At 40.5% G+C, this 262,150-nt stretch overlaps 25 protein-coding genes and 1 long non-coding RNA gene across 52 annotated transcripts; 18 read left to right on the top strand and 8 right to left on the bottom strand.

Annotated features, from left to right (window-relative positions):
- Positions 1-8,569: 8,569 nt before the first annotated feature.
- Positions 8,570-19,487, bottom strand: LOC311272719 (T-cell differentiation antigen CD6-like). Of its 2 annotated transcripts, XM_084379303.1 has the most exons (13): positions 19,397-19,487; positions 18,118-18,180; positions 15,447-15,728; positions 14,244-14,558; positions 13,399-13,710; positions 12,832-12,903; positions 12,194-12,331; positions 11,906-12,022; positions 11,585-11,707; positions 11,291-11,362; positions 10,071-10,232; positions 9,635-9,736; positions 8,570-9,547 (listed from the first exon to the last, which is right to left on the bottom strand). In XM_084379303.1, the coding sequence occupies exons 1-13, from the start codon at positions 19,446-19,448 to the stop codon at positions 9,465-9,467; spliced, it is 1,893 nt and encodes a 630-aa protein (XP_084235429.1). In that variant the 5' UTR covers positions 19,449-19,487; the 3' UTR covers positions 8,570-9,464. The 2 variants fall into 2 exon arrangements, with proteins under 2 accessions (XP_084235429.1, XP_084235430.1); XM_084379304.1 differs by lacking the exon at positions 11,585-11,707.
- Positions 19,488-20,595: 1,108 nt separating this feature from the next.
- LOC311272784 (G1/S-specific cyclin-E2-like) lies at positions 20,596-26,648 on the top strand. 2 transcript variants are annotated; one of them, XM_084379451.1, is made up of 12 exons: positions 20,596-20,761; positions 21,919-21,950; positions 22,051-22,108; positions 22,211-22,261; positions 23,125-23,264; positions 23,389-23,524; positions 24,338-24,484; positions 24,722-24,817; positions 24,921-25,055; positions 25,263-25,374; positions 25,531-25,688; positions 25,876-26,648. In XM_084379451.1, the coding sequence occupies exons 2-12, from the start codon at positions 21,937-21,939 to the stop codon at positions 25,951-25,953; spliced, it is 1,125 nt and encodes a 374-aa protein (XP_084235577.1). In that variant the 5' UTR covers positions 20,596-20,761; positions 21,919-21,936; the 3' UTR covers positions 25,954-26,648. The 2 variants fall into 2 exon arrangements, with proteins under 2 accessions (XP_084235577.1, XP_084235576.1); XM_084379450.1 differs by lacking the exon at positions 20,596-20,761 and adding an exon at positions 20,927-21,001.
- Positions 26,648-35,291, bottom strand: ints8 (integrator complex subunit 8). 2 transcript variants are annotated; one of them, XM_084379446.1, is made up of 28 exons: positions 35,180-35,291; positions 34,187-34,325; positions 33,774-33,948; positions 33,409-33,549; positions 33,191-33,262; positions 33,000-33,051; positions 32,556-32,735; positions 32,341-32,448; positions 32,100-32,249; positions 31,829-31,929; positions 31,463-31,604; positions 31,068-31,138; positions 30,635-30,810; positions 30,379-30,509; positions 30,029-30,139; positions 29,713-29,917; positions 29,498-29,619; positions 29,221-29,405; positions 29,080-29,113; positions 28,916-28,975; positions 28,734-28,795; positions 28,516-28,634; positions 28,176-28,279; positions 27,817-27,867; positions 27,491-27,564; positions 27,284-27,348; positions 27,059-27,102; positions 26,648-26,798 (listed from the first exon to the last, which is right to left on the bottom strand). In XM_084379446.1, exons 1-28 carry the CDS (start codon positions 35,267-35,269, stop codon positions 26,682-26,684), a joined length of 3,081 nt encoding a protein of 1,026 aa, XP_084235572.1. In that variant the 5' UTR covers positions 35,270-35,291; the 3' UTR covers positions 26,648-26,681. The 2 variants fall into 2 exon arrangements, with proteins under 2 accessions (XP_084235572.1, XP_084235573.1); XM_084379447.1 differs by having other exon boundaries at positions 35,076-35,212.
- A 397-nt stretch (positions 35,292-35,688) lies between these two features.
- LOC311272783 (putative C-mannosyltransferase DPY19L4) lies at positions 35,689-44,654 on the bottom strand. Of its 2 annotated transcripts, none has more exons than XM_084379449.1 (19): positions 44,283-44,654; positions 43,937-44,104; positions 43,641-43,762; positions 43,467-43,557; positions 43,118-43,239; positions 42,105-42,250; positions 41,699-41,822; positions 41,481-41,615; positions 41,020-41,151; positions 40,723-40,824; positions 40,561-40,634; positions 40,313-40,471; positions 40,060-40,179; positions 39,842-39,962; positions 39,624-39,680; positions 39,447-39,529; positions 39,227-39,359; positions 38,753-38,911; positions 35,689-38,367 (listed from the first exon to the last, which is right to left on the bottom strand). In XM_084379449.1, the coding sequence occupies exons 1-19, from the start codon at positions 44,374-44,376 to the stop codon at positions 38,203-38,205; spliced, it is 2,307 nt and encodes a 768-aa protein (XP_084235575.1). In that variant the 5' UTR covers positions 44,377-44,654; the 3' UTR covers positions 35,689-38,202. The 2 variants fall into 2 exon arrangements, with proteins under 2 accessions (XP_084235575.1, XP_084235574.1); XM_084379448.1 differs by having other exon boundaries at positions 43,641-43,765.
- A 1,026-nt stretch (positions 44,655-45,680) lies between these two features.
- LOC311272517 (uncharacterized protein) lies at positions 45,681-49,053 on the bottom strand. 3 transcript variants are annotated; one of them, XM_084378975.1, is made up of 9 exons: positions 48,912-49,053; positions 47,948-48,070; positions 47,739-47,849; positions 47,510-47,656; positions 47,103-47,240; positions 46,890-47,009; positions 46,646-46,795; positions 46,291-46,434; positions 45,681-46,204 (listed from the first exon to the last, which is right to left on the bottom strand). In XM_084378975.1, the coding sequence occupies exons 1-9, from the start codon at positions 48,961-48,963 to the stop codon at positions 46,134-46,136; spliced, it is 1,056 nt and encodes a 351-aa protein (XP_084235101.1). In that variant the 5' UTR covers positions 48,964-49,053; the 3' UTR covers positions 45,681-46,133. The 3 variants fall into 3 exon arrangements, with proteins under 3 accessions (XP_084235101.1, XP_084235102.1, XP_084235100.1); XM_084378976.1 differs by having other exon boundaries at positions 46,890-47,006; positions 47,945-48,070; XM_084378974.1 differs by having other exon boundaries at positions 47,945-48,070.
- Positions 49,054-49,370: 317 nt separating this feature from the next.
- On the bottom strand, positions 49,371-57,542 carry kdm1b (lysine demethylase 1B). The gene is made up of 21 exons (XM_084379585.1): positions 57,349-57,542; positions 56,912-57,054; positions 56,414-56,535; positions 56,227-56,316; positions 56,015-56,126; positions 55,793-55,906; positions 55,657-55,695; positions 55,277-55,469; positions 54,956-55,140; positions 54,668-54,838; positions 54,493-54,567; positions 54,275-54,409; positions 53,866-54,037; positions 53,298-53,425; positions 52,772-52,903; positions 52,583-52,657; positions 52,342-52,458; positions 52,072-52,197; positions 51,429-51,551; positions 50,848-51,000; positions 49,371-50,512 (listed from the first exon to the last, which is right to left on the bottom strand). Exons 1-21 carry the CDS (start codon positions 57,362-57,364, stop codon positions 50,429-50,431), a joined length of 2,505 nt encoding a protein of 834 aa, XP_084235711.1. The 5' UTR covers positions 57,365-57,542; the 3' UTR covers positions 49,371-50,428.
- A 44-nt stretch (positions 57,543-57,586) lies between these two features.
- Positions 57,587-68,368, top strand: cfap69 (cilia and flagella associated protein 69). Of its 6 annotated transcripts, XM_084379581.1 has the most exons (25): positions 57,587-58,010; positions 59,380-59,439; positions 59,526-59,591; positions 59,934-60,043; positions 60,134-60,210; positions 60,552-60,722; positions 61,131-61,283; positions 61,526-61,703; positions 61,981-62,092; positions 62,211-62,259; positions 62,369-62,490; positions 62,574-62,805; positions 62,962-63,120; positions 63,231-63,346; positions 63,775-63,893; positions 64,189-64,270; positions 64,370-64,562; positions 64,769-64,906; positions 65,095-65,171; positions 65,467-65,664; positions 65,880-65,966; positions 66,065-66,136; positions 66,492-66,588; positions 67,070-67,129; positions 67,528-67,625. In XM_084379581.1, exons 1-24 carry the CDS (start codon positions 57,930-57,932, stop codon positions 67,111-67,113), a joined length of 2,793 nt encoding a protein of 930 aa, XP_084235707.1. In that variant the 5' UTR covers positions 57,587-57,929; the 3' UTR covers positions 67,114-67,129; positions 67,528-67,625. The 6 variants fall into 6 exon arrangements, with proteins under 6 accessions (XP_084235707.1, XP_084235708.1, XP_084235706.1 ...); XM_084379582.1 differs by lacking the exons at positions 67,070-67,129; positions 67,528-67,625 and adding an exon at positions 68,132-68,368; XM_084379580.1 differs by having other exon boundaries at positions 67,070-67,625.
- A 5,409-nt stretch (positions 68,369-73,777) lies between these two features.
- slc9a1b (solute carrier family 9 member A1b) lies at positions 73,778-83,646 on the top strand. Its single transcript, XM_084379220.1, has 12 exons — positions 73,778-74,912; positions 77,475-77,935; positions 78,674-78,924; positions 79,762-79,979; positions 80,081-80,277; positions 80,381-80,470; positions 80,590-80,660; positions 81,629-81,802; positions 81,899-82,013; positions 82,094-82,192; positions 82,398-82,470; positions 83,255-83,646. Exons 1-12 carry the CDS (start codon positions 74,609-74,611, stop codon positions 83,515-83,517), a joined length of 2,316 nt encoding a protein of 771 aa, XP_084235346.1. The 5' UTR covers positions 73,778-74,608; the 3' UTR covers positions 83,518-83,646.
- A 1,988-nt stretch (positions 83,647-85,634) lies between these two features.
- On the top strand, positions 85,635-86,644 carry fabp10b (fatty acid binding protein 10b, liver basic). The gene is made up of 4 exons (XM_084379221.1): positions 85,635-85,792; positions 85,871-86,043; positions 86,370-86,459; positions 86,558-86,644. Exons 1-4 carry the CDS (start codon positions 85,675-85,677, stop codon positions 86,606-86,608), a joined length of 432 nt encoding a protein of 143 aa, XP_084235347.1. The 5' UTR covers positions 85,635-85,674; the 3' UTR covers positions 86,609-86,644.
- Positions 86,645-87,206: 562 nt separating this feature from the next.
- On the top strand, positions 87,207-92,865 carry srsf10b (serine and arginine rich splicing factor 10b). 3 transcript variants are annotated; one of them, XM_084379424.1, is made up of 6 exons: positions 87,207-87,395; positions 89,531-89,635; positions 90,627-90,730; positions 91,009-91,180; positions 91,285-91,338; positions 91,560-92,865. In XM_084379424.1, exons 1-6 carry the CDS (start codon positions 87,331-87,333, stop codon positions 91,780-91,782), a joined length of 723 nt encoding a protein of 240 aa, XP_084235550.1. In that variant the 5' UTR covers positions 87,207-87,330; the 3' UTR covers positions 91,783-92,865. The 3 variants fall into 3 exon arrangements, with proteins under 3 accessions (XP_084235550.1, XP_084235549.1, XP_084235551.1); XM_084379423.1 differs by having other exon boundaries at positions 87,212-87,395; positions 91,554-92,865; XM_084379425.1 differs by lacking the exon at positions 89,531-89,635 and adding an exon at positions 89,787-90,086 and having other exon boundaries at positions 87,217-87,395; positions 90,624-90,730; positions 91,554-92,865.
- A 2,229-nt stretch (positions 92,866-95,094) lies between these two features.
- Positions 95,095-96,764, top strand: gja9b (gap junction protein alpha 9b). The gene has a single exon (XM_084379259.1). It carries the CDS (start codon positions 95,179-95,181, stop codon positions 96,682-96,684), a length of 1,506 nt encoding a protein of 501 aa, XP_084235385.1. The 5' UTR covers positions 95,095-95,178; the 3' UTR covers positions 96,685-96,764.
- Positions 96,765-97,920: 1,156 nt separating this feature from the next.
- On the bottom strand, positions 97,921-99,817 carry mycbp (MYC binding protein). The gene is made up of 5 exons (XM_084380040.1): positions 99,698-99,817; positions 99,350-99,422; positions 99,188-99,236; positions 98,077-98,206; positions 97,921-97,993 (listed from the first exon to the last, which is right to left on the bottom strand). The coding sequence occupies exons 1-5, from the start codon at positions 99,710-99,712 to the stop codon at positions 97,949-97,951; spliced, it is 312 nt and encodes a 103-aa protein (XP_084236166.1). The 5' UTR covers positions 99,713-99,817; the 3' UTR covers positions 97,921-97,948.
- A 148-nt stretch (positions 99,818-99,965) lies between these two features.
- On the top strand, positions 99,966-110,756 carry LOC311273138 (sialin). 3 transcript variants are annotated; one of them, XM_084380038.1, is made up of 13 exons: positions 99,966-100,080; positions 100,211-100,363; positions 104,103-104,212; positions 104,467-104,620; positions 105,771-105,988; positions 106,317-106,550; positions 106,703-106,877; positions 107,163-107,281; positions 107,758-107,919; positions 108,049-108,181; positions 108,454-108,601; positions 108,767-108,857; positions 109,393-110,756. In XM_084380038.1, the coding sequence occupies exons 4-13, from the start codon at positions 104,536-104,538 to the stop codon at positions 109,558-109,560; spliced, it is 1,533 nt and encodes a 510-aa protein (XP_084236164.1). In that variant the 5' UTR covers positions 99,966-100,080; positions 100,211-100,363; positions 104,103-104,212; positions 104,467-104,535; the 3' UTR covers positions 109,561-110,756. The 3 variants fall into 3 exon arrangements, with proteins under 3 accessions (XP_084236164.1, XP_084236163.1, XP_084236165.1); XM_084380037.1 differs by having other exon boundaries at positions 99,966-100,363; XM_084380039.1 differs by having other exon boundaries at positions 99,966-100,363; positions 107,205-107,281.
- A 2,674-nt stretch (positions 110,757-113,430) lies between these two features.
- On the bottom strand, positions 113,431-127,544 carry LOC311273101. Of its 2 annotated transcripts, none has more exons than XR_014624639.1 (3): positions 127,457-127,544; positions 122,777-122,855; positions 113,431-117,204 (listed from the first exon to the last, which is right to left on the bottom strand). It is a non-coding gene; the product is annotated as an uncharacterized lncRNA (long non-coding RNA). The 2 variants fall into 2 exon arrangements; XR_014624640.1 differs by lacking the exon at positions 127,457-127,544 and having other exon boundaries at positions 113,431-114,699; positions 117,031-117,204; positions 122,777-123,344.
- Positions 118,539-122,245, top strand: LOC311273099 (elongation factor 1-alpha). Its single transcript, XM_084379976.1, has 8 exons — positions 118,539-118,682; positions 119,538-119,692; positions 120,179-120,358; positions 120,462-120,758; positions 120,854-121,004; positions 121,104-121,360; positions 121,464-121,698; positions 121,801-122,245. The coding sequence occupies exons 2-8, from the start codon at positions 119,549-119,551 to the stop codon at positions 121,920-121,922; spliced, it is 1,386 nt and encodes a 461-aa protein (XP_084236102.1). The 5' UTR covers positions 118,539-118,682; positions 119,538-119,548; the 3' UTR covers positions 121,923-122,245.
- Positions 122,412-130,410, top strand: LOC311273097 (elongation factor 1-alpha). Its single transcript, XM_084379975.1, has 8 exons — positions 122,412-122,553; positions 123,604-123,756; positions 124,884-125,063; positions 125,167-125,463; positions 125,627-125,777; positions 127,488-127,744; positions 128,585-128,819; positions 130,037-130,410. Exons 2-8 carry the CDS (start codon positions 123,613-123,615, stop codon positions 130,159-130,161), a joined length of 1,389 nt encoding a protein of 462 aa, XP_084236101.1. The 5' UTR covers positions 122,412-122,553; positions 123,604-123,612; the 3' UTR covers positions 130,162-130,410.
- Positions 130,411-130,811: 401 nt separating this feature from the next.
- On the top strand, positions 130,812-137,035 carry LOC311273100 (elongation factor 1-alpha-like). 2 transcript variants are annotated; one of them, XM_084379977.1, is made up of 8 exons: positions 130,812-130,944; positions 131,686-131,837; positions 132,882-133,061; positions 133,164-133,460; positions 133,537-133,687; positions 135,203-135,459; positions 136,063-136,297; positions 136,745-137,035. In XM_084379977.1, exons 2-8 carry the CDS (start codon positions 131,697-131,699, stop codon positions 136,864-136,866), a joined length of 1,383 nt encoding a protein of 460 aa, XP_084236103.1. In that variant the 5' UTR covers positions 130,812-130,944; positions 131,686-131,696; the 3' UTR covers positions 136,867-137,035. The 2 variants fall into 2 exon arrangements, with proteins under 2 accessions (XP_084236103.1, XP_084236104.1); XM_084379978.1 differs by lacking the exon at positions 130,812-130,944 and having other exon boundaries at positions 131,596-131,838.
- Positions 137,036-140,588: 3,553 nt separating this feature from the next.
- LOC311273309 (cyclic GMP-AMP synthase) lies at positions 140,589-143,716 on the top strand (the record flags this gene model as incomplete). Its single annotated transcript, XM_084380291.1, has 8 exons — positions 140,589-140,594; positions 140,659-140,886; positions 141,016-141,238; positions 141,377-141,507; positions 141,815-141,968; positions 142,163-142,262; positions 142,418-142,540; positions 143,081-143,716. 8 exons carry the CDS (start codon positions 140,589-140,591, stop codon positions 143,475-143,477), a joined length of 1,362 nt encoding a protein of 453 aa, XP_084236417.1. The 3' UTR covers positions 143,478-143,716.
- Positions 143,717-145,347: 1,631 nt separating this feature from the next.
- On the top strand, positions 145,348-149,126 carry rpl11 (ribosomal protein L11). Of its 3 annotated transcripts, none has more exons than XM_084379911.1 (6): positions 145,348-145,425; positions 146,216-146,366; positions 146,550-146,656; positions 147,056-147,187; positions 148,509-148,619; positions 149,049-149,126. In XM_084379911.1, exons 1-6 carry the CDS (start codon positions 145,420-145,422, stop codon positions 149,076-149,078), a joined length of 537 nt encoding a protein of 178 aa, XP_084236037.1. In that variant the 5' UTR covers positions 145,348-145,419; the 3' UTR covers positions 149,079-149,126. The 3 variants fall into 3 exon arrangements, with proteins under 3 accessions (XP_084236037.1, XP_084236035.1, XP_084236036.1); XM_084379909.1 differs by lacking the exon at positions 145,348-145,425 and adding an exon at positions 146,039-146,113; XM_084379910.1 differs by lacking the exon at positions 145,348-145,425 and adding an exon at positions 146,039-146,098.
- A 573-nt stretch (positions 149,127-149,699) lies between these two features.
- klhl43 (kelch-like family member 43) lies at positions 149,700-161,492 on the bottom strand. The gene is made up of 7 exons (XM_084379908.1): positions 161,309-161,492; positions 154,849-155,455; positions 154,532-154,680; positions 154,086-154,432; positions 153,227-153,526; positions 152,974-153,149; positions 149,700-152,744 (listed from the first exon to the last, which is right to left on the bottom strand). The coding sequence occupies exons 2-7, from the start codon at positions 155,160-155,162 to the stop codon at positions 151,952-151,954; spliced, it is 2,079 nt and encodes a 692-aa protein (XP_084236034.1). The 5' UTR covers positions 155,163-155,455; positions 161,309-161,492; the 3' UTR covers positions 149,700-151,951.
- Positions 161,493-163,053: 1,561 nt separating this feature from the next.
- On the top strand, positions 163,054-175,401 carry eloa (elongin A). Of its 3 annotated transcripts, none has more exons than XM_084379717.1 (12): positions 163,054-163,373; positions 167,015-167,071; positions 167,455-167,567; positions 168,091-168,710; positions 170,363-170,703; positions 172,083-172,194; positions 172,371-172,523; positions 172,900-172,997; positions 173,578-173,758; positions 173,873-174,002; positions 174,293-174,447; positions 174,564-175,401. In XM_084379717.1, exons 1-12 carry the CDS (start codon positions 163,302-163,304, stop codon positions 174,623-174,625), a joined length of 2,094 nt encoding a protein of 697 aa, XP_084235843.1. In that variant the 5' UTR covers positions 163,054-163,301; the 3' UTR covers positions 174,626-175,401. The 3 variants fall into 3 exon arrangements, with proteins under 3 accessions (XP_084235843.1, XP_084235845.1, XP_084235844.1); XM_084379719.1 differs by lacking the exon at positions 163,054-163,373 and adding an exon at positions 164,907-164,990; XM_084379718.1 differs by lacking the exon at positions 163,054-163,373 and adding an exon at positions 166,850-166,903.
- Positions 175,402-178,017: 2,616 nt separating this feature from the next.
- Positions 178,018-181,612, top strand: pithd1 (PITH (C-terminal proteasome-interacting domain of thioredoxin-like) domain containing 1). Its single transcript, XM_084379720.1, has 6 exons — positions 178,018-178,358; positions 179,009-179,052; positions 179,289-179,366; positions 179,603-179,707; positions 180,365-180,473; positions 180,639-181,612. The coding sequence occupies exons 1-6, from the start codon at positions 178,161-178,163 to the stop codon at positions 180,738-180,740; spliced, it is 636 nt and encodes a 211-aa protein (XP_084235846.1). The 5' UTR covers positions 178,018-178,160; the 3' UTR covers positions 180,741-181,612.
- Positions 181,613-183,629: 2,017 nt separating this feature from the next.
- Positions 183,630-196,173, top strand: lypla2 (lysophospholipase 2). Its single transcript, XM_084379825.1, has 10 exons — positions 183,630-183,725; positions 189,289-189,381; positions 190,205-190,236; positions 190,689-190,754; positions 190,992-191,039; positions 191,191-191,261; positions 192,637-192,710; positions 192,815-192,916; positions 193,034-193,204; positions 193,654-196,173. The coding sequence occupies exons 2-10, from the start codon at positions 189,304-189,306 to the stop codon at positions 193,702-193,704; spliced, it is 693 nt and encodes a 230-aa protein (XP_084235951.1). The 5' UTR covers positions 183,630-183,725; positions 189,289-189,303; the 3' UTR covers positions 193,705-196,173.
- Positions 196,174-197,471: 1,298 nt separating this feature from the next.
- Positions 197,472-216,969, top strand: sfpq (splicing factor proline/glutamine-rich). Of its 2 annotated transcripts, none has more exons than XM_084379345.1 (12): positions 197,472-198,372; positions 199,045-199,227; positions 199,374-199,675; positions 199,787-199,882; positions 200,215-200,411; positions 200,528-200,612; positions 200,763-200,874; positions 200,981-201,029; positions 201,643-201,746; positions 205,365-216,056; positions 216,605-216,690; positions 216,850-216,969. In XM_084379345.1, the coding sequence occupies exons 1-10, from the start codon at positions 197,599-197,601 to the stop codon at positions 205,473-205,475; spliced, it is 2,013 nt and encodes a 670-aa protein (XP_084235471.1). In that variant the 5' UTR covers positions 197,472-197,598; the 3' UTR covers positions 205,476-216,056; positions 216,605-216,690; positions 216,850-216,969. The 2 variants fall into 2 exon arrangements, with proteins under 2 accessions (XP_084235471.1, XP_084235472.1); XM_084379346.1 differs by having other exon boundaries at positions 216,008-216,056.
- Positions 216,970-222,852: 5,883 nt separating this feature from the next.
- On the top strand, positions 222,853-244,127 carry LOC311273188 (zinc finger MYM-type protein 4-like). 5 transcript variants are annotated; one of them, XM_084380115.1, is made up of 29 exons: positions 222,853-223,036; positions 224,873-224,909; positions 225,054-225,423; positions 229,211-229,877; positions 230,850-231,008; positions 231,519-231,580; positions 232,224-232,373; positions 232,833-233,071; positions 233,228-233,405; positions 233,824-234,027; positions 234,120-234,270; positions 234,351-234,466; positions 234,885-235,067; positions 235,374-235,524; positions 235,781-235,953; positions 236,037-236,181; positions 236,287-236,382; positions 236,791-236,828; positions 237,375-237,519; positions 238,348-238,460; positions 238,663-238,891; positions 239,071-239,301; positions 239,478-239,587; positions 239,673-239,856; positions 239,982-240,133; positions 240,594-240,708; positions 240,800-241,048; positions 241,537-241,663; positions 242,046-244,127. In XM_084380115.1, exons 3-29 carry the CDS (start codon positions 225,076-225,078, stop codon positions 242,287-242,289), a joined length of 4,959 nt encoding a protein of 1,652 aa, XP_084236241.1. In that variant the 5' UTR covers positions 222,853-223,036; positions 224,873-224,909; positions 225,054-225,075; the 3' UTR covers positions 242,290-244,127. The 5 variants fall into 5 exon arrangements, with proteins under 5 accessions (XP_084236241.1, XP_084236242.1, XP_084236245.1 ...); XM_084380116.1 differs by having other exon boundaries at positions 236,335-236,382; XM_084380117.1 differs by lacking the exons at positions 222,853-223,036; positions 224,873-224,909; positions 225,054-225,423 and adding an exon at positions 226,043-226,291.
- A 1,122-nt stretch (positions 244,128-245,249) lies between these two features.
- Positions 245,250-248,463, top strand: LOC311272575 (uncharacterized protein). The gene is made up of 4 exons (XM_084379102.1): positions 245,250-245,793; positions 246,753-246,997; positions 247,093-247,234; positions 248,111-248,463. Exons 1-3 carry the CDS (start codon positions 245,367-245,369, stop codon positions 247,210-247,212), a joined length of 792 nt encoding a protein of 263 aa, XP_084235228.1. The 5' UTR covers positions 245,250-245,366; the 3' UTR covers positions 247,213-247,234; positions 248,111-248,463.
- Positions 248,464-262,150: the final 13,687 nt, after the last annotated feature.

A 262,150-nucleotide genomic window follows, 5' to 3' on the forward strand; every position in this document is an offset into this window, starting at 1 on the left:
CGAGTACTTTGTTGATTTCACTAAGGGATCAAACAAGTTTATCCATTTATTTGTTTATTATACTTGTGTTTTTAATCTGATTCTGGAAAGTAAAAGTACAAAATATGCCTCCAAAATGCAGCAGAGTACTAAGACAGAATAAAAAAAAATGGTAGTACATGTAGCTCTACCTCAGAATTGCACAGTGCTTGAGTAAATGTACTTGATTACATTCCACCTCTGGCAACTTACTATGAGAGCAGATGTGATTTATTAATTAGTCGATCGAAAATCAATCAATCAGCAGCTTTTTTGATAATCAATTCAAGCAATCTGTCAAATATTTGCTGCTTGTTTTGATCATATATAATGTCCAGATTACACACAGTATGTAATTACTGCTGCTAGGAGACATTATCTTTATTTAAAGTATCGATTAACACACAACAATTAGAAGTGTGAATAATTATAAATTTTTCATCTGAATATGAATCATTTTTATTAAGATTGCACAAGATGAAATTGCTACTGAAAGTTTTAAACAATATAAATTAAAATAGATTTTTAAAAGAAAACTATTTAAGTGAAAATCAGCTTTATTCAACTGTAAGACTCACTCCTTGCTCCCCGTCTTTGCCTCCACACCTCCTCGCTGAGGTGAAATCTTCGTCCCCCTGCAAGAAGAGCTTGTGAATGAGCGCTCTGTTGGCACAAACGTCTGCGTTCACATTTACGTGCATGATTTGCTGTCCCGGATTGACTCTCTAATTAATGGCCTCGCCCGGGGCGCACAAACAAATGACGATGCTGTGTAACCGTGACAACAGAGATGACTCATACCCACAGCGAGCGCTCACCTGGCCTGATGTGCCGTCTGGGCCAAATGTAGCTTTTCCTGTGCATTCATTAACGTTACAGTGGCAGTAAGTCACACTGACACAGAGCGATGTGTTCATGGGGTTTTTGTTTTCATGTAGAACTGATGAGGATTTCTAACTGGGTTTTAATTAAGTGTTAAATAATAATATTATTTTAATCCTAGCAGATTACCCATTGATCAACACTGAACTGTAATTAAGCCTGATTATACCTAAAATCAATCAAGTATAATTTTTACCATGGCCAACATCTCAGTTTAGCATGTTAGCATGCTAACAGCTGCTAATGATGCCTTCAATTGCAATGGAACGCTGGAAAAATCGACTCCGACGTGGAAAAGTATGATGGAACGGTCATAAAAGTCAGAAATTGAGGCAAGATCCACCAAAACACAACATCGCTGCAGCATGGCAGCGCACACAGTGAACAATATCCTTTTCATCCCTTTTTACGTTATGTAGTGTTTGTTTTGTGAAAGTTGTAGAAGTCTCTGCGACCATCTGGTGCGAGTCTACTCCTCCCGTCTGTTTCTATGTGTGCTAATCTGTTAAATCAGCTGCTGTAGATGCTTGTGAAGTCCACATACTTTAAAACAGTGCTTGCTGCGGGTGTCCAAGCATAATCAGCAGCTGTTGTAACACAAAGTACAGCTGAGGCTGATGGGAATGCTTCAGTTTTGGAAAAAATACAGTTATGACTGGCTGGTTCACTAAAGCTATTGGTGAAGTTGTTGAATTTTCTTGGGACTTTGATTATTTTTTAGCAGATTTTTTTGGGGTAATCCAACTTTTATCAAATGACTGCTCTTCTTTTGTTTCCTCTTCATCACAGTTTGTTTCTAGAGAACATCTGAAAACAACAAACATTGACCAAAGTGCTTCACCAGGAGATTATATAAAACAGGAATTTCCAAATAAAAACACAAAAAATTTAATAAAAGACAAGAACAGATAAAAACTTAACACAAACAGCATTATACAAAATAACAGAAAGAGAAAGAAAGAGTAGAACAATCTACAACTAATGATGTTCAGATCTCACCAGTCACCTGATCACCTGCCAGCACACCTGCACCTCATTTACCTTAATCAGCCTCTCTCTCTATACATACCTGCCCTCAAACACAAGTCCTCTGCCAGGCTCCTTGTTGTGTTACTGTAGTTGTAGTGGTCAGACCTCGGTTCGGGTTTGTCAGTCTGTTGCTGATGTTTTCTCGACCTGCTCAGCCTAAATGTTCTGCTTTGGGTCCACACAACACTATCTTACATCTCTGACCGGGAACCACAGGAGGTTAAAAACTCAAATGAAAGTCTCACTTCTTCTCCGTGATCCAACCTGAAGTCTAAACTGAAGTCTGCACAGCTCGGCCAGCTGCTCTCAGTACTTGACTTGACAGTTTTCTGGTTCAGGCTGGACGCTGGAGGGGTTTTGACTGACGTCCTGATTTCACCCAGCAACAACTGACATCAGCTCTTTGTTTTTGTGCAATGTATCGAACCACTCACTGGCATTGCTTACCGGGACACATGAATGGAACTGGGCCATCTTTAATGTTATGAGTAACACCTGTGCTTTTCCTGCACGGACAGGTCAAAATGTCTGCTGGGGAAAAGATGCTTCAGAGTTCACGTTCAGAGTTTGTTTAGCTGTTAACTTCTCTTTTATTTGTTTGCAGTAAACCCTTCCTCCTTTTTTTTCTTGAATCTGTCTTTTTTATGTACATTTCTGTTTTGGTATTTATTTATTATTTTTGTTACATCTTTTTTGTGACAAAATAATCTTTTCAGATTCTATTTATTCAGTTAGATGTGCAGTTTCATTGTTACTTTTATTTCAAACAATCAAGACCAAAAGCATTAACATTTAGTTTTAAAGTCAGGAAAGGCTGAATCTTTACATTTTTAAACCATACTGGAATCAACCTGTAAATTATCCCTCAAGGGTTTGTTTTTAATTGTGGAATATAATCTGCTCAAAGGTTTCTTCTTGTCTTAAGATCATTTCTGATCGTGTGTGCTCACGTTTGATTCACTAAAGATACTGAGAATAAAGGTCTTGCTTATAAGCAAGACTTATAAGTAATTTAATGCACCTGTAACCTATAAATTTCAAATTCAACATTCAAAATTCAACTTTTGGGAGATGAGATCACAGCGATGGTCGTGGAGATTGAAGCCTGGCAACACATTAGGTGGACTAAAAAGTGGGTTGACAAACACAAAGTTTAAAATTGAGTTGCTGCTGCATATTGTTCATAGAGCTAAAAGTTGACCACAGGCTTGGATACATACAGTATGCATCCCAAACTGTAATACTGTAATTCTGATAAAGTTTTATAAATGAGGCCCCAGAATTACTGTGTCGCAACCGATAATTAGTTTTGTGCAGCATCAACAAAAGTGGGCCCTACATTATGACCTGATGTCACGACCCAGCATCAAAATCTATAGATCTTAATTTTGATCAATGGTTGTATTTAATGTAGACCTGCAGCAGATATGTTGTCGTAAAATGCTTCAGAAATAGCCACAGGATCACTTTGATTGACCAGAATAATAAATGAATGAATCATTCCTGTGCAACACCGCTGCAAACATGTACAGTAAACCATCCTACAGTGTGGCCCGGGTCACAGTGTCCCACACACATTGTTTGTATCTGCAGGGTTTTGTTTCCATGCCTCCCCTGGCCCGAAAGCTCTGCCGCAGGGAACAGCACACTGCAATCAGGCCTGGTTTATGGCAGCCAATCTGCCATTCACCGGAGACCAAGATTGATGACGCCTGTCCTGACTGACTGGTACTGAGAGCGAGATACCGCTGTCCGACATGCACCGCACACTCATAAACCTCCGTCCATCTGGTCGCAGACAAACAAGGAAATGTGTCCATAAATTCTTACTTTACTTGAGAAATTTTAAAGTTGGACAAGCAAAGAAGAAGAAAAACCCGCAGTACTCTGAACCACCTCAGACTGGTGGCGTTTATCCCAGACAGCTGGAAACTCCTGCACATCCTCGTATGCTTCAGTCATGTTGCCCTTTTGACCCGCTGACCAGACTACTTACATTAACTGGACACAATGTATTCTCCCATGAAGGCAGCGTTAACCACCCTAGGCTCCCATTGACACTCAAACGGAAGTATTTTTACGGCCTCCAAGCACCACTGAACAAGTTTAAAGCAGCTTAATTGCCGCGTTGACCTGATTGGCAGCTACATGAATGTGTCTTGGTGGGGAAGAGGCCACAGACTGTTAACTGCAGCGAGGTGCTAAGAAGAAAAAAAGGTTAATGAGCTGAACGCTGCACAGCCAGGCCAGCTTTCAAGTTGGGATTCATTTCTTTATACAGACTTGTAAATGTGACTTACGAGAAATGTACGGCGGCCCTGAGGTGCACAAAACACAACAGCGATTCAGAAAACACACAAAAATGTTATCTGATTCTCTGAGACAGTAAAAGTCACTGGTTCAAAGTTCACTGAATTTAGGTCATTAATGTCCAGTGAAATTTTATAACTTCATTTAAAGCACAAATCCATCAAAAACTTTCAAATCAGTCAAAGTATTTTATTTAGAATTAAGTATCGTTCTTAAAAAATGTTCTTAACTAATAATCAAATTAATCTTAAAGGTCCTATTTGGACAAGTTGGCCGCTTATTGCTCAAAAATCTATTTTTCTTATAAATAGGACCTTGAACTCAACTTGTGTTTTTAAAATTTTAAAAGAAAACACAGTTTGTCTGTTTGGTATGACTAAAATTTGAAAATAAAAAAATATGTAGCTCTGGCTTGATAGTTTCCAACAACAGAAAAAATAATCAGGGTTTTCTTTGACATAAAAATAGTAGTTTGTCATCAATTTTACACTATACACATACAAAAATGTGTTATGGTTGTGAACTTTGTAGTTGCAATTTTGAATGTCATATGCTTATAATTTTATACAACTAACAATGAATGTTCCAACAGAATCTATTAGCAGAAATAAAATATAATATTCATAATTATGTTTTAACTCGTGTATAATCAGATGAAACAGTTTTGTTTTTGTTACCATACAACATCAAGGTTTGGTCAGCAGCACTTTTTGGAGAAAGTTTTAATTTGACTTTGGTTTTGTCCTTCACAAACAACAATGACCTTTTCTGTTGCTTGTTATTTATTTTCTTTGTATTTATTTAGTTATTTTTATTCAGTGAATGTGTTTTCTAAAATGTTGCTGCATTTTCTGGTTTGTTTTTGTTGTTTTCCCCCCAAAAAATTGCGTTTTCAAATGTATTAATGTGTTTTGTAAAATGATGTGTTTTCATAAATGTCACGTTTTCTAAAATGTTGGCTTTTCTAATTCATTAATGTGTTGTCAGAAATGTTTTGTCTGTTTGTTTACGTGTTTCATTTGGTGTTGTGTTTTGAACCTCAGGGCCACCGTACACTGCTAATTATGACCGATTATCAAGTTCATTCTTCTCCAAAGACGTCAATTTAACAAGTGTTTTCTTCCAAAGTTTAAATATACCATCTGCGACCAACACTGCAAACTTCACACAACCAAACCATGAGATTCAAGCTCTTGTCTGGTACAGTAGTAACAGGAAATGAGGTAATGAGGGCCTCTCTGGGAGTGCACAGCATGGAGAGCGATGCACTGACCCGTGGCAACCCAGACAGGTCCACTGAACTTTAAAGGTGAATTGGATCAGGGCCCCTGCCCGGCCGCTCAGCCAAAAAGCTCCTGATGAGGGCTTAGCGGCGGCAGTGAAAGCAACCTAATGAGTGAGGAGTAATCAACACTATTACTGGGCCTCGCAAGTGCACCCAATCTTCAGCCTGTAAGGTCCTTTACAACCAAACTACAGGCTGATTCACTGTGAGAGTGACTAATCAGGAGAGGGGAATATTAGTGAATTAGTATAAATCTTAGCCATCGCTCGGCCAAAGGAAAAAAGGCTTTGATTAATAAGCTGAGGGGGATTTTTCGCCCGGGTCTTTTACCATCTGGGGCTCTACCTAAACTGATGACCTCACTGCATTTCACTGGCTGCAGTCCATCCTGCAACATGTCCCTGGTAATCAAAGAGCAGTGCCAATACAAAGGCCAAGTCAAGAGCAAAACCTACAAGGTCACAGTGAAGTGAGACACTAATTAGACATGTTAGAGCATGTGGTTTTGCATTTTCTTCTTATTGTTGTAACAGAACTTAAAGCCTGATTTGAAGTATTTCTAATAGTCTTGTTAATAAACTGTATTTCAGCAATAGGTTATTCAATAATGTAATGTTTTATTCCTCAAATGATACATTATACATACAAACTGTACACTCATACTTCAAGAAGAGAGTTTCTGAACAGCATCACAGTTGCTTTATTGAGGTGAAAGTGCATTTTTATTCACAAAATTAACAGCAAGTTCATAAAAAGTAAGATAACAAATGTGGTCTTCGCTTCATATAACAATAAAGCCAAAAAACTACCTCTTGATAATCACAGAAAAACTGCAGGAATCAGGGTTTTTTGGCCAGTAGAGGGCAGAAGCAAGAAAACACTTTTGACATTTGTTACAACGCTGATACTTAAAATCATGCGTCTCAGAATATGGACAGTTTGGACCAGTTTTTCAGAAAGACTGATTAAAGAAATAGTGGATACGAAGTTGCGTTGGGTTAGACAAAGGGTCCTGTGTTCCCAGTGTCCTAGTTCTGCAAGGTCTTATGTTCCCAGGGTCCAATGTTCCCAGTGTCCTATGTCCCCATATTTCTATGTTCCTGAGGTGCTATGTTTTCCGGTTCCTATGTTTCTAGGGCCCTTTGTAACCCAGATTTATATGGTACATAATGGGAACATGACAAAGGGTTCTATGTTCCTAACATCCTGTGGTCCCACCGACTTAATTATGAATATGTTATTACTGTAAAACAACAGACATAAGAACTTTAACAGCTGTAAATGAAACACGTCTAGTCAACAGATTCCCCATTATAAAGGTAGAAAGGACCTGACCACACTCCTGTTGTTGCAATATTGTTCACATAAAGTTATACAGGAGGATGACAAACCCAAGCAGAGTGCAGCAGCTGTAATTTCAGGTTCTAGTATGCCCTATATAATGTTTGCAGGCACGTACTGTCGTCTCCAGGCATCTTTCAACAAACAGAGTTCAAAAGTTTAAACTCTGCCCGGATCAGTTGTCGGGACACTTTAAGCAACTTAGGGACTTAAGGAGCTGTAATCCTTTGTGTGTAACTGATTTAATGAACAAAGTAAAAACAGAGGGTTGATCTTCTAATCCCTCAAATACTGCGAGCTACTTGAAATACTGGTGCAGCACATTTCTCCCCCTTGATGTTAATCAGGACTGTAAATCCACAGATTTTAAGATTCCGATTTATCAATCGTTGAGAGCAGAATGGAACAAAAGCAAACTGTTCGAGGAGGATCTGCAATATATCAAACTGCATACTTTTAGATGGAATCTCTGTTAAGTGGTGTGTGTGTGTGTGTGTGTGTGTGTGTGTGTGTGTGTGTGTGTGTGTGTGTGTGTGTGTGTGTGTGTGTGTGCTGGACCCTCTGGCATGTGAAAGAGATTGAGTTTCATAAGGAGATCTGGTCGTTAATTCGCCTGTTTATCTCGATGCAGAGCTCTGGACTAAATTTGACTGTAATATATGATTCCCTCAGACACGTTTTATCTTCGCCGACTTCTCCGTCCACCTCCTCCTTTTTTCTACTCCGCTTCGCCCCCCCTTCCTCTCGCCTCCACACACACTTAACCTCCTACTCTTCCTTGCCAAATACCTTCCAGTCAAAAAAACACCCCATTCTGCTGGTTATCAGTCTCATGCATCATCACTCCCACTTCTCACGCCGAAGCTAATCCATGTTCATCTGTGCATTCGCCACCGCTATTAAAAGTTTCACAGGTGCTTTGAGGCAGTTTGTCATATTTACCTCCACAAAACAAGACATCACTTTGATTCAAGGCATCAGGAGGAAGCGTTGATGCTCTGCAGCTGCTGCAGATGTAATGGGCCGAGAAGCGCCGTGCCAGGTCTGGCTTCAAACTGCTCTTTTGGTTTATGTTGATCAGGATCCAGAGTCCCCCTCGGTGCATTGTTTTGACTTCTCCCTCACTCAGTGCGTATGGGTGTTTGTCACAAAGCTTTACAGCCTGGAAAAGATGCCTTGGCAAACATTTTATGGCATTACAAGTTTTTTTTTCCCTCTGTCAGGCACGTAAACCTTTAGTTAACTACAAGCCTGTAGTGCCACCTTGTGGTGCAACTCAATAGTTTGATTACACAGGATGATTTGTTGCAAATATGAGCACATTGAACACACTATATGGTCAAAAGTATGAGGACACATATGTTCATGTGTTTATATGGTTTGAACTGTGCACATTAGTTCCAATTAAGGAGAAAAATTAGATTTTAGACCAGAGGTGTTCAGAGTCTAAAACTCGGACATATGAATATCTTGCCTATGAGTTCTTGGAGTTGCATGGGTGCAGTGATGGAATGTAACTAAGTACATTTACTCAAGTACTGTACTTAAGCACAATTTTGAGGTACTTTTTTTAAAATTAATTTATCATATCAGATTTAAAAAAGAAAAAACAACACTGAGTCCAATAATTAGAAAAATTGGGTTGTCTGAATCTGATTCTGAATCATTTCTGGATCAATTCTGGATGACTGTGGGATCATAATTAAGTTATGTGATGGCCTAATACTACTATTTGACAGAATTTCATATTACAGATTTCAGATAATACATTTTTAAAAAGGCATTTTATTAACGTCTGACTTTGGGAAAGTAGGAAAAACTGTAAAATTCCCCAAAACTACTGTATCTTTGAAGTATCCTTATAACCAAGTACAACCTCACCAACGTTCTTGTGGCTGAATGGGAGCAGATCAGGTCCCGAAAATTGTGGAAAGCCTTACTTAAAGGTGCACTATGTAGTTTAAATACAAACAAAGTAAAACAGTATGAAATTGTGTCGTCCTTTAAGGTCAGTTTGTTTATTCAGTCATGAAAACAAAGAGAGTTTGTTTATTTAGTTTGTTTAGGCATAAAAAAAAAATTAAAAAAAACAGTCAGTGATTTCTCTTCTGATTCAAAATGTCTTTCCCGAAACTACACAGTGCATCTTTAACGAGTGGAGGCTGTTAAAGTAGCAGATGGTTTAAGAAAGTTTATGTGTCTTCATATTTTCAGCCATGCAGTGCACATCACAGCTAACGATATATAACTCAGTAGTTTGATTGAACTTAAATCCAAACATTAGCACAATATTTACAATACATATTTGTTATTGAAAACTGAAAACATACTAGTTAAATATAATAAAATCTAAAACGGCGCACAGTACAACTGTTGCAGCTTCTACTACATTCAGAGAACGCCAACACATACCGTAACTTCTAGGTTTGATGTTGAGTCTCCCGTTAGAGCCTACACACCACCCAACGATGCTTCTCAGGTTTCCTCAGTCTAAACACGTCTTAAAGTTTCCTTTCAGTGCAGTTTTGCAACATTCGCTTCAGTCTGATACTCTTTGTTCGTCTCTCTGTGGTGCTGAAGTTAAATCCTCTGTTCGCCGTTAGGTGCCGATGTCATCGTAGTCATCATCAGATGAAGAATGCTGGTCGGGGCTCACAGGGGAGTAGATGTCATCTTCATTCCCTGATGATCGGACAGTAACAAAGATCAGCAAATGTTGTGGATCTTACTTTTCTTCATGTGTTACATCTGTTGCTGTAACATCTGTACCTGGATTGTGCATGCTTGTTGTTTGTCCAAAGAAAAATTGATCGTTGTCCCTTACAGGATCAAAAGCATCGTTGACAGCAGATGACTGGCTCGGTCCTGGCTCTGGAGATAGTGAGAGCAGAGGTCAGGTATTAATCTGTCCTGTGAGAGCTTTTTGACACAGTCAGTTTTCACATCTTTCTACGTAAAGAGAAGTGAAACACAGAGCTTTAAGTCGTAAGTGTGGGACTCTGAGCTACAACCAGCAATACGCATGTTAGAATTGATATTCAAAATTGCCAAATTTATGGGAAAACACATGAACGGTGTGAATATTCCTGCCACTTTCCTTTTGAAGTAAAGAGCTGCTCATTAATCTTCATACAATTCATTTAAAAATCATCATCCCATCATTCATTTATGGTGAAGGTGAAGCAGGTGAGTGAAGTCGACTGACCGGGGTCGACCTTGACGTAGCCGTTTGTGTTTTCGTAGCATTCCCCAGAGGAGGTGCTGGAGCTGTCGAAGGAGTCCACTGAGATCTTTGACACTCGGGCATATTGAGGTTCCCCGTTATAACTCGTGAAGGCTCCCATCAGAGCATTTTTGGGCTCATTCCCTGAAAAATAAAATCAAAATAAGACATTAAAGACAAAGTATAATTTAACAAGCACACCTCTTGTAAAAGGTATAATATAATTTTATGGCTCAAAAAGTTTAACGCTTGAATAACGCCATCAATTTAAACATTAAAGTAAATGTACAGGTCTTTTTTCACTGCTTATGGAAGTGTGGAAAGATTCTGGAGTTTGGTGATGCAATATATCTCTCAAATTGCATCTTCCTCAATACCTGTTAGTCCTAAACTGTGCATATTAAGCATTTATCCAGACAATTGTTCTCTATCCAGTACAGAAAGAAAAATGGTGAACCAATGTCTTTTACAAGCCAGACGCTCTCTTTCTCTATGTTTTATATCTAAACAAACTAAATAAACAAACTCTCTTTGTTTTCATGACTGAATAAACAAACTGACCATGAAGGACAACACAGTTTCATACTGTTTTACTTTGTTAATATGTGGCGGACCCTGCCACCTTTCTACCTTCAAACAGTGTTCTGGGGACTTTATTTTACTCTGAAATTGTAAATATTAAAATTCAGACTTTGTATTTCTTATCCAAAACGACATAGTGCCCCTTTAAGCATTTTGTGGCTTGGTGACTCAGTGGCTAAGATGCATTGTGGGTAATCTAGGAGCCACATTTTGTAAAGCAGTCCACTGTTCTAGCATTCAACTCCTATAACACTGCTGGACTCATCAAAATCGATACAGCAGAACCAGAGATATCGCCTTTCTCTCTCCATGCATTCTTCTTCCTCGCTCCTACGTTACCCACATGCAGCTCAGCCACTAAGCGACATCACTGGAGGTGATTTATGAGACTACATGCGGCTTCTACTGGAGCCACAAAAGGCTTTATACGACTATATGCAGTAGTATTCCCATGAAACTCAAAAGAAGACATTTATGCAACACTCCTACACGTTGAAGCATTCAGAAAGTCCCAGCCATGATTAAAACTCCCTCTGATGGTTCCTGGAACATCATCTTGATCTGCAAGGGTGTAAACCTCGTTCTCTTTGTAACATCTCTGCAAACTAACAGTGACTCACCTTCCTCACAGAGGGTGTCGAGACCTGAGGGCTGCATCAAAGGGTTCACATCTGTTCTGTACCTCTGAGAATCTGGATACAGAATGATGCACACGAAGCCTCGATTTAATCATCCTGCAAACATCCAGTGCATTGATCTGCACAGACTGCACACGCGTACACACAACGTACAGTACAGCATCCTCAACCGCAAAATGCAGCAACACATCGAGAAAAACATCTCAAGAGGCAAAGATTGAGAAAAACACACAGGATTAAATAAAAATGGAGAGGAAATAAAAGAAGGTAGCTCACTCCGAAAGGTTGATAAAGGGACAGACGGCTCATTGCTTGGGTCAAACTGCTCATAGTCTGTATCTACTGACGTGCTGTCAACACTACTAAGCTGGGTCCAAAGATACCTGGGGTCGGAGGGGGCTTTTTGAGACAAACACACAAAAAGGACTTGGTGAGATGACTATATATTCTGTAGACGCTGCACAAGCGTGAAACTTTCTCATCACTGAATTCAAATACATATATTTGCAGGGTATAAAGAAAGAAAAGAGTTGTGTTAGTATTAAATTCTGCTCACACATCCAGTTTTTTTATCTATAATATTCTCCAGGCACTGACCGTCCGTCTGCGGTGTGGTAGTCTTGACACTGATGAGGTTGACATTGTCCGTGTGGCTGTTGTGGTGATGTTCAGAGGACTGTCGCGGGGCGGAGCGCGTCTGATGGAGCAAGAGCGCTGTGGACATAATGACCAAGATGTAGACTATTATTGTATGAACTGTCCAGCTCATGCTGTGTGTTCAACTGTGTCTGGCGTGTCTGCTGTCTAATAAAGACATTTTTTAATCTTAACAATGATTGACTATCTAGATGAAAGGAGTGAGACTGAAGTGAGGAGAAAACCAACCGTGTCTTCTTCTGTAATGGCAGCAGAGCACCGTGTTCGTGATGAGAAACACGAGGAGCAGCAGACAAACAGTGATGGTGCCGAGAAGCTCTACAGACGGTAAGGAGAAGCCTTCAGGCGGGCCGAGCGTGGGCGCACCTTCAGAAGAAAGAATACACACCGTCATCCGGTAGTTGTTTCAAGACTAGATCTAGCTCCATCATATTCAAGAGAAGGCCGACATCTCCAAAACTTTTTAACTCACACCAAAACAACCTGGATAAACAGCAGGGTAAAGGAAAAATATGTATTTTTGATTTTGGGGTGAACTGTACGGAAGCACATTGCTGCCAAACCAGAAAAAGTAATCACCATGAGGTTATAACACAAAAATTTCATTGTTATAACACGGCATTTTCACGTCATATGAAGGTATTATATATTAGTATTATAGTATTACATTGTTATAATAAGAAAGGTTTCTTGTCATAACTTGTCATTAGTTTGTATGCTGTAATAACGTAAAAATATCTTGTGATACAAATAACATTTCAATGTTTTAACATGACAGTATGAGCCAAAGAATATTTAAAGTAACGTGTATAAATATAATGTAATATGTGTCTGTTTTAGCCAGAAAACAAAATTAAAATATTTACCGGTCGTCCAGCTGATCGGCACAGTTGCGTTAGCTGTGGTGGCTGTGGTGACTTCAGGAAACCCGAGGGAACCTGCAGGACAAAAATAACTTCTTTTTTTTTTTTCAGTTTAACAGTTAAAGGAATTAAAGAATCAAATGTTCACCTGTTTTATCTATAAAAGCAAAATGAGCTCAGAATTAACTGAATATTTCTAGAATGATATGATTTTGTAAATACTGAACAGCAACCCAGAAAATACAGGAAGATTGAGGTTGGGAATTAAATGTTGTAATTTAAGCTTTTTTCTGTGACATTATATTACTGTTAAAAAATTAAAAGGCATCTGGAAATGATCAGATATTTGTGTTAAGCATGTAAAATGTGTCACCTGTATTGAAAGGATATTATTTTATAGCATTAGCTGGAAACAAGGTAATTATATCTTTTGAATTCACAAAAAAAGAGCTTCTTTTGATCCCTAATATTGTGCATAAAAGTATAAAAGTAAAAAATGATTTATTTAATATTTCAGTCAAACCTGGTATTTTCACATGTGCACATGTGGATAAAAACCGTGTTACTCACCATTACAGACGACACCAGATGCTTTGGATGACGCGCACAGATGTGTTTTATTGGCTCTCTCAACGCACTGCCACAGATTCTGCTCGTTTTGATAGCACGAATAGAACCACAGTGTGCCGTTGTTGTGAAGGAGAGGAGGAACAAACTGGGAATATTGCATCGGCTCGCCACACTGCAGCATGGAGCACACCATGGAGGCCATGTTTTTGTTCCAGCAGTTATCGCACACCGTCCCCCAGCTGCCATTACGGTGGACTTCCACTTTACCAGCGCAGCGGTCCAGACCTCCAGTCAGTCTCATTGCTCTCATCTCTGCATAGAGACACAAGAGAAATACGAACTGTGAAACTAGAGGAACAACATTGCATTTTCTGTTGCAGATGCTGCAGTTTGACTGATTATCAGATTGAGTGTTTTTTTGTTTTTTTTTTATCTGATTGCTGATAAAATAAATTAATTTAAAAAACTGCTACTTTCGCTCTGATGCAGCATGTTATCTGGCGAAATAGCTCCAGAAAGATAGTTAGTGGATTTATTTGTCAAACTTTTGTTTCCAAGGTCAACAATTAACTTTCCAGATTTTGTCATTTTATTATTTTATATATCTATTAGGGACGCATGTTATGGATTTTTTTTCAGCCAAACAATAGTTGTTTTTTATAAAGTTACTAAATTGTAGTATTTGCACACCTGAGGATAAGAAAGGCTAAGATGTAGTGAGCAAAGAGGATGATTTAATAATTATCAAATAATGCCAATATCTGGCCGATAATGGCATCATGCATCCCTAATGTCTACTCATGTTTCTGTTAAGTAAGAATATGTCTGTTGAACTGGACTGTGACCTGAACAGACGACACCAGCATCCTCTTTGTGTCCGCAGTCAGACTCGTCCTCTGTCCTCGGACAGGCCCACAGGTTCTCCTCCTTGCCCGTACAGTTCAGCTCGTCCAGGTGGACCGGTCCTCTGCCTGGAGGGAAGGAGCCATCCTGTCCCGTCACACTGAGGGCGTAACCACAGCCGAGCTGGGCGCACACCACGTCAGCATCCCGCAGGTCCCACTGGTCGTCACACACCGTGCCCCATTTCCCATTCCCCCACAGCTCCACCCGTCCGGCACAGCGGTCCGAACCTCCTGCCAGCCGCACAGCCTGGTGGCCTGAGGACATTATCATGGTGTCAGTTTATCTGCTTGTGATGACAGGAAGGGGTAGCCTTGTTAATAGTTTTATGGGAGGTTATCCAAACATCCAAAATCAGGCATTATCTACTTATTTCCTTCTCTTGTACGAGGAGCTGAGACTGCCATGTTATAAAGTTTAAAATGTGAGTTCTTGCTGCTATCCTTGTCTTGTTGTTTATTAAAAAAGAAAAAAATGGTATGTAGGCTTAATATGTTGGCAACAGGATGGTTTTGTTTGCCCCAAAAATGATTCAAAAGGCCTGAAACACAGAAGACAGTCTCACTTTACACTTTAAATTAAAATACTAAAATTAATTGTTCAATGGATATTAAATAATTTTAACTATAACTATAGTTTTGGGAGTTAATTGTGGCACTTGGTATTTATATGAAGGGTTTATGTGTGCTGTCAAATTTGCCACCATAGACATGTGAAAGCAGAAATGGTGCCAGGCTGCCAACCTGACCGACCAGGTACAGTTTTTACTGGGAAATGTTATTGTTAAAAAAAACAGCTTCTATGGAACCTGTCTCCACACTCATAGTTTCATTATGACGTAGCCGTTACATTGTGAAATCAACATTTGATTCACAATGATACGTTGATAAAGCTGTAATCTAGCTCTTCTCTCTACATCCTGTAGGTTCTCCTCTTTTACCAATATTATATTGTGTTGTTATGCTCACTTACTGTGATAAATTAGGGAGAAATAAAAGATTAATACTTGTGTTGAACAAAATAAAATATCTTACAGCTTCTTCTCAAAACCATCTGTGCAAAGTTCTCAAGTTCAGCTTTAATACTTAAAAAAAAAAAAACAGATTTAACAATGATTAAAAGACATACGAGAGTAAAAACCTTACCACAAACTGCTTCAGCAACCACTGTGCAGCCATTTCCCACGCTCTGTGAACAGTTCTGCAAACGGCCGTCTTGGTACAAGCAGTCGTGGAAGCAGGTGGTATTGGAAAGTGGGCTGGCTTTCTTCACATTAAAGACGCTGCCGCAGTCAAGAGCCTGACAGATCTGTTCAACCAGCACATCTGCAGAGTCTGCTGCTAATGGCACCACTTCACCACTCCTGTTCCCAGGCATCCTGAGCGTGAAGCTGCATTTACCGCCGTGTCTGTGAATGTAAGGGTCACCTGAGGACAAGCAGAGGCAGAAACACAAAATGATTTATGTGACGATTACTCCAGGAAAACTCAAGGGCAGGTGTCAATTCTTGTTCTCTGGAAACCTTGAAGGGACACTATGTAGTTTTGGAGAAGAAATTTAAAATAACAGTCCGGCAAATATAAACAAAGTTAATAAATCATGAAAAGACCACATATTTTCTCACTTCCCTCTCCTGTCTGTCTGTGGCACCCAGCCCAAAGTCTACTGTGCTCTACTGAAGACATAAATCTTTAAAAACAGGTCACAAATGCATGGTTTTATTTTATTTTATTTTTTTTAAAAAGCTCAGCGATTTCCCAAAACAGCTTTTTAAACTATTGTTATTCAAACAGGTGAAAATAGTGCATATGTTGGGGACTATTTTCAGCTGCGAATTAATTAATTCACATTTGGGGCTTTAGTGAGTTCTCACACACAAAGACAGGTGTTTGTTTTTGTTGTTAGGGTTACTAACAGTAGGGTTAGGACTACTAATGGTAGTAACACCCTCAAGTCTATAAAAGCTAGCCAACACGTTGCATCAAACACATCTAACTATGTACTGAACAAGTTTCTCATTTAAAGAGTAACCACTGACCACATGTCTGAGTTTGGTGTTTAAGCACGTGAGTCCGTGCAGTGTGGTGAAAAGAGAAAAAACACCACATCACAAATAAATGACTCACTCACAGTTACCAGACAGCTAAGCCGACCTGATTAGTTTCATCAAGAGCCGTGCATTATTCTGAAAATGTTCGAAAAGGGCCCGATCTCACAAGGTTAAAGAGAGTGAGGGGAAAATCTTGTGTTTGTCCCTTTATCCGAATCCACACCAAAAGTTATTCAGGTCTATTCTGAGCCGAGACACATCCTTTATCAAGTTTTTGTAGAAGACCGTTTAGTCGTTTTTGTGTAATCCTGCTGACAAACCAACAGACAAACAGACACGGGTGAAAACATAACCTCCTTGGCGTACTAAGAGCTAAAACTGGATCAAAGGCCACTTTAAAGTAATATAAAGTTTTTCCTTTTAAATACTTTGTCAATGCTACTTATTATTGCTATGTACTACGCTTCTTTCAGGGTTTTGAATAGAAAATAATTCCACAGTATGCTTCAGGTAAAAATGTGTTTCTTTATCCATGTAAAATATATGATGTGAAATACTTAAAAAAAACATAGCCTTAAGTACACCGTAAATTTTAAAAGTTGACTTTACTTGTAAGAGCTAAAAAGTTTTAACAACTTAAAATTATTAGTCTACTTTCATTGGTAACTTTGAGATAATCGGTTTCCCTGATTTTTTTTTTTAAGTACGATCACTTTGTCAGAATTTACAATGATTCTCCCACAACGATAATTAAACATCTACATTTACAATTCAATAACTACTTAATTTTTGTTTAAATAAAATACATTTAAAACATGGAGGAAGACTTGTGACCAAAAGAAAAAATGGCATTAATAATTTTATTTATTTAACGGACTAGAAACATCAAAAACAATTTAATTACAGCAATGTGTCACCTTGCTTCAACCTGGATCATTTATTTATTTTTATTTTGTTCATAGGTCTTTCTCTTTTTTTATGACATATATACCAGTAGCGCTCCTGTTACCTCTTTCTCTCACATAATATAACTTTATTTTTTATATGTTGTTGTACTGATTATCTGCTGCAGACATTCTCGGGTATTTGGGTTGTTGCAATGAGTGAGTGAACCTGATTAGTTCAGCAACATTAAGCACTTTCTGTACGTATAAATGGGGCAGCAAGTGTTTGTGGTGGTGGTGCTGCGGTTAATACGTACATCACACAATCATCTTTCTCTCTTCACCCATATTTCATGTTTAAACTATACAATAAATGTGAAACAATTTACTGAATTTTTCCTCTGTTTTAAAGTGTAAACTCCAGAGAAATACAGTATATCTGATTATTACCGCTCGCATTATTGTACTTAAGATCAGACTACAAGATTTCAGTGATTCTGAATGTAAATGTATGTTTCTGTGATAACATTTTGCTGGTGAGGCTGCAGATGAGTACAAAGCCACACCGAACTAGCAGCAAAGGGTCGCTTGCAGAGCAAACCAGAGTCTGTGTGGGAGAACGCTTCTTCACCGTCTCAATGTTTAGTTTGCACCTGCAAAATTCACCAAGATGTGTTTCACAAGCAGGTCACCCCACATCCTGTGACAGTGAGAGGAGGAAATTTATACATCGTCTGCATGAAGTGTTTATCCTGGTTCTGGACAAGAAGTAAAGTACAAAACTCTGCTTTAACTGCGTGTGGGGGTACATGTGTGTGAGAGAATAAGAGAGACAGATTATCTTCCTGAATAATTTGCACTGCAGAAAAACATTTAACTTACTGTTGAATTCCTCCTGCTCTGCTGTCACCGGGGCATCAGTTGGAGTGGATGAGTTCTGCAAGGCTGAAATGAAGATGGAAAAGACAGTGTGAACGTAAAACCTACACAGGCCAACACAAACACAAAACACACGCCACATCAAACACAGCAGGACTTTTGAAGAGTAACCGCTTGACCAAGTATTGTGTTGAATATTGTGTTTCAGCACGTGGATGTCGTGCAGTGTGGGTGTGACACCACCAATAAATTCATTTACTGTGTTTAATCTTCCAAATTAGATCTTACACGACATTAATCTTCTCCTTGTAGAATTCAATTGTGTGTCTGTCTAATACACCAACTTCATGTTTTCTACTTTTAAGCACCCAAATAACATATTATATTGTATAATTTTGCAGACTTCACAATACTTTTGCCAGAAGTTAAAAATATTTCTACCCCTCAAATAGCAGTGTGTTCTTTAATCATGTTAAATTTACGGTGTGGCTTAATTTTTGAGTGGGAAAAATAGGAGGCATGCCCTTATTTCTAATGATGCAGAGAGTTCAAAAAGCAAAATACTGAATATATACACACACAAAAAGGATTATCAAGAAAACAGTTAAAGACAGTTACATTCAGGAATGGATTATTTTCTAGTGATGGTTTTAAACTGACCTGGTGTTAAGTTTTAAATATGTTCCAAGTGTGTGCAGCACAACAACTAAAAAAGCAGTTTACCCAAATGAATTGTTTGCACTTGGAGCATTTGCCAAGTCAATAATGACAACGGGACCAGTTTAATAAGGACGTCATGGCTGTATGATGGCAAGTTTCCATTAAAAACAGAAGCCTGTCTTACAGGTAAAGACGCCCACACAACCTTTTCATACAAGATGAATAGATTAAACTAGAAAGACAACACCTACAGGATAATAAATCAGAAGAAAGTACCAGCTTCTATAATTTCTCTTCACTGACAACAACGACCTTCTTTTATTGTTTTATGGTTTTCATTTAAAAATAATAATAACGTGTATTAGATGCTGTCTTTAAGCTACAGTTTAGGATAAACTTGATCCAGTTTAAGTGAGAGTCACTAATTTTGTTATCAAATTTGGAAAAATTGCATTAAATATAGTTATTAATTTATATAGCCAAAAAAAATCTATTATTGTCTCGGCTACAGCCTGTTTCAATAAAGATAATAATAATGAACTCACAGCAGAACAGACAGTTTCTGAATAACTTTTAAATAACTTTCATGAAGTTTATAAATGTATACATCTGTATACCTTACCTTGACAAAGACAGCTAAGTTGGACAATCAAAATGCATTTCATCAGCTTCATGTTGTAGACGGAAAAGGGAAACAGCTTCTGTTGTCTCTGCTCAAATAGAAACGCTCACTGTGTCGTTCAGGACATCTATCTACTGCACAGCCTGTCTGCAGAAATGAGCGCTGCTTCCTCTCTTGTTCCCTCGACATGAGATTGACAGAACTTCCCATTTACATATAATGACAGGAAGTGAAGTCCATGGCACTGACACATTCATATGAGGACTAAAAACACACACGATGCTAAACCCTTCCCCTGACTTAGGCCATTAAATTGCCAAAGTAGCTTAATCCATAATCAATTAGCAGGAGCTCCAATCATTTATTTCCTTACATCCAGTGATGGAATGTAACTAAGTACATTTACTCAAGTACTGTACTTCAGTACAATTTTGAGGTTCTTGTACTTTACTTTTCCATTTTCTGCCACTTTATACTTGGATATATTTTGGAGGCAAATACTGTACTTTCTACTCTACTACATTCATTCGATAACTTCAGTCACATGTGTTTTTAAGGACGACTGCAACTCCCCTCCAGTTAGTTAGAACTGAAGAAGAGTGAGAAGTGAAACATCTTCAAGAAACTGAAACACGATAAAGCACTTAGAAGAAGTGCTTTCTTTAAGGCTACTTTAATTCATACATGTGTTTAAGTATACTTAAAAACAGTGCACTTTAATGTTCGTTCATTTTAAACTGCACGTACTTTTAAAACATATGTTTGTCGTCTTTTCTATGTAAGAAATAAGAAAGAATAAATGATATGACTGTAATGTGGAAGTATTCAAACGAAGTGCATTATCCTTCCTTAGACCAGCTGGGGGCGACATTAGCCTATTTCAAGTGTGTGTCTGTCCAACGCTTTCTGAGGAGTGTCTCGTAAAAACACATTCAGCTGTGTCATTTTCATTCAGGGAACACGTGAAGTGTTTCACATGAACATGAACGCACTTTATTCCTTGCTAAACGCTGAATACCTGAGGAGAGCAGCCTGGCGCGACCTCTCCGGCGGTGACAGCTGACAGCTCCCTGCTTTGTTTACACCCTGGTCCAGGAGCACGCGCTCAACTCAACTCTCTCTCCTATTGGCTGTCCCTGCTCTGTAGCTCCGCCCACCACGGGCAAACCCGGAAAATACAACTGACAGGAACAGAGAAGAAAGAGGACGAGATGAAAATAACGTGATAACTATGTGAATTAACGGCTGTTTTGAAACAAGAGAGGCTTTATAATAATTAAATCACACACGTTATTTAAGTAAACTTCGCTCGCTCTCTCAAACAACGCTAGTTAGAGAAAAAACTCAAGTTAAATCGAGTTGAAGGTAAGAAATAAAAGAAGTAATAACACAATAAACACATAGTAAACACAACTACAGCCGTAAGCAGAAGTCTGTTCACCTCGTTTGACCCCGGGTTAAACGGTTGCGGGTTGGGAGTGCGTGCATTTACACATGCGCAATGTGCCGCAAACTCATTTGTTGGCGCGAGCGCCAACTGCAAACTAGTTTGATTTGGGCTCAGAACCGAGGAGGGTGCGAAGCGACCGTCAGTGATCCTGCGAGGTTAGCACGTCTCTTCAGCGTTGTAGCTTTACATTTACAGCTGTGAACCACTTCTGAGTAGCTCGTGTGCAAGTGTGTGATGTTGTGGCTCGATGAAAGCAGCAGCTCGGTTGTTATTTTGGTGTTTGTAAACTCGGTACTCGAGTACCGGTAGCTGCGTTTAGCAAGCTAGCATCATGTTAGCTAACACTAGCCTGATAAACATTGACTTTCTGACTGTGAATGGTGTTTTATAAGCGTCTGTTTGTGGTGAGGAAGCTGTGTTTGACTCATCTGAGCTTAAATTAGTCAACAAAAACTTCAGTCCATCTGTTCCTGGCTCGGTCATTCGTTAATATGTACGTTAACGCATCTAACTCGTGATTTAACTAACAAATCATGTCACACGACATATATAATAAATCATAACGGATGGGTTGTTGATAGAGCGGTCTTCTGTTAGTGTTGTGTTAAAACCATTTCATCAGTGGTGCTTGGCACAAAATGTCCTCCCCGGGCCTTTGTGTTGCTGCATTAAGGCAGCAGTTGTAGCTGCATGTCTCTTTGTCCTGTCCAGGGTCGTTTTGTCTCATGAAACCGCAACACCTTCAGGACAGAAACGTCCGTAGATGTAATATAAAGCATCTCAGACTGAAGTTTCAGCAGCTGCGTTGTGTTTCCCGGGTGGTGGTAGTGGTCATTTACGCGCTCATGAATATTGTTGGCGCGGATGATATGGTCTAATAGTTGGCACGATGCATATTCCGGAAACAATGCGGGTTTATGTCTTTTCATCGGGCTTGGTTTTGCATGAAAGTATGTTCTGTGCGAGCCAAGATAGTTGCAGCTGCTGTTACAGTTTCTGTCTGAGGGCCAACTTCCTGGTGTTGTTGTTAAGAAACTTTAACTTTGCCTCTAAATTGTTCCCTTTTTTACAGACAGAAGCAGCCAGAACCATGACTAGACGAAGGTAACGACCTCTTGTGTTGCCTTATGAATTATTGTTGTATTATGTTATTGTCTTTATTTGCTGTTGGGTTGTTATTGAATTCATTTTGATGTCTTTGTAGTGGTCGCCTGCAGAAAAGATCTGAAAATGCTTCTGGGCAGAAAGGCAAAGTAACTAAGGTAAGAGTCCTAACAAGCCATTAAATTGCCTGCATAGCCATTAGATAACCAGATATTTTCTAGATGGTCTGACATTCAACTTAAAACAACTTTTCTTTCCAGCAATGCAATAGGAAAAAGCTTCAGCCCCTGTCAAAACTGCAGTGTGAGAAGGTATGTATTTTAATTTGCTATATATATTTTTTGGGGGGGGTTTTAAAGGCATGGCCATTCAGTTTAAGGGCACAAAATAGGTGAATAGAAGAAAACCGTGCACTGTTTGTAAAGTAAGAGTTTCAGAGACTTTGCTTCCTTTCTGTCGACTGAGTCTGTTGACCTTTTAGATAATGAAAATAACAAAATAATGAGAGCACTGCAACAGAATATTGCTCTTCCACTCGTGTGAACTTGAATCTGAATCTCTGCCACTAATATTCGTCACTTTTCTTTCATTAATAATTTACCCCTGACCCTTAGAGTCTGTGCGTGCCACTGCCCTGTGCTTGTCAGCCTTCTGATGGTGACTGCTGTCATTGCAACCCTGTGACCCACACCAAAGTTGATGTGTCACATTTTACAAAAAGCATGTCCCGTTCCTTTCTGTGACAAAGTTGAATTTTTCTACTCAGGACATTGGAAAATTCGCTAGTATTTCTTTCTGTTCTCCATTTTTCTGCCCATCTCTCACTAACTGAGGGGGGCAAGGCGCAACAGCACAGTTGACTATACAATTTACAGTGCCAGAGATGAGTTGTGATAGCTAAAAGAGGGCTGGGGGACATGTGAAAATTTCATAAAATCGTGAGAATTACAGGAGATGTGTGACCCGAGGAGAAACTGGGCAATAAAAAATGTGAGAAACCTGGGAAAGTAATCCTGGAGTGTTGGGCATGTATGCCCTACCCTCTCTACCTGCTAAAGTTTCAACTTGCTTTGTGTTATCACCCTGAGGCCAAATGACAAAACAATAGCAGAAATATCCGGTCCGTGCAGTTTAACGCAACATGTTGCATTCAATTGTCTCCTTTCCATGTCAGAACCAGTTGGTGCTTGACAGTGTCACCAACCCGTGTATTGTCAGCGAGACTTCTGAGAAAGGATTTGACTCTGAGCCCGCCTATGCAGTTCAACCTTCAGCGGATTCTTTGATTCGGCCATCACCTCTTCCTCATCTTGGGTGATTATCATTACTGAACATTATTCAGTTATGGTTCAACTCACAATTGTATCTTGATGATATCCTCTTTCTTTCGATAAATTATCTGACTGATCGTTGCAGCTCTGTTTTCTGCATGTTACAGATGGGGATCTTCTGACGACGTGTGGTTGAAAATGGTCATCAGGGAGCAGAATTACAGACACAGCAAGAGTTTCATGCAGAAACACCCCAGCATACAACCCAAAATGAGATCAATCCTCCTCGACTGGTTAATTGAGGTGCGTCTTCACCTGCATCTCAGATTTATAGTGCAAAAGCTTACAGTACAACACATATTTAATTTAGACATTCATCCTGGCTTTTTTAAGTTGTTTTTTTTTTTTTTAATTGCAATTCTTTATTTTCAGACAACAGTTTATATTACAAAGTATGGATGCAGGAACTTTGTACATTTAGTGAGAGGTCAAGTGTGCAGATAAAAGCAATGCAAGAGAGAGAGAAAAGGAACGAAAAAAACATTACAGGGTCATTCAGTTATCACCTCCACAAAATCTGGCGGTAAGGGCTTTGCATATTTGATCCGCTTGGCTGAGAAATTTTCTGAAGACGGAAAGTAAAAGTATGACATAAATATAATTTACTATATCTAACCACACTTGTATTGTGGTAGGTTCAGGAAACAACCACCATCTTGTGAGTGTTTTTTTTTTTACTAGCAGATATCAAAATAACGTATATTCATCAGGACGCCTTGCTTGAAAACCAACATTTCCTTTAAAAAAAAGTGGAAACTGTGTCAAGTATGCTTTTAAAAGTTTAACATTTGTCTTTCAGATGTGTTTGTTTTTTAATATTAAAACTTTAAGCTGTAAAATATGTTGACTTGAATTCATCCATCATGATTAAATATTTAGAACAAGCCTTGTTTATTATCATAAGAAAAACATAACATAAAACATAAAAAAACATGACTGTTGTTTGCTCAGCTTTTCCGCTAATTGCACTTGACAAATTTTAAAATGAAGTTGCGATAACTTTAGATCCCTCATCAAACACTCACCAGCAATTTTGTTTGTCATTGGTTTTCCCAGGTCAGTGAGGCCTACACTCTTCACCGGCAGACGTTCTACCTGGCACAGGACTACTTTGACCGGTTCATGTTGACCCAGAACGGCGTTGAAAAGAGCATGCTGCAGCTCATTGGGATTACCTGTCTGTTTATAGCGTCAAAGATGGAGGTGAGGAAGAACTGGGAAGGATTGGGCCTCACTTTTTATTTATTTATTTTTTTGCTGTCAACCAGAGAACCCAAATTGAAAGGGAACTTAAAAGACAGAGTTTGTATGAAGTCTGGAACAAGCCAGTTCAAAAGCCTTTTTCCTACAATGTTGTTTGACAGGTGCATTGATCCTGAGGTAATATATTTTTGCCTGTGCCTGTTTTGAGGTTTTTGATTTTATTCTCCCTCCTTGTAGGAAGCCTGTCCTCCAAAGCTCTCACAGATGGCCTACGTGACTGCTGGGACTTACTACGAAGACGAGATTCTTCAGATGGAGTTAATCATTTTAAAGGTAATACTGTTAAAAGTGTGGCCCTATTCTGACTCATTATTTGATATAAATAAACAATGAGGCTTTAAATTTTGCATTATTCTCCTTTGTGTGTGTTTTACAGGCACTGAAATGGAACCTTTGTCCTGAAACAGCCGTGTCTTGGCTGAAGCTTTACTTCCAGATGGCATCGATGAACACCAACTCTGACCTGCTGGAGCCGCAGATTCCACAGGACGCTTATGTGCAAATGACACGAGTAAGTGTTTGGTTTAAACCCTTTTAAGCATTCATACTGACACAAACCTCTGTATCAGAGTTCAGTCAAAAATCTTCAGACATGGTCGCAACCAACATTTTACATTTAATTCAAATATGCCAACAAAATGAAATAAGACTTTAAACCTGAGTCGGGCTCATGCTTAATGCTGTGTGTCTCTTTTTGCCTTCTGCTTGACTTCTCCAGCTGTTAGACCTGTGTATCCTCCACATAAACTCTCTGGACTTCCAGTATCGAGTGTTGGCCGCCTCAGTTCTGTCACATGTCATGAAACAGGACACCGTTGAAAAAGTTACAGGTAAGAGTTGGGATTATCATATTTATAGAAATGTAAATATGAATTGGAAAAATAAGTTTAATATTTGATTTCATGGCCTGAACCACATTGAGGTTACTCGGGTTACTTCATGTAAACATGTTTGTTTGTTTTTTTGTTTTTTTGGTCTGTGTTCAGGTCTGCCCAAAGACGCGATCCAGCTGTGCGTTAACTGGATGGCTCCTTTTGTGGAGTCGGTGGGCTGGGTCGGCAGAGTGATGCTGAAGGATTTTGTCAAAGTGAAGACGGAAGACAGACACAACATCCAGACGCACACAGACTACATGACCATGCTGGTTAGTGTTTTCTTGTTGAAACTTTACATTGATCTGACTGATGCTTCTGGTCAAGAGACTTGCACCCTAAGTGCCTTCAACCTCCTGAGGAAAACCCAAAATACCAGAGAATCTCTCTTGCTATGCAGAGCATGTGCACATGTCCACCTATTTTAGGTTTCTGACTTTCAACCTCTTTTTATTTTAGGAGTACGCCAGTAAAAAGGAGGTGAACAGCCAGTTTCCCACTCCTCCCAACAGCACAGAGAAACCCTGCACACACTGAACTACAAGAGAGACTCTGAAGTGGGTGTGGACAGAGGACACACAGGGCTAATGTCCCAAAAAGACTTGAGTTCTGATTACTGGAGACAGTTCCTGACCAGTGGAGGAAAAAAGCTGATAACTGGAATACTGAGTGTTGATGGGAGCTTACTAGCATTAAGCATTATCCAGGATAATGTGCTTATATTTTAAAGACTCTTAATCTTTGGCCAAAGCTTTTTTTTCTTGATTTTTAGCTGTTTTAGCGACTGGGTGCTTAAATTTAGAAAAGGAAAAAGTTTTTTCAAAGTGTCAATGTTTGCTAAAGTTATGTCATTTCTAGGAAATGAGATTCTATTACTGAAAGTGATGTGCAATTGTTTACTTTTGTAGCATATTAAATATGTACAGTCAGATGAAATCGTTTAAAAACTGCTTCAGGGTCATTCAAAATGTTAAATAGCTTTTTAAAATTGATGTTGTTGAAACAAGCTGAGTGTACTGCCGCTGCTTCACCGGTCAGCGTGTTTCTCAGTTATCTTCACCATACTGTCGTAACCAAGCCATTGTTTGTGTAACTCAGGGTAATCAATAGTCAGTGATTTATTTTTAAAAAAAATTCATTTCAAATGATTACAAGTGTACAAAAAATGACCAACTGTATTTATTTAGAAGTTTATTTTCTACCACAAAATAAAAATGTACATTCCCACCCCCCCTCCACGTCTGACAGTGGTTCACACGTCTCTCCTAGAAATACAGTTTGGCCATCGCCTGCAGGAACCTCTTCTTCCTCTTCTGTGCAGCCAGCTGCAGCACTTCCTCTGGGTTACTGGTGTTCAGCTCGGCCTGTCCGATCGCTTTTATCTGAAGGAAAGCGAAGAGTTAGAAACTGATGTAGCCCCAAAACAAACAGCAGATGAGATGCAGGATTTGGTTGAAAAGATTTAAAGGATTTAAATAAAGTTTCAGGACAAAGACTATCAGACAACCTCATGAAGGTTTGAAACGTTAAAATTCATTTCACATCACGCACCGAGTTTTTTTTCTTATGTGCTGAGGACTTTTAGTCTAGTTTAAAATTCTGCTCTTGTGACAACCTTGGTGCAAAAACACTGTTAGCTTACCGCTATTTGTCTCTTCTCAGTCTCTCCTCGTTTGTGGTGAATATCTGAACACAGTCAAGGAACAATTTTTAAATAAAAGACACTGACGTTTGTATGTTTCTTAAAATAGTTCTAGTATAAGTGGCCTAATGGAGACAAGGTGACAATTATGAACAGACAGATTTAAACAATGTCCTAAGCATGAAGGTCTGTTTTGGCCCTCATGAATCAATAACAAAAGGATACGTGTGAGGTACTCCAGGATGGTGACGTCCCAGATGTAGTCGTAGAACGAGTCCATGGCGTCATGACTGTAGGGACAGAAGACGATGGAAGTAAGAAATATAGAAAAAAGGGGCTGTTAACTGCTGCAATGATTAGTCGATTAGCCGCCAAGTTGCAGTTGCATCCGTAGTGCTGTTAGTCAGTCCTGTTCAGTGTGTCGTTTCGTACCTGTTCTGTTCCTGAAGAGCTTTAAATGCAGTCATGTAGTCCACCTCTCGAAGAAACTGACAGAGAACAGCAACCTAGACAAACCAACAAAAAACAGATGCTAAATTTGCAATTGTACGGTGTGCAGTAGTGAACAGTATGTGAAACTGAACCTTTAACAGGTGTTTGTTCAGTCAGACCCTTACATCCATCTCATATGTTGATATTATTAGAACACTATCACAAAAAACTGCTCACTAATTTAACAATTTTAACTGTCAGGACACAGAGTCAGACTTGTGATCAGCAAGTGAAATTATTTTCAGAAACGGGGGTTGACCTCTGACCTGTGTGTGGCAGTTCATCATTGAGCAGCACTTGATCATCCTCTTCAGGACCTGCAAACAACAGTCATTAGTTATTAGATGATTGATTCACTTTAGTGTCACTTAAGAGTACAAATAAATACATACATACAGAATAAATGGACTGAAACTGCAATTCACGGTGACTTAAGTGTGTTCAGTTTCCTAATTTTTTTACATTTTTTTGATTAGCTCATAGAATATGTAGTTTATTGTAAAAAAAAGAATTCAAATTGCTTTGGATTTGATCAAAAATGATATAAATTGTCAGCAAGAGTTTATACCACTACTACTTCTTGCTGCTGAGGAGCTGTTCATTCATCCATCTTTCATCAGTGTACCTGGTCAGTGTAGACATCTGGGGGGACAGCTTTGGTGAAGAAGTCGGAGCTCACAGCTCCAGCCTGGAGGTAAAGGTTCAGTGCAGCAGAGTATTGATTGGTCACTAGAAACAACGAGAGAGAGAGAGATGAAGAAAGGCTTTAAGCATGTAAAGTTAATACTGTTTGTATCTGATTTTGTTTGTTTTTTCCCCACAGAGAGACTGTTGATACAATCAAAGAAAACCTCTATCTAACCCTAGCTTTTTAGAAACTAGAACCTAAACTGAATTCACTGATGAAATACTTTCTGACCGCAGTACGAAAAGCTAAAAAATCTACCCTTCTGACATTTTCTTACCAAAGTAGATATCGGCCTGCGTGATGAGCCACGACTGGTTATTAGGATTCAGGGTGAGAGCGTAGGACACCAGCTCTTTGACCGTCACTGCCACAGCTTCCACATCTACTGCCTGGATGCTGTTCCACAAACACACACATCATCATCATGATTGTCACGTTTAGTGGCTTTGTTTAAGAAATCTTTATCATTTCATTGAGAAAATAAAGTGTTCTCACTTTGCAAGAGTCGAAGGCCAGATGGTGAGGTGTTCTGCTGTCACTTCATTCACAATATCATCCTAAAGGCAGAGAAAACAGCTGGTTAACCATGGGATTTTTTCCCCGTTTTATTTTTGTTTTGCTGTCAGATTATCCTACTACCACACAGCCTACAATATGTCAGACATGTAGAGACTTACCCTCACTATGCTGTGTAGCCTCACAAACAGTGAGATGAGGGTTGTCAGCACCAACGGCTCCTGTGGGAAATAAGAAACTTGTTAGTTTTGCATCGACAGCACCTCATCCAGTAAAAATTGAATACATCCACAGTGAGTTAAAGGTTGGCTTCTGGGATACTTACTCTAAGTTTCTTGATGAAAGTGATGAATTTGCTCCTAAATGGATCAGACAATGAAAACATATCAGAACGAGCACGACTCTTTCACCTGTGTATTCTTAAATAACTGTAAATACAATAACACCCCAAGTGTTTGCAGCTTACCGGTGCAGGATGCCCATAGAGGACTCTCTGTGTTTGATGAGGCCCACTCTGCCGTCGTTGTTCCTCTTGTGTTGGATGGACACGCTGCAGATCTGCACCACCACTTCCCACAGCTCCTTGGCTGTTCGCCGACTCTCCTTAGGACCTGGGAGCTCTTTGCATGTCGAAGCCAGGAGCTGACCGAGCTATCGGGGGAAACAGACGGGACGAGTTCAACGAGAAAACCACAGCGGACCTTTTCAATGATCCCATCATCACAAACTGTCGTGATTTTTACCTTGATGTATGGGTTGTTCATGACCAGAGACGGTGGCACCTGCAGAGTCAGGTAATCGTTCTCCCTCCAGTTCAACATGAAGGCGACACACTCCTCTCCAACCACCTGACGCAGAGGCAGATCTGGAGACAAAAACAAGGACATCCCCTAATTTAGAGCACATGAAATGGGCTGTTGAAGACCAGGTAACGACTCCACAGTTTCCATCCACTCACCGTGAATCCTCATCTCCAGGTATCCTCTGACCCTGCTGACCAGGTCGGGGGGCGGTCGCTCCTTGCTGCCCTCGGCCGCCATCGTCTCGTGTGCGCGGACCTCCAGCAGCAGCATCTCGTTCAGCATCACCTGCCTCAGCTTTGGGGAGAACTCGGTAACAAGCTCCAGGCAGGCTGAGAAAAGCTGCCGTGCGTGGGCAAAGTCCTGAGAGGGAAGGGAAAAAAATCAATCTTCATTTATCATTTACTTTTTTTCATTTTTATGCATCATTGTGATTATCAATTATTTTGAAGTAAGTTTAATTTCCGTGCACACCTTTATTGAAATGCAGTGGAGTCCTTTGGCCATGAGGATGTAAACCAGGTCCTTTGTCAGGTTGTCTTTAATGCCGAGGATCACGTTAATGTAGTCTGGAGGAACTTCCCACTGTGCACAAACAGAAAGAGGTATTTTAGTTGTTTTTGTGTGTCGTCATTATACATGAAAATGAATTTCAACCCATTAATGACTATATTCAGTATGTTAAGGAAAAGTCTGACTGATATTTTTATGTTGTTACAGGTGGAAACATAAAAAAGAAAAAGTAGTAAAGCAGTAAACTGTCAAGAAACATGGCACACATGACAAAATCTGATTTTTTCATTTCACACATGTTGCACTCTGACCTTACTGTTGACCCTCCAAAAGGGTCGTTCAGCCATGCCGTGGAGTTCGATGAGGATCTGTCTGATCCTGCGTGGCTCCAGCAGAAGGATAAGCTGCTGCTCCAGCTGCCCGATGTTCACACTCGCTGAAGCTGCGGAGAGATGAAGTCACAAGTTTTAAGAGGCTGGAACCTACCAGTGAGCAGCAACAGATCACATGGAGAGAGATTTCCTGTTTGACAGACAACATGACGTTACAAGAATCTGTATCTAGTACCTGGAATGTCGTAGAAAGAAGGCAGAGGCTTGGCGCTGAGGTTGATGGTGGCCGATCTCTTCCTCATCTGCTCCACCAGGACCTTCCTCTCCTCCTCCTTCAGCAGCTCCATGAAGAGCTTATGAGATGACACCACAAACAGCAGAGGCAGCTCCTCCAAGCTTTCACACAGAGTCCTGCAAGATAAGAACAGTCTCATTTAAAAGATGATTTAAAGATGCAGTTTTATGTCGAATCTGTGCCGTAACACATGCAGAAGATGAAGAAGATACTGCACAGTGATGTTGTGGCCAGCTATTGGTTCTGATATTTAGACAAAATAAATGTTTAACTGTTAGTTTAGCTAACACATCAGCGTGTGATAAAATATCAAGATACTTAATAACCTCCTCTACATTTGCTGTGCTGGACAAGTAAAGCGACACGAACTCACTTCATGAAAATGGCCATATTTTTTCTGGATGTCTCAGATGGACGTTCCTTTTCCAGAGAAAGTGTGCAAACCTGCAGGACAGAGAAGGCAGTAGCTTTAAATTTTACCAGCATGAGAAAAATTCCTACAAAAAATTCCTACAAATCATGTCCATTTATTTTGAATCTAAAAACACATCTAATAAAATCCCCACAAACTTCTTTCCATAACCAGAAGGCTCTAAGCCTATCGAGCTTTAGTTCATAGCAGTGATCAGAGAGAGAAGGAAAAACTGAAGCATCAGTTGCAAGTCAGCACTTTGTGTGTGCCGAGGTTTGTGCTTTTATAACTAAGCCTCTGTGATGTCCCAAGCATTTACTACTCCTGCAAAAATAATGACATAAGAAGGTGAGTACCTCTAAAATGAAGTCCACCATCCTTTTACTCGGCTTTAGGAGGAGCTGCTGGAAACGCACGCTGAGGATTTCTCCTTCCAAAGCATCTCGGACGGCATTGCAAACACACAGCTTGTGGCAAACCTCATCCAGGCCCGACTCCCTGCAGAGTGGTAGAAATGCTTTCGTTTTTTTGATTCTTTGTGGATATGAAGATTTAAAAAAAACTAAAGCCCAAATGGAACTGGTGTTTTTGGGGCTGATAACGATTTCAAGAAGTAAAAAAAATATCTGTTTATCAGTTGATATCCATGCAAATTTTGCAGAAATCCCTCAAATGTGGTGATCAAACGTTTGTGACAGAGGCAGGATAATTTTGTGTCTCACCCTTGTTGAGCTTTGTACAGAAACTCCCTGAGAACAGATCGTCTGAAGTTGTTTGGCAAACTGCGTGACACGTTGTCTTTGATGAAGTATTCAATGACAGCCTGTCAGAGAGAGGAAGTGCAATTTATTAACAACCAATGTAAAGTACTACACATCATTTACAGTGTTCTTTACAGCTGGAGTCATACTAATTATCACCTTATTTATTATTTAGTGTCGTGTATTTTTACAAAACAAATCTTAAGCTTGTCACTGAAGCGTCTGCTCTGACCTGGTTGCTGTGCGCCCGGATCAGACTGTTGATCTGATCGTAGGACGTGGTCTGAGAGTCTGAGTCGCAGTCTTCAGTTAAAGCTTTGCAGGCGTTCCAGTAGCCAGCCAGACGTTTCTCATCCAGGTGAACATGAACCGTCGAGTCGAGCTAAAGAAACATACAGAAGATACGACTGAGATCAACAAACTTTGCTGGAGGCAAACTGTAACTTAAAGTCGGCAGTAGAAGGTGGAAATACCTTCTTTAACAGTTCCTTTGTCTGTCTGAAGTGATCCCGGGCTTTCTGATAGGCTGACTGGTCTGTGCAGCCTTGCTGGAAGAAAATACCTCCCACATCATAATGCACCTGAAACACAAAATACAAATGCATTTTTTACAGCAAAATGTTATTCCCAAGCACACATTATTTGATGTACTCTGCATTCAGAAGCCAACAGTGTGTTTCCCACTAACCTGACAGTGCAGCTCATCTGCACTGATGCGAAGCCCTGCAGTCGAAGACTCCGTCTCTCCGTTGGCAGCAGCATCAGCAGCCAGCAGATCCAGAGTCCTCAGGGTGTGAACGTAGAAGTCTTTCTTCAGCTGCAGAGCTCCTTCCAGGACACTGATGGAGTCGGTCGCCTGCTCCTTCAGCTGAGGGCATGACGTTATATTAGAAGAAAGTACATTTCATTTAATCTACTAGACATTTTCTCAGACGGCTGACAGATACCAAAGGGAATACAGGAAAAGGTGAAATAACAAAATCGAAACTATACTTAATAAATCTAGCATGAAGAAATGTGTCTGACATGTGGATTACATATTTATTAATTATCAGCAACAGTCTAAGAAAGTATATTTCATGACAGTGTTTTAAGGTCATCACTAAATACATCAAAAAACCTGTGAACTCACCACAGTGAGGATGTTGTCAGTCATCTCCTTCTCCTGCTGCACGATACTTAACCTGAAAGAGTCCATAAGACATGAACTCACTATCGTCTTGTTACCATTCAAAGTGAGCACTTGATTTTATGCCTATATGTAATTTTCAGATAAGCAACTTAAACTTGTTGTGATTACAGGAAGGAAGGAGCAGAATTTACATGTTCATCTGGTGAGGCCCTGGTTTGGTCTGTTTCTCTGGAAAGCTGCTCAGCACGATGGTTCGGATGGCCCTGTGAAGAGTTAGACAGTAAAAATCTTTAGTAGTTTCCTCCTTTCATCTACATTTATTCTTTAATTGTAGATGAAAAATGTATTCGGTAATTAAACAATTTGATGCGTCTGACCCTGATGAGATTTCCTCGTGCATCGTACTCACCAGCGGTTGTATATGACGACAGCCATGGCTGTGGTAGGAGGCAGAGTGGACAGATCTAGGTCGACATGTTTCACCCCCGGTGGCACTTTGCTCACACACAGAAGCTCGTTCAGTAACATGTTTAATACAGGAATGGTCAAGCTGGCAGGAAAGAAGGACAAATCATTACGTGATGCGATCAGCTGTATGATTTTACAGAATGCACGACAACTAGAAACATATAAGACATGTTTTTAACATTTTCAACTTTGCCGAGATGGGCACAAATACATCGAAAAGTATCTTACAAATTACAAATACCTGCTATAAAGTACATAATAAAAAAAAAAACATTGACTTCCTCCACATTATTATGAGTCTCTTACCCTTTCTCCAGAACATCCAGATCCCACTTCAGGTGTGCAGCTACTTTCAGCGCCAGTAGCTTCAGAGTGCGGTTCCTCCGGTTGTCTACTGGAGGCTGAACTTGATTCTGCTCATTCACTGAGGGTTTGGACGCCTGCTCCAGGAACTGGATGATCAGCTGCACTCCTGTAGGGTCTGTGAAGAAAAAAAACATACACAGGAACACATTAATAAACACAAAGTCCAGTCATTCGAGCTGTCCTCTAAAAACAAGTACATCCAACTCCAAACTGGGATATAGAGAAATAAGTTGTATTTGACTTGATATTCTCCAGACATTTAAGAATATCCTCCGCAATTAAAATTAGAAAAATCAGCATGAGCTACAACAAGGTGTGTAATAAATCTAAGGCTCAGGTAATGTAGAGCTGACCTGGATATGGCTTCAGCAGGTGACTCTCCAGCAGGCTGCCGTCCAGGAGGAACTCAAACCAGGAGGTCTGAAGAGGTGTGCCGGGCCGACTGCTGGTCACAGCAGCCACCCGGTCAGCCGCCTCCGCACTCATCCTCCCCTGGTGAACAACAAGAATGATTATAAAGCATGTTTTATCTTTTAAGACATCTCAGTGACCCACAGTAAGGGTGATAGGGAGTTATGCCCTAGAAGAAAAGCTGTGTGTGAATCAAAGATGTATACAGATCATATTTACACTCTAAATACAGGTGACAGTAATGTCAATTTTTGTTGCCTTGAAGAAGCTTTGTCAGGTCTGAGAATGTAATGTTATAGTGATCATCAGGGTTACTTTTCATTCTGAATAAACTTATATATAAACTTTATATTTATATTTATTTAAAAGAAGAAGAGACAAAAACCTTGTTTGTTGCTCATAGTTGAAAACATATGCTCAGATTTTGTTTATTATCTGTACATGTACAAAATAATGGTCTTTTAATGACTGTTAAGCTCAGCTATAAAGAAGTTATAGGAGCACATATACAAGCTCACATGCTATCTTCATAAGTAGCTGCATGTATTCACATCATGAAGGAAGCTAGCCAGTTAGCTTCTCATCTATAACAGTTTTATTTTCTGTAGTGGTCAGGGCAGCTTTAATATCAGTAACGCGTAGTCCCGACTGGGCGGAGTTTTCAACCTCTTCACCAAGTAGATTCGAAATAAGGTTGAACCGCGGTGCCTCGGGGCTGCCGGTGTATAAAATCAAGCGCACCTCTTCCACCCATTCTCTGTTGTGTTTAGCTAACATTCTAGCTAACGGGCTAAACTCTAAACCCGGATATGAAGGGATGTATTATCTTACCTTAACAGGCCGAAATGCACAAACAGAGGATATCTCAGCTAAATATACATAAAAATATATTAAAAAAATTAAGTGCTGGAGGAGCAACACGGACTGATTCTCACATAATTCATTCTGCGCTTCGCCATCTCCCAGCGCACTTCCGGTTCCGGTTCGTCGCCAGGGAAACACACAGTTGCGCCATGTTTGCGCATATTTATGCTCTGTGCGGGAAAAATGTACAATTTAAATACTGTATCTATAAATACAGGACACATTTGTATCTACACTAAACAAAAATGTAAACGCAACACTTGTTTTTGCTGCCAGGATGTTTTCCCCCTGTTGTAAATGGTCAAATTTAATTATATCAGCCTGAAAATCTAATTTAATGATATCAGCCTGAAAAACACAGGACTTAACTGTTGTGGGGAAAGAAGTCAGCAGTATTAATTTGAAAGTTGTGTGAGCCTCCTTTCATAGTGAACAGAGGGGGAACAGTATCTGACAGTAATACACCCAAGCTGTCAGGATGCGTTCACCCTGTTTTAAATGGTTAAATTTAATGATATCATGATTAAGAAGCAGAGGTGAAAGGAAATATCTGAGTACGTAATAAGCACGACACAAAATATCAACTCATACATACTTTTAATTTACGCAGTAATTCAATAAAACCTAATATTCTCTACATGGCCTTTGTCGAAGGAGTTATTGGTGAGATTTGCATAATAGCACCGGAGAGAATTCACCACCAAATACTTTAAGGTAACAACAAGGCGACAGGACGTCTAGCTAAAGGTCTGATGGATGAAGAGATGACAGTCAGTCAGTCAGTTCCCACATCTCAAACAAAGGTTTCCAGATGAAGAGGATGAAGACAATGCAACAGAAACGAGCAGCTTCAGAACAAACCTCCACTACAGTTTACAGCTGAGAAAGACAAAGTTCTCAAGAGAGTCTCAACATTCACAGATGTCGTTTCTACTGTCCAGTGTAGTTCAGTCAATATTTTGGTATAAAACCACTGCGTTATTATGTGCAATATACATAACTGCTCCATAACAAAATGGTGATTAAAATGGGAAAACATTTTTAGGTCTCATTTACTCTTAATTATCAAATTTTTTCAGATAAAATGTGATCAAATGTGGTGGAGTCTCATTTAACTGCTCATAACTTGGATCATTATTCCAACATAAAACCTAATCATACTGTACGTCCAAATATCTCATTATTTTCTCCTAATCAAGACATAATTATCCAAATTTTACGAGGAAGATAAATTATACTCACTGAACCCTTTTCCCTTTAGTCAGGCAAGACCAGGGTTGCAGCGATATGCAGGTTATAAAGAGATGTACATTTGCTTATCTACGGTTTTGAATTCTACCATATTAGTGATATTAAAAACATATTTTACATAGTTTGCATCAAGTTTCATGTCTGTCAGGAAATATTTTGTGAATTTATCGTTTATTCAACCAAAAGAATATTTTGTTTTCGTTCCCTTGAAGGTCGTTGCAACTGAGAATAACACTAATAATTGTGTAATACAATGAAGCCATGATATTTTCTGAGATCAACCCAAGGCAAGACAGACTGTGATCCAAAAACATTGGATAATCATGATTATTCTAAGATTAAGAGCCATGCAAGTCAAAAGGCTTGAGCATGATTGTAGAATAACAGTCTACAGTCTAGAGCCGCGACAATTAGTTGATTAGTTGATCGAAAGAACAATTAATTCCAAACTATTCTGAGCCTCGGAATTCTTTCAGAGTAAAAATGTCAAAAATGTGCTTACGTTTCGATTCATTTCTGACAGTAAACGACTATGCTTTTGGGTTAGGACTGTTTAGAGACGTCACTTTAGGCTCTGGAAAACTGTAATAAGCATTTTTCAAATTTTTAAAAAAACACTATTAACTAAACAACGTCAGCACCTCGATATTAGCACACTGACATTATCAGGATAATGTTAAGTTGCAGATGTTGACCATCTTAGTTTAGCCTGTTAGCATGCTAACATTGACTAATTAGCACACAAAGTACAACTGAGGCTGAATGTCATCAGTCGTTCAGATATCTGGTCATAAACCAGAGTGGTGCACAAAATAAAAATTTGACCCAATGATGGCACTAGATGTGACGTTAACGAATCACACCAATGTCATTATAAATTAACCCTGAATGAGACATGAACGTCCAAGATTTAGTGGCGGTCCCTCCTAAAGCTGCCGAGACATTTCACTCTGAACCAAAAACCTCATGGTGGCGCTAGAGTGACAGTCAGGGCATCACAATTTATTGTCCTTCATCCTCTGGGAACCATGACTGTCTGTACCATATTTTTGCCAAACTGTCTGGTAGCTGTTGAGATATTTCACAACGTGAGTGAGAACTTTGACCTGCTGGTGGGGCAACAGCACAAGTCAGGGGAACACCAGGATCATTACGATGAAAACCTCTGGGCACCATTCATATCTGTGCAAAAGACAGCGAGAATACATCCAACAGTTGTTAAGATATTTTAGTTTGGACCAAAGTAGTCGAACTACAGAGCCGTCTCTGCAAGCACAACCAAAACTATTTGTTGTCTGAAAATTGAGCTGTAACGAGTAATTGATTTATATTAATCGCCAACTATTTCAATTATTAATTTTGAGTAATTTAAAGTCAAAACTCGCCAGCTTTATACATGTGAATATTTTTTTTGGTTTCTCAATTAATCAGGAAATATCGACAGACTCATCGTTAGTTGCAGCCCTATCCTAAAATAATGAAGCTAAGTGAATCTCAGCTGGTCTCGGCTTCTGTACAAAGTGACACACAGACCTCACACATCAACCTCTCCATTCATTAAATGCATCACAGTAAGGGTAACGCATGGCTTATAAAACTACAGTACAGTGATCAATATGGCATATTGCAACTCCGGTATGGTCCTTTTATGTTTATCAAACCACCTGTCGGACAAAACAAGGACAATGTGCAGCTCAGTTGATCCCAGTGGGTATGAATTTGCATTGACACCGGGATGTGAGGAGACGTTTCTCTGAGCACTAACTGCAGAAACATACAGTAGTCCTTCAGATATGATGTGAAACGCTGGAGTTAAGTCTCGGCACAGAGGCAGAAGCTGCTGTCAGTACTGAAAAGAGATGACGGAGTTCACTTTGTAGACGTGGTACGAGCGGTTCCAGAAAACTCGAGTGAAGTAGTTTGTGTATGGCGAGTAGTTCAACTTAATCTCCTGGCAGAATCTTCCGTGCTTGGAGAAAGAGTAAATCTCTCCTTTGTCATAAACAACCTGAATGGGACAGAAGGAAACGGAAAAATTAAGAGAATAGTATTTTCTTCTGTAAAAAACATGTCATAATCAATAAAAGAAGGCAAAAAAGAAGAGTTTAACGTATTGTAAAATACACAAACTCATATTTTTCCTGAAGTTAGATGAGAAGATTATTACTCAGCAGCAAATATAACCCAACAGCCGGCTCGCTTAGCTTAGCACAAAGACTGGAAATAGGATGAAAACCGATTTTGACCTACATTAAATCATAATGTTCACCTCATGGCAACAACATGCGCGATTTAACACGTACAATATCCCTCATACAGTGACAGACCGTATGTACGGTTGCAGACAGACGGGAATCTGCAGCTTGGCAGCTTGAGGTGAATCAATAACTCACATGTCCATTGGCGATGTCGAGCAGGTCTTTGATCCGACAGCCTTTTTTGAGAGAAAGCTCGTTACAAATTGACTCCTCGATGATCACATAGTTTGTCTTCTGAGAGGTCAGAATCTTATAGATGTCCTCCGCAGATCTCATTGCATACACCTGGTAAGTCTACAAGAAGAGAGGGGAAAAAAGGAAATTCATTTAAAAAAATTCAAATAAGTGTTTCTCATAAACACTATGGAAAATCTAAATTATATGGACCACGGCTAAAATTTATCTAATTTGTCTCTTTCTTATGTTTGTTGGACCTTTTTACGTTTTTTTTTTTAGATTCAGCAGAAAATAGTGAGAAAAAGTGGCCCTGCAACAACATTCAGTGAATTGTTAATGGTCATTATTACATAAAACCTCTTTATAACCCATGTACTTCACTTCCTCGCGTCTCTGTTTTATTTTTTGGAAAGAATCTATCATCTCACTCACATCTTCAGTCCTCCTCAGCAGGTTGATGTCGGAGTAAAGCGGTAAACTGGTCACTGCTGCACCTGAACACAACTTAACCATTCCTAACAGCTGAGGGCTGCCTGCAAAGACAGCTGCCACTGGAGCCTGTGACCTGGAAGACAACAAGAAAACATTAGATACAGCCATTATAAAGACTTTATAGGCATCTTTGAACATACAAAAAGATCTGACGACCCACCTGATCCAGCTGATCAGCTCGACTGTATCTGGTTCGTAGAACTCCGGCAGATCTGACAACTCAGCTAAGACACGAGGGCAGTACTGCGACACAGACGAAAGCGGTGTAGGAAGATATTATGTGCTTTTAAATGTCGGACATGAGGAGCTTCAAAAGATTAAGAGCTGAAAATCTTACCTCTCTCCACAAACTGAAACCAATGATGGTAGGAACCGCAGTGCTCAGGATCAGAGACTGGAGAGTGAACAAATAACAGTTCAGATTAACAGACTGAGCCAGAACCAGGAGGGTTAGATTCATCGTTAACTGTATGTTAACTGTTGTCAATATGTCTGTGTGAGTCGGACTTCTTTATAATTGTAAGCGGTTAACAGTGAATATAAGAGGCGACTCACCAGAACTACAGGGTGGATGGACTTCAGTTTAAGCCACTTAAACACGGTCATCCAGAGGTCCGGAGAACACACACCGAACGCTGTGAACATGCAGACGTACGGGGTCCATAAATACTTCATCCTGATGAGAAAAGAACACAGTCGATGTCGAGCTGCGAGTCACGAAACATGTTAGAAATCCAAATCCTAAAAACACGCATGTACGCTGATGTACGTACCCATCGAACAGCAGAGCCAGGCCTCCAAACAGCAACGTGTGAAACACATGATAGATGACCTCCGGCTGCTCTCCTATTCGTCCATCTTCAAGTCTGAGGTTGGTTGTCATTGGTTGACCACTGCAGGAAAGTAGAAAACCATGAGAAATGTTTACTACAACCTCGAACAGACGCACATTAAACCGTAGCTCCGACCCACAGCTGGTTGATGTCCAGTATCATTTTTAAAAGAAACATCTTGTGAGTGTCTAACCTGAGTCTTCTGTAAATTGTCTGCAGGGTGGACAACAGGCAGACAGAGAGCACCAGGAAATAGAAAGGAAGGACTGATGCCTGCGTCAGTCGTAGAAATAAGTCCTGACCGGGTGCCTGGAAACTCTCTTGGCACAGGAGGAAGTTGGTGACAAAGTCGCTAAAATAGAAGGAGAGAAAACGTTCCTATTACATTTCATTAAATTAGACTGTACAGACAGAAAGCTTAATTTAATACCTGAAACTCACGTTGTTGTGTTGAGCCCGAATTTTACTTCAAGGAACTTCAATATGAAGTCACTTTCACTCACAGGTATCAGTTTCTGTAAATGAGAAACAGTGCTGATTAACCAACAACTTAATGAGACAAATGGATCAGTGGAGGCAGCCAACGAGCCAATGTGATCTCACCTTGACCAAATAACTGAAGGTGATCCCTGTGGTAAAGACCAGGTGGAAATGTAGGAAGAGCTTCAGAACTCTGGCCACAAGAGGTCCCATCTTCATCTTTTGCTGCAATAGAAATAAAGAAAACAGCGTAAGATTGTTTTCTCTGCATTTAAACCCCTTTTCATTTATTACTGATGAATTTGAAAAGGTGCATAGGAAATATTTCTTTCTTAAAACATTTGTTAAATTATTATTCAGTTATCAAAATTCAGTGATCATCATCTGTCTGAGCTCTGACGTGAGGGAGCAGCTAACTACCTGGAAGTACCTCGCGAGCACTGAGCCAATCATGAGGCTGAGCAGAGGCGAGCTGAGCAGCGTCGGGTTCTGAAACTGGAACAGGTAGGCGAGGAACAAGGAGCTGAGGTACACCTTGTGAATGTCAGCCATCTTAACATCGAAGATGGAGAGAGAGAGACAGACAAACAGACAGAAATTGGAAAAATGTCTGGCAGAATCGATGTACAAACAAAAGGTATTTTGGGGAATGCAAGGACAGTTTTTTACTTTAACATTGCTTATATTTATACATAATTGGCCAAAGCTTTGTGTTTAATTCATTTTTAGGCATCAAAAGGCTGAATAAGGACATTTTTAGCCTAACAGAACCTCTAAAGCTCACTTATTAACACGTTATTATTCGTCTGTTTATCCCCACAAAGGTAGGTAGGTGTGCTACCAGGCAGATTTTTCCCCTCAACTCTGATGGACTACATTACCTTACGTGGCGGCACCAGGTCAAAAGAGTCGAGCAGGAAAAGACAGAGGCCTTGGATGAAGAGCACATAGTGGCTGTGTTCCCACACCAGGAGGAAGGTGACGGTGGTGGCACTCATGGTAAGATAGCAAAACATCTACAGAGAACCACAGTTAAACAGTGAGTGTAAATGACTTGAGTATGGTAGAGGAATATTTAAAAAATAAATCGGAGGCTTACCTCAGTGGCAGAGCTGATTTTATTACTTAAGAATCCAGTCAAAGCTGCAACCTGGCAAGAGAAGTAAGGCAGAGCCCAGTTGTCCCGCAGAGGGATAGCATGGTCCACTTTGGTTGTATCTGGTCTGAGGAGGAAATGACCCACAGGAGAGTTATCACAATATAACAGAACCATTGATCACCATTGATTTTTATTGGTCTTAACAGCAGCAACATGTGCCCATATTGTTTTAAAGTATTTGTTTTCAGAAAGCTGAAGTGGAGCAACAGAGAGAGAGGATAAGAGAAAGGATGTATGATGAAGTTGGTAGGATGAAGGCAACTTTACCGCATTGATCGACTACAACAGGAGGAAGAAACATGATGGGGAATAAGCATGAAGATCAGGGCGGCAGAATTCCTCTCACCTGTTTATCACATACCAGGCCACCGCCAACATGCCAGCCACCCAGGTGCCGCTCATCACCCAGCTACACACAAACAGAGCAGTGACGTAGACAGCCTGCAGGCCGAAAACAGCGCCGACGTAGAAGTAGATTGGCTCCACAACATCCTGAACGAAGAGACAGAAACATCAGGGATTGATCAAAACTGACAAATCTAAAACTCTGTGTACTCTTCATTTTGTTTTCTATTGTAGGGGTAAAGCGATGCAAAAGCTTGATTTTTGGACAGTCCATGACGATTTACTTCTACTGAAAAACATCTTTACAGTTTCTTGGCCCGTAAACTTCCACAGGTCCTCATGTCTGATGGTTTCCAGCAGCAGGAGAGAATCTGAACTACATGGAGAATTTGTTTTCTGCATTTGTGGTGTTAACTCGGGGCTTTCATTGTGAGATCTGCTATCTGGTAAAACTTTGCTACTTGTCGTGCCGTATGTGAAGTTTCGTATTTTGACACTGAACAGACAGAGAAGTAAAAATTCTCTCTCCACCTACAGCTCAAGGTCTCTCTGAGTACTGAGTTGCATTTTTTTGTTGTTTTGCTAAGCAACAAATCCTTCCTTTCCGGAGGAGGCTCAGACTGAAAGGCCCCCAGGTCATCTAAGACAGGAGTTATGTTACTATTTCCAGTCTGTTTGCCAGTGTTCGTCTGCTCCAAGACAGGGCGCTGTCCTAGTTTGGTACCTTTGTTCTTTAGAAAATACACATGCACCCTACATCTCACATGATCACTGATCATAATACGACACAAAGGTATTGAAGGCTGGTCAAAACTGACATAATAATGAATGGATCTTGATGAAAAAACTGGGCGTATTTAGGGGCCTGGTATCTATGAGTGAGTACAATGATGTGGATAAAGGGGACTGTTGAGTCTTGGCGGAGGTACAGTGTATGCTCAGTTGCATTTCATTCTAATTGTACTTGATCTAACTTATAGCAAGCTGATCACAAAGCGAAAAAGAAACCTTTACCTGGCTGCTTGTGATTCTGTATACGAAGCTTGCGATGAGCTCTGGATACAGAGACAAACGTTCCACTATGTTGATGGTCTGACCCGAAACAGTCTTGTTATCTATCGTCAGCTCATACAACCCTGGAGAACAAACAAAAAAGCACGTGAGAACATTGTCATTGTTTTTATTAGTACATATATTTTGCAACTATCAGTTAATCAGCACTTTTATGTAGTCATATTTTTCATATTTTCTGTTTGCTGGAGGCTTCAAATAAGCCCACTGGGTCTTCTGCCTCTTTCTGCACTGTATATTATGTGTCATCCTTCTTACTTTTACATATATTTTAAAGTGTACATGTATGTACCTCTTTCAAACGATGGTGCCGTCAGCATGTGCTTGTAGTAGTAATAGTAGAGTCCGCTGCCTTCCTGGAAAGTGATTTCACGCTCCAACTCCTGAAACACACCAAAGTGTATTTAAAAACTGATATAATATGGCAGTGCAGTGAAAATATAAAAGGAGGCAGCCAGTCACCCACCTGCCTAGTTGAAAACCAGAACTTCCTGTCATGATACGTTGACAGATAAACGGCGTAAAGCATGCCGCAGGCAACCGCTGCCAAACATCCGAAGAACACCCTCACCAGGCACTGCAGAAAACCTGCTGAGGAGCGGAAATGTAACAACAAACATCACATATCAGAACAAGTGGTGTTGTTTATATCCACATTACTGATGATCAGATGATCAATCAAGCTACAGGAGTGAAGTGACAGTGAACAGACTGATGCTGCTTTGTAAAGTTGACACCTCAGTAAATAAGACATAAACTTACATGTAGACATCTTGGACCTTCTGACAGAGGACTCGGGTGTGTTTGCTTCTTCCTGTTTATGTTGAGCATCCTCTTCTTTAACTTCACCCTCATCTTTCTGCTGCTTGTCCTCTGCTTCACCAGTGGACACACTCCCCTCATCCTCTGTGTTCACCGGCCCATTAGCATCTGTGTTAAAAACAGACTGAAACTGAAACAATCACAGTCTTTGAGACCATCTTTACAAGCATCCCACTCAGTCGTGGTGGAAAAAGTTAGCTGAAGTTACCAGATGCTTTTTTTTTTTTTTTTGCACAGGAAGCTAACTGCTGTCCAGGTAGCAAACTGCTAAGTTAGCTTAACTTACGCGTAGCGTGCAGCTCAGGCTCATTTTGGTGCTCATCCTCTTCTTTACCTCCCTCTGAAGTAGTCTCAGTTTTCCGGCATCTTAACTCGGTCATGACGATATCAAATTAATCCGAGAGTTGTCTGGTGTGTTGAGACAGCAGCATGCTAGCTAACAAGCTGTTAGCTAACCCAAGAGACCTTAACTCAATACCCGGCTTTGCGTGAAGCTCGGCAGGTGACACGATAACCTGCAAACTTCCTTTTTCTAGATAAACTTTTGTGGCACGACGCGGTGAAGCAGCAGCTGTGCAGTAGTGGTGTTGTGATGTTCAGTGTGTGTGTGGAGGACTGGACTGAGCACTGCTGCTGGGAAGGGCAGAGCGGAAGTAGCGGATGCTGACAGAAAGCAACGAAGAAGAAGAAGAAGAGTGAGGACCAAACTTCACTTGGAATTTATGTAATTTAAGAAAACAGAAAAAAGTCAAATTAAGAATTCATTTTTGGGTATTTTACCAACATAACGTCATTATTTGCTTTAACTTCGAAGGTTTTATTTTCTTGCATCATCTCATCCTGCCCACGTCTTTAATTGTTTTAGAAATATGAGTTTTAAGTGCTCAAACAACAGTGAATTAACAGAAAATTATGATATTGAAAGTCAAGAAATTAAACAAGTTGTTTGTGATGGGAAAACGCTGAAACATTTTATTTGTTCAACTTCTCAGTTATAAAGATTGGTGACCTTTCTTGGTTTTATATTACCTAGAGCTAAAACAATAATCGATTAATCGGACAATGGACACATTTGAGCAATTTAAAAGTCATCTTAAAGGTGCAATATATAAGAATTGGTCATCTGTCAAATTCATACTCAAAGCAAACATGGGGCAACATTACACCAAAGAAACTGCTAACTGCTAGTAAGCCCTGCTAACAGCTAGTAAGCCCAGTTAGCCGTGCAGTTAGAGGTTCAGACTGTGAGCCCTGGGACTACGGAAGTGTTAGCTTTAACACTGCTAGCATGGGAGATTTGAACCAAGATGGGCTAGCTGGTTAGCATGCTAACTTCTGTAGATCTCTGCAATACAATACACAGACATAACTACAAAACTGCTATTTATTCACATTCTGTTAATTCATAGTTAAGTTTTCAACAACATTTCTTACATGTTGCCCCTTTAAAAGTTCAGTATGTAATAATTTAAGTTGAAAGCATATTTAAAAGATGAACTTAAAGTTTCAAGACAATGTGAAAAAATAACAGTTTTAACATTTTAACATCTATGCATGTTAGCATGCTAACCAGCGAGCCCATCCCATTATTACAAATGACTTTCAATCCCACTGGAATGAACATGACAGACGAGATAAAGAAGAAGAATGTTATGTATGTTAGGTATGTTTCAAGTGAACCTCATTGTGATTTGAATATTTAATCCAACACAATACATTTTCACTTCTGCATGCTGTGCGTACAGTTAATATATAAAAGCAGAACAGTAACTTACATCAATGAGTGTTCAACAATTCCCTTTAAAAAAAATAAAACCAGAGCAGACAGCCAGTGCAAACAATAGGCACAGATAGTAACATAAACGACTGTGCATAGAATCTTTCAGGAAGCTACAAAAATGTATCCCAAACTTAAAAACAAGAGTAAAAATATTAATACCTTAAATTAACATGTATGTACTGTATATAAAACACCAGTTGAACTTTACATGAACACTAACTGTAATTTTTAGGAGTCTCCCAAAGGATTTATGACACTTTATAAAGTCCTTCAAACTTGGAGCCAACTTCGCCGTCCAGAAGGTGAAAGGTAACAAAAAGCTGTTTCTTCAACCTGTTTCAGCTTTATTTCATCTTCTTATTCTTCCTCTGATGATTCCTCGGAGCCTTTTGACTCCTCACTCAAGTGCTTTTCAGCAATCGGTGTGTCTGTTTAGGAGAGTTAATCATGTTACGCTTTATGCCCTATGAGGTTTTTAAACAGCATCAGTAATAACTTGATATGTAATCAGTACCTGTAGTGGTTTGGTTCGAGCTTTGTGTGGCCCCCGTCTCTTCACCATCACACCTCTCCAGTATTATCCTCAGGATTTTGGTCACTTGTGGGTGTTTTGTTGCCTTGATTAAGGGTTCATCATCTGAACTGTTGCTTTCTGACCCTAAACATTTTAATGAAACATAAATAAATGACAGATTTAGAGAGCTTCTTCAGAATATTATCTTTTCTTGTGCATTTCTCTTTCCAGTAAAGGGTTTGCCGGGGACTTTAGCCACATCATGTAGCCCCTAGAAACAGTCTACCTCTGTTGGTGTTGCATACATTTTCTGTCACCTCTACTAGCCCAAGACTGGCTGGCTCATAGTCTTTACCTGACACAAGCTTCTTTCCTGGCTTTTTGGGAGTTGTGCCCCTTTTCTTCGGAGACGAAGCCTTCCTTTTCTTTTTTGTTTGTTTGTTTGTGCGGGTCTTTTTCACAAGATTAATCAAGGGTTCATCTTCCGAGCTTTCATCAGAAGGTTCTGCCAAACAACAGTCACAGCAACAAGGAATTAAATCATAAATCATTATATAACATATAATGTTTTGTGAATGTAGTCACTACTGATACAGCACCTCGTCTCTTTCTTGACACACTGACTTGCGATCCAGCTGTCTTCTTTGTGTTTTTCTTCACTGGTTTCTTCTTGGCAGTGAGGTTCGACAACGGCACATCATCATCACTTGAGCTGCCTTCTGAGGGTGAACGGTTTTTTAAAAATCCAAGAGATTAGCACTTGTAATAAAACTGTTTTAAATTCATTCCAGTCTCATGAAAGTGATGCCTACCTTTCAGGGATTTGTCTTTCAGTTTTGGTTTGGTTTTCTTGCTGTTCTTTTGCTCTTTAGGAGCCTTTGTCAGCTTCCTCTTCGTTACTGCCAGTGGTTCATCATCTGAGTTGTCACTGGAAGACTCTGCATATGTGACTGGAACAAATATTTATTTTTAAGTGCGATGGGAAATAATTTCAAGTTGATTTCCACACTTTAAACTGACAGTTCATCCCAAAATCAATAATACAGTTTTCCTCTTACCTGTGGAGCTGTTGATCCATCTATATCATTTTGGTGTGAGAGATACTGGCCATAGAGATGTCTGCCTTCTCTTAATGATAACGGATCTAGATGGCTATCGGCTTGTGGTGTTAAAGATGCCATAAAATACATTTGGGGTGAACTGTACCTTTACCAATTACCTGTTTTTCTTGCTGCATTCCGTTTGGATTTCGTGACTGGGGTTGCTTTTGGCGTGACAGCTCCTTTTCTCTGACGTTTGGAGTCAGTTTTCTTGGCAAATTCACTTAAAGGCTCATCATCCGAACTATTGTCCTCATCCAGTGATACTGTACAGGACAGGAAGACAATAAGTATCTGCTACACATACCAGCATCTTCCTGTTGATGCAGGGAGATACAATTATCTTACCTTTCTTCTTTGCATCAGCAGATTTTCTCGGAGACAGTGAGGAAGGTTTCTTCGCAGCTTTGGCAATCTTTATGAGAGGCTCATTGTCGGAGCTATCATCTGTATTCAAATCTGTAACCGTTACATACAGAAACATTAAACCATCCACTCCACACAGAAATCAGAAAATACAGCCAAAATATAGATTATGACATTGACACTGTTACCACCGGCTTTCTTGTTGTTTGTGCCATTAGCTCTGGATGGCGTGTCGTCTATTTTCTCTGGTTTCTTAGTCGATGCAGAGATTTTCAGGTTTATCAAAGGTTCATCATCTGAGGAGACATCCGAAGCTACAAAAGGAGAAGATATAAGCATATACAATTTTGTACCTTTTGCTCTCAAAGCTTACAATGTGTTGAGTTGAAAATAATTGACTTCAATGGACAGTATTTTTAATTTGTTAGTCGTTAGCAACTCATATAATAACCAATCTATAACGAAAGCTCATCTGCTATTTTGTTTTTTTATCAATATGACTAAGTAAGTATTCAAATACATATATTTGGGCAAAAGTAATATTCAGCAGTGTAAGAATACTTTTATTACAAGTCCTGCAGTCAAAATTATTACAGTATTACAAGCAAAAATACTCATAAATGAAAATTGTACCTTGCAAACAATTGTACTAAATGTAATATATTATTAGATTATTACTTATTCATTAACAATTGAGAAGCTTTTTTAACGTATCTGGTTGAGGTAACTTTTAATCACTATATGGGTATTTTAGAAGTTGTTTGTAATACAATATGCAAGTCTTATGTAACTATACACGTCAGATAAATGGAGTGGAGTAAAAAGTACAAATATTCCTTTGAGGTAGCGGAAATGGAAATACTCAAGTATAAAAATACTCGTTAGTTACAGTAACGTTACAGTACTCGAGTAACAAGCACAGTACTTATGGTAGTGAAACTACTTTTTAATAACCAGTACACCCACTACTGTTTTTATTTATTAAGCCAATGTTGCTGTAGTATAATCTCTCCTGTCTCAACCGTTTTATAAAGACGCGAGCAGCAGCACTGATGTTTATGACGAAGTTGTAAGCTAATTTAGCTTTTAGCTAGCTACAACTCCCAATGTCTCCTCCTCAGCTGAAATTTAAAATGCCATTATATATCTAACTACCTGGACAGTCTTGGACCACATTGGTGGGCATGTCAGCAGTGCTGCAGTCCATTGTGTTGCTTAATATTTATTGTAATCTTCATCCAAAACGCGCCAAGTTGCTCTATTTCCTCTTCATGTTAGCTTCTTCTTCTGGTGATGATATCGGGAGCAGACTAGACGCAGCAGCGGCGCGTTGCTGCCCCCACAGGTCATTTGTAGAACTACATACAGTTACCCCACCTTCAGTCAAAAATATGTTGAGCTCATTGTTTGAGCTTTACTCTGCAGAGTTTGACACTAGAGGGCTGTTTTCACAATCACTGCTGAAAAGGTAAAGGTAATCTGTGCTCATTTAAAATCCAACTCTCAAGATGTGGGTCCAATCATGGTCCATGGCGTTTTGACCCTTTGGGGCCACCGTAACAAACACTGATTGAAGGGGAAAAAGGAGCTAAATATTCATTCACAAGCCATGAGTATGGCAGTTGAAAGCTCAGTTTATTACACACACACACACACACACACACACACACAAGATAAATATTCAAACACTGTAATGTTGGACAAACAGGACATGATCATGTAGATGTACTGATCCAGACAGTGATATGAGGACCGACATGTAAAGCTTACTTAGTCAACATTAATCAACAGAGTGAGGACATTGTTGTGCTGTTCCCCAACCCCGAACATCAGGAACTTAACTGTTATACAAGAGGTTGGTTGTGTTGTTTTATTTTTTTCCAACCATCTTCAGAATTGTTCAATCATTATTTTCTTGGATCATTTTCTGCACGGTGATGTTGGTGATGTCTTGATCATATCCCTGAGACAGTAACGGGAGAATTGAATTTATCATACACGTGAATTATTCATTTCTTTTTAAATCAAACAGTGATTTTAAATCAAAAGTGCTATCACAGAATTACTCTTACTATATATCTAACCTTTTATCTCTTTACCGTTTATACCAACACATGAATCACATATAATACAATGCAAATTCATTAGGGCTGTATGAAATATTGGTGAATGACTCTCAAAGAAAATATTTATAATCCTTGGAGATTAAATTTTACGCAGTTGAATCATGATTAGATGACTGAGAGTTTACCAATGTTTCATGCGCCCTAATCTGAAAATCAAAAGTTAAATTTTCTGACCATTTCATCGAAGAAGTGCTACATACACCATTCATTAAACTCAAATTTAAGATAACGCCACCCTGCTCTCGGACCGAGGCCTTGCTAATAATTGTTTTGCATCTTGTAACCAACAATTTTCCAGCTTGATTTCTGATATAAATAAAAGCACTTCAGCTTCTTTTGTGTTAAATGTGTAGAGCCAGGCACTGCAGAGCGCTACTTGACCCCATCAAAACGGTGTCATGTTGATCAGACGAATCACAGTACAACGCAATATCATTTTAACTGGAGCGATTTGGGTCACGCAGTCCAAGTTGTTTAACGGTCTGTTGCTCAGTGCAACCCGTGTGTCCATGCTGGTGTTTTTAAGTGCTCTGGAACTGTTAGAGTTTACATAGCAGCCATCTTGCTGGCCTCTCTGACCCCGCTCAGGTAGGCTCCTGTCACAGTTTGAGGGAAGTGTCTGTTGGTGGCCTGGTAACAAAAAACAATAACAAAAAAAAAAAATCAATGAAAAAACAGCAAGAAGCAGTTAAACAATCTGCAATATTTAAGCTGGAGAGTGATAAAAATATCTGACATAAGTAAATTGACTGCTGTGAGCAAATTTTATAAAACACTAGTAATTCAGTTTGACAACATAATCCTAAATCAAGATCCACTTACAAGGATTTTTTTTCATCATCATTTCTTTCTGAGAGTGTGGAAAAAGCTAGTGGACAGCGAAGTGGACCTTGAGTTAAAAGGGACAGTTCATGTCTTTGCAGTGATAAAACACATTTGATAAAAATGGTAAAAGCCACTGTTACCTCTCCTGCAAAGAACACTTTTCCCTGCACGTCTTCAGCGAGGATGTCATAGGCCTCTCCACTTCCTCCTGTCTTCACAAAGCTGTAGGACATCTGGGACCACATGTCTTTGCTCCAATGTGTCACAAAGAAATCCACTGGTTCTGGGACCTCCTATAAAGGACGACCAACAGTAAATAACAACTACTGGTAATGATGAACAAAAACAAAAATTCATCTGAAATAAAATTGTATAAAAGGGTTAATTATTTTTTTCTATTATTATTTTTAATTTTAGAAAACATACAGGGTGTATTTTACAAGTTTCTACATGCATTATAATAAATTATTAGCCCAGGCAAATTTTAGTTCAAGGCCCACACATACTGGCTGTTCTGGGAGAGAGTACGTTGTGCTGGTGCAGGAAGTATCAACTATCAAATGAATGTGAAAATGTACTTTTAGCTCCTCATTTAGTTTAGTTCCTGGGAATTATTGGTCGTACTGTTCCTTATTCATCATTTACCCTGAATAAAGGTGTAAGTAAGACTCAAAAAAATGTCAGTCCAAAGCGTCACAAACCTGAAGTGTGACAGGTTTACCTGTTCTTTGAAAAGCTCTCGCAGGACCTTCATGCACTCCTCCACCACCTCCTTGTCCTCCATGTCCCGGACAGAAGGTACAGCTTCACCAGTGATAACAGACATGAGGACAGCCTGCTTCCCCTGCGCGCGCGCGCGCACACACACACACACACACACACACACACACACACACACACACACACACACACACACACACACACACACACACACACACACACACACACACACACACACATTGATATGAATCTATCCTCCTCTTCTTCTTTTCACATTTATTTTATTGTATCTTCTGGTTTCTTGTTAAACTGCAGATGGCATTCAAATGTTCTTCTGTTTATCAAAACATAAAAGCATTGTTTCTGTAAACAGTGCAGCAGCGTAACACCGATCGATGTAGGGTTTAAGGAGATCTACTGGCTTAAATGGAGAATCACACTCATTATTATTAAGTGTATTATTACCTGAGACTAAGAATCGTTGTGTCTGTTTCCTTACAATCAGTAATTTTCTCTAGCAGGAATCACGTAGGAAGTTCCTTCCTTAACTGTAGTTTCTGATTTATATTATGATTTTAAGATGTGTTGAGCTGAAAGACATTGTGTTACTGCGCGGATACAAATGGGAAAAATAAAAATCAAACCTGTGGCTCCATGTCGTAGAAGACACCGAACATGCCTCTCTTGTCAGGACTTGGTGGTATGTGACCAAAGTAGTCTGCCCCTTGGATTTTGTTGTCCCAGAATCTGTACGGGAACTGAAGAGCGATCTGAAAGAAGTTTTGAGATCATATTAATCATATAAGTATCTGATAGAGTAGTGAAACTTAGATCTTAACCTTACAAATTACTCAACATTCACTTGGTTGCCTGTAGTGTTTTACAACCATGTGTTACACATTAACAGTTAATACCTTCTCTATGATACCAGCTCCCAGACTGTGGATCGCTTTCAGTTTCCGTTCAGGAAGCGGCGGGTTGAACTGGATGAAGTTCTTCTGGAGTAAAGTCAATGGGACTGTAACAAGAACCTGAAAAGAGGAAAGGATGTTAAAACTCAACAACATTAAACCATTAAAATCAGCACTGAGTACATTTAACATTCTCTGAAAATGATAGTTTTGGAATAATAATAAAGTTTAACAATGTTTTTACCTTCTGTGCCGTCCACTGGGAACCGTTGGAAGAGGTAACTTTGACAACATCACCTGAGTAATCAATGGACTGTGCCTAGAATAAAAGAATGTACACCTGATTTTTAAAAACATGGTTTATTTATGTAGTAAACAACGTAGCGTAACAAAGGTTAAAGAAGCTAAACAATAAAAAGATTGGGTTACAAACCGAGCACTTTGTGCGGATGTCGAGGCCCTCGGCCAGTTTGTGGAGTAACACAGAGTAGCCCTTTGTGAGTAAAGTGTGGTCTCCTGAGAACTGAGCAAAAAATTCATTGTGGTCCCAGGATCTTGCCGATACCTGCAAACAAACAAACAAACTTGAGAATAATTATTAACTACAATATCTCCAGAAACCCTTGAAAAAAAGAAATCACACAATTTTGTGATTAGTTTATTTAGGAGAAACTTTGTGCAAATTCTCAATTATTTGGGACTTCTGGAAATTCAGCAAATGCTATATATTAAGTTTCTTTCTGTGTGTAAAAAACATTTTGTGCATTTGTTCCAGTGATGTACGTGTGTCCAGTATAATAACAGTGTGTTTGCTTCTATGGTGAATGTTTTCCTGATTCTACAGGGACAGACAGAAATGTAGGATGCGTTCACAACGATAAACCAGTCTGAATTTTCCGAAAACACCTAAAAGCAAATATACAAGCGCTCATTGAAAACTAGTCGAAATAGACACGGACCTGGTCTAACGTGCTTCCACAGGCGTACTCCAGGTTGCTGAGATGAAACTGAAGCACTTTCTCCTCCAAATCACTAAATTGGATTCCAGACTCCTGAAGAAAGTTTTTCTTCACCTCCTGGACTTTTTCTGTAGAGATAAAAATAGAAAAACTAAAAAGTCAAGTATCTCTAAAATACTAAATACTGACCAAATCCTGTTTTTTATATACAGTTTTATTGTTTATTTAGTGTCCCGGAGTAGTACATTTTTTTCTCAGCACTACTTCCGTTTTACTTTTAATACTTTACCCTGTACCTTTTCACACTTGTGACCTACTTGTAATAATAATGTGCAGGTATGGCTGAACATGAAAATAGCTTTTATAGCTGCAGAAGAAGGCAAAGTTGTCAGAGGGTCATGCATGAAAAGTGAAGATAAACTGAATGTTTCTCACCAAAAGAACTTAATGAACACAAAAACCACAATCTTAGTCTAATAATAAAAGTTATCATGCTGTTGGATCCATTTGATAAAGAGGCTTCAGTGAACATCACACTTTAGATAAAAACAATAATGTTGTTCAGCACCTCTCAGCGGTGTGTCCTGGTTCTGAGACTTGTCCTTCCTCCATTCCGACACCACGTCCAGGATGGCGTTGAAGTGGAAGTCCATGCGCTTGTCGATGGCCGGGTCAGTGACCTGCCCGCCCTCCTGAAAGAGGTCACATCGCTCTCCAAGCTTGTGCATCTTGATGCCCATCTACAACAGAAGAGTGAGGAGTCAAATTAGAAGAACAAGGGTCTTTGGTCTTAAAGCTCCAGAAATGTGGTGAAGACTATGAAACTTCGTATTGAGTAAACTGAGTAAATAATGACTGAATTTTCATTTTTGGATGAACTGCTCCATTAAGACATTGTGTGTGTTTCCATTAAGCCGATGAAAAAGAAAAACACAGACTAAAGATCACTTTAGTTCAGACTTTAAAAAAATCCTTACCTGTTCACACATTAGGGCGATGGGGTTGTTTACACAGCCGTTGACGATTTGAGCTCCTCGCCCCACAGTGACACCTAGAGAAGGATCATCCCACACACGACCTCCAATTCTCTCCCTCGCCTCAAGCACCACCACCTGTAAACCAATGAAAATGCAGAGTGTACAGCAGCAGCACTGTGACCGGCAAACGATATCTAACAGGAGGTGCCAAAGTTTACCTGAGTGCCAAAGTTTTGCAGCTGTCGTGCAGCAGCCAGACCTGAAGCTCCGGCACCGATGATGATGACATTCTTCTGCAAAAATGATGAAATGTACGAGGAAGCTGTAATGCTTAGCCAAAGAAATGTGATGTGCACTGTTGTGTCATGATGAAGTAAAGATGAAGAAACTCACAGAGCAGTATCTCTCAGGGAGCAGAGGCCGTTTCACTGCCAGCACGCCAGTGTTGATGAGACCCTTCCTGGTCATGAATTGGAGCACGCGGTCCATCTCCTGCACGCAGCGCACACGCACCAAACCCCGGACGATGATGTTCAGAGCACACTTCTGGGAAGTCAGCACCTCCTTTAGAAAAACAAGAAAAACTGCTCATTGTTTTGAATTTTGCTCCTTTTCGGAGTCCTATATTCCGTTTTTTTTGTCACGAGGAGAAGATGTGATATTGAAAGATCTGCAGTGTACCTTGCAATTCTTGTTCCAGGAGGCCAGAATGAGGTTACGCAGAGCTAAATACATGGTGGGATCGCGGGAGAATTCGGGAAACTCGTAAAGCTCATCCAGCTCCATCATATCCGGCCGCACACACAGAGCCTTGCCACACTCATTGGGCTGGTAGAAGGGCTGGAAGTACGGACACAGGCCTGGAACTGAGGGATAAAATTACGATTGAAACACCACATTCCTACACAGTTTCGACTGATATCTCTACAGGGGAGGTTGAACAATAATCTCTCTGGTGCATTATTCCCACGTAGTCCCATATCTCTCTGTACACAGACTTACTCTGTGGCTGGACGGCTCTGCAGTGATCGGCCCTCAGCTCGGTCAGAGACACGTTGCTGGGAGGGCCTGATGGACTCATCCCCACACAGTCAGGGTAGTACGCAGCGAGGAAGGGGCTGGCTGGACTCTCTTTGAACAATGGTGGCAAAATCAACATTGAATGCCACCAGCTGTCAGTCACCTCGGCCACTCTCTGTGAGAAATGAAACGACATGAGATTGAAGAGGATGCAAATCACTGTTGTGTCTTTCATGCACTTACTGTATACTGAAGGTTTATTTTTGAAATTGCTTATTATACAGATTTTAACAAGTTAATTAAGAATCGGTTTCCTGCTTGGATTCAAAACCAGATAACACAGACACACATCACCATCTTACCAGGTCCTCTGGTTGGGAGCACTGGTCCGGACCCTCAGTCTGTGGGAAAGACCGGAAAAAATTTCATGACAAAGATAAAATCAGAAATTTCACTTGTGACTGGCTGATTATGTTTGATTTTTTGCTTCCTGTTTACTTTGATGTTGTTGAACTTCATTCCGCAGCGGTACGACGCAGCGAGGGAGGCAGTGAGTTGGATCTCTTTAGTCAGCTGACGCCACTTCCTGCAGTCCGGTTTAATACATTGAACCTGAAAGGAACCATGTCACAATCAACATGACTGTGTTTGTGACGTGGCAAACTTATAGTAACCACATTCAGCTGTTTAACAGGAACCAGGAAGGCTGCCTGCGCTCACCCAGAACGGCAGCTGCTGATCTGCCATGAAAGCTTTTAGACTGGGCTCACTTTTCCCGTTACTAGTCCACGTCTTCTTCCACGCAGCAAAGGTCTCGTAGCCGTCTTTGTGACTGCCAGTGGAAAAAGAAGAATGTGATCTTATAGCTTTGTTATAGTGAAACAAACAGTTCTTTGTTAATGTTATGCGAGTGGTTGTTCAGTCAACATTACCTTCTGTAGTAGTGATCAAAGCATTCGTTGCAAAAATGCTCACCACATGAGAGGTGGTACCAGCGAGAGGTGTATCCATTTTTAGCACACCTGAGAAGGGACAATCGGGTCCATCAAAACAATCTGTATCTGACAAAAGAGTGACCGAGTTACGACCTGGTTCCTATTACACAGAGAAGCATGCTACCTTTCAGATGCACTTGCGAAACAAACTGGGTATGTCGCAGAGCATCCAGCCTTCTCACACTTTCTGTACTTTTTCTCGGACTGGTCGTCCTCCTCCTCTGTGTCTGTGGCCTTTCTCTTGCTCTACAGGAGAAGAGTGTGGAAAATGGTGCCACTGAGTTCATCTTTATATAGAGAGCAGATTTAAAAGGGGGGATGCACAGATCACAGAAGATAAATCAGTCACGTTTTGACAATATCAAGCAGAGAACGTTTTGCAGTGTTTAAAACCAACCAAGTTTTGGTTAAAATCACCACAGAAGTATCCTCAAAAATGTTTGCCTTGCATATTCTGTCTATCAATTTGAATCTACATGTGTTATACTGATGGACCTCTATGTATTGTGCCATATAAAAGAATAAAACATGGGACTAAATACAGAACCATGGAGGACCCTACAGAAGATGAACACTGTGTTCAGCTCGCAGGCAGAGGTTGAATGGTCATGCTGCAGTTTACCTGTCCAGGTGGAGGGTTGTTGGTGCGCTTCACCCGGACGTTGATCTGTCTTCCAGAGGAGCGCAGGGTCTGGCCATCCCCCGGTGACTCCCCGGAGCTCCTCTTCTTGGCTCGCCGAGCACCAGAGGCATTCCCTGAATAGTCTGAACAGCCACAACACAGCTTTAACAGCAGACACCACAACACAGCTCAGTTGAAATGGGGCCTTTGTTGAGGCTGGTGAGGCTCTTTATGACAGATAACGTGACGTTCAGGTGTATCCTATTAACAGAACTAATTCAAAATGGAGCAAATCGAATGAAACACGGGATTAATTATGTAGAAACAGCAATGGTGGGGCAGTTGTACACATTAGCAGGCTCTTTAAACAGCCGAACCATGTCCGCCTGTCACATTTAGCATGTAGCAAGCACTAGCAGCGCGTTATGAACACCGACCTGCATCCGACAACATGACGGACTGCGACGTTTCCTCAGAACCAGAGATTTACTGACGTTCAGTGACTTTCAGAGGCGTTTTGTTGATGTTGTGTTCGTCTCCCTCTTATTGTTGTGGGGGAAATCAATGCGATGTTGTTGCCAGAATACCACTTCCTGTTTTAAAGAGGAAATGGGCGTTTCGTTCAAGACGCGATTTGAGCCCTGCCGCTCGCCGTACTACACGGTAGCCATAGCAACTGCAGTACGCTGTCAGACTCGGGCAACATAAGAGGGAAAGAGGGAGACGATGCACGACTGACGTTAAAAAGAGGATTTTATCTGAGTTTTGTGAGTAGAAAACAACTCTGGTTCAGGTTAAGGTTCCGTCAGAGTTAACACAACGAGTTTAGAAAGTAAACGTGGACCTAAAAACATCTACAAGTGACTTCTTTTGACCTTAACTAACGTAAAAAACAACCGGAACCACAAAATATTTCGTGAGGCAAAAGTCCAGTGAGGCGACGATGTTTTTGTTTTTTGTTTTTGTCTTTGCGGCCAAAGTGAGAAGGTGAAGCAAGAAGTTTAATCAAATTTTGCAAATGGATTCAGGCAAAGTTGTGCACAGAAGAAAACCGGACATTCCTGTGAGCAGACCGAGAGCATCAGATGAGAACCAGCAGGTAAACAGCTACTGTCTTTACTACACTCTCATAAAACTAGGATGTCTCCTCCAGTTCTCAGTTTATAACCATTTTTGTAAATAAATAAATAAATTAATTAATGTTTTTTATGATGATAATAATCCCTGAACATTAAAAAACGTTTATTAATGTTGTAAGTGATTGATTTCAGTTGAATAAATCTATTATTTCATGTAAGGCTGCATTTCCAACTGCTCCAAGAGAGAGAAAGAGAGCGCTCAAATGGTTTGTAAATATAATAACTGTAAATTTATATTTTATTTTCTGAAATGTAATATCTGGGTTTTATTAAATATGCACTCATACAATTCAGTATCCATTGAATAGAGAAATAAGATTTTATCATTTTGGTTGGTTTATCGTACGGAGGAACCTTATGTAAACATCTTCATCTCAACATTTTGATACCTTAATTATTTCAGTTTCTTTCTTTTTTTACATAAATAAAAAGCAGAACAACTTTGTTGATGGGCTTTCAACAGGCAGTAATTAGTGGCAGCAATGAGTGCACACACAGATCGTGACAATTAAAAAAACATGGTACGCTCATAGTGCATTGAGAAATGAAAGATTATTTTTGACTAATGGCCCAACAGTCCCTTTTTGTACTCATTCACAGATACTAGCCGCCTAAATATGCCTGATTTCTTTCATCACGATCAATGCATTATTCCCCGATAAATTAACAAAAATATGGAAAAACATCTTATCTCACAATGTCAAAGAAAGTTGGAAAAAGGATCCTCCGTCTCTTTATTAGGATCCGCACCAAAAGTTAAGCGGGTCTATTCTGGGCTTAGACTCATCCTCCCTCCAAGTTTTGTGAAAATCTGTTTGGTAGTTTTTGTGTAATCCTGCTTACAAACCAACAAACAAACAAACGTACATGGTGATTATCTTAATTGCCAGATGGAGCAAATACATTATCCCAGAAACTACCAACAAACTTTTAAGGGTTTTAGACAATTTTGGATATGGATTATTTATTCAGGCTTCACAATGAATAAAAAAATGTTCGGTAAAGGTAAAACGTGACAAAACAGCATTATAGTGAAGTAATGCAGTGCTGTAGAGATGCCTCTACCTACAAATCTTGTTCTCCAGATGTAAGAAAAACCAACAAACTCAGCCATAATATTTATGTATTACAGTGCATTGACATCAACTATCTATTATTAAATAAGCTACTGCCAGAAAACCTTTGAAGCTTGAAGATGCTTCTCAAAAAGGAGCCAATGACCCAAAAAAGGCTCGGAGACATGCAACTAAATATTACATGTGATGTTTGCATACTTAATACATTCTGCCCCAAAAGAGGAGCTGTTATAATCCTGCTAATGTCCAACAGGTCAGCGCTAAAAGTCTCGAACTCGGTATGGTGATTCGTCTTCTGGAGGATCCATTGACAGTAAGTTAAACTTTAACATCATCTGACTTATCCTGTTTTAAGTTCTGTTATATGTAATCGTAATGTACAATCTGTTTTTATTAAAGGCTAACTTGAAGGAGAGGCACGTTTTCGTACTGAAGAAACTCCTGAAGAGAAACCAAATTGGCTTTGTATCCTTTGTTCTACATTTAGTCTTATGACATACACGTCTGGTGATGGAGTGTCGAAGTTTTCCAAATAAATCTCTCTCAGGTGACACTGTCAAATTTTCCTCATTACCGTCCCCTGGTACAGAGATAGAAATAGATTTGCTCTCATGCAACGTGAACACAGAGCCAAATGTCATTCCCATGGCTCTAATTTGCCGCTGTGTCTGTCAGCGTTTTCCTTTTCAGAAATAACCTCCGCCATGATAACTCTTTGCCCCATCACTTCCCCGCCCTCACTGGGATTTCTCTCTGCACAAGCAAACACATTTGCCAAAATGTCAAAACTTCTTAAATTATTTCAAGCTTTTGAAGGAGCTGAAAGGCATCGCCAAGATACTGAATATCTGTGCTGAGAAAGTGAAGGATCACCCTGAATATGTGCCCTTTTTGTGTGAGGCACTTAAAATTTGTAGGTAAGAAACTCAAATATTTCAAACCTACATGAAAAAGTTTAATGTTTTTTGTCTTGTGAACATCAACATGATGCTTTGTTTTAATCGCAGCCTCCCCTTCCTGAAGGAGAAAGCATCTGATGAGCTGAACTACGCCCAGGACGTCGTAGAGTTCCTCTCTCACATGGGTACACAGATCAGTTATTAAAGGAGACATTTTGATATTTTTTTCTCTATATTCCTTCACCTGACTTCCTCCTTCACTGCTGTAATAATAACTACGGCCACTAGAGGTCGCCACTTAACAAAAAAGAACATAAATATGGGGCAATAACCTGCTTGCACTACCAATCTATATGGTTGTGTTCCTGATGAGGACAGGCAGTATTATTAACATCATTTTACTTTATTTTTGCTTCACATTGCTCCAAACTGATTTGGTATAATTGGGTGCGTTATAGAAGAAGGCAGTTTCTTCAGACAAGAGCTACGATGGCGAGTGACTTGACAGATGTGTTTCTGTTGACAGGATGTCTGATGAGGGTGTCAGATGCTGAAGTGAGACAGCAGATAGTCGCATCTGTGCAATCGTTCTACAGCTGTGTGGCTCCTAAACAGCTGCTCGATGGTACGGACCCTCTCTTCAAGACAAAGCCACGGACTTTCTCTTCTGACAACCGATTTTCTAGACTTTCACTAAGTGAGGCTCTCTCTCATGGCTTCTGTGGTGGCATGCTTGTGCTTTGGTTTCTTTTCTTTTTTCCTTTTCTTTCTTTCTTTCCTTCTTCTAATAACAAGGTTGATTTTATGAATTTCAATCGGCTCATCAATCTGGGCGAATATAATAATGTTAATATAATTTTTGTACTCATTTTGTAATCATGTACTGTATTTGTAATCTTTTCAAGTAGAATAAGTTTTTTTTTTTTTTTCATAACTTATGCTACTTGAGAAGGGTCATGCGAGTCATGTTGTCTAACTTTTTGTTTTCTTTCTGTTTCTGTATTTGTAATCTTCTCTTTAGTTTGTGTCTTGCAGTTAATATCTTACATCCACAAATGTAGTTTATTTTATTATTATTGTCCTTTATTAACATCTGTTTCTGCAGGGCTCCAGCCAACCTCTCCAGGCTACAGGCTGCAGCTGCTGGAGCGCAGCGACCTGCCTCAGACGTTGCTCCTCTCCATGGCCGCTCTGGAGAACCAGCCCGCCATCAAGCTGCAGCTCCTGCAGACACTTCAGATCCTCTCTAGCTCCTCTGGTCAGTAACTCCTCTGGTGGAGGGGGGGATCTGTCAGACATGTCAATCCAACAGATGACCTCCTTCATTATATAAAGGAGCCAGCTCTCAAGAGCATAAATCAGCTCATTGCAAAATAACAATCAGACAGTCAATCAAAACAGGGATTTTAAGTGTCCTTGTGTCAATGTCAGCAGGTCAATGGGCTGTTTTTATCACTAATCACGCCTCTTTAATCACATTTCTGTTTAATTTAACCACAGATTTGAACTGTGTGTTAATACTGAATGCACGAGGAGCAGAGACGATCTGTCTCCACATGAACGAACCCGACCCGTCCGGTCAGGTCCTGTTCCGCTCCTCCGAGATCCTCTGGAACCTGCTGGAGAGAGGCAACAAGGAGGAGGTGACGGCTCAGCTCAGCAGCATGGAGTGTGTCCTGTACGTGTCTCCTGTGGGTTCACAATGTTTTCATGTGTGGCTGATGAGGAGAGTGCGTGAGGGAAAAGCAACCTGCTTGTAGAGTGCATTTCATTGATTTATTATTTAGAGATAAGCGTTTCTGAAATATATAAACTTAAAAATCTAGAAGAAGTTTTATGAGTCAAGACTATATCACCTTCCTTCTAAAAAATATTCCAAGTTTGAATACTTTTGTGCTCTCATTATGTACAGATAGATAATTGAGATCTTACCTTTTTGTTTATTTGTATTTTAGATCTCTAAAAGAAGCATTTTTCACCGGTTTTGGACACTCAGACCACCAACTCACAAATGAGCTGCTTGTCATCGTAGCTCTCATCGCTGAAAATCCCAACTCTCTGCTTATCGTGAGTGCAGGTTCATTGATGTCATGATGGAAACACATTGCAACTGATATTTTTTCTCAGCATATTTAGAAAGCGTGCGAAACTACAACTTTGTTGACATCATGTTTTTAATTTTCAGGAGAGTTCGTTTGCCAAAGATCTAGTTGTTCTCGCCATATTTCCAGAGTGTGAGGCCACTTTTTTACTCAAAAGTTTTAGTTTCACTCTTACATTTGGATTATTTATGAGTACGGCAGCACCTTCTATGATAACAAAATTGCCTTACTTATATTTTAGTGAAAGCTCTGAACCCTTTGGTACGAAACCTCAAGTTCAAGTTCAGTAACGAAGACTTGAAAACGAAGAAGCTGCTGTTGAATCTGTTGGTTTTACTGTCAAGGGACTTCGCTGCACTGCAGGTCAGTCACACACTCAGTTTCTCTGAAACTGTTCTGGGTCTAAACATCACATTTCTAACACCCTGAATGTTTTCCTCTCTCAGCTTTTTAAAGAGGAAAGACTTATGCCGGCTCTGCTGACGCTCATGAAGCCTCCTACAGCCTCATCTGAGCGTCGGTCAGGTTCACGTCACTGGTCCTCCACCCAGCAGGAGGAGCTGCAGCTGCAGGCGCTGACCATCCTGGCCACTATCGCTCCACTCATGTTGGAAGAATACGTATCCTGTCAGGGAATCGCATGTCTGCTGCTCCTGCTGGACTGGTGCGTCAGGAAAGGTGAGGATGCAGTGAAAGAGACTCAGATACAGATACACGTAGGTCAGAGGTCAAACACCAACATTCATGTGTCCTGTCCAAGTGCCCTTGAGCAAAACACAGACTCCTGGTTCACTCACTTCACAAATGCTGGTTATATTCCCTCCTTTTGTGCAGATGCTCTCTTTGGTCACAGCTCCCATGGTGCAGGAGGAAGAGGCAGTAAAACAGCTCAGATGTTTCATTGCATCAGAGTGCTGAGATCTGTGACGTCTTTATGTGAAGACTCAGTCAACCAGGACCTTTGTGATCAAGGAATCATCAACCAGCTCTTGGGTAAGTTAAAATGAAACTTGACTTCCACATCACATGGAGCGAAATATCAGCAGAAACATTTTACCTAATGAACATGTTCATTTACAGACAGACCTGTTGTTTCTTCTCAGGGATTTTGATGCAGATGGAAGCGAGTCCTGATGAGGAGGATGTCGTCACCCTGGAGATAAAGTTAGACATTCAGCTGATACTTTCACTGCTGTGTGAGAGTGACATGCACAGAAAGGTGAAGCTGAGGTCATGACCCTGATAAAAGCACTTTGTGATCTGTTTACTGTCCCCGTAAAACAGCTAAACTTTAGTTTAATTGAAAGCTATTATGTCGATTGGAGAAAATTTTAGTTTGATAGTGACAAACAATTCCCATGATCCCACACTACTTCATGACATCATCAAACTACATCTTTTTTTGTTGTTGTGTTGTTTTGATTGAAAGACCCCTCGTAAAATTGTTTTGCTTATTAATCGATACTGTTATTCCTTCACTCTGCACCTTTAAATACTAATTACCCTTTAAATTGCTTATGTTTGTATTTGTTTGTCAGTCAGGTTTCATCTCATGCTCAGATCAGAACCTGAAATTTTCAGTTAGAGTCACAGTAACACACATAACAACACGTCTATAGTGACAGTCCTGTTATGTTTGACCAACAGGAGCTGTTTGGATCCGAGGGAGTTGAGATGGTGCTTCACTTCCTGAGGAAAGGTTCCGACAGGTTCTACAGCGGTCTGGGACACAACAAGCTCATCATCTCCACAGTCGACTGTGTGTGGTCAGTTCAGCTCAACGTCAGCTCACTTCGAAACTCGCTTACTTAATTTATTGTTATTTATTATAATGAAACATCCCAACAATTGGTACATTTTACACATGCCATATCCAAAGTTCACATGCCAGTTCCAATATGGTTTCAGAAATCAGATTTGAATCTGCTTAATATGTCTTGGCTGCTGGCATTTAACTGTTGTTGAGGACACATTGAGGTCAAATATTTGGTGTGTTTTTTCTTATTTTTGATGCACTCACTGATTTCCCACAGTTGAGAGAGTTTGTCCATGTCTCTTCAGGTCCTGTATTGTGGGCTGCTACACCACAGAGGATTACTTCCTGGCTAAAGAGGGAGTGTCTCTTCTGTTGGACCTACTCAGTGTAAGTATCAGACTGATTCTCAGAGCTTAACTGAAGTTACTGTGTCCATAAGCATCTAAACATAAAGTGCTGATATGAAACTTTATCTCTCTCCAACAGTCGAGCCCCAGATGCGTACACTGCAACATCCTCGCCACCCTGCTGGAGTTATGTGACAACCCCAACGCTCTGCCTCACGTCCTGAGCTGGAGGGGCAACAGAGGTCAGACGGCTCCTGGACTCCTGCTGCAGCTGTGGAGGGAGGAGGAGGAGGAGCTGCAAGTCAGCCGAAACCAACACGGAGGGATCACAGGTCAATGGCATTATTATTTTTTTGGGCATTTTGGCACTTTCAGTCATCCATAGACTTCCTCCATCTTATCATCACTGATTAACCCTCTTTGATAAAACCTGGATTTTTATTGAAGCTGCAGAGCTGCTCCATTTTTTTCCCCACAAAGTGTCTCATATGAAACATCTTTCTGTCTTATTTTCTGCTGTTCCACTTTTGACTTTAAGATCCCCAGAGGCCCCTCCTCAGTCTTCACCAGCAGGACGACACCAAGCTGTCGTTTCCTGCTGACGTACAGAGTCCAGCAGTGCTGGAGTTATCAGAGAACCTGCGGTCAAAGATTTACTCCATCTTCTGCAAAATTGGTAAAGCAGTTATTAAAGAATTGGACCAGTTTCAAATTGCAGTAAATATATTGTTTATATAAACAATACATCAACGTGTGTGAATATGTAGATAGTGCTATTTATATTATGTAACCTAGATGCTGTAAACAGATCATGAACTTGTAAAACTATAAGCTTTAAAAAACAATCATTTGGTGCTTTTGCAGGTTTTCATGGCCTTCCTGGATTGTCAACAAAACATTATGTGACCTTGAGCATTGTGAGGAGATATCTGGACTTTAAGGTAAAAATTCTGTTTGTTAGGAAAAGTACTGAATATAAAAATAGTAGTATCAGGATTTTTGTCATTTTCACAACATCAGAATTATTTGATAGATGTTGAAATAACGAGCAAGTTAAAATTCGAGCTCAAAATGTTTGTTGAAGGAGCTGAAAAGCCGTCTATGTGTTACTTTAAGCGTTGCCAGGAATGAAGTACAGATAATGTCCCTGTAAGTGTAATTTAAGCAGCAAGCAAAGACTTTTGTTTCCGATAACACAAAGAAACAGAGACAGTATAAACACTGAGGTGTCTGTAGGTCGGTGAGGCGTGGGAAGAGATCAACAGGGAGCTGAGTTTGGACGGCGTGAGACCGATCTCTCCTGATGAGGAGGCTCTGAGCACCATCTGTAAGATCACAGAGGACACAGCGAGCAGAGTTGTAGCAGAACAAAACAGCATCCTGGAACAACGGGAGAAAGAGGAACTCAGCGAGGAGGAGCTCATGTACTCAGAGGTGCCGAGAGTTTCATTCAGCAGTCACAGAGCAGAGTCAGCTGAAGATGTTGTCTTTGATTTACAACACACAAATCAACACAGAGATCAACACTTTCAAAGCCTTTTACTGATTAAAATAAATATTGTAGAGCTTTGATGGTGTGTAAATTTAATGTGATGTAAATCTGCGACTTGACATCTTGTTCAGCATGATGTGGACTCTTTGTATTGCAGATGAAGTCTCATTGGAAGCAGCGGGAGCTCACTGCAAAGTCATGGGACAGCTACGTTTCCAAGACTTCAAACTACGAGATCCTGAAGGTTGTGTCTTTATCGTCTGCAGATGTAAATGATTACAAACAGGCGGTTTGAATAATGTGTTTTTAATTTAAGTCTCAACAACTGACTTTTTTGTACAGGAAGTTAAAGCACAGAGGGAATCATCCAGACCCAAACCAAAGCATGAAGGTGCTGCTGTTCATCCTACAGAGGTCTCTCACTAACACGCAACATTCATACGACTTCACAGGTTTTTAGTATCAAGTGTTGTACGGCTCACTGCTAATAAACTGGCTACAGGAGGTAAAACTTGTAGTATGTTCAGCAAGATGGTTGAATCAGCTGAATCAGGGAAATGTCTGTTTCACAAAATACCAAAATGAGGAAGCAGTTTTTATCCAGGAAGTGATTATTGCCAATGAGGCTGGACAAGTTAATCCCCTTAAAGCTGCAAGTGAAACCACTGTAAACGTGTCTGCTAAGTGCTCTGACATTAACACTGTGCAGAACAACGAGCAGACGTACTCACTGCTGACGACACCTGCTGTGTTCTCCTCTGTGTTTCAGCATTTCATCGGGCAGGTCATGGCTGTGGAGAGCACAGATGCTCAGGGCCCTGCAGGAGTGAAACTGATGCTGACCAGAGCTCCCATCAAGACTGCAGGTCAGGACGCAGTGGGAGCCACAACTCAGGACCCAGAATACTTCAGCACTGTATCTGTTAAAGACTGATTCTGGTTTAAAACATTATTATTTTATCTTGTAGATTTTAATGTACACGCAACACAAAACACACGTTTATCATGAACAGTTGCTCTTTCTTGAAGCCAATTCATTTGCAGCGTCTGTAGAGATTATTGTGTGTTTTATTTGACTTTGGCAGCAAATGCAGACATGATGTCACTCGATGTGCACAATCAGCATCTTGTAGTCTAGTCCACCTCCTCATATAGACAAACACGTACACTGTAGTAAACTGACCGGCCTCACATGTCTTCTTTCAGCAACTGTTAAAATTCCTACATTAAATAAACAAAACAACATATAACCATAGTTTTTTTTCTCTGATGGAAGGTTTTAATTCACATAACAAGTAATCAAAGAATTTGATTTGGTAGCTTTTTGTCCACAACATTCTCTCATAGATCATCAAAACAAGGATCCAAACACAGACACAAAGGCAGAATAACAAAAAGACAAGAGAAGTGAGTTGTATGATGGCAGGCAAAGGAAAGTAAAGAGAAATACAACAGAAATCGACAAACCATAGGCCACAGAGAAAAAAGCGAGGACAAAAACAGAAAATAGAAAGTAAAACCTGACAAACAAGGATATAATCTACAAAAAACGGGAAACAACTGACCGAAAACCCAAACCATGACGTTCATCCAGATCATTAAACCCATAAATACAAGTCAAGTCAATTTATTTATACAGCCACAAATCACAAATGGCATTGTTAACTTGCCTCGGTCTGTTTATTGGTTTGCTGGTTTGTTGGTCTGTCTGCAGGATTACATAAAAACTATTGAACACATTTCCATACTTTCTTATTTCCCACTTTCTTTAACTTTGTTTTTCTGTATTTTCATTGATTTTTCAGGAAATAATGCGTGGAAAAGCAGGTGTATTTAGGTGGCTGGTGTCTATGAATGAAATTGAAGCAGATCCAAATAAAAATCAGAATCTTGCAGATTTAAATATGTTGCATTGATAAATTAAAGCAGACTGGCCTTGGTGGAGGTATGTGCTCTACTGCGTGCAATTCTAGTTTAAGATAATCTTAAATACCCTGTTTAAATTATGTTTCTATGCATTAATACTTTATTGGTTTATGTAACCAACAGAGCCACATGAACAGTGAGACCCTGAACGATCAATGTGGCATCATGGAAACTGAGGCCTTATGTAACATCATAATGACAACCGTTAAATTACTTAAAACAGTAAATGTAGTCTGGTTATGTCCAGTAAAAGTGAGTCCTCGTGTCTCATTGTGTTCTGCAGCTGCAGCCTCCAGAGGGTCCATTCAGGATAGTTTTTGAAAAGTGTTTTCTCTTTTGTGTTTTCGGGTTACATAAGTTGCTGCAGCGCATTAACACACATGTTCCCTCAAGCGTGCAACATGCTGCACAGAGCCACTTCTTCTTCTTCTCTCCCTGCTCTCACCCATTTCACTGGCTGGATGACCAAATCATCTCTGACAGGCCGAGGCTTTTCATGCAGCTCTGTGAGTGTGTGTTGAGCCCGTTGAGCCCGTCGGACGGGGATGTTCACAGTGCACAAAAGAGCAGGGACACACAGGAGCCTCTTCAGTACGACAGGCTGCCACTGTTTGTTCAGGCTTCACATGCTGTCCGTCTGTCTGAGCTGCTGCAGCCGTCGATGAAGGTGGAGGTCAGGGTGGGTGCCGCTTTTTGGATCAACTCCCCGAGGACCTGTCAACTTCAAACTGTGAGACAGACTTTGTTTTACCCAAAACTGATATTTGATTATTTGGTACAAGAAATTGATAGTTAATTGTTGTTTTATACATTTAAATCAAATAAAGTATTATAATTGATGATTTAAAAGTTCTGGAAACGTCTGGTTTGGACAGTGAGATATTTTTCAACAACTTTTGCTTGAGTGAAGCTGTAACGACTTGTTGTGTGTAAGAATGGTGTTACAGATAACTCTTAGCGGATACAGAGGGATAAAAATGTATCTAATGTTTTTTTTACTCTTGACAGTAGATTCAAAATGCAACATTCAGGTGTGGAAAATATTTGGGATGTACTGAATAAAATATATATATAATAAATTATGTAAAGAAATGTATTATTCCTTTAATGTTGATAAATTAAATCCAGATTATCTGCAGATAAACTAGACAAGAATATGTCCAAAATTTAGTCATTATATCCTCTGACAAACAGGCAGTGTGGTAAAAAGTATCTCAAAGTCATACTTGAGTAAAAGTAAAGTTATGTTAAATTATTACTTTGGTAAAAGTGAAAGTCACTCATATAAACAGTACTTGAGTCTTAGAGTATCTGATATTAAATGTATTTAAGTATAAAAAGTACAAGTAAAAGTAAATTATATATATATAATATAATTTACTTGTACTTGTACTTTTTATACTTTTTATTTTTTACACTATGAGTAGATCCTCCATCATCCTGGCTGATTATTAGATCCAGTATTCAGCATTTTTCTGATCATCTGCATCAGTGATTTTTCTTTTGTTTTATCTGATTCGGATTGAATAAGTGCACTCATCTGGCTCTAATGCAGAGTATAATCTGATTGGTAATTAGTATCTAAAGTTATTAATTTAATGTAGTGAGTTAAAAGTACAATATTTGCCTCCAAAATGTAGTGGAGTGGCAGTATAAAGTATCAGAAAAAGGAAATACTTCAGTACAGTACTTGAATAAATGTACTTACATTCCATCACTGCAAACAGAGTCAGGTTTTTAAAAAAAAAACAGTTCCAAGATGATAAATTTTGACTTTACCTCAACGAAGTACTGAGCAGTTTTACCTCCCCCCAAATAAATCGAAACATCACCTTTAATACCGTAAAATAAAATGATTTGAGAAGAGATTTTAACTGTATTCAAAATACAGGTTACACGTAGAAACACCTCCCTCAAAACTCTTTTCAGAGCAGAAAGTGTAGAAAAAGTGTAACTATTGGTGCATCACAAATTTAAGACTTTACATCTTCCTGCGTAGTAAACCTGAGCTGGGGTGTTGAAAGTCTTTCCTCTCCTACAGGAAGTTTGTTGGCTCGTCTGAGAAGCTCCAGCTGCAGAAATGATCATCAGACTGGGAAGACTGACACCAGGATACTTCCGTCTCCTGCAGGTGGGTCTCAACCACTTAAAGCTCAAATTTATTACCTCTGTCTTTATGTTTTAACTGACTGGTCTCCACGCTTCAAACATTTTCCCCCAAATGCATAGTTTCACATATTTTGTCTCTGTACAACGGAGACAGATGCATCATAATAACTCATTCTGATCTAGAGAGCACAGATAAATCAACCCACTGAGTGAAAGTTAATGTTTGGATCACTATTTGTCTTTTTATGTAATTGCTTTAAATTGAAGGAGGACGGTGATCGACGACAGGTTTATAAATATTTCACAGAGAGCTGATGCAGCTCGTCTCAGGAGGTCACATTATATAACCTGTTCAGACTCCACCTCACAGCTCGTGTTGCGTGCAAAAGGATGATGATGCAGGATGTGAAATGTTCGTGGAGGAGTGAAGTGTTGACATGGACTGCTGTCTGATGCTACCATTTGGGGGTTAATTCTACTCATTATAGCTCTAAAAGCCACTGAAATAACAGGATATGATAAGTCTGTGTGTCAATGAATGTATGTATGAATGTATCCTCTCAGAAAGAACGTGATTTCAATTTTATTCTGAGAGGAATTTGAACAACAAAAACAAGACCAAACCTACACATTCACAACTCCATGACCTCCATGACCACATACTGTACAGACATCCCAACAAACCTCCACCCCTGTTACCAGGATTGTCACACTTAACAAAGAAAATCTGCCCTCACAATACTTTGAGAGCTCCAATAATCACACAAAACGTCTACACACTGGCTTTAACTTCCCTCTCATCAGACTGTTGGCTAACTGCGTCTGTCTGTCTGTCCTGTGTGCAGAGGCAGGTCTCAGGTGAGGTCCGCATGCAGCCTCAGAGCAGTCTCATCGACCCCATCGCCATGACGATGGCCACAGTGGGGATGGGAGTGTCTCTGTACAGCGCCAGGCAGATGGCAGAGAGAGTCCATCTGAAACATCTGAACGCCTGAGACCAGTGAGGAGTACTCAATCCAGAGCGGCTCTGTGGGCTGTTGGCTCGTGTGTTTATTTGTTTGTGTACGTCGGAGAAGGTCTGTGATGGAGGAGGTGGAGAGCGTTAATGTGTTTGTGGTGTCGTCGAAGGAAAATCTAAGTGTCCCAGGAGGAAAATGTGAGTCATTGTTCAGTCCCAGCAGGATGATTTGTCATCATTCACAACAATTTATACGTTTTCTTTTCCAATCACATAATTTATAAGCAAAAATAAGCCTGTAATTTGACAACTGTGCATATTATGTGCTCGTTGCCTGTAAGAGGACTGCACATTTCATTATTTTAATGCAATAAATCTGCATATCATCTGTCAACAGGGATCTCAGGATTATAGTTCAACCTGCAACCACTATTATTTCCTGCATTTTATAGTGCAGCAAAACATAAAAAAACACAGAAAATCTAATAAAAGTTAAATAAAATGATGTGGGAATTTATCTCAGCATAGCTCCTTGTTGTATTTATGATATTAGTCACAAACTTGACCTTTACTTTCAAATATTCCAGTTCAGCAAATAGTTTGTTTGACTGTTGCACCTTAATGTTTTGAATTTAGATTGTAAATCCCAAAGCAGCATCGCTCCCGTCAGTATTTATTATTTATGAAGCGGACTATAACCTGCTGTTTTCATCAGGGCATCCACAGTTTGCTTCATTAAAATTTCATGTTTGTACTAAAATGTTTTAAACAAAACGTCTGTAAAAGATGAAAATGAATGATTTGTTTTGTATAGTCACACATTTAATAGATGTGATTCTTAAATAAAAATGTTCTCAGTTCTGACGTCTATATTCTGATGTTTTTAAGTTGTTTTCTGTGACATTAAAACGTCTCGTGGCTCTCAGGTTTCATCCATGCGGAAAAGTTTTGTGGGAAATTGTCGGGCGGCTGCACAATCTGTACGGAGCGACTCATGTGGATCAAACTCAGACAGAGGAAGTGATTCTGTGACATGAACGAGATGTTGCGATGGGAGTCAACATGTTCTTTAACGTCAAGTATTTTCAGATGAGATCAAGGACCGCGTTCTTCTTTTCTAATTTAACAACCTCTCAAATGTGCACGGTAGCAATTAACTACAATTTATTATGAACATTCATGATAATTATTTATGTAGCACCTTTAAAAACAGAGTTACAAAGTTCTGTACATGCTCAACACATAGTAAAGAATGAAAGAGTCACAAGGAAAAGCAAGTATTACAGTGTTAATTACAAATATAAATATAAAGACAACAGGAAGAATAAAACAAGGAGATAAAAATTAATAAAACCTGAATAAAACAAAGATAAAGCATCGAAAATCAAGGGTTAAAAGCAGCTTTATACGCATGGAGTGGTTTATATGGGGCACGCTGGATCTCTTCTGACAGGGCATTTCAAAGTCTGCACCAATCAGATTTTTTATTTTAAGAAGGGAGAAAGATCATGTATTTAATGTAAAAATCTACAGTTCATCTCATCAGTGTTTTAGCTTCTTTCAGCTCATTGTTTTGGTTTAAGGGTTAGCGTTGCTTTCGGCTGCAGTTAGCAACTGACTGGTGAACAAAGTGGAGCATTCAGCAGCCAAAGAGCCAGATGTTTCTATCTGTAACGGCTGGATGTGGCTAAATAAACTGTTTGCTAGTTGAACTTATGAACTTAAAGGTGATGGTACAGTATGTCTGTGTGTTTGCAGCTTGTTCTGCTGCCCTCAAGTGGCCAAAAGATTCACTAATGCAAGTTTAAACAATAAACTTTGTCTAGAAAAATGCAACATTAATTGTACATATAGTCATGGAAGGATGAAGTCACTTCATCATCGTACTTTGCTGTTTTTATAGCATCCCAAAATTATAATGTTTAAAGCAGCTGAGAGGCTAAAACAGAGTAAGTGAACAGAGAAACTTTTCCGTGCATATCCAGCGTGTCTAATCTAATAATGTCCCATATCAGCCTCCTCGTACATATTTTCAAGTTTTTACAACCTTGTCAAAAACAAACAGCCTCTAGATTTATGTTTCCATTGAGCAGACAGCACCCAGAGGAGGAGGTCTGACTCTGTGGGAACCAGCCACAGTTGTTGGTTTTACTAATTCCTCTCTGTTGGGGGCTGACAGAGATGAAGGGGAGCTTTGAATCATTTGTTTATTCTGAGCTCATCTAAAACTGGAAGCTATTTTAAATCATTTATTCTTCTTCACTTTACTTGAGAAGTTCAAATGTCAGGTCAACACGCTGGTTGTTTAGGGGCCAGTATATCGAAAAGGAATTCCCCAATCACTAAACTGTCCACATCAGAGACACAGATTTCCAGTAAAAGCTAATAATGGTCTCTGAGTCCATTCAGGACATGTCTGAGAGGCTGCTCCCATGAAAATAATCAAATGATCTGTGACTGAAGAGCAGATTGACACTGATGGATCCTCCCTGAATAACAGGCATGAGGCCCCTCTTGTCATGATTCATCAATGTATTTTCCCCCTGAGAAACCTTCAGTACTTCACAGTGTAAATTATAACCTTTGACAGGAATACAGACATTAAACATTCAGAGAAAAAGGATAAACCATAATGATTTACCCCCTCTTCCTTTCTCTGTTTATATATAGGCCATATTGTTTCATATGTGCTGCTGTAACTGTATGTTACTGAATTGAATACTAACATGTATAGTTACTAGTTACTTTTAATAACTAAGTGCACTGAATATTAGATACTTTAATACTTTTAAGACTCAAGTTCTCTCCGAATAGGTGACTTTCACTTTTACACAGTGTTGTAAAAAGGACCCAAAAGTCATTCTTGAGTAAAAGTAAAGATATCGTGTTAAAATATTACTTTGGTAAGAAAAAAAGAAGGAGAAAAAAAAAGGAAAATCACCCATATTAACAGTAGTTAAAGTATCTGGAATTAATTGGCCTAAAGTATCAAAAGTAATTTTCAGGCAATAAATGTAATTAAGTATAAAAAGTAGAAGTAAAAGTAAAATTCCACATATATTTACATGTATATGGGTCGAATGATATGACTTTTCTGATTATCATAATTACTATTTTTTTATCCGATTGTCCATAAATTACTTCAAATAATGATGCAGCATACAGTCTGCAAAGTAACTCTGACTTTACAACTTGTAGATTTATTAATTTACAAAAAAAACGTGTACAGTAATTGTGTAGTGAGACGCTTAGTGGTGGTGACGTTTAAGTCACGCGACTGCAGTGTAGTCTGTTTAGCCTAGCATTAGCTTTTTACTTCTAACGATTTAATTTGCACTTCGAAAATCACAAACGTGGTGTTCATCTGTGAAGATTATCTTGCTGAACAAAACGTGTAAGTATCATTAACGTGTGTTTGACAGAGAGATTATTTTCGTCGATATTCAAAAAAATCTCTCAGGCTTTTTGCTAACTTCCGGTACAGCAGGTGGCGGTATGCCCTTTCAAAATCATGGTCGCGAGCCGCCATTAAACGTACAGAAGAAGAAAAAGCAGCGTGACGGATTTGTGTCTGATGGATGAGGCTCCACTTGATGCGAGTTCTCAGAGTTTCATCTGAGGAGAAACACAACAGCCCATCAGACTTCAAATCACCTGAGCGGACGAGTGAGAGCCGCGATGTTAGTGTAAAACCATCACCCACCGATGACAGCGGCGACAACTATGCGTAATTTTAAGATTCCTGTGAAGTTTGTGCGTAAAAGTGCGCGCTTCTCCGCGGCGCACCTCGCTCGCTTCCCGTCCTATCCTCATCTTCATCTTCATCCGATCTAGAGCTGAGCACCACCACCAGCAGCAGCAGCAGCAGAAGCCGTTCAGGTGTGCGTCTGAAAATGGCTGTGCTCCGTCCCGCCCGGAGGAGCTCCAGCAGTCCAACTCCTCTGACGGGCTTATTAACGTGTGTTTTGTTGCTCGTGTTCGTCTCCGCTGCCTCCGCCAGTCGCGATGCTGTTGCGGGAAACAACAACAACGAGACGCGGGGAGATCCAGCCGTGGTGACGGGTGAGGACTCCCGTCATCAGAGTAACTCCACCGCTCACAAAAAGGCTTTCCCCGTCCTCTCCTTCAACTACGACCACGTCAGGAAGCCCTTCGAGATCTCTCTGTGGATCCTCCTGGCCCTGCTGATGAAACTTGGTGAGTGACGCATGAGTCAAATTATTGGACGTTTTCCTGCAGCCGAAAGGATTAATACTCCCACCTCCAACAGCAGCGAGGGGCTGGGTTATCAGAAACTGAAGGGTGTTCATTATCCAGACGGTTGACTCTATTTTTAATTGGTTCTTCTGGTGGGCTTCCTGTTTTCTGTGTTCAGATCTGGTTCTGAAATTCGTTTGTTTAAGTAGTAAAATGTCATCCAGCTCAACAGAGAACAGAAGAGGCACAAAGGTGGATGCCAAACCCAGCAGCTGTGATTGAGATATAAATATATTATGACTCAGTCTGAAGATGTTCATCTAAATATAGAAACAAACAGCTGCTGAGTTTTGAAAGCATTTGTTAAACCTGGATTTTTCTCTGCAAGCAAGAAACTCTTATTAGTATTGCATGCTTCATATACATACACACACATAGGCAAACATATACAGTATGTAGTATTCTGTACATACATACACATACTGGGAAAAAAATAGCCAAACAGCTCCAGTAAAGTAGTAACTTTATTTCCATGTCATGCAAAACAGTTGATCCGTCTCTCCAGTCGATTAGAAGATGCGCCATTTATCAAAACTCCCCCAAAAATATAACGTGGATTTTCCAGGAATGCGTGAACAATCAAAAATATTGAAATTGGGTCTTTAAGAAGAATCGAGTATTCTGGAGGGATAAATAAGTTGTTGTTTAATTAACCAGGGGATGCACGACAATATCGGCACATCATCGGATAAAGAAAGAACGGATAAAGGCTTGAAAGGAGATTTCCAGTATTTTTTTTAAACCTAGATTCAAATTTTTGGTGTGTAAGTGATTCATACTTACTGAAAGTGTTTGTATCCGTCCCCCAGATCACTTCAGCACTTGAGAAATGGCTGCAATATAATTCCTCATAATTGCGTGCTTCCCTGCTCTCAAGAGGAGTGTCGTTGTGTCAAAGCTAAAGGTCAAATTCAAGGGATGACACATTATAAATATCCACATATGTTTAACCTCTTTAATAGAGACTGCTGCTTTGCCAAGACTGGACTTAAACTCTAAGCCTTTAACATTTGCTTCGACTACAGACGGACGGACAGACATAAGTCTGTGGAAACACAATTAGTGTTCTGTTATAGTTGCAGAGGGAAAATCTGAAGCAGCGGTGAAGCTGGAAAACATCAACCATCTCTGTCTCCATTAATATTCTCATTAATAATTAACGTTTACTGAACATTTAGGTGTTTCGACTCTTAGAATTTTTATTAAATGTTGCCATAAAAAAAGACTTTCCACCATATTAAATGTCAGAACCGCATGCAGACATGATTCTGATTCCAGGAGTCTGTCCTACAGTTTGTCGTTGGCTGACTAAGCAGAACGCAGCAGATCTCTGGCTTCTTATCTGTCCGTCCAGCTGTTGTCTCCGAGGGCCGGTCCAACTTCCTGTCCTAATGCACTGCTCGATAACAAAGATCCCAGTGTAACAGAGTCAGAGGGGAGAGGAGGGGGCGAGGACGACCGCACACAAGACCACTGACTGCATAAAACATCGCAGGAAAACGTTTGTTGCTGCAGCCTGAACCCCCAGTCACATGACTGAGAGGCTGAGTGTCAAGGCCTCATTCAGCTGAGAGACAATCAGGACGAATGTGAAACTAAGAGTTGTTCAGCGTGGATCTACTGTGTCAGGGTTACAGACCTCAACTTTTACATCGTATTGATTTATTTCACCATGACAGGCTGTTTACACTTCGCCTCAACATCCGTCCTGAGTGCTTCGATCACATATGGCCACACATCCCCAGACTCCCTTAACAAATCACATGTTTTTAAGATTTAACGATTGAGAAGAAGCTTAACAAACGTTGCAAAACTTTGCTATGACAAATTTTAAATCAGTGGTGTCTTCTTGTGAATTCAGCATTAAATGCAATACATTAAGTTGTTTATTTACTTATAAAAAGCGTCAGTTTGTCACAGTACTGCTGGACCAGCTACTGTACCATGTCATCCCAACATATAGCAGTTTAGCATTTACCCTAAATCTATGAGAGAAGACAACATTTTATTGATGGTAAACATGCCACATTTTACAAATACAGTAAACAGTAAGCAATATAGGCTACTCCTTTGTTGCCCATGGAGAAAGTCCCCAGACTCCTTTAAAAAATCACTCAATTTTATGAGTTATTGAGCCAGGAGAAACTCTATGAATATTGTGAAATGCTGTCGACCACAAATTCTTAATTATTTGGGCCTTCTTGTAAATTCGGCAAAGGTTTACATGAAGATATTTCTTTAGTTGTGAAAAAAAATAATATTTCATTTGTTTATTGATTGGTACAGAGCAAGTTAGTAAACATCAGCATGAAAATACACGGTGTGAACATGTTGGATTTAGCAAGACCACCAATTTACATCTGTTCATCATGTCCATTAAAATAGATCACAGCTCTGGTTTCCCTTTAAGCCATTGTTTTGTTGAGTTTGATGAGTATGCGCCCTTATGTAAGTTTTCATGAGCATGAAATTAAAACATTTGAACCCTCTCTCTCTCTGCAGGTTTTCACATTATCCCCAGAGTGTCAAACGTCGTCCCAGAGAGCTGTCTGCTGATTTTCGTTGGTCTGCTGGTCGGCGGCGTCATCAAAGCCATCGAAGAGGATGCCCCCATCCTCGACTCGAAGCTCTTCTTCCTCTACCTGCTGCCTCCCATCATCCTCGATGCTGGCTACTTCCTGCCCATCCGGGCCTTCACAGAGAACCTGGGCACCATCCTGATGTTCGCGGTGGTGGGGACTCTGTGGAACGCCTTCTTCGTCGGAGGGATGATGTACGGCGTGTGTCAGATCGAAGGAGCCAACTTGGGGAACGTCGACCTGCTGTCCTGTCTGCTGTTCGGCTCCATCATCTCAGCCGTCGACCCCGTGGCTGTCCTCGCTGTGTTCGAGGAGATCCACATCAACGAGCTGCTGCACATCCTCGTGTTCGGGGAGTCGCTGCTCAACGACGCCGTCACTGTGGTGAGTCAAGTGAAGGCTGAAGGTGCCGTGTACTGAATTTAAGTACAGTTTTCATGTGCTGTACTTGAGCGTTTTCATCTTCTGCTACTTTACACCTTTGTACTTTTTACTCCACGACATTTACCTGACAGCTGGAGTTGCTTATCAAATGAAAAAATAAGAATTTTAAGTGGTTCCCAGCCTTTTTGGTTTGTGACTCCTTACAAATAATTAGCGTCTCGCTGGGACAACTTGTCAGATGGTTTTATGTAGATACAGTTATGGCCAAAAGTTCAGTGTAAAATTCATCTCTGTGCTTGTTCGGATCTGTCTATTTAAAGTTCTGTTTATATTCCCGATGGGCCCATTATAAGATAAAAATGGCTTGCTGAAATCTGCTGCTCATGTGGCAGCTGTTACCGCTACATCCACTACTATGATTGGTAATTATAATAATGATGCATTTTATGTTGTAATGGCTGTCTAATGCACCATTCACCCTCCATTCATAAATGTTGCAATATTTAGTTTCAGTTCAGTTGTTGTCAGTGGTGCTGTTGAACTGTATTGTGTTGCACTGACAGTTTGTTCACAAAAACCTCCAAAATAATCCTGGATTTGCATCTTGATCCAGATGTCCTGTAAATAAACAAACAGAACATAACCTCCCTCACAAAGCCATACATTCGTGACATTTTTACCTTGAATAAAACACAAGACAGGCGATAAAAGTCTCGACATGTGTTTCCCTCTGTGCAGGTTCTGTATCACCTCTTCGAGGAGTTTTCCCACGCTGGGACTGTGACTGTGGTCGACGCCCTCCTCGGTGTGGTCTGTTTCTTTGTGGTCTCGTTGGGAGGCATCCTGGTGGGAGCCATCTACGGCCTCCTTGGCGCCTTCACTTCCCGTTTCACCTCGCACACCCGAGTCATCGAGCCCCTGTTTGTTTTCCTCTACAGCTACATGGCTTACCTCTCTGCCGAGGTTTTCCATCTGTCAGGGATCATGTCGTAAGTCCAGGTCTCCATGTTTGGGATTGTTTTTCTTCTCCAGTAGGAAATATTCTGGCTTGTCTCCATTTTTAGCTTGTTGTCAACGTGCCTCTTGGACAAGAGAAAAATGCTTCAATCATGAATGATTCACTGCAGGCTTAAAAAAGACTCGGGGGTGGGAAATAGTTCAGACTTCGGCTTTTCTTTGCTTCTTCTTCGAGGAGGAAATAGAAACAGGGAGTCTTTATTTATTTCCATTGAATAAAATATCAGCATTTTATGATTGTTGAAAGTTTTTCTCTTAAAAATTGTAGTTTGATATGTTTGGGAAATATACTTATTCACCATGTGAGACGAGGAAAACAGTACCGTGTTTACATCTGTGTATTTAAGATACAGCCACTAAAACTCACTATTCATGTCATTATATCTGCATCTTCGCCGGCAACCTCACAGTGTTGACAAGGCTCTGAGAAGTCACTGCACCCCGCCAAGAAATAGTCAGCGCAAAACCTTCATAAACCCAAAACTTGTCTATTTTAGACTTTATTAATTGTTTAGATTTTTAAAAAACATGATTTACCATGTTAATCTGTGAACTTTAGGAGTGCTAATAGGCAGATTTTGTCACTTTCAGACTGGGCCAGGCCAGCTGTTTCCCCCAGTTTCCAGTCTTTATGCTAAGATAAGATAACTGCCTCCAGCTTGTCAGTGGTGTCAGTTTTCTCATCCAACTGTCAGCATGAAGCGGAAAAGCTTCCCAAAATGTAAAACTACTCTGTCATCTCCAAAACCTAGGGGAAAAAATGGCAAACCTTTCTGATTTTCTCCTCGTTTCCTTCCTGTCTCGAACAGATTAATAGCATGTGGGGTGATGATGCGGCCCTACGTGGAGGCCAACATCTCCCACAAGTCGTACACCACAATGAAATATTTCCTGAAGATGTGGAGCAGTGTGAGCGAGACGCTCATCTTCATCTTCCTGGGTGTTTCCACGGTGGCCGGTCCTCACGCCTGGAACTGGACTTTCGTTGTTTTCACTGTGATCCTCTGTCTGATATCGAGAGTGCTGGGTGAGTACGACAACATGGTGAAATAATGACTTTAGTATTTAGTCTCATCTCTTCCTTCCTCTTCTTTTAAACTCTGTTATGTTGTTTTCTGCGTGTTTCAGGCGTCGTCGGCCTCACGTTCATCATCAATAAATTCCGTATTGTGAAGTTGACCAAAAAGGACCAGTTCATCGTCGCCTACGGTGGCCTGCGAGGCGCCATCGCCTTCTCACTGGGCTTCCTGCTGACCAACAGTGAGATGAAGCACATGTTCCTCACGGCCATCATCACCGTCATCTTCTTCACCGTCTTTGTGCAGGTAAGAGATGTCGAGTTTCTCTTTTGACTGACATTTGCATTTCTGTGTTTTATGTGTGTCATAACAAACAATTCATTTTCCACATTCCTGTTTCCGTCTTCAGGGAATGACAATCAGGCCTCTGGTGGAGCTTCTGGCAGTGAAGAAGAAGAAGGAGAACAAGGGATCAATTAATGAGGAGATTCACACACAGGTTTGTTCTGTAATTATTTATTTCACAACTTTACTTGAGCTTTATGTGGATTTTAGACTGTTGGAGTCGCATGTGTTTTGCAGCAAAATCAACAAAGAAAAACTCTTTCTTGTCCTCAGTTCCTGGATCATCTCCTCACAGGGATTGAATGCATCTGTGGTCATTACGGACATCATCACTGGAAAGACAAGTATGACTTTCTTGACTTCTGTCTCCTCCCTGTTACTGTACTTTTATGAGGAATATCACAAAGAAAAAAGAAAAAAAAAATGAGAAAAACCATAATAAATATAATATGTTGTAAAAAAAATTAGTGTAATAGAAGGGAATTCATTAAAAGGAAGAAAAATCCATATTGTCTTTAATTGTCTCTAAGCTGAAGGAGAATATGATCCTGCACAAATGTTGCTGCAAATGTTTCGATGTGGCAGGAAGTCATTTTGCCAAATTAAAATTCCTGCTGTTGCTGTGGTTACAAACCCATTTTATTGACTTACATTAATCCCCAGTAAGACTGAATCCTCTTCTGTATTCACTCACCTGATGTAAGAATTTAGTTCAATCATTCAATCAACCTTTATTTATATGGGAGAAATCATTGAGGAGTGTCTCTCATTTATTCATTCATGTCCATTACAAAACAAGTTGATACATTTGATTAAAAATATGAATAATGTAAAATACCATTCAGTTACAGTGAACCCCAACATTTGGCAGTTATGCCAGATAAATAAAATCCAGACAGTCACGTAAATTTTTTTTTTATTAAAACAAAAATGTGAATGTTTAAGGTTACATCTCTGAAATGGCTCAAGGGGAAAAGAGTATTGATTTTAATTTGGAGCTGTATTTTGTTCCAGGAGTCGGGGCACTGACATGAAATCGGTCTTTCAGCACTAACTTGTGGGATGTGAATCATGAGCCAGTCAGTAGAACGGGTCTGATAATGTGGTTTTGAGGGACGACCGCCCAACCCTATATAAAATACAATGATGGATTTAATAGTAGTAACAGTGAGTGCACGGCTCCAGGACCGAAAAGAGTAAAGAAAGTTGTGTGTACAGTATATACATAGAAGCATACACCATAAGTCCGTATAAAGTCAATAGGTAGCTTGTAAACTAACGAACTAATGGTTGTTTTCTCTGCTGCACTCAGGCTGAACCGCTTCAACAAGGCCTACGTGAAGCGGTGGCTGATCGCAGGCGAGCGCTCCACGGAGCCTCAGCTCATCTCCTTCTACAACAAGATGGAGATGAAACAGGCCATGATGATGGTGGAGAGCGGGAGCGCCCCCAAGCTGCCCACCGTCGTGTCCTCCGTCTCCATGTCGTAAGTATCAGTCACGAGTCATGAGGACTAATCACGATGTCACGTAGTTAAATAACTCATTACATTAAATTAAATTAATTAAATGTGTCTCCACAGAAACATCCAGCCAAGAGGAGCCGCTAGACGACGGGCGATCCCGAGCATCTCGAAGAGTCGCGAGGAGGAGATCAGAAAGATCCTGAGGAACAACCTGCAGATGACCAGACAGAGGGTCGGTAACAGGAACCAGTTTCACGTTTTACTAATAAGCACTTTGTTTCTGACGCCGTCCTTCGTGTCTTTCCTCCTCAGCTTCGATCCTACAGCAGACACGACCTGCTGATCGACCCGTTCGAGGACACCCTGAGTGAAGTTCGCTTCAGGAAGCAGAGGGTGGAGATGGAGAGGAGGGTGAGTCCGACTGTGATTCTGATCGTCGGTGTTAAAGCTGTGGGAGTAAATAACCTCATGTAGAGATGAAGGTGTTTGTGCTGATTCATTCTTTTAACCTTGTTTTTGGTTGTTTTTAATGAATGAAGTGAATCTAAAGTGCAGTTTAGTTTAATAGTTGACAACTAATCGTCCTTCCTGACAAAGTTTTGTGTCTCTTTCACAGATGAGTCACTACCTCACAGTTCCTGCAAACCGCCAGGAAACACCGTCGGTGAGAAAAGTCTGCTTTGAACCAGGTCAGTAAAACTCACAATACCAACAATAACTACGTTTATGGTGAAATAGGCTTTCTGACGTTGCTTTAGATTCAAAGTGAAGCAATATTTTTTTCAGAGCGAACTGTTTGTTTGACGTGCTCTTTGGATGAGGATACATTTAGACATGAAAATAAATCATAAACAAACTCGGATTTCAGCAACAAACGTTCCTCAGGGCCTCAAAAACAAGTACATGTTTGTTGAGACGTAACAAAACGGTGTTCATCACACAGTTTGTCCACCAGAGAGCGCTGGTTTAAAATGTTAAATGTCAGGACCTCATTGGTATCATCATCATGATTTTTACAAAAACAACTTTAAGGGATCTGGAATATTTCAGAAATGCTCCTCTGTTATTTGTTTATGTAAACAAAAAGTAAAATTGTAACTTTCAAATATCAATATCCAGTGATGGAGGAAGTTTTCAGATCTTTTACCAAAAGACCCGAAATGTTCTGAATACTACACTTGTATTAACAAAGGTTAAGAAATAAAAATAGGAAAATTAAAGCAGAAATATCAATTTTAAAAATGAATCAATGCCAACTTTTATTTTCAATGTTTATCATTAAATTGCAGATTAATTAATTTATTGAGCCGTTTTTATATTTCTTTATTTATTTATGTTTGTGGCAGCTCCAGTCCTCCATACGGTGATGCACGCACTGCTGTTTGTCCAAAAAACAGTTTGTTTATGATTCAGCCGCAGCTTGTAGACACTATTTAAGCACTAATTTGTCTCTTAACTGTATCTGTGTCCCAGAACACCAGGTTTACACTTACGACGACAGTGAGAGCCCCAGAGGGCCGACCGGTACGCTGAGTCCCAGCCCTCCCGATGCCGTCAGCCTGCTGAGAGAGTCGCCCCAGAGGCCCAATCAGAGCAGCTCGCAGAGAGACAGAGGCGACGGCGAGCCGAGGGAGAGGGCGCCAGACGAGCAGGAGGAGCAACTGAAGCTATCACGCTGCCTTAGTGACCCCGGTCCCAACAAGGAGGAGGGGGGAGACGGCTCCTTCCACTCGTGATGAAGCACATTATTAAGTTCTTGAAAGCAGAGGATGATTCATGATCTCCTCGTGTCGTCTGCTGTACTCAATGAGTCGTAGCAAAGCTTGATATTTATTAATTTAAATTAAAAGTATTATTCTTTTCAATGTTTTTGTGATATGAGATTATGCAAAATGTTGTTGTTTTTTTTCATTCATCAGGATTTTTATCATGTAACACATTACCAAAGCATGCACCACTGGACGTTTGCTATTTCGGGATCTTATCAGAGCCTGAAGTCTCAGCAGTTTGTGTCTTAACGAGCAGACCAAAAAAAAAAACCACAGAGCACTTGTTTTAACATGCTTGAAGCCCCAGATGGTTGAAGTTAACCCCATCAAAGCACAGAAACTTATAGAGTAGAGCTCAACTGATCTCATCGTCATGGCTGGTATTAATGCCGATAATCAGCCTGTCGAAGATCAGCAAAGACATCAACTGTTAAGAAGTTGCAGCCACAGGAAATGCCAAAGAAATGTTTGAGGTTATTTAAAAACAGTGTAACTAATGAAAGTTAGCGTGACTTAAAATGCACTAATCGATTAGTTGTTGATCTAGAAAATGTCAGAAAATGTCAATCAGTGCCCAAGACGACGTCCTCAAACGTCTTGTTTTGTCCACAACCCAAATATCTCCAGTTTACTGTCACAGAGGAGGAAAGAAACCAAAAAATATTCGCATTAAAGAAGCTAGAATCAGAGAATTTAAACTTCTTTTTCTTGAAAATTACTCAAACTGATTAAAGGCACAGTACGCAAGAATTGGCCTCCTAACAGGGGCAGTATATCACCAGAGTAACCGCTAACTGTTGCAGCTAAACATGATAGAGCATGTTAGCGTTGTCAGTTTCATTGTGAGCGTATTAGCGTACTGATGTTATCATTCAGTTTGAAGCTCCTATGTGCCTCAGAGAGCACCGACATGGTTTTGGACTCTTGAGGCTGCGTCGTGCAAAAAAAAGAACGACTTCGTAAGTCGTAAAAACTCCTGTACGTCGTACAAAAAGACGATCCAGTATTGTTAAATTATGGGAATTAAAGTGCACATTTTCAGACGGTATCTCCTGGAAGATACTCATAGCGTCGCGCATAAGAAATTCAAACGCAGGTTACATTCTAGCCTCTGGACAGCTGACCGTAACAGTGTGGAGTTTGTGTGAATGCGGATCAACTGTTTCAGAAACAGAAATTGTCGGACACAGCTCCTCTACACTGGTGCCTATCTTGGTCAAACTTCTTTTAAAAAACATAATGAGACGACTCCCTGATTAAAAATGTTTGTTTCTATATCATAATCAAAGTATTATCAGCCTCAAAAATGTGTGTGTTTTCCGGATGACATAGAAAGCACAAATCTGGTGATCCAAGGATGTTAAAATAACTCGCAAATATCGTTACTAGACCGAGGCCTGTGAAGAAGCTTAGCGCTGTATTTAACATCGTTGCATGACTGACATGTTTTCTCAGGGACTGCAACATGGCACAGTATTAACCGATGCCCTCTGCAGAAAAGAAAATAAGTGTTTCTGTCCAGATTGTGCTCCACATGTGCTCCATTTCTAACTGTTTTGTAAGCTTAAGTGTTTCTACTCGTAAGAGCTTCGGTAACATTCCAGCAGTGATCGAGTTCGTGGACTTCTTGTGTAACGAAGCTTTACAAAAATCTGTGTTCCTGGTAGCCGAGCATGCTCTGAGACTTTTATCGGGAGGTCAAAGAGGTGAATCACTGTTTCATATCACAGCACTGAACTGCCTGAGCTTCTGCTGCCTGCACATGTTTGCCTTAAAATGTATTTGCTTTCTTTGTGTTCGCCAGTTGAAGTATTTTTATATTTTGAAAAAAGAAGTCATATTTGTGAAATGAAGGAAAGCTTTAATAAAGGTGTCACTGCCTAAATTCAGAGCTAATGTGCTGTGATTTTGCTCCACATGCTCCCTCCTGGTATCCGGTGCCACATTTCATCCACACATTACTTCACACCTGTTGTTCTGGTGTATAAAGATGTTACATGACAGCCTGATCGTGAGCACTAACAATTAGTTTGGCTCGTTGTTGCTCTCACTGGAAATTACAGTCCAAATAACAGGGAGTTTGAAGTCCCCAACCTGCCAACCAGCAGCGTGTGTGATGCGATTATGACAACAAGAACCACAAACATCCTCCGGCAGTCGACACGAGCAGCAGGCATGGACTTCAACGGCACCTGGCAAGTTTATCATGAGGAAAACCTGGAGGATTTCTTAAAAGTAGTAGGTAAGGATGTCTTCGTAAAGGATTTGGTCACATGTGCATGCATAAATAACACATTTTTCCTTTAAATATGCCTTCAAGGTGCTCCTGAAATGATTGTGAAAATGAGAAAGGACGCCAAGCCGGTGATAGTGATCGAGCAGAAGGGCAAAGACTTCAAATTGACAATGAAGACTGCCGTCTGCACCAAATCCAACTCCTTCAGCATCGGGAAGGAGTCAGAGATGACAGCTGTGGATGGAAGAAAGTTTAAGGTAATTCAAGCCTCAAACTATTGAAACTTGATAGTTGTGTGTGAGCTGATCTTGCGAAGATCTCAAAATTATATATAAATGATAGACATCTCTGGGATAGATGGGGGGATTTTTGACAGGAAAGAAAGTTTACTTGGGTTTACTATCAGTACAGTAGGAGGGATTTGTGTCTTCTGTGTCTTAAACTTCAGTTTAAGGGGCAGTTGGGGCAGTTTAACTTGATTTTTTTATTCGTACTTTAAATGATTTAATGTTTGCAAATAGGTGTAAACATTTTGTTTGTTTGAGAACCACTGGCCCATTCGGTATTATTTGGTTTTGACCAGTGCACCGTCAGAGAGGAGGATGGGAAGCTGATTACTGAGACTGGAAAGTTCACCTCCGTCAGAGAGATCCAAGGGGAGGAAATGGTTGAGGTCAGTTGCTGTAATTCTTTTGAAGCGAGAGGTTCAATATTAGAGAGATTTCTATGTAAATAAGCTTTCTAACTGTCTCTGCTTCCTCACTTTTCCAGACCATTACTGCCGGCTCTGTCACTTTCATCTGCAAAAGCAAACGAGTCTGATCAACACGTGGCAGCTCGTGGATCCCTCTCAGACCTTCTCAGCTTTATGCAGCAGCCATCTGGAAATAAAACATTAACGAATAAAATTAAATGATTAAATAAAAAACGTGTGTGTTTTTATTCGGTCTAGTGTTGATGACAAAAATCCCAACAGACAATTAAAATCAGACAAGATCACATATTAACACTCAACAGCCATAATTTCAATTATTGTTTTGATAACAAAAAAGGTGCAATAAGACATTTCTGATACTTCATGCCCTGGTTTGTCAAGGAAGACACTGAAACTATAAAACTATGAAAAATCTGAAATATTGGCTTGAAAAACAACAATTTTTTTTTATTTTGTCTAAAAAGATGAAAAACACCAATGCCAGAAAACTTTGAACACTTATTTCAAAATATAATTTACTCCAGCCCCTTGCCTGTTTTTCATATCTGTATTATTATTTAGCCATTTATCTTTCTCTACTTACTAAGTTATGTCAGTCTGCAGCCTGTTGTCTTGTCGCCAGTGTTGCTGTGTCTGGCCGCTGGGGGCGCAGTGTTGCTGTGTCTGGCCGCTGGGGGCGCTGTGCGGTTTTAACTGCCTCATTTTCGTTTGCGAGGAAGAACTAAAGCGGCGCCTTGTCAGTGCGCATGCGCTGCACATATTTTTCTCTGCAGATTTTCCTTTGCCAAAAAAAACCAAAACATTTCTTCTATAGAGTGAGTGTTAGTGTATGGCCAGATACATGAGGCCCCCAAACACGTCTTTGTTTGTCAGAAACATCTCCGATGAATCCAGGTGAGTCCACTTTCAGACGCCATCAGAACCAAACATCTTCTACTAACGCTAACAACTCACAATAACGGCAGCTAGCTGGGTCTAGGTTAGCAGCTAAGTTTAGCCTCAACGTCGGAGCTACGTGACGTTAAAGCTTGCAGAGGCGATTTATGTCAGAAATATGTATTTGCACAATCACATTTGACTGTCAAAATAAAACAGCAACTGTGGAATTAGCATGTTTTGCTGAGACTCAATTTGCCTCGGGGGCGTTTCTTTGTTAGCATTGCGTTTCTGCTGCACGTTGGACGTGCACGGCTTCTTGTTTATAAATTAGCTAACGTTAGCTAAAGCTAACAACGCAACGTTAACTCAAACAGTATTTCAGGAAATATCTTTGTTTGTTTGCGGATGAAAGACTTCTAACCCATTTTTAAAAACCGGCTTTCATTTGGCTGGACTTTATTTTTAATAAACCTAGATAACGGTAGCTCAGCGTTGACATGTATAACGTTTTTTCAGGTAGCCGTTATATCTTTTAATTAACTTTATCTGTTGTTTATTAACGTTAGCTATCCCTAATAGCGCTAATAAACCCTGATACGTTTTGATGCGTAACCCAAGATAGCTTATTGTAAAATTAACGGTTATATACCTGCTAAAAAACGAACATATAGTCAAAGATCACAAACTTGGTCACATAAAAGTGTATTTACTGTTTGTACATGGGGTCTAATAGGGAACCAACTTCCCAAACAAAATATATTTTGTATTAATAACTTGGTATATACAGTGAGGTTGTCATAATAATCAGATTGCATACTATCTATCCATTTATTTAACGCTGTGTTTGTTAGAAAAAGCATGTTGGTGCTGATCTAAATCTGCATTGCTCTCTTCATTGTCGTGACATATTGATCTAGATATTATTTTCTTAAAGGTTGTTTAAACTCAAAACATTGGCATGAATCTAACCTGACTGTGGCAACAGTGCTGCATCTACTTAATGTCAATTATAGACTTGTTAACGTTAGCAGGTTTTAGGTTTAATTGCATGCTGAGCAAAATGGTGTACGTATTTTAAAGGAGCAATTTGAAAGATATGGCCAGAAATTAACTGACATTATCAACAGTGTGTAAAAAACAAAGACGTCTAGGACTGTTTTGCATAGATGTCTACCTAAGTAAGCATGCTAACCAGCTAGCCCCTGCCCGTTCTGTCTCCTAATGCCTCTTTGTACCGCAAGAGGCTAGAGTTTGTTAGCCTTCATCATTTCATCTGGGATATATGCCAGCTGTTAAAATGTCAAGAAATTAAATACTTACTTTTATTTTCCTTACTGAACAGAAAAAATACAACCGTACACCATCTGAATTCAAACACAACAGAGACTAAATAAAACTGACCAAAATAGTCCAGGTTTGTCTTTCCAAAGCACATCTAGTTAGGTCGAAATAAACACGAAATAAACACTAAATTCACGTAGTAAGAAGTGTAAATATTCTGGCTCTACACACCATTTTCGCTCCCTGTCGTGTCCTCTCGTCACCAAAGTCATAGTCCTGGACAGAGTGGCTGTAAATCACCTCGGTACTGTGTCCCCTGACGTTAGTCAACATTGAAGGCTGTGTTCAGTCCCAGTTCGGTGTCCAGCCGTGTTTAATTTCAGATGGCCAAATCCAGTTGAACTGGGCCCCATCGCCTGTGGTGACACCCTCAGTGATCCAAGTTCCCTGTGCAGCCAGACTGTAGGACCGCTGGCTCCGCGGCTTACTGATCCATGAGCTAATTTGCTAACGGTAGCTCGCTACAGCGGAGGATAGCTAGCAAAGAGCACCTTTTAAATTCTGGCCATATTTTATAAATTACTCCTGTTTAAAGGGCCAGTTTACACCCAAAACACAACCGAAATGGTGCAAAGCAAAATACAAATAAATAATGTTCTTGAGAAACAGCCAAATTTAAGCAAAGAAAACAAACTCTGTGGACAGGTGGTTGGTCAGATCGCTAGGTAAGAAGTCAGAAAATTGTGTTTTGGGGTGAAGTGTCCCTTTAGTCCTCTCACTAGCTGCTCTCCCAGCTGTTACTAGTTGATGATGAAGGTAGAGTTGGCCATGATGGTCAGTTGAGTTATACTTGTATTTACGGTGTTCAGGCCTGAGGATTTGCGACGTGAGTTTGGCCGCTATGGGCCGATAGTAGATGTCTACATCCCACTTGACTTCTATACACGTCAACCAAGAGGATTTGCATACATTCAATATCCTTTCCCAATGAGTTTTAACTGTGTTTGTTCTCCTGCTAACACATTTTAATTTCTTTTCAGCAGAGAAGATGTGCTTTTATGACTTTTTCTTTGCAAATAATTTGACTGAATATCTAACACACATATTTCTCTGTTATTGCTTCAGAAAATGTAAAAGCATCCAGTTGTGGAACCGGCCACAAAGAGTAACAAAGACCCATATAGAGTAGCTGTAAAGACAAGTCACACAGACCTTCAGGATCAGAGGGAGGGAAAAGGTTGAAAAGAGAAAAGTAAAGCATGAAGAGGAAAAGGGAACGGAGACAAAGCTTGGATATGGCGGCAAAGAATTGGGAAAAGAAAAGAGGTTTAAGAGGAAAAGGCAAGCAGGAAACCCAAGTCTCTGTGGGAGTCGATTAAAGAGTGTAAAGATCAAGATGAAGTTCAAAGTCAAGCATGGGCAAAGGTAACAAGTCTGAATTATTTTGTATCCTCCCAAGACAATTCCTCAAATTTGACATGGCAACAAAATCAGCTTTCCCTGTGATATCGATGACATTTTAATTTTAATTGAAGCAATTTAATTAATAATCAATGTATTTGATCTGTTTATATATTTGTAGTCGTGATCCCTCAGACAATTGTTTGATGTATTTGCAAAGCTTGCTTCATCTTTTATCTCTACAAAGATCTACTGAATGTGTATTTGTCTGTTGCTTCCCCCCCCCCCTTGTTATACCATATTAAGTAATTTACAATTTGTAATTTTAACTGTTTTCCTTAAAAATCAGGCCACACAAATTAAAGAAATGTTTGATGAATTAAGCACTAAAAAATTTGGATTTCATAAAAGTACATTGGCATAGATATTTCAGTATTTTACTCAAGAAGAAATAGTTTTCTCCTATGCTCATTTTACCTTCCTGAAAGGGAAAAAACCCTTTTATTTGAATTTGTGTGGCCTTTCCAAAAATGAGAGCAAACCAAACCCTTAACCACCCAGCATATTTGAGGATGTGCGTGATGCAGAAGATGCTCTTCACAGCCTGGACAGGAAGTGGGTGTGTGGCCGGCAGATTGAAATCCAGTTCGCCCAGGGTGACCGGAAGAGTAAGTGTTGAACTTTAGTTAATTTTTTTAACAAATACTTGGAGTCTGTCAGCAAGTGTTTTTGCTGTAACTTGTCATTAAAGTGTTAACTGAATCATGTCTGCTGTAATGCCTGGTATAGAGGCACACTCTGAATTTACTCTGTAGGGCTCATGAAGCACATTGCATTTCAATATTTGTTGCACATACCAGTAATGAAGTCCAGCTCTTATAATGGTCCTCCTTAGTACTAAAAAATGTAAACAGTAATGACTTTTCATCACTGTTTGTCCCATCAGCACCAAACCAGATGAAGTCGAAGGAGAGGCGTTCTCCGGGCAGATCCTCTCGATACGACGACTACGACCGAGACGGCCGGCGCCGACGTTCACGCAGCCGCAGCTACGACCGATACAGATCGCGCAGCCCGTCTTATGATCGCCATCGCAGACGATCAGAGAGTCCTCGAGAGTGAGTTTTTCTTGTCAGTGTAGACTTACTCCTCCTCACAGTTGTTGTACTGTAATGTTTCCTTACAAGGGAAAAGGAAAATAACCTTTCATTTCTTTCCGCAGATCTCGTGGCCGGATGTATGGAAGAGGAAGAAGCAGGAGCCGCGAGGACGACAGGTACAACTTGTCTTTGACGCTGTTTAGAGGGGGTGGTTTGTTACTCACTCTGTCTTAGTCGTGGTAATGTCTGACCTGAGTTGAATCATATTTCTGAACAAAAACACTCTAATATTTGACACATGGACAGTTATGGTCAGTGCTGAGAAGTTTAGATCATCACAGAAGCGTCCAAATGATCAACAGGTATCTACAGCTGTCCGTCTCATTGTCAGATACAGGCAGAGGCCTCGGAGAGAGTCCAGAGGAAGATCTCGATCACGCTCGAAATCTGCATCCCCACGAGAAAACGCCAACCCAGCATCAACCTCCCATTACACCGAGGAAGAGGTGCGACGGACACACTCCCCATCCCACTCCAGGTCCCGGTCCGCATCAAGATCGCGCTCCCGTTCACGTTCTCGGTCACGATCCTGGGCTGGACGCAAGTCAGGAGGACGCTAGAAAAGTATCTGCTCCCCTTCTTATCCGTCATTACGTCAGATGGACCGGAGTTGTTCATCTGTCAAGAAAAGGGTTGTTTGTTTTGACATGAATGTAACGTCCCCTGAAGCATTTTTAGAAAGCTAAGTTTCTTGCAGCTCCATTTTAAGAACAATGCTGGTCCTTTGCTTGATTTTTTATAAAAATTGTTTGGTAAGATTTCCTGATAGGAATATGAAACAGTCAACGGTTTCTGTGTTCAGTGGTAGTAGGCCAGGAATAATCGTCTTTTTTATATACAGTTACTGACTTTTGTTCTCGAAACCCTATGCACCTGTTTTTGCAAAAAAAAAGTTCAGTATTTTGAAAAGAATCCAGTCTGATGTTGAACCAAACCAGCGTTTCTGTGTGTTTTATCACATTTACAATAAATTACATACTTAATACTTTACTGACCCTTTACATTAACCGAAGTGTAGATTTTTCTTGTTTTTCTTCCCTTTTTACAGCCACATGTTCTTTTTCTTCACTCGCAGGAAGATTCATTTTCAGAAACTTGAGATAATCCGTCAAAATGAACGTTATCGAGATGATAATCAACGTATATTATAAAGATGCCGACTGAATTGAAAAGTACTCTGTGCTACCCTGCAACAATAACATGAAGAAACATTTAAGCAGACTTGATATTCAAGTTTTAAGTCAATATATGTAAAAGATTATTTAACTAAATGTGTCGGTGGCTACCTGGAGGAAAAACATGAAAATCCCAAGTATGAGTATTGGAGATGAAATGCACAGAAACGCTGCTGTGGTCCTTACAAGTGTTAAACTTTTTGTCAGCCAGTGACTTTAATCACAAACTGCTTAAACTGTTCATTAATCTGTTTTCTGTACGATTTAACCTTCTGAAGAGGTATTTTATTTTTTAAACATGTTTTCATTCTGAGAGGAGGAACAAAAGTTTCTCGTTGATGTTTCCACGACTGTGTTGATGGTTTTTCAGAATGAATCTTGTCACTGCATGTTTTATTCTCCTGATCTTCTATCTTTAGTAGGAAGAAACTGTTATTTTGAGTAATAAATGGATAACATTCAGTATAAGGAAATGTGTGTGTGTGTGTGTGTGTGTCTTCAGTTTGTCAATGCTGCTTGTAAATACAACTCCAGATGTTAAGCAGACAAAATGGAGCAGACGTCAGGAGAGTGACCCTTCTGATGGTCCAGCAGGTGTTTGATAAGTGGTGGTTCCTCTGCTGGTCTGTTTTCCATGCAGAGGACTGCAGACTGAGTCTGTCGCTCGAGCCGTGCTCATTGATTTCCTTTTAATGGATCAGTAGCTGCGAGGAATAACTTAAATTAGATTCACAGAAGCAACCATGTATGAAATCGGACGTGCCCCATTGATCACCGTACTGAAAAAAATAACATCGATTCAACAAGTACAGTGGCAGCACCGAGGTGAGGGAACAGGGCTGGTTACAGAACAGGCTGAACCAAGAAAACCCTTATACACTGAAAAAAATGACTAAACTTTCATCTGTAAAGTCACTGTGCAGATGACTGACAGGAAATATATCTGGTACAGTCACATTCACCTGTTCTGACCGTTCACATGCAGAGCTCCTAAAACAGTCTTGAAATTTAAGAAAATGCTTATATGGTTTGCAATATGCTTGAATTTGTTAAATATGTCTGTCTCAGTTTCCTCAAGTCCAGTGGACATCCTCAGATTTGTCTTAAATCCAAAACTGTCTACTTACTATTTTTATTTGACAAATAAAAGCATCAAATCTTCAAAATTGAGATGCTGGAACCAATGACATGTTTAAAAAGAGTCTAATTGATTAATTGCTGAAATATTCCATATGAAACACAGATGCTGCTGAAGTTACTGTCAGATCACTGGTGCCAACCCAGTGCACCACTTCTGTCCTGTGTGAGGATCAAACAAGTTCAGGGTCCTTTAGGTTCAACCTGAACTAGGCGTCGAATGAAACGATGGAATATTTTGCAACACATCTCACCCCTAATGACTCCAGTCGGTCCATCACGCTGCTGCGAGGTACACGGCAGCAGCACAACACTGCTGCAGTATTGATTGTTTTTGCCTTTCACGGGCTATAACTTGTGAACAGCCAGAGCCGACACGGGTCATTTGTTTTTGCTCGGTTTTCACCAACAGTGGAGACTCTGCTGAAACTTCTGCCAGTGTGACATTTAACCTTTGACAAAGAGGATACCGAGGATTCAAGATGAGCTTGTAGGGTTGTGATCAACAGCATCAGCAGCATTCTGGCAAAAGGCCTTTGTTACATTTCATTTCCAGGATGAATGGTAAGTTATCACATTTTTATAAGAAATTCATGTAATTTCTTCTGATTAGTGAGCCAAATATATCAGCTTCATAGAGAGGAATATTTTACTGTCCTTTGTTGTAGGAAGACACTCTGCTTTGAGTAAATTTCTTATTAATAACATCATAGATTATAATTATTGATCTCTATTTGATTGTTTGACTTGATTCGTGATGTCTAATGATTAACAATCGCCAATTTTACCAATATATCTGAAGGTGTTGGGGGCTAATTTTCACTACTTTAGATGCTTTTGGGTCTTTTGATCCTTCGCATTGTATAATTTTACAAACTGGTTTTGCTGTTTGAAATCTCAAAAAAAGGAGCTGCTGACAAAAAGATGTAGTGCAGTAAAAAGTGTCATAAAATGGAAATACTCAAACTACAAGTCGCTCGAAGCTGTCTTCAAGGACATGTTTGATGCACAGATCAACAGCAGGACAAACTTTCATGTTCATACCTGACATTAAACTTGCATTATTTTATATCTCCAAGACTATATTGTACTATTTTGTTCTTTAAAAAAATTACTGTATTCCTATTTTTAGAAATGTAATCTAAGGATCTGGGTGTAAATCACAATTTTTCTCACGCTACGATATGATATCAATTCTTTGGACAATGATACGATATTTGCGGAAATCACAAAATCTGCTAAAATATGATTTCGATTTGATTCAATTCAGGGGCCTTCGATAAAAAAACAATCCATAAATAATTGTAAATAATTGGTAACTGGTGAAGTCCAGTAAAGTTTACTTCAAATTGACTCCAGTAACACACAAACAATGACTTATCAACAAAAACAACAAATATAAAATGAATAATAAAATGAAGGCACATCTTTAAAATGATATGGATCGATGTTTTCACTTTGCATCGATCACATTGGAATTATTACTCATTCAATCCATGTATCGATCTGGATCTATAAGCCAATATATCATTTTTGGATTTTTTAAACTCAGTATCTGCCTCAAACATCCAGGATCAGTCTGCTATGGCGACAATCATAAGTTAGATTTCTTCCTCCTTCATTACAGCACAGCTCTAGAAAAAAATGGGAGACTGGAACTTCCTTGGAGGGATCTTGGAGGAGGTGCACATCCACTCCACCATGGTGGGCAAGATCTGGCTCACCATCCTGTTCATATTCCGGATGTTGGTGCTGGGCGTAGCGGCGGAGGACGTGTGGAACGACGAGCAGTCGGACTTCATCTGCAACACCGAGCAACCGGGCTGCCGCAATGTCTGCTACGACCAGGCCTTCCCCATCTCCCTTATCCGCTACTGGGTGCTGCAGGTGATCTTTGTGTCCTCGCCCTCCCTTGTGTACATGGGCCACGCCATCTACCAGCTGCGAGCTCTGGAGAAGGAGCGCCACTGCAAGAAGGTGGCTCTCCGTCGGGAGATTGAGGCGGTGGATGCGGAGCTGGTGGAAGTGCGGAGGAGGATTGAGAAGGAGATGAGGCAGCTGGAGCAGGGGAAGCTCAACAAAGCACCTCTAAGGGGGTCTCTGTTGTGCACTTATGTGGCCCACATTGTCACCCGCTCCGTGGTGGAGGTGAGCTTCATGATGGGACAGTACATGATCTACGGGCACCGCCTGAGACCTCTTTACAAGTGTGAAAGGGAGCCGTGTCCGAACGTGGTGGACTGCTTCGTCTCCAGGCCCACTGAGAAAACTGTTTTCATGATGTTCATGCAGCTGATCGCCTGCCTCTCCCTCTTCCTCAGCCTTCTTGAGATCATACACCTGGGATTCAAGAAGATTAAGAAGGGCATCCTGGACTTCTACCCACACCTGAAGGACGATCTTGATGATTATTACGTCAACAAGTCAAAAAAGAACTCAGTTGTTCATCAGGTTTCGATGGGCACGTCTGTGGGTCGCAAGACTACCATTCCTACAGCACCATGTGGATACACATTACTGCTGGAGAAGCAGGGTAATGGTCCTACATACCCTCTTCTTAACGCCTCCTCTGCCTTCGTCCCAATACAAGGGGACCCTGGTGCAAAGCCAGACAGCCACAAAGACAGCAAGGAGGGAGTGCCGAGCCCAACAGAGCAAAACAGCAACTCCAACAACACAAGCAGCGAGACCCGCTCTCCTCCTGCAGACAAACAGGAAGAGCCAGAGGAATCTTCACCCCATCATGAGGACATGGAGTGTGCCAGATCAGAGTATCCCACTCTCCCTGTGGCAGACACCTCCTCCTGCACGACACTGTCAGGCATTGGGAGGAAGCCACGGAGGGTCAGTCCACCGTGGAACTGCTCCACTCTGGTGGAGGGGAACGGCTCAGACAGTGGAGACTCCTACCACGGGGGCAACAGCATCAAGCTACGCAGCAGCTGTGTCGGCCCCCGAGCGAGGATGCTCTCTAAATCAGACATTAAGAGACCGAGCAGGTCCCAGAGTCCCGACTCTGCCGGGGAGCTGAGCTCTGTGTCTCGACATAGTCGTGAGAGCAACAGCCCCACCGCCTCATCTCCAAACCGACGGGTGTCAGCAGCGAGCAGTGGCAGCAGCAGACGAGCTCCGACCGATCTGCAGATTTAAACAACAGACTGTGTGCTCAAAGACAGAAACTCTGAATAAGACGTTTGGCTGCAAGCTATGTGAACACTATATTACTGCACTGTAACACATTAAAACAAGCACAAACCCACTGCTATGAAGATTATACTCTTGAAAAGCTTTTTTTTCCAATTGCATTTAAAACGAACTTATGAACATAATGACATACTGTGGACTGTTTTGTCTTCACATTTACAGGTCTGTGGCAAAGACTCAGAGGGACATTTAATGATTTGGCTGTATGCAACAGTTCTGTCTAAATGATTAGAGGGGAATGGAAAAATGAACCACGGATCTATAATGTTGTTTGAGGGTGCATAGTGCTGTTACGCAACCGGATACTTTTAAATCAGCAGCACTGCCTGATAAAATCCAACCCGTTCCAACATGTCTGAGTTCTTCAGCAAAAACATAAAAGATAAAAATAGTTCAGTTCTCGACCCGTCTGTCACAGTGGAAAATTAGTGCTAAAAATCTTTGCGTTGGTAAATAATTTGTTCTCATCGATCACTTTAATTTGCCATCAAGCACATGAGCATCAAACTTAGAATTATTGCTTTTATATTAAAAAATACTTTTTTACTTGATTGTCAGTCATGCTTTTGATATCAATTAAAATATCTTTGAGAAAACTGAAGAAAATGTAAAAAAAAAAAAAAAAAAAAGTAGTAATTCTTTAAAGAAAAAAAAACATTTAGTGTTTTCCCTATTTGTGGAAAGTTATAAAAAAAGTTTTTCAATAAAATAGGGAATATCACAGCATTTTAGACCATTATTACCATATCCGTGTACAGAGATTTCAAAAAGCTAGAGCTCATAATAATAAATATAACCAGCAAATAAGATGAATGATAAAAAGTCCACTGAGTCCTAACTACAACTACAAGATCTGTCACTTTGTAAGTTTTGATGCTCTCCACATTGATTTTGCATTCATTCGGCCTTATATTGGCGGGGAAACCCTTTATTTATTTCAGAGAAGTGGCTGAGAATGTAAGCAGGAGCTTCCGGCTGAAAACAAGGATACTGAGAGAATGACTAATGCCAAATGCTGAGAAAAACATTTTTATTTGTGACAAAGCAAAAAGTTGCTTTTTGTTATATAACAAAAATAACAGTGGTTGTTTGTGTTCACTGTACATCCACTATTATGTAATAAACATTTATATATTCTTCAAAATGCTATTGTTTCAACTTTTTCTTCTTTTTTTTTTGAACCAAGAAAGCCACCACAAAACTCCACCTTTCACTCTGCTGCTCCATTTTCAGGCGATGGTTCATACTGCATCAGCTGGAAAATGATATTAAGGCAGAGGTTAAAGGTTACAGTAGGAGGTTATGTGTAAATTCAGACACATTTTACCAGCGTCTCACCCTGTTTCTCAGCTCTTTGTTCTCCTCCATGAGCAGGTTGCATTTCTTTTGTAGATCAGCCAGCTCCATGCGAAGGGACTCGGCGTCTGTTGGCTCTGGACCAGTCGCGCCGAGGTGAAGCTTAATGAAACTGAGCAGGTGGTTAAAGTCAAAGTGGGCTCTCAACATTCAGTCTACAGAAATCTTTAATTTTAACCATGCAAGATGGCCCAAGCTTGGTAAAGACAATATCAAACAACATGATTTCCTTCTGGGGCCAAGCATGTAAACACATATGATTAGTTTGTTGCTCACGGACATTTTAAGCTCCCTTTAACTATATGAATATTCTGCCTACTGTATAATGGGGTATTCAAGGTGTTGAGACAGACAGCGACACACCAAAGTGCAATACACTCAAGCCTGGTTTGCTGGATTCAATTATCTAGCAGGAGATTCAACAGTCACACTTTAAAATCAATGTCCAATCTGTTTCCACATGGCACGTTTGTTCTCTAGATGAAGGCAACACAGACAATAGCGTACTCACACACAGGCCACCTAAATAACAGCTGGATGGCTAAACATACCAGAAATACATCCACAGTTGAAAATACTGTGCTTCACAATCACTGGCGGATATCCCCTCCAGTGGTTGTCCATGTCCCGAAGTACAATCTTATCTCCAGTGAGTTTAACACTCGAGATAGGATTGTCTCTGGCTATTGAATAAGTCTGCAACGACACTCAACTGTTCAATGAATTATGTCATGAGAATTGCCTCAGCATTTACCGGTTAAAGTGCATAAAGAAACAAGTAATGACAATGGTTGAGTCTTTCCCATATCGGAAGCCAGGTTAGCACAGCTTTCATGTAAACAGTATCCTTGAAGAAACCTTGGACAAAAAAATCTGGCATTTCAAGGTAAATTAATAGGCTATATACCTTTTTTTCAATGTATTTTATCAGATTCACCATGCACTCAGCTGACCAAACTAAAAAACTGTTTATCCTCATAAAAACATATAGCATTCCCTTACTTTATAGTCCAGAATGACCACTTCAGGCACGCAACACCTTTTAGTTGCCACAAAAAAGTTGTATAAATCTGCATACATAAGAAAAGGATACTCCAGTGCATTGTTGGGTTTGTCAGTCTCTTCATAAAGTGCCACTAAAACTGCAAAACAGAAATGAAATGGTGATAAAGCAGCAAAGCAGATGGGTTTCACAGCATGCAGTGGACACATATTTACATGCTGAATAATGCCTCTGAATTGCATGTTTACCTACCGCTTGTTAGGGTGGCAAGGACCCCAGATTTCTCCAGATATCTTCTGAACTGTTCTCGCTTCGATTCTGAGGCCTGAAACAGAAGACAAATATATGGGTTAAATAAGTTAGCAGCACGCTTCTGACAGGTTTATAATAATGTGGGTTTGCAGTGTGGAGTTGAGTTTGTAATACACAAAAGTAGCAGGATGACAAAGACGAAAACCCTGAAGTGAGGTGCGTTCACTGCCTTGAGTTCATCGCTATGATGCTAGCTAGCTAGCTAGTTACCCCACGCCTCATACGACCAACTATAAACTAACTTTACCGTGTAAAACATAATATACAACGACGGCACCAAATACTTACTCTGTAATGGGCCATGGATATGACAGCAGCTGTATAATTTACAGGTGACAAGAAAGGTTTATTAGGCAGCGCTCACTAACTCCTGGCAGCTGGTCTGTGTGTTTTTGGTTCAGCCCACAACACACGAGAGGTCCACTGGTTGCCATAACAACACATTTAAACGGCAGTAGCAGTGCGGAAATGCGCTTCATGTTAGCTCGAGAAGCTTTAAACTGTCAAATGAACGCGTTTGAGTGAACACGTAGCAGCATTTAAAAGCAGATTTCAGCTTTTTTATTTTTTTATTTAATCATATCTACTAGAGGTTAACTTGTCGGGACTTCACAGAGTGAACAGTAACTGGAAAGCCAACATGAGAGGAGGGCGGACCGGCCGTTGGTCAGGTGCCGAGACGTCACTTCCGCTTTCCAGACCGATAAAACATACGAGCTAGCTTGAGTTGTTGTGTAGCTTCTGCGATGATTTGTAGATCGACGTTTCCGCTGTGCTCATGTGACCATTTTTCTCCTTTAGTGAAAAACACCAACACAACAATACAGCTCATTTGCTGTCTCGCTGGCAGAGATATGACACAACTCCAGTTTATCGTTTAATTTTTCCTTAACGTTCAGTACAACGGACCAGGCTGCCTTAACCAAGTGTTGTTGACATAACACCCGTCATAAGGTAAGCTGTATTTGACGAAACGTCCATTAAAGTGCTCGTTAAATAGTAATAGCTTGTTAACTAACTAGCTAGGCTGCACTATAACCCAGCAAGTTCAGGTCAACTAAAGTCTTGTGTGCTGACATTCATTGATCTGGTTAAGAAGGTAGCTTGTCTGTTTTTTCTTTATGTCATAGTTTTATCTGTACATGTCTCATGCTAAAATGAAAACATCCACAGAGAGTTGAGGACCTTCCTATTTGAAACCAGCTTGAAAATGTTAGCTCTGTAGACAGTAAAGGTGGCTGTTATTGGTATTTCTTGGCACTAGTCTGTCATCTATTAATAACAGACACTACACTTTCCACTTGTTTTGTTAGCTGTTAAAGGGGCACTATGTAGTTTTGTAGAATAAATGAATATTTACAATATTAATGATGTAATAATACAAACTCAGAGATATTTATTTTTTCCATAACTGAATGAACACGCTGTTCTTGAGGAAAATAAGGTCTGCAGAACACTGTTTGAAGCTACACAGGTGGCAGGGTCCGCCAAATATAAACAAAGTAAAACGGTATGAAATTGTGTCGTCCTTTAAGGTCAGTTTGTTTGTTCAGTTTATTCAGTCATGAAAATGAAGATAGTTTGTTTATTTAGGCACCAATTAATCAGTCAATGAAGATATTTCTCTTCTGATTACAATTTCTTCCCCCTAATTACATAGTGCACCTTTAAATTGCCATTACTTTTATATTATTTAGCCACATTTTATAATGCTGTGGTAAACCAGTGAGTAAGTTGCCAGTGAATGATGATAATCTAGGTAAAACTATCAAATTACACAGCCATTACACTGTCATCTATAATATTAGACAGATTGCTCTTTAATCACCTTAATGTACTTAAATGTAACAGAAGGTAGAGAGTTTTTATTTGTTGGTGTTTTATTTGATTAGAAATTGAATACTATAATTTTTATGGTGTTAGTTTGACAATATAATCTATGTAAAAACATTACTTTGGGCTTTGGTAACTTGTTGTGGGCACTTTTAATAATCTTGTACCTTCAATTAAAAAAACCCTGAACAGTTTATCGACAAAGATATAAATAATTGTAATAGGAAGTAGGTTTCAGCCTGAATTTTTAATAGATGTCAGTTTAAAACAAACACTCACTTTGGAGAAACTGCAGAAAATGTAAAAACTGACCTTTTCATCTCCAGTTCACCCCAAACTTGGAAGCACAAAAAAGCAATTTAATGATATATAATACATGAATTGTTTCAGAAAAGAAGAGGTGAATTGGGCTATTTTTCTGAGGATCTCATGATATTCTCACACACACATAGTTGCACAGACATTCACTTGCAGACATGGTTCACGTGGTAATGGCACATAGTAAATGCTTTGTCATGCTGACGGATACAAAGTGCTTTCAATCACTCAAATTGCGTCGAATTAAAGGAAAACACAAGAAAAGAAAACGTGAGTAAGTCTGTCTGTGCCTCAGGCAGACAATACCACAGCCCTGACAACAAAGAGTTGATTACCAAAAGTCTTTGTGGGCATCAGAAGTTCTGTGCTTGATGAATGCACATGCTCATGATGAGTTAAAGGTCAGAAGTATATTGAGGTGGCAGGTTCAAACATGCTGTAAAAGTGTTTGCCAGTGAAATCTTAAAATCTATGAAAGCAGATATGAAAACCGTATATTCTTCAGTTATAAATCCAGTACAAACATGTTTTGCAGGCAGCTGCCGATCTGCAACACATACCTAACAGATAAAGTCCAGAGAGTTTACACGTACATGTTCAGGGAGAGCAGTCTCTAACTGAGTGCCGCATATGTCATCCAACACAGCCAGTTTTTCTAGTTTCTCTTCCTCTTGTACACAAACTAACGCTTAAAGGGATTTGTAAGTTTTGCCTGCAATTTTAGTTAAAAAGATTTTTTTTAAAAAGTGAGATTATAGAAACAAAAGTGTTGACATTATGTCTGAGACGACTGTATATCTATGTATTGTTTTGCAGAGATGTCTGCTGGAGTTAGCATGCTAACCAGTGTGGTGCCTGGCAGGCATACTCCCCTCAGCTAATAGGGCCACTTACCTCCATGGCTAACTGAGTTACATTTACATTTAGCAGACGCTTGTCCAAAGTGACTTACAGAAATTCATACATACATTCATCATACACTGATGGTGGTCATACACTGATGGCGGTGGCAGCCATGCAAGGTGCCGACCAGCACATCAGGAGTTTGGGGTTCAGTATCTTGCCCAAGGACACTTCGACACGCAGACGAGGGGGAATCGAACCAGCGACCTTCCAATAACTGAGTCACAGCCGCCCTGTTAGTTAGTTGCTAACAGTCAAAGATGGCAGTTAGCGGTCATGCTGCCTCCTATAATTTCAGCTCTTTTTTAAGGTTAGGAAGATGCGTGAATATCATTGAAAATAATCCTTGAAAAATGCTTAATTTTCAACATAATCTGGTGTTTGATCAACAGTCACTCATGTTATACAAAAATCTTTTAATAATTAATATGACGTGATCCTGTCATCATATTTCCTGCCGTTGGAATGAGGAAAGAATTAAATAACATGCTCAAAACATAGAATCAAAGTTAATATAAACAGCTGGTAAAATAAACAAAGTGGTCAAAAGAAATTCTGTAAACTTTATTTTTTGCAATTACATTTATCGTTACAATTAAGATGTGATGATACAGGCTTGGAGAGTCTCGAATCTTTTGCCTCAGGTACCTGGAAAGTGCTTAAAAAGAGTTTGAATCTTACTCTTAAAAAGCTGTACGGACCCTGTGACAAGCATCGGCCACTGTGTATCTAACATACAGACAAAATGAATAATCACTCGATTGATCAAAAGATCCAGTGTTAGTCTGGTATGTGCTGACAAACACATTTTTGTACAGACGCTTCAGAGCTGTGATTGCTTTTAGTCGAATCAACATTTGTGCATTAAGCATCAGAGCGTTGGGTAGTTTCCTTCAGTCAATACGTATTGACTTTAAATGTGAAACCTGCTGAGATTTACTGGAAAGATGAACGTGTGAATGCTGTACAGCGCTAATTTAAGGGTCATTCCCCATCACCATAACTGTTTATTGATGTGATAACCAGAGAAAAGCAGCTTCAGGAGATCTCTGTGCTTTCTTGTCCTGGTTGAACTGTGATGTGATAAGACTATAGCTCTGCTGTCATAAGAAATTCTCAACTTTTTAGTGCTATAAATCTCAGCTAGGCCCCAAAAACGTTATTGGATGATGGAGGGAAAAAAAAAAGGATTATCATCATCCAAGTTGCAAACAAAAATAATTTTCTCAGTTCCTGATTAGCATTATTTAGAAAGGGGTTTCACCAGCTGCTGTCACTCTTCTGCTCTGAAACAATAAACAGCAGCAAGTGTGAGAAATGAAACTCAGAATACGTTCACGGACAAATCCACTCTGTTTCATTTAATAGCATGAATCTGTAGATTAATATTGGGCAGCGCCATTCTATTAGAGCTGCAACTCATGATTATTGTCATCATCGATTAATCTGTCCATTATTCTCTGGATTGTTTTGTCTATAAAATGCCAGAAAGTAGTTAATATATCCATTATGATTTCTCATTGTCCAAAGTGAGTCATCAAATGACTTGTTTTGTCTGATCAGTTTGAAAGTTTAAAGATTTTCCCAGCAGCAAAACCAGTGTTTTTTTTTAGTTTGATCTTTGTATTTCATGCCACAGGTTCCAGTTCAGTGAAGTACAACAAGAGATGAAGACCCTCTAAACTTCATCATCTTCATCGTTTCGCGTCCTGGTTCTGAAGTGGAGCCGCTCTGACAACAGTTACTCCTGTAAGTGCAGCTTCGATTAAACTTTTCCAACATCCTGTCAAATCAGGAAGTATTTGTGTGTGTGTGTGCCCTCATTGTGTGTTTTTTTGGAAACCTGCTGGCTAACAGGGTTTGTAATCAAAAGTGCTGATGTGTTGTGTCACTTGACTTCTTGTATGTACTTGCCTGTCATGGGTTTATCTCACATCCCCTTTGTGGTTGTGTGACTGTGTATCTCTGTGTTTTTCTTATTAATACCTTCATCTGTCCCGCAGGTTTCCAGCACACCATGATTCAGTGACATCATTTAAAAGACTTAATATTTCCTGGGTCAGCTGAGTACTATGACGACACCAAATGGCTACTCCATCAACGCAACCCGGTCTGACGAGAGCGAGGACGAGGAACCCCTCATCGAGAATGACGCAGGTGTGTTTATCTGTGTAGCAGGTGTTCAGAGTATTCAGTTAAGATGTAATAAGTAATATTACACTCAAAAGTGAGGTTTACCATCAGAAGTGGCGTGACAGTGACGCAGTCAGGACCGGAGTGCTTTCATTAAAGCTCAACCTCAAGTGCGATTGTACAATTGTTGCTAACAAAATATAAGACATAATCAAATGTGTCCATGTTGTTGAGCAATGAGCTCTCAAATGAATTAACTTTATGAGAGTGATACCTCTGTTTTGCTGGAAATACATGGGGTCTGACTAATAACTGGAAAACGATGAGTCATGTCAGATAGACTCCTATACTGACCTTACCCTTAGAAACGACCTAGCAACGGAGACAATTTCTAATCATAATAATAATAGTAATAATAATGTTAAACAACTTTATTTATATAGCACAATTCATGCATAAAATGCAACACAAATTGCTTAACATAGAAGCATTGTAACATACAAACAATAAAGGCAATTTTTTAAAAATAATATAATAAACAAGTGAATTATAACAGCAGGATAGGACAAGAAACCAAATATTGTGATTTGCAATTAAGTTATGAAGAAGCTAAGCTATCTCTGCTTATCTGTCTTAATTAAAACTATCTCGGCTTCTGTTCACAACATGGAGAAGGTGTTGCACAATAATCTGCTTTTTACTTTCTCATTATGTAGTTTGACAGGCCTGTCGTTCTGGTTAGTCAGCAAGTTTCCAGGTCACACACCAGTACATCACTGGTTAGAGATTACCTGTTGGTACTCTGAATCACATGCTTGTGACATAAAGACAAAGAGGGGCAGTAGAGCTGGCTCTTAATCTGCTGGGATTCAGACATGATTAAGACAGAAGAAAATGTTTGCTCATATCCAGATTCATTCAAAAGAGAAAATTTGAAAGCTACTATTACTTACAAGTTGACTGACAGCTCTTAATACATGGATGAACACAAGGCAACAACATGGTATATGTTATAAAACATTTTCATACATAGAGAGAAATAACATACATTACATAGATACAATACAATACAGAAAAGAGTGATAAAATGTACAAGAAGAGAAGATTTAAAATCTAATACGCAAAATTTGGACTTCAGACTCCATGTTAATATTGTTGTTTTCTATATAAACAGTTCATCCAACATGCTGCTCGGTCCGCCTCAACCTGGCCATCCTGATGAGCCTCGGCTTCTCCGTGGTCTACGCTCTCCGGGTCAACCTCAGTGTCGCCATGGTCGTCATGGTGAATACAACTGACCCTGAACCAGCCAAGAACAGCACCGTCTTCCACGCTTGTCCACTGCCACCAGGGACGGAAAACAGTAGCGATACTTTCTCACAACCTGCCGGGGTAACAACATTTAAAAACATTTTTATTATCAAGATGTCATGTTGTCAGTCAGTTTGTGTCTTTAAAATTAAGGAGGTTATGTCACAGTTAGAGACCTGAGAGGGGGAAAGTGAAGGCGCTGCATTATTGATAACTGTTAGCCTTTCTTCATATACTATGAATGTGGCCCAAAATAGATCTCAGTACAATCTTCTTTGACCCTATTTGCACATTTATGATAAAGACATACTGCATACAACCTCTGTGAAAAGATTAGAACTGGGTCTTTGTTGAAAACTCAACTTACATCAGATGTGAAATACTCCCTCTCTCCGTCCTCTTCTCCCAGGTCCCTCAGTATCCGTGGGACTCTGAGACTCAGGGCTGGCTGCTGGGGGCCTTCTTCTTCGGCTATCTGTGCACACAGATCCCAGGCGGCTACCTGTCCGGTCACTATGGCGGGTCTATCTTTCTGGGTTTGGGTGTTCTGGGCACTGCTGCCCTCACCCTGCTCACCCCTCTGGCTGCCCAGATGGGGTCATACTGGCTGTTTACACTACGAGCGCTGGAGGGCTTTGGGGAGGTGAGAGTGTGTTGAAGCATAATATGTGACCTTTAACAAACTAAATATTAAAATATTAAACTAAATATATCTTATCGTAGAGGAAATCTTTCAAATATTACTGCTATCACCTTCCTCCTATCTGACTTCCTGCCTCCATGTTTCCTCTCCAGGGTGTGACCTTCCCGGCCATGATGGCAATGTGGGCTCGGTGGGCTCCTCCGATGGAGCGCTCTCGCCTGATGGCCTTGTCGGGATCTGGGTCCAACTTTGGAGCCTTCTTGGCTCTGCCGCTCACCGGCTACATCTGCCAGACGTTAGGCTGGCCCGCTGTCTTCTACATCTGCGGTGAGGGAGGGAAACACAAACCCAAATACAATCAGCACACTGACGTACATCATGACACGCTTTAGTCTCTCAGTACTAAGGCTACACAACAGTAATGCTTTGCCAATCTCATTAGCAGTAATTCTCTACGGGATTTTAATGATGTGCACCTCTTTGCACCACACATTTACAGCAGCATGATGTTCTGATAACCTCAAGCTTTTACTGAATACTAGCACCGTTCCTTTAATTATTCACCAGCTTATTGCAATAAAAGGTTTCTCTGTCTCTGTGTCTCTCTTTCAGGAGGTGCCGGCTGCATCTGGTCGATCTTCTGGTTCGCTTTAGTATCCGATGACCCTCGCACCCATCGTCGAATCAGCAAAGAGGAGAGAGATTACATCATAAACTCCATCGGACCTCAGGTACATATGAAACATTAACAGCCAAGCACGTTTCTTTCTCTACATTTTCTATTGTGTTGCTGAAAACAAGGAACATACAGGATAAACCACAAAACATAACACGAAACATCTAAACTATAAACCCAAACCACGAAGCTGCCAAGAGGGTTTTATCTAATCATTTGGAAGGTTTTTGTAGATGCTAAACTGATTCAATTAATAATTGAGTCTAGCTGTGAGTCAGAAAGTGAGAACGAGAGTTTTAGATCTAATGAAACTTTTTTCTCACACTTCTGCTCGACATTGACACGTTTTACCGCCCTCTGTGTTATTTTGAAGTTCCCTCTCAAACTTCCTTTTTCCATTTCCCTCACTCTTCTTTCTTTGTATTACTTTCTCTCCCCGCAGCTGTCCTTTTGCATTTAGCTGGAATTTTTCTGTCATTTATGTGTAGTGTTTTCTAAAGATGTTGTCATTAATCTGAACTGAACCTGCAGGGCACAGGTCACGGCTGGTCCGTGCCCCTGGCATCCATGATGCTGTCGGGCCCTCTGTGGGCCCTCATCATTGCCCAGATGTGTTCAAACTGGTCCTACTACACCCTGCTCACCTCCCTGCCCACCTACATGGATCTCATCTTGCACTTTGACCTACAATCTGTGAGGATTCAATTTATTTGTTTCTCTGTTTCATAAAAATAATATAAAAATAATAAAAAAATAAACTGTGGTAATATCGATGGTGGCTCAGTTTCTTTTCAACATCTCTGTCTTTCTCTCTCTTTCCAGAACAGTTTCCTCTCCGCTCTGCCGTACCTGGGTGCCTGGATAGTCTCAAACCTGTCTGGTGTCACAGCAGACTACCTCATTGAGAGGAGGGTGTTCAGCGTCACCTTCGTCCGTAAGCTCTTTACTTTCCTGGGTAAGGAAACCTTTCTTATACCAATATTTAAAGACACGTTCATTTATTAATCACAGACTAAAAACATTTGACCACATTTGATGTCCCACACGTCGTTAAATGGAGTAATGCTGCCCTCTTGTGGTGTAGATCCAGCTTGTTGAAATGAACACAAACGAGTAAACAGACCACATTAAATGTCATTCAAGTCAAGTGTTACAACTAAATACTGAACGACAAAGAGAACCAGTGGTATTAGAGATATTTACTGGTGTCTCCTCTCCTCTCCGCAGGTCTGTTGCCGGCTGCCGGTTGCCTCGTGGCTGTGAGTTACGTCGGCTGCGACCACATCCTCACCATCACCTTCCTCACACTCTCCACGACCATAGGAGGGATCACCGCCGCTGGAATCTATATGAACCAAATAGACATCGCTCCTCGGTGGGTGTTACCGTCCAAACTATTTACCTACTCACAAATTCAGTCATTCAGCCCAACCCTAACCCTTGATGCAAAGTCGTACATTTCAAGCTGATAACTTACTAGCTCTCACTTTCTTTGTATTTTAAATAAATTCTGAAGAATATTATTTCCTCTTTCCTGCAGATATGCTGGATTCCTTTTGGGACTCACCAACACATTTGGGACCATTCCTGGAGTCTTGGCACCGATTGTTACAGGATACTTTACTGAAGATGTAAGTCTCTAAAAAAGTAAAGACTTTAATTACCCCCAGATGTGTTAAGACATCAATAGGAGGTGACAGACTGAGTAACAGTTTCACACATAATTGATTTACCTGGTTTAGATATTAGGGACATTCTTTTGCTGCAGTGTTACATGGCTGATCTTTAATATTTTATATATATGTTTATGCCAGATAAAAGGTTAATTTTGATATCCTGAAATTAAGTATCGTGTCAGAGTCGAAAAGCCAGTGAAACAAGACTAAAGTCTAAAGGTAAGTTTAGTTTATTGTGAGAAGGAGCACATTTAATATATACTTATATAAGCTATATATATACTATATAAGCACTCAACAAAACAATCGAGGTTCAATGTTCTGCTTGATTGTCGTTAGACAGTACAGGATTGCGCAATGAAATGCAGTTGAAGCTTCAAATAAAATAGAACAAGATGTATAAAAGAAGCACTGAAGGAATAAACACTGTACATAACAGGTCACTGAGGTAGTGCACCACTGATGTCTCTTCTTCTTCTGTGGTTGTCAGCACACCCTGGCAGGCTGGAGGAAGGTGTTCTGGTTGGCAGGCGGGATCAACATCGGCGGTGCTCTCGTCTACACAGTATTCGGCAGCGGGAAGGTCCAGCCGTGGGCCATCACAGAGGAGGAGAGAGCAGAAGCTGAGAAAAGGAGGAGCAGGTCTATCTCCACATAAAACACGAAAACAGCACAAACTGAAGTGGCAGACGTTGCACAGTTTTAAAAGACATTTTAACCCAGTGTACAGAAAAGCTGATTTAGAGGACTACCTCTGTAAATTGAAGTACACATTTTAGAGATATTTGCAGTATTTACACTTAAGGAATATGACGAGCACGAGAGTTGTACCTGCATTTAAATAACTGGACCAGGATCGTTTGATCTAGATTCATTTACAAGTGGTTTATACAGTGTTTGAAGAGTTTGTATCAAAAATATGCACCTATGTTTCTACAGTAATTCCAGGAAAGACATAAAGGATTTTAAAGCAGTTTTACACATCAGAATCTTATATACGGCACATTTTTAAAGTTAGTGTGAGACAGCAGACAGATGGAAACACCACATCAACACCTGCTGGGTATTCACTGCCTTTACCAATCAGGAAGTTGTGATTGCTTTTACTCTAGTTCTGTTTCCTGTGGTTGAATGTCACATACTTTAACTCTAGTAATATTACATTCTGATGTGACATTTGCATTATATAATACAAGGACTTTACGGTACCTCAGGTTAGACCAAAGCAAATCAAATTATGTGATTTCTTTTTAGTATGTTTGAAACTTTTTCTTGGACAAATCACATTTTTTACAGAGAAGGATTTTAAGGTGCTGCTTTGTTTTTCTGACCACTTCTGGGCTATCTAGTAGGACCAAGAGAAGCACTTTTCACATATCAAAATACACCAAAAGCCTTATATTTCATAACAGTGCCAACATTTCTAGGAGATGGTTTTCATTCAGTCTTCAGAAAGCCACTGTTCTTTCGTTTCTTCCATAAACCAAAGCAACTCCTACTGCCAAGATTGGAATACTTGTAGTAAAAGCTCTGACCTACTTTTAGCGTGAATTTGCAGTGTTTTTAATTGTTTCTCCGAGTTTACTGCCTGTTTTTCATAATTCCTTGAACTACAAGAATCATTCTCTTTTATTGAAAATGTATGTTTGCAATTTCATCACACTGTGATTGTAAAAGATATGTTTTTTTAAATGGATGCAATAATTTATTTACTTTGTCAGTGCTTTGACGCTGTGTGATGTTGTACAAATGTGTTGAATATGTTTATGTATTAATACTTGTTTATTGAACAAACAGAACTTGATTCCTTATCAAGTTTGTTTTACAAAGCAAAACTAAAATCTGTGAAATGTAGGTTGAGTCATTTGTCACATTTTTTGTGTCCGTCGACACTATGGTTTTTGCAACAGATTGTTGTAATCTTATTGTCAACTACAGAAAGCAAAGTTAGAGAAAGAGGCAAAAACCTTCATGTAAATGTTGCCAGGTACAAGACATTCCTGTGTTACTGAACCAATCATGTCGAGGTGATGTCTATCTGCTGCAGCCTCCTGAGGTGACACAAACCTAGTTCTTTGTATTGTGTCTTTATTCTAATGTTGCAGATTCAAGTGTCCCATCATGGCTAAAGATATGCAAAAGTGTTAAGAAGATCATCATAATCCTGAGTTCAAATTCCTCCAGCACAACCACACATACCCTAAAATAACACATACTGCTTCAGGTTTCATATCACTGTTTAACAGTTTGTCTTCTTAATCTTATGATGATGAAATTTAGTAAGTTTTTGACCTAAAAACAACCAAATTGACCAAAACATAAGAATCTGCTTCAGACATCACTAGGAAAACACTTCTCAGAGATAATACTGAAGACAAGTGCTCAGTGTCGATGTCTGTTTTGGTTTTGCTTACAGTCACAATATTGTATTTCCTCCTGGAGGGGAGCTCTGTTTACTCTGTCTGCAGAGGTTGTGTAAATCTCTGAGTAAACAAGTCTTGTTTGAGTCGATACCACAGGACCTGGATTTTTCACTGGATTTTGAACATAGTCAGCAATAAATACCCCATCAAAGAGCAACTTTATATACTTCATTCAATCAGGAAGTTACATTGAGAACAAGATAGGTATAAAAAGAATAAATAATACAGCCATGCTATGTAAAACAGTCACACCTGAAGTCAATAAAACCTCACACCGAAGTTTTTGAAATGCCATATTGATACCAATGTGTCAAGGAGGAGTCGACCCTGTAAATTACTCCAGATAAATGGGGCAAAATACTTGAAAGCTGTCCTTCCACCAGGTCTTTGGCTGTTTGAAGGCACTAAATTCCTCCCTGCAGCCACTAGATGGCGCAAGAAACTCAATACGAGCAGTGACCTCAGGGCTGTCAGGATGGAAAAAGCAAAATAACAAAAAAAGTTGAAAATAAAGAAACAAAACATTTTGAATAACAGTTAAACATAGTCGTGCATGTTTGTAAGGGATACTTTCAGAATTTTTTTTTATTTCAGTCAAACTTTTCAACACTTTTTAGATGATTCATCTATAATTAGTCTAAAATATTTACCCTATTAGCATATTTAGCATTGGTATTTCAAATATATCCCAATAAGCTTTATATATAAATGAACCACAGAGAAAAATATCAGACAGCAAGTTGGGTAGTCCTTAATCCACAGAAACAAAAAGTGGGTATAGACTTGTGTTTATACTTATGTGTAGCCTTAATTATTGATTACTTTACTCCTTTTTCCCCCCATGGTAGTTACATAAGTGGAACAGAGACGTGTGTCCTGTTTGAAATGATCTATCTCAACACTGACACATGGATCATAGTTTGCTAACTGGGTGTAGCTCTTGTTGCCAGGTTGGTGTTGAAGCTTGCATCAGATTTTTTGATGAATGACCCGGAAGTTCACTATGAATTCCGTGCGGTGCAACAGGATTTATCTTCCCCCCTTTTTGCTACTCACATGTCCTCCTACTATTTGATTCCACTCACTGGTTTTTAATCCACGGACAATTTACTCTGTCTTCTTTGAATGACTTCTCTTAATATTGTTTTATTTTAAATTTAGCTGGCTCAATTTGACTTTTCCCCCCCTTTTTTATCGGCGGGTTTATTAGGGTATTTACAGCCAAACCAACGGATTTGTGCAGCAGCCAGCTAGCCAACATTAGCGCTTTAATTAGCATGTGAATCTTTAACTGGCTGATTCACTTCGCTAAATGTCACGTTTATTGTGTAAATATTTGCCTCAAACTTCGCGACTATAAAACAACAGACCTCAACGTGTTTTTAAAACTCAAACAAGCCTTATTTCAAAGTTAAATCAGTGTTACTGTTGAAGCTAGCTAGCTAGCATGAAGTCATGTTGGCATTGTGTGACTCACTCTTGCCAATGAATGTTTGATGACAGTGCTGTTATGTGACTGTCCTGCAAGAGCAAATATACACTCCATACATGTAGAATACATTATTAAAGCTAAAGAAAAGGCATTTATTCTGCACATAAGAAATTCATTCACCCCCTGCAGTATGTCACACTTCATAAAACAGCAGTTGCATGTAATTTTTATAAACCTTTCTTTCTATAAAACCTAGCTCAGTTGTCTGTCTCACTATTTTTTACATTTATGTCCTTTTCAGTTTCTTTTAAATTCCATACTTGAGTCCCTTGCGCACCTCTAACGCCAGAAATGCTGTTAGAAATCATTTCAAAGCTATGAGCAATATTCTCAAGAGAGCACTGCTGAGCCAGGATTATCGATTATTTGGCTTCCTGTGAAGTATTTATAATAAACTGATCATGAAAAACACCCTGTAAGAATTTATTGAAAGGAAGTCCTGTTCATTTTCTAGTGGCAGTACTTTATCTTTATCCCTTTCCCTCAATTTCCTGTTCCTGTCCCAAGTTATATTTTTTGCTTTACCACAAACCTGTAAAAGTGAGAAATAGCTGAGAACAGAGCAGTTTGTGTCAAATGGTTTATAATATATCACACATTACTTGACCAGACACCTCACTACCTTTATTTGAAGCAGGATGCACATTTCTTCAAAAATAAAAGATAATTGTACAATTTAAAAATCAATGAATACATTTTTTTTAAGACATTTTAAACATGCAGTAAGGATTAACCGGTTTTAATGCACAAGGGTTCATCAAATACACTCGATAGCATGAATAAAGGCATGTTTATTTGTATTATGCTTTACAGATCCACAACAGCTACTTTATAAATCAAGCTCAAAGCATATGGGTTAAAAAAATGGAATAAGTCTTGAAAGAAGAAGAGACCTCCCCTTGTATACTAGCCAGAGGGTGCAATCAGTGCCAGATGTGTGTGAAATCTCCTGCAGCCACTAAAGTAGAAGCCAAACATTTAACCAAGCAGCTCGGTAGCCTGGAGGCTCTGATATTCATGTGACAAACACTTCTCCTCAACACTGCGGGTGTGAAACAAATGCAGACGATAGCCTGGACACCAAAAGGCTGTTTTGCAAGTGTGAACTGGACACGGCTGTGTGTTGCAAATGCACCTTATTTGCATGAACTGTTCCCCGGGGTTGTGATTTTAATTGCATACAGTGTGCTGTGCTGACATTGCTATTTAGATTGACTTACCCTAAACTCTGCTTGCATGCACATGAATGCCAGTGCTGTGGGATTTTGTGAGTGTTGGCACCGATCAGAACCAGTCAGAGCCTTTTTTTTTCTGCACCCACACAGACATCAAGTCACGTTTCTTACAGTTGGCAAATTAAGACAACTCTGAAGTACCAGGACTAAAATGATGATGATGCTGCCCACCACCATCTATCTATCTATCTATCTATCTATCTATCTATCTGTCTATCTATCTATCTGTCTATCTATCTGTCTATCTGTCTGTCTATGAGAAGTTCACATGAGTAGTTTTAGCAAAGACTGATTCAAGTAATAATTTTTAAATGCTACATTTTTTGACAAAACAAGGAAGCTAGTTGTGGTTTTAAGTTAAGATAAAACTTTATTGATCCAGCACCTGGGAAATTCAATTGTTACAGTAGTTCAAGAATCAGATAAAGCAAGACAATGAAATAGAAGGGAAAAAAAGATAGTAAGGACAATAAACTTATATACACATATAATATACACCTTTCACATATACACACGTGATGGATGATTGTACCCCACTGCACGATAGGACATTTCCCTGACCTCGACCCCGTCCGACGCCCTTGGGATGAACTGGGACCTCAGGCCTCACCGTCCAACATCAGTGGCCGACCTCAGTCCTCGCGTGCCTGAAGAGGAGCAAACTGTAAACAAGTGTATTGTCTGCAGGATATGCCTCTTTAGATGCATCATGTTCTCAAGACATTTTATCAATTATTGGGTGGTTCATACAGAAAAGGCACAAATAAAATGACAAATAATGAATCGTAACAAAATTACTGTCATTACATTAAAGGCTACTTTAAATAATCCAAAAGATTTGATGGATTTAATGTCAAAAGGTGAATTATTTAAATCAAAGGGAGCCTTTAAAGAGCTTTAACATGCTCCTGTCTGAGAGACGAGTGCACAAAGCAGATCCTCAGAGGAACATGGCTATTATGACTGCAATCAATAAACTGGGTGGTTAAAAAATTAATTGATTATGAATCAATGTCTCCTGGCATTTAAAGACAGGAAATCAGAATGTCTCTGTCTGTACTAACAAACAGCAGGTTCTTCTCAGTCCATGGTTAAAACGTTCAGATCTCTCCTGTTGCTATAACCACCACACATACCAGATGACTCATCACTGACGTGCTGCCAGTCGGGCTGTTGAATCACATTCTCCCTTTCACACACATACACACACACATTGGCACTGACACACACACTCATACGTCCCCCTCTCTCCTCGAATTTAGTGCCTGAAATAAGAGCACAGCTGTTGTACTTTGCTCTGTTCAGCCATCGGATCATTAGCAGATATTTCTTTACGAGTCGAGCTGTGACTGAGACGCTGCATGGGCACACAGGCGTGCACAGACTTTAAATGTGCAGGTGTGTGTTATGAGGGACGCTGGGGGTACCGCAATACACATAAGATAATATTGTGGCAATAATGCACCTTAACGTTAGGTTGCCATCCGCTATAAAACATGAAATAGGAAAGAAGAAGATGCAGACACTAGCTAACTAAGCGACTACCAGTTAGTGGCTTCTACGGTCGCTTAAAATCATGTTGGAGGAGATTATGGACACTCGATCTGTAGTTGCAGGTAGAGATCCAAATAAGATTTTTTCACCACTGGCACCTATGGTGTGCGGCGCTTTACCATAAACAAACAAACAAACCTCTCCTGACATGCTGGTAAAACAGGTCAAGTAGTCAGTGTCCATCTTAGCTCGTTCTCTGTCATGTTTTTTGGGCCTTACCTTAACCCAATTAGTCGTCACACTTCAGCTACCTTTTAGTGACAGTAATTTACTTTAAACAAGGTGTTTAGACTCAGGGGATGTTTTACAACTGCCATTTAACTCAGGCCCAGAGGCTATGGTTAAGACCTCCTTTCAGGAGACGTATGGCTTCAGGGGAAGAGGCTTGTCCACATTTTTGGCCCGTCAGGTGGAGAGAGAGCTGTCACTGTTAAAACTTGCACAACCAGCCACCTCCTGTGAAGTAGAGGAGTTTTTCTCTGCTATGTTTTTGTCCAACATTACTTTAAACAGGCGACAAAAGAGACAACCTGTTTTCTTTCTTTGATTTTTTAATCATACATCTATTTTATATTTCTTCAGGATGTAATTCAATCGAGATAGATGTATTAAGGGTTAAAATTAGTATTTTACAACAGAAAAAGTACAGAATTCAGGCCCAAATTGGCTTTTAGTCAAGTAATGTCATTGCATTAATAGTCTTCACTTTTATCTCCAAAGTCTTTTATGAAACAACACACCTGAGTCACCTGAGAGCCAATTTGGGCCCTAAATGTTGCACCTCTTATGATGTAAAAACATAGAAATCTAAAAGAACAGCTTTGCATCTAAAATGTGATTTATGTCACTTATTGATGGATGATACGTAAAGAAACTAGACACAATGTCAGAGACGACCTGATGAAGACAAGAAAGCCAAAAATGTAATTTAAATGTCAACACAGTAGTTTAGACAAAGAGCTTTTTAAAAAGGCTCTGCTGTTGCTAATCTATAACACACCATGTCGTACTTGAGCTAATTTAAACTTGCTCAGGCCACATTTTTAAGCCTGTGGTTATGAATGGATGTTGCTCAACACTGTGCCAAGCTGTGGAGTGAGAAGATATTTAAAGGTACATTATGCTTCATGATGTACGTCCAGAACAATAGGCGTAGTTTTTGACATACAGCCTTGACATACAGGTTATGTAAAGAGAATTAAAACACGGAAAAGCCAGTTTCAAATCAAGCATGAACTTAGTGAGTTATATCTGCCTGCAGAAGAAGTCTGTGTGTCTGATTTTAGGAGGGATTTGTCTTCAGTAATTAAACAATAAATAAATACTTCTAACAAGATGTCTGCCTGTGAGTGCTTTTTAATAACTTAAATGCTCCCTTAAGACTCCAGCAGAGATAATCACCCTTCTGCTCATTTTACCCTCACTTTTAATGACTCTTAAAGCAAGTTGTTGCTCTCTTCCTGGCCCCCAGTTGTCTTACCGCCTCCCTCCCTCGTTGCCCTCGTCTTGGCCAGTCGCTCCACTTCCCCCCTCGTGGTCGCTCTGCTCTCCGCTGAGTGAAGCCGGCAGCTGCCAAGTCCAAGTAGCTGTTACCTGAACTGGAGTGAAAGCAGAGCGAGTAGTTAGTGTGTGTGTGTGTGTGTGTATATATATATATAATTGTGTGTGAGGATGCCGGCTGCCTCTATACCGGGCAGCGTGCCACAGTGATGGTGGAAGAGACAGATTCTGACCTCCTGACCTGCAAGTAGCATCCCAGTGACAAAACAGGCTTTTTTCTTAACTATTACATGCTGATTTTTTGCTTTTTAATCAGTCAAATTAACGATACACTTCACCCTGACGACATCACGTTTAACTCGCCTGTTCTCCATGTAAACGACCAGCTGATAAGGTGTCTCGAACACAGCATGAGTTCATCTTTTCAGAGTCTGAGCTCCCTGTTTGAATGCAAATCTCTCTCAGATTTAGATAATCTTGTCAAGATGATGAGTCGTCCCAGTATTGCCAGTGGGTGGGAGACTGGGAGGAGGTCAGAGGGGGCTTTGTGCTGAGCTGCTGTGGTCTTGACTGTATGTAAATAATATTATTCAAATGGTGATTTTTTTTAAACTAAAGGGGCACCATGTAGTTTTGGAGAAGAAATTCAAACTTTATAAATGCAGTTTTAATATTTACAACACTAATGAGGTCATAATACGAACTGAGAAATGTTTATTTCTTCCATAAGTGAATAAACAAGCTGTTCTCAGAGGAAAACAAGGTCCCCAGAACACTGTTTAAAGCTGGAAAGGTGGCAGGGCCCGCCACATATAACCAAAGGAAAACAGTTTGTTTATTTCAGTTGTTTAGACATAAACTTCTCCACAACTACATAGTGCACCTTTTATGAGAAAATGTGCAGAGACTAATCATTGCCAAGCATAAAAATAGTGAATAATGAATAAATAAACCCTAAATTATGTGTGTATAATAATAACTGCTTGAAGCTGCATCAGGTTATAATGGAAACACTTTTTTAAATCATATTCTCAAACTTTTTTTTTGTCTGACTTGGTCCCACTTAATGGTGTTTTACCATCATTTTCTGCCTGACACGGTGTATTTACAGTTGGCCAGCTGAAAATGTCACACCAGGAAGTCAAAACAACTTCCAAAGACAACAGCGCGTTCCTATCAAGCAGCTGATCACCGAGGAAGTCGTGTGAGAAACTCCGACAAATGACGAACTAAACTCTCCAGCGGTCACCGCCAGCCTCCGCGCCTCACACCGTGTTTCTGGCTCATTCTTATTGTCTTCATTATGGTGCCTCTTTTGTCGATAGTTTGAGCGCCGGGGCTAAAAAACTCAACAAATCCCCGGTGCGACAACATACATGTTTCAAGCGGTTCATCCGGTGGCGTGCTGACGTTTTTTGCAGGAATGTGTGTGATTTGCGGGTCCGCACCGGGGAGGGCGACGGGAAGTCAGGCCGCCTCCCATTCAGTATAAAACCTCCCGGTCCACCCATACTCTTCCTCTTTCTGTTACCTGGCTAGGGGCAGCAGCTTTGGCCGTGAAAACCCAGAAACACCGGTAAGTTCAGCTTTGATTCATATGGTAGAAAGCGAGCAGGACCGCGGGCCTGTAACTCTTTGTGGCGCTTTAAGAAGATTAAGTGAGAAGTTGTTCTCGGATTATTTGATTCGTTTTCATCCTAAACTTTGCCTTTTCCGTTATGTAACTTCACACAAACCTGTGGCTTTTTTTTGAAAAAAAAAACGTGAATAAGCATTTAAGGTTAACATTAGCTTTCACGTGTCGTTTGCTAACTTCATTCGTGCCGTTACATTTTGATGTGCTGCTGTGGTTGAGTTGAACTTTTTAACAAAAAGACGATAGCGAGGGAGGAGAGACTGTGGGGGGAAAAGGAACAAAGAGGACACGGAGTAAGCGGAGATCCGAGGATGCTGGAAAGGCATTTCTTCTCCCTCCTCCGTGAAACAACTGCACATATCCCCCGGCGACAGGTGTGGGGAGTCCGGACGAAATGGCTCCTGAATATTTGGCGATCTTTGTAACTTTATACGACGTGGCCCATGGAGTAACACGTGTCTCGCCTGGCCTGTGGCCGAGTGAGGCCTAAGCAGCCACCGCCTGTTCGCGGCTCAAATCCCGAAACCGTTATTCAGCAACGACGGAGACTTATAACTAATTTCGACATTTTGAAGTTTAAGTATTCATCGCCATTTTTAAGCACTTACAAACGTTACCTCCGTGACGTTACTGCTAGTATGGGTTTTCAAGTTGAGGCCGGCCCGAAATGCCATGGCTCAGTTTAACGGTTTATTTCCTGTTGTAAGCACACTGAGTACATTTTAACAGGGCTGACACAAAATGGTGAGCTGGAAAATGAAAGCTAACCGATGTGGGGTTTTTTATTTGAAACAGAAACTACAACAATGGGAAAGGAAAAGATCCACATCAACATCGTGGTCATTGGCCATGTCGACTCCGGCAAGTCCACCTCCACCGGTCATCTGATCTACAAATGCGGAGGAATCGACAAGAGAACCATCGAGAAGTTCGAGAAGGAAGCCGCTGAGGTGAGCCGCTATTTTATCTAATCTTTACAACCGTTACATTTCAAGAACCAAGATGGCGGCGTCAGCATGCCAAACTCTGAGCCCCGCTGCCCGGCACGAGAATGTAGCGACTGTGTGCGCGCACGCGGGGTGGGGCTTAACGTGGGCAGCGCTTATAGTGACTGTGCACTAAACTGAGTGGAGGCCTCAGGCTGTGTTTTAAAGAAATGTTACATAAACTTTCCATACTTGTGTCTCATAATGTAAAAAGCTACTGGCATGGCTTTGTTTTTTGTGTTAAGTTATTAAAATGATGTAATGGAAGTGGGCTTTAGTGTATGTGTTGGCTCTTTACCATGACTTGTGTAATCCAAACATGGCAGCTAAACAAATACAACAAATGTGCTTTGAAAAATTATGGGCTGTATTCTCTACTGGGAAAAATGTTTAATAACAGATGTCTAGAAGCAAATATGAATAAAACGTTTCTAATTTATCCCTCCACAGATGGGCAAGGGCTCCTTCAAGTACGCCTGGGTGCTGGACAAACTGAAGGCCGAGCGTGAGCGTGGTATCACCATTGATATCGCTCTGTGGAAGTTCGAGACCGCCAAGTACTACGTGACCATCATTGATGCCCCTGGACACAGGGACTTCATCAAGAACATGATCACTGGTACCTCTCAGGTAAACGATATTGCCAAGAAAATGCAAGTTCGAGGTTAAACCATATTTTCATCTTCCTTTGGTGTATTTAAATATGAACTCTTGATTGTGATCTTCATTTTAGGCTGACTGCGCTGTGCTGATCGTTGCTGCTGGTGTTGGTGAGTTCGAGGCTGGTATCTCCAAGAACGGCCAGACCCGTGAGCACGCTCTGCTGGCCTTCACCCTTGGTGTGAAGCAGCTCATCGTTGGAGTCAACAAGATGGACTCCACCGAACCCCCTTACAGCCAGGCCCGTTTTGAGGAAATCACCAAGGAAGTGAGCACCTACATCAAGAAGATCGGCTACAACCCCGCCTCTGTTGCCTTTGTCCCCATCTCTGGATGGCACGGAGACAACATGCTGGAGACCAGTGAAAAGGTGACTTATATTTACCATGAGGTGTTGAAATTGTTAGCCTGATGACTTGGACATGGACTGATTTTTTTTTTTTTTTTCTCCCCACTTCTTTGCAGATGAGCTGGTTCAAGGGATGGAAGGTTGAGCGTAAGGAGGGCAATGGAAGCGGAACCACACTGCTGGAGGCTCTTGATGCCATCCTGCCACCTGCCCGTCCCACCGACAAGCCCCTCCGTCTGCCCCTGCAGGATGTCTACAAAATTGGCGGTAAGAATTAAGTAACGCTTGATTACAAGACAATGGTATGAATTAAAACTTTTCAAAAGCACTCGTTTCCTTATTACTTACACCAATTATTATTCTCAGGTATTGGAACAGTACCCGTCGGTCGTGTTGAGACTGGTGTCCTGAAGCCCGGTATGGTTGTCACCTTCGCTCCCCCCCAGCTGACCACTGAGGTCAAGTCTGTTGAGATGCACCACGAGTCTCTGCCCGAGGCTGTCCCTGGTGACAACGTTGGCTTCAACATCAAGAACGTGTCCGTCAAGGAAATCCGTCGTGGATACGTTGCTGGTGACAGCAAGAACGACCCACCCAAGGGAGCTGACAACTTCAACGCTCAGGTGTGTATTGTGAATTTCAATAGCTTGAAAAAGGGTTTCATGAATTGGTTTCCAGCTTTGGGTCAAGTTGCAAGAGGTCTAACTTAAAAAAATTTGTCCACAGGTCATCATCCTGAACCACCCCGGCCAGATCAATGCCGGCTACGCCCCAGTGCTGGATTGCCACACCGCTCACATTGCCTGCAAGTTCACCGAGCTCATCGAGAAGATCGACCGTCGTTCTGGCAAGAAGCTTGAGGATGCTCCCAAGTTCGTCAAGTCTGGTGATGCCGCCATTGTCAAACTGCACCCACAGAAGCCCATGGTTGTGGAGCCCTTCTCCAGCTACCCTCCCCTTGGTATGTTTAGTCATTAAACTCCTGTATACACGAAAGAAATGCTTTCCATTTGTGCAATGACATGAAGTGCACTCACTAACTGCTCCCCTGTTCTATTCCCAGGTCGTTTCGCTGTGCGTGACATGAGGCAGACAGTGGCTGTCGGTGTCATCAAGGCTGTTGAGACCAAGGAAGTGTCTGGAAAGACAACCAAGGCTGCAGAGAAGGCCCAGAAGAAGAAATGAATGGTCGTGCAGGACATCCAGCAACAAGAAGTGTGCCGGCAGCAGCTGGCCACCCCTTACCCCCATCCTGGATCATCTTCTCTGAGGCAGAGTTCTGTACTCAAGGACTGGCTTATGCTGATTAAAACCCATCGCAAAAGTTTTCGCAGGAAAAAAGAACTACGTGGCATTGTCACTTACCTGAATCACATGACAGTGCTTCTTCTCAGTTAAGTTTTAAGTTGGAAATGGTTTAGAACTGTATCTTGATGTTAAAATGCCACATTAATTGGAAAGAAAGCTGCTGGTAACTAATAAAATAAATGTCTTTGAAAAAATTGAAATTGGCTTGTCTTTATCCTTTTTAGTGCTGCAGTTGCTTTAGTTCTTTGCTGTCACAGGCGAGCCTCTGCTGTGATGCAGCTGTTTTTGACCATGCTATCTGTGTGCCGTGATACACTTTTCAGCCAATCGCCTCGATAGGAGTTATGCCACCCCAGCCAATAGCACCCTTTATTTTAGTCTGACAGCAACAAGAGCATGCACAGCCCTCCCTCTCCTCTGGTTCAGTATAAAAACTCTGGACACATCACATTCTGTCCTTTTTTCCCTTCGCTCTAATCAGGGACGTCTTGTTTATTGCTGGGCACAGGTACGTAAAATGTCATCTTTTAAATCCCTAGCTCATCTTTCCGGCTAAAATGCACGTTTAAAAAAAGAGGCTGCGGTATTATTCAGGGCAGGGAATAGAATCTGCATATATTGGCTGCAGTCAGAAAATCACTGCCTGGATCTAGACTACAGAAAACAGATGCTGCTCGGCTGTCTTTAGAATAAGGTATTGTTAAATATAATTGGTAAACATGCTGGCTCACCTCAATGTCTTATCCAGATTTTTGTATGGGATGTCGTGATCTGTTCTGCTGATTCACCGAGGCTTAACATGCTGATGATCTAAAAAGAAAACACAAATTCAAGAGCCGGACTATGATCTTAAACTACATATGAGGAGTCAGATTTGCCTTTTGCCAGTCATGGTAGTCCTTTCTTTATACACGTGAACGCGCATGCTTCCACCCCAGTGCTGGGGTGTACAGTGTCTGTGTGCGCGCGCTTGCATCAGTTGGTAACATGGCGGCTCTGCGCACACGGCGCAACATGGAGGCCGGCATCTAGCACATGGCGCGTGACTCACCAGCGCCAGTGTCGCCTTTCCGGTGGCGTGAACGAGCACCGAAAATGACTTTGAGGAAAGAGAGAGCCGTTTTTGTTTCGTTTTTTAAAATACGTTTGTTTTCCCGACGCGTCTAAATGAGACGCCTATGCACCACACAGCGACATTTTGAACACGACGTTGTCTTACTTGCGGTTTTATCATTAACGGTTAGCTAACGGCTGATGCCGCAGTTGCGACAAGGTTGAGAAATGGCACAGATATTCATGGTGAACATGTCAGCCTATTGTCGATTAAGGTTGTTCAGAGACAAACATGACAGCTTGAATTTTAAGTGCGCATAACTCCCCTATATTGTGTTTATAATCTGATAAAGCTACTTAGCGTTAGCTATCGATTATATACAGCTGAGTCATATGAACCCAAATGGTGGTCACGCTCTGCTTCACCTCGTAGCGGAGACATTTTTTTTAACCTGAACTATTAATTTATACAGTCAACATAACTCCCCATGTTGTTTATAACTAGTAACTCGAGATGGGAAAGGAAAAGGTCCACATCAACATCGTGGTCATTGGCCATGTCGACTCCGGCAAGTCCACCACCACCGGCCACCTGATCTACAAGTGCGGAGGAATCGACAAGAGAACCATCGAGAAGTTCGAGAAGGAGGCAGCTGAGGTTGGTTGTGGAGACGCCACTGAACTTCACTTTTCAATAAAAGAAACCACCCGCAGGACACAAAGTGTGGATCCGGACACAGTGTGTCATCTTTAGACGTGTGTGGGGAAACGGGTGTGGTGGATGTAACTGCTCAGATATAACTTGTTTAAATCTGCCATCTACTGTTAAAAGATGTGTACTGCCCTGATCACTTTAACATATATCCCTGTTAAAGTTTGAGATGCTAAACATATTTAACATTTATAAAAGCTTAAATTCAAGGGTAACTATAGATACTAAAAGACTGGAAAATCAGTATTACATACATATGGAAAAAAATACTTTCATATGCTCTCTAATGGGTATTTCATTTAGTAGAATAGTTAGAAATCCATATGAGAGATAAAAAAAAATATTCAGGCATACTGAAATATGGCAAATTCTAAAAAAAATTTTTTTAAATATGCTGCAAACACATCATTTGGAAAGGGAATTGATCAGTTGTATTAAAAAATATGTACATGAATGTGCTTCTAAAAGTAACAGCTGAGTAATTAACTTGAAATTCAAATTCTTAAGTGTGTTTACCTCCTTTAATTTGAATGTTTAATGATCTAAATCAGTAAACATCTCTTACTTTACATTATATTTTATTCCAGCAGAGACTTTTTATTTAACACCAATGCACTGAGCAATTCGGGGCTAAAATTTATGAATGCTCACAAATAATTTTGGTATCTAAGATAAACATATTGTTATGCATTGAAAGTCGGCTTAGATGATTAACTTAAGGTTGTATTCCCACTGAGCCAACTGATGAACTACTTCAGGAAATGTGATGTAACTGTCGCCGTGGCATTTAGAATGAGCACCTACTTAGGAACTGCTTGAATGACGAGGTGGTGGGTGACACCTAATATTTATCGTGTTAGCATACCGAGAAGTCTCATCAGTTTCATTAAATTAGTTCCAAGTTTTCTCCAGCCTTGAGGTAATTTTCAGAGGATGTTTTTAGTAAGAATTTTTTGTTTTTTTCTTCATCAAGAGGCATAATTTTATCTCTAAAATCTGCAGTTAAACTGGCTGATTCATACTTTTTTCTCATTTCATTTCCTGCTTCATTTCTGTTGTCTTGACCTCCACAGATGGGCAAAGGCTCCTTCAAGTACGCCTGGGTGCTGGACAAACTGAAGGCCGAGCGTGAGCGTGGTATCACCATTGACATCGCTCTGTGGAAGTTTGAGACCGCAAAGTACTACGTGACCATCATTGATGCCCCTGGACACAGGGATTTCATCAAGAACATGATCACTGGTACTTCTCAGGTAAATGATCTTGCCAAGAAAATGCAAGCTCAAGGTTAAACCACATTTACATCTTGCTTTAATGTATTTAAATATGAACTCTCGATTGTGATCTTCATTTTAGGCTGACTGCGCTGTGCTTATCGTTGCTGCTGGTGTTGGTGAGTTTGAGGCTGGTATCTCCAAGAACGGCCAGACCCGTGAGCATGCCTTGCTGGCCTACACTCTGGGTGTGAAGCAGCTCATCGTTGGAGTAAACAAAATGGACTCCACTGAGCCCCCTTACAGTCAGAAGCGTTTTGAGGAGATCACCAAGGAAGTGAGCACCTATATCAAGAAGATTGGCTACAACCCCGCCACTGTTGCCTTTGTCCCCATCTCTGGATGGCACGGAGACAACATGCTGGAGGCCAGCGACAAGGTGAGGGACTTGTTACAAAGTCGTAGTGTTGTCACATTTAATTTAATGGATTTCTTGGACGATCACATTTAATAATCCTCTCGAACCAATCATTCATCTTTTGCTAACCCCTTTAAGTTTTCCTCTTTTCCTGTCCTCTCTTTGTCTGCATTCTCAATGTTAGATGGGCTGGTTCAAGGGCTGGAAGATCGAGCGCAAAGAGGGCGGTGCCACCGGCGTTACCCTGCTGGAGGCTCTGGACTCCATCATGCCACCCAGCCGCCCCACTGACAAGCCCCTGCGTCTGCCCCTGCAGGATGTCTACAAGATTGGCGGTAAGGAGTGTCAGGTCGTATCATAATATGTCACCACAAAGAAGAGGAAGCAACATAATGACAGCAGAAACGGGCACTACTTCCTACTAACAGACATTTAACTGCATACCAAAAAAATAAAATGAACCTACTGTCCTTTCATGTTCTTTATGTAAAACTCACCATGGCAAAGTTACTAAGCTGGACCGAGAAACACTTCTGTATCGCTTCCAACACAAGTGTCTTAAATCCCGTCAGCTGAACATAAAAGTCGCAGCAGCATAAAGTAAAGTAAAGGACATCAGTTTGATAAACCAAGAAACTGAGAATAAGGCCATTTTGATTTTCCCCACGTGTCAGATCAGTCTATGCTAACAGATTTCTCTCCCCTCACAGTGCAAGGAAAAAGAACGCTCCCTTTCCAGCTTATGAATTTTCCACACAAACTTTTTACATACAGCATGTCATCAAACATTGAATCCAAGTGTGAGACTGTATAACATAGGCAGCATAACTCTCAATGTAATGAATGAAATTGATGAGAAATCTTACTGTACAATGCCGGATGAGCCGCCCTCATGCTCATCGTGATCACAAAAAAGGGAAAAGTTCTTTTTAAAACATCGCGGACACAGTCGCTGACAGAACAGAAAAGCACTCCTCTTCCTTCGTCTCACAAGTTTCCAACATACTGCAGTTCTCCACCCACGCACCGAAGTTGCCACATATCATGCAGGCAGTGAGGCCATCAGGAATATTTATGTACAGTAAAAAAAATGGGTACCACTCCGCAGTAGTTCACCTGGCATATTATCGCTGAGTCCTTAGCGCAGTTGTCCGAGTTTGAATCAAGCCTACACCCTTTGATGCATGTCACTCCCCCTCTCTCACTATCTCAGATGAAAACGAAATTTGCCTATCAAAACAGAACATTTGGCTGGCTACCATCCCTTTTACTTATGAGTTTATAGGCAGATAAAGCAAAACATAGACCACAACACAGTCACAAAATGTCAAAATCAAACAAAGAGGCACAGAGTCGAATTGCCTACCTGAAATCTTGAGAGTTACACCGATAACAGTAACAGCAGCTTGTAGTGAAATTGGACACTCCCTTAATGATGCGTCATACTGTAAACTTGGGCTCTGACATTTACATAAGGACACATACTGACAGTTGATCCAGACCACTCCTCAGAGCGCTAATCTAAAACAGGTTAGACTGTATTTGAAACTGTCGGTACCAGACCTTAACACCCACACCTGACATGTATGTTCACGTTTATGTTCTTCTCATTTGCAGCACGACTCTCTTTAACATTTCACTGTGAGATCAGAGATGATCAAATTCAAAAAATGACTGCAGACATAACCTGACAACATCTCCTGTGAGCTTCATTAAGGCCTTTGTTTAAAAGGACAGTTCACCCCAAAAATAAAAATACATATTTTTCCTCTTACCTGTGGTGCTATCTATCCATGTGGATTGTTTTGATGTGAGTTGCTGAGTTTTGGAGATACTGGCTCGTAGAGATGTCTGCCTTCTCTTCAGTATAATGGATCTAGATGGGACTCGGCTTGTGGTGCTCAAAGTGGCAAAAAATACATTTTAGGCTGATATCTCCCAAACTCTGCAGCTCACCACTCCTGTGTCCATCAAACGTCCCCTTATGTATTATTATTACTACTAAAGGACATACTAGAAACATTTGGCCTCCTGTTCTCTCTCAGGTATTGGAACTGTCCCCGTTGGCCGTGTTGAGACCGGTATCCTGAAGCCTGGCATGGTCGTCACCTTTGCTCCCCCCAACCTGACCACTGAGGTGAAGTCTGTTGAGATGCACCACGAGTCTCTGACTGAAGCTCTCCCTGGTGACAACGTTGGCTTCAACATCAAGAACGTGTCCGTGAAGGAGATCCGCCGTGGAAACGTGACTGGCGACAGCAAGAACGACCCTCCCATGGCAGCTGACAACTTCACCGCCCAGGTGAGTCTGAGCAAAGGAGAAAGAATAAGGAAAAACACGTTTCTCTATCTCCCTATGATTTCACATGAAGTCGTTACAGAAAACACCGGACATAATGAGTTTTTTGGAGCCCTCACAAGACCCTCACAGTCTTTGACCATTTATACATATTATTGCATCCATGCAATAACTCTGTACAGCTGATTTGAGTGGGTATGTTTGCTCAAAACGTATTCTGTGCTTTGTCTAGTAGTGGCGGGTCAGATAGCCACTGTCACTATGGTCTAAGATATGACTCATACTAATTTTCAACAATTTTGAGGGATGGCAGGTTAACAAGGGGGACCCATTTTGTTCATTTTGCTAACAAGGTGGATGGTATCCCCCCCACAAATCGCCTACTGCTCATGATGGAAGTTTTTCATGTTTCATATAAGCGCTGCTTGACATGACACATTCGGTGTCAGGTTGATAGAAAGTCAGGTGACGTTTCGTAGCCCACAGAACATTTCTGAAACTCTACAGCAAAACAGCATTGCATCATTCTCTTAAACAACTGAAGTAGATGGGGACTTGTTTTAAGACTTTAAAATAGCTGGGGGGAAAAAATAAAAATGGCTTCATGCAGCTTGTCCGGCATAATCCCAAGTCTTTGGAAGCACTGAGATGCCAAATTGATTTGAAAAGACGTTATTTACATCCTTACTGTGCAGTCAAGCTACTGCATCCACTTCAGACCAGTGTAATTTAGTCGCAGTTAAGATTTCTGCTTGAAAAATAATTTCAAATTCTGTGTTTTGAGACAAGGGTCCCACGAATGAAAACATTTTGTAACCTCTCTTCATGTCTATCTGTCTGCAGGTCATCATCCTGAACCACCCTGGCCAGATCTCCCAGGGTTACGCCCCCGTGCTTGACTGCCACACTGCTCACATTGCCTGCAAGTTCAGCGAGCTCAAGGAGAAGATCGACCGTCGTTCCGGCAAGAAGCTTGAGGACAACCCCAAGGCTCTCAAGTCCGGAGACGCCGCCATCATTACCATGGTGCCTGGAAAACCCATGTGTGTTGAGAGCTTCTCCCAGTATCCCCCACTGGGTGAGTGAAACACTGTTACCACTCAATGTTGACACAAGAATTTGTTTGCTTTTATACACCTTGTTCATGGAAGACATTTTGACATTTGCTTTTCCTGCTCTGACAAGTCAAAATGTCTGCTGTGGAAATAATCTATTTAAAAGCTGCAGTAATCAATATTTTACAAAATAAATGCCCTAAATGTGCTTTTTAGCATCTTTCAGAAAATCACTATCTGGCCCCCAGACCCACAGGCAACAATTTTCAGTAACACAACTCTGATAAACCCACTGTGAGCTATCTGCCCAACACCAAACAAAACCCAGACACAGTTAGCAACTATCTGGTGAACATATCTGAGCATTTAGCAGCTAAAGAGCCAGATCTCTCCAAGCGGAGTCGGTGGAGACCAAAAACTAAGCCAAAAAGGAAGCAAATATTTGACTTACATTCATCAGGTGGACAGAAACATCACTCCAGATGAATTACAGCGTTGCTCTTGGTTCACCATATCACCTTTTTAAAGAGAGCTAACGTTAGATTAAAACAAAATTGTTGTTTGTTGATTGTTCTGTAAGAATAGCTCATGTCACCTATTTGACAGCACTTTTATCGAGGAAAAACATGAATGTTATATTTTATCAGCTTTTAATGATTATCAATATTAATCTATTGATAATATTGAATATTATCATCAATATGACAGCCAAAGATTGATTAAAACATCAGTTTTTAAAATTCATCCCTTATTGATTTAAAGTTCCTAATCTTTACTTGAACTAAAATTGTAACTAGACATGCTCCAGAATATATTTAACATTTTGGGTTTTTTTTTACTTCCAGTTTTAAATACAAGTTAAAGACATACAATTATTATATAATGCTTTTCCGTCCTACTTTATATCTACCTTTAGTACTGTGTTAATTTATTCTAAGTCTATAAAAGAAATAGGTCGCCAGTTAAACTTCCTTTTTCCTTGTGGCAGACAAAACTGTATAGTGATAGTGAGGTGTAAAGGGAACTGATGTAAATGCAGATGGTTTCTTGATGCTATATCCATTACATTGTGCAGTCAACATTAACTTCATAATGATACGTTGAAGCAGAAAACGTGTCTACTGCCAGTTTAAGTATAATATGCACCGTACATTCAGCACCCACACAGAAAAGACTCATCTTTTAAGCTTCTCATCAACTCCTCTGTTTCTCTCCTTTCTCGTCCGTCTCTTCCTCCCAGGTCGCTTTGCTGTGCGTGACATGAGGCAGACCGTGGCTGTCGGTGTCATCAAGTCTGTCGAGAAGAAGGTCGCCTCCGGTGGAAAGGTCACCAAGTCTGCACAGAAGGCCGACAAGAAGAAATGAATTCTCATGCAGGACGTCCAACAAAGTGTCGTGTCTCAGCAGCAGCGGGCCGCCCCATCCCCTCTTCTTCCCTGCCACCCAGCGCCGTCTTCTCTGAGGCAGAGCTCTCTACTCAAGGACTGGCTTATGCTGATTAAAACCCATCGAAAAGTTTCCGCAGGAAAGGAAGGCTTGTGCCTTTTAGAGGAAACTATGATCATAATTAAGTTGAAACCAAAACAATAAAAATCTTAAACATTGCCAAATGAATATGTTTCTTTGTTGTTTTATTACTATTTTTGATTGCAAACTAGCTGCATTCCTTCGAAAGCTTCGAACGAACACAGCAGAGTATATTCTAATTATAATAGGTCAATCAAGTCAAAACACATTGATCAGTTTTGGACTTCACTCTTTTCTTCAAGATGAAGAGTACATGAATGTGCTTTTTGATATAGTTAATAGTTACAGAGCTACAAATGTGTTTTAAAAAGAGATACCAGGTGTAAATGGTGTGGAAGAAGTTTTGAGGAGTGCCTTAATTAAACAACGTGCAAGAACAACTGGCATAACTGGTTGTCGAGAACACTTGACAAACCACACACATATGATTATAGTGGGAGGAACTGTGCAACGCCTGGCACAGCTTGATGCGCAAATTCATGTAGACACAGACATGAAGGAGGAGGAGAAAAGGCGTTGTTCTGACTTTACCTTTCACACAAATAGCAAGCGATGTACCGATAGATCAGTAGTCGACGGCCATCCACCACCTCCATCTACCACATCCTTACCCCTTGAACCCAGGTGAGTTTAAACACTAATATCTTCAGATTTGACATATGAACACATATAACGCGTCCTATGATTACAGTTAGTTGACTTTGCTTTTTAATGAACTCTTTGGTTTCCATTGTGGGATAAAACTAATTTCTATAGCTCAATTATGATTTGTCATAGCTTAATAAAACTCTGAAAAATGGTTTTAACCATTTGCAGTGGCTTCCCCACAGGTGTGATGGTTTCCTCCTTTTTGTGTTACCAGTTAAAAAGTTCTCTTGTGAACATATTTAAAATGTGTGTTTAAGGATTATCCTAAATATAGATTGTAGTTGGAGGATATTATACAATGGTGGAAGTAACTAAGTGCATGTACTCAAGTAACTGTACTTACGTTAAAGCTGTTCTGTTCTGGGGTATTTCCATGTGTATATGCTAATTTAAAATTCTAGTTAGCAGTTGTACTTTTTACTTAGTAAAACTTCAATTATGTTTGACTTTAAGTATCTTTATAGTGTGGTATTGCTAATTTTGCGTACTAAGGCATAAAGTTCCCGGGTACATCTCACCCACGTGCTCGGTTTGACTGTAGCTAATCGTGGTAGGCTAATTAACGGCTAACGTTAGCTATCTGCTAGCTAGCTACTTCAACTGATCTTAATAACCGTTGGAGTCTGTTTCAACCGGCTAAACTCTCAGATGAATTCAAACCTTCGATTTTAAATGTCAAAGTCGACTTAACTCCTCTTCATGTTGGTTAATATTAGCAGCTCAAAATGGAAAGGAAAGATCCACATCAACATCGTGGTCATCGGCCATGTCGACTCCGGCAAGTCCACCACCACCGGCCACCTGATCTACAAGTGCGGAGGAATCGACAAGAGAACCATCGAGAAGTTCGAGAGGAGGCAGCTGAGGTTGGTTGTGGAGACACTACATGTCTTTATTCAAGTTTTAAACCAAATATTCAAAGTATTTAGAACACAATGAGGCCCACAGTGTGACGACAGGTGTGGAAAACGGGCGCGGCTGATCTAACTGCTGCCACATTGTTCTTAGTTAGGCTACTGCTGCCACCTGCTGCTGAAGTACAATCTACAATGTGTTTTTAAAGCAGATATTACAGGTGAACAAGTTAAACATTTTAAATTAAACTTCCCCAACTGAGTACTTTTATTAAGACAGTTATTTTTTTATTGGGTTTCCTGTGAAATGATGATTCTTCTTTCAGTTTGTAGATATATTGAAGTCAAAGATTTTAATAGAGGGGATTTTTTTTTAAATCATAAAGGCTATTAATTATATTATGAACAAGCCCTTTTCAGAAACAAACCCTCAGAATATAGAAGTAATAAACCTGAAAAGTGTGGTGTATTTAAGATTTTTGATTACACTTTAAAGCTGAATTGGGTAATTTCCCACAGTTGATTATTAACATTAGGAAATTATATTTTCTTTAACATGATTTCGCTTTGGAAGCAAACTAGGCCAAAATCTTAAGATAGACCAGTCGTTTGTGAACATACAAATGAAAAAGTAATGTGAATAAAATCAGCCTCAAATATATATATTAATTAATTGCATTCTTAAAATATTAGCAGCATGAGCAATATTACATAATGGATAATTACTTTTTCTAAAAATAGTAACGATAAAATACTCACAAGGAATTTATTCTAGTCACCTACATAAAACACAATAAAGAATTTCAAATATTCCGATTTAAATTGATGGCTACATTTTTGAGTAGTTGAATATAATAGTGAATCTTACAGTAACTACGTATGGAAGACACAAAAGGCAATCCCACCACAAGAAACACTGGACAAACGGCCTAAGCACATCGTACTACAAATTAAGCCATGCATGTGTTTGGATCTACATGAACTTTATTCACTGACTCACCTGTCTTTTATTCTCTATGTTTTTCTAATCCATTTCTGTTGTCTTGACCTCAACAGATGGGCAAGGGCTCCTTCAAGTACGCCTGGGTGCTGGACAAATTGAAGGCCGAGCGTGAGCGCGGTATCACCATTGACATCGCTCTGTGGAAGTTCGAGACCGCCAAGTACTACGTGACCATCATTGATGCCCCTGGACACAGGGACTTCATCAAGAACATGATCACTGGTACCTCTCAGGTAAATTATAGTGTTTATACACGAAAGCTCAAGGTTAAACCACATTTTCATCTTGCTTTAGTCTATTTAAATATGAACTCTGGATTGTGATCTTCATTTTAGGCTGACTGTGGTGTGCTGATCGTTGCTGCTGGTGTTGGTGAGTTCGAGGCTGGTATCTCCAAGAACGGCCAGACCCGTGAGCACGCCCTGCTGGCCTTCACCCTTGGTGTGAAGCAGCTCATCGTTGGAGTCAACAAGATGGACTCCACCGAGCCCCCTTACAGCGAGGCCCGTTTTGAGGAGATCACCAAGGAAGTGAGCGCCTACATCAAGAAGATCGGCTACAACCCCAAAGCTGTTGCCTTTGTTCCCATCTCTGGGTGGCATGGAGACAACATGCTGGAGACCAGCGAAAAGGTGAGGACATGTTCAACTTGTTTAAACCTGATGATTGGGAACATGGACTGATTTCTCTCTTTAAATCTCTCTGTAGATGGGCTGGTTCAAGGGATGGAACGTTGACCGAAAGGAAGGTAGTGCTACCGGAAAGACACTGCTGGAGGCTCTTGACGCCATCTTGCCTCCCAGTCGCCCCACCAAAAAGCCCCTCCGTCTGCCCCTGCAGGACGTCTACAAGATTGGCGGTAAGGACCACTGACTTCACCTCACCTCACATCATATTACTTCACACGACATCACAAATGTTTCTTTTTCCATTACTGTACACGTAGACCCCTTAATCTGTATCTAACACAGCTGGGGTTTTTTTCCCCACTAAATTGTGTTAGGATTACACCTATAGTTTAAAAAACCCTTCACTATTATTACACAGTGATGCACGAGTTGTGAGCCTTGTTTTTATTGTCTTCTGTAAATATGTTGGTCAGTATGTATTATGATAATTGTAATGATAATGATCCTTGTAGATGTAGATGAACAAATAAATACATTACTTTATTTAAGTAAATAAAGGCCTGTAGCCGTGCGTAATTGATGTGCCATATGACACAATAGCTGCTTTGCCGTTGCGAGAGGAGATTGCCAATGCACAATTTAGGCTAGAGCGAGTTTTCAAGGACCGTGCTGATGTTCTGGCCCATGATGATGATCGCTCATCAAGCGGAGAGAGCGCGGGGATCCCCTCTCCTCCTACGGTAGCTCGCTCACTCTCACTGTGTGCAGAGATGTGCTTCTTGGCCTCTGGCTTGAAATCAGACCAATTTTTTTTAACTCCACCAAAGTCGCTGAACTCGCAATGTTCACCACTTTTGACACTTTCTGCCTTCACTTGCTTAATTTTGTTGCTAAAGCCAGAGCGGGAGCCGGCAAATAATCCTTTTTCATCGGTTTGATCAATCATTAAGTCAAGTTCACCGTCTGCAAAATTACACTTTGTGTTCTTCAACTGCTTCTTGCTTCTAACATTTCTCCTCGACACTAAACTAAATTCTGACCTTTTATATGCAAACCAGGTAATTGGGGGCTGTGCTTAAGGCACTTTATGTCCCCTTGGATGCATTATACATCCTTATAAATCTTTATCTAGCGTGTTCAAAAAGTATGGCAACATTTTTTATTTGTTTATTAATTCAGTAATACATTTAATCAAATCAAACAAAAAACAAAAAAATATTCCCTTCCCACCACTTTTAAAGGTCCAAAAAGATGGCAGCCGACCCAACTTACACTGCCAAAGCATCAGTACTTTTGACGCCTCCTTACAAACTGGACCTTTAAAGAGTGAAACACTGACAGCCAGACTACACAAAACTAAACTGAGTGAGAGTCTCAAGTCATTTCTTTTCTGTTGAGTCAAATAACAAGTCTCCTTAACAGTGAAATTAGTGGAGTCAAGTTGAGTCCAACTCAATCACTTACTTACAATCACTTACTAATGACACATCAGTTTTACCAATGTTTTTACCAGCTGTTTGGGAAAAACATGGATAAGTGCTTGCTGGACAAGGGCATTGAATATTGGGAGAAAGCTCCCTGATTATAGTGTAAGTCGGCTGTTGAGAAACTCGGTCCCTTGTTCATCCCTTTTCACTGTTATTACAGTGTAGTTGCACAGTGTGTGAGCTGCATGTGAACACAGTCTATCGCCACAATAAATACTGTTAAAAAGAAAACTAAACATGCCCCTGGTTCTGTCTCAGGTATTGGAACTGTCCCTGTCGGCCGTGTTGAGACTGGTATCCTGAAGCCTGGTACGATCGTCACCTTTGCTCCAGCCAACCTGACCACTGAGGTGAAGTCTGTGGAGATGCACCACGAGTCTCTGGCTGAAGCTGCCCCTGGTGACAACGTCGGCTTCAACATCAAGAACGTGTCCGTGAAGGAGATCCGCAGAGGCAATGTGGCTGGTGACAGCAAGAACGACCCTCCACTTGGAGCTGAGAACTTCACTGCCCAGGTGAGTCTGAGCAGATGAAAAAAGAGGAACTTAAGATTGAAAAGGAAGAAGTGAATTTGAGGTAAAATAAACTTGTGCTGAGCATAGAGATGACGTGAAACCAAAACAAAGCTTGGCTTCAAGGTTTCAGTGAATTAAAATCACATACCTAACGTTGCTACTCATTCTGTTCTAGGCTATCTTGCCTACAATAGCCTAAAACAGAAAATGACAAAAGTTTACAAGACTTTTTTTTTTTTGTGGTACTCGTCCTTTTCCTTGGTGTAAAAAAATGTATTTTATTTATTACTTTATGCTCACATACACACCCCAACCAACAATAACAAGTATGATAAGAGAATGAAATGACTAATCTCAATGTTAATGTCCTGCTTGAATAATCATCTTATAAAGAAATATCTGCATTAAGGTGGCGAGATACTCTCCACAAGTCATTTTAGTGTGACTCTTAAAAGTGATTCCAGTTGAGGTAAGCATGAACATCTGTTGACCCCTGCTGGCCACTAGCAGGAACTGCAATGATGTTCATCTTGTGCCTGAAGTCAGTGCTGAAGGAGGACTCTAATCACCTTTTCTAAACGCACTCAAATGTCACTATTTCAGGTCATCATCCTGAACCACCCCGGCCAGATCTGCCAGGGTTACGCCCCCGTGCTGGACTGCCACACTGCTCACATTGCCTGCAAGTTCAGCGAGATCATGGAGAAGATCGACCGCCGTTCTGGCAAGAAAATTGAGGACAACCCGAAGTTTGTCAAGTCTGGAGACGCCTGCATCGCTTTACTGACACCTAACAAACCCCTGTGTGTTGAAAAGTTCGCTGACTATGCACCACTGGGTGAGTAAAATGCTTTCTCTTCTTCATTTACTACAATTGTTGGCTACAGCCCATTTTGTTGTGAAGACAGTGGGTTAGGTCCAGATCACATTGAGATTCGTCACTACAGGCAGAGCCATGGAAAACAATGGTTTCCATTACTGTTTTCGTTTCGGAGTTGTGATTATTAACCTGGCCAGTGGACAGACTAGTGGACAGACTGGGGTCGATCCATAGCCTCCCCAGTTGATTTTCAGAAAATGTCCACTGTGATCCATCCATCCAGAATTATTAACCTTTATTCATCATGACTGATTCTGAAATATTCAGCCAGTACACAAAAATAAAACATGATGCACTTTCAACTTTTGTTTTTGTGTTTTGGATGCTCCTTGGTTATGAATGATATCTTTTTTAGCATCTGATTAACTCTTTAGCTCTTTTTTTGTCCAATCTTTTTCCTCACAGGGCGTTTCGCTGTGCGTGACATGAGGCAGACCGTGGCCGTCGGTGTCATCAAGGAAGTCACCAAGAAGGCCCCCGGAAGTGGAAAGGTCACTAAGGCTGCACAGAAGGCCCAGAAGAAATGAATTCTCATGCAGGATGTCCAGCAAAAAGTCACGTCTCAGCAACCATCCTCTCTTCATATCAACACAGTCTTCCGGCTTATGCTGAACCATCGCAAGAGTTTCCGTCGGAAAGGAAGGCTTGTCTATTATGAGAATTAGGATGAAGTAATAAAAAACTTAATCAAACCAAGTGAAGATGTTTCTGTCCTTGTTCCACAAATTTTGTCCTTTTTTTATGAACATCATTCACCAATCTGTAACCAGCGTCTTTCACTCATTTTTGTTCTTAACTCAAGAAAAGCAATGTTTGCATTTCACAAGAGCACAAACTCTTAATGGTTCTACTCCAATCCACGCTCTAAGTGGAAATTTACTTACACTTGGTGCAGCATGAAGAGGTTGTAGATCTTAGGTATTAAGGATGGAAAATAAATTATCAATTTTGTCTAATTGTCACATGTATTCTACAAATGTAGATTTCCCTCCATAGTATGAATAGTCTTTCTTTCTAACTGTTGGATAGATTTCCATTACATTTGTACATGAAGACATTCACGGTGCCCAGAGGGTGAATCATACTGCGTTTGTTGATCCCCTGACCTTTCGTCTAGCGCCACCAGAGGGTACACATTTTCATATGCTCTGTGAAATATCTCAACATCTAATAAATTAGCACATTTCAGCCATATATATTGTACACAGGTGATCATTAAACCTACAAGCAGTCCCCTGACTTGTCCTCTAGCACCGCCATGAGGCTGATGTTTGTGGTTTTGAGTGAATGTCCTTAATATCCAGCATCGCTCTGTTGCCACGACAAAAAGCCTAGGAGATTTTTTAATCGGATCATTACCAAAAATAAGTCCAAGTTTATGATACTTACACGTTTTGTTCACCGAGATAATCTTCACAGATGAACACCGCTTTTGTGATTTTTGAAGCGTAAATTAAAGTGAAAGAAGTGAAAAAGCTAATGCCGCGCAGACTACAGTGTGGTCGCATGACTTAAACGTCACCACCTTACTTGCGTCTTACTAAACAATTACTGTACATCTTTTCTATGAACTAATCAATGTACGAGTTGTAAAGTTAGAGTCAGACATTTAACCAAAAAACAATTCAAACAACTCATGGACTTTGAGACGAGCAAACCAGATGTGCAAAATGCTAACTGATTTCCTGGTTTTAGGACTCAATACTACAGCACTTTATAATAATATAATAATAATATAGTAATAATATTAATAATAATGACATCCACAACAGCCTCATGTATCCATCTATAATTTGTGTTTAGTTCTAGCTAGAAAATGTTAGCATGCTACTATGCTAAAACTAGCATTGTAAACATTATACCAGCTCAACATCAACATGCTCACGTTGCCATTTTGAGCAGTTTAGCATGCTTACGTTAGCTTTTAGCTGAGTACAGTAACACAAGGGTTCGAGGGAAACTTTTAGCCTTGTTAATACGTGAATACTTTAATTAATTTGTGTTTGTGTGATCTTGTACTTAATTTTAATTGATCTCAGGTGAAATAAGTAAATAAATAAGCTTATCTAACAGTAGCACAGAGCAGATTTTGTCTAACATTAACCCAACATTATTTATTAGCTCTGAACCGTTCCCTGTTTCTTCTTAAATTATTTTATGATTAGATGGCTTCATCAGAACAGATGTGATTTCACATGCCTGACTTTGTGAACTTGTTACGTCACTATAAGGTGTTCCCTTAAATGGCAAGCTTCCGGTAGTAGGTAGGTACTTATGTAACCTGGTTTTAAAGAAATTAAAGGGTGTGTCTGGTTGTGAAACAGGAATACACAGGTCAAAGTAGTCCAGTGTGGTTGTGTGTACTTAATAACTGGTCAAAGTCACCTGGCAGTATCATTTTTCAAAGGCGGGATTGTACAGCTGGTGACATTTTTAACATTTAAGTGTCTTTAACATGAATCCAGAGACAGATATCCACTGAGGAGGAGGAGGAGGAGGAGGAAGAGGAGGAGGAGGAGGAGGAGGAGGAAGCTATCCTCAGATTACATTTCATGGAAATTGAAAGTGAAACTAAAGAGCTGATGGAGATAAACAACTCTCACACAATACACCCCGTCATCATTTGCAACAGACGCTTCTTGAACACAGGTGAGTTAAAGATATCATTATGAGATGATTTTAACATCAGTAGTAGAGATGATTAATACAAGAAATCAATTTAATATCTATATCTATCATGTTTACAGTGACAATGCTGAAAGGTTGAGAATGTTCACCATCTGAAGGGCTTTTCATTTCACAGTTACTCAGAGCCAGTTGTTGTTTTGTGAACCAGCTGTAGCAATATTAAATAATCTATTGTTTTAAATGAATTACGATGATCAAAAGATGATAGAAAAGGAAAAACAACAAATCTTTAAATCTGTGATGCTGGAGCCATGAAATGTTTTTGCATAAAAAATGACTTAAAGGTCCAGTTTGTAGGCTTTAGTGGCATTTAGTAGTGTGGATGCAGATTGGAACCAACTGAACACCCCTCATTGCACCTTCCCCTACAGTGGTTGCTAAGAATACAAAAATAATGTTTTTATTTACTGAATTATACAGCAGAAGGAATACAGTAACTAACGTGAAAAACAAACAAAAGGGAATAAAGGACAAAAAGGGGAATATACGTATATTTAAATTAAAAGGAAGTTTTGAATTCATTTGATTTCATCGTCCTGATTTCTTTCTGATTTGTCAGTCTGCTCAGTCTTTCAAAGTACAGCTTCATTTCATGCTTGAACTGGTGAATATTGGGTTTCCCTTTAGTCCATTTGCATTTATGGATGTTAAACTTTCTATATAAAATAAAAACATGACATCGGTTCGGATCATTAGGACCCGCTCCCTCTGTAGATGTAAAAGCTCATTCTATACAGTTCTGTAGTAATGAATCCTAAAAACCAGAAACCAGTCAGCATTTTTGCACGTCCGGTTCCCTCGTCTCAAGGTCCATGAGTTGTTTGAATTGGTTTATGGTTAAATGTCTGTGATAAGGTCCGTCGTTACCACAGGCTTAAGATATTCCCAGGTTTTGTTCTACACCATAAAACTACATCATTTAATGTCTTACGGACTAAAACATCTACTCACCTTCTTTACAGGCCGATTTCTGGTACAAACTATTCAAACTCCAACATATATCATAACTCATAGAGCTTATTTTCAGCAAATAATCCAAAACCCAATTCAAAAAATCCTGTAAGCTTTCTGTCAAGAGGAACGAGGGCTTTGCTAACTTTGCCATTCAGCTTCAAAATACTCTGTAGTGAGAGAAAAATGTTTGTTCCCGCTCATGTTGTTCCATGAATAACACATATGATGTCTTTCTCCATTTAATAGCTGAAAATCACAATAAATCTGACCACACTGAGAGCTGCAGTTATGTGAAAGGAGGGTGTTGTGAGTTCGGGAATACACAGGACCAGCTCTACAAGGTTTAAGTCATGTGTTTCCACCTCTGGTTGTCTGCAGTTATCTAAGGCTAAGACGAGAATGGACGGAGATGACAGAGATGTGAACCTCGGAGAGGGCAGTCCGGCTGAAGCACGGCAGCAAATATCCGACGCCAGAAGGAGGTCGAGCACTCCTCACCTCACACCAGCAAGACAGAGACTGAAAGTTCAGCAACAACAAGCAGGTAGAAATCTGAAAACACCTGGAATCTTTTTGTTTGCACTGTTTCTTGGTGTCGAGTGTTGAAATGCTTGTAATTCTTTTGGAGATCTGGAGGAGTTGTTGATCTTGGTCCACTTTATTGAATCACAGAGGAGGGATCCGGAGTGGTCGAGGAGCCGGTCTCCGTCTCCCCGGAGCTGGCCAGCTGGATCAAAGTCAACGCCAAAGACCTGAAGATCCGGCAGACAGACCGCCGCTGGGCTGCAGAGGTGGTTAACGACTTCAGAGAGAACCTGCTGAAGTTCCTGAGGAGCAGCAGCGATCAGCCTTTCTTCCAGTCAGCTGAATTCCTCACCACCGGCAGCTACTTTGAGAAAGTGAAGGTATATTTTCTACTACAGATATTCTTCTTGCACACTCGTACAGTTTATAACGAGTGCCTGCCTGAAACCAGTTGCATTAATTGCCCGAACACCGTGTCTATGTGTTGAATCTCTGTTCTCCTGCCTCAGATCCACAACCCCGATGAGTTCGACATGATGCTGAAGCTTCAGGCTCCGTCACGCCTCAACATGACGGCGCTCGACGCCGGCCTCTTCTACCGCCTCGATTTTGCTCGGTCGACCCGGAGCCCCGTACAAGTCTTTCTGCTTGAGAATCAGCGCACGCTTTCATCCAGCAAGGTCCTGACTGAGATGTTTCGCCTCGTCCGCAAGTTCCTCAAGACCTACAAAGGTGGGATCACCATGTGTTATCATTTTGAGCCAATCATGTGGTTTCTCTCTCTTCATTCTGCTGATTTTTTATATTTTGTCTACCACACGATCGAGCTACTAAAGGCGTCTGTCTGTTTTCACTCTTCTTTGGTTCCAGTGCCCGATGACTGCTGTCGCTGGGAGGTGAACAGGAAGCGTCCGAACTCTCCGGCTGTGACTTTGTCTCTGTTCAGGACTGAATCCAACAGTGACGAGCTGATCTCTGTGGACGTGGTTCCTGCTCTGGAGGTAAACATTATGTCTGTACAGTTTTAAAATGGCAGACACGACTGAAAAGATAAAGGAAATATGGAGAATTTAAATCATCACAAAGTACAGAATAAAGTCCTGGCATGAATTAGGAGATGCAAATGTACATGTCAGTTACGTGTACCTCGAAACCAGTTTATCGCTGCGACCCTAGCAGTGGTATAAGTAGTCATATCTGTAAAAGCAGCAGCAGTAATAGTGGTAGAATGAATATTTGTATGGATGTTGTGTACTGATGTGATGGCAGCGGTGGCATTAATATGATGTGACTTGTTCCTGTATGGAGGTTCACCCCTCTCAGGGCTGGCCACTGGCTGTCCGTAACGGCCCAGATGTGGACAACTGGCTGGGAAAGAAGGCTCGCCAAGAAATCAAAGGTTTACCCATTTACTTTGTACCGAAGAGGCTCAAAGGACGAAACCTCAGTGAGGAGGCCAAAGGTAGAGAAACTTCTGTCAGTCTGTTGTATGTGAACAGTAGTAAATGTGACACAGAGGTCATCAAAATATTAAAAAAGACCTCTGAGGTTCATATGTGGGACTAATTCATGTGCCATTCATCTTATACACAACTCCAGTGTGAGTGTTTGTGTACCTGTACGGTGAAATCAGGTTGTTGTGTCTTTCTGTAACAGAGAGCTGGAGGATTTCTTTCTCTCACGTCGAGAAGAAAATCATCACGAGCCACGGCAACAAGAAAACCTGCTGTGAGAGCAACGCCACCAAATGCTGCCGGTGAGTCACTTTATTCTCACATCGTCCCAATTTCTTTGTTCATCTAATCCTCCTGTTAGCTGTGGAGGCCGTAAGCTAATGTGGTAGAAGAACGAGTTATCATTTTTGAAAAGGAAAACATATACATGATAAATGATCCATCTTCTCTCTGGCAGTAAGCAGTGCTTGATGCTCCTCAAGTCTCTGATTGAGGGCCTGAAACAACGTTTTCCCAAAGAGCTGGAGGACCTCTGCTCGTACCACGGGAAAACCGCCTTCCTCCACACCCTGTCCATCAGGTAACGTCTTTACTATCATCCAAATATCAGGATTATCGGAGCAACTCTGGAAACAGTAGCACCGGTAATGGTTGAACAGCACAATGTAAAACTGAACGATAATGTTGCTCCGTCACTGCTGCATGTGTAAATAAGCTTATTATAACAACTTAAAAGGTAATGATATGTCAAATTTGTGTTCATAACTTGTTTCTGCTGCCCCCAAGTGGCCAAAAGAGTGAGTTATTGAAGGTTTATAAATGTATCTCAATGGACTTACAGATCACAGTTTTCTGACATATTACTAAATGGCAAATCATTAGAAAGAAAATAAATTGGCAGATTAGTCAGTCATCAAAAAAACATTGTTTGCAACCCTAAATATAGTAAGTATATCAGCACAAAGTCTAGTCACAGGAGGATTTGGAGGTTTCGGACTCTTGGTCAGCCTAAGCAAACCATTTTCTAGACATTCTAGACATTTAGTACCACTGAATATAAAAACTACTAATAGAAATCTGTATCATAATCTGACATCTTTCCCTGCGTCTCGCCTCTTAGGTTCAACGACGCCATGTGGGCTCGTCAGCAGCTACCTTCCTGCTTCCTGCACCTCCTCGGGGCTCTGGAGGACCACGCGCGCAGAGGCGTCCTCCCTCACTTCTTCGTCCCCAGCTGCAACCTCTTCTCCACGGCCGTCTTCCCCAAGAGAGCGCTGGCTTTCCTCGTCAACGCCCTGGAGGAGCAGAGGAGGTTAGGCCTGCCCCTGCTGAAGCCTCCTGCTCCTGTCCCATCGATGATGAGACTAATGAGTCCTTCAGCAGATTTACCCGCAGAGATGTCTGCAGAGAAGTCATCAACACTGGCTGCAGTTTACTCTCTGGACACTGCACTTGTGAATAAACTGGTCATAGCGGTTGCTGTAGCTTTGGTTTGTGTCCTGTTTCTGTGTAAGTGATGGGAAACGGATACACAATGCAGTCTATATCAAATATCATATACTCCATGGTGATAAAGAGGGTTTTAACTATTTGTAATGTAAAAGGAAAATAATTATTTCTGTGTCGTAATCTATAAACATTTTGTGACACGTTTATTTTCCCAATTCTTTCATTCCTTATTATTTATTTTTTTGTGTATTTGGTTAAAAAAGGCACTTTTTATTTTTATTTTGGTGTTTAGTTGTGTTTTTGTAACTTTCAATGCATTCTATCTTCTGTAAATTAAAAAATGTATTAATCACATGTGAAAGTCCTAAATGAAACTCAGTACCTTATATTGTTGATGGAAAAGGAAATAAAGGGTATTAAAAAAAACACAGTAATAGTAGGATTATATACAGTGATAGAATGTAACTAAGTACATTTACTCAAGTACAATTATCAGATACTTTTACTTTACTATATTTCCATGTTTTGCTACTTTATACTTCTACTCCACTACATTTAGTGAGAATTAATTACATTGTTATCTCGGGAAAACAAAGTTTCATTATCTTGAGATCTCGAATTAATTATATCGTTATCTCATCTTGAGAAAATTATCCTGTTATCTTGGGAAAACGGCAGTTGTTATTTCGAGATAATAACTCGAGATCTCGAGAAAACAAATGAAATGAACTCGTTATCACGGGAAAACGGAGGAAATAAAATGTATGAATGCATGGCCCTTTAGTACGGAAGCCGAGAACGGCCATGGATTTTTCTTCTTTTTATGCACTGTTATCTCGTGATAACGACTTATTATCTCGTTATCTCGATATAACAAATATTGTTTTCTCGTGATAGCGAATTAATTATTTCGTTATCTCGATATAACAAAGATTGTTTTCTCGTGATAACAAATTAATTATTTCGTTATCACGATCTATGGTCGACACTACACTGAATAAGAGTCAAGTTATTGAATATTGTTTAATTCCCCCAAATTATGTCAAACCACATTTGTCCAAACTAAGTATAACTTGTAGTATAACCAGCAGGAGACCATTGATGTGTGGATTGATTTTGGTGACACTACACTGAATAATAGGGACGTTATTGAGTATTTTTTGTAGTATCTCTTTTTGGGGTTGCACTTTTGTAGACGGTCCCTGCGCCCTCGTCTCACAGACGGCTGACCATAGAGACCGATGTTATTCGTCCAGCCCGGAGGAGCGCTTGTTTTGATGAAAATATGGTTGTAGCTTGTTGTCCACCTTACCACGGTAGTAAAGAGTCGTCGTTTGTGTTTTAACAATGTTTTTCTTATGAGTTATTGATCTGGGAAGTTCGAATCAGTGACCGGACTCTGTTAAATTGAGATAACTAAATAATTAATTCATTATCATGAGAAACAATATTTGTTATATCGAGATAACGAGATAATAAGTCGTTATCATGAGATATCAGTGCATAAAAAGAAGAAAAATCCATGGCCGTTCTTGGCTTCCGTACTTTAGGGCTTCTGTACTTAATTGTAAATATATGTATTATTTATTTTTAATAAAGTAATTTTTTTTGCTTGAAAATTACTTTTGATACTTACAAAAGTAATATGTTAACATCATATCTTTACTTATAATCAAGCATGACTTTTGATTACTTTATACAGCATTGGTCAATTAATTGATTAGGCAATGAAATGTAGTACCTTGTTTTGTTGATGCTAATCAACAATAATTTTATGTTTATTACATTTTTATGTTAATTATCATGTTAAACCAGTGGGAACGTTTAGTGTTTTTGCTTCGAATGATTTAATATTATTCTTATTTTATTTTTTTATTGAAGCTTTTAGTGTCAAAAGTAAACGGAACCCCTCATGCAGTCCCGCGATGTTCCCCCGAGCTCATACACAGCGAACACACCGCTATAAATTCCTTTCGCCGGAAACGTAACGTCCTCTTCTAGTGATCCAACATGGCGGTGAGTAGCGTCTCACATTATACGATGGCGATCAGATCTGAAGTTGTAGTAGAAATCCACAATCATCGGAGCTATAGGGCCATCCCAACGGTTGTTTGGTGTTCAGACACTTCGACAGCATTGTGGATGATAAAACTAGAGCCGTATTTTGTCAAAAAATGTAACCGAAGCGACTTAAACTATAAACCCAGTGATGCTAACAGGCTAGCTGCTGGGAAATGCCACCCTCCATATACATGTAGTTATTTTCTGTCATTATAGACGAGGTTGCAGCTGAGTGATTACACTTCAGCTACACAGCAGCACGTCTCTACCTTTTATATGCGCCTCTTTAGTTGTGTTGAAGCCATAATTTAATTTCCGGACACGTATTATCTGTGACAATGCTAACAGCAGTAACAGCGGGGATATGTACGGACATGTCCTCGGGCCGGCATGTGTTGGTCTGAGACAGTTGGGAGTTTTGTGTTGAGACCGAGGAGAGCAGTGTCAGGGCTTCAGGAGTTTGAGAGAATAAGTTGTGAATATAAAAGTGAAACTCGTGTTTGCTGTGAAGTTTGAGACATACGTTTTGATTTATTGCTTATGCTAGCTTGTTAGCAGGCTAACGTCAGTAGGTAAACTCAACATGGCAGCAGGAGTTGAGAAGGTGTCAGGAGGACTTCAGGGCCAGGTGTTTTTGTGTGGTGTACGGTTTTGTTGTCATTGATTTTTTTATTTATTTTGTTTATGGGTTGTCAAATCTTGCTTGTGAGAAAATAACCCTGTTCATTTTTTTTTTGTCCTCCAGGACCAGGGTGAGAAGAAGGAGAACCCCATGAGGGAGCTTCGCATTCGCAAGCTCTGCCTGAACATCTGCGTCGGCGAAAGCGGAGACAGACTGACCCGTGCTGCTAAGGTGCTGGAGCAGCTCACAGGGCAGACCCCTGTCTTCTCCAAGGGTGAGTGTTGGTGTGGGGAGGCAAGACTCTGACATTGGACCTTGACCTGGGGAAGTGTTGACTTAAAACACTTGTAGGTCAATCTTTAAATTCATCTGAGGCAGCCGAAGAGCTAGAAAGCAGAAATTTTGTTGTACTTATTTACACTACTGTATTTAACTTCTTGTTGTTTATATTCTCCAGCCCGCTACACTGTGCGATCCTTCGGTATCCGCAGAAATGAAAAGATTGCTGTCCACTGCACCGTCCGTGGAGCCAAAGCAGAGGAGATCCTGGAGAAAGGACTCAAGGTCAGGAAGTCATGATGTTTATTCCTTTTTTGATTTTCTCCCCTCGTTTACAGAGGCTCCTAACTGCTTGTTACTCTTTTGAGGACTCGTTGAGCAATGTGCCCTTCCTAGATTGTCCAATTAAAGTAAACTAGGACTATGCAGCATTTCAAAAAAGAAAAATTGAGCCCAAAGCTGATATTGGTCTGCTTGTGTCCAAATTCAGTGTTTAAGTTGAAGAAAACAACATGGTATTGAACAAAGTAAATGTGTTGTGAATCCGTTATATCCAAGCTTGCTAGTACTAGGGTTGTGTAATAGTTAAATGTAGTATTAATAAACTTAAAGGGGAATTGTATCCTGGCTTATGAACGTTATTATTGCTGTGTTGCTAAAGAGGCTTCTCTCTGCTGCCTCCAGGTGCGTGAGTACGAGTTGAGAAAGAACAACTTCTCCGATACCGGAAACTTCGGCTTCGGTATCCAGGAGCACATCGATCTGGGCATCAAGTACGACCCCAGCATCGGCATCTACGGACTGGACTTCTACGTGGTGAGTGGCCAAAAAATATCTTAAAATGTAGCTGGTTGGATGTGATTTGAGGTTTGGTTGAGACGAAAAGGATTTTTGTGCGTATATGTGAAGGAGTAAATGCAAATATTTGTGTTTATTGCACATTGTGCGTCTTCTGTCTTTACATTGATCTTATTTTTTTACATTTTTGTTCATTTTGACATTTTTAACTGTAATTCGTGTTACAGTGTAAAACGGCTTTCGGAGTGTAATTGATATTTGACAGCTGGCTCTAAAATATCTTGGATCTGTGTTTTTATATTAAGAAAAAAGTGGCTCATTTGTCAAAGTAAAAAAATGCAGTAATTGTCGTGGAAGTTGTACTTTTTGAGCATCTAAATTTGCCTTTTGCAGAGGGTTTAGGGCCGCAACTAACGAGTACTTATTCATCTATTTTCTTGGTAATTGAAATAGTTGTCTGTGCTTTAAAATGTCAGAAAACGGTTTACTGTCAGAGGAGGAAAGAAACCAAGAAAAAATCATTTAAAAAGCTGCAATCAAAGTGTTAACTTTATCTCCTCAAAATTACATAAAATGGAAAACACATTATCGAAGTAGTTTGTGATTAAATTTAATGGTTGAGAACTAATCGATTTCAGCTCTTAAAGGGGTTTTGTGTCAGGCGAGGTTTTAATGATCAGTGTGATGTGATTTCATGTTTAGAGATAAGATGCTGCAGCTGAGCTAATTTGTTTGATACGCACTTCACACATCTTCCTCGGTAGTTGTTAAACCGGTAATCTGTAACATGGTTAAATGCAGTTTGTCATAGTTGATTGAGTTTTTTTTTGTAAATCATGTACATGGTCGGCTGATCTGTTGTCGTTGGAGCTGGATCTCATTAAGCACATTTTGAATGATGGTGTATCACAGGTGGAGATACCAGAAGTACACATGTGCATGTCTTGCAACCAAAGTAAAAACGCGTTGTTTTTTAAACAGGTTTCTTGTGCAAAATAACCTAAATTTCTCAGGTCCATCAGTGTTAAATGTAGGGCTGAAACAAGAAGCCAATAAACTAGTAAACATTTTTTAAAATTATTTACAGCTACGCAAATGTAAGGATCCACTTCTGCTTTCTGTTTTGTTATCACTGTACATTAAATGTTAAAATACTAGTCGTGTTGTAGAGAATCAAAACTGGACTGTCAGTCGTCCTGAATCTCTGAATTATCAATCATTAAAATTCAACCAGGAAACAAATATTGATAAGATGATACTGATGTTTGTAGATTGTTTCTGTGTAATGGAGAAACTGTTGAATGTTTTCTGAGCAGCTTCGTCCCTTCTTTGCGTTCAGGTTCTGGGCAGACCCGGCTTCAGCATCGCCGACAAGAAGCGGAAAACAGGCCGCATCGGTTTCAGGCACCGCATCCGCAAAGAGGAGGCCATGCGCTGGTTCCAGCAGAAAGTGAGTGTCGTTGTGTTTCTGACACATCTTTACAGACCTGGAAACTTTAAATGAGCTTTCCAGGTTTTATTGAAAGAGTTCAAAGGGAAAAGATGGAGCATCTGAGATTACTTTAACACCCACCTGACCATCTGTAAAGGCTCCAGAGGCTGTTTTTCCATGAAGTAATCTGATTAACCACTATTAAACAATGCATCCATTGAGATAAATGTCAGTGACTAATTACAAGAAAATGTAAACATTAACTCTAGTGGCTGAGTGTGTCAGACTACGTGTCTCAGTGAACGCCTTTTTAAACAGTCATGTAAGAGTCAAGTTGATTTTTGTTTGAATTACTGCAGAGCTCATTAACTTTTATTGCTGCAGGATCCTATCATGTTTTTATTTTGTTGATCACAAACTAATATTTGTCTTTTGTCTCTTTTTCAGTATGACGGTATCATCCTCCCCGGAAAGTAAAGGACCACCATTTGATCTTGTTTGTAACAAATAAAATGGAAAAAAAGACTCCTTGTCTTGTGTATACTTTTTTCCCCTGTAGTTTTTAAGTGGACATGTTTTATTACATTTATATTTGCTTCATATATTGTTGTGATGTCCCCAAATTGCCATAATAAGTTGGGACTCTTGTGACGTGACCTCATTCAGTAGTCTGTCAGTTTTAGTGACTGCTTGTAGTGTGAGTTTCAGCCACATGTGGGCAGTAATAGTTCACATGTCAGATGAGCTCACTGCTATTTACAGGCCGTCCTGTAATTGAATCATCTCCCTTTTAAAGACTAAGGCTCGGCTCCAAGAGACAGTTTATTGAGCCCAACGAGAACTGATGTGAAATGACTTAAGATAACTGCAAACAAACCTGCAAAGAGTTTTTTGATTCCCTTCTCTGTGGGGTAACCTGACATCTGAGCAGGGGTGGAAAGGATATTTACACTCGCATGTAAACAAGTTGATGTGTCATGTTTTTTTCCACACTTGGAAATTATAGTCCTGTGATTTAAAAACCCATCACATAGTGCAGACAGACATTTCCCAGCAGCTCAGTCTCCATAAAAAGGAAATAAAACTCAAGAGTCGACATGTTTTGATCAGTTTGGCGTTTATTCAGTGAAACCCCACAGAAACCAACCAGCACAGAGCTCATCCAGTGCCAAGAAGGAGACAAATACAGAGGGATTCAGCCGATCGAATGAGTCAGATTAGTCTCATTGTATCTCTTGATAAACTATCATTAACTCTAAATGTGCTCCACAGCTGTTGGCAGTGTTTTCCAATTGCTGGAGTCTCACCGGTTCTTCAGTTGGTAGTTTGTCTTCGTTTCAGTAAAAATTAGACTTCAGAGGAAGGTGAATGTTGTCAAACACAAACACAGGTGAAGGAGTAAGATTGTCACACATTTCTACCCATATGTTGTCTTTTTTTGTTACATTTTTCAGTTTTTTATACATTTTTAAAATATTTTTTATCGTTTTTTTCTCAGTCTTCCTGGTTTCTTGGTAAAGTTCATAGTTTCTAGTTTCACGATCCTTGAAAGCATTAGTTAATTTGTAATAAGGCCCCTTTAAGCCCGTGTAAGATGCATGTTAACATAAATAACGCTATATTAGTGTTAAAAATAGCGTTATAAACACTTAAAAGCAGTTTACGACTTTTTAAACTTGTTATAGTACAAATACGAACACATTTAATACATTTAATTCACTTCTGTCTTTGTTAAACCTTTGAGTTTTTATGTTGCTTATTAAAGGTGCAGCATGTAAGAATCGGCCACCTGTCAAATTCATACTCCAAACAAACAAACAGGAGCGGCATATCACCACAGTACCCGCTAACTGCTGCTACATTCAGCTGCCTTTAGCTAGTTAGCTCAGTTAGCCGTGCAGCTAGCAGTTCGGACTGAGGGGCCGTTGGCACAGGAGCTTTCGACTGGGTCGGCCGAGCTGGTTAGCATGCTAACTTCAGTAGATATCGCTGCAACACAATATAAAGACTGAAACGGCTTTTTATTCACATTATTTTGATAATTTTAGTTAATTTTTTAAATGTTTTTGCAGCCACCGGATCTAAAGTGAGAAAAGTGCCTTATTAAGGTTAATAAATCCTGAATGCAGCATCTTAAAAGGGCCTCAGTAACTAATGCTTATTTCAAGGACCTTAATAAAATCAAAGATCCTATAAACGATTACGTTTTTCCATTTACTTCCTTTTAAATCTCACCTGCGTTGTCGAGTTCACGCTGCCTTCCTCTTGTGTTCACATCTTAATCCTCTTCCCGCTCCGTTGCACTTATAAAATCTTTATTTGTAAGTACTACATCTATATTTTCATTTAGTTAAGCTACACTGCTCCTGTCAGATATCCATCAAATAAATAAAAACAATAAACAGTTTTGTTTACTGCCGGCCTGCTTCTATCTTCTATCCTCATGAGAATATTTCAAGTGAGAAAATCGATGATTTTTGCAGTTTTTGTGTCAGAATTGGCTCATTTCCTGTCGCGGCCACACGCTCCTGTCATTCACTCGTCACATTCACACTTTTGTTTTCACAGTTGGACATCACACACTCTGCCTAGAAACATCTTTGTACACAAACTGCCAGTGGATTCACAGTGACGATTTTGTTCTGACCCAGACCCGTCTCTGTTCCCGTCTCTCCATCTTCCCCCGTCCTCCTCCTCCTCCATCACCTCTCTACCTCCACCTGCCCCTTTATCCACCTTTACTCCTGTTTCCATCAGTGTAAAACCTCCTGAGGTCACTTTGGATCATTGCAAGCTCTCTCATTTCTTGCAAAACCAGCACATTCCCATCGTTCTGTATCTGGATCGTATTTTAAATTAGCATCGAATTTCACTGATGTAACTAAGTACATTTACTCAAATACTGTACTTAAGAACAATTTTGAGGTACTTGTACTTGAGCAATTCCATTTTCTGCTACTTTAAACTACAACTCCAAGTACATTTAATATCAAATACTTAAAACTTTTTACTCAGTTTGACTTCCGGGTACTTTTTACTGCACTGTCTAATTGTAATCTTTCTCTTGTGGAGGGATTGAGGACCAATGCTTCAGCTAAACAGTGTCAAAATCTATAATTTTCTTATTTCTAAATAAGTATTTTGATTTTTGATTTGTTTTCAATTAAATATATTTTAGTTTAGTTTAATTCTGCGAAGGAAAACTCGACGGTACCGTTTTATCTTTGTCTTAAATTCTTTGAGTAATTATTTACAGACTGTAAGTTTCAGAAACAGAAAAAAGAGCAGTGATGATCCAGATGTTCTCCAGAGGTTAAACCTCTCCTCGAGTCTCTCCGTTCTCCTCGCCTCTATGCTGTGATGATTTGTGAAGGGGCCACGCTGCTCTCTCTGCTCCGGTTCTTCTGCTGCTGCTCCTCGTTGGCGGGGGTGTTGCGGTGCTGCTGCCGGCGCGGCGCGTGGCGAGGCGGAAGGGTCAGGGTGCAGCAGGACACTCCCACCGTGGGCTCGGGCAGATCCTCCGCCCTGGACCAGCTGTCTTTGGCCGGGTCGTACTTCTGGACGGCTGCCTTGTAGCGCTTCTCCGCCTCGTTCCAGCCCCCCAGGAGGAACAGCTTCTCCCCCAGCGTGGACAGACCGGCGGTGCTCACGCCGAGCGGCAGAGGGGCGGCTCGGCTCCACGTGTTGCTCTCTGGAGAGAAGACCTCCACGGAGAGGACATCCACCCGCTCACCTCTAGGCCCCAGCTGGCTTCCACCAACCACATACACCTTCCCTCCGAGGGTGGCGGAGCAATGCCATCCGCGAGGTGTCTCCAGGGAGGTGGTCTCCATCCAGGTGTCGGTCTCCACCTTGTAGCACGCCACAGAGCGGGAGTAGGCGCAGTTGATGTACCCTCCGGTCACCAGGATGTCTCCAGAGGGCAGGGTGGCGCTGGAGTGGCAGCAGCGGGGCACCTCCATGGGCGCACGCATCTGCCAGGTGTTGGAGGAGGGCAGGTAGCTCTCGGTGGTGGCCAGCAGACCCTCCACGTTGCGTCCGCCAATGGCGAACAGGCGGCCGCCGCTGGCTGCCAGAGAGAAGTGGGTGCGGCGCTGACGCATGCTGGCCAGGTGGAGCCAGGTGTTGAAGCGAGGGTCGTACCTGGTGGAGGCAAAGGGCAGAGGGAGAGTCGTGTTTAGAGGGGTTCATCCAGGGCCCGGTCGCCAACCAGCACCAACCTCAAGTGACTCTGGGTAACGTGGCCTCCTGAACGCTTAACTAAAGGTTCTGTAAACTTTAAGCTCCCTGAAAACCTGACAAGTACTAGAAAACAAGAATTTTGTATTTATATATTCTAACAGGTAAGATCCGACCCTTCCTGTCCTCGTACCTGCTGAGGGTGCTGACGGCGTGCTTGGCCTGGTTGCGGGCGTCGTTCTGGTCCTCTCCTCCGGCCACGTACAGGAAGCCGTCCATCACGGCCACACACTGGTTGAAACTCTTCGCCGGCAGCTGGGTCTGGTGACGCCATGAGGCGCCTCCTTCACGAGGGTCCCTCCACAGCACCTGTGCCCCGAGGTCAAAGGTCAGCGAGGGGTTTCCTTGAGTTTCTTGTAGTGAATAAAGATACAAAGAGCACTGACCTCGCGGCTGAGAGCTCTCTCAGTGAGTGATGGTCGACCTCCGATGGTGAGCAGAGTCTGCTGACTGGCGCGAACCTGCGTGCGACGGGACTGCAGTGTGTTCTGCTGGTAGGGCAGCAGGTGGTAGTTCATGGCGTCCACCAGGAGGCGGTGACACTGCGGGTCCATCATCATGCGGGGCACCGGCTGGATCTGACTCACCAGCTCGCTGGCCGGGATCGTCTCGAAGCGGATGTGGGACAGGAGCTCTGCGGCGTGAGCCTGACGAGAGGAGTCGAAGTCGAGCCACCTCATGGCCAGCTGGAGGACAGAAACGATCCCAGTGAGGAGGACAAAATGTAACATGATGTTTTATGATTGTCTTTGTATCACATATTTAACAGCGTATGTCAATATATTTATGTTCTGTAGTCGGGCCCTGACAGACTCACATGTGGTCCAGTTTATAAATACAACTATCACTGCTCCCCTACAGCTGCTCGTCTCTTTAGGCTCTGTAATGGAGTTGTATATTAATACACTGTTGCGTACGGTAAGTTCCACTTGGTGGTTTCTGATCACAGTCGACCTGCATGTGAATAACTTTGATTCATGGAACTGTGTTTTGCTCTCAGCAGCTGGTCTGAGGTCTGTTTTTAGGCCCGGATGAAAATAGCAGGAATGTCCAGAGGGTCGACGAGTTAATCCTGGAGGCAGCGGTCGCCTCCTAGAAGACCTGGCTGGTCTCCTCAGCGAGGAGTGTTGTGTACTCACTAACTGATCGCTAGAATCTTTTGAGTTGAATTTGGATTGACGGAAAAGTAATTCAGAAGCTGACAGCACATCAACCTAAATTTAAACCTTGAGTTTGACCTCTGACCTGGAAGGCGGTGACCTCTGAAGGCAACAGCAGCGTGTCGTCCTGCAGGAAGGCACAGATCTGCTCCAGGGTCAGCTGGGTGAACAGCGGCGTGTCGGCGAACTGCACAAAGTTCTCCAGGACGAAGCGGCGGGCGGCGTCGCACACGGGCAGCAGGCCGTAGGCGGCAGCGATGTTCCAGATGTAGACGCAGGTCTGAACGTTGAGCTCGGCCAACAGGAAGTCCATGCACATCTTGAGGAGCTGGGGGATCTGCAGGGTGGCGGCGGCGGAGGCGGTGCATCCGATGGTGTAGAGGGACATGTGGACGCGACCCAGGTAGGCGAAGGTGATGACGTTGGCCAGGCCTGCAGACAGAGGGGACGAGAGCGAGACAGACGTTTATTCAGCGCTCAAATGTTAGCTGAACATAAATGTAATTGTTAAATACACAGTTGACGATGTACCTAGAGGTGAGAGCGAGGGCAGCTCCAGACGCTTCATGCCCGGGTCTTTGGCCAGAATCTCTCTGAAGTACTGACTGACTGAGGAGATGACCAGCTTGTGGACATCAAAGGCTTTTGTCTTACAGGCCAACTCCAGGTCAGTCAGAAACCTGAGAGGAAGAGCAGGCGGACACACAAGTTGAGACAATTTTAATTATATAGCAAACATTTTTTTGGGGTACAATAAATTAGAAGATCATACTGTAGTTGTATTGTACCTCAACCATTGCATATCAGAATTGTAAAGTATTAATTATTACAATCAGAACGTGACGTACTTCTCCTGCCGCATCTTGCTGAGCTCCTCCAGCACGGCGTTTCCATGCAGGGGTCGTGTCAGCTCGCTGCCCAGGCCGAGGCCTCTCTCTCCGGGCTTGATGACCGGCGGTGGCAGCGGTAGGTTGAGGCTGTTCAGCTGAGCGATGTCCAGCGCCGCCATCTGCTCGATCTTCCTCACCCCGCTCTCCATCACCACCACACCGTCACCGCGGCTCTCCACCTTCATCTGGACCAGGGGGGTCTCTACGGCCTCCTGAGTGATGGTTTCCACGGCAGGCTTCTTCTGACGGGAGGCCTTCTTCTTGGGGGCCATCGTTGGACTGTTGTAAGGTTTTAGCCTTAGTTTATTAAAAATGGTTTCCTGCAGTAAGTAGGGCTCACTGAGCTGACTTCTTGACAGACAGGGACACTAGTTCACTTTCTAAAAATCCGGCTGATTTAAATGAAAAGTGCAAAGTGCTGACTTCCTTTACAGACAAAAGACTAGCCCTCTGTTTTTGGCTCGGTGTTGTGGCTTTGTATCGCCTTCCTCTGAAGAATAATGGGTAGGGTTTGGGATTGTTTGGGATTTTGTTGGTGGTTTCACTTCAACACAGCACACAGCACCTGAAAAAAGAAGAAGAAGTGTGTTATTCGACAAAGTGGGGACACAATCTGTACAAAGGTAATCCAGTGTGTCCCCAATAAACAGCTGACACACACCCAGACAAGGAGTTTCCAAACTTTAAATCACAGTATTGTTTTCATGGTCGCTGGAGGACACAACAAACCCTCTGACAGATGCACATTGCTCTGCTAATCTCTGAACGTCAAACAACACAACAACAACAAACAGACGACAGAGGGCTGACACCTTCTCTTAATCCCACTGAGGATCACCTACAAACTGTCTCCATGGGCCAGCAGCGGTGTGACTGACAGGTGCAAATGTCCTTTTTTTGCAAGGCCGACCAGGAATGAAGCTCAGGGTCGGGTTTGTGGTTTACGGCGGCCCCCCGTCATTCACACATCAAGCATAAAGCGACCGGGGGATCTTATTCACGATCGTAATGAGCCGACTGCAGCAGATCAGCGCAGCGAGGACTGTAACAGAGAGTGTTGGGATCACATTTTAATGCTGATATAGAGAGGAGAGAGTATCTGACATAAACAAACTATATAAATAGTGTGTGTGGAGTTAAATTAAGGGAGTATACGAGGGCTATTTCTCGATAGAGTCCTAAAGCCCGTAAGTAAGATGACCAGAACACCCAAACTGAGTGGTTTTTGTACCCAAATCTAACCAGGTCATAAGCACAGCGTCGTGACGAGAGAGAGATAAAATGTTTTGGCTTAAACAAACGTAGAGCAGCAACATGAAGAAACACACAGCTCTGGTTTTGCAGGAACACTTAGCTAACATTTATTCCGGCGACTGGGTTGGACGACACAGGTACAAATTGTGGGACAGTTGCGGGATAATGCTTAGTGCTAAACTACTTTTTAGCATGTATCTAAAAAGGTGAGCCACAGAGATGATAGCTCAAGTGGAAAATCAGCCGACTGACTCTGTGATATCTGCGATGAGGTCCGCCTGCTGTGTTGAAGAGTTGGGACATCTGGTAGTAAACAGCATCAGGAGACGATGACCTTTGTTCCTGGCTCACAGTTTGTTGTTGTTCACCTGAACCCATCGCAGAGACCCTCTGTGTCAGGTGGGGACTCAAAAGTAATCCCACTACCCCACACATGTATACATCTCCTCCTACCCCTCCTCCGCCGCTCTGTGTCCGAACTTGGCTCTTCTTAAATAGCCTCTCTTGGCTCGCTGGTCATCAGGCTCCACACATGGACCGACCGGGGGAAGGAGATGGGATCGTACAGGACGCAGCAGCAGCTGTTGTGGGTGTCATATGAGGGGCTCACAGTTACAGACCACAGAGGCTATTTGGGATGTTGCAATCGCCCTTAAACAGTTGAAACGGCGACGTCCTGCACGCTGTTGGCTCTCATTACACCACAAATTAACTGAGGAGAGGAGATACTGCAGCAGGAAGACTGTAATCTACAGTTTAGTTTGTGTTTTTTTGTAAGCAGCGAGAGTTTCTGTGAGTGTCACCCCTCAGTCTGATGATCACGTTAAATAACACGTGAGGGCAGGTGATGAATTCAGACAGGAGGGGCAGGACGATGACAAAAACAACACGGTGACAGATACTCAAGATTCTTCCCACAACGTCAGCACATTTAGTTTTACCAATTTATAGACAATACAGACACTTGTATTGATATTAGTTCAGATAAATATCACTATCAGGAAGCGTTAAACCATCAGAAACTATAATATCAATACAATGTGGAATATTACTTTTCACTCTTCAAAATCATTTGCAATGCTAAATTTCCGACATTATGTGCAATGCTACTCCAGTCATGTCACTGTCATTGCATGTACTATCTTTGATTTAATGGTTTTAATTAAGTTTGTTTGCTTTTTGTCAGCAGAGTGTCATTACTCCAGCAAACCTCCCAGTTTTGTTGAGATGATGAGAAGCATGCTCGAGGTAAACAACCTAAATGAGCCTGTAAATCTGTATTGGAGGACAATCTGAGGGGGTGAGAGGGGCTAATAACAAATACAATCAATCTCTTGTATTTTCAATCTTTAAAGTGGCTCTTTGCTCTTAATCACTTTTTTACTGGCCGTATGTGAGCTGGTTGTAACGTGATGTGACCTTCCCCGTCTCTTTTGGTCGACTGTACGAGCTGTACAACTTGTTCAAAGCTGCTGGACTGTGGATTTCTTTGCGAAGGACTCAGGTCACACCTTCTCGAGTGCCTCCTCTCAGTGCCTGTCTCCGCTCCGCTAACATTAGTTCAGAAATGGAGTCTGCCAACATAAACTAACGAGCGACTTCAAACACAACACAGAAGTCCCACGGGGCTCCTTTAACCATGTGTTGGACATCATAAGATTTTCATATGTTTCTGCTACAGCTGTTATAAATGTGGAGAAAAAGCGCACGATATTCGCCCGACTGTGTAGAAGTCGACCGTAAAATCACAGCCTCTGCACCGCCTCTTGTTAACAAAGTGACTTTGGCTTGTAAATAATCTTTGCTCTGCAGAGTTCAGCCTACAGAAATATCTAAGACCAAGGTCGGTGCAGGGAGCAGCTGCTCTGTCACCCACCATACTGGGAACCAGACCTCACCACCACCACCTCCACCACCGCTCCCATCATCACTGATAAATATACTGTGAGTCACAGCAGCAACTCCTCACAAGACAACAGCACAACGCCTCATTGTCAACCAACGAAACAGATAATGTGTTAATTGTACAGGCACGTCAATTTCTAATCATTTCTTTGGGAGTTTCTTTGAAGAACTGTGTACTACATATTATACATTAACATAAAAAAAACTAGCCCTTTATAATAAGCATCATTGATAAACGGTAAATTAATTAACTTTAGCTGATAGTTATTTCACTGTTAACATGGCTTATAAAGCATTTCATTGTTTGTTAACAGTAAAATAACAGTTATCTGTCTTTAATTGCCTATAAATGTGTCATTTTTTAACAAGGACTACCATAAAGTGTTACTAAAAACTAATTATTCACTAAAAATAAATGCCTAACATAATTAACAACTAAATAACTACATTTTAAGGAAACAGACTTGTAAATTAAAGTGGTACGAACCTTTTCTATGTCATAAACTACAGTATACGTTATTTCTCAACTGAAAAACGTTGCATATTTTTAAAAAATGTAACCCGACACCGGAGGCCACAGATGTCAGGGACAGGTCAGATCTCTGTCTGTCGACCCAGATCCAAACAAACAGCTGGATGAGAATAAATACAAATATTAAAATGATGATTATCAGAGACTCAAATGATTCTGACAGATTTCAAATCAAAATCTACAATAGCTAAAACATTTACAGGCCTCTTCGATCCTTTAGACCACAACACATGGATCCATACGGTGTAATTAATGACTGAAAGATGTTCATGTGACCGTCCAGCTGGACAGAAACTGAGCTGAGCTTGAATCACCGCCAGCGTCTCGACACGGACGCGATCACAACACGTGGGCTGCAGGGAAACATCGAGCAGCTTCTGATTACGAGCAGACGTTTATTTACAGCTTATTCCGACTGCAACCAAGCTAACCTTTCTTTTGTTTTTAACGGCAGATTAATGTTTAAATTCACAGTATTGAAACTCACACAGTCTCTGTTTAAAATGTTTGTAAAGTTAATTTGCAGATTAGTTTGTAACTGTTTTAGTGTGACAGAAGAGGAAGGTACGGAGGTAATCTAAGCACTTGGGGCCCTGCTTCAAGTCCTGGCATTTTATTTTTAGACACCGACCTCAGTGTGAATCTGCTCCGAGCGTTTGGAGCTTTGCAAAGAGGCTCACGTTTGTCAAGTAACATAAATCAAAGCTCTGGGATCAGATCCTGCACAACAACACTGTCCTTCCAACATAAATGACATAACTGGTGGCTTTCACCCTGGAGAGCTGAACAAACACTTTCTCATGTTTCTATTTCTGAGTGTCTGAGGTTTGGCCGAAGTTTATGGTGGAGATTGTTCGCTAATGTTAGCAGAGTGGGCTGCAACTGCTAGCATTTCTGTAAGTAAGTTGAAACATAGCGGACTTTGAGCGTAATTTGGAGGATGCTGATGAGTGAGTTATAGTTTTTTCCTTGTTCTACATAAACATAAGTACAATATTCACTCTCTTTTAACTGATTTCGACGAACTCACGAGGGACTAATCTCGCCTTTTTAGCTGCTAAATGCATCACAGTGTTCACTAGCTAGTCGCTAACTGTGTCTGTCTGCTGTTTGTTGCTGAGCGGGTCGTGTACAGTGAATTCTTAAAAACATTTTATTGCCCGCTGTGTCTGAAAGTGACGCTATGAGAGCAGTGAGAGTGAACCAAAACAGTAAAGTTTCCAAAACAACGGGCTAAAAGATGCTAAAACATGCAGCATTCTCCTAAACAACTGAAGTAGATGGGGACTTGTGCTGCAACGCTGTTTTGCTGTGAAGCTCCAGAAATGTTTCGTGGACTAACATCGAAACGTCACCTGACTTCCCATCAGTGTGAGGGTGCCGAGATAATGACTGAACTTTCATTTTTGGGTGAACTGTTCCTTTAAATTAAAAATATGAATTATAGATTTATGTGCTAATAGTGTTGATATACACAGCAAACATCACCCTGTGTGCCCCTCCCATCACTCTGTAGCTACAGCTGAACTCCTCTTCGTATCTCATGAGTGTATTTATAGCTGCTGACCATCACTACATGTATGCGCTTGTGTGTATTTTGTGTGTGTGTGTGTGTGTGTGTGTGTGTGTGTGTGTTTAACAGCTAAGGATTGGACGGCGAAGGACAAACACCCCCCTGCAGTGTAACATCCCACCAGCAACTGGCTTCACATTGTTTCCACTCAGCAGTGAAATAGAAGTATAAGTATCACTAATCAAGACGATGATGTCATCAGACGGATCATTTGATATGCGGTGGAAGAAGTACTCACGTAAAAATACTGCGTTACAAGTAAAAGTCTAGCATGCACTTAAAGTATCGTTTTCAGAGACTTATAGTATCATACACATTTTGTCGTTTAACATTTAACATTCAATTTTTCCCCTTTTCTTTGTTTTGTTTTGACTCCATGTCTCAGGTATAAATATATGTTGGTTTGAATATTATGACTGAAACATTAACAGACAAGTGCAGTAAAAAGTACAATATTTCTGTCTGAAATGCAGCAAGGTACCATTATATGCGGAACGAGGTACAAGTACTTGTATCTGTACAAGTACCTGTACTTTAGTATTCCTTTTCCTGACAACTTTTTACTTTTCTTCATCATATTTTAACACAATTATCTGAACTTTCTACTCCTTACATTTGTAAAACGGGCTCGTTACTTGCTCAGTTTTAATGTGTTTAATGTGGCTATTTGACGTCCTGGGAATGAGACTCAACAATCAACTATCTTTGTGGTGCGTTTAGGAGCAGCTGGGACAAATCCTGCTGACTCTACCTTTAAGTTTAATAGTCTTTGAATTACATTAATATGACATGAGCTTCAGGTAGCTTTGCACGGTAATGTCCCTCAGAGGGAGACTTTTTACTTTGATACTTTGAGTACATTTCAGAGCCTGTACTTTATTACTTTTACTTGAGTAAAGAAGATGAATCAGTACTTCTACTTTTTTAAGTATCAGTACTTCTACTCGAGTAAAGAACGGGTGTACTTTTGCCACCTCTGATTTTACAGAAGCACTCAACTAAAGTACCTCAAAGTTGTACATGACAGACTGTAACAGTTTTCATTTAAATCAACTTTAAAGGTTAGTAACAGCAGATTTTAAGACACAAAGGTGCTTCAGCTCCTTTATGTCTCGACTCAACCAGCTGTAATCTGGTCAAATGAGATATTTTACCTCTTTCTCCCTCCTTGTTCCCGCTCTTCTTCCCTTCGTTTTCCTTTCAGCTTCTCTCTTACGACTCTTTTAACTTTCCTTGTTGTTCTCTCACAGGTTTCTTTTTGCTTTGTCCCTCTGTCCTCTGTCAGTCTGCCAGACTGCTGTGTGTGTGTGTGTGTGTGTGTCTCAGCATCAGAGGGGAATCAGGGTCCTGGCCGACGCTGTGACGTATGATTCATCTCCCCCTCCATCCACAACACGACCACACCTCCTTCAGCCTAAAGCAGACTCTACTCTCCACCTCCAACCTCCACCTCCTTTTCCAAATACAGCCACCTCTCGTCGTCCTCCCCTCCAAAAATAACCCTGAAGAGGCCGGTTCTCCTCTCACCCGCCTCCCCCTGATGGCCTTCAGGCTTCAGGCTCTAGTTTTGGTCGCAGTCTTGTATATCTGTGATCTCTGTTTGACTGTTAATCTCACAAATTCAGTCAGTATTCAGATCCTGTAAAGTGTTGATACCACGCTGTGAAGGTACTCCACCACAAGTAAAAATCCTGCATTCAAAACTTCTCTCAAAAGTTAGTATTTGAAGTATTGTGTGTACTCATTGTGCAGTAAAATGTTCCTTATCAGATGTTTTTGGATTAATATTACTGCTGTAGATGTTTATGGTTGAGCTCATTTTAACTACTGTTGGATTTGTATGGAGGACTGAAACTGCCAAAATCAAAAATAAATAAATGGCTCAATAAATGATTCAATTAAAATATGAAATTAAATGCACCAAAATTAATATCAAAAAGCCATAAATTATTTAGAAAATGTGATGTAAATTGATGTTTCTGTTTTAATTTACCTCTGTATTTATTTACGTTGTATGAATTACCATCTTATTTAATTTGGTGTTTTAGTTTTTAATTTGTTTGTTTGTAATTTATTTATTTACTTAAATATCTATTTCTGTATTATTGAAGATGGGCGGTGTGAGCAAGGGGACCAAAGTTAGGGGGATCGCCCTCTCATACTTTACACCCCTGACCCACATTCACCTGGATGAAACTTCTCAGGTGTGTAGTGTTGATCAAAATTAAGGCTGAGTTTGAAGATGGCTGTTAATAATGTAATACTGACTACTGAGTACATTGCAGCTGGTGTGATCCCATTGCAAGATTGTCTCAAGTATTTATTATTGTTGTTTTTATCTTTATCGCATGTTTTTTTATTCCATTTTATTTGTTTTAATCATTGTTAAACCATGTTTGAAAAGTGCCCCATAATTAAAGTTTATTAAAGTCGCAACTTTTAGGTAACTTTTTTACATTTTAAAGATAAACCATTAACCAACGACTCATAAAACACAACACGTTTATTTATAATGAAAGTACGTTCATGTTTTCACTTGGATTCTGTCTGTTTTTTTTTTTATTTACAAAGAAAAAAATAAAAACAAAGGAAGTTCGGGTATATTTTGATTTTCAAGGGTTAACATTTGTCTGTGTAGGAAAATAATCTCTATCAAATTAAATTAAATTTATAATACATATTAATTAAAGCATTCACCTCAACCAGACAGAATTAAAAACACATTTCATTAACATCACCGTGAACCTGAGGTGTACAGACATGTTGTGTTTCTCTTCCTGGCAGCAGGTAAAGTTACACAGTAAATGATACTAAATGCTAAATCAGCGTTTTCGCTGACGTCAGACTGACAGGTGTACCCAGCGTGCGCCGTCAGCTGTGCTGTGACGTAGTTCCGTCTGTCATGACTCTCCTCTTAATGTTCAAACTTTCCCTTTTTACTCATTAACCTGAATAAATTAATCATGAATGTACTTCTTCCCTTTGTTTAACCCTTCGGTCGTAATATTATTATTTTTAAGCGCCTCTAACGCGCCTCTGCCCGGCTGTAGAGCTCCCCGAACCGGCGGAACCTTCTCCGTTTTCCCCCTTTTTCTCCGTTCGGTCAGGATGAAGTAGCTTCCGGGCGACAGGGTACCAGCAGTAAACATGGCGGAGGAACTGCTGGAAACAGTGGATAGACTTCAGGCTCGGCTCCGGGAGAATCCGGAGCCCCGAAAGGTAACGACCGAGCGGGTCGACACGGACAGATTCGGTGTTTAGCACCGATCAGCTTGTGAAATGCGGCGGTTTGTCTCCGGCGGCCGAATCGGAGCCGAAGTGACGGCGCTGCTCGCGAAAGTCGCAACCGTATTTTAAATGCTGCGTTTGAGGGCCGCTGTGGGGCTCGGTCTTCTGAAAAAATTGTCACGTAAAACAGCTTATTTTTTATTTTTATTCATGTCGTGTTTTTTTTTTAATCTACAGTAAATCTCTATCAAGAAAAAGATATGCAATCAAAAATGTACTTAAACCCCTAACCCAGAAGCGGCATGGAAATATACGTGTACTACTCAGAATTAGTTCGAGATATTGGGATATTTTTTCGTTGTTTGTTCTGTAACACATCTGAGTTTTTATTTTGTGTTTTGTGAATATTTTTGGTCCCCAAAAGTAATGTGACACATTTCATTTGACCATGCACGTGCATATATATACCCATATCCCAATAACCCTAACTAATTTCGAGACATGTAAAGCAGCGATAGTCGAAGTACTCATTATGTTTACATATTAATTTATTAGAGCTATCGATATACTTATGTTTATATCTCTTTAATTTTGCAGCTGGTAGACGTGGCATATTTTGATTTTTTTTCTATTTACTGCTGGGTAGCTTGTGAACTTCTAACTTGGGAACAAGAGAATCGTATCTAAACACATCATAATACATAACTCTATCTATATTTAGTGCCTAAGAAATTTTACATACAAACAGTACTTGATTAAATCTACTTGTCTACTTTCTACCATTGAACAACAGTAGTGGTTTTTTATAATGGTAGTTTTACTTATAAATCAAGTGGTTTAATGGTAGAGAAGAAAATCAACCTGTGTCAAAGTGAACAAACAACACAGGGATGGAAACAAAGACAGCTTACCAATTACCTTTTATTGCCAGTTTATTAACATAGAAAAACGTAAAAACCAAGCAAGACTAAAATAGAATAATACAAAGATAAAGTGAAAAATAATGATTACACTATATACACGTTTTGCCTTTAACTTACAGATATGACCGAGGAGGACAATTGCACATGATAATAGTTGCACTTATAGTTGTAATACACACATGATGTGTAGCAATGTACTTAAGAAAAGCATAATAAATGTATTGCATCCTTTTTTCATTAATCTTAAGCTTCTGTAAGGATCCATGTGTACACAATGCTTTGTTGAACTTGTATGCTTTGGATGTGAACCACTGGTGCCCATCTTTCAGTCTCAGCATTTCCGACGGCCCGTGAAGGCACCGTGTGCTACGTCACGATAATTAAGGGGTTTTTAACTTGTTATAACGTACTTCTTTAACCCCGGCTTTTAGCTGATACTAACGCCTGTCAGCTTGGTACAACAGCCGCTCATAGGTGCTCTGCCCGTTGTTAAAATAATAACAATAACCGCAACATAATTGATCTCGGAGCGAGAACTCGGTGGCCACAGTAGCCGTTAGCCGTTTAGCTAACTAGCGTAAGTCAGTGCGGAAAGTAATGAGAGTCGCAGCGAGTCCAGGCCGCTAATGTTACACTGATTTATCTCTTCTCGGCTCATATCGCAGCTCTGCATCACCGCAGGCAGGTGTGCTCTGAAAATATTCACATTTAAAAGCGGATACGTGACAATTAACTGAATGTCCGACCGGCCCTTTGTTTGATTTCTTTATCGAAATGCAGCCGAGCTTCTCAAAACAAAGCAGTCATGATGTGTGTGAGAGGTTTGCTTCGCAGGAGACGTGCTCCTGTTGTCAGAAGTAATAAAAATAGTAGAAATAAATAGTTAAATCGCAGCTCAGTGGTTTTTAAAAAACAACCCTGTCCCGTTAGGCCACGACATCAGTCAGTGTCCATGACGCAGGGCTGGTAAAAAGCTGCTGTTTCCACTAATTAACAGAGAAAACAGGGTTAATTATAAATGATTTAGGTTAATGTGAGTCCACATGTGAGAGTATCCGTACACTATGTGATAATAATAATATATGAGAATAATAATAGTAATAATAATATACAAAAAAATATATATAGCAGCTTTAAAACAGTGTTTACAAAGTGCTTTGACAAACAAGCAGAAGCAGGAAACTCAGGAAGATAATATTACAAACAGTCAACAGTCAAGTCAAACACAAAGATGCCACGTCTGAAGTGAGTTAAAACAAGAAGGCAGAGCAGAAAATGTAAGAACACAAAGAGTCGAAATGATTAACTGCAAGAAAAATTAATAAAAGCGATACAACACGCACAATCACATAAAAAGAAAGTAATAAAGGTATAAAATCTAAAGGGTGATAAGAAGACGACACTCGAAATTAGTTAGGGATATTGGGATATCACTGATTGTTTATTCTGTGACATATCTGAGTTCTTACATTCTGTTTTGTGAATATTTTTGGTCCCTGGTGACACATTTCATTTGACTTTTTATTGCATCTCCATGCACATATCCCCAACATCCCTCACTAATTTAGAGTAGAGTAAATCACCCTGAAGGGAGAACAGTGGGTGAAACCGAACCCGTAGCCAAAACAAACCCGTCGTCTATCATGCAAACAGTCATGTTAATTTGTTTTGTTTAAAGTAATTAAGTAACAGCTCTCGTGAGGATTTGTTTAGAGAAATAACAGACAGTGTGTCATGATGCAGATGAAGAGTTATGACGCCTCCATCTTGTCTTCGTTATCGTAATAGTTACATTTCATGTCACGATTATCCCGATAATCATCATTTAAATATACTGGACTCACTTAATCCTTAAATGTTGGTAACTTCGTCTCTCTGTCATTTTGTAGTTTGGCATCAGTTTTTTTTACACACATCAGATTTAACTTGTTTTTGTGGGGGACACAATATGCGATACCAAGTGTGCATCCTGTTTGAATTGTGCATTGAACTACAGATATGAAGTTTGTCAATTTAAAAGGTAACTTTCCAGGTCAATAAAGTCGCAGTTTGTCGTAACTAAAGTAAAATATCATCTAGTTTCGTGTTAAATGCTCAGTGAGCTACATCGTAACGCTCATCGACATCACCAACACCAACATTGCCGCCAACTCTGCACAGAAAAAGTATCAACAAAGGTGAAAATCACAGTAAATCTGCGCATATTGACAACTGCAGTTATGTGAAAGGAGAGTTTGTCAGTTCTGTGAGCTGCTAATATACAGGAGAAGATGTGACGCGTTTTGGTGAGCGTTCAATGAAACGACATCACGAACACAACTGTTGGCTGTGTCTTCTTTATAATGATGTATTTCCACAGTCTTATATTTCATTAGCTTTATGATGGACTGCGGCTTTAATTTGGAAAATTGTCTTTTAAGTTGACAAACATCATGTGTGATTCATGGCACAATCAACCGTTCACTTCCATACAAAGTTTTTCTGTAATAAGGTCCCGTGGGGCAAACTGGAAGGGGTGTGACATCGGCTCTTTCATATTCACGATTATCTTCATTAACAATCATCCTGACAATGAAAATTCACCACAATCAACATGTTGTGAGTCTTTTTCATCGCGATCCGAAATCAGTCCTTTTATTAAAGCTTGCTACAGCCCCTTTAATGCCATAATCGTCCTCTAAATGATTACATTTGTCTCTTGTCTTTCAGCTACTGAAGACTTTCAAAAGACTGGGGGAACTTCCCATGACTGTGGACTTGCTGGTGGTAAGTGTTGCTTCAGTGTTAACATCCACTTGATTTGATTAAAAAGGAGAAAGTTGATTCTGCAGTGGTGACATTGTTCAAGCAGAGGAGGGTGGAGTGAATGCGTTCGACTGTGGGTGAGAATTGGAGCTCTGCTCGGCGCAAAAATGTTTTTCCTGTCAGGTGAGATTTATGCCAATAATCAGCGCAGCCTCAACATGTTTCTGACCAATCGGATCGCTCGGCTGCTACAGCTTGATAGCACTGCAGCTCACACTTCTCATGTGATACCTACCTGCAATGAGACTGAATACATTTCTTTAGCTTTGCCTCCTATTATTGAATTAAATAAGTAAATCGGTGCTTGGTTGAGTCATCAGTGTCTTTATGTTGTTCTCTCGTAGGAAACTGGAGTGGGGAAGACTGTGAATTCTTTCAGGAAACATGAAGTAGCCGGAGAGATGGCGAAGGGCCTCGTAGCCAAATGGAAGAAGCTGGTTCCTCAGTCTGCAGACAGGTGTGTTCGACTGACCTGTGCCCTCACATGCACACGGCAGTGAGAAGTGGAGCGATCCTCCGCTTTAGCCCTCACTATACTTCATGTTTCTGTTCCTGCAATGGTCACATACGACAGAGATCTTTAACCAAGCTTTAAATCAGGAGCCGCTATCTACTCATCCTCATGTTTCGTAGTCCACAAAACGTTTCTGCAGCTTCACAACAAACAACTGAAGTAGTCATGGACAATCTGACCAGTTTGCAAAGAAATCCACAGTCCAGCATCATTTAACAACGTCCCCAGGCTTGTATAGGAAACAGAGAGAGATTTCATTTTTCATGTCACGTTACAGTCAGCTCACATATGGCCAATAAAAAAGATTAATACGGATTAATTACTACAAACTTTAACATCGAGCCCCTTTAATCAACTATACATTTACCATTTATTAATCATATTTTAAAGCGTTCCCTTGATTTCTCTCATCAAACTTGTGTTAAAGTACTGTAGATGAGTCAAACAGTGTCTCTCTCCACCACAGACCCCCCAACAGCCACGTCAAAGAAGCTTCACGGTCACACTCTCGAGGCCTGGAGGCAGTCGGAGGAGGAGGAGGAGGCCACAGACACACCCGCGAGCCCTCTCCTGACGAAGAGCCCTCCTACATGGAAGAGGAGGACGAAGAGATGGACGTGGAGAGAGGCTATCACACAAACTACTCGCCCTCACCTCCTCAACACGAGCAGTACAGCCCTCCACGGCGAGGAGGCTACCAGTCGGACGAGTACGAGAGCCCTGAACCCGAACCCGAACCCGAACCTGAAGCTGAGCCTGAACCAGAGCCTGAACCTGAACCCAGTCCCCCTCCTCCTCGCAAAGAGGTCCGCCACATCAAACCAAACAAAGAACCCAACAAAAACCATCATCACGGTTCCCACGGTGACAGAAACAGGGACAGAGATGAGGAAAGGCGGCAACGGCATGCACAGATGAGCAGCGATCGAGGAGGAGGAGGAGGAGGAGGAGGAGGAGGTGAGGGGAAGAAACGCAGTGCAGACAGAGAGCGAGCGCAGAGTCCAGTACAGAAGTCTGCAAAGCACAGCAGGAAGTCCACCACACATGAGAGTAAGAGGGAGGAGAGGAAGAGAGGAGGAGATGACGGTGAGTGTTTCGCTGTTTCTCGTCGATATGAAAGTTTTAGAGCAACAAACATTGTCCTCTTTGTCCTCTTAAAGATTTTAAGGAATAAATAAAACTCCCTATCGTGGGTTTGAGACGGTTGTAGCAGCAAACAATGTGCAGTTGGTTTGTTTGTCTGTTGGTAGAGTTTAGTTACAAGAGCAAAAGCCTGTGATAGTTTAAACTGTGAACACTCAACAGAAACAATTGCATTTCATCAACTTCTAATTAGTACGTTCGCCAACATAAACAGAATGAGGTTATTCGACGATTATCTGTGCAGCTCTGTGCACCAGATAAGATGTTCCTGTTTTATCGGTGCACAAAATGTGGTCACAAAAGAGAGCAACATCCTGTTCCGGTTAACTGAGATGTTGCAGATAGTAACTCTGCTGATGGGAAACAATTGGTTTATAAGCAAAATGAAAACGGTTTCCTAAAGTGCAGCAGGTGTTTCATCTTTTTATTCTTTCTTCTTTTCCCCTTCCTTCAGTTTTTTATATTTGCTCTTGTGCATGTAAAATATCTTGACAGTTTAAAAGGTCAAAGTCCACACCAACAGAAGCTCCTCTCTCCCACTGCTCCTGAACGCCTCATCAGTAGTCTCGCCTTTAATTCTGTGACTTTGTGACGTCACAGAGTCGCACATTTGCATGATTAATGCCTATTGGCTGATTTGGCATGTAAGAATTGATGTAGCACAGCTGCTCTGTTGTTGTTGTTAGCGGTGCTGGCTCAGGCGTGTGTGAGCCGACCAATCAGAGGGGGAATACAGAGCTGCAGCAAAACTGATGTGTTATGAGCACTAAAGCATGTAAACCTATTCTAGTAGTAACTCAAAATAAAATTATGAACCTGAAAATGAGCACAATATGTCTGCTTTAATATAAAGTACCACAAACAGTCAGTGGTGAAAGAAGTATTCAAATCTTTGTACTTAAGTAAAAGTAGCGATACCACAGTGAAAAAATACTCCAGTACAAGTAAAAATCCTGTCGTCAGATAAACAAATAATTTTATTGAAGCTTATTTACTTCTTAACTTATTCAATAAAAAATTCCCCCGGAATCACTTTTAAACAGTGAAATACTGACTGAGTCGACTCGAATCCACATCTCTGTTCTGCAGTCTGAATCAACGCCTCATATAAAGCACTGTTTAACAATTAACTTAAGAAAGCGTGGTCGTGCCTCCTTCTGCACACACTCAGTATTTTCCGCAGTAGAAAGTAGCTTCAAATTATTATTACTCAAGCTACTTTAGTTAGTTACATTCCATCACTGCAAACGTGTGTTGGTTGAAGTTAAGCTGAAACGGGAACTGAAGAAAGGTAATTAAAATTCAGCATTTAAGAATTTTAATCAAAATGTCAAACATTTGCTGCTTTTCTTTGACACGTTCTACAGTAAACCGAATATCTTTGGGTTTTGAATCACCCTGAGCTTTGATTTTATCAACCAAACAATCAATAAATATCAGGAACTGTCGGAGTAATTGTGAGCTGCAGCCCGTCCTTAAAGCTACCAGCAGGCTCAGGGTTATTTGAAAGGTTTCACCATCTCGTAGGTGTCAAATGTAAAATTCCCACGATTGACTGAATCATTTGACTTTTCTTTCTGCCTCTGTGTTTCCAGGGCGACCGCGGGTGCCGAAGGACTCTCCACCCAAGGAGGAGGAGGAAGACTACGAGACTCCCACCATGTCCTTTGAGTCTTTTCTCACATATGATGCCCCGACGTCTGTGAAGAAGAAGAAGAAGCCATCATCGTCTGACCGTCTGTCACACAGTCGACCGTCTCACTCTTCATCCTCCGTGTCGTCCACCCATCGTGCACGCACCCCTCCGCCTGCGCCCTCCTCCTCCTCCTCCTCCTCTAAAGCGAGCAAAGCTAACGGCACTCAGAGCACCAAGAGGTCTCACTCAGGCTCCAGTTCAGCTGCAGCAACACCAGAGAAACCAGAGAAACGCAAGAGGGTAAGAACAGCAGCTGAGTGGGACGATCTGTGAAAAGATAACATCACAGATTATCATTCATAGTTTTTCCATTTTTATTGGTTTTTATCAAAGACAGTTCAGAGTTTAGATGAACTATCTACCATTCCTTATGAGCATGAGTGTTAAAGGGACTATTATCGATATTTTAATCATGAAATCAAATGTAAATATGGACAATGATGATGAGTCTACAGACAGTTATCACCAGAATCTGCAGCTCCTGTTGGCTTTAAAACATTTTACAGTGAGTTTTACCTGATAGTTTGTAGTTTTTCTGTTCTGGTTCACTCTCACTGCTCTTATAGTGTCACTTACAGCCACAGCAGGCAGCTGTTTTCAGTGAAAATCATAAAAAGTCTCCTATGCATGACCTGCTCAACACCAAACAGCAGACAGACGCAGTTAGCGACTAACTGGTTAACATAGTGGAGCACTTATCTTACTGTGCGAGGCAGAACCAAAGAAGCTGTCCATCCTGAGTGATTCGGTCACAAGTGGACAGCTTTAAGCCCGTCAATTCACACCTGGCATTAATTCCAATTTTTCATACACAAAGAAATATCTTCGTGTACGATATTTGCCGAATCAATAAGTAGGTCTGAATAGTTAAGAATTTGTTGTAGACAGTGTTTCACAAAGTTTATAAAGTCACACCTGACGCACCAAGTCTCTACACTGAGCATTTTTTAAGGGAGTCTGGGGACTTTCTCCACGGACAACAAAGGAATATAATTTATTAGTTACTGTTTACTGTATTTGTGAATTTAGACATGTTTACTGTCAATATGTTAGATTTTAAATTTGGTGTTGTTCAAACAGCTGCTGGGAAGTATGACCTCAATGCGTCTTGGTGATGATTTCAGAATTACTTATAAAGACTTTATTGAGCTTTGAGCTCATCAATATTTCTCTCCAGGAACGAACGCCGTGTTTTTGTTAAGTATATTGTTTGTTTCCTAGCAACAGTAGCTTATTTCACCGTCAAGATAATTCACCGGAGAGCAGTAACCTGCAGATTTCAAAGGGTGGGAAATTGAGAGCGATTTGAGAGTTATGAAAGCTTGTTGTTGTTTTTCTGACACAAACTCAAGCTTTGCAAAATAAATGCCACTGGAAACAGAGAAACAGGTCGCCTGGCTTTGTCCAAAGGTTAAAAAAAATAACACCTTGAAAGCCAAGTAAGCTGCAGTAAGAATATTTCTCAAAATGTCAAATCTTTCCTTTAACTTACTGTGTTATTTGACCGCTTTGCAAACATCTTAATTGCCTTCATTTATCATTTATTGTACACAAGCCTCTTACTTTGAAAGGTTGTTTGCAGGCGGCGTTTGTTGATGTTGATGTTATTCTGGTTGCAGGTGGTCGAGGCCGTTCCGACACTTCCTGAAATCCCTCTGCCAGCGATTCAACCCAACTACAGACCTCTGCCCTCCATCGACGTCACACCGCTGTCCCCTCAGAGACGGAAAGGTAAAACTCTCACCTTATTTATGAAACTTCATAGTTGCTCCTTTAAAATACGATGACATCACCCAACATATAACTGTAACTGTAAAGCTGTAACCCTCCGAGGGAAGAGGTTTTCTTGTCAGTGTAAGCATTTCTGTGTCACCCTGCCCGGCCTTCACTCCCTTCCTCACTTTCAGTTCCTGTCTGCAACGACGAGGAGGATGCCGGCTTCACGGGGAAGAGATTCAACTCTAAGATGGTGGTCTACTCGGGATCGAAGACCTCTTACCTGCCCAAGATGATGACTTTGTACGAGCAGTGCATCCGTGTGCTGCAGAACAACATCGACTGTGAGTGGAGCTGCTGTTTATTCTTTTATATTTGCATGAACAATAAATCTACAACAACAATCACAGAGCTCCCACTAGATGGCAGGAGGGCACCTGTAGATACTATAAAATAAGCCCCAAAATGTGTTAGCACTGTTATTTTTTATTCTACATTAAATGTCAATCCAATGAATTTCATGTGGAGGAGCGAAAAAGAGGGCAAGGCTCACCACAAAGGTTCAAAGATAACAAACTCTACCGGATTACCTGATTAATACTCGATCACCATTATGTACTCTTCTGTGGACACTCCGCACTCCACCCAGCTATATAATCTCAAGTTGAATAAAACAAACAAACACCACTGCACAGGTTTGACTGCTTTGTGCTCTTTTAGCCATCGCTGAGGTGGGCGGAGTGCCGTTTGAGATCCTGGAACCGGTGCTGGAGCGATGTACACCAGAGCAGCTGTATCGCATCGAGCAGAGCAACCAGGTAACACACACACGTCTGTCTGTGTTTGTATTCTTATGAAGATCCTCATCGACTTAATGCATTGCCCAACCCACTGGTGTCAGACCTGGGTGTCCCCGAACACCACTAGGGGTCGCCAAAGCTTCACTGTGGGTCACAAAGACTCACAGAGGGCAGAGGTTTTGTTTGTTTTGAGTGTTTGCTGTCAGGTTGAATGAGTCAGTGATCCCTTTTAAATCCTTTCTTAAAGCATACTATCATCAGAGAGCCTTTCCTGAAGGTTTTAATGTTTTTTAAATCTGTTTTCTTTTTCTTTTACCTTTTCTAGTTTTTATCTATTTTCAGTATTGTAATCTGTTTTAAACTTGATGATATGCATATCTGTTTTATTTTGCAGCCTTTGTGAAGCACATTTTAACATGGATTTTGATAAGTGCTCTGTAATCAAAGATTATTATTATCTTGGTCCTCAGTACATGTGTGCATCATAAAGTTCACCAAACACACATCTTTGATCGAGGAAAAAACTAGAGATGAGACACGAGCAGCAAATGAGTCTGGAGCCTGGGGAGACTGATGGCCTTCCTTGTTTCTTCTTCAGTGGTTCACGGAGGAATCGGACGAGCTGTGGATGCGTCACTGTCAGCGGGACTTCAAGCGAGAGTCTCCTCAGGAGTACGAGTCGTGGAGGGAGATGTATCTTAGGCTGCACGACGAGCGCGAGGAGCGCCTGAGGCTGCTCACCCAGAACATTTCCTCCGCACACGCCAACAAGCCAAAAGGTAGGAGAAGCTCGAGGATCTGAATGAACTGAATTTTGTTTTATATTAATCACAAACCATTAAGTTTCTGGAGTGTTGGTCTTTTTAGTCAAAGTGTTGTGTTTGTCCTGGCAGGACGGCAGGTTAAGATGGCGTTTGTGAATTCTGTCGCCAAACCGCCACGTGACGTACGCCGCCGCCAGGAGAAGTTTGGGACCACGAGCGGATCATCCTCAGCCTCCACCGCGGCTGCAGCTCCAATCAAGTCAGTACTCTGCTGCCTCACCTGTTCACACTGTCTTTACCTCCACAATACAATAGAGGCCTCTCAGCTTGACAAACTCAATATAGACAACATTATCATCTTCATTGTAAAGATCTAGTTGTTGACATAGAAAACATATATATATATATATACCTATGATAACATAAATAGTCCACCGTCATTTCTTTCCTGCACTTTGTGGTTTAGTTCAGGACTTTGTGGAGCTTCTCTTTGTTTGTTATTGATTGTTTGTTATAAATAAACCTTTCGTGTCTTCCTGTCTCTTTCAGAATAAGGCCAGCCACAGACTATTCTGGTGAATCAAGCCGCTCCACTTCCTCCCAACATAACCCTCCTTCTAGCTCGTCTCGCTCCTCAGCACCAGGAGGAGGTGGAGGAATAGGGGGAGGAGGACATGCCGCCCGGGACAAGCCACAGGTCAAAAGTAAGTGTGTGTTAACAGTCCTGAGCTATACGTTTAGGATCTTTAAAAGGACAAGAGTTATGTTTCTTTTCAATCTTACAAACACACAATTTGTTCTTGTCTTCTCCGTCTCGCAGAAATCGCCCCCATGATGGCCAAAACTATCAAAGCTTTCAAGAACAGATTCTCCCGCCGATAGTGTGAAAGAGACTTGATGTATTTTATGAATTCCAACTGTGTTTTTAATTTAAGTCGAGAAAAATCTTACTGGAGGACCCCTTCATCCCTACACACACACACACACACACACACACACACACACACACTCACAGCATCATCATTACCCACCAGACATATCAAATTATCATTTCAGTATTGGTGGAAAAATGTTGTTTTGTTTTGTTTTTTTAATTTAATGGTGGCATTTGTTTTGGGCACCTTTTTTTAAATTAAGTATTTAAATGATGAATGACGCTCAATGGGTGCGACCTGTGTTGAGAAAATCATGTCACCAACTTTTTACAAGATGCAAAGGACACACAAACACACACAGTCTGTTACTTTTTCTTGTTTTGTAGCGGACATTTTTAAAAGGAATTGCTTGAACTTTTGGGAAATGCGCTAATTCGCTTTCTTGCTGAGAGCTAGATAAGAACATAGATACCATTCTCATGTCTGTACACTAAACAAGTCAGTGCCCATTTAAAACATGCAGTTTGGCACAGATTATCTGGCAATGTGAGGCGTTTACAGATCCAGTCTAAATCTATTTTTGATTTACAAAAAAAAAAGAAAAATTCTGAGCCAGAGCAGAAGACGGTGCCGCCAAGCAGCAAGTTGTTGCATGACACTAATCTCCACTTTGTTTACATCTGCTTCCCAATAAGATCACATTTGAGGGATCACGTGTTCAAACTGTATTAATATTAGGTGACAAGCTTAATATTAATACAGTTTGAACACGTGATCCCTGTGCAGAGTGTAAATTGGTGCAATTTGGACAAGCGACACACTTGTCCAAATTGCACCAATTTAGACTCTGCACTTCTTTGGGTCCTCAGCAACAAACCTGCCAAATGTGAACTAGATCGTATTAACGGTTCTCGAGATATGCAATAAACAGACAGACAGGGGAAACGGCTGGCCTGGCTTTGCCCGAAGTTAAAAAATTTCCACCTACCAGCACCTCTAAAGCTCACTAATTAACAGCCATATTTTGTTTGTTTAAAAGGCATTAAAAGTTCATATTGATAACATTTTTATGTAGACAAATCATTGCAAAAGAAATAATACATGCAAGCTTGTAGAAAGGTGCAGAATAAAAGTATCTCTTCTCTTTTAAAACATTATTATGATTGTGAATTGATCATGTTAAAATGTCTGTCGGGTCCAAAATGATGGTTTTGTTTATCTCTGCGTCAGAATTCTGACAGTTGGTTTCCAGCTTCTAACAAGGTTATTGAGCCAGAAGAATAACGCTGCTGGTATCATGTGGTATCTGTGTTTCATCAGTGATTCATGATCATCAGTTTGTGCAATAAAACATAACACGGTTACATTATGTGGCCAGCATACTGTACCACCATCTGGCAACTACCAAGGCGGTTGACGTTGATGAAACACAGATACCACGAGATACCATCTCTGTATACCATTTGCTCACAAACCTTGTTGGTGCTGGAACCAACCGTCAGAATTCTTATACAGAGATCAACAAAACAATCATTGTGGACCTCCCAAAGTCTTTGTAATTATAAATTTACACAATCATAATGACGTTTTTAGGAAAAGAGATTTTATTCACCACCTTTCTTCAAGCACTGTAGATGTATTATTTTTTTTAAATGATTTGTCTACATAAAAACATCAATATGACATTTAGACTTCAAGTTAAACCTGTAAAGACACCAGGCGGTTACTAGTTTACTACTGAAGGTTAGGGTTAATAGTTTGCCACCTAACCTCCTGTGAAATGCAGTATTGTCATTTGTATTAAACAAATGAGACACTTCCTGTTAATGAGTGAGCTACCAGGCTATCTGTTCTCTTTTTTCCAGTCTTAATGCTAAGCTAAGCTAACCGGCTACTGGATGTAGCATCATGGTTATGGTACAGACATGAGAGTGGTATCGATCATTTCATCTCACACAAGAAAAGAAAGCATAAATGGCCTGTTTCCCAATATATCGAATTTTGCCTTCATGGGACTCAAAAACAGAATCATTCTTTTGATTTAAAGAATAGTTGTTTGTTACTTTCCTTCCTGATCAGGCGATGAAACATAATGACACTACTTGAGGAAAAACCTTGATGCGCTCTTGTTTTATCTTTTAATGGCATGCATGGTGCAAGTCAGCCGACTCCACCAGAGACATCAACTGGCTGGTTAAAGACTCTGCTTTTAAAAACAAACGAACATGCATATTAAAACATGATATCAATGAACTGCACACACACATACACAAGCACATTGTAGACTTATTTGAACCCTCCTGTGGCTTGAGTCATGTTTTCCTGCTGTTGAATGTGTGTGTCCCTGTTTATATCTGCTTCACTGTGACAAATAGCTTGAGCGAGGGCTGAGGAGACTGAAGGAAGACAAGAACGAGGAAAAACAACAGTCAGGAAGGTAGTTGATAGGACGTCTGCACAGCTTCAGTCGACAACAATGATGAGATGTATTTATTTTCAACACTGGGACCTGGTACCCCACAACATGGGCCTGAAAGGAAGTAGATTTCAAATTGTAATTTTATTAGATTTTAATAAATGTTATATGGTCATTTTTATTAAAATTGACTTTTTGCCCTTAAATCTTTTTGTGTGGTGTTTTCTTATCAAGTATCATAAACATCCTGAGTGTCGCCTGGAGAGAGGAGTTTCTTCATTCTCTCTCTGAATGACTGAATACATTCAACACTCACTAAAGTACTACTTCTACTCCAACATTTTGGATGCAAATATATTTATTTGAATGCTTTTGTTACTTTTCAGATAGAGATTATAAATACAAAATATAATTTAGTTAATAAATAATGGTGTACAATTAGTAATGGAATGTAACTAAGTAAAAGTATTGTACTTGAATACAAACTTGAGCAACTTGTATTTTGCTTGAGTATTTCTATTTCCTGCTACCTTGTACTTTTACTCCTCTACATTTTGGATTCGAATATATTGACAGTGATGAATGTAACTAAGTACATTTACTCAAGTACAGTTCTTACAATTTGGGGCTTTATTCTGAACCCACCAAGGTAAATATAAATAACTACATTTATATTGACTGTCACGGAAAGTAAATTTACTTAAAGTCAAGTAATGTAATATCAAGTAATATACTTAAATACAAATATCAGTAAATGTACTTGAGTATTTTCAGCTACTTTATACTGCCACTTCACTGCTTTTTGGCTTAAACTATACTGACAATGATGGAATGTAACAAAGTATATTTACTTAAGTACAATACTTAAGTATTAAGTAAGTATTAGTATAAAGTAATATTTTAACAACCTTAACCCTCTTAAAACCCTGTTACAACCGCCAGCCTGTTTTATTTTGGAAACCTCGAACCGGAAGTGTTTTTCTAACGTACGTTCGTTTCCGGCCGTGAAGTGAAACTTACTGACAGCGTTTCACTTTCCCCAAAACACTCCGGACGAGCAGCTGCTGTGAGCCGCTGCCCCTCTGTCCAAGCTACCGGTAACATAAAGAGCGTGTCGAGCTCCACGATGTCCGGCCACGGTCACGGTCATGGACCCGGACAGGGCTGCGGGTGTGCGGCGGAGCATGAGCCCGCGGAGAGGGGCCTGGAGTACGGACTGTATCAACGGATCGACCTGGAGAAGCTGCAGTGCCTGAACGAGAGCAGAGACGGAGATGGAAAGCTGGTGTTCAAACCGTGGGACCGGCGGAACGAGCGGGACACGGTAACTGTCCGTCTGTGTCCCCTGTGGTGGACGACAGAGTCAAGAAGTTACACGGGTGTCCCCTGTCAGTGTGGCCGGGGCGAGAGCGCAGGTCTGCGGGGCTGCCTGTCGCTGAGCCTCGCTGTTGGGCTGCGCACGCAGTCATTCAACACAACTTTATTTATACCACTGAGGCTGACAGATTACATTAGTCATGACAATAGCAGCCTGACCTCAATTTGGGAACACAAGAGTAACAATACTACAGCACTTTTACAAGTAAACTATTTTTTACTTGCAAGAGTAAAAGTATTGTTATCAATATATACTTAAAACATCACAAGGACAGGCACTCATTCAGCAGAAAAGACTATTTAATAATAATAATAATAATAATAATAATGTGCAACTCTCTTTGTTTTCATGACTGAATAAACAAACTGAACAAACAAAACTTAATATTGTAAATATCAAAATTCTGAGTTTGAATTTCTTCTCCAAACGTTCCAGTGCGTTCAGTTGTTTCATTTATTTATCAGCATCACATCACTTTATTGTCTATAAAATAAACAGATATTTTTGTGTCGCCGGAGGAAGGTTTACTTTGATAGTTCTGATTGTTCATTCTGGTTTGTTTTATTGTTGTGACTCATTTATATTTTTTGTTTTAGTATGTCGAGAGCGACGCAGATGAAGAGCTGCTGTTTAACATCCCGTAAGTCCTAAAATCATCATCATGATTAGTCTGAGCTGAAAACCTTTCTCCTGTGTGAACAGATGTCTAGCTTTCTGGTTCTACTCTCTTTTTATGTTTTTCCATAAATCACTTTAATTCTCTTGTGAGAGTTCCAGACTTCTTCTTGTCTGTCACAGAGTCCTGTTTTTTTCTGTCTCTTTGTGGTTTTACCTTGTTGTTGTCAAAGACTGCAGCGAATGTTTCATCTCTTTCAGTTTTACCGGCAGCGTGAAGCTGAAAGGCATCATCATCTCTGGAGAAGATGATGACTCTCATCCGGCTGAGATACGACTGTGAGTGTCTGTCACTGCTTCTTTGGTTATTTATTTTTAATATTTACATTTTATTTAACCTTTATTTTCCAAAGAACATTTCCATTTAGATCCAGAATCTCTTTTACAAGGGATTTGTATTCAAGTGCTGGACTGATTAGACCACTGCCATCACAAAATCATACAATATATATCTTTTTGATGATCTATCCATTCCTTCTCTTATTGTACTCATCTATTCTTATTTTTCATTCCAGGTACAAGAACATCCCTCAGATGTCCTTCGACGACACCGGCAGAGAACCTGAACAAGCCTTCAGGCTCAACAAAGACCCTCGCGCTGAGCTGGAATACCCAACAAAGTGAGGGCATGACACTTTCTGTCTGTCTTTGTATGAGATGACATTGAGTTTGAGGCATCTAGACAAGCTGTTTCAGGCACACAAAGTAGCTTTAAATGACACATCTGCCTGATTTTGCCTCAATTTCTAAGGCTTTAAGATTTGCTCACAACGTATAATCCGGGCAGTTTGAAGGCTGAACAGCAGGACAAAGATAGAGATAAAGTAATGTAGCGTGTTGATACAAATTTTTGGGGCTGATACTGATATTAAGGAGTAAAATATTGAGCTTGTATATAAGATAGATAACGTGCAAATCCTGGACACTCAATGACATGATGCAGTGCAATCCAATCTGTTTGATTTGAGCAAAGAAGCGTTCAAAACGCAAGTGCATCAGACTCTGTCATGCTTCATATGGATGTGTTTGCGTTTCCATAATCATTCTCTCTCTCTCACACACACACACACACACACACACACACACACACACACACACACACACACACACACACACACACACACACACGTCATGGCTCATGATGAACATGTTTGATTTGCCCCATGGTTCATGACCAAGTGTCAAACTCCATCCTGCTTTTACAGACATAGACAATTTAGTTTTGCTTTAAATAAGCATTTCCAACATGTTGTCTCCCCCTGTGTCATGATTTCCAGGATCGCTCGTTTTTCCAACGTTCAGCACCTCTCCATCCACATCTCAAAGAACTTTGGATCAGAGAGCACCAGGGTCTACTACATCGGCCTGAGGGGAGAATACTCAGAGGTACAGCGTTTGAAAAGAGACTATTGAACTTGTCTGAGTTTATTCCACTTTTTCTGAGAATATAAAATACTTTAAGGATAAGTTATTTTCTACTCACTCCCATGCCAATGGAAAGTCGGGTTAACTTTCGTAGTCCGCCTGTCTTTGTCTCTTTGTGCTCCTCAGGCTCACAGACATGAAGTGACGATCTGTAACTACGAGGCATCGGCAAACCCTGCAGATCACAAAGTGGAGAGCATCATCCCGCAGACCAACTTCATCTCCTGAAAGCTTCAGAGAGTCGGGAAGAAGAGGAGAGAGAAGGTGGAGGTGAAGGAGAGGTTTCTGTGATGTCTGCTTGACAGGTGTCAAAAAGTCAAAGATGAGTCCAACGCTGCGTACTGGCAGGTTGATTGACCTCGACCGGAGGCTGAGCACGAATATCTGAAGAGCAGAGAGCTTCAGAAGTGTCTGGAAGATGTTGCTCTGTTTTCTATCGCAATTAAGGGTGAAGGCTTGATGTGGGCAGAAAGCTTAATAATAAACGCATGAAACATTCGACACTCAGATATATTCTGTTGTTAGCAGTTTAACCTGTATACTCTGATTCATGTCTAATGATATCCACAGCTTCAATAAAGTGACAGCTACTCTTCAAAACAATGCTGAAGGCTGGAAAAAAACCAAATGATGGTCCTGTTTGAGTAATTAAAGGAGACCTTTTATGCTTTTGCATTTTTTTCCTTTACTTCAGTGTGTTATGTAGGTTCTTGTAGTCCGCACCAACAGAAGCTCCTCTTCCACAGAAAACACTGATCCCGAACGCCTTTTCAGTAGTCCTGCCTTTAATTCTGTGACTTTGTGACATGACACAACATCACCATGTACCACTTTTGCATAATTTATGCCTAGAAGCTAGTTTGGCACATAAGAATTGATTTAGCACAGCTGCTCTGTTGTTGTTAGTGGTGCTGGTTCAGGCGTGTCTGAGCTGACCAATCAGAGCAATCAATCAAAGAGACAGGAGCATTTCAGACAGAGGGGGAATACAGTGCTGCAGCACAGGACAGAATGAGAAAAGAAATGTGTTTTTGGAGTATTAAAGCATGTAAACCTGTTCCAGCAGTTACCTAAAATAAAGTTATTAACCTGAAAATGAACATATGTCTCGTTTAAAGACTTTGTTTGCCATGTTTACACCCTGGATTTAAAAGTACAATCCTGATTCCAAAAATGTTGGATGGGTTGGGACAAGAGCGATGAAAAACAAAACGTTTTCATCCCACAGGTGAACAGGTTCACTGGTAACAGGTGATGGTACCATGATCGGTTATGAAAGGGGCATCCTCGAAAGGCTCAGTCATTCACAAGCAAGGATGGGGCGAGGTTCAGTACTTTGTGAAACACATGATAGTATAAAGGATATTACCACATGGGCTCAGGGACACATAAAACTGCTGGCGGTAGTCAGATTTTATTAACATTTTATAGCATCCCAACTTTTTGGGGAATTGGGGTTGTAGCCTTTCACAATGATTCTTAGGTGATTATTTGCCCTTTATAAAGCCATCACATTATTTACTAACTAGTGCTGGATATTTTCTGCCACCTAGTGGTTTGTTTAGTGACTGATGTCTTGTTTGAGCAGGTTTCTGTAGTCCAAATTAAATTAAAATCTATTTGTCTTTCCTCAGTTTGTCTCTGAGATGAATTCTCAACAGCTGCATGGTGTGTTGACAGTAAATTAAATAAAACAGCTGCTGGAAAATGGAGAGGGATTGATGGGAAGCCTGTGTGAAGGTATTGAGACTCAGGATTGGACCAGGTCCAAGGCTTCCTGCAGTAGAGGTCTGTGCTCTTCCTTTATTCACAGCAGCAGCAGCAGCAGCTGACATTAACAGGCTGAGCTCCTCTGCAGTAACACTTTAATACAAACATGTCACCTCCATGTTGCCATTTGACAAAGCTGTTAGGCCAAAGATTATTGCTGTGCTCTTCCCTCCACACCTTCCACTTTCTCCGCAAAGGAGTTATTATGTCATTTATGATTTCATTGCGTTAGTAATGCAGTGTGTCATCATGCAGGGGCAGTCTGAGTGCATTATGGGAATGTGTAAGCTGAGTGTGCAGGTTTATATGTGAGGGGGAAACATGATGTTTGAGCTTGACAAGATTGTAAAAAAAATAAAAGAAAATGGAAGAAGAAGTTGGTTCCTGAAATGGTTCAGGTAACTGTTTAACCAGTGAGGGAGGAAGTATTCAGATCCTTTACTTAAGTAATGGTACAAATGCCACATGGTAAAAATACTCTGTTACACTGCACAAGTACATTAATTCAGGTACTGTGCTTAGGTACAGTTTTGTTAATTTTTTTGAAAATGTCGTTAATTTATTGTAACTTGTGGTTTACTTTTGATACTTAAATAGGTATATTGCCAGAAAAGATTTTTTATATATAGGTACATTTAATATCAGATACTTTCAAGCTTTATGGATGACTAAAGTAATATTTTGACATAATACCTTTGCTTTTAGTCAGTGATGGAATGTAATTAAGTACATTCACTCAAGTACTGCTCTTAAGTACAATGTTGAGGTACTTCACTTGTGTATTTCCACTTTCTGCTACTTTTTATTTTCACTTCACTACATTTGGAGGCAAATATTGTACTTTTTACTCACTAGACTTATTTGATTACTTAAGTTACAAGTTACTTTGCAGATTACATGCTGCATCATAAGTAGCACATTTTTAAATTAGTTATTTTATCAGCAATCAGATACAAAAAAAAAAGAAGCAGGCAAATTACTTATGATTCTTTTAGACTTTTACTCAAGTACTGTTCATGTGGGTGACTTCAGCTTTACTTCAAGTAATATTTTAATCTGATATCTTTATTTTTACTCAGGTCTGACATTTGGGTACTTTATACAACATTGAATATTTAGATATTTACAGGTGCATTATGTTGCTTTGGCAACAACATTGACTTTTTTTCTGCCTAAACAAACTAAACACTGTTATAGTATTATTATACACTATAGCTACAGGGTATATTGACACTATTTAATCATTTCCAGTCACTCTGTATTAATATGTTGTACTCTGTGAGGAGTCAAAGTCGTGATGGTGGACGTTATCACCTGTCTCCACGGTCGTGATCTACGGCAGGGCGTTGCTATGTGGTGACGTCATCACGCTCTGCCCCGACCCCTGCCTGTGTGCGGCCAGTAACGGAAGTTCCGTCACGTCGAGAATTGGGACAGCAAGCGGTGAGTGTATGAATTTGTATCAGCTAGCGGGCCGCGGGTTTAATTTTTATCACTTTATCCCGGTCCAATGTGATTCTTATTTCAGCCTTTTTGGCGCTTAGCGTGTCTTCTAAAAAACGTCCCGTGTTGGAGGTCCGACTGTGAATCGCGGCGCTAGCCGGAGGTAGACGAAGCGAGACGCCGGCAGGAGACAATACAATTATCCGTTAATGTGTATGTGTGCGCGACGGGAGCTAGCGGCTCTACTACCACTAGCCCGGGTTATTGTGTAGATGTATGTGCGGCCAGCTAAACCGGGATTAAACCTGAGTGCTTTGCCCTGCTGGATGCCATCACTACTGAGGATGAGGATGGGTCGTGTAACGGAGCTAAGCTTCAACCATTCATTGTCTCCTTCCTCTTCGACACCCCCACCTCCCGCTTCACCCAGCGCACCGATGCTAATTCTTTATTTTACAGCCGTTTTAACGTCCCTGTTCTCGGCTTGCTCTTTACACTGCGGTGTGGTTCAACACCAGCTAGCCGGAGTTATTAACCTCCATCAGCAGAGTACAGCAGCGGGCGGTGAGCGGGGGTAGCTGCTGGTGGATGGTGTGTGTGTACGGGAGGAGGAGGAGGAGGAGGGGTGCCTGTCACTCAATGCCGCATATTATCCTGTTGTTTGCCAGCCATCCGTGGCCACCGAGCAAAAGGCCGTCTGAATGCAGCAGCCTGGTGTTTGTGTGTGTGTTGAGCCGTTTGACGTCCACACAGACTGCAGCACGCTTCTGTTTTTTTGTGTTTGAGTTAAATGTAATTGGAGTCATGCAGGATGGAGACTCGTGATGTGCTTTAAGTTGGCTGCAACACAGGCTTTCTTTCTTTCTTTCTTTCTTTCTTTCTTTCTTTCACATAAAAAGAATCCTGATATATTTCTAATGACTCACATTCTCCAACATTTGGACTTTATCATCTGACAGCATTTGTGGAATCGCTGTTGTTGCTTTGGTACGGCTCTGTCACGATAAAATTACCACTTAAAGAAAATATACGGCCTTTCAAATATTTTTTTTATATAGCAGGATATAACATCCTCTGTCCTTAGACCAGGGATGGGCGACATTATTTTCCAGAGGGCCGTACTGACTTACAAAATGTAAGTGAAGGGCTGCAAATTGGGCAACTGTATCAAAACATTAAACACGGCGCTGAATTATGTTAAACTAACTTTCAGTATCAAATGCAGCACTAAATGAAGAAAAAGAAAAAAATCAACCGCTATTGTAACTTGTCGTTTGAGGTGAGTGAGCAAGAGTTAACTTGAGGCCTATCGTCCAGTCGAAATGTAGACATCGCCCCCTGAAGTAACCTCAGGAACAGCCACGGAGGAAGGATAGACATAGATGTGGCATGTACAGAACAGAACAACAAAATCACTTTTTTTACAAATTTCTTCAATAACATGTCTGATACAAGTAAATTATATTAAATATATGTGAAGAGTGTGGATCCAGGATCCAAATGGCGATCCAACGGATTTGATAGAAACAACTTGTCATCTTTGACGTAAACAGATGTGAAGTAAGCAGGGCATCACCACACATTTGTGGTCTCATCTCAGATTTCATTACCCAGCGCTGTCCACTCAGCCACACCAGACAAACAAGTCAAGACAATATTGTGATCTAAAATTTTGCAAATTAGCCCAAGCCAATAGGCTATAATGCAACACACATTATATATATTGATATTTTTACATCTCCCGAAAATCTGACAGCTTTATGGGGATGATTATTGGTACTTTTACAAAATATTAACCCTGAGATCTTGACTTGCAAAATTAAAAATTATGTGTAATTCATGGCACAATTCAAACGGGATCAAAAATGTATTTGTCTTTGGCCATTGACTACTGTACAGTTGCTTTCCAAAATAACGTGCCATGGGGCAAACTGGCAGGGGCAGGACTTCACCTCTATTTAAGACCAGACCGCTACCAAAATTGATATGAATGCCAAGCACACCAAGCTGAGCCACTCTGCCCAGGCATGGCAAGTTCAGTTTAGACCACAAAAATCCCAAGCCAACGCCCAAAAGGAGGATCTAGACTAAACTTTTCCACTGCTTGCACTGGTGCGCCTAACTTTTCTATTCATTCAAGTTAGTTCGCACCCAAAAATTTTGATTTAATTTCTTAGCACATTGTGTTAATTATTGTAAACAGGAATAAAGGTGCAAATACATGTTTTTCTTCATTTAAATCACAGCACCCGCAACAAGAAATGGCCGTAACCTCAACTGTTTAAAAATATAAACTTCTTTGTTTCAGGTGCACCAGTGTGAGCAAAATGTTTTTTTGAGTCCATGTGTAAAGTAGTCACACCTTGGAGCTCTGCATCCTATCCCTCATCACAGCCTTTGTCATCAAGAGAAGACTTAGGATATCTAAATGATAAAACTTCCCTGGAGGTAAACGTATACTTGGTGCATTACCGTCCACAGCTTAAATATTCATCATTACTGGCAAAGGGTCATGGTGAATAAATTAATAATCAGGTTGCTGCTGCATCCTTTCAGTTGTTTAAGGAGTGAATGGTCAGGAGATGGATGCAGTCATAGATTAAATAAAATTTGTTTATTGGAACAACTCCTGTTTTCAGTTGTTTTTGGACGAGATGCTCGTACACAGCATGACACTATTTTTAACCACTGGCCTCCTCCAGAAGAGATTGAGCCATTGTTTCTCAGCGCGTGCTCTGAAAACCCACACGGTGCTGTATGCTGGCAGTCCACGTTACGGGTCAGTGTTAATCTGCTGAATAATAACAGGTGGAAAGAACGGCTATGAAAGTGATTAATCGGCTCTTTCCATATGCTACCTATTTTAGGGTTTGTCCTACTTGTTCAAACGGATCGTCCAATGTTTCTCCACTCCTCTCTATCTTTTCTTATCATCTCTTTCTTTCACTCCCCCTGTGCAGTCTGTTTTTAGTCATTATCTGTTATTCTTTTCCCAGTTGAGCCAGAGAGCAGCTGAATTACAGTACATATCTTATAAAAAGTATTTTTACACTGAATTGTAATTAGGTGACAGTGAATGAACATCTTGTGATGTACAGATTCATACTGATGGGTCAGTGAAAACATTTAGCAGTGTACTCGCATCTTTTACTTCAAGGAAAAGTTCACCCAGAAATGAAAACTCAAGTCATTATGTAGTTTTTTATCACTTTAAGCAAAATGTGTGACAAACCAGCATTTTAATGAAGTACTGTAGTGCTGCAGAGATGTCCTGGCCTACAAATCGTGTTCTCCAAATGTCAGAGTACATGTTTGTTTGGTCCAGACTGCAACAAATGTCACATCATGATTTTAATCTTTTTTACGGTGAAAATGACCATCTCAGAAAATATCAAGGTGTCTCAGTAAACAGTATTACACAATTAGTATTATTATTATTATCAGGTACAGTGACTCTCAAAAGGAATTAAGTAATAAGTTATGTACAGTTAGTTACAAGAGTCAGGTCCAGGGTACGACTGTTTTGGTTGTACATGTGCCCAAAGATCTGTCAGGTGCGACTCACAATTTTCAGTGATTGCATCAGACCCTATGAAATTTAGCAGGTCTGATTAAAGAGAAAATGTAACCTATAAAATTATTTTAGGTTAACACAATTTCCTGTTGCGTGTGCTGTGATTTTTTTAGATATTATATATGAATTATACCTGTTCACAGTAATTTACACAATATGTTAAGAAAGTATACCTAAATGATATGCTGTTGCACCAAAATGAAAAGGTTAGGCGCACCAGTGCAACCAGTGTAAAAAGTTAGTCTGCAGCCCTGGTAAGGTTCCTACAATGGGTCACAAGATAAATCTGAGGGGTGGGGAGATGAGAGTTACATCAATACAGATATGTGTTCATTATTGATCCTCCTTTAGTGGAGTAATAAAAAAACGTTTCCCCATTAATGAAGTGAAGTAGAGGCATAAAGTAGCATAAAAATGGAAAGTAAAATGCACAGACTTTAAATCAGTACTGGAGTAAATGTACTTGGTGTCTCTCACCACTGAAAACACCTACACATGTGGAAAATTTCCTTCATTTAAGAACTTTGTACAGCGCTGAGAGAGACCATTTCCTGGTGCTTAACCCTGCCCAGTTATTATTCGACTATTACTCATTTATCAGAGGTCAGGATGCAGGGCAAAAACAACCTTCTTTTGTCCTCAATTTGGCCACTTCAATCGCACATTTACCCTCCACTTCCACGTATTTTAGCTGTGAATGTGACCTTCAGGAGATAAACAGAGCAAACACACAAAGCTGAGCAGCACTTAGCTGCACAGCAGTGGAATTTTTACACCCGTAGTTGAGTATAATCCAACATAAGGTTTACACATTAACCTTTGTGTTTCAGACACTTCCCCATCTCCTCATCCCCTATTTACCAATGGGACAGCATGCTGTCTGACCCGCCTTGTCTCGTCTTGCCCTACACCATCAGAAAGTGAAAGGGCATTGAGGAGGAAAGACTTTTACTGCTTGACTTTACTGTAACACCACAACCTGATCAACCCGATCTCATGCTTGTTATCGACGGCTGACTCACGGTGCAGAGGGACGGACGTCTGCGGCCGGTTTACAGAGTACAGTGCAGGGAGGGAGGGAGGGAGGGAGTGCGTTTCATTTAGTTAATGAGTCGTCACTTGCTGACTACAGAAACCTGCTCGACTCACACAAACACATACCTCATGACTGCTGTTTGAGGTTCAGCAGCAGCAGGTTCATTATGTGTTTGTGTGTATTAGTGGTATGTTGAGCTTTGTTGTCTGCAGACTGAATGGCAGCGCTGATAACCAGACACAGAGTTGTAACTGAGTGAGTGCGAGCTGTTCATTGTCACCGCTGATGTAGATGACAGATAACACTATACACCACACTACACAATACACAGTGTCTGCAGGTTCCCCGTTTTCAAAAAGCTCTGAATACAACCTGGTGATTTAAACATTTGATTTATGGCTTCTGTCAACAGGTAGTGAGGGAAAAAAAATGCATACATTTCTGATCTAAGCAAAAGGAAATTTGAAAGAAACCTATTGTTTTTTGTTTTGTTCATTTCTTTCAGTGTGTTATAGAGGTTCTTGTGCATGTAAAAGATCTTGAAAGTTAAAAAGGTCAAAGTCCACCCCAACAGAGGCTCCTCTCTCGCACAGAAATGACTGCTCCTTAAACGCCTCGTCAGAAGTCCCGCTTTTAATTCCACGACTTTGTGAACATCACCATGTCACACGTTTGCATAATTTATGCCTAGCAACTATCTTGGCACGTAAGAATTAATTTAGCATAGCTGCTCTGTTTTTGTAAGCAGTGCTGGGTCAGGCATACATTCGGTATAGCACCTGTTGAACCAGGTGTGCTTTGCGTTTTCGCTGTGGACAGTACCCTTAAATGTAGGCGGGGTTGTTACTGGGTCTAATGGTTAATATTAAGGTGTTGGAAAATGTCTGAAATGTTAATAAGGCTATTTGTTTGGTCCCAGTGTTCATGTAAACCTCTGGTGTTTCTGTCTCTAGCACCTCCTACAGTGTATGTGTGGCAACAACATGTCTTTGCCGCTGCTCAAGGAGGCTGCGACGGTGTCTGGGTCGGAGAAGGAGACCGCGGCGGTGAGTGAAAAACATATTATAGTCTAGCGTTATTTTTCCTTAGGTTTGTGGAAACCTTGTGAAAGACCTTGTAGAAAGGCCTTTAAAAACGACGAACAACAACCTCGTCCTTTAGAAGACTGTGATCTCTACCTACCGACACATTGTCTTTGTAACGAGAAGCCGTACCTGTAGCTGCACCTGTAGCAGGAGGTGTAACAAGTACAGTACGGATACATTGTGTAGATGCTCAGCCAGATCTGAGTGTAGAAATTAAGCAAGCTGTTTTCAGGTACAGTGCAGGGATTGGTATAACACCAGGATCAAAGCTCCAAACCTCGTCCAGAACTCTACATGGAAGCAAAGTGTTTTGATCTCTGCAACGACAGCTGAGTCACTGATTTCCAGCCAACACACGGTGAACTGCCAGCTTTCTAAGTTGTTGTTATTCCCTTTCATGGCGTCTCTGCGGGGAGTAGAGTGTTGAAACTGGCAGTGGGAGCTTATCTTGGCAAGAATGGGAAATTGGCACCTGTGTTTTTTCTGTTTTGGAAAAAGTACAAACACTTACCAGTAGTACATCGCGCTCTACAAGACGGTAGCAGTGTGATAAATCATGAATTTTAAAGGGAGAGAGTTTTGTTATTTTATGTGTTTCATCTGTGCACGATGGAACTGAACATACTGCACTCTTCAGTTATCCAAGGTGTTCAATCACTGATGGAAAAATGTATCTGAATGCTAGTTCTTCATGGTTTCTTTAGTGATAGTGTGAATATATAGTGTGAGTTATAAATTCTGAAAAAAGAGTCTTAACCACTGTTTTGTTTCTTCTGTGCTGCAGGTGATCTTCCTTCATGGGTTGGGAGACACAGGGTGAGTTATGTTTTAACCTCATAGCAGGTTACTATTATTGAACGCTAATGTCAATAAATTTTACAATTTTTTTGTGTTTCGGTCAAAAATGTCTCAGGTTGTGTGAGGTTGTGAATCGGAGCTCATGGCCTCAGTATCTCTAAAATCTTTTCTCCAGCTCTGGTTAAAACGAAAATTTTCTTTGTGGTTTTTAATATCAGATAGCTGTTCAAACTGCCAGAGATTCCTGAAGTAGCTGGTGATGTATAAATGTGGTAATTGATACCCACATTCATGCAGTTAAATCTAATAAGACACCACTGGGAACACGATTAGTGTCCAATTTTAAAAAGCTCTCCAATAAGCACTCGATGGCGAGTGTTAAATCATACATTTCATACAGTCATACATTTGGTCATTTTGCTGAAACTGGATTAGAAACAAAGAGTTTCTTTCTCTCTGTTTTCTCTAAGGCAAGGGTGGGCAGACACTATGACGGAGTTTCAGCTGCCTCACGTCAAGTACATCTTCCCCCACGCGTAAGTCTTTTTTTCCTCCGATCCTTCAGTCATATCTTTATCATCAACATCTTTATACTTCTGTGAAGTGTACCATCAACCTGTAAAACAAATATACAGTTTCGACCTTCAGAATGCAAAAGTAGCCTCAAACCGCTAGTTTAGTTTATATGTAGTATTATAATAGTATCATGTGTCAACAACATTGGGTGACCTCCTGCACTGACTGACTGTCGTGTTTTTATTTCTCCCCTGCAGACCCAGAATTCCCGTCACTCTTAACCTGAAGTCGGTGATGCCCGCGTGGTGAGTTGGCGTGATGAAAGCGACAGCTTTGTAGCTAAACACTGGGTGCTATTGTTTCCCTGGAAACCACAAAAGGCTCCCATATTGGCATTGACAATACGCCGTTTGTGTCTATTGATTTCCTTATACGCTCGCCTCTGCATGTGTGTAGGTTTGACCTCATGGGTCTCACCCCCGATTGCCCAGAAGATGAATCTGGAATCAAGAAGGCAGCAGAAAACAGTGAGTTCAATGTTTTAAAGCTCATCCATAAGGGAATCATTTCAGCTTTGAAGGACAAGACTGCCTTTATTCTATACTAGCGCAGTGCCCTTTGAAAATGGCCTCTGGTATTTCCTTTCCTTTCTCAATATCATCGATCGGCAGAGCCAGAGAGCCGTTTTAAAATGTACCTGGCCACCAGTTTGTTTCCTTTTTAAACTTTATTAGCAACACAGCGATATTATAGTACACCATCAGTTGAAGATAATTTTTTGAGGAGTTCCAAAAAAAATGAGCCTCACACCTAAATTATTAATAATAATGATCATTGTTATTTCTGCTTCTTTGTTAAATGACATTTAATTCACTGTTAGCCCCAAAACACACTGCAAACATGAAAATCAAAATGTACAGTATTTTTATGTGTTGAAAATGTAGAAACTTTTCATCCAGATGTTACAGTGAATGAATGAAATCTTTACAACCATCACTACTATTGATAAAAGGAATTAATGCTGACACTAGTCAGGTACCCAAAGTATTAGTTGTGTCCCAGGGTGAGGACACTAGGGCTGCGCAATATATTGTTTCAACATTGCAATGAGCAATAGTCACATCGCAGGAAGTGCAATGCCAAGTTAGGCATTCTCGACCATTTTATAATGTGTTGCGACACAGTTAAGGCATTTTTGGCAACCTGCAAGGCTAAAAACAAGGCTCACCTCGGCTGATGCAGGCCATATTTCAGCTGTTGTCATGGGTCAAAAACCGACATCCAATCATTAAAAGGTGTAGTGCAACACCTGTAGTTACTGGTGCTAACAGCAGGTCCCAGAATTCTGGGGCTAGAGAAACAAAAAAAAAACATTGTCATTTTAATAAAAAGGTCAGGCAACAGCAGGGCACAGTGAAAGGGGTTGGTTACCTCGCTGAGAAGTTGGAAGTGTGCAGCCGGTCTTCTGCAGAGAGAATAGTATTGTAGTGTTCGACCCTGTTTGTGTCACACTGCTCCAAGCTTGAAAATGTTTCACAAATGAATATTGTACACTTATAAAGTGTAACATCTAGCTCCTCTCTATGGTGGATGACTTTTCACCATAACAGCTATTAACACTTTCTTTTAAATGGTATATATGCCTACAAACTAATTCATTTCAGCACACCTGTAACAGTCAGAAAGGTTTTTAAAGATCTGTGGCTCCTCCCAGTGGTCAGAGAGCACAACAGCTCCGTTAAGTACAGAGTAAAAATGTGAAACCAATAAGCCCAGTTAGCAGAGGCCAGCCGCCCCTTATCATAACTCACTGCTTACTCAACAACGTCAGAAGGGTTTGTTTGACAATCTGCATTATATGTTACCTTTCCTTAACACGTATTTGTTCTTGCTTCCCTCTAGTCAAGGCTATAATCGAACATGAGGCCAAAAATGGGATCCCCCCAAACCGTATAATGCTTGGTGGCTTCTCTCAGGTAGGACTTCATGTCTTAGCATTGCCTTATATTTCAACACAGATGTAAATGATTTCATGTAATAAGCTTCTGTCTCTTTGTCTGCGACCTCCATTCATCCATAGGGTGGGGCATTGTCCTTATATACCGCCTTGACCTGCCAGCATCAGTTGGGTGGCGTTGTGGCCCTCAGTTGCTGGCTACCACTTCACAAGTCTTTCCCATCGGTACAGTCACAGTTATATGCTTCTTCTGCACCACTTATTTCGACACTGCAGAATTAAACGTTTTCCAAACCACTTACTGTGGACATGGTCTGAGTGTGCGTTGTGTCTGTCCTGCAGGCTTCGAACGGCAACAGGCACCTCCCGATCCTGCAGTGCCACGGTGAGATGGACGCCATGATCCCAGTGCAGTTTGGTGCCATGACGGCAGAAATGCTCAAATCCATAGTCGACCCTAAGATGATCACCTTCAAAACCTACCCAGGGCTCTCTCACAGCTCCTCTCATCAGGTACTCTACCATCATGGGTTGTGTGTTTGTATGTGGGGATTTATGGTATGTATTTAAGGAACAGATGTAATTTTCAGATCTTGTAAAATTAAAAGTCTGATCTGGCGATTGTGATTTTCATTTTTTCAAAGAACTGTAATAAACAGCATACCCAGACATTTTTAACCCCTTTTAAATGGAAATTCAATTATATGTTTGTAATAAAACCCTGATTATTAAACAATCAATAAAAATCACACGTTGTCAGCTATTTCAATGGCCTGTTTGTACATTTTAGCTACCTCTTACAAGCATTTACGCAGTGTATACATTTATATCCTGACTCTTATTGTGAAAAGGTAAAAACAGAAGGAGTCTGTCTGTAATGCACTGCAACTGACATCGTTGCGTCTCTATATCAAATCCTATTTTAACTTTATTTTCATCATCTCTGTTCTGCTCTCTTACAGGAGATGGAGGCTGTAAAGGAATTTATCGAGAAGCATTTGCCCCGAATCTGACCTCACCTCATCCCCACTGTGACCCCCTGAGACACTGACCTCTCACCCTCGATCTGCCATTCTCCCACAGGAAACAGCCATGAGCACCCCCTCTACCACACACATCAACAAAACAACAAACACACGCATGAAAACACACACATTCGATAATATTGATTTGATCCACACCCCTAAACTGAACCTCTCCATGCAGTCTCACACTCAAACTGAAAACAGATTTGTCAAAACACACGGATTTGATCATAACATTACCAAGTGCTCACGCTCACAAATCTTAGCCTTTTTCGGAGGGAGAAACACTGACTCACACGATACATTCCCTTTGGTTTTATTTGAACAACCTCTGTCTGACGCCTCCACACGACCTCAGTTGTTCCTCACTGTTACCTCATTTTGCTTTGACCTTTTTTTTCATTTGTCACATCCTCCAATGCTTCCACTGCCATGCCTTTCTCGCTTGCATTGCTGTGACATTTAGTGGAAATCCAACAATAAGTTTGAGTCGGATTAGCAGGTAAACACCAACCTGATACTGTCAGTGATCATCAAACTGAGTCGCTGTCTGACCGGATTTTGCTTCATTTTCTTTTTTATGTGGAAACAGGGCGAGAACCGTTGATTGACATGCAAAATTTGAGCCAGGTTGGACTGAGTTCTCGTTTAGATTGTTTATAATCTTGCTTTGTAAGTGCACAGAAATTGATACAAGCAGCAGATTGCAAGGACAAAATGTTAGAGAAACTGCTGTATAATTTACATCTTTATAGCCTGCTCGCCATCAATCCATCAATCAATCTTTATTTGTATAGCGCCAATTCACAACAAAAGTTATCTCATGACACTTCAGTTGGAGCAGGTCTAGACCATACTCTTGAATTAATTTAGTTACAGAGACACAGCATTTCCCCCATGAGCTCACACTTGGCAACAGGGGCGAGAAAAACTGCCTTTTAACAGGCAGGAACCTCGAGCAGAACCAGACTCATGCTATCTCTTGCAGCTTTTTCGCCAAACCACACGGTAAATTCCCGATGTGAAATTCGGTCCGACTGCGGCTTCGCTCCTGACTCATCTAGTTTCCCACCAACCCATCTATCCCACTTTCTCCCACACCATGACAGTGCACTTCTGCAGCCTGCCCGGGTCTCGCATCTGTAATCTACATCATTTAATTATGGACCCCCCTTTTCTTTTCCTTATTTTATTTTTTATCAAAACACCAACATCCATGGGGACCTCACATTTCTTTTCTTTTTTTCTTAATGAGTGTGAAAAAATATCATGAATTATATGAAGGAAATCCAATTGAAATAAAAGAAACCTAATCAATCGATGCTTTTGCCACCCTGTGCTGTTTATTTCAAATCTTCCACACCTGCATGCAAGCAATCTCTTTCTGCTTTCTGTAAAATTACCTCAGTTGATTCCTTTTTTTAAATTAAGATTGTAGGCTTAAACGGGAATGACTGACCAGTATGACCAGTATGACTTGCATGACGGTTGCAGGCCCGCACAGACTGCACACCATGAGTCGTTTCACTGTTCCTCCCACCGACTTTTCCTCTTTTAAACATTTCAAGTTTTCCTGTTTCAGCATCCGCTACCCATGAACAGCCTCCTCTCCATTACTCCCAGTTGATTATTTAATTTAAACTCTGAAAAAACTGCTTCCTCTTAATCTTCCACAACACAAAAACTTGCCATTAATTCCCACAAAAATGTAAGAAAATATTCACTTCCCAGCTCTCTCCTTTGGCAACTTACTGTAACCCACTAATAGAACATAAAAGGTCAGATTAAAAGTTAAACCTAACTCTGTTATAGGTCACTTCTTAACAAAAAAAAAGACTATACACTGGGAGGGCTTTGGCAAGAAGCTGTTCCAACATAACTGAAGGGTGATTTTACAAATTAATCTTTAACAACTTGTAATCCTTGGACATAAAGAGTGTAACCCTGAGGAGTCGTGTGTGTGCTTAATATATATATATATATCAGGTGTTCTGCATTTTCCTTTGTGAATGTTAATTTTTGCCCTCCTCATGATTACCTGTTCTATATTGCTGTTTTTAAACCTGAAAAGGAGGAAGGACATCTGTTTTGATTGTTGTTCACTAATCAATGAATGTCTCTTATCTCCTCGAGTCCATTTTTATTTTCCTCTAATGTCGCCTCTCTTTCTTTAGTGTCTTTCTTCTCCTTTTTTAAAACTCCCCCCCCCCTGTGTCGAGGACGATGCAGCGCCCTGTGTGTTTCTCCTGGGTTGTATGTCGTCATTAAAATTTCTACGTGTTTTTTGTTTATTGGAATTATGTTTCGTTGTGTTTTGTCACTGTTGTCATTTCATCCTTTTTTGTGTCTGTTTATAATAATGAGCATTAAGAAAACATGTTGAGGTGAGACGGGTGGTCTCTCCACTTTTTTTGTTTCCAAAACACCTGTATGCGGAATAAATGACCAAAAAAAGTCCATCTGAGTTGAGAGTCTTTCATTGTCCATAGCTAGATGCATTGTATGTCAGAAGATGGGTTAACTTGGTAAGAGATAGAAGATATGAGAAAAATTTAAATTCAAACATATTTATAAAGTCTATATTACTTAACAGTTTCCTCTAATGGAAAAAGTGTTACCAGTCCTTTAATTATTATTGCCCAGCCTCGCAACTGAGCTCATTGTTTTCTAAATCACAAAAAATGTCTTCAACACATTAACGCCAAAAGATTTGCATAGTTTATCAGTCTTTTAAAATTTTGTCATGTCTAAAGTCATCAAATTTGTGAATACAGTCCAAAGCCCTGCCTTAAAATGACCATGACAGGAGGTCAAAGGTTCCATATGCTTTTGTTATTCACCACACCATTTAATCCTACCCCTGCAAGCCTTTCTGGTGCTATTAAAGGGTCTTTACATCAGTAGATGTACTGAGACAGTATTGCATTTTTCTAAATAACTGGAGTGGCGACCTAAATTAGAAATTAAAGGGTAATTCCATCAATTTTACTCATTACCATTTACAGGTCTTGGGGGTACTAATGTATGCGTCAAAAAAATAAAAATAGTATGAAGCCTTTTGCGGTTCCAGAGAACGCTGCATGTAATCTGATACATTGCCTCCAGTGATGTCACTCAGTGGCTACGTTGCATTGTGGGTAATGTAGGCACCGGGATTTGAAAAGGAAGAAGAATGAGTAGAATAAAATTGATTGATTTTAATGTATCAACTTTGATCACTTGTTTTTAAACTGTTTGTAATGAGTCTGACAGTGTTGTGGCAGTACGATGCTGGACCAGTGTACTGCTTTGTTGATGGGGACACCCTTGTGTTGATTATTCCTCTTGCCCAAACCACAGCAGTAGATCTGTAAACACACTGTAATGTACACATTTGGTGGAGTACCCCTTTAAGCAGTGGTTTAAATGAACTTGCTCCTTCAGGGGACTGTGCATTCACGTGCTGTTGGAATTATTAGGTAAATCCATGTGAATGCCCTCTAAAGTCGGACACACCATTTATCACGCAAATACTGGAAACAGGTCTCAACGTGTTGTTTAAACGCTCTGAGATAAAATGTAAAATAACTTATTTCTGGCGTCCATGTTGGTCGCACAATCCGACATGACGCACATGAACACACCAAAGTCGGAAGAACGACTTTTGGAAATGGGACCGTCCGAGGAGCACCTGAATGCAGCATCAGACCGGTGACTCCTCCTCCCGAGCAGCGGACCAATGAGCCGAGCCGGGCGGCTCTCCGTTCTCTCTGTACTGGAGAAAGAAAGACACACGACGGTTAGTCGCCATTTTAAGAAGCTCGAGCTGCCGCTACACTCGTAGGAAGCGGTTGTTACGCAGCACAATTATTACGTTTTTAGTCTTTGCTGATATAAGGATCAATGTCTCGATTTAACCATAATCGCGGTGGCTTTGGGATGAATAACTTCCAGCCACGCAGAGGTGGGGTCGGTGGTCCGATGCGGGGTGGACTAATGGGAAATCCAAATTTTAGGAGCCATCCTTTCCAGAATCAGAACCAAAATCGGAGAGGGGGAAATAACTTCAACAGAGGACCCAATCAGGGGCCACATGGGACCCCCCAGAAGCCACAACAGAACCAGTCTCTGCCGATCATCCCTCCGCCGAGTCCCGGCCCGGCTCTCACAATGAAAGGCCCGATGCAGCAGCAGCAGCAGCAGCAACAGCAACAGCAGCAGCAGAAACCGGCACCGCAACAGCAGGATCAGCAGCAACCGAAACAGACACCACCATCGCCCACACCGAAGATTCAGACACCTCCACCTAAACCAAATGTCAGCTCTCCTCAACCTAACCAGGCAAACAAGAACCAGACTCCGAACCAGCAGCTGAAGTCGCCGACGGGAAATACAAACGGCCAGCAGCAGAAGCAGCCTCCTCTCCCCAGCCCGAAGCCAGCGCCCCAGCAGGTCCAGAGAAATAGCCCTCAACAGGTCCAGAGAACCCCTCACCAAGGCCAGAAGTCGGGCCCTCACCAAGGCCAGAAGTCAGGCCCTCAACATGGCCAGAAGACAGGCCCTCAGCAAGGCCAGAGGACAGGACCACCACCGATGAGGCCCAGACAGGAGCGGCAGGAGTTAGAGAAAATGAGCACAGACAGCGCTGCGGGCGATTCAATTGGGAGCCAGCTAAAGGTGTGTGTAATTCTTTGTAATATACATTTTGTTGAGGATGGCGTCGATAGTCTTTGTTGTTAGCTAAGCTAATGCTAGCTTATTCAATGCAACTAACGGTGCGCTTGTTTTGAGACATCGACCAGTCTGTGTGGGTGGAGTTTAACATCATTGTGTCGACTGCTATATGTTGCGTTGCAAGGCGGTGCGTGCTGTGACTGAAATCAAGCGCACTGTATTTTAGTCGGTTTAGCTGTCCGCCATCTTGTGTAAGACACGCACAGTCGCTAAAATGCAAATTTTGTTCAGTTAAAACAAAGAACATGAAGTCTGTAACTGGTTGTGTTTTTTGTCGTTTGTTTTTTCACACCAATTTAAATGTATTTTGTCGACTTGTGTGCGTCACGTTTCCTAGAATTGAAAATATAGGTCAAATTGGCTTTTCACCTACATTTTGTGTGGGGGATGGGTGGTTGATCAGACGTGTATGGACGTGTCGTGAGCACTGAAAAGAACATATTTCGACAATGAAATGACTAAATTTGAATATATGGTTATATTTTCAGTCATGTGTGAATTTTATCTTCCCGCTCTTCAATATCCTTTGCTTGTTTTCTTTCGTTGTCCGAATATAATGGTGTTTGTATCAGCAGAGATTTGAGAGTTTGATTGTACGTTGTTGTCAATCTACAGGAGTTCACACTGTCCATGCTGCTTAAACCCGGTGAGAAGACGTACACACAGCGGTGTCGTCTGTTCATTGGTAATCTGCCCAACGACATCACAGAGGAGGATTTCAAAAGGCTGTTCGCAAAATATGGGGAGCCCAGCGAGGTCTTCATCAACAAAGGCAAAGGCTTTGGTTTCATCAGATTGGTAAGACATCTCATATTCGTAATTAAATACACAAATAACATTTTCTGGTAAAAATGAAAGTTTATTCAAAGTCCAAAAAATTGTGAAGAAAATTAATTTGGATTGCATAGAAGCTCAACGTCAATTTTATGTGTGATTTCTCGCAGGAGTCCCGTGCACTTGCAGAGATAGCGAAAGCAGAGTTGGATGACACACCAATGAAAGGCAGGCCCCTTCGTGTCCGATTTGCCACACACTCTGCGGCCCTATCTATAAGGAATCTATCTCCATTTGTGTCCAATGAGCTCCTGGAAGAAGCTTTCTCTCAGTTTGGAATGGTTGAGAGGGCTATTGTCATTGTAGATGATCGTGGGCGCTCCACAGGCAAGGGCATTGTTGAGTTTGCCTCCAAACCTGCTGCCAGAAAGGCCCTGGATCGGTGCAACGAGGGTGTTTTCCTTCTTACCACGTAAGTACTGTTGAAGTGCATAATGTTTTAACGTCGCGCTCAATGAAACAATATGCCACAAAAATTTGCATAGAGACCTTACTTATTCCTCTTTTCATATGGTCTTTTCAGGTCACCACGCCCTGTTCTTGTTGAGCCTTTGGAGCAGTTTGATGATGAAGATGGTCTTCCAGAGAAACTGGCACAGAAGAACCCCAGATATCAAGCGTAAGCATATCCCTATCAGTCACTTTTATTATGCAGGTCATTTCTTTCAAGTCATTGTTTTGTGTCCAGCAGATGGTGTGATGTGAGTGTGGGGGGTTGCAGTAGTATGGTCTGGGGATTGCAGCTGTTACAAATCAATCATTTGTGTGGAGTGGCAGATGTTTGCCTGTGTAAATCAATGGAAGGGGGAGACATTTGTTCACTCATCATTTTCAAAATATAGTCTGATGTAGTTTTCGTCTTTCATCTGAAAAGACAAGTCTATATAGGTTGTTGCTGTCAATACAGTCATAGAGCTAACACACTGTCTATTGTGTTGCTTGTATCTATAGAGAGCGAGAGGAACCTCCCCGTTTTGCTCGTCCAGGCACTTTTGAATTCGAGTACTCCAAGCGTTGGAAGTCCCTGGATGAAATGGAGAAGCAGCAGAGGCAGCAGGTGGAGAAGAACATGCTTGAGGCCCGCGAGAAGCTGGAGAGCGAAATGGAGGATGCCTACCATGAGCACCAGGCCAACCTGCTCAGACAAGGCAAGTTCAGCGATATTATTGTCAGGTTTGATAAAGAAGCAGAAGCCTGCAGCTGTTTGTATACATTAGAATTCATGTGCCACAACTGAAGATGTTGGTTTTATGTTTGCTATCAGATCTGCTGAGGCGACAGGAGGAACTGAGGCGCATGGAGGAGATGCACAGTCAGGAGATGCAAAAGAGGAAGGAGATGCAGCTGAGGTATTTATATTCTGTAGAATTCTTGTTAGTTATGAGATCAACAATCATTCTCTCTCATGCTCATTATTAAATCCTCAAATAGATCATCAGACATGTTAACATTAATGCTTAAAATGTGTTTCATGTAATTGTTTTCCTCTTTGTAAATAGACAAGAAGAAGAGCGTCGCCGGCGGGAGGAAGAGATGCTTCGCAAGAGGGAGATGGAAGAACAGATGCGCCGCCAGCGTGAGGAGAACTACAGGATGGGCAACTTCATGGATGTGAGTTAATCTTAATGTTAGAATACAGGACTATTACATATATACAATGACATGAATACTTCATCAATATTTGCTTTGTTTAATCTTTTTTGTTATTTTATTGCAGAGGGACAGAGAAATGAGAATGAATCCTAATGGAGGCATGGGCATGGGCGGTAAGTAATTCTTCTTTTTTTAAAATACATTTCATTGAGTCAGTTGTTTAGAAAAATGTCCCGCACCATGTCTATTAGTTACTACCAGTGATCAATGGCTAGATATTTTTATAAGACAATTCAACTGAACAGTACCATAACTACAGCCTCAAACATGACCATACATTTGAATCCTTAACATTTTAATAACTGCGATGAGCCGGCGACCATCCAGGGATATACCCTAGCCTCCGCCCATTAGTATACTGGGATAGGCTCCAGCAACCCGCAAGCCTCCCTGAATGGGGGGATATAGCGGCAACATCTCCCGCGACCCACATAGGATAAAGCGGCAAAAAGATGATGAGAGGAGATGAGACATTTTAATCATGTCATGTTAAATTCATCAAATCAAATGAGTGCATGTGCATCCAGCACATTGCTTACAGTGTCACACAATGTATTTAGATGTAATATATTTGGACTTTGGACTTTTTTTTACCAATGATTTATTCTTTGTACTCGCTCTGCCATTAACAGGCTTCAGTAGGAGTGTGTCTCCTATGTTTATTTTAAGCAAGTATGTATTAAGTGCGGCTGTGTTCTTGACTTGTTGCGATGCTGTTTCTGTTAGATATGCCCTTTGGATCAGCGAATCCCAAGTTCCCAATGGGTGGACTAAACTTTGAGGGTCAACAGGGAATGGGAGCTGCAGGAGGCTTGATGGGCAACGAAATGGTAATGTATCCCACTTTTTGGAAAATCAGTAGTTAATGCAGTTTGTGTTTGGCTTTCCTTTTTGTTGGAGAGACTCTTGGCTGATTTTAAAGCACAAGGGTCAACTGGCCGAACTGGATGGGAAAATATGAATGATATGTGTTCACAGCTGTCTTTGGATGGCTTGTTGGTTGTTGAAGGTAACACGATATGTTGCCTGCCTGATAGGGTTTCTCTCAATGGCAAGCCAAGCCCCCTCAGTTAGCTTCACCTGAGTCTCGCTGCTTTACAGCTACAAAACCGTCAACCTGCACTAAAATCACAAGAAACTGCTCTCTGACAGCTGTAGACAGACTTCAGTGGCTCTTCTCATCTAATCAAATTGTTTGTGTAGTGGACTGCTATTGCAAGCCCTGTCTCGTGAGCTGGACAGGCACTTTTTCTCGACCGTAGGCAGAATGGCATTTACCAGTGTTTTTCCCTTTAATTGTTGACAACGTAATTATTTAGCTTTTTAATTCACTTTTTCATAGTGTTTTAACAGTTTCATGTATTATCTGACATAACAGAAAATGAAGGCTATGTGTATTTTCGGGTGGCAGTGTGAAATCATGTGCAAAGCTTTGTGCTGCAAGCCAATTTGAGTCCTGAGGTAGGTTTGTAGTTCATCTTCTGGACAAGCGACCTTTCCCTTCTCATCAACATGTTTTTGTTTCTGAGCATTTATAATGCTTTTAGTGCAGGCTGACGGTATGAGGCATTAAATGTGAAATGAAAATAAAAAATGTTTCAAAAAATTTATATTACAGCAAGATTAATTGATGGGGGCAGGCAAAGCCTTGTAACCATTTGTGTTTAGGATGGCACTTGGGGACCACTGGACTAAGCTTGAGACCTGTGCTTTTGGCAGAATTGTGGTATCAATGTTGGGTTTGTTTCTGGATTACAGTTGAGAATAAGAACGCTTAAATGTGTGAACATTCTCAGTCCTGAATGAAACACATTTCCAGAAACCCTTTAATGAAACCTTGAAGTTCTATATAAAATGTTTGCAGTTGATTTATAGTGTATGCTCCAAAATACTGAAAGAGCTGGGTTTAGAGATGGCAATTTTCCAATTCACATTGATCTCCGTTTGAATAATCCGTTATCAATTTATCAAATCTCAGCATCAAACCTTAATATGTGATTTCCGTGGATGCGTGATATTTATCACCTGACAAGTGCCAAAGGTAGATTTGTCTAAAGGCAATCCGCCAAACTAGTGGGTAAATGTTTGTATGGAAACAGTCAAGTAATTACAACTATGCAGACAGTTTTTTTACTTTTTTTTGGTGGTCAGTCAAGGGTGTACCACTTCTGTCCTCTGCTGTCGATGTGCTGGAGTTTATCACACACAGCACAGGGACTGCATTGTTCATTCAGGTGCACCTCATAACCTCAAATCTATATTGGAATGGCTGAAGAAGTAGTAAAAAATGGTTGTATTTTTTTCTTCTCTCATTTAGTTGAAGTTCACAAATCGACATCATCACTGCTTTTTTCACTATATCACTTTTAATAAGTAAATGCTAAAATCATAACGGTGTCCCATGAGTTTATCCACAAGCAGATTATAACGACAAATCTCTGAAATCATTTCAATATCAACTATTAATGATAACATCAGACTGGGGGTTCCTTGTACAGTTTATAGCATTATTTCCCTCAGAATCTTACAGATCCAGAGATATAGATAGTACAATTGATATTGTAACTCAAATATCCCTAACCCAATCAATATTAAATCAGGAATCGGAATGAAATCGGGACCTTGTGAATTGGAATCAACTTCAGTTATGGAAATTTGTCTATTTACTGAACGACGCTGTGTATTTTAAAAATGGTGCGCTTTCACAATTGTAGCCTTTGTTCAATGATAACCGTAGCCTGGCCTGATAATTTAGTCCTGCATTCAATTTTTAAAGCACCATTTCCCTTTAAGTGACTTCAGAAAAGGCTTTTAAAAAAGCCAATGGTTCAAGCTTTTTTGCAATGTTGCTGTTGGCAATGCAACAGTTCCACAATCAAAGAAGTTGCATTAACAGTGACTCTTGACACGCTGTTTCTACACATGTAGTTATACTGTCACACCTGATTATAAAGCTTAACTTAGTAGGCTGAGCAGGTTGATGTTGGGTAAATCCAGTTCAAGAGAATTATATCATACATTCTTCCTACATTACAACATGTGTTCTGTCCTTACCATATTGCTCTGTCGAAGGCTTGTGTTGCAAACCGAAGCCTCTGTTTGATGCTCTGTTTTGCGAGATTCAAGATTTTTCACACCATTGTAGTTTAACTAGGACATGTCCTATTTCACATGTAAACTGCATAATGATCAACAATTTTTTTTCCTCTGTTGCAAAAAGTGGTTGTACTAAATGTGTTGTGCAATACTTTTATTGCGATTTTACTGTGCCAAAGTGAAAATATTCTACACTTATATTTCTTGTTCAGTCCCCGTACTTAAGATTCTGGTCACGACCGGGGTACATTAGATGTAGTTATCAATGCAGTGCCATAAGAGGGGCTGCGATAACAGACAGCCGATTAATACACAATTTATTTTCAGTGAAACTTTGGAACTGACAAAATTGTCACTGTACTGCTTTGAATTTCATGCCGTGTCTCAAAATTTCTAAAGAAACGTCAACTCCGGCCACAACAAAAGGAATATGAAATGTTTGAGCTAGGGCTGGGCGGTATGGCTTTAAATTAATATTATGTTTTTAGGCTGTATCGCAATTCACAATATATTGCTCAATATTTTGAAGTGTTCTCAAAAGCACTTCATGAATGCTAGGCTTGAACTACAAAATCAAATATCGCGATAATTTCAACCAAATAGCTCTATCAATATTGCAACCATGTTGTAGGGATGACTATGGGCACTTTCATAAAACATTAACACAACTAGATTTATGAAATATTATCATAGTAATGTGGATATAATGACTAAGTGGGTAAAAACAAGTATTATAACAAGTATAACAAAATGACATCACTTTACTGTAATGCAGCCTTCTAAACTAGGATGTGACAACACTTATGTCATATCATGATATCCAAAATCTAAGTAATAGTCTCAAATCACAATAACGATATATATTGCATATATTGCCCAGCCCTAGTTCGGGCTTTATTTATAACCACTTACAATTAATTATGTATATATTTGATAAAACCTCTATCAAGAGGTTTAGTTATTTTATCTGTTGCAATATTAAATTAATGTGCATAGGTAAATATGGTCAGCACTTACAAATGCTAGATCTAATACCTATTAAGACTATAGACTAGTCTTGGCATGCACTGGAGAGACCATATTAGGTAGGCACTGACTAACAAAAGCATTACCCTCTCTTCCTTTTCCGTATGTAACCTGTGGCACCTGTGGACCTTCATATTGGAACGAACGGTTTCTTCGGATGTGTCTCCTGCTGGTTGTGTTTTAAATCTGCTCACGATATAAAACAAATCACCTCTATTGCCATACCTTTCTATACACTTCCACATGGACATGAACTGTGTGCTTGCGCACCCCATATATTACTCCCCACCTTCCTATCTGCCTCCCTGGTAAATTGATCCCCACAGCGCAATGAGCGCTTCTCCCAGGGTGGTCCCAGGGGAATGGGTCCTGGTAACGCTGGGTTCGGCAGGGTCCGCGAGGAGTTTGACGGTCCTACTAAGAAACCTCGTTTTTAGACGCTGGTCTTTGATGCTCCCAGCAGCACCATTTGTATAGATTCTTCAAAACAAACGTGCATTTCTTGTATTTAAGTTTAAGTTGTTGCTACATTTTAGCCTGACAATTTACTCCTTTTTATGAAAGTCTATTTCCATTTTTATTTTGTATTGTCAGTAGTATTGAAAGATAGATCACCCTTGTGTGGTCTTAGTTCTTTCTGACCATGTATAATTTTCTTTTCTAGATGTATTATGCTCTGTGAGTCGCAGTGAAGTGATAATTGTAACCCTTTTCTCAAATTTCTATGGCTGTGTTTTGTGCCATACATTTGGAGTCAAAGCATGTATTACAATAAAGAGACACTGGTTCTATCAGGACAAACCGTAAACATTCATTCCTAAAATCTGAAACGTACAGTGCATTAAGAAAGCAGCCAAATCCCAACAACTGGTTGTTTGCACTAAATAGATAATGTGGATAAATCAGCCACATTAGGGCTTAAAGGGTCTATGTGTTATCTCTGCCGCAGCCTGACCTTTTGTTAAGCATTGCGTTGAATACAGTGTAAAAGACATCTGGCCCCGTCATTAGCAAGCATTGCTAAAAACGGCCCCAACCAGTCTTAAGTTAAGTAGCTAACGTGTGTCACGAATGGCATTCTTAGGTCATAGTTAAACAAAGACGTAATTAGGTGGGGACATGGTCAGTGCAGAATGGCACGAAACTTTGCATCTACAAAGGCTATAAACGAGTCAACACCCAGCACTTGCATTTTTACAAATCAGAAGACTTATTCCAGAGATTTTTCATTCAGTTGGATTTAGTAACTCAACTGTTATCCTTCAGGAAAGCAGAAATATAACACATAGAACCTTTAAGAAACCCTGTGTAGTAGTATGTTGGGTTGTGGGTAGCCTTACGAACACATTCTATCTTTCACATACTTAGTCTGTCGCTGACACGCAGTCTACGTTGGAGTGCGTGTCTTGTGTTCATGTTTGTAGGCTGGGGTTACTGACTACGTTTACATGCAGTACAGAGTATATATTGAATTAATAATAATGATCACTGCACTTGCCCTTTAACTGCAGCAGTTCTCATCGATGGACAGATGACATAAAACCTGCACTTCCAGTGTTTGGTTTCTTAGAAGCTAGATTAGATGTGTTTTGAAAATGTGCTTAGAATTCATCCAAATATGAAAACATCAACCTGATTACTAGAAGTAGACAACTAGAATTTCTAAAGTTGCGTATTATACTGTGATGACCCAGGTTGTATTTCTAATTTGTGTAACTGGACATCATTAAGCTTTTAGCCTCGGTTGTGCTTGTAGGTCTATTTGACAGCTCCGATGCAAACACCCGTCAGTTGATCGAATTGCTAAGTGAATCTGAAGCAAACTTTTGACACATCGCAGTAAAAGAGAACCCAAAAAATATGCGAATTATACACATTTCCATCAAGTGTTTTGGAGCAAATAAACTAGGCTATGCACAGTGTAGTTTCATCGGAAAATTGTTGTATAGGCTACATACATGATTGTAATAAATGTAGAAGTAGAGGCCGCAAACAAACTAGTTGTTGGTTTGTCGCCGATAAACCTGGAAGAAGACAAGTAAACAAAATCTTTACGGTATAAACTTCGGTAATTGAGTTACTGTCTGCGTTAAACAGGTCATCTTTTTCAAACCTGCATGTAACCGTAGTCATATCCAGAATAGGACTTATTTTTGGGTATAACAGAATGTTTAAAGAGCAAAAAAGGAAGTCTTGACTGTAGTCATCAAAATTTTATCTAAAGTTCATGCTGTAGTTGTACTATTTGTTGGCATAGGTAAACCTGCCTTTGCATGACTGGAAAGTGGCTCAGTTTTGAAGGCATGATGACCACCAGAAATTAAAGCATATATAGTATCAAACTTGGTCTATCTATGGATGAAAACTTGAACCTTTACTTTTCATGAAGCAGCAACTGTCAGTCACCAATTATTTTCTATTCTTGCATTTATTATATTTACGATTGTTGTTGCTGTTGATCACAAATATTTATTTTTTATGGAGCTAAATGGCATCTGAATGAGTCGGTGAGCATGGCCAACGTTGCACATAGAAGATGCATATAAATCCTAAATGTGCGCAACTTATACTCCAATGGCCAACAATTCATTGTGTGGGACCTGTAAGAAGACAAGAAATCCAGAGTTTCAATTCTCTACCCTGGCTTTCAGTTTCAAGATTGATTTGGCTCGTTACTACAGTGGACGTGTCTGCTGCACCTTTTCAACTCTTTGTTACTGACAGGACATGCTGATATTTCACTGTCTCCAGCTTGTGAATTCCCTTTTACATCTAGTTATACCACAGGAGGAAGACGGATTACTGTTATTGGTCTGGTATGAGCTGCTCTATTTATTGTTATGATACACATATATTATATGGCTGGTTTATGCTCCAGCCATCTGGCTGAGGGTTCTTTCAGCATGCCCTGTAGTTGTTTGTAACTACAGAGCATGCTGGGACAACAATAACTACAGTTAGCTACTGTTTGTAATAGACAAGCCATACTGTGTTAAGTTCAGGTGGAGACCACAGTGCTTTTTTTTCTGCATTTCAGGAGATAACATGTTTAAGTTGTAGTTGCATTAATGTCATCATTGGCAACAGTGGAAGAAGTAAGAGCTCAGCATTTTTAAAAGAAAACATTTAAGAACCTTTACCCTCAAACGAAAGGGATAAAAGTATAATGATTGGTATTATTGACCATGACATAATAGAACTACAACATCTGTGTTTTGAATATTGATGGGCTACCTTTTTGCTGACATCTGGAGGATCACAGATTGTAACTAAACTTTATGCCCACTATTTAGATACCTATTAACCTTTTATATAATAACCATATGAAAGGAAAATTCACCAAGGTCTCTTTGCAATTATTTTTTTTCTCTGCTGCCCACTCTGGCCTCTCCCCATTTATCATGCCAGTACCTGTTTTGAGGTGTTATTTTGTCATTTAGCATCAAGTGGACGCTAGCTTGCTTCAGCAAGCTTTTCTCAGTTGTGTGGTAGCAGGAGGTGGGGTATAAACTAAGTGTAAGTATTCTTGCATTATTTACAACTTTTTTTAAGTATAATTGTTTCATTTGACTGTGTTTTTGTTATGGAAATGGAGAATTTGCTGAGAGATGAAGCAGGGCACTTTGTTCATTCGTCTTGGCACTAGCCTCGACTCTCTCTTGACACTGTGGATCATTGAAGGTGAATTTACCTCATATTTTAAGATGAATGAGAACCGTAAGTGACTTTCTGCCTTACCTTTAGAGTCACCTTTAGTGCTCTCTTGTAAACACTAAGTGTCTGTCCAATGGCTGACTTTGGACAACATCGTAACTGGGTGGCTACAATGCATCTTATGGTAGTTATTTTAATTTGCCAAATAGAAGTCTTCCCTCTTCTTTTGGCAACCGGGAACCATGCAAAACACACCTGAAATGGCTGCAAACTGAGCTCTACAGATACTTGGATGAATTTGGTAATATAATTAGATTATCCTGGAGTGTTCATCTGCAATGTCACGTGTGTTTGTGTTATGTACATCTTTTCTTAACAGGTTTGACCAGCTTTAAAGATAATGGACTGTGGAGGAATTTGTGGCTGCGTAGCTTGTACTAAGGAATATTTTAGCTAAGAAACCTAAACACAGGACGTGCAAAAGACCTGAGTAAGATTCACAACAGAACAACAGGATGAAAACGAGGACTACATAGGGAGAGGGGCAATTCCCTGTGGCATACCTGTTGCATTAAGCATTTTCTAAATCTGTAGATGAAGCTACTACATAGGTAAAACAAAAGATTTTTTCAATGACAACAAAGTTATTTGAAAAGTTTAAACTATATGGATTTTGAAAAACCTAAAATAATGGGGGGTGGGGTACTTTTTTATGTGGAAAAAATGGACATCCTTGGACAATGCTTAGGATGAGAGGACAGGAACTCTGTTCAGAATTTGAGTACTTATTTCCTGAAAGTGATTGGCATCAGGAAATTGTAGCAATCTTTGATAATTATACTGCCATAATCTCGTTTATGCAGAAGACCACCAACTGTAGTTATGTAACCCCGTACACTTAAATTGTTGGAATGGATGTTAATGCAAAGAAAATTGGCTCCTCTGTGGTCCACACAACAGATTGGTACTGGTTTGGTTCACATGTGTATACTTGTACACAACAAATAAGTTAAAGTGCGGAATGCAGCCAGTTTAAAAACGTTGTTTGTGGATCAATGTTGGTGTATTTGTTTTTCAGGTCACAGCCTAAATAGGAATGCAACATTAAACCAAATTTGCTCAAAATGTAACTCTCCCAAGTTCAACCTAGAGAATAATGCCAGATTTGATTTGCGTAAGTTTTTTATTGCTTATTTACTTGAAGAGCCTTTTCTTTTATCAGGATTTACAAAGAAAATGTATCAAAACAATGAAGTCCTTTGGATTTAACTTTTGTAGTGCTGTATTGTATATGGACCATCCACTGTCTGACATAGTGGACAGCAATTGACAGATATTTAACTTAATTTTTTTAGTAACTTTCAACCTCTGCAGGAGATTTTGTTGTATAGCGAGTGAAAAAAACAGACGACCAACTATGAATCTTGTAAGGCTTATTTGGGGCTTTGCTTGTAGAAAACGCAAGACGTTATCCTCCACACATCATCGGAACATTCTGCAAAATAGTACTAAAAGTTCTCATTGACTTGGCTTAAGTGTAAATTTTAAAACTTGTACTGTTATGTCTGTGTGTTGGTGTTGTGTACAATTTGTTTTTCTTTAACAGGTTTGACCATCTTTAAAGGTGTTGGACTATGAGAAGGAACTTTCCAAACCAAGAAATTCAAAGTCTGTAGCTTCTGTTGGAGTGGTATAGTTAAGACAAAGCTATCATTCTTGAAGACCAAATGGCACCGATTTCTTAAAGTTATTTGTTATCATGTTATGTAGCGGCGCTATGGTTTGGATTATGGCTTGTAAAGCTGCAAGTACACAAGATTAAACTGACTTTGCCAGGAACACTTAACGCCCCTGTTGCAAAACACTCTGACATGGATTAATTTCATTAAAATGGAAATCAAAACTTCGACATACATTTTAAGAAAAGTTTGCAGACGCAAAGATGGCACCACACGCATTTGACGGATTACACAGTAACTGTATTTGGAGTAGGGTTAGCATGACTTTCTCACTTTTTATTGTTAAAGCAGAAATTTAAATCAAATCTTTCATGCTGATTTTCTTTAAAAGATGTTATTTGTAAGGACTAATGTACAGTCGAGGCCAAGCAAACTTGCACACACCTACACAAATATATTGGCAGCTGCTGATGTGGCCAGATGGAAAATGTAGAGATTTCTCAATCCTAGTTTACAGCCTGGTTAAAAAACAGTTTTGGTCTTTATAGTGAATTTTGTTGTTCATGACAGCTGTACGAGGGGTGAATTTTATACAATTTGTTTAATTTATATGGGGGCTTAAAGTTATGCATAATTAAGGCCGTGGGCAGTTTGACTGACAGATTGTTGTTAGCTGTCTGCAACCAGGCTTCAATCGGCCTTCCCCTAGCTTCACAAACACTACACTTTTTGTCCATTTTTGGATTAGCCAGGAGTCAAGTTGAGTCAGAAAGTGGCAAGATGGTGCCGGCCAGAGCCACCATGCTGAGCTTTATAAATGGCTCTTCAGAAACCTATGGGTGTCTTAGTCTGAGAGTGATTAAAATGTAGACATAAGCTTTTCACACCGAAGATCTTGAAGAGGACTTTCATTTAAAGTTGTACTATGCAGGGTTTTACTGTGGCTGTTTATAATCACCATTTAAAATTGGACCCTCTTCCCCAGCTCAACAAGTGAGACAGAGCAGTGGTGGTCGAGCGAGTTAGATAGTGAATGAAGAGAGGGTGCGATGATGGTGAGAACAAAGATTGTATTCCAAAGCAAAAATACAAATGCGCCTCCACCTCTGCACAACCCTCCAGATTTTGTGTGAATACAGCTGAAGTGCAAGCTTCATCCTGTTCACTGTTTGCTGCACCGATTTTGCTCTGCTCTGTGTCTGTGTGTGTGTAGCTCAGCCCCACCCTCGGTCAATCACACACAGACCTGCAGTTTTTACTATATCTATGATGAAGACAGCAATAACTACGTGTCTTTTAGAGATCAGACATCACACCCTTTGCGCTGTCATTGGATTGGAGCTACACGCCACTGCCGAAAGGTTGGTGCCCAGAAATGTCCTTAACTGCAAAATACTAAGAAATGCATGTAGACTGCAGAGTCACTGTAGATGCCGACACTACCACACTCTTCTAGTGGGTGGCAAGTGAAGATTGAGACGGATTACTTTTGTATACACTTTTAGGAAAATCCTGCATAGTATACCTTTTTTTATTTCCCCCCTGCAAAGCTAGCATCAAGCTCACTTCAAACTACACAGTGACTATATATCAGAGGTTCAGAACAGGGATGTCCCTAATTATCAACACTTTTTGACAGCATCGATGACCTAAAAATTTAAATCAGCTTTGACACCAATTTTTGAGCAACTTGTTCAAAGTAACTACAGAATTTTGGAACATGGACATGAACCTGTGTCAACACATTTTGACTTGTTATTTGAGTAAAAAATTGAAACCAAAGATTTGACACATGCAGTTTAAAGAGAAGTTCTGACTCAAGATTTGTTTAAAAGCCTTGCGGCTTTCAACCCTTAATCTGCCCCCCCATCCACCCATATTTGTTCTCTTCATGTGAAAATCTCTAATCCTAAAAGCTGATGGCAGAACCTGCACTAGTTGACGTGACCAACTTCATACACCAACCTACCCGAGGCAGGAAGTTCCATGCACCTTTCGGTTGAAGAGAGGATCGTGTGTGTGCCTGTTGCCTGTGTGGTTGTGTGTATGCTTCATGTCTTTGGATAAATGAGGTGTGTTAGCTGCAGTCAGCCAGCTTGTCAAAGACAGGCTGCCCCAGTCCACAGTAAAGGCTCTTCTCTGCAGTTGGGTTACATTGACGATGAGTAGTTCTGCAGAAGTCAGTGGACAGTAAAGCCTGGACTTGTTTGCACTGCAGCCAGAGGTATGCTTACACAGATCAGCTGAACAAGTAAGGTAAGTGTTCCATCCATGTTTATAATACAAGATGCACAGTTGTCCCATAACTTGACTCTTCTCTCTGTCGTCTCTTCCACCATGTCACTGCTCACAGTGACGTTTACAGGGCTTCTGGCATCACACTTACAAAGAATGGCATCACAGTGCAGATCTCTTTTCTTCAACCTTTTTATGTGTGGATGTGGCAAAGCATTATAGTCCGTGCAGTGTGTGTGTGTGTGGTTGTAGTACTTTGGCTTCTCTGTATGCATGAAAGGGTCTGGATTGCTGAGACAGTAGTTCAACACTACGGTTTCTAACCACAGATGTGTGGAACAAAGTGCTGAAATTTGACACTCATATTTTTTGGAACACTTCAAGTCAAGAGAGGGGTATATTTTTATTTTCTGGCATTAAAGCAAAATGAAAATTAAAGCATTAGAAAGCTTAAGTATTGTTTAACTGTACACAATTTTTCTGAATTCGTCAGTGAAAACGGAGCCCATCTCATGGGATGCCATTTTCCATTGTATTGCAGTAAGAAAGCTTTTTGAGTGTGTGGCGGCTTTTTTACGTATTTAACAGTTCAGGTTTGGTTCCTTTTTTTATTTATTAGTTTTTCTAACTGCACTGCCCTTTCAGACACGGTAGTACAAGTGTGCATGCAGTGCTGCCATTTTTAAGGTTCAGTAGTTTAGTGAGGATCACTGAACCATGACAATTATTAAAATCATTCAAACTATTTAAATGTAATTGTAGCGCTTCTGTTTATTGTTGAGTTGTGTCACGATCTTGGTAACTGATAGAACTGCTCCACCTGTCATCACTACTCCTGACTCCATCTGTCTGACTGTGAAATGTCTCTAAAACTATAAACTAAAATGTTTGTGGTACTGGGTTGGGACATCTTTGCAGTTTTGAAGTGAGCATGTCACATACTGCTGGGGTTGCGCTGGGTGGGTTTGTATAAAATGAAATTTCTATGTCAGACATCCTGTTCTTAATCCAACACTCAATGCAGGTTTCCTTACTTTTTTGCTCCGACCTTTGTGTGTTTGTGTCAATGGGGTTTGGTGATTTTTTTTTTTTTTTCTGACTCTTGAAAAATGCAAATGTGCATTCGGACAACTTGTGACTAATATCTGAGTTCATGTTTAGCAGTTTTGCTCCTCTTTCAGTACATCCTGTGTATTAGGTAAAGATCTCTGAACTTTAGAAATACTACATTTTTCAGGGGAGAAAACAAACGATGTTCTGAAAACGGCATGAAGAAATTTAAAATGGTGCGCATTCGCCCCACGCAGCCAGATTATTTTTTTTCCTACAAGCGAGCAACGGCAAGCACAGATGGTGTGTGTCTTTGTTTGGGTTCAGTTCAGTCTCTAACTAAACACAGTACTCACCAGAGACTCTGGTTATTTCCATCCGTTGAATTCTCTTTTCCTGCTCTTCTCTCTACACTTGCGTAGTAAGTAAAGTAAAATTATACCAAGAGTCAGCAGTCAACAACTTGGAGTAAATTACACCTGATAGTGGAGGCCGGCACATCCGGCTCACTGCTGCTGACGGGTTAAGAAGTGAGAGTGAAGATAAATCCACTTTTAATCGCAAAACATTTAAACTCTGGTAGATGGCTCTGGACTTTGTATGTAATCCGGCCCTGTAGAACCTCACTTTTTGTTTTATGTGAACTGCGGGGAGATATTTTAAAAGACAACGTGGCTGGACAGATTTAAATGTTATTTTTGATATAAAAAAAAACTATCTACAGAATAACCATGACCTAGGTCCAAACACACTGACATGATGTACTGCTGTCACATCTTTGACACCAATTGAAATTAAACTTCTCGTTTTAGGTTTTCTTCAGTCTCGAAGCAAACCAGTGATGGTTATCTCCACATAAGTGTATAGATTGAAAACAGAAACTACTAATAGTTTATCAGGCATACCTTTTTAATGATGTTAATTTGGTTCATGTACTGTAAATCACAGACTACATGGCAACTTTATGCCACACTTACTTACATCCCCCAAAGCATAATGGCAACTGCAGTTCCAAAACTATTGGATTTTCTGTTATATAAAGCACCACAGTGTGAGACAGATGACAAACCAGGAAAACAAAATGGAGGAACCACAATAAAAATGCTCTGCTCTAATTTTTGCCCCAACTATTGCTTCAAAAAAGTTGACTGAAAACCATGCAGTAAACTCACAAATATCACTTAATTACTAAACATTCCCAGTTTAAATAAATGGCTTCTTCACTTACAATCTTTGAAAACCCCTGATCTAAAGGATAGTGTTTGTTTTGAGGAGGAAGTGTTTTGAGTTATACATACAATCAAAGTTTTCAGTTGCTGGTTATTTCACATCCAGCAGTCAGTTGTTTGTGTGGAGAAACATTGAGAGACGTAGTTTTTCTCTAGTGCTGATCTCTTGCTTTTCTTTCCTCTCAGTTCCTCTTACCATTCATATTTTGTCAATCTTCCTGTTAAACTTGCCCTGTCATGCCAGTGACCAGTATTGTGGAAAACTACCCGACTGCGGCATCTTCCTTTTTTGTTTCTTGTACAGAGCAGTTGTCTTGTAGCTGTGAAGGACCGTGGTGCTACCTGGAGTTTATGGCTCTCAACCTCGATCAAGAGGAAACTCCACTGTGTTCAGCCAATGCCGTGAATCAAGCCCTGGAGGCTGTCGAGATGTGTTTGTCTGCACTGTGATCCATTTTCCAACCAAACCTTAACTCCTGATTCAACAAATCCTTTCCATGTCCTGTCCTGAGTGTGATGCCAGAAAAACCCTTCAGGCCTCTTATGGCCTCTTCGAAAAAGGGCTCTGCCCAAAGTCCGCAAGACTGACACCGAAAACGACCTTGTTTACTTTTGTATAAGGTCATGGTGCGCAGCTCCCAGCTCTGTTTGGGGTTTTTTCATTAACACCCCTGATGGGTCAGTACGAAGGTCAGCTTCACATGGCTCTAACAGAAAGACCTTCCCAGAGGATCCCAACAGATTTGAATGCTGTTGTCATGAATTTTTCTCGTCCTTTCTGCAGTTTGTAAAAACGAGTCTACTTCAGGGTGCTCAGATGCTTTTTTTTTCTTAAACTCTACCTGTATTTTAACTTTCACACAATTCATACAACATATTTCTCACATTGACAATCACATTTAGTCCTTTACTTGTGATGCATGTTCACATTATAACACCATTGCTCCACAGTCGCTTCCAACACAAACATGATCACATAAAACACACACAGCTGTCTTTTTATTCTTTTTAAGGGTGGCAACCTCAAAATAGTAATGGTTTTATAACGCAAACAAAGAAGTGATAGTTGGAACCTGCTGACCAGTTCACAACCAGGTTCTCATTGTTTTTCTCTCGCCACAGGAGCCTCGACCAATCGAAGGAGGCTGAGGGTCCACAACACCAAACCATGGTGAGTCACCGCAGTCAGTAAAATGTAACAGGGTAATATTGTAGATATTATTTATATATATATATATATATATATATTTTCAGTTTTTTATTTATTTAAAAAAAAAAAACGATTCAAGGAAAGATTCATCTGGGGATATATATATATATATAAGTATGCCATTAAAAGCGTCAAGTGTGTGTGTGCGTGCTACTTTATACCTTTTTGAATATTAATCAGTTGGATTATATGACTCTGGTGTAGCACCACGAATTAAAACACACTGGGGCGACACCCTTTCAAAGATTAACCCTATAATACAAAAGTTTATACAACATTTTTCTCATATGTTGAGTTTTAGTTCTCCCCAAGACCTGTTAACAGGCTGGAGTTCCCCCCTTTAATAGCCCCTAACAACCCACAATATATAAACACACGTGCTTTCACTTTTTGCGCATGATTGACATGAAAATAGTGACATTATTGTAATTTTCAGCATAGCTGTCCAAATAATTTAAAACATGAGGATGTTACTTGATGTCTTTTTTTGACTTCTTCCTGTTTTGTAGATAAAATGAAGACTGATGTCTGATTAAAAGCCAGAGCTGCAGGAGACCCAGCGACTGCACCGTGGTGATACCAGGATGACTTCCAGGTTAGTTCCCCTGCAATTTATCATCTAGACATGATGTGACTTAGGAAAACTATTACTAGACGTAATGTATGTTGTATTTAAGACTACACTGGTAGTCTGACTGTGGAAATCGCATCACAATTAACTCTAAAAGCAGTTTTCTGTGCTTCTCCCGTGCAGAGCTGCAGGCGGTGAAGCAGATGCAGCACCAGGAGGCGTCCAGCAGAGGACAAGCAGCCAGAGTCCAGAGGAGATTTGTTTTTGCTTTGAAAATTTTAATAATAAATGATGTAAACCTGAGTTCTGTTGTTTTGTATTTCTTACACCCGTTTATTTATTTAAAGTTGTTCAACTTTAAACTGTCTCAGTGCAACTATACTACAGGGTTTTTTGTGTGGTTGATGTATTCAGTCAAATTTCAGCCGAACATAGTTAATCAGAAACACGATGAAGGTTTAACTTGCCAAATGCTCCAGCTGAGCCCTGACCGCCTCCACCTGCCTGCCTACTGTCTTGCATCAGTGCCTCTGAAGCTCCCTGAGGCTCGGTCCGGTCACAATTAAGGGTAAAGGTGCAGTGTTTCCGCTGCTGGATCACACTTGCATCCTGAGGGTTGGCTGTGAACCCTGGAGGAGGTCCAGAGCGGAGGGAGGGAGCAAGATGATACGAAGGAGCCCTGAAGGCACGAGACGCCTGAGGGAGGGCGAATGTGGGTCATTTTGGTGTTGTCTGACCTGAGCTGAACTGAACACCCTGACTCTGGACACAGGCTGTTGGCAGCCAAATACACACAGTCGAACAATTAATTACAAGCCTGAGTGAAGGAGCCAAATTGATGCAGATGTTTCCATGAAGGGTCATTTGATGGTTTGTGGATGAAAATGACGTGACTCAAACATTATGACCTTCGTTGGTGAAGGAAATATTCAGATCCTTTATCTGAGATACTGAAATTCTCTGGAAAATACTGAAGTCTATAATTTAAAGTCCTTTAACGTTGAGTATCGTCAGGAAAGGAAAGCAGTCAGGACAGTTTCCAGCTGTGTTTGTAGTGATCAATAAGGGGGTTTAAACGTAATGTTTTCTGAACCCTAACAAACTATTTTATTGTGCCCTAACCAGACTAAGTACAGCACTGTCACAACAAAATAAACAATTTAATCTAAAGAAATAAAAGTTGCCACATAAGGAAACAAAGTTCCAACATTTCTGTGGTTTGTAGGAAAATTAATTCTGGAGAACAATGGAGAAGGTTTCAAAGAAAAAGGAGAAAACACTGTAGATGTAGATGTGTGAAAATAAGTATGAAACTAAACCTAAACTGAAGTTTCCTAGTACTGAAGTGGATTGCTGCCACACCACAAAATGAAAAATGGATCAGTTTTACGTTATAACATGAAAATTTTGGTGGTATAACAAGATATTTTCACTTCATTATTAAAACAGACATATTGTTATAATGTGAGAAGTTTGTAGGCCATATGTGGTAATAATGTAAAAATGTGTTGTTATAACATGATAGTGACCCAGTGCTGCCACAATCCAACATTTTAAAGTCCATGACCGTTCACCATCGAGTGACGGCGCTTTCTACTTGAAGTTCACTGTGTCACTTACACAACCCTCACTCCGCCCCGTCCGTTCACCACCTGCTGCCTCCGTCTGTAAACCGACCTGGCGAAGAGGGAAAGGGAGAGAGGAGGTAAAGTAGGTGGTGTCCACCTGACCAGCTGCAGCCATGCATCATTCATGGACATGCATCATTGATGGCGTCCGCTGCCCACAGGTGGAGCGCTACAGTCCCCTCTCTATTCACCCCCCACGGCCTGTAGCAGGAGACACATATACATCCAGGTCTCTGCAGGCAACTTCAGCTTCATGTCTGTTCTTCATGTGACTGTTTTTTAGGCCACACATCTAGTTTAGGCAGCAGGTGAGTTCTCCTCCAGGTGTGACTCAAACTCAGACACCCATGAGTGGCACCGCTGGAGCTGCACCCCCGACAGCCGTGCTGGGCTTGGGTTTGGACCTGAGCGGACCGTGGCATCAGAGAGTCGTCCAGAGGAGCAGAGCTCTGGTTCAGACGTACCTGCTCACCTCCTCTGTTCACCCTCCACCGACTGCAGGAGGAGGCCGGGGGGCCGGGTCCCCTCTGAGGCTGCCCTCACTGGTGGCCACAACCAAAGGGCCTCGCAGGAGAGGCAGCATGGCTCGACTCAGGTGAGATGTTCATGAGATGTTCAGTTTGTGACTCTCTTTACATGATGTGAGTCACTGAGCTTAGGTTTCTGTTAAATCCCTTTTTTTCTGGGTTTTTCTAAACTTCAGTCCTCAAAGCAGAGCAACAATGATTAATCAATGCATCGATTAGCCATCAACTATTAAATTAATCACCAAATATTTTGATCCATCGATCAGTGAGTAATTTTTCAAAGGAAGAAAAAAGTCAAAATGATCTGATTCAAGCTTCTTCAATGTGAATATCTTCTTGTTTCTTTACTCCTCTGTGACAGAAACTGAATGTCTGCGACATTTTCCAGTGTTGCTTCTTCAGTTAAAGTAAATATATCCTGTTAAATATTCCTTTGGTAAATGTGAAAGTCACATACGAACAGTAGTTGAGTAAAGGTCTCAAAGTATCTGATATTAAATGTATCAAAAGTTCAAGTAAAAGTAAATTATTCATATATTTACATGTATGTATATACTGTATATTATGGGTTGATTGGTTAACCACCAACATCCGGTATCCAGCAATTTTCCCAATTATTATTATTTTTCCATTAAAATGTTGAATCATTTCTTTATAAATAGTAAAATGTTGATAAAACTGAATAACCCATTTTGATAATAAACAAATAAATTAAGAAAAATTAAGAATGTTTCAAAGAAAAACAATATTTTCAACTAAATAAGATGTAAGAAATACTCTTATCCATCTTTTTGACATGGTAATGCATCTGTCGGTGCCGATATTTCGATAGAATCAGAAGAGGATGCCAGATGCCAGAATAAACACTTTGACGCATAACAATGTATTTTGTTACAGAAAAAAATGCCCTCGAAAAATGTTCATAAAATTTGGATAAACGTATTTCTAACACCTTATTTAGTTAAAAATATATATATTTTCTTTTTCTGCGTGTCTGTTTTTTTGACAATAAGAGCATTTGAGTTATTCCAGAGGTAAGTGGTGCATCCTCTCTTGCCTAAAAAATGACAAAAACATAAAAAGTTAATATTTAAATGTAATTGTGTCGAGGGCTTTGGGGTTTCAGATTCAGACGTTATTTATCCCACTAGAGGCAATTTGTTTGAACATCTTGCCTTGCACACATACTAAAACATACAGTAACATATGGACACAAAAACAGATGAGTAATTAATAAAATAAGGAAGAAATACAAATTAAAAAAAAAAAGATGCCAAAGAGTGGAATACAGGAAGAAAGGAATCTATAATAAAGTGGAGGTGTTAATAAATAGTTGAATCATCAATTAATAAAATAAAATAAAAAATAAAAAAAACATCTGCGACGAGGGAATAAGAGAAGCGGTTAGTTTCACAAGCAGGTAAAACGCAACGATGGCCTGAAGGTAACAGAGAAAATTCCCTCTTAACAACACGTCCAGAAGAAGATAAAATACCTCTGCTTTCTCAGACTGTTTCTGTCTTTCAGTGTGAGGCTGATTAATGAAAAACACAGGAGGCTCTCAATTAAAGATGGATAGAGTCCAAATATCTGTCCACACCATGCATGATTACATGATATCTATGTGCAAAAATAAAGATTTAAACTGGCCAATTTCAAGACATCTTGGACTCAGTCATACAGCAGAACAACATATAGTTATATATATGTGTGTGTGTTTTCTATCTCCGACCTCAGAGGCCCTCAGTGCAGCTTCATCACTGCCTGTTTGAATGTGATTAATCTCCCGTATGTCATCTCCACTCTCCCATCTCCACTATTCATTTCAGCAAAAGTGCCCATCAGAGCGCACGTTCAACGCTTGACTGGAATTACAGTGTAATTGTTTCCTCTGTCCCCATTTGATAACATAATGTAGGCCGCTTCTCCGCTCCCCCCCCCCGCTTGGTTTGCTTTGAGTACAGAAGGCCAGAGACCGGCGTGTCATAAATCTCAGGTGTGGAAGCTGATCCGCCGCCTGATGCAGCACCCACAGCGGCTGCACTCAGAGGAGGCAGAAACCTGAGCGAGGCACCCGTCGCACACACTTCAGGCTCTTAAACACACACACAAACAGACGCCCGTCGCTGTCTGACAGAGTATTTGATGGCCTCCTCTCACCCAAGCAGAGCTGGTTTTGAATAACCATCGATTGAATGAGGAGGAGGGAGGTTTGTATGTGTCTTGTTGGCCTTGATAGCTGTGTGGCTGTCGGGATGGAAAATGTTGGTCAGTGAGTTCACCGCTTCGCTAATCAAATAACTATTGGAAGGTTTGTTATGAAGATTTGAAAAAGACATTCATGGTTCCCAGAGGATGTACCTCTGATGTAACTTTTCTTTACCATCATGTGAAACTTTGAACTTTTGTTTTACAGACAAATACCCACAAAACTAAAGACTTTCCTGTCAGCCTCAGCTGAACTCTGTGTTCAGCAAACATTAACATGCATCATGGTCCTCAGGAGATGCACCTCACTGACTGTTAACAGTGAACATAGTAGATCATCAACAGCAAAGTACTGCTGTGCCTAAGCAGCCTCACAGAGCTGCAAGCATGCAAGATCATTATTAACTTATATTCCTGTAAATGTTTTAATAAACCCTCCATTACTGTCTCTTGTTTCCTGTCTCCTCAGCCTCAGTGAACCATCCCTCCTCACCCCGAACGAGAACGTCCTATTCAAGGGATTCTCTGGCAGCCGTCGCCCCAGTGTTTTACAAAAGCGAGCGCCACCTCCTCCTCCATTTTCCAACTCCTCAGTCCTTCTCCCCTGCCACCCATCCAGGACCAACCAACCCCATCAGCAGGTCCAAAGCTGCAGCAGACCGGCCTTTATCCACTTCTCCCGGGCCATCCAGCCCAGCTCGAAGCCAAGACCAGTGAGGCGTCATTCACACAACCCGGTCCTGACCACAGAGATGTCACAGGCTGACTCCCGACCTTCTCTGGCACGACATCCTAACTCTTTGCCTCAGGGGGAGCCTTTGTCCATCATTGGGAAGCCCTGTCTTCCGAGCTGCAGTGAACGCCCCGCTGTGGCTGCTGCCAGCGGTCCAGCTCGCGCTCAGCTTCACGTGTTTCTGCCCACAGAGGCTGAAGGAGAGGAGGTGGACAGTGAATCTGTGGACGAGGGCTTCATGGACGAGTTGGACTGTAAGATAACTTCTCTGAAGCTCCAGCAGAGGGCGCCAAAGACAGTTACATACCACTGAAAGGCAAAAATAGGCTAAAAGTATACAAACAAATGAACTTTTTATGAACTTTTTTCATTGGTTGTACTAATATTTTACTTTGTGATTTCATATAAGTTTTTTTTCATTATGGCAAATAAATAAAAAGGATAGTATTGTTATGTACGGAAGCCCGAAACAGTCATAGGTCGAACATTTCCTCAGTTTTCCCGTTATAATGATGTAGTTTTTTATTTTTCTCAAGATCACAAGTTATTTATTTAATAAACACGGTATAACAAATATTGTTTTCTCAAGATCTTTTTTTTAATGTAAAACCATGGCCTTTCAGGGCTTCCGTAGTTATGTGCTGCTTGTTTCCTCATGGACTTTTTTTAGAGTTGCTGGCTAGAGAGATCATTATGCCATGTATGTAAAGCTGTGACGGATTTAATAAATAATGTAATTGTCCTTTTCATCAGACAGGGCAGAATGAAACAGTAGGCTTAAATTCAGATGTGTTACAGTCCAGCAGGAGACAACATTAATTCAGTTGTTGTCAGACTGATTATATAAATACATGCAGGGTTTATGGATTGGTTAATGAGTATTTTTCTCCATATAAAACACACATTTGAAGCATGTATTGTGTAGTCAACCTGCTTCTTCTTCTTCTTCTTCCTCTTCTTTCTTTCTTTCTTTCTATGATGTGGTGTCATACATAAATCCCTCCACACTCCGGTACACTAGGTGGCGCTGTGCAGCTCAGGTCGCGGTTGCAACCCGCCATTAAACCATCTAAAGACGAAGAAGCGCCTGTCATGTCTTCTCATACGTTTGCATCTTTCACAGCATCCTGCCGCTCGTTTCACAGGAGTTCACTCTTATAATGTTAAAAAACGTTTGTTAACGTCAAAACCAAACTCTAGTTTACTTGCCTGAATTCAGCGGAGAGGCTCAGATGAGCTACAGGAGCAGCGCCACTGTGATATGAACTCAAACTGTAAGTTTGCCACATTAATCTTCTTTAACGCATCTTCAGTTTGACATACTAACGTGCAGCGATCATAACATTACCTCCGCCATTTTACTGCCGCTAATTAAACACTACTCTACTTTATAACCGCCGAAACAAGCGACTAATGCGCCTATACTTAAAATGAACATCTCCTCTGCTTCACCTGTGTTTCTGAGTAGACTTAAAGGGGAAGTCCACCAACTTTACACATTAAAGTGTGTTTACATGCTTCAATATGTAAACTACTGCATATGTGGGGAGAAAAAGAAAGAAAAAAGTTTTTTGTGGCTCCAGAGGAAGCTGCTTGTATTCTGATAAATTGCCTCCAGTGATGTCACTCAGTGGCCAAGTTGCACTGTGGGTAATGTAGTCTATCGCTTAGCAAATTACAAACTGAGCTGAATGCTACAGCGGAGCTCGTCTTCTCGTGCAGTTATAGTGCGAGTCGATCGATCTAAAAGCGTTCCAGTGCGTTTGCTCGGAAAAATGGGGATGCTCGCTGCAATGGGTGTTTAAACGGCAAGTCTGCTAACTTCACAAGCAACTACAGCAGCTGATTTAACAGTTGATGCCGCTTAAAGAAAAGAAAGACAGGAGGAGTCCAACACGAACTTTCAAAGACCTAACCCTAACCCAAAAATTGATGAAGAGGTAAAAAGTAGTTGTTCGCTATGTGTGCTGTCATACTGCTGTGATATCATCTCGTAGGCGAACTCAGGCTAAGCAGATCTTGCCTGAGTTGTTTGTTTTCCGTGTCGGAGGTCTTTCTTTTCAGAGTTTTGAATAGAATGGAAAACCCCATTAACAAATGCTGCATTCACTTGCTCCTGAGATGATCCCATTTCCCCAGTTGGGAAGTCGTTAGTGGGCTTCTGGGTTTGAGTTTAAACAACACGTTGACCACTGTTTCCAGTAGTTGAGTGAAAAGTGAAATGATACGATGATGATACAATACATGACTTTAGTAAAAGTTTCTTACCATCAACCCAAGCTTTACTTTCGTCCGCCATGTTTCAGCAGCATATGATGCCAACTCTGCAACCTGTGTACCAAAATTTGCCCCAATTTTCTTCAAGTTGGCATTCATGTGAATTTTCCCAGTCAGAAAAAACCTTTATCCGATTATTCCGACAGCGCATAAATGCGCAGGTAGTTACCTTTATCAACAGCGCTGTGTCGACGGCACAATCACTGGGTGCCTTCTTAGCACGATACTGAAGAAAATATGGAGATTCTAAAATATTCAGTAAGTGTCAGTAAAATGTGCTGTGCTGATTAAAGGAGAGCATTACAAATAGCTGTTAACAGCAGAGTGCTGCGGTGTGTTTGGTTAAGGGCGCTAACAACTAACAGAGCTAATAGCTTACAGCTAATGGAGCTAAACACACAGCAGGGTTTTTGCTCAGGGGAACATGGAACGTTAAACACTGAACTGCAGTTTAATGTGCAGTAAACAGATGTCTACAGTAGTCTGGTCTATGGTCTGGTCTCTGTCTCTTGGGACAAAACTCAAGCTGGTCCCCCTAGAGCCCCCCCTAGAGGCCTGGAGCACTTCTGTTGTGGCGCCTGGATATGCATCATTCTTCTGTGTATGTGTTTTTGACATTGCCTCGTTTCTAAATGTGCATGTTTCTCCTAATGGAGGTGTTTTGGGCCATTATAGCAGTTCGAATACTCAAACAACTGTATCGGTTTCAGGACTGAAAGAGTCAGATCGCGACATCTCTAATTCTTAGTGACACTTCTTCCATTCCTGGAAAGTGGAGGGTGGTGTGTGACATCAGATTAATCACTGACTGTGTTATCTAAACTTTGTTGCAGATGGGTCGCTGTATGACATAATTCGTAAGGCTGCCTGGTGAGTGTTAACACATAAAATGTTCGTATTACCACATGTAAACATTTTAAAGTGTGATTTTAATTGTCAGTTTCATCGTCCATTGTGGAATATGGATGACATCTGACTTTAACCTCTGACTGTGGCGTCTAAACTTTGTTTCAGACCACCTTTTGCTGCTTCTAACATGCCTAAAGATAGCCGTGCTGCGCGTGAGCGGAGGCGACAGGCGGCGCGCCTTGCGCGTGCAGCTGAGTCAGAAGAAGCACGAGCTGCACGCCTGGCAAAAGATGCCGCACGCATGGCTAAAAAGAGGGCTCTGGAAACGCCGCAGATGCGAGCCGAGCGCCTGGCAGTGGAGGCTGCGCGAATTGCTAAAAAGAGGGCCAAGCGAAGGCAGCAGAGGCGTGCGGACTGCCTGTCAAGCAAGGCTGTGCGCATTGCTAACATGTGGGCTACTGAAGTGTCTGAGGTGCGAGTGGAGCAATGGGCGTGGGACCTTCAACCTCAAGAGGAGGAGACCTCTGCCGACCAGGTCTATTATTAGTAATTATTTAACACAGCAATGATGTGGGAATTAGATGATGATTGCATAAATTATTGAAATATTAATGAGATTTTTTTATTATTTAATTTGGGTATTTTAAGTTATTAAAAAAAGATCTATGAATATCAATGAATTAGTCATTAATCAATTTTAATATGTTTTTTAACTTTCCATACTGAGTCCAACAGGCTTATAGGAGTGCAATGATAGACCAGTGGACTTTTTTTCAGCAGTTTTTATTATTATTATTATTTTTATTATTATTATTATTATATGCCATGACACAGCAGTGATGAATAAGGAAACCATGATTATATACATATACTGTTGGCCATTTATATATTTTTTCATTTATTTTTATTGCAAAACTGAACAAACATAAACAACAACAATAGACATATCTGCCAAGCGTTAAATAAATTGTATAATTAAAAAGGGAAAACAGGTTTAGTGTTTTAGAGTTTGTTGAGTGCTGAGTAGTTTGTATATATTTAGCACCCACAAAAGGAAAAGAAAAAGGAAAATACCTTTTGTGGGTGTTAAAAATTGCTCAGCCCCAAAAAAAAGATTTATATTTTTTTAGCACGTTGCACCACTGGGGGCGATAGCGAGCTACTGACGTGTGATTGCTGCCGAAAAGTAAACATAGAAGAAGACAGCGCTCTGCAACAAGCTAGACTGGATGCAAATAATGCAGCAAGGAACCGCATGAGAAGTAGTTCACGGCTTTAAAGTGTTTTCCTTTAGTCCACATTGATTTGCCAAGCCCAAGGATTTTGGAGCAAACATGGCGACTACGGAAACTGGCGATGGACATCAACGTCTGGCCACCAATCAAGACTCGTCTGCTGGCGCGGTAATTTTCTGCACGTTGTTACGGCTGTGTACATTCCCGATAACGTTGTTTATATTAAGATGTTTGTGTATCTAGCACGGCTTCAACTAGAGTAGCTGATTCATGGGCACAGTGGTTAGCTGTTGTGGTGTGTGTTGCGCGACAAGAGTTAGCTAACCGTAGCGAGCTAACAGACAGACAGAGAGGTGTGCACAGATGTAAGCAAGCTAGCCTTAGCTTAGCGAGCGTTGAGCTAGTTGTCTTGTTTATAGGTCATTTAATTTGCAGACATGTCAGTATCACATGGCTGAATTAAAGGAAGCGACTCAGACGTAGGTAAATAAACCATTTCTTTCCGTATTGGCGCTGGGTTGTAGCTGTTAGCTAAACATCCCTGCAGCAGTAGCGCGATTTGTGTTTACATTACAAGAGCAGTGCTGCCGTATCGGCAACAAGCTAATCTGTTTTCTTCGTGTGATCGCACAAAACGAAAATAACACTGAAGTGACAGCGTGTGCACGCAGTGTGTCAGTGTCAGCTGCACGTTTATCACCCGGGTTTTTTTTCACAGCTATCTGTTTATACGAGCACATCGGCTTTGATCACATGGCTGCATTGTAAAGTTAAGTACATTTTCCACATGCGCACATCGCAGGACGCGCATATTGCGATTAAAGCGCAAAATGAGCCTTAAAGGGGCACTATGTAGTTTGAGAAGAAATTGAAACTCAGAACATTAACATTTACAATATTAATGAGGCAATGATACAAACTTAGAAATATAAATTTTTCCCCATTACCGAATAAACAAGCTGATCTCAGAGGAAAATAAGGTCCCAGAACACTGTTTGTTGATATGTGGTGGACCCTGCCACCCTTCTTGCTTCAAAGTACAACAGTTTGAAATTGTGTTGTCCTTTTAAGGTCAGTTTGTTTGTTCAGTTTATTCAGTCATGAAACAAAAGAACGTTTGTTTATTTAGTTTGTTCAGGGAAAGAAAAATCTGTCTTTCTCTTCTGATTTACATTTCTCTCTCTCAAAACTACAAAGTGCACCTTTTTTAAAGGAACAGTTCACCCAAAAAATAGATTCAGTCATTTCAGCCCTTTTCACACAGAGCCAAGCAGCTCCGGGGTAAAAGACGAACCAGTCTGTAATTCACACAGCAAGCCGGCGCCGCGGCTCCAAAAGAGCCGTGGCGGTACGCGTCATGATGATGACGTCTGTGTTTTTTTTTTAAACATGTTCCCAGGTGTCCTCCTGTTAATCTAAACATGTACCCGCTGACTGTTTATAATCATATGGATGCTGTTATAATGTGTTGTGATGACATCCTGACCCACCAAATATCCTGGAAAATGACAAAGTTACGTTTTTCTCTAAATTACATAATCACCATCAGTAAACAGGACGCTGTCTGACTCTTTCACTTGCGGGGAGGGAGGCTGTTTAATGGGGGGAAGTTCACTGAAGTCTTGGTCGGGAGGGCTGACCAAACAGTTGGTGAATTAAAGTTTTTTGCCGGGGACAGACGCTGTTTTTCGGGAAGAAATGTGACAAAGAGTCGGTCGGACAGACACTTCTCTACTTAAAACTGCGGTATTTTTTTCCTCATATAAGTTGTCAAAGACAGGACCAGTTACTACATTACCGTTGTTTGGTCCTGTAACATTTATCCATATTTTGTTGAGTGAAGGACCTGTATAGTTATCAGACCGACACGCCCTCGCTCTGCGCTGCCGGCTTATCCGTTCACACTGGTTCGCTTCGCCAATGCTGCGCCTCTGATACTACCTCCGGAGGCGCACTTATCCCCCATGCCAGTGGAAAGTCAGGTGAGCTTCACAGCAAAACAGTGTTGAAGCAAATGGGGACTTGTTTTAAAACTAAAAGAAAACAACTGGGGGAAAAAATGGCTCCATACAGCTGGAAAAGGTCAGTACATCACTGAATCTTCCTTTTTATGCCATACCGTGGTGTCAGCTTTATTGAAGTCAATGGGAGATGCATGAAGAAACAGACTAAAACCCAACGTATCTACGTTGTAAGACTTCTGAAGAAGAAATGGCTCCAGAAAATGAAAACACACTTCAGAGAGCAGGTTAACTACTGATTTTTATTTTTTTTTATCTACACATTGTGCAGGAAAGGCTCTTTGTTCAGTGTGATTGCAGTCATATCAGCGGAAATCAGTCGGACCTGCCCCGTTTGTTGACAATATTACTAGCCCTGTCAATCATTTGGGCAAAAAAGAAAATCAGTGGTTAACCTACTCTCTGAAGTGTGTTCTTTCATTTCCTGGTGGCATTTCTTCATTAGAAGTCATACGATGTAGGTAGGTATGTTGGGTTTTGGTGTGTTTCTTCTTGCACCTCCCATAGATTTCAGTACAGCTGTCACCACAGTCCGGCCCAAAGCAAGATTCAGTGACGTAATGACACTTTCTTCTTTTTTAGTTTCCCGACCACACTTTGAGGGTGTAAATAACATATTTTCAGATCTATTTGAGATCTCTGGGCTTCGAAAGACTTGGATTACGCTGGAAGAGTTGTTTGAAGCCATTTCATTTAATTTCTCGGTTGTTTTTTCACGTTTTGAAATAAGTCGCCATCAACTTAAGTTGTTTAGGAGAACGCTGTAACACTGTTTTGCTGTGAATCTCGAGAAATGTTTTGTGGACTACAAAACTTCTCCTGATTTCCCGTCGGCATGAGGCTCAATTTTTGGGTGAGCTTATCCTTTTAAACCTGCTCTTTCAGTTGTTGTGTCGTGAGAAATCAGCCATGTGAAGTACCGATTCTTTTGGCAACCTCAGTAGTTAATACAACTGTTTTGTAAATATATGATGACATTTTTTAAATAAAGCTTCAGCATAGGTTTGTTATTTCTTGAAGTATTATTCTGGGATTGTACAGAATCATTGTTTATTGTCTGACACAGGTGAACGAGGAGACAGACGGAGAGTCAGTGGAAGCTGTTTCGGAGCCAGGATCATCAGTGGATGTTAAAGACCCAGAGCTTGCTTGTCGAGCTTCTCCGAGACTCTCTGAACGTGGAGAGCAGGACGACTTTGTTGCTGCTGAAAAAGAAATGGAAAGTAAAGAAACTGAACATAAGGAAACTGAGGCCGATGTGGGCCCTTCTCCTGAATCTATATCTCCTCAAAATCAACCCTCCTCACAGTCGTCTTTCTTTACAGAAGTCAGCACAGTTTTGGTTCAAGGTGGTGAATCAGATAGCACATCAGCGTCTGAAAAAGAGGTGAAAAATGAGGAAGACTCTGAGTTATACGAAGAAAATGTTGCAGCAAAGGACAACAGCTCAGAGGAAAGTCCCACAGGACCCGACATCAGTGAGGACTCAAATATGGACATGACATCTGAACTCAAGGAGGAGACAACAAACACGGATGAAAAGCCGGACACAGAAGTCGACACACAGCAGGAAAAGTCGTCTCTATCGAGGGTTTCAACAGCGGACGACCTCGATGAGATGATGGACATTGGTACAGTGGATCAGGTGGAACAGGAAGCTCAGATGAAAGAAGAGGAAGTGAACTGTTTAATGGATGTGGAGAGCAGCCGTTCACCTGCCTTTTCTAATACAGGTAAAGTTAAGCAGAAGTTTTGTTTCTCTGTTATTTTTAGCTCAGAGTTTTTGTTTTCATGATGCAGAGAAACAGTTTCAACACGGGGGGTGTATTGATGTTATGTAGTAGAAAAGTGGATGTTTTTAGAAAATTGTGGCGCTAATGAAGTGTTAACAGTCGTAGCTTCACATGTACCATCAGGTAAACGTTTTCTTCTTTTTTGCTGTGCATGCCTCCCATTTTTCAGCACCACCGGGCTCTACATTTGGGCTGCTGAAAAACAAAAAGAGCTCACAGTAGTTGATAGTAATGAGTAGTTGAAAAGCATGGCTATATATCACATTGTTTAATGAATTGTTAGTACTGAAATATGGTAGAAACATTAACGTTACTTGCTTAATCTTTCTGCCAAGATAAAGTCTGGTGGTTTTGGACAAGGTTTTTTTGGCCCGTCAGTGGTAGAAATCACTCTGATTGGCTGTTCAGCTGAGCAAATTGAGAAGAGAAACAGAAAAAGAGGAATAGTCTCTTGATACTGTTGGTGTAGTATCCATTATTTCACCTATCGAGTGTGGTTTCTCCTCATTTTTTTAGCCTCCACCTCTTCACCAGTGCTGTTTCTCGTGTTGCACAGGCGATGTATGAAAAACACTCTCATGGCAGTCTTCAAACATTTACTTGTGCACTGGTGGCTGCACAGACCTCGAGCAACTTTAACTAGTTCAATGACGAGAGGTTTTCTTTGGCACAGCCTTTTGGCCACAACTGGCACAGTTGGTAACCAGTTAACTTCTCTTTGTAGAAACTCTCAGCACTCTGCCGAGTTCACAGAGTGAGCTACAGAAATACAGAGCTGAGATCTAGTTCAAAGATAGTTCAGCAGGGCAGAAGCTCTCCAACATAGTTTTGCTTCACCAGTTAAAGTACTTGGAAGCTACTCACAGCTCTGTAGCATCCCACTAATTTCTATTTTTAAAATTTCTCTCACAGCCACTGAGGCAGAGGACAAGGTCTCTGTTAAGGAAGAAACTGATGTAGAACCCACTGTAGTACCACCACCTGCAGAGGAGGACCAGGTGGAGGACATGAAAGTGGCTGTAGACTCGATGCAGTCCAGCCTGTCTCCGTCGTCTGAAGCTACACTCAGTGGTGAGTGTTGTCAGAGCAGTGGTGTTTACAGAAAAGTAAAACAAAGTGTTTAAAAATAAACCTCAAGTGTGTGATTTAAGATATTATAATTATTATTATTACTACCTATTAAAAGTAAATATTATAAATTGCCAGTTTGTGTTTTTGAATTTCTGGCTGTCCAATAGCAGAACCGTCTAGTGTTGTCAAAATAATAAAATATTTAAAAATTCTTTTGCTTTCCTCCCTGACAGCAAGTTGACACAATCACTGCTGTAAAGCCCACGCCTGGTTAAGGAAATACATGAACTTATATTCTGTTGTGCTTAACACACACACAACAGAAACTTGGTTATATTTATCTTTTAATGAAAATCTGAAATTTAATGCTCTCAATTACGTGTCAATTTTCCATCAGAAATAGTATTGAACATTGATAGTTTCAAGATATTCTATTGAAGTTAGAATTTCCAGTATCTACTTTGCACTTTTATTCAATGTTAACTTATTCACATGTTGCTGTTCCTGCAGGACGGGAGAGCTCATCACCAGTGACCATGGTGAACGGGATGAAAGTGGTTAAGCTCGACACTGTAAGTACAAGAAAGAAACTTCCTCAGTGTGACAGGTTTGTATTTTCACTGCTTAAATGTCGCATTAGTAAAAAATCAGATCACTTTCAGTTTTCTAAAAATATTTTTAAATGTGTTGTTTCTTCTCAAAGACCACATTAATGTAGCCAATGGGTCCTTTTGTTCATCCTCGCTGTATTATTTCATAATAAATGTGTTTATGCGTCCCGTTGTAAATGAACATGGATGAACACTGAGACCATAATGTAAATACAATTTATGCTGTTTTAATTAATAAATAACTATGCACAAGAAATACGACTGTTTTGATTTTATATATAATACATGCTTTACTGTCATGGGGGTAAATATGTGATCAGTCCTGCAAATTTAACCTTAGTAGTTCTGTGATTTTGCCCTGACAATGTGAGTTCTGCTCCCAACGAGGCCCAACATTGCAGTATTATTTCCCTAAAAACTTACTAAAACTTCCTACATGAACATCTGAGAGACTTGCTAATTTTTTTTGTTTATACTTGTCTTTTATACAGGTTGCCATGTTTTGCAGCGTTAGTACATAGAAAGGCTGGGATTTTACCATGGAAGTTGGAATCTGCATCAAAACCTTCAATAATGTATTTTTCCTTGTTTTCTCCTGTTGTAGGACAGGTTACAGGTCGCCTCTCCGCCAATCAAGTCGTCTCCTTCACCACCTTTGATCAAGGTGAAGGATGAGCCCTCTGACGATGAGTATGAACAAGCCCTGATATCCTCGACGTCTTCAGCAAGCGTGAAAGACGAGCCCAACACGAGGGTGAGAGACACACTTCTTAAAAATATTAAAAGTTCACCCTTAAGTGTTAATCTGATTACAGGTTCACAGTGTTGTCTCGTGTCTGAATAATCACCCTGAAGTCACAACAAGGTCTGATCCAGTGACAGTTATTAGAAATAGAAGTAGTGTGCAACATGGCTACCGCTAACAGCTTGTCTACTGGTCAAAGCAAAAAACATCTGCAAGAATCCCAATTTGACCTAGAAACCCTGATCTCAGTGCTATTAAAAGACACATGACCTCTGTGTTTGGACATGGCAGATTATGATCTGATGAAGATCACAGACATCCACCACAATTATTACGACTAATTTGTGGTCCCAACGAAATACTAGTAAAAAAAAATAGAGCTTTATACTCGACCTTCATTCAGGATTTGATGGATCCAGAGTCACTGGACCGCCACTGACCTCTGCCTCACCGATCTGTTTTTAACAGGATGATTTGAGGATTGGATCGGTCTTCTCAGTGACCTCAACTTCTGAAACACAGACGCTGCCCGTCATCAATCCATCATCAGTGTACATGTACTGCTCCCACTGCAATAAGAACCTGAGGAAAGGGCAGACCGCTTTCCAGAGGAAGGGTTCCCCAGCACTCTTCTGCTCCACCGAATGCCTCACCACATCTCTGCCTGCAGTCAAAGGAAACACCAAGACCTGCCACAACTGCCAAAAGTGAGTTCAACAGGGAGCGGCGTCATTGTTACATACTAGATAATTTTCTGTGAGGAAAAGGCAAATAACAATATAGCTGCAGATAAACTGGATTGTGTCAGAGTTCATGACCCAAACAAACTATCACTGAATTCAGTTCTCTTCTCTTTCTCTCAGGTTGATATTTCGGCCTCAGGACGTCATTCTGGCTCCGGACGGTAAAGGAGCCATGAAGGACTTCTGCAGCCAGAACTGTCTGACCTCCTTCAACTACAAGAGGAGCGCTGCCGCCAAAAAACCAACACATCCCACAGGACCACAGTCACTCTGCAGCATGTGTACCAGATACTGCATCGTAAGTCAAACAGAACAGGGCTGCAACGAACAATTATTCTCATTATTTATTATTTTCTTGAGTAATTGAGTAATCATAGTAATCAGAGTTCAAGGTGAAATCTAGTCTTTTATTTTAATGTGACCTACATTCTCAAATCTGAAGATATTCAGTTAACAGTCTTACAAAACGCAGTACAGTGAGAGAAGTCGACTTTACTGAAACAGTTAATTGACGGTTTCAGTTCAAATTTCTGTTGACTGGCTTTCATAGATAAGTTAAAGTTTCATAGATAAGATAAAAGAAGGACAATCTTTGTCCTATAGATAACAGTATATAACAGTACAGAGGTATTACACGCAACCTTTTAGCACGCTGTCCCTGTAATTGAAGGATTAATCTCTGAAATAACACGGTTCTTTTGTCATCACTCCTGTAGAGCAAACATGAGGTGATCCTGACCGGTGCCGTCCACAAGCTCTGCAGTGACGCCTGCTTCAACCGTTTCCGTACAGTCAACAACCTGTCCATGGCCGGCTGTGCGAACTGCGGCTCCTACTGCCACAACAAGCCGCTCATGCTGAAGATGGACCGCAGCAGCAAAACTCTGTGCAACGCAGAGTGTCTGGCCAAGTTCAAGGAGGTATGAAAATTTAACGTAAAAAATAAAAAGAGAGACTAACGAGAATTTATTTTAACATCCTCTCTTTTTTTCCCCCCCGACTCTTGTAATAGAAAACCAAGACGACCCAGCCGTGTACGATGTGTCGCACCACCCGTTTGCTAGCAGAAATGGTTGACATCAAAAACAGTGACGAGTCAGTGAACCTCTTCTGTAGCAGCAGTTGTGTGATGGCATTCAAAGTCCAGACCGTCAGTGCATCAGGTACCACAAGAGTGTGATGTTTGCATCAGTGCTGCACTTGTGGACAGTTTCTTTAATAAAACTCGCTTTCTTTCTCATAGGTGCTCGGTTGTGTTGTGATAATTGTGGGAAACACACAGTCCCGGCCTACCACCTGGCCATGTCGGACACCTCCATCAGGAACTTCTGCACTCTGCCGTGTGTCATGGCTTTTCAGGTACAGCTAAGCTTGTTCGTGATCAAAAGAAGTTTATCAGACTTGTTGTCAAATCATGTCGGGGGTGGACGAGTTGTTTAAATTCAGGGATAACTGTTTTTAGTAAGTGTTGCATTCGGTTGTTCAGATTTGTTTACGTAATTTTCTCTTGGATTGAGGAAGATTTAAGTGTATATCTTTGGAGGGGGGTTTTGGGGTCCTACTGTAAGAAAATGTTGTGTTTTTCAATTAAAAAATATGCATTTTCACGTGATTTTGGACCTCTATTATCACTGAGACCTCTAAAAGGGACCTCTAAAAGTCACATTTCGTGCTGTACTGTTTTGATTTGACACGCTTTGCTCATTCTGCACCAAAGACGGTACCTTTGTCACAATGGTTTTCACTCAACACTCTATCGTTTTTTGTGGCACTGTAGGAGAAGTTCAAGAAATCCCAGAAACAGGTGAATGTTTTTACCAAGTTACCAGTCGGATCCACTCAAATCCAGTCCGTCACTCCCATCCAGTCTCAGCGAGAATCTCCCAAAGGATCAAAGAAACTGAGCTGCGCCCTCTGCTGTCGTAGCATAACTTTCAAACCTGAAGTCATCCAGATCCAGGTAATTTGTGTTTGTGGTAATGTGTGTTCAGTCTACTGGACTTTTCTTCTTATATTCCTCAGACAGACAGCTGGATTTTAACATACAGTTTTGCATATAAATAACTTTTTTGAGACTTCCAGACTGATGAGTAAAGATTTGATTCTTAATTTTAGATAGCGTTACCAGTAAGGATCACAAGAATTCACAAAAAAAAACTGTGGTCACCTCTTTGTAATCTGTCCCGAATGGCAGTCTTAGCCTTAAGATTTGAGAAAATGTGATGTACACACCCTGACTTTTCTCTGTCACGCTCTGTGTGTGCAGGACAAGATGGTTTTCGTGTGCAGCCTGGATTGTTCTCACGAGTTCAAGAAAACCAACTTTGTGACTTCCCTGTGTGAATACTGTAAGATGGAAAAGATCACCAAAGACGCCAAGAGAATTAACAACAAAGACAGCTTCTTCTGCAGCGATGGTAAGGACACGGTTTGACATGTCGAATATAAAATGGACAATAAAGCAGGGTATGATTGAGAGCATGGCTACCATGACATGTCCTCGGGGTCTCAGTCAGATCCAATCAGGATATCCTTCTCACACTATGGTTAGTTCTGGCTCCAAAAAACAAAGATGGTGACAGCTGTAATGCCAAATTCAAGGCTTTAAAACAATAATCCACAAACCATTGAGTGACATCCAGTGGGTTTACACTCTCCTCTCCTTCCTCTCAGGCTGTAAGCTCCTCTTCCGACACGACCTGACTAAAAACTGGGGGAAACACTGTCACTCCTGCGTCTACTGCCACTCTGTGTCCAAGAAGCTGGTGACGGCCCAGTATGGAGGCTCGACCGAGGAGTTCTGCTCTGAGGAGTGCAGGTCCAAATACACCATGCTCTTCTGCCATGTAAGCAAGAAGCCTCGTTGTGGTTATCAAAATAACCAAAGTGATGCTCTGCCTCGACTTAGTGTTTCACTGTTTTCTCGCAGGTTGCAAAGTGTGACACCTGCGGCCGTAAAGGGAAACTGAAGCAGAGTCTCGCCATGCTGGGAGAAGTCAAACACTTCTGCGACCTGACGTGTCTGCTACAGTTCTGCTGTGATAAAGTGGCCACGCAGGGTGAGGTCTTCAAAGGTGTGTATCATTGTTCCCCTTCAAGTTATATTTTCCTGATCAGTTGACTTATTAGTTAAAATGTTATGAAACCCGCCGTCTGTAATATCGCTGTAACCTTGTTAGGTACGGGGGAGGCCACACCTGTCATCGCCAATGTCATCTCGCTTGCAGGAACTCCCCCAGGGAAATCCAGTGCTTCTGAGAGAGCTGCCCAGCCAAGTAAACAAAAACACACAAACAAGTATTTTCATGTACCGTGTAATAGAGCTGCTATGATTAGTCAATAATGGATTCATCAATTGGAAGGAATTATTTTGATAATCAGTTAATTTCTAAGTTTGTTACTTTTCAAGCAAAAATGTATCGGCCTCTTAAATGTAAATATTTGCAGATTTTCTTTGTCATTCAGTGAAGATAGTAAAGAGTCGCTGGGTTTTGGATTGTTTGAAAATTGTGATGAGTATTTTTCACAATTTGTGACATTTCATTGAATAGACGATTAATTATTAAATATCGCAGATTAATTGAAAATCGAAAAAAGTTTAAGCCCTTCTGTTTAACATGCTGTATCCTAATTCAACCAGTTGCCAGTGTTCATTGAGAAGGTTTTTATACTTTTCTCCACAGGCACAGGCTCCAACTTTCAGTCAAAGAACTCTGGACATGTAAGTTATCGTGTTTATATGTGTTTTATATACTGTAAAATTCAATAATATATGTACAGACAGGTGACAAAGGAAAATTATTCATATAAAAAAAACTGGAGAAACTTGTCTATACAGATGTGCTCTGTTATACAGTCAAACATTCAGGGCAATGCAACAAAACATAAAAATAATGTCAAATTCTGCTGAAAACTTGACAAATCTGGTTACTGGCTGATAAAGCAGGAGAGTAAAATTATCATGTAGTGTAAGACAATTTAAAGCAAAATGATACTGTGTGGTTTGTATGAAAACAATGAGCAGGCCCAGTGTACCTCTGATCTTTTTGGATCAAGATGATCCAAAAAGTGGAACCGTTCAGCACTTCGGTCTTCACAGAATATTTCATGAGGTCAAATTTATGTCAATAAAACTAAAACATTGGCTCGCTGTTGAGTCTGTGGTGCACACCCTATATGGGGATCTCCGCTCTGGCTTCTCTTTTTTGTACATTTTTGACCATTATTAGTTCTGAAGTGGTTTTTGTGTCATTTATCTGCCCTTCAGATCAGTCTTCAGACAGATCCAGTGAAGTCTGCTCCTCCTCCTGGACAAAAGATCCTGAAGAACAAGGCTCTGCTCTGCAGACCGCTGGTGCAGAACAAAGGGGTCTCGTGCAAAACACAGACAGCCGATTGTGAAGCACAAACGGGTAAAAGCAACGCACACACAGCTTCCATGGTAACAACATGCTCTCCAGTCTGTTTACCTGCAGGGACGGGACCAACAAACACACTGGCTGCTGATATTTTTTCTATATTTTATATTGAGTTTTATTAAATAGTTTTTTTTATAGTGTTTTTTTCCCTTCCTCTTCTCCCCTTTTCATTTATTTATTCAGCATTAGGGTTGCAGCAATAATCCAGTTTCAAGGTAGACTGTGGTATGAAAATTGACTGTTATTGACTGCTAATATATAGTATTCAATTCTACTGTCTAAGTGTCATAAAAACTATATATTTCAAGTTTTTGTAAAGTTACATGTCTGTCAGGACATGATGTATTTCAGGAAAAAAAATGATAACGTGTCTGTTTGACTTCAAAAACTCTACTCTTTTATTCTTTTAAGGGTCGTTACAAGTTATAACAATAATTATTATTATATAAATCAAAATAATAGTGACTGTGTAATACAGTGTTACCATGAAACTGAAAAATCTCACACCTTTGCAACGCTACCAGGCACACTTGAAAGTTAATTTACAAAATGAAAGTATTTTAAAAATGATTTGGCAAAATAATCTTGACAAATTCAGCCTCTGCAAGCATGTTTTTATATATATTGGTACAAATTGATATTTTCAGTAGAAATATCGAACAATATGTAATTAGAGCTCAGAATTATTTCCCTGAACACGACTTTTGAATCACTAAAGCTCAAAGTTTAAATTCTATATTTAACTAAACACTTTACTGAGGATATTTTTGCTCATGCTGAAACTAATACTAACTTAAGACAATTTTTTTTCTTTCTCTATAGACATCTCCTTCCCCAGAGTCATGATTGTGCCTGTCCCAGTGCCGGTGTACATTCCTGTACCGATGAACATGTACAGCCAGTGTACCCCCAGACCTGTGGGAATGCCAGTCCCGGTAAGTCAAACACTTCAAACACCTCTGGTTTCAGAGCGATAGGTTGCTAAAGTAAAATCCCATCACAAATGAGTCATGTCATTTCAGATTTAAGATATTAAATAACTATATTAGACAGCAATCTAGAACAGTTAATATTCGACATCTTCGTCCTTATTTCAGTCCCTCACAGGCTCTTATATTGTAACTCTGTCTCCCACAGCTGCCTGTACCCATGTTCCTTCCTGTGACCATGGACAGCGCTGAACGCATTGTGGAAACCATCCAGGAGATCAAAGAAAAGATCCCGTCCGACCCCTTCGAGGCAGAGCTCATCCTCATGGCTGAGATGGTGGCAGAACAAGATAAGAACGACACCGAGGAGAGACCGAAGGAGAAAGTGGTGGAGAAGGAGAAAGAGAGACAACCAGCACCAGCACCTCCTCCAGATGGTAAAAACTTATTCTTTTTGCTGCTTCTGGAAATCCATGTTCTGCATTTTCAGGATTTCATGTCCATATTTTTTATGTTATGTTAAATTAGTTCCCATAAATGTTTTTATGCTGATGTTGTTAATATGAGAGGACTGTATCACACCGGATGACAAGCTGCTCTCATGTTTATGTTACAGACCACACCAGTACCTACAGTGATGACCTGGACACAGACGACTTGGCCAGTTTACTCAACACCTGGGAGGAAGCCTCCTCGGATGTCGGTGTCAGGTCTCCCAGTCGACTCTACTCCAGCGAGAAGCTCAACCCCATTATGGACATTCCTGTGGCTGTGTCCAGTGAGCCTTTCACCGAGGCCCCGCCTCCAGCACCACCTCCCATGGACATCGAAGCCGACGTCACTGTTGGTGAGATGAGACGTACAAGCTCATCAAGTGCATGAAGCTAGAAACTTTGACTTTCACCTCCACTCTGACCGTGTTTGAAGAGTTTAAAACATTGAGGTGTTATCCTAAATTACACCGACTACCTGGTTTTGACTTTGGCGTGCTCGGTGTAACATTTCTTGTGATGTCATTGCCAGAAACTCTGGAGAGGATGGCCCGGCTCAGAGAGCACGCTGAGCGGTCCCCGAGCCCCCCGCCTGCTGTGACACGACGACGTCAAGCTCCCAGGAAAGCTAGAGAAAAGAAGGTAACTTAGTGGTAAAAGAGATTTGGATACTGGGATTGTCTAGTGTCCATGACACAGCCTCTTCTCTCTTTCCTCTTTTCCCAAGGGTCGTAAGTCACAGCGGTCGTCTAAAACAGCTGAAGCGTCGTCTCAGAAAGGCTCGTCCAACAAGGCCCTGACTGCCCTGACTGAAATCCCAAAACTGAAGAGTGAGTATGGAGTCGACGCCTGGAAGCGATGGATCCAGTGGAGGAAAACTCAACCCAACCTGGAGAAGCCACGCTTTGGTTGTAAGTCTCAACACACAGTAAAGAAACCCACTAAAGCAGAGCTTGAGTACACTGATTGTTTGTGTAAAATTTGACATAATACATGCAAAATAAACGTATGAAGATGATTATTATCTTGGTTTTAGCTCGTCCAATGGAGTTAAAGGAGGATGTTATCCAGTGCACCACTGCTGAGCTGAGCTACGGCCTCTGCTGCTTCATCACTGAGCTGAAACGACCCAGCGGAGAGCCGTACTCCCCCGACAGCCTGTTCTACCTCTGCCTCGGCATCCAACAGGTTAGACATTTCCTATCATATAACGGGTTAGGTGCTGAACACAGGTAGAGCTGTGACTGATGACTATTTTCATTATTGACTAATCTGCCCATTCATTTCACAGTTAAAGGTGCACTATGGAGATTTGAGAACTCTCTTTGTTTTCATGACTGAATAAACAAACTGACCTTAAAGGACAACACAATTTCATACTGTTATACTTTGTTTATATGTGGCGGACCATGCCACAAACAGTGTTCTGGGGACCTTATTTACCTCTGAAAACAGCTTGTTTATTCAAATATGAAAACAATAAATATGTCTGAGTTTGTGTTATTACTTCATTAATATTGTAAATATTAAAATTCTGAGTTTGAATTTATTCTCCAAAACTACATAGTGCCCCTTTAACAGTGATTTCAACAGTAATGAGTAAATTAGATGGCTGACACTGGCGCTTTACTCGTGTGTCTCTCTGTAGTACCTGTTTGAGAACGGTCGTGTGGAGAACATATTCATGGATCGGTTCTACAACAAGTTCTCTACTGAGTTCACCAACATGCTGAGAGGTTTCAAGCCCTCAATCACAGCAAGTGGTGAGTTACACAAGTTTTTGTTTATTCAGTTTGTCTGTTCGACACAAACATTTGACCAGATTTCAACACGTCCCTCTCTTCTCCTTGGCAGGTTACATCCATTCCCGTGTGGAGGAGGAGTTCCTGTGGGACTGTAAACAGCTGGGGGCGTACTCCCCCATCGTCCTCCTCAACACTCTGCTCTTCTTCTGCTGCAAGTACTTTGGCTTCACCTCGGTGGAGCAGCACCGCCAGCTGTCCTTCGCTCACGTCATGCGCTGCACCAAAACCAACCCCAACTACACCAAGACCACCTTCCTGCGCTTCTATCCCCCACTAGCTGTGAATGAGGGAGAGTCAGGTAACAATATGGCTCCTTTTTTTAATACAAAAACGTGGTAATAACAATGTTTTTAAGATATTGAAACACTTCAGTTGTTTCTCTTAAATCAAAATCCTCATAATTGTATTTTATTAATTGTCATATTTTGTGTTTTTATGTGAATGTTTTATGGAAGTCAGGCGAAAAGTCATTCACAGCACCTGATTGTGAGCTGAGAAGCAACACAAATGATCATGAAACTTGAATTTTGTTGGAGATATTGCGTAAAAGAATACATCTTTTCTAACATGGATGTAAAGAGCCTGAACCTGATTAAAACCTGAATTTCTACCCTGACGTGTCATATACAGTTTTAGATCCCAATTTTACCCCTTTTTACAAATGTAAAGTTTTGAGCACTGTAAACATTTAAAACACACTGCAGACAGAATTATTAACTGGCACAACAACATAAATTCATCACTTAATCTATGTATACTATTTGATAATCAAATAATGATCTTCAGATCCAGAGGTTCCTGCGAAGAGACGTAAGGAGGAGGACAGTAAAGAGGACATCCTGGAGATGATGGAAAACACGGAGAACCCTCTCCGCTGTCCGGTCAGACTCTACGAGTTCTACCTCTCAAAGTGGTGAGTGTAGGACACGCTGATCTCGGTCTGTTTGAGGTCATCTCTTCAGCTCTGAAACAGGTGGCAGAATAACTGGCTGTTTGAACTTGATTTACAGATTCATCTGATCATTTTTCTGTTGCTGTGAGCTTTTTCCAGTATTTAAACCCTTCGGTATAATCGATTGATAGTTACAAAAGCCTTGTTTCCACCAAAGCACTGTCAGTAAAGTGACCTTTGAACCTTTTTTAAGCCAAAAAAATCTTTACTTCAGCTGCTAAACTAAAAGTGTAAATAACTAACTTACCCCTTAGCGGTGAGAAGATAACGACGAACTATTCCTTAAATTTATAATGAAAGTAGGTGTTGGACAACATGTTGACACTAACTGTCTTCCATCCAGCTCGGAGTCGGTCAAGCAGCGCACCAACCTGTTCTACCTTCACCCCGAGCGCTGCTGTGTCCCCAACAGCCCGCTGTGGTTCTCCTCCACCCCTCTGGACGACAGCACCATGGAGGCCATGCTGACCCGCATCCTCACCGTCAGAGAGTTGCATCTCAAGACGGGGACAGACGGAGCGAAGGAGCGGCAGCCGCCTGAAGACCCTCCATTTATACCGGAAGACGAAGACGGGGATTCAGAGTGATGAAGAGCAATGAGAACAGAAGTGACCTTTTCATGTAAATGTTTGTAGATGAAATCAAATGTTCATTTAAACACGGCCCAATAAACACAAATGGACAGAATAAATCTGAACTGCAGAGAAAACCTACTTCTTAATCCACATGTTGATCAGGATTCATAGAAGATCTTCAAACGCACAGACTGTTTACGACTGTTTATCAAGACACTGTTGTCCTTTTGTCTTCTGAATGGTTGCCTCTCTTTCTTCCTTCTACATGTTGTGATTCCTTCAATTCCTGTAAGAATTTGTTTTTTTTGTTCTTGTTCAAACACCGACAATGAAAAACCATTTTGATTTCTGTTGGTGTCAGTGATCACACGTCCACCCTGAATACTAATAAAAAACGTCTTTCGGTGATGTAGATATAATCTGCCAACTTGAGCTGGGGTTAAAAAAAAAATCGATTTTTCCGATTCAAATAATTTGAAAGATCAAGATATTGATTTATAAAATCCATAGATCGATCTTTCAATCAACGCCTTTTCCTGCGGATGTGCATCAGAAAATGAACACCTGCCAAGTGATAAATGTGTGTAGATTTTCCATTTGGAGAGTAAATCTTTGACGCCTGAATGTTTGTATCAAAACAGTCGTGATTTAAAACTATGTTCAGAACCTCGATCGTGTTTTGGTGTCAGTTATGGGGGTCGTTTTCTGTCCTCTGCTTCACGCGCACTTGAATGCACCTTGTAAACTGAAAAGTCTCTTCTCGAATGGCCACAAATGTTTAAAACAGGAAAGTTTCTATTTTTTCTTATTTTCCTTTTGTTGAATACATCAGCAGACATCTGTCATTGCTTTCTCGTTCATTCACAGCAAATTTTAATAATGCGATGCTAAAAGCAGAATATCCCATTCATGTCTCCTCAGGCAGATTTTAAAACAATTAAATTCTTAATGTGAACACACATTTTTTTAATAATGCACCTTGTTATTACAGCGTTAATTCTCTGAAATCCAAGCAGAATTGGTATTTTAACTGAAATATTGTGAACTGAATTATTTTGAATCGAATTTTGAAACCGATGGTAGTACCCAGCTCTGTTGGCAAACCTGCATCAGTGGCGTGATTTGGTGTCGGTCTGTAAGTTAAAGAACAAATGCTTGTTTCAGGAATATTTTTGCAGCTTTTATACCCTGAGGAGTGTTGGAAGTCATTCTTGGACATTTAGGAAACACACTTCACAACAGAATAATTCCTGTAAATCACAGATTTGATTATACCAAAGTGTGACAGGACTGTGGATTTTCTTTTATATCTGTTGTCAAAGTTCCCGAGGCTTCTCCGACTTGCCATTTTAAATCGTTGAAGTTAAATAGAAAACTTAATTCAACACAAATTGTGTTCTGTGTACATCAGAGGATCTGATTTTGAAAGGTTGTGTCACTTGGTTGTGAGATTATACAGTAACCAACTGTTCATCGATAGAAATGGAGAAAAGTGTTTGGAAACTAAATTTATAAACAAAAGAAACTCTTTTCTTTGAATGTAGCAGACGCCACTGTTGAAAAAAGGCTGAAAACGTCACAATTTGACCCCTTTTTGTTTGAACACTGAGATGAACAGATTTTTGAGTGTTGAGTAACTGTTTTGTTGTTATCTCCTCTGAGACATTGACTTTTTGCATAACCATGACCCTGATATTATATAAATAGAGATTAAAGACATACTGTCCCTTCATGTATATCTTGGTTATATTAACCCCCAGTCCTTAGTGTATGGCTGCCAAGGTTCTGAGTATTTTCTATTGTATGTTGTTTTTGAATAAAAAACAAACAAAAACATGTTAAAACATCGACTCAACAGTTACGGTTTTCCTTCTTTTGAAATATTTACCGTATGTGTGTTAAAGAAAAATAACTTAATTTGTTTAGAAAACATTTTATGGATATTGATACAAAAAAGCTTGATATTCACTAAAGAGTTGCAAATATTATGTCTCCTTTTCAATTAAACATTTTCTCAGCTTGTGTACTTGTAGTTGAGCGTGCAAACCAGCAGAGGGCCCTCATCCCCAATGGAGTGCAAGGATAGACGTCTATATTAAGGTGTTTTATACTTTTAACCTCAATATGCTTCTTGTTTATTGTGTCAGAACTGGCTTCCACACAAACATCCTTTTAAGGACTGTTGAAATGTTTTCAAACATTGTGCCACAGAGTGCGGATCGCACCATTTATCTCTCTTCAGTCTGCTTTTACATGACAATCTGGCACATAAAAATGCTTTTAACGTTATTGTAGGCAGCAACCAGAGAGTTATAATCACTGTTGTAAAAACATCCAGAAGTCAGACTTTAGCAAATGTGAGGATATCGTGTTACAATATTACTTCGGTAAAAGTCAAAGCTGCCAATACTAATAATAGTTGAGTAAAAGTCTTAAAGTATCTGATATTAAATGTATTTAAATACCACGTAAAAAAAAAAGTAAAACTACACATAGTACATGAATGTATACTGTCATAGTATGAGTCAACTACTTATCAGATCCAATATTCAGCCTTTTCTGTATATTGATGTTATTTTTCTTAAATCTGACTGCCTTTAAAAATGTGCCACTTTGGCTCTGGTGCAGCATCAAATCTGCAGAGTAACTAGTAACTAAAGTTATCAAATAAAACAATACTTTTTAAAAAAAAAATCCCTGTCTAGAGCAGGGCAGCTCAAAGTGGGATGCAGCAAAATCTGTCAGTTTATGGTCCTAGACATGACAAAGTGTGAGCACCACTGCTCCACATCTGGATCTGTCGTCACAATGCACTCAGTGTGAATTATCTTGACCTGGAACGTCTCACCGCTCATCTTAATCAACCAATCAGAGGCAGAGTTCTGGTTCTAAAGCTGTCTGATTGGTCTCCTGCTGGTCTCTATGGGCCCTGAGCCAATAATCATAACGCAGTCACATATTCCCACGACTGAAAGTGATACATTCATACAGGGCAGAGGTCAGACCGGGTCACATGCAGGCCCCTACATGTGAGGAGGCTCTTTGCTAATCACACTTCTTTTTAAAGTTTAGCCTTCATTCAGCTGCTGATGTCCTCCTCATTCAAATCCGTCGAGCAAACACGAAAGCCTACATGTACGAGATGTCGGCATCACGGCATCATCGTCCCGAGGAAGGGCCACATAAAGGTATGCCCGTTTCTGAAGTGCAGCTGCTGGAGGTGCTACCTCATAACTCAGAGGACTCGGATCACCGCCCTCCACCGCAGCCAGGGAGGAGGCCAACACCCTCCACAGCATCCCTGCGCCCAAACCAGCGAGGTGAGACCAAAGGCCGAGGGGACCGGGAGCGGCTCGGCCCCGGACGGAGGCGCTCGTCAGTCGGCCACAGCTGGACTACTGATATGTCAGCCATCTGGAGGAGCAGCCGCCGCCGAGCGGCCCCTTGACCTCCGGAGCAGACCAGCCGCTGCGGACGACGGGGGGCCGGCCTCAGCCTCCAGTGAGGAAGGATCAGGTACGTTAACATAATATAATCCTAATATCGCTAATTATAATGTGTGTGAGATGTTACAACAGGATGAGAAAGTTTTTACTCCAAGACAAATAATTACATTTAGCCAACCCGTTCTGTGTCAGCTAGCTAACAACAGATGAGTTAAAGTCCGCTTACAGCACCGACGAGAAATGGTTTAACATTTAAACTAACTGCATTTGACACATGACAGGAGGGGAGAGGAGAATACATCCGCCATTTTGGATCTAAATTAATAGTTTCATAATGTTCAGTAATAGATTTCACTTCGTAGAGACAGTTTATACAGAGCCGGGTTCGTTTAAAGAGAACCGGACTGCTCGGTTCGTCATCAACGGCCGTGTATGGAACACCTGCTGATTGGTCGAACAGAACCGCTCGTGGAGCAAGCCGCGCAGCTGGCACAAGGACACGCGCACAACTGCACGCGCACAGTCGAGTGGGAGGAGAGTGGCGGGAAAAAAATCTTTGTTTGAAAAAGCTCCATGACTGTAAAGAAATCATGTAAATACTATCATGGCGTCCAAAGACATAAGCATTAAACTTTTGGTGTGGCTCCAGATAAAGGGAGGGATCCAGGATTTATTTTTCTCACTTTCTTTAACAGATCTGGCGTTTTTTTGTTTGTTTGTTTGTTTGTTTGTTTGTTCTTTGCTTGTGTAAAATTCTCAGGAGTGTCATATTTAGGCGGCGGGTATGTATGAGTTAATACAAAAATGGACCATTGGGTCTTGGTGGAGGTATGCGCTCTACTGAGTACCATCCAATATGTGCATATTTTCTTGCCATTTTACATTTAATTATGTCAATATGCTTCGATGTAAATGGATGGCAGAGAAACGTCCTCCCTAATGCTAAGACACCTGTCTTAAATTAAATAAAATTATCTTCAGGAAGATTAAAATGTTCAAATGTAGTTTTTGTCTTATCTTTCCTTCCAGATGCTCCAAACTTTACTAGATTTGGCCCGACTGCACCTCCGCCTGTTATTCACTTTCCATTTCGGATGCCAGCTCATCGCCCCAGCAAGTTCGCCCCATATCCAAACTTCATGTTCAACATGCCGTGGGTACCACCTGTGCCTGCTGGGCTTTACAATAATGCCCTGTTTGGACCCCAAATGTTCCCCCACTTTCAGTCAAGTCGTCTGCATTACCCACCTCCACCACAGCCTGGACCTCCTGCTGTAAGTGACTGTTGTCTTTAAATACTACAGGCAAGGTGTATTAGAAAAAAACTGCTATTATATCCTTGAAAAAATGTGTTTGTTTAATATGTCAGGACTGGGGACAGATCTTCTTCACCCTTCCACCACCTCCATCACCAGAGCCCTACCAGGAGGGGCTCATGCAGCATCCACAGCCAGAGGAGGCCAGCGATGAAGTTATAGAACTGGATTAGCTGTTGTTCCTGCAGACTGTTGGTTGGTAAAATATTAATGCAGGTTAAACTTCTCCTGAAATTTGTTTCAGAAAAATATTTTTCCTGAAATTTGTCTCAAAAAAATATTTCTCCTGAGAATGTTTTCAAAAATATTTCTCCTGAAAATGTTTTCAAAAATATTTCTTCTGAAGATGTTTTCAAAAATATTTCTCCTGAAGATGTTTTTTAAAAAAAAAAATTTCTCCTAAATTTGGTTTAAAAAAAAAAAAATTCTCCTGAAATTTGTCTAAAAAAATTATTTCTCCTGAAAATGTTTTCAGAAAAATTTCTCCTGAAATTTGTCTCAACAAAAAAAAAAAAAAAAAAAAAAAATCTCCTGAAAATGTTTTCAAAAATATTTCTCCTGAAAATGTTTTCAAAAATATATTCCCTGAAAATGTTTTCAAAAAAATTATTTCTCCTGAAATTTGTTTCGGAAAAAATTTTCTCCTGAAAATGTTTTCAAAAAAAATTTCTCCTGGAATTTGTCTCACAAAAAATATTTCTCCTGAAAATGTTTTCACAAATATTTTTCCTGAAGATTTTTTTCCCAAAAAAAAAAAATTCTCCTAAATTTGTGTATATGTATATATATATATATATATATAAAAATTGTTTTCAAAATTATTTCTCATGAAAATGTTTTCAAAAAATATTTCTCCTAAATTTGTTTTAAAAAAAAAATTATTTCTCATGAAATTTGTTTCGAAAAATATTTCTCATGAAATTTGTTTCGAAAAAATATTTCTCATGAAATTTGTTTCAAAACAAATAATTCCCATGGAATTTGTTTTAAAAAAATATTTCCGAAGATATATTGTATTAGAAAAAAACTGCTATTATATCCTTGTAAAAATGTGTTTGTTATATATGTTAGGACTGCAGACAGATCTTCTTCACCCTTCCACCACCTCCATCACCAGAGCCCTACCAGGAGGGGCTCATGCAGCCGTTGTTCCTGCAGACTGTTGGTTGTTAATATATTAATGCAGGTTAAACTTTGTGGCCTTATTGATGAAGCAAAAAATGATTTTGTAATTGGTAACTCAATTCTAGCTGCAATTATCAGCATTTGCCATTTTTGTACATCAGTTGCTAACTATATACAGTGTATATCGGTTATAAATTATTTATGAGCTGGTGCAGCACTGTAACATAATTTTGTTCAATGTACTTTCACTTGGCATTGTGTTTGTTTACAAAGAAAAATAAACATTGACTGGATTTATATTTTCATTTCTATCTTTTGTGCCTTTACTGATTTTTCAACATACTAATGAAGGGCTATATTAAGTTTTTATTTCATACGTTTTTCACACAAAATATTGATATTGGATCTTATCAACCTTTTATGTAGTTTGGTTGCAATGAGAGGTTGTGACGTTTTATTTTTGAAATTGCATTATCCATTAATTTGGATTATTATTTTTCCATTAAGAATTTAACTATTTGATCAGTCAACTTCTTATCTAAATTATAAACTATTTAATATTGTTTAAAACTGTATTTCATATCCAATCTTTTATGGAGTCCAGTGGTTCCTGAATGGTGTGCAGTGGGATTTTGTTATAACAACATAATATCATCAATATACAATTATAAAACAAGTAATGAATGAGTTTTTTTATTGAGTGTATCAGTACTTTGTATGCATTAGTTTCCCAGCACAGAGGCAAATTATATACTCTAAAAAAATCCTTTAAATCCTTCTGGGGAACTCCAGTATGTCAAATTTTTGGTTTACCAGTTGGTGTGTCTTGGGAACATAAAGTTTAAAAACCACTGATGTAATGTTATTCTCACAGAAGCCCTGAAAGGTCACGGGTCGGACGTATTATTTCCTCTGTTTTACTGTGATAACAAATTCAATTTTATTTGTTTTCTCGAGATCCAGGGAAAACAAGCTTTGTTTTCCCAAGTAGAGATAAATCCATCCATTATCACAAGAAAAAAAGATTGTTCCCTCCTGTTCCTTAAAGCTTAATCAACATTTGTAATCAACAGAGGAAAATAGAGTAAATAATATGTTAGACCCATCACAGTTTAGGGCTTCCGTACGCTCCACTAGCCATTGCTAACATGACAACATCATACCATGCATCATATTGATAACTGACATTTTCCTTTAAGAAATAGTCCACATGAAGTGCTGTTGACTGATTAAGATAGGTCAGAAGTTTGTCTAACAAGAGCTGATTTCAGGTGAAAAACTAAACCACAGGTGACTCAGTGTGCAGAAAGTGAAATTAAAAACCTCACTTAATAACGTCAGCAGCAGCTCATCCTATAGTGGTTTGAATTTTGTTAAATGAATTAATATAGGTTTGCTTAATTTGACTTCTTCCTCTACTGGTAATCATATTAGACCTAAATGTAAGTGTAGAGCAGGCAGTATTATATCAAACTGACCCTGTGCTGCTTCATTGCTCGCTTCAAATATTTGTCACCAGAGTGTTGCAGCTTAATCAGTAAATTCCCTGAGGAGGAGGCGCACAGCGTGACACCACACCCCTCTGGCTTCTCCATGCTGGTGTAATTTTCCTCAGAATGATTACAGCTGGGATCAGCAACTTCAAGGGTTTCACTAAAGTGCATCTAAAGTAGGCGAGGACTGTGTGCACCCCCGGATTCCTGAGAATACTTCAACCAAGTGAATCACTGCAGCTCTCTTCCTCTGCCTTTGTTTCTCTCTCTCTTTCTCTCCACGTCCCAGTGAACATCAGTTTGAAGTTTTTCCACAGGAAAATGCCATTCAGGTGCCACAAAACATCACAGAGTAAGGCCAAAGTGAATTGCTTAATCCAAGTCTTTGGAAGCCCCGAGATCCCAAACTGATTTGAAAAGATGTTATGTATGTAACATAATGACGGAGTTTGTGCTAACACGTTTAGCTTCGGAGCTACAGTGACGATTTCTGCTTAAAAAACAATGTAATATATTTATAATAAAAAAAAATAGGGATGACATGACAGGAAGTCAGTGAACCAGAGCAGGAAGAAACACATCCTGCTGCCAGTAGGCACGGTATTACAGAGAAATGCTATAACAAGGGGAATTTAATACCTCACTGCCAAGTGCGGACATGAAGAGCCATAGATAAAATCAGTGAAGCTTTGTTTTTATTGTTTGCAGCCAAAATGCAACAAAGAGAAAGAAAGAAAGAAAGAAAGAAAGAAAGAAAGAAAGAAAGGAGGAAGCGTATGTATTTCTCTTAATAGCCAATGACATTTTGTATCCACTCCAAAATGTGTCTCAGTCTTCATCTCAGTTTCAGATTATTTGTCAGATCTAAGAAATGCTGGTCATGATCTTCACTTCGTGAAAATAAGGAGTCAGGGCAGGAATTCAGATCAGGTGTGAATGCTTTTGTTCAACTCAAGATGCAAATACAAAGGAAGGAAGTCAACATGGACTAAATATAGCCTACAGCAAGCAACCACTGGTATTTGCATGAGTTCTGCAGAACAAGTTCAACACTGCCAACACCTGATACTTTTAAGTCTAGGTTAATTCTCATACCATCATGTCAATCACTCCTCTCACGCATGCTCACTCATTATTCCTGCTGTCATTATTTGGAGTCGTCAATTGAGTTATCAGCTGTTCACATCAGCGTCACATCTATCCAGTAGCACAGTGAAACCTCCACTGTTAGTCTTTTTAAAGATGGTTTTCTTGCTGCTTTTAATTCCTTCATGCTGCTGTTTTGCGCGCTCCCTCCACCTCCCCATCCCTGGTCAGTCCTTCACCAGCTTCATCAGTCCATCATTCTTCAGTCTAAAGTACGGAGGCCCTGAGGGGCAAGCGAAGACTTTTTTTTTTCTTCTGGTGATCCATTTTCTATGTCTGATCTAAATTGTTTTTTCTCTCCTGTGATTGTCTTGAGAACTGGTGGGAAAGTTTTGCCAGGATAATCTTTCTAAGTTCTGGGTGTGAAACCAAGTGGAAACATTTTTTTCACAACAAATAAATTTTTTTCCAGGTGTGAAAATATTTTTTTCAGGAGAATATTTTTTGGGGTGTTTTTCTTTTTCATGCGAGTGACAAAAATGTTTTCAGGAGAAATTTTAGTTTTCAGGACACATTTTTTCACAAATTCTCCTGAAACCAGTTTCTCTCCGTTTCACACAGGGTAAAAGATTATCCTGAATTTCAAAATTCTCCACTTGGTTTCACACCCGAAATAATAATAAAATAAAATAACAAATAATAATAAACAATAATAATAGTAAAAAATAAACAATATAATAAAAAGGTAAGAAATAGAAATAGACTTGTATATACATAATATGTACAAATATAAATAGTGTAATTATAAACAGTGTGGGCAGTGTATTGTTATTAACAAATAATAAATATGAGTACGAAAATTGCCCAGTTAGAGCAAACCAAAATGAGAAATGGGTTATGTATAGAGTTTTTATTCCACAGTGCACAATGAGGTCTACTGGGAGCAGTGCTGATTGTAGAGTCTGACAGCAGCAGGAAGGAAGGACCTCATCCTGCTCTCTCCCACCACCTGCACTGGGTCAAGAGAGCATCCCAGGATGGAGCTGGCCTTCTTGATAAAGTTTTCAAGTTTCTTCCTATCTGCTGCCGAGATGCTGCTGCTTCAGCAGACTACTCCATAGAAAATGGCTGATGCCACCACAGAGTCATATAGAGTCATTCAGTTTGTCATTAGAAAAAGATATAAAATATAAAAATATATTTTTCCTGAAAATTGTTTCAAAAAATATTTCTCCTGAAATTTGTTTCCAAAAATATTTCTCCTGAAATTTGTTTCAAGAAAATATTTCTTGAAAACATTTCTTTTCGAAAAAATATTTCTCCTGAAATTTGTTTCAAGAAAATATTTCTTGAAAACATTTGTTTTCGAAAAAATATTTCTCCTGAAAATTTGTTTTAAAAAATATTTCTCCAGGATTTTTTTTTCCAAAAAAGAATTCCTCATGAAAACATTTGTTTTCAAAACAATATTTCTCCTGAAAATTTGTTTAAAAAATATATTTCTCCTGAAAACATTTGTTTTCAAAACAATATTTCTCCTTAAAATTATTTTCACTGAAATCTTATTTTACCCTGAACACATTGCTGTTACTCGCTTTCACGTGAAAAAAGACAACCCCCCCAAAAAAAAAAATTTCCTGAAAAAATGTTTGTCACTCACTTCTATACTTTGCCCAAAGTTCTCAAACAATATTCTCCTGAAAAAAAGAAAATTTCCCCCCAAAAAATTATCCTGAAAACACTCACTTCGTCACTCACTTTCACATGTGAAAAAAGACGACCCAAAAAAATTATTCTCCTGAAAATGTATTTTCACTGAATTATTTTTGAACTCACTCTCACACATAAAAAAAATAAAAAAATTATTAAGATTATCCTGGCAAAACCACCAGTTCTCAAGTCAATCACAGGAGAGAAAACAACTTAGATCAAACTTAGAAAATGGATCACCAGAAAAAAAAACAAAAACAAAACTTGACGTCTCACATAACATCTGCTGTAAGAAGCAACATCTTCATTCACTTGTCTCTCCACACCCCTCACCTGCCTCGGCTCTCATCTTCATGTATTAATTACTGTGAGAGGATCTCTGTAACTGCAGTCAGTAGTTTGTTTGCATGCTCGTTTAAACTCCGAAATGTGAGTGAAAAGATAGCAAAGAAAGAGTTTCTGGGTGGGATCTGGATTACTATAAGAGCCTGAAATAGCAGCACAAACAGTGACTTTCACAAATGACTTTGCACAGATTATTTTTCACCAGCTGCAGCACGAGGGTTAAATTCAGTTCTGTCCAGATTCCAGGTGAACCACTCATGTTTCAAATAAAAATACCAGGCAGGTCTGGCGCTCTGGAGGGGAGAGATTTCAATCTTAATACTCTGCTGGCTTCAAGATAATGTGCACCTCTTGTCTATTATGGTCTGCTTTTAATATTTACAAGCAGCACAGACAAGGCGCAGTCTTGAAATCAGTCATCACGGGAACATCAGGGCGATAATCGTTTTTTATATTCGGCGGTGTGTTCAAAGATTTCCATTTAACACGACTAATAAAGAAATGTCAACACAGGACAGTGTGTGTGTGTGTGTGTGTTGTGCTTATTAAAACACAATACACAACTGTAGAGACATGCACTGCATGCTTGGCTGGCACATGCGGGTAGTTCTGAGGAAATTCTTAACTTTCCTTTGAAATGCTGCAACAGCAGGCATCCCGTCTGCTGCTTGTGCAACTCTGTGAGAGCGAACACATAAGCAGCTTAGAGGAACTGTTTTTTTCAACTCAACCATGACTGAAGCTTTTTTTAGACTCCAAAGTATTTGGCTGCAAGTCGAGTCCTCGTGAAAGATTTCTGAAGCCAATGCAGAAGAGCCTTAAATCTGCATTCCCACTCATGGCCACCAGGGGCAACTGAGGAGTTTATGGCCTCAGTTGCTGGTTTCTAGTCTTCTTCAGTACATTATGATGTTCATTTTGTTAATTAAGGTCCCGTATAGAGTAAAATAAACCATAAATCAGAGAAAGCTCGAGGGCATGGCTACCTTGCGAGTGACTACCACAGGTTCTTAGTCAGATCCAATCAGGATATCTTCCCCAGCTTCACTCCCTCCTCCAAATACGATTGCGTCTGGCTCCAAAAAACCAAGTTGGCAACGGCCAAAGATGAAAGCAGCCGCAGAACGGCTATGTCGCCCTTTGGTTGAAAACAAACGCTGTGAAAATGCTAGTGCAAAACAGAAAACGGCTAGTAGAGACTTGTCTAAAAAAACGCTGTGTTGCGTTTCTCACGTCAAACAATAAAAAATCCCAAAGGTTGGGATTTTATTTACTTCCCCAAAGAACGAAGGACAGTAAATGAAGAGATCTGTGGCTTCAGGTCGTCCACAGAGAGAATGAAAATGGTGAAAATGCATGTCCATCTGTGTCAAACACCTCATCACAGGCTAGTTAATGATGTTACTGAAAAAATGATTGTGCCTGCAGATCGAAATGAATAAAAAAGGCCTTTGTTAAGTTGTAACTACAGTTTCTACCGTGAAAAAGTAAGGCCCTACGATAAAACACCTGCTTTTCGAAAAGAGCTTGGTCTGTCCACTCGACGAAACGCCAGGAGCAGAGGCTGTTTTAATGTTAATAATAAACATAAATTGAGCTGAGCTACCTTCTCATAATGAATCTTGTAAACACCACAAAGTAATGCTGGAAGTGTAGTAAACGATTGCGTAATTAAGCACAAACGGCTGAGGTTCTTCGCCACAGCGATGTGATTTGTTTACAATAAAGTCACGTTGGATTGATTATGAAACAGCAACATAAAGAGTCTTAACGACAGATGACAGAAAAATGACCACGACATTCAGAAAATAGTTATGTGTAAAGGGCACTGAAAGGACACTCATCATCCACTATTTCTTTAATTTTTTCCGTATAATAACGTCCGAACGTAGATCGACTACAACATGACATGATTGTTTGCCTGTCTTGCCATCAGATTTACGCTCTTAACAGCTAAAAATCCACACGATATTCTTGTTTTATGCTATTAAATTGGCAGAGACCTGAAAATTTACACTCACTGCCAGTCCAATTAGAGGCTGTCACCACCCAAAAGGGTAGCGATGCACGAAGCAAGGGCAAAGTACCATTTCCATCACTGCCAAACATCTAGAGGAAATAATGACGGACACACAACAGACAGATTTTACTTCATAGAAATGTGAAGGATTTGGTTTGAAAGCTTCCCGTAACACCTGCAAATGACCTTTTAGATACACACCTAACAGAAACATGCCAATACAAGCTCAGGACCATGAGCGAGTTGAGGTTTTCAGAATCTCCACCCTGATATGTGATGGGACAAGTATCTGCTGGACTAGATGACATTGACAGTGGATGTTAAGCTGTCAAAGGTCATGTATATGAGCCAAATAAACTAGTTTTGTTGTTTCTGCTTTCTTAATCAGTGCAAAAACCTCTGAGTGACACCTTTCTTGGAGTCCAACCCAAAGTGTGGGTTTTTTACAACATGGGAATGAAGCTCAACAGTCGCCTGTCTGTCTCCAGAGTCGCTGACACCAAGAAACACCCTGAACAACAAAATACTAATATAATAAGAAACTAGAGGCGGAGGGTGTGGTCTCTGCAGATACAGACATTTCAGTTCTGACTTGTTTCAGCAGCAACAACACAGCCTCTGAGAAGATGGAGGCGAGTTTGAGCTACTGTGCCGAGGCGGTTTTCTTGCCAGCTGGCTCTTTGGCAAATAGCTTGCACCATAACCAGCCAGCTACTCAGTTACCAGTTATTTAAGCAACACAGTTACTGGTATCTGTCATCAGGGTCAGGAGGTGATCTTTGGGAGGCTGCTGGTTAGCATTAGTTAGCAGTTACTTTAGCAACAAGGAAAGCTATCTGTCCGAAGTTGAGGCAGAGCAGCTGGAGGACAAAAAACAAGACAATATTTTCCAGTTTCATCCAGTTTCCACATTCAAAACTAAGAGTTATTGTCTTTATTTGTTGGTTGTTGTAATTTGAGGATATTTAAGATAGTAATGAGAGGTAATCTGTTCCAGGAAGTGTTTTGGTTACTCACAGTGTTAATTTCCTTCAACAACAAAGGTTAACTGCTGGCTCAAAGAGCTTTGGCCATTCTTAGCTGATTGATGCAGGGCGTATGTTATGTTAGCTGTTGAAAGCTGTAATTACACGACTAGATACAAGAGTTGAAAATTATGGAAAGCTGTAAACTCTCTGTGCAGCGCATCAGTTTCATACTCTGTATTGTAGCTATGTTAAACTGCATCGTCCCTATTAAATACATTTTAATAACTAATAATATTGGCTAAAAAAGAGAGCTACAAGCTTCTATTAGATTGCAGTAAAACGGCATTTCACACCTTTTCTCTTCTGTCCAACGGGATCTGAAGCAATACAGACACAAACATTTAGAAAAGTTAATTGAAGGTCAAGAGAAATTATTGTATTTAGCCTCTAAATCCACTGTGATCTTTTAATCGTTAAATCCATAAATGTTCGAGACTTGAAGGTTACATGACAGGTTTCATCAGCCGCTCAAGTGCCAAGTTTTCAATGCTGAGAAACAGTTTGAGAGTTTGCCAAAGTCATAAATGTTTCAACACATCTCTGGATTAGAAACCGATAATTAAAAGGCAGGTTGATATGATGCACCGATCACAGTCGTCTTCCACAGAAAGATAAGCATCAGCTCATTGCGACAATAGTCGTCTTGTTTGCCAAAAGGACACGCCTCATGTCAGGGCCACTTTCATTCTCACTTCTCGGCTTCTATGCATGGATGCATCTATGATTATAGATGTATAATGATTGGGTAATTATTGTGGCATTAGCATTACATATAAAGTGTAAGTGGTAACTTCCCTTTGACGGTTAAACACGTGTTATTATTATGGTTTGGAAAATAAAAAGTAGTCCCATTCTGTTTATTTTCAGAACAAATCTCAATATTTATTCTAACTTACTCTACTTATGAATCAGACTTTCTACCATCTGGGATTCATATGAGTCAATGAACTTGTTGGGATAAATATTAGGGCTGCACAGTTAATCAAAAATATCACTGAAGTCAAAATATGGAGAAGTGTGATATCCAAATGGCAAGAAGCTGCAATTATTGTTTTATAAAATCAAAATCAAAATTTTTTGTAATGCAAAATTGAATTCCCATTAATCGTGATTCATATTGGGATCACAAGATCTGCCTTTTTTTAACTACATTGTGCAGCTCTGTTGTATCTATGCATCTACATATTCATTAATATTGTACATGCATGCTTGGAGGGATGCATCTAACACACTGAGGTGTTTCACACAACATATTTTTTTTGTCGATAACTGTACATTTACTCGACTAGACTGAGAGATGAAATATCGTACTCTTTACTCCACTTTATTTTGCTGATGGCCATTGTTCCTTCTTACTTTCAGAACAAGACATTATGTGCGAACCGATGACAAGCTCAGTTCTGGCCGGGAGGCAGAACTGAGCAGTTAAATGTCAATCTGCAGTGAATTCAGAGGCGCTCTCAAAAATTTTAGCAGACTTTTTCTATCAATTTGCATTTTCAGCTGTTTTGGAGATAAGATCATCCTTTACTGATCCCCCAGGGTGGAAATGTGGGTGTGATAACAGCAGCGTAGGGACATAAATGAGTCCAAATAAATGGGTTTCTGCCTGTTAAAAGGCAATTTTTTTCAAGCCACTGTCGCCAAGTGCTTGCTCATGGGGCAAATGTTGGGTCTCTGCTCAAAGTGTCGATGACTTTTGCTGCTATACAAATAAAGATTGATTGATTGATTGATTGATATTAAGTGTTGGACTCTTCACTCGTTTTATGATGTGTTGTTTTCAGCTATCCTGCCATCATGTGGGAAGTGTCACCTCAATGATGGCGAGATAGAATAAAAAAGAAAAGCAAATGTTTAGAAACATAGATTTTATCGATGACTTTGACATTCATTCTTCTGCAGAGCAAGCTTAATAAAACAGTGAGTTAACAGCTCAGTGTCAGGGCTGTCACAACTGATGCATGTGAAGAGAGAAGCTGGGTGTGCCCCAGATAACACAGGCTGATAAAAACCTGTCCGGTGCGATCCTGGAATGTGAAAGTTCATGGGGAATCAGTAGGAAACTAAACATTACTGAGTGGAAGCTAAATTATTAACAGCAACAAACTATAGACTGTGTGTGTGATGTCAATTTACAATTGATTTTGGCTCACAGTCGATTTCTTTGACATGTGTGCGTGAATGTTTGCGTCCTTTAATCGTTCTCAGACAGAGTCGCACCTTTGTGCAGCCAGATCTTGACTGGTTGTCACCTGTTCAAGGGGTGAGTTTCCAACCAGGAATCAGGTTTAGGATTAAAGGATAAATTCACCCAAAAATGTAAAATGTAGTCGTTAACTACTCAGCCCGAAGCCGATCGGAAAGTCAACTGCCGTAGATGAGGACTCACTATAAAATGTAAAAAAAGCAAAAAAAAAACAATAAATGAAAAACTACACAAATGGCTCCATACAGCTCGTCCGACCCAATCCAAGTCCTCGACGTGCGGTCGAGCTCGTGTAACCCCTTCTGATGAGGTACATGCTAATGCTTTTAGCTCCCGCGGCTACAGTGAAGATTTAAAATGGTTTAAATAACATCTTTTCAAATCAATTTGGGATCTCAGGGCTTCTGGAGAGTTGGATTACACCGGACAAGCCGTATGGAGCCATTTGATGTTTTTATTCTGTGTTTTTATTACATTTCAAGACAAGCCTCCATCTTCAGTTGTTCAGAAAGCTGCAACTCTGTTTTGTGGACTACGAAACTTAACCTGACTTTTCCTCAGCATGATGGACTGGATTTTCATTTTTGGGTGAACTTATCCTTTAAAACAACATCATAAGCGTTAGATAAGGGGCCAGCTTTGCATACAAGCACAAAGAGCTTGGTGAGGACAGTGTGTTGTAAATACAGTCTTTGTGATTTTGAATAATCAGAACAGAAACATAATCTTGGCGATTTATTTTCAGATGCTTCTAAAGAAAAGTGGACACATTGCTGATGGGAGGCAGTCAGGAGCTGAGCTGGGTGTGGTGCTGACAATAACGGACAATGGGAACAGTATTGAAAAAAACATTCCTGGCCCGGAGTTTCAGGCAGACTGGGAACAGATTGAGTAATATCCTGCATGACCTTCAGCGGAGATAAAGGAAGAAATCCTTTGCTCATAAGTGGCCAGTGAAAGACTTATGACAAAGGTTAAAGCTGAGTTCACTGAAATGAAAGGAGTTACTTTCAAAAATGCTGATGTATCCCAGCTGAATTGTGGTACTTTTTGTTTTCATGAAACTCAAAAGCTCTGCTCATTTTCACACTTGCCCAACCTGCTGCAGCAAGTAGTCCCCCCACCCACCTCCAGCTGAATGCCTGACAGTTACTTTCAACACTTTCAGACTGCCTGAACAACACTTCTGGGTGGTTACTGGTTTGTAATTAGCGTCTGAAGTCATGTTAATGGAGTGCACTGTCAACAACAGTTCAACACAACAAAAGCACTGCACCGATGCCTAAAGTGGACTACAGGACTAAGCCTCCTCTGACACCTGTGCCCATCCAGGGGGGGGACGTCGAGGTGGTTCACTCATATCCCATTTCTAGTTTTCTCGATCACGCCTTTGCGGGACCGTCAGGCACAAATCAGCAGTAACAATGTAACGTTAGCGAGTTAGTTAGCTACTGGGGTGGCCATCAAAGTGTAAAACTTATCCCAACCCAGACCAGACCGTGTCTGAGAGAGTATTAACTGAGCTCAAGCTGATCTTGAGAACCCGGCACAGTCAATTTAAGCAGAATAAATGTTTTCTGCCTAGAGAGTAACAAACAGCTGCTGTGTTGTCACATAAATAACAAACCCCAGCACCTAACAGGATGTATAGCCCCAACACAGACAGTAGGTGCATCATTTATTATTAGTTATCAATCAATATCACTTATCACTTATTTTCCAACTGCATTTCTTTATTTGTACACTTTTTTCCCACTAAAACAGCTTGAAAGCACCATGTCAATTTCTAAATTCTGGGTCCGGACGGGTTTTAATTGGGTATCTGTGCTCTAGTGTGAGTGGATTTTAAAATTACATTATTTTTAAATTATGGCCTGCCTGCCTGAGAAACTAAAGACATATTCAATACCTGCCCAAACCTGTGTTTAACACTTCAGCGGAGGCATTCAGGATGTTGGCAATCAGTTAGTAAAAATGAAAGTTACGTGCAAAGAGATTGTTGGGCAAGTGTCAAGTGTCAGTGCACTGGCACAGGACTATACAGGTTGTAGAAAGTGTTGTAATGGGGCTTTACACAACTGTCAACATCTGCAGAGATATCACATGACAGCGTAGTTAAACAAAGCTTGTGCGGCCCAACACTTTCAAGTTTTATTTGTTCGCAATCACCTAAGTATATAAGTATAATGCCAAACACATCAAATGTTACTCAAACAGCATGTGATGAGGAGCAAAGCGCTGCGCTTAAAGGCACACTGTGCAGGATTAGCTGGTTGCATTTTGTCAAGGTGAAGTAATTTGACTGCTGAGTTTTCGTTGTGAGGTCGTTAAATACCAAGGCTTTGGGTTTGGCAAAGCCACCAACTCAGATGTCTTTCTGCAGAAGAGCAGACGCCCTGACGCCTTGGCAGAAACAGTCCCTGACATATACTGGAAATGGGTCATTAGCTGATGATTGAAGATTATTTTTTGGGATGCGGATGGCTGTCAAAGGCACCTAAATGAGGTGAAAATGACCAAAATAACCATGTTTAAAGTTAGTGACAACGAAGCAAGATATGATTTGTAGTTAAAGCAACATTATGTAGAAATTAGCATTTTGTGTGATTGGCACCCCGCACAGTTTCTGACTGCAACACCGCTGTCGTAAATACAAATCCCAGGTCTGCAACAGCTTGTCAGACGTGATGTACGGTAGGTGCTAACTGCAAACAAAACTCATCAGGTCGTAATGTTGAGTGTTGAAATCTTGTATGTTGAAGTAAACATGTATGTAATGCTGTGATCCGACCCTCTCACTGAAGTTACATAGTGCAGAAACAAGTGATGGAGACATCATTCATCCTATTACAAGACACTGTACCATCAACATGATTTTCAAGCTGTTATTTTAAAGTCAAAAAGTTACATTATATTACTTCAATGAAGCATATAATCCTGATTTTAAACCATGAAAATTGTTGTCTTGAACCCAAAGAAATCTGCGAGTTCATGCTTCATTTGCTTTCATTTGATTTGGTCTGTTGACACCAGACTACAACCGTTTAATTCATCGTTAAAAACCAACCCAGATTAGAAGTGCAAGTTTGTTCTAGTCTCTACCAGCATTAGCCAACATTTACACCTTAACAGATAATTATTTTCCCCTTTAAAGTATGAAACAGCGCTGTAAGCCTGGGCCCGGCCATATGACGTCTTAAGAATGTATCAATCTGGTTCCAAGGAACGCAAAGATGTGTTCGTACACGTCATCCAAACCTCCCCCTACCTGTGAATTTTAATGAGAATTCGGCACAGGTGAGGAAATCCACGTGACATCAACCAAAAATGGTTTGGCCTGATTGGGTATGAGGTTGTGTCATCAGGAAATAAATTAATCATCAGACTGGTGTAGACCTTTTAGTATCCGTGTCATCATTCAAGTTGTTCTTGGCGCAACATTTTTATGTTGGAAACACGAGTGATACAGAACTTAACTCTACTTTAATGAGCAATGAAATACGTCATGTCATTTACAATAAAGTTGCCGATAGCAAACTTAAATAAATTAATAAATAAATGTTTTTTAATGAACCTTTTTGGAGAACAAACCTGTAGAAAAATGTATTACTTTATTGAGTTTGAACATCATGTTCACCTGTTGTCACTTTCCCCAAGGCAACATGTGTTCAAACTGCTCCTACTTGCAAATCAGTCATCAATCAATGTAAGAGTTCAATATCGTCACTACCGTGTGACTAATGTCTTTGCATCTGGTTTATGTGACCAGTAACAGCTGTTTTCCATTCAGGTTGTCTGTTTTGTGATGCAGTAGATTTTTTTTACTGTTGATGATCCCCTCGGCCCGACTCGCCCGACCTGGTGAGTCTTTGCTAATCACACTTGAAAACCTGCCAAACCTGAAGGAATTTCACACACAAAGACAAAAGCTCCCTGTAAACTCGGGGGCATCCGGCTCCGCTTGTCACAACCCGGCTGCTTAGATAAGGGAGATAATCATCACCGCTCACTTTCAGCATGCTGTGAGGAGACAAAACATTTACTGTACATCGATATATATCGACAAAGAGAGTTCAAGAGGATCATCTTTAAGAA

This window comes from Pagrus pagrus (genome assembly GCF_965226575.1).
Source record: "Pagrus pagrus genome assembly, chromosome: 17".
NCBI classification, from domain to species: Eukaryota; Metazoa; Chordata; class Actinopteri; order Spariformes; family Sparidae; genus Pagrus; species Pagrus pagrus.

Bases quoted from the DNA above. Each gene is read 5' to 3' on its own strand.
- gja9b (XM_084379259.1), top strand. From the start codon at position 95,179: ATGGGAGACTGGAACTTCCTTGGAGGGATCTTGGAGGAGGTGCACATC.
- LOC311273097 (XM_084379975.1), top strand. From the start codon at position 123,613: ATGGGAAAGGAAAAGGTCCACATCAACATCGTGGTCATTGGCCATGTC. The intron at 125,064-125,166 runs GTAAATGATCTT...TCTTCATTTTAG, and splicing joins TGATCACTGGTACTTCTCAG to GCTGACTGCGCTGTGCTTAT. The intron at 127,745-128,584 runs GTGAGTCTGAGC...ATCTGTCTGCAG, and splicing joins CTGACAACTTCACCGCCCAG to GTCATCATCCTGAACCACCC.
- LOC311273099 (XM_084379976.1), top strand. From the start codon at position 119,549: ATGGGAAAGGAAAAGATCCACATCAACATCGTGGTCATTGGCCATGTC. The intron at 121,361-121,463 runs GTGTGTATTGTG...ATTTGTCCACAG, and splicing joins CTGACAACTTCAACGCTCAG to GTCATCATCCTGAACCACCC. The intron at 121,699-121,800 runs GTATGTTTAGTC...TTCTATTCCCAG, and splicing joins CTCCAGCTACCCTCCCCTTG to GTCGTTTCGCTGTGCGTGAC.
- kdm1b (XM_084379585.1), bottom strand. The intron at 55,907-56,014 runs GTGAGCGCAGGC...GGTTCCTTTCAG, and splicing joins ATCAGCAGCTGCCGTTCTGG to GTTCAATGTATTAAACCGGA. The intron at 52,658-52,771 runs GTTTGTAACCCA...CTTTTATTCTAG, and splicing joins ACATCCGCACAAAGTGCTCG to GCACAGTCCATTGATTACTC.
- pithd1 (XM_084379720.1), top strand. From the start codon at position 178,161: ATGTCCGGCCACGGTCACGGTCATGGACCCGGACAGGGCTGCGGGTGT. The intron at 179,708-180,364 runs GTGAGGGCATGA...CATGATTTCCAG, and splicing joins GAGCTGGAATACCCAACAAA to GATCGCTCGTTTTTCCAACG. The intron at 180,474-180,638 runs GTACAGCGTTTG...TGTGCTCCTCAG, and splicing joins TGAGGGGAGAATACTCAGAG to GCTCACAGACATGAAGTGAC.
- ints8 (XM_084379446.1), bottom strand. From the start codon at position 35,269: ATGCGCAAACATGGCGCAACTGTGTGTTTCCCTGGCGACGAACCGGAA. The intron at 28,635-28,733 runs GTGAGAACACTT...TTTGTGGAACAG, and splicing joins TGGCCTTCGACTCTTGCAAA to CATCCAGGCAGTAGATGTGG. The intron at 27,103-27,283 runs GTATCCTTTTGT...GACTGTGTTCAG, and splicing joins CATCCTGGAGTACCTCACAC to ATATTCACCACAAACGAGGA.
- LOC311272719 (XM_084379303.1), bottom strand. From the start codon at position 19,448: ATGAAGCTGATGAAATGCATTTTGATTGTCCAACTTAGCTGTCTTTGT. The intron at 15,729-18,117 runs GTAAGTTAAATG...GCTTGTCCTCAG, and splicing joins AGAGCAGGAGGAATTCAACA to GTGACCCTTACATTCACAGA. The intron at 11,363-11,584 runs GTGAGCTACCTT...TTCTGTATCCAG, and splicing joins CCCTTTATCAACCTTTCGGA to ATTCTCAGAGGTACAGAACA.
- LOC311272784 (XM_084379451.1), top strand. The intron at 24,818-24,920 runs GTAATACTGTTA...TGTGTTTTACAG, and splicing joins TGGAGTTAATCATTTTAAAG to GCACTGAAATGGAACCTTTG. The intron at 25,689-25,875 runs GTTAGTGTTTTC...TTTTTATTTTAG, and splicing joins CAGACTACATGACCATGCTG to GAGTACGCCAGTAAAAAGGA.
- eloa (XM_084379717.1), top strand. From the start codon at position 163,302: ATGGCGGAGGAACTGCTGGAAACAGTGGATAGACTTCAGGCTCGGCTC. The intron at 173,759-173,872 runs GTAGGAGAAGCT...TTGTCCTGGCAG, and splicing joins ACACGCCAACAAGCCAAAAG to GACGGCAGGTTAAGATGGCG. The intron at 174,448-174,563 runs GTAAGTGTGTGT...TCCGTCTCGCAG, and splicing joins GGACAAGCCACAGGTCAAAA to AAATCGCCCCCATGATGGCC.
- rpl11 (XM_084379909.1), top strand. From the start codon at position 146,054: ATGGCAGCAGGAGTTGAGAAGGTGTCAGGAGGACTTCAGGGCCAGGTG. The intron at 146,367-146,549 runs GTGAGTGTTGGT...TATATTCTCCAG, and splicing joins GACCCCTGTCTTCTCCAAGG to CCCGCTACACTGTGCGATCC. The intron at 148,620-149,048 runs GTGAGTGTCGTT...TCTCTTTTTCAG, and splicing joins TGCGCTGGTTCCAGCAGAAA to TATGACGGTATCATCCTCCC.
- mycbp (XM_084380040.1), bottom strand. The intron at 99,237-99,349 runs GTAGGTAAACAT...TCTGTTTTGCAG, and splicing joins CCTTGCCACCCTAACAAGCG to TTTTAGTGGCACTTTATGAA. The intron at 97,994-98,076 runs GTGAGACGCTGG...ATCATTTTCCAG, and splicing joins ACAAAGAGCTGAGAAACAGG to CTGATGCAGTATGAACCATC.
- LOC311273138 (XM_084380037.1), top strand. From the start codon at position 104,536: ATGACGACACCAAATGGCTACTCCATCAACGCAACCCGGTCTGACGAG. The intron at 107,282-107,757 runs GTACATATGAAA...CTGAACCTGCAG, and splicing joins TAAACTCCATCGGACCTCAG to GGCACAGGTCACGGCTGGTC. The intron at 107,920-108,048 runs GTGAGGATTCAA...CTCTCTTTCCAG, and splicing joins TGCACTTTGACCTACAATCT to AACAGTTTCCTCTCCGCTCT.
- sfpq (XM_084379345.1), top strand. From the start codon at position 197,599: ATGTCTCGATTTAACCATAATCGCGGTGGCTTTGGGATGAATAACTTC. The intron at 200,875-200,980 runs GTGAGTTAATCT...ATTTTATTGCAG, and splicing joins GGATGGGCAACTTCATGGAT to AGGGACAGAGAAATGAGAAT. The intron at 201,747-205,364 runs GTAATGTATCCC...TGATCCCCACAG, and splicing joins GCTTGATGGGCAACGAAATG to CGCAATGAGCGCTTCTCCCA.
- LOC311273100 (XM_084379978.1), top strand. From the start codon at position 131,671: ATGTTGGTTAATATTAGCAGCTCAAAATGGAAAGGAAAGATCCACATC. The intron at 131,839-132,881 runs TTGGTTGTGGAG...TGACCTCAACAG, and splicing joins TCGAGAGGAGGCAGCTGAGG to ATGGGCAAGGGCTCCTTCAA. The intron at 133,062-133,163 runs GTAAATTATAGT...TCTTCATTTTAG, and splicing joins TGATCACTGGTACCTCTCAG to GCTGACTGTGGTGTGCTGAT.
- LOC311272517 (XM_084378974.1), bottom strand. From the start codon at position 48,963: ATGGACTGCAGCACTGCTGACATGCCCACCAATGTGGTCCAAGACTGT. The intron at 48,071-48,911 runs GTAGTTAGATAT...CTCCTTTTGTAG, and splicing joins TGTGGTCCAAGACTGTCCAG to CTTCGGATGTCTCCTCAGAT. The intron at 46,435-46,645 runs GTAAAGACTATG...TAAAATGTTTAG, and splicing joins AGGAAAGAAGCTTGTGTCAG to GGTCAGAAAGCAACAGTTCA.
- cfap69 (XM_084379579.1), top strand. From the start codon at position 57,930: ATGGATTCAGGCAAAGTTGTGCACAGAAGAAAACCGGACATTCCTGTG. The intron at 58,011-59,379 runs GTAAACAGCTAC...AATGTCCAACAG, and splicing joins CATCAGATGAGAACCAGCAG to GTCAGCGCTAAAAGTCTCGA. The intron at 61,284-61,525 runs GTCAGTAACTCC...ATTTAACCACAG, and splicing joins GATCCTCTCTAGCTCCTCTG to ATTTGAACTGTGTGTTAATA.
- slc9a1b (XM_084379220.1), top strand. From the start codon at position 74,609: ATGGCTGTGCTCCGTCCCGCCCGGAGGAGCTCCAGCAGTCCAACTCCT. The intron at 80,661-81,628 runs GTATGACTTTCT...TGCTGCACTCAG, and splicing joins CATCATCACTGGAAAGACAA to GCTGAACCGCTTCAACAAGG. The intron at 82,471-83,254 runs GTCAGTAAAACT...TCTGTGTCCCAG, and splicing joins AAAAGTCTGCTTTGAACCAG to AACACCAGGTTTACACTTAC.
- fabp10b (XM_084379221.1), top strand. From the start codon at position 85,675: ATGACAACAAGAACCACAAACATCCTCCGGCAGTCGACACGAGCAGCA. The intron at 85,793-85,870 runs GTAAGGATGTCT...TATGCCTTCAAG, and splicing joins GGATTTCTTAAAAGTAGTAG to GTGCTCCTGAAATGATTGTG. The intron at 86,460-86,557 runs GTCAGTTGCTGT...TCACTTTTCCAG, and splicing joins AAGGGGAGGAAATGGTTGAG to ACCATTACTGCCGGCTCTGT.
- LOC311273188 (XM_084380115.1), top strand. From the start codon at position 225,076: ATGCCTAAAGATAGCCGTGCTGCGCGTGAGCGGAGGCGACAGGCGGCG. The intron at 234,467-234,884 runs GTACAGCTAAGC...GTGGCACTGTAG, and splicing joins CGTGTGTCATGGCTTTTCAG to GAGAAGTTCAAGAAATCCCA. The intron at 237,520-238,347 runs GTAAAAGCAACG...CTTTCTCTATAG, and splicing joins CGATTGTGAAGCACAAACGG to ACATCTCCTTCCCCAGAGTC.
- klhl43 (XM_084379908.1), bottom strand. From the start codon at position 155,162: ATGGCCCCCAAGAAGAAGGCCTCCCGTCAGAAGAAGCCTGCCGTGGAA. The intron at 154,681-154,848 runs GTACGTCACGTT...TCTTCCTCTCAG, and splicing joins AGCAAGATGCGGCAGGAGAA to GTTTCTGACTGACCTGGAGT. The intron at 152,745-152,973 runs GTACGAGGACAG...TGCCTCCACCAG, and splicing joins GCCGTCAGCACCCTCAGCAG to GTACGACCCTCGCTTCAACA.
- lypla2 (XM_084379825.1), top strand. From the start codon at position 189,304: ATGTGTGGCAACAACATGTCTTTGCCGCTGCTCAAGGAGGCTGCGACG. The intron at 189,382-190,204 runs GTGAGTGAAAAA...TCTGTGCTGCAG, and splicing joins CGGAGAAGGAGACCGCGGCG to GTGATCTTCCTTCATGGGTT. The intron at 192,711-192,814 runs GTAGGACTTCAT...ATTCATCCATAG, and splicing joins TGCTTGGTGGCTTCTCTCAG to GGTGGGGCATTGTCCTTATA.
- LOC311272575 (XM_084379102.1), top strand. From the start codon at position 245,367: ATGTCCTCCTCATTCAAATCCGTCGAGCAAACACGAAAGCCTACATGT. The intron at 245,794-246,752 runs GTACGTTAACAT...CTTTCCTTCCAG, and splicing joins CTCCAGTGAGGAAGGATCAG to ATGCTCCAAACTTTACTAGA. The intron at 246,998-247,092 runs GTAAGTGACTGT...TTAATATGTCAG, and splicing joins CACAGCCTGGACCTCCTGCT to GACTGGGGACAGATCTTCTT.
- LOC311272783 (XM_084379448.1), bottom strand. From the start codon at position 44,376: ATGACCGAGTTAAGATGCCGGAAAACTGAGACTACTTCAGAGGGAGGT. The intron at 43,766-43,936 runs GTAAGTTTATGT...TCCGCTCCTCAG, and splicing joins AAGGTCCAAGATGTCTACAT to CAGGTTTTCTGCAGTGCCTG. The intron at 41,823-42,104 runs GTGAGAGGAATT...TTTCCTCCTCAG, and splicing joins GCCTGGTATGTGATAAACAG to ACCAGATACAACCAAAGTGG.
- srsf10b (XM_084379423.1), top strand. From the start codon at position 87,331: ATGGCCAGATACATGAGGCCCCCAAACACGTCTTTGTTTGTCAGAAAC. The intron at 91,181-91,284 runs GTGAGTTTTTCT...TTCTTTCCGCAG, and splicing joins CGATCAGAGAGTCCTCGAGA to ATCTCGTGGCCGGATGTATG. The intron at 91,339-91,553 runs GTACAACTTGTC...TCTCATTGTCAG, and splicing joins AGGAGCCGCGAGGACGACAG to ATACAGGCAGAGGCCTCGGA.